The following is a 288,358-nucleotide window of genomic DNA, read 5'->3' on the forward strand; positions in this document are numbered from 1 at the left end:
CAGGATGGTTTTTCTTCAAACATATCCGATTTTCAGTGCCTTAAATAGTACCCCAAGCAGTTTTGCTTGTTAACGTACATATATGTTTATGTGAAAATGCGAAAAAATCACGCAATGCGACCTTTTTATAAAACGTTGGTATCACTTCTGTGTGTTGTTCAACTAATTATGTATAATTATCGCTCCACGACTAAATTTTTCAAAGCAAAAAAAGGCAAAGTAGTGATTGCCTGAAAAAAATTTCAAAAATGTACATTTCCAAATAATTGATGTATCACCCATGAATTCTATTATATACATACATACTTTTGTACTCTATGTACTCGGTTCATAATGCTATTTCGTTTAGTTTTCATAATTCTACAGACATTTTCAACAATTGGCGTTCCTCAGCTACGACGTCCATAGTACCATGACGAAATCGTTAGACCCATCGCATTGCTATTGGATAAGGTACAAGTTAGCTACATAAATGCAATAGCACACATTTTTCACATATTTCACTTAAAGAAAGTATACGTGTTAATTTTCAAAACTTAGTGTGAGTATAAGGAAAATTATTATAAATAAATAAATAACTTGGAAATAAATAAAAATACTAAATATAATATTCAGGCACAGCCAAGCGTACTGAAGTTGATTTCTAATTGAAGCGGAAATAGGGATAAATAAATAAAAGCAATAATTTAATTTACTGCCGGCCTTAAGCTCATAAGCTAAAAATACCAAAACAAAATATTTCGAGGCCACTAAACAGCTTAAATCAAATAAATAAATTTAATGGCATACTTCTATTGCTTGTTGCTGAATTACATGAATACAAACTAACCAAGTCTAACTGCATTAATACGTATTTTCTAAAAACAAATAATTGGCGCGTACACTTCTGTTAGGTGATTGGCCAAGCTCCTTTTCTTATTTTGCATATTTTATACAGATACTTATAAAAAAAAGCTTTTAATGTGTTAACGAAATTTCTGAATAGCATATCCAACCAGAGAATATCCAATTCAACAACCGCAGAAAGCTTTTAATGTTAGCAACAGAATGAAAGAGACTTTACATCAGCTTAACAGAACAGATAATTTCTGGTATCCAAAAAGCTGTACAAAAATCTGTTAAGTTGCTGTGCTCCAATCAGAGAATGTTAATGAACATTATGAATGAACATTAACATTCTCTGTTCTAATCAGACTCTAATCAGAGAAATGGAACAACAACAACAACAACAAATAAGAAGAAGAGGACGGTGTACAACAACAAAAATAGCAACAACGACAACAAAAGGGAAAAAGTATCAAAATTTAATAATAACAACAAGTAATAATAATAATAATGGCAACAACAACAAAATAGGAAGACGTTGAAGAAGAAGACCAACAACAACAGAAGAAACTCAGTGAATTCCAATTATAGTTAATACTAAAATGTTTTGTCAACCTTATGGCCAACCTCTAGTGAGTGATTATCTAAACCGTCTCAAAATTGGCATGTAATAGGCCCGTCACAATGCGTCCATTGCGGCAATGAAATTTTCTGACAGCAAAATAAATTATGTGTATTAGCGTCGAAGGCGCCACGTACGCTATGCCGGAATGCACAAAAACTGGCAACTTTCTACTTTTGCTTTACGGCAAGTGCGGCGAAAATGACAACTGTTTAAAGAGGAACAATTTTGTATTGCGCAAATTTTTATCGGTGTTCTGTTTTTTTATTGTATTATATCGAATTAAATGCAGAAAATAAATGGAATTTAAATTGAGTCCAATCAAATGCACAATATTTTCAGTAAAAGCTGGCAAGAGTAGAGTAAAGGATAAACCTAGCCAAGCTGTACTGAAAAATAAATGTGCGTCCAGATCTCGAAGTTATGACCGCATCCACCGTCTACAACTACCGCAAATTCTATTGAAATCCTTTTTCGTTTCAATAAGCATTAATTTTGTAATCTATTTTACAACCAACGAAAATCTGTTTATACACAACGAAATATAATAATTTCCTTCACGACAAGAACATCTGTTTTTTTTTTGTGATATTTTTGTTTCCCGTATTTAAATAAAATATTTTAATGCCTTTAGTGTGGAAAAAATTTATTTTCAAAATTTTTTTGTTTAATATTATTTATTAATATTAAAAATAAATAATTAAAAAATCTAACCTTTTGGAATTCTTCTTAATTGGCGCGATAACAGCTTACGCGATTTTGGCCGAGCTTAACAAAGCGCGCCAGTCCTTTTGGAATTCACTTTTTAAAAGAAAGAATTTTCTTTTTAATGTCCAAATTTTCTTTTACTTTCATTGTGGCATCTTAGTACGTTTTTCACATCACGTCAGTCAAATGCGTTGCCGCAAATTTTCAAAATAAATTTGATTCAGTTTCAGAAAATCGTCTCTCAGATTAATACAAAAAATTAGGACAATAATTTTTTGAAAAATGCCAGTCAAAAACAGCCAATTTACATTTTTTAAGACGAAAAGGGTGGTTAAGTTTCAAGGGCTGGTGTTGATTTGGTATAAAATACATTTTTTTTAGAAAATTATTATCATTTCTCTTTACTAAGATAATACTGGTATGGCTTAATTACGTATGGAACACAATATCGGCCAATGGCCGCCGCGGCCTCTGTGGCACACATCCATCCGATGGTCCAAGTTGTCGATGACGCTAAGGCATAATTGGGGTTCTATGCCGATAATGTGCCGAATTATCTCATCCTTTAGCTCTTGAATTGTTGCTGGCTTATCGACGTACATTTTTTCTTTCAAATAACCTCAAAGAAAGAAGTCCAACGGTGTCAAATCATATGATCTTGGCGACCAATTGACATCGCCGCGACGTGAAATTATTCGGTCATCAAATTTTTCGCGCAAAAGAGCCATTGTTTCGTTAGCTGTGTGACAAGTGGCACCGTCCTGTTGAAACCACATATCGTCCACATCCATATCTTCCAATTCGGGCCATAAAAAGTTCGTTATCATCTCACGACAGCGAACACTATTCACAGTAACTGCCTAACCGGCCGCATTTTGGAAAAAATACGGCCCAATGATGCCGCCGGCCGATAAACCGCAGCAAACAGTCCCTCTTTGTGGGTGCATTGATTTTTCGGCAATCACTCTTGGATTATCATTCGCCTAAATGCGGCAATTCTGCTTATTGACGAATCCACTGAGGTAAAAATGTGCCTCATCACTGAATCACGAAGTGCGCGATATTCATTTTGATTTGAACGCCCGTTTTCATACTAAGCCTGAATAACTTTAACGCGTTGCTCGATTATTTATCTTTCCATGGTTCAAATTGAGTTAGTCTGAAATTGACAAATGTTAAATGAAATGTAGAAAAAAGTTTAACGTTCAGGTGTGGTTCACATTCAACATCGGCCATTGAAATTTAACCACCCTTTATTTTACAATACATTTAACATAAAAACCGCTTTCTAAAATACGTTACATTTTATTAAAAAAGTTAACACAAAGCAAAAAATTATGAAAATAAAAAAAACTCATATCAAAAAATATTTCTTAATTTAATTTGGTTGCAAAAAATTATCTCTCAAATTAAAGCAAAAAATTATAAAAATAAAAACTAATTTTGAAAAATAAAAAATTTTGTTTCAAATTCAAAAAAGTATATCTCAAATTAAAAAAAAATATTATGAAAATAAAAAATAATTTTAGAAAAATAAAAAATAATTTTTCAAAAATAAAAAAAAATTATGAAAATAAAAAATTATTTTTAAAAACTAAAAAATAAATTTTTAAAAAATTTTGGTCAAAACACAAGCTCGAAAAAATTAAAAAAGTGTTGTGTTTATTTGCGGTATTACTTTCATTGCAGCACCACGTTGCGTTTAACACGTAATATCAGTCAAATGCGTTGCCGCAACGAACTCATTGGGACAGGCCTATAAGGTTCCGCATATCGAATTAATTCTTTATTATCTAAAAAAGAAAAAAGTCATGGTGAAAAGATTTTTAGAGGTGTACCACCTAGTAGATCGTTATTCGAATCTGAGCGAATTTGACAGATATGCTGACGTCATTTGTTTTGTGTTTCACAAAATTAAGCTTTAGCTTAGGGAAACACAAAACGAATGACGACAGCATATCTGTAATAAGTAATCTCATCATCTCATCTTAATCATATCTGTAAAATACTTCGATATTATCGCCATTAACACTTCCATTTCCGTTCGTTTCAGCTTAGTGAAACACAAAACGAATGACGTAGAATCCAAAGTTCCCCTCAATGTTTTTTTTTCACCATACCTAACGAGCGCAAACCTGGTATCTATCATCTTGGCAAAAAAGTGTATTCTGTACACTGAGAATCTGCTCTGACGGAGCCACTCTCCCAACATCCCAGTATTTCAAAGTACTAAAACAAAAAAAAAAACTGACACACACCAAAAAAAATCTTGTTTTCGTGTATTTTGATTTTAGATATTTATTTGTTCAACTAACCGGACTCTCAGTTCATTTACTTGCTATTGTAAATTACAATCTTTCATTAATTAAATGATTACTCAAATTCATCTTCAATAACTAAATAAATATATGCGTATAGAATAAATATTTCGAAATGCGTTTTGAAACGTGATTTTTTTTTCTTTTCTTAAATACTTCGATATTATCGCCATTAACACTTCCTTTTCCCTCCATTTATTGCACCTTTCAACAATTTTTTATTACGAACCTTCCTTACAATAAACGCTCGCTTACAATGCATACATACATACACATGTACATATGTAATATATATATATATACCATATACCGCTACGTAAATTCTCTTCGTTATCTAACAATTCTGCCGTTATTTACAATTACATTTTTGTTTTTATTTTTTCCTTATTTGCATGCGAGTACAACAACTTAATTTTAGAGAATTTTTTGGAAAAATAAGAATTTGGTAAATTTTCAGCATTTTTCACATTATATTCGCACATATTTATGTACATATGTTGATTTTAAATACTTTCCAAGTATTTTCGTTACATTTATTATTTAATTATTATTTGTTATGTAAATAAATTCAGAATTTTGTAAGTAAATCGAAATGTGCTATTATTAATAAATTTAAGTATATTTTCAATATATGGACGCATTTTATTTTATTATTTATTTATTTTTTTTTTTTACCGACAATCAAATGTTGCAGTTAGTGAAATTCATAAAGGCAAATCAACGCTTCTGCTCTCATTTCTCCTCTTTGCTCTTGCGCTCACTCCTTTGTTATTGTACAACTAGTTAAAGGTTGGGGTATTCATGCGAGTATCAGCTTGTGCTAATTTATGTTTTTTATTTGTGTTTTTGTTTTTTTTTTTTGTTTTTCAGTATTCGAACAATTTATTTAGCGATTAGGTAAATTTGTTGTTATTCACTTGGCGAGAGCGTAACCTGATTTTCTAATAAGAATGCATGCAATTGTATGTAGCTGTGTAAATTCATTTATTTATATAAGTATGTGTGTGTGTGTGTATATCGCTTGATACTTTAATCTACAAAGCTCGCTATGATTTGTCTGCATTTTTGTGCAAATACATGGCTTGAGATGCAAAACCTTTTTCTTTGTTCTCCATGAGGGACATCACGCGAAAAACGGTACGATCTCTTAATTGTGGCAGCTCAGAGATGCACATTAGCGACAATATGTGTGTACTCTCTATATTTGAAAGGGCCCACATTTTTAATAATTTTTTTGTTAAAAAACAATCTGTTATGCATTTTTAGAGTTTTAGAAAGTTATATTAACAAACTTTTTTTTTTTTTAATTGAAATATTTTATAAAAAAATTTAAATTAAAAAAAAAATTATAAAAAAAAATTGAAATTTTTTTTAATTCTTGTATTAGTTTTGGTGTAAGTCATATTAAACATGAAAGCTGAGACATGAATTTCTCTACTTTTAAAAAGTAAATTACAAATGTTTTTTTTTATTTTATTTTTATTTTTTGGAAATATAAATAAATCATATGAAACGAAAGAATTTATTTTCAAAATTGTTGGGCTCTAAGTTATTATATTTAAATACTTGATATAAAAATATCCCAAAGAAAATTTTCATAAAGTTACAGCAAACATATTAAAAAAAGTGTATTTATTTTTTGCAGTAAATGTTTTTTTTTTTAAATGTATTTTTAGCCTTCTTAAAAAGAAAATTCTTTTTTATAGGCTTAAGTTAAAAGAATTTCATTTCTTTTAGTCATATAATAAAATTTTATTAATACATACTTTTATTTGTAAAAATTTTCAAAAAAATAATAAACTTAATTAACAGAAAAATAATTTAAAAAAAATTTTCTACATACAATTTTTTTTCTTTATAAATGTAGATATTTGAAACAGAAATACCATAAGTTTATTAAAAACTTACTGAAAAAAAAAACTTTTTTTTGGAAAACGAAAAATGTATTCACTTTAATTAATGAAAAAAAGTATAATTTAATTTTTACAAAGAAAATTTCAAAATAAGTTCAATTTAGCTGCAGAAAATCGCCTTTCGGACCAATAAAAAAAAATTACGAAAAGAATTTTTGAATTACAAAAAAAAAACGTTTAGATAGGTTTTTGGAAATTAGAAAATTTCAGAGCCAAAAAGGTACTTACAAAAAAAAAATTAGATACGTTTTACAAATAATTTGAAACACAAATTTATTTCATTAATAAAAAAATTAAATTCGAAATTATGAAAGTTGAAAATATAGATAAATATAGTAAAAGGTTTTCTTTCAAGTTCATTTTAGAAATTATTGCAAAATTTAAATTATATTTCTAATTATCTCTGGCCATCTTACAATCTGAAACAGACAAAACCCCTTAGAAGTCTTTCGAAACACGAACTAAGGCATATAATATCTCTTATCACCGCCACTGCCTTTTGGGCACTCACGCACGTCGGCTGGGGGTTCCTCAAAACGAGCTGTGTAGATACTGCGAGGACGAAGATGAGAAAGTATCGAGCAGGCATTTGCTGTGCAGTTATCCCGGCCTAGCCAGAAGTCGACTCGCTATTCTAGGCTCTCCAACAATTGACAATCTTTCAGTACTCTCGAACCTGAATATCGAATCTCTCATAAAATTCTCGAAACGAATTAATATATTTGACCAAAATCTATAATAAAAATCTCGGTTAGGTGTGGAAATCATATAATATAATGAACTCTAAGGCAACACAACGGACCCAACTTGCGGTCTATGTGGCACTCCGATGCGGGGTCACCCTTAAACCAACCAACCAACCAATTATATGTTAAATTTAAAAAAAAATTTTAAAATAAATATAATTCAGAGGGGATAAAATACAATTCAAAATGTATTTCAACAAAGCACAGTAGTTGGGCTGCCAGTTACGGTCTCAGAGTCAACTCCGACAAAACGGAAAACCAGAAAATACAAGCCTCCACCTTTTAAGCTTCCAAGGCGAAACAACCAGTGTCTTACGCTCTCATCGGAAGTCAAGTGTCTTGGTGTAATACTTGACACCAAGCTCCACTGGAAGCTGCACTTAGAAAATCGGGTTAAGAAGGCCAATATAAATCTATGTTTGGCAAAAAATGGGGTCTCAAGGCACGCGTCGTACTTTGGATGAACGACTTAGGGGTTCTGCCAATTTTGACATATGCTTGCCTAGTTTGGTGGGAAGCTCTTCAGAAGGCCTACAACACCACTAAACTATGTAGAGAGAGTGCAGAGAACTGCATGTGTGGGCATCACTGGTGCTTGTAGAACATGTCCCACTGCTGCGCTCAACGTTATTTTGAACTTACTTCCTGTGGATCTGCAAGTTAAATCCATTGCTGCTCAGAGCACACAGATTGAAGGAGATTGGCAACTTCCTGTATGACATAGTATCATCTTTGAAGCAGATCTTCCCTTCCTTCTCTGTTCTTCGCACTGATCTCTCCATTCACAAACTGGGTTTTGAGGGTTGTGCTAGGGCTATCTTTCCGTCTGTTTTCACTGACGGATCCAAGGTGGAGTTTGGAGTGGGAGCGGGGGTTTACTCCAAATCAGCCAGCATTTCGGTATCCTTTAAACTGCCGGAAACAAGCAGCGTTTTTCAAGCAGAGGTCTTCGAGATCCTGCAAGCATGCAAAATGCTTCGGGATCGCTGTTTGGAGGAAGACATTAATATTTTTTCCGATAGTCAAGCTGCGATCAAGGCACTGTCGTTGCCGTATTGCAGCTCTCTTCTGGTGAACTTCTGTAAGAAGGAACTCAAACGTCTCGAACGTGCAGCAAACATTTACCTTATCTGGGTTCCTGGGCACAGGAATATAGAGGGAAATGAAATTGCCCATGAGCTTGCCAGGAAGAGGTCGGCAGAACCGGTTGCAACTGACCCCTTCTCATACATCGGTGTCCCCTTGACCGTTGTTACAGGGAAACTACGCGATTTGTTTCCAAAAAAGCGCAAGACAGATGGAGCTCTGTCATATCGTGTGCTATTTCGAAAACACTACGGCCCCAATACGATAGAAACAGACCGCTTAAGGTGATGGGAATTCCAGCCATTCAATTTCCTTACTCATTGCGGTGTTCACTAGTCACTGGGTGATCGGTACTCATGCAGAGAAGCTTGGAATTCCGTACAACCCCTATTGCAGAAGCTGTGGGGATCCTGCAGAGAAAGAGCCTGTTGAACACTCTCTCTGCAAATGTCCGGCTCTGGCGGCTATGCGCTTGAGTTTCCCTGGCGTACCCTTTCGGGATGACTTGAAGAAACTCTCCAGCCTAGATCTCTTTTCTCTCCTCCCCTACATCAACAGCACTGGATGGCTGTAGACGGTTTTCTCTTGCCAATAATTTTTCTTTTCACAGGTAGTGAAGTGTACCTGGGGTGGTACTCTTGCCCTCTTACCTGCCTACCTACCTACAATATTTTAATTAACATAAAAATTTCAAAATTTTTTTTTTAAATTTGATCACAAAAATAATTTTTTCTATTAATAAAATTTTTTTTAATGTAAAATGTTAATAAAAAAATGTGTTTAAAATTAAAAAAAAAATGATCTCAATAATTTTATTCTATTAATGAAAACATTTTTTTTCATTAATATGTTAAAAAAATATTAATAAAAAATTATTTAAAAAAACATTTTTAAAAGTTGCAAGCTAAAATTATAAAAAATTTCGCAAAAAAAAATTATTAATTTTGTAATATATTATTCAAGAAATCTTTCCAATATTTAAAAGCGAAAATTAATGGAAAAATTAGTGCAAAGAATTCGTAAAAAAATATAATTTTGGAAATTTGGTCCATTTAAATTTATTGAAGAAAATTTTTTTTATTTTTTGGTTTTTTTTTTCGCTGCATATTTTCCAACGAATTTTTATATATCGAACATGAGCAGAAACTCGAACCCTTTTGTGTTTTGGAAGAAAGCAAAAAAAAAATTCTTAAAGGCAAATCCGAAATAAATCGAACATAAATTTAAAAAAATTTCAAAATCGATTCAGTAGTCATAAAATATAGTTTTTAATAACTACATAATAAATTTTAAGAAATTCTAAGCCAATTTATATACATTTTGGAAAAATTGTTTTATTTAATTCAATGGCAAAATAGATCCACTTTTAAAAAAATATTCAACAAAAAAAATATTACTTTAAAACTGATTTAATTTTATACTGTGTGAAGGATATTCAATTTTTCATTGTTTTCATTATATACCAACACAATTCAAAAATCGAAATAACGGTAAAAAAAATTAATAAACCCGGTTTTTATCACTAATGTGCCATCTCGAGCCGCAAACGTGGACAACCCACATCCCACATAAGGCATAAAAATAACACTTCGGCCATTTGACGTCGAATGTCCCTCCATTGCTTTGGTTATTCAATTCAATTCTATTTTCGATCCTTTTTCTGGAAATACTTTTTTCATGCGCCTATAGACTGTGTTTTAAATTGCATAGCGAAACTAACTAAATACGATTACGATACAATGGCATCAATTTTTATTTTTTTTTTTTGCCATTTTATTTACTTGCAACATTTTAAAGCTCCTTCTTTCGCCTATTTCTCACATTAGCGCCATTTATGACGCCGCTCCAGTACGCGCACGCACCAGACGCATGCGATCCTGCAGATAGTCACAAATCGAAGAGTACTTCTGTTGCCGCGCCACCTGTAAAGCAGTTAGACCTTCCTGATTTTTCTGCAGTATATCGCTGCCGCCGCCAATCAACTGCTTGCAGACGGTCAAGTGGCCAAACATGGCCGCCGCATGCAGCGCTGTTTCGCCGTTCTTGAAAATAAAGAAAAAAATTGGAAAATTTTTTAATATTTTAATTTTCTTGAGGCACTTGAAGCTCTTAAGTGAACTCTGAACGCCTCCTTACCGGTAATATTCCCAAATTAGGCCTGTGCTTCAACAGCTCAGTCACTACAGCCGCATGTCCCTTGTGCGCTGCCTTGAAGAGTGGCGTCGCACCATCGCAACGGACCGCATCCACGAAGGCGCCATGTTGCAGCAACACTTTGCATATGTGATCGTGTCCCATTTGTGCGGCAATCCAAAGTGGGGTTGCACCATCTATTCGCTTCATATCGGGATGAGCGCCAGCGGTGAGTAGGAGGGAGAGTACTGTGCGGTGGCCATTTTGAGCGGCTATGAAAACGGGCGTGGCGCGATCCTGGTAAAGAAATTAAGAAAAAAATAAAAAAATTATGTTTACTATAATAGGAATATTCTCGTAGAACACTAGCAAGTTTTCCAACTTTGTTCAAGTGGAGAAAAAAAAGCAAAATTTTCTATTTAGGAATGAACAAAAATGCAATAGAGAACTCATCTGTCAGCATCCCAATAAGGGCGTTTTGGAAAACCTTTAAGGTTTTGCCACATGTTTGGGTACTGAAATAAATTGCCTGCATTTATTTATTAAAATAGAATATTTGTACTAATTTAAGAACACTGAAAATGTGAACACTACCCAAGGCTTGTGATAGTGATTGATGCTCCTAGCATCTAACCTACGTATTAAGTTATATCCTGTCAAAAATAACTACTTAGCGAGATACCCGCGTACGCTATTTTTTTCGAGTTTAACAAAACGCGTCAGGCGTTTCTTTCTCGTGCTAACCGGCGGCAATTGGACACACCAAGTGAAGCCAAGTCCTTCTCCACCTGATCTTCCCAACGCAAAGGAGGCCTTCCTCTTCCTCTGCTACCACCAGCTTTTACTGCATCGAATACTTTAGAGCCGGAGCGTTTGTATCCATTCGGAGGGCATGACCCAGCCAACGCAGCCGCTGGATCTTTATTCGCTGCACTATGTACATATAAGTTCTTGTGCATCTCATACAGCTCATTGTTCCATCGCCTATGATAATTGCCGACGCTAGCGTGCAAAGGCACAAAAATCTTCTGCAGAATCTTTCTCTCAAACACTCCAACAGGACGCCTAATCGGATATTGTCCAAGCTCCTGCGCCAGACGTTAGGACGGGCATGATGAGAGCCTTGTAGAGTATTAGTTTTGTTCGTCGAGAGAGGACTTTGCTACTCAATTGCCTACTTAGTCCAAAGTAGCACTTGTTGGCAAGATAGATTCTACGATGGATTTCAAGGCTGACAACATTACCGATGTCTTACAACCAGTCTTACAACCTCCAAATCATGAAGTTAGGTTAAATGGTTGCCCAAAAGGAGGCCCACTTGGGCGTAAAATCAAATTCGTCCAAGCTGACACCATCGCAGAGGAAAACAGAGAGAAGTAAGGGTGGGGAGTTTACGTTAATCACTCCGAGCTACTACCATCGTGGCTAGTATCTGGGCTTGCTATGTATGCAGGCATAAAAGTGAAGTAAAAGCCAAAATTCTCAAAGCTTAGTCCCGTGAGAGCAGGAAAGCTAAGGAGCAGGTGCTGATCATCCAGCCGCAATTCTGTGCAATTTTATGCTATTAAAGGTTCAGCACCATTGAAGGGAGTGTTTGCACCTTTTTTCGCAAATTGTTCGCAAATCCATTCCCTCCGTGCCCCTAATGTCCCGGTACCCACATCAGAGTAACAAAGTTTCTTAAAGCATTCACAGACCAACCTTGATTGAAATGTGAAGCCCTCTGGCGATTTTAGAGCTATTTGGCTGTCAGAGAGAATGTTGGTATTGACAGCACGCATGCCCCTACGACCTCATCATGTTGGTCTCCTTGCCGCGGGGATGAGGCTTAAGTGGTGGTTTGACCCCCATATCATGGGGACCAACCCAACACTAACTAAGAGGCTCGCTATCCACCCGCTTCACGGCAATATTGGTGTCCATCCAATCACCATATGAAGATCACCGTACCGACGTACCTGGTTATCCTTAACCCTCATCATCCCATCATCTCCTCTCCTCGCCTCCTCTACCACCAATACCGGGGCTGATACCTCCGCAGTAGCAGAGCCTACATGGCTACAAGGAGAGACGTGCTGCCTTCAGGCTACTGGAGCGCTTGAAAACGATTCCAGAGGGGGAGTGGTCTATTAAACAGAAGAACTCGTTTAGCTCGGACCTCTAAACCGATCCAAACGTCAGTTGTCGGATGACCCACCCACCAACCCCAGCACGCTGAAAAAGCGTCGACACATCAACACTTCTCCAACTACGTACAGCGAAGCTGTCAGCGGCCAACAGTTATGGGATGTAGTTGACAAAAGCAACCTTGACGGCACTATTTCGTATGGCAACTGGAAGAAAGTGGAAGCCAGGCTCTCAAGAGAAGCATAAGTAATTTTATGGGGGTACCTCTCGCAACTTGTAAGCTTCTTATTAAGGACGCACTCATCAGTTCTGTAACTCAAAGATGGATTAATGCCAGAACCTGTGAAATTGCTAGGCAAATATGGCTAAGGCTAAGTCTACGTCTATCCAAGAGTATTTAAAATTGAGTATACTTCAAATTAGGACCTTAGTAGGCGCCCTCACAGGGCACTGTCTCATAGGAAATCATGCAAGGAGCTTAGGCGTTTACATGCATGATTTCTGTCGTAGTTGCAGGAATGAGGAAGACTTGGAAACAATTCAAAACCTTTTTTGCACATGTTCGGCTTTAGCCAGAAACAGTAGCTGATATTTAAGATCCTACTTCTTAATGAATATAGACAATCTATACACTTTAGGTATCAACAATCTTTTGCGTTTTGTCCAAAGCTCAGGATGGTTCAATCTGGAAGTGGAAATGTAGCCCAGCCCCCGCTGCTCACAACGGACCCATTTCTTGGTTCAAGTGGCATCGTTGTCTCTATGTGCGATGCGGCTGCCAAACCTAACCTATGCCCCTACGAAGACGTTCCCTGGACCTCCGCCTGAAAAATGGAAGTCGTTTTCCCAAGGCAATTGCCTTCTTGTAGAGTGGTCCGACAACTCCAGCCCCGACACTGTCATCTTCCATTTTGCACCCATCAGTAAGTCATACCTGTGCGCCCTGTTTTAAAGATATTTCATTGTTTCTCCATGCTGAGCGAACACTGATGACCACTTTGAAATTCTTTGAAAATTCTAGTTTTCTTTCCATCTTTTCACAGACCGTCAGGCGCGAAGAGTTCACGATTGAACCCAGAATTCTCACATGCCCTGTAAGATTGACTTTTTAAGATGAAATAGATTAGGTAGCCTTAGAACTGCAGTAACTGCCGACCGTTTGGCTACAAGGTGAAGTGGAATGAGTCCAGTGACCAAGGCAAGTTCGTATTTCTGCCGTTACGCTCAGACAGGCTTTTCTGTATACCTTGTTAAGTGTCATCTGAGTCTTAATTTGGTTTACTTTTGGCCACCACGGCAGAGAGGCGTAGGTGATCATTGGCACTATTATTGTCTTATGAGATAGTCTAGTCCATTTGACCAATTTCAGATTTTGATCTCAGTGAATTTTCGCTAATTTAGATTTGCTTCTGGCCCACATTACGGTTATGCAACACATTTTCGTTTCCAGTTTTTTAATAACCGATCGATAGTTGCAAGCTTTTACCAATTTTGTTTTATTGTATTTTTTTTTTTTTTTTTTTTTGTAAATCTACCTACTTTTTATTAACTTAAACTTTAATAGCAGCCATCATAAATCACGAAATCAGAAGTGCGATTTATGCCGAGAAAAATATTTTTAGTCATAATATAGAAATTATACAAAAATAAAAAAAATCAAAAAAGTGTATAATTATAGTAATTACAAATAATCGCAAACCAACTTTGTTCAATTCCAAAGAGTTCAGTTAATTCAGCGGCCTCACATTCGAATCTAAAAGAATTTTATAAATGCGCTTTAATAAATTTTATTCACCTTCATGCAGGCATTCACATTGGCGCCACAATCCAACAGCTCACGCACCAATTTCACATGGCCACCCTGTGCGGCAACAAATAGAGGGGTGCCACCGTCCTAAGGTCATAGTGAAAGAAATAGGAAAAATACTCCAATTTAGCAATTTTTTTTAAGTTTCAAAAATGTATCTCATCTTTAACTCACCACTGATGGCGTATCCACGCTAGCGCCGGCTTTTATTAATATTTTTACTACATCTAAGTAGCCACCTTGAGCGGCAAAAAATAGCGGTGTTGTGCCAGTAGCGCGTCTCGAATTGGGATCTGCGCCTTGCTCAAGTAGCTCCAATACACAGGGTGTGTGGCCGCCTGCTGCCGAAAGTATGAGGGGAGTTGTGCCATCCTAGGAAATTCAATGATAGTTAAAGGGCAGAGATGTATTAATATTGTTGTTGTAATAAAAAAATGTGTTGAATGTAACATAAATGCACTAATTATAAAAATAAGTAAGTTTTTAAAGGCGGAGCGCACCGAACAACGCAGGCTTTTAATCAACTGTCAAAATCATTGGCACAGTTTTTTTTAAGAGTTCAAAATTCTGTGAAATATCCTGAGGATGCCGCGAAATGGCAGTTATAGGTCGCCAGCGCATCGAAGTATAATTGAAAAATTTACAGTTCCAAGATGTAGAACATAAAATTTAAAAACTAAAATAATTCAATACTGATTGATGTTCATTCAAAAAATGGGCACTCAAATCGTAAATTTTGCTCTGCCTGTACACTTTCGTGTTCTATGAAAATACTGTCTGATCTGACTACACGAATCCTAGAGATCAGAACTTCGGTCAAAAAATCTGTTTCTCGGACGGATCCATTTTTGACTCAGCGATTTGGTCAACAATTAAAATTGGCATTATTGGAGCGAATATAACGTACAGCCGCTCGACCAAGTATCAATGGATCGACAAAGTGAGATTTATGGCACTTTATTTCTTTCAAATGGTCCATCGATCATCAATCTATCATCCTTGGGTATATTCAACTAGATGACCCGTCATTCCGTACAAGTGGAACAATACTCGATAGGAGTTATATTCGCATGCAGCGGTGATTTAACATCTGCAATCAGGGATCGCACCAACGCCGCCAACAAAACGTATGTCCACCTTAACTTGTCAAGTCTCGGCACTTGTCTAAATCTACAAAGCTACAAGACCCTTATCCAGCCAATCTATACGTTAAGATGTGAGGTATGGACTCTTTAAGTTGCTGAGTGCACGTTGATTTCTAGCATGGAAAGAAAAATGTTTGGCTCGGTACAACTCCGAACTGAACGATTTCACTCAGTACAAGACAGCTGTGCGGTTTGTTAAAGCACAGCGCATAAGATGGCTAGGTCATGTTACCTGTATGCCAGCTGACTGTGCCGTGACAGGAAAGCTAATTGGCGTAAAGGCCAAAGGCAGACCGAGGAACCGATGGATAGACGCAGTGGAAAACGATCTTAAGGAGTTGGGAATATGTAAATACGAAGTAAAAGCTCAAGACCTACCGTTTTGGAGGAGCTTTGTGAAAGAACCTTTCACAAAGCCCGCGTTGTAATGCTCTGGGGGGGAGAAGTCGAATGAACAATGCTCGAAGTTGTGAAGGTGCCCAGTGACAGGGCAGCTCATCGCCTTCTACAGGATAGCCATTTGAAGACATCCGCTTACTGAACTACAAAAGCGCAACAGTCGATTTTCATGCCTATTACTGACCTGTTGCCTTACATTAAATGCTCTTGAAGTTATAATTACAAATTATTCTAGTAGATCTTCTCGGCACACTTCAAACTACCCGTTATGCAACCCGACGGAATACAACTAAGCCTTTGGGAAAACTTATATATGGACACGCAAAAAAGCTAGCTGCTATTCCGCGAAACTTGTAGCTGATATACCATAATATGCTTCGAAGAAGAATGATGGTTACGCCAATTTTCAATGTAAGATCTTGCGGCCGCATGCCTGGCAACTCAAGCGAATTCAAGAATTCAGTTGGATAGTTGACAACCTCGTCTTGATTCTCCACAGTATCGATGGACTTATATGTTGCCGTTTCACTGGGTATTCCATGCTGAATGGTGAAATTAATGATATTGACATCGATGTTTTTGGCTGCTAATATAGCAGGCGTACTGAGCCACTGATAGTTTTTGTAGTTTTGTGCAATGTTTGGGAAAACTTTTTGCACCAATTCGTCGATGCTTTCTGTGATCTTACACGTATAGTACATATGACACCCCTTATTTGGTATATAGCAAAGCTCCTCCTTCTATTTGTGGTGTGTTTTTCCACAAATCGATGGGATATGGTATATTAAAAATAATAAGAGAGTAAATTCGGAAAGAATTCCTGAAAGAAAACTTCTACTTTTAAAGTTGTCTCTATGCTAAGCGGCGGAGTAGATGAGTGCTGAACTGCAAAGTATTTGACTAACTTAACTGCACTAACTAACTGCAAATAGTGGGTGGGCTATGGAGCCTACCTGTCCAATGGTAAAGAAGATACAACTTCTCTAGCCAGTTTATCGGTGTTATTTCTCATGTCATATAATAACAAGAGGACACGGCAAAGGTGAGGAGGAGATGAGGAGTTTTACACATTACCACGATGTACAGAATGGAGAGTTGCTCTCAGGGGTTTTAAAAAAATTAACTGATTGGCTGAAGTAACAACGGTTTGTTTACGAAAAAACTGAGACTGTGTTGGTGATATACGAAAAAATCAACGCAGCCTTCACTCGTGTACTTCATTGCCATCTGAACAACGACTGATTGGCGAATGTGTGAGAATGAAATACTCATTTTAAATGAAATTCTGAGATATTATATGAATCATCACGGGAGATAAGAAATGGTGCCTATACATCAATGAAGCAAAGCAAAGCAAAGAAAGGAGTGGGCGGCTCAAGGAAATACGCCAAAGCCGAAAATCAAACCGGATCTTCATCTAAAGAAGATCATGATGTGTGTTTGATGGGACTGAGAGGGCATGGATTTGCTCGTAAAGAATGCCACGGTCAGATGAATGAAGAGATCTGTTTGAATAGGCAAACCATACTCTTTCACGACAACGCCAGGCCCCATGTTGCACAAGTCGTCAAAGCCGCACTCCAAGAGCTCGAATGGGAGGTCCTTCAGCATCCGCCGTATTCATCGTATTCTGTCAAACCATTGATAATAAACAGGTCCTTAAAAACTGGCTCAACAACTTCTTTGACACCAGACCAGGCGATTGTTGGCAGAACGGTATCAACAAATTGGTCGAGAGGTGGGAATAGTTGTAAACAGTAGTTTCCGGACCGTGTTATCTTTCGAAGAAGTGATCACAATTGGCCACCGAGATCTTGTGATTTAACACAAGGTGACTTTTTTCTTTGGGGCCACGTGAAAGAGAAGGTCAACGCCAACAGCCCAGTGTCGATTCTAAACCTTAAAGATGGAATTTGTGAGGCTATCGAGGACACTTTGCAATTCCGTTATGGAAATTTTCATGAAAAGGCTATTGTCCTGTAAGCGTGGTCGTGGTGATCATTTGCTTGATGTTATTTTCCACTATTAACGGCATACCTTCCTATTTATAATGAAATAAACATTCGATCATTTATATTAAAAAATGGCTTTTTTTGAATATCAAAATATCACCTCTGTTTGTAAAACCCTATATAATTGATTAACTTCTTCGATAACCTAATATAATATTTATTTTAATTAATTATTTTTACGAAATATTATGAAGTACATTAAAAAGGGGTTTTTAGCTTTTTCTTTAATGTTCGTCGTCAGAAATTTTTGATGTTCCATCTCCATTAAGTCTTGGTAAAACCTTTCCCTATGCTCACCACTAACATGCCCATCCGCAACATTTTTAAAGTGATTTCTTAAATTCCCTAATCGCTCATAAAAATACTATAAGACCCCTGGTATAAAAATTATTTTTATTTTGTTGCATTGTGTCACAAAGGTAGAAAACACAATTGACCAAAGAGCCTAAGCGAGCTTATAACAGTCTGCGTAAGGCGACAGTCTCCTCAGCCTAACCTCTTCGCCGCATATACCGAAAATGCAAATACGGCTAAAATTCCGCTCACCCACAAACGCACATAAAAAAGTTGTTGCATTCACGCACAGGTGTAAAAAGTTCATTATTACCAAATGATTAGAAAATTACTTTCGTAACAGCTTTTTAATAAATATTAATACTTAAAAGTGCAAAAATGCATTTTTATGGCATAATATTTCTCGAAAAATTACTTAATATTTCCCGCTATTATTTTAACTAAGTTATCAACCATAAAAATTTATTTTTTCCGCATCGAATTTCGCCAATTACGCATTACTTGCAATTATGCAACGCTACCGCAAAATAATGAAATTCATATGAAATTGAAATTTAATCAGTTTCGCCAAATGAAATCGAAAGAATACAAATACTCGTTTTAGCGAAAAAGGCAGTAATAGCAAGCCGAGCGCACGGCAGGCATTTTTTTTTTTTTGCTGTATCAAATGCATGAAACCGATTTAATTAAGCCACAGAAAAAATACAGAAATTATGAAAATCATTCGAGTGAAACAATTGCATTTGTGGTGAAAGGGTTACTGGGCAACTGAAATCGCACAAGCGATTAGAATTAAGTTGCGAAAATACAAGCGTACGAGCTTGGCGTGGCAAACATAGTTACTTAAGAAGGGCAAGGGTTGAAAATCTCAGCCGAGCAAAAGGCGTCACAAGTCATGATCGATATGAAGAAAACTGTGTGCTTCCCGTGGGAGTTTTTTGTTTTTCAAAAAGAACTTGAAATTTAGATTGCATGTTTTAAAAAAAACGCCCGTATATTTCAATCGCCACAGCCGAGCATGCTTTTGCGTGACGTATTTAATTCGAGATTCGATCTCAAAAATTCTAAAAAAAAAATAAAATTAAAAATATGACCAATCAGTGGTTTCAAATTTCAACAAATAAAGCGCAGTGATTTGCCTCTTGAATCGGCAGTGTGCAAGCAAAAGAAATTCCATACCTTCCCTATGAATTGAAGAAGTCCATAAGGGTAGCGCATACCCCATCTACTTTCGAGTCTGGCCCTCATAATGTGAAAGAGGTGTTCATTTAGTACCTACCTCTTTCACATTATGAGGGTGAAAAAAATCTAATAATTTTCTTCTCAAAGAGCTTCCTTCAAAATATCGCAAACTGATCTTCTCCGTAGCCGAATGGGTTGATCCAAGTGTATTTCTGCCATGAAAAGGCTACTCATAAAAACCATTTGCCGTTCGCATTCAGCTTAAAACTGTTGGTCTCAAACACCTAACAGAAGTGTAGGCGCCAATCATTTATTTTTATTTCAATCTTCTGGTCTTCGGATCAAATAATTTTTTGCGATAGCCGTTTGAAGCAAACGACTGCTAGCATTTTCAGGTTATACCACGTTTTTGCATGAAGAGACCATCTCGGAAATCGCACAAAAGTTTAAAAGGTATTTTTTACCACATCAGAAACGATTGATAAAACCTTTAATATGATACTGGAGGATTGGCAAGTGAAGGTTCATTAACTTGAGGAGATCATAGACTTGCCAGGCAAAGAAAATAGAATTACGCACCGCTGCACAAATCAGCATTCGCAATGTTAAAATCGCGTGAATTAGATTACCAGTTCCTCTCTCATCCAGCATATTCTCCATATTTAGCTATCGGCTACCAATTGCTGTGATTTGTACGAGCTTTGAGTGAAATGAAGAGGTATTCGACGAAAGAAACGCCTATTTTGCAACCTTCGAGCATTCGTTTTATGGAGAAAATACCCAAGATCGACAGGAAAAAAAATTGTCAAAAATCAACGCGATTTTTGAGGCACCTAAAACTTGCACTTTGTTGCATCAAAATTGAATGGGCTATAAAACCGCGTACTCAATTTTTCTCTAGAAATTCTAAATAAAATTGTGAGTTTTATATAAAAATTTATTGAGTTTTTTTTTTTTAACTTATACAAAGTTCCAAACTGTGATTTATATGGTTTTCGTAGGAAACTAAACGATATTTTCATAAGAAAGTGATTTAAATTAAATAAAAGACAAGTAAATTATCAGAACTTGTCAATAGGTCTTGGCCCATTTTGAAAACTTCGAGCATTCTTTGTAAGATCGACAGCAAAAAAATTGTCAAAAATGTCAATATTAAATGCGCCATAAACCTGCAAAGTGAAAAACCGGCCCCTCGGCAAGCAATGATAAACCTCTGAGTGCACTTCTGCCATGAAAAAGCTCCTCATAAAAAATATCTGCCGGTCGGAGTCGGCTTGGGACTGTAGGTCCCTTCATTTGTGGAACAACATCAAGACGCACACCACAAATAGGAGGAGAAGCGCACCCAATTATTTAATTATTCATCTCAGAAGAAAATCAAATAGAAAAGCACTTCATTTTACTTAGTGTTTCTAACTAACAATAGTCAACCCTTTGAAAATAAAGAATACTCTCGGAGGTTTGCTATTGCCAATCGAGGGGCAAACGCTATAGAAACATTTTTTCTACGAATGGTAGTCACCCACCAACCCATTCGGCTACGGCGGCCGATGTACATATAATTTCCTTATTTTCAAAGCTTTGGCTAGTTTCGCTAAAAGATCGAGTTGGCTCGAAAGTTCTCTTTGCAGAATAGCCTAATAATCGTAAATCAGAAACACCAAGTGAAAGAAAGTCCTTTTCCGTTTGATTTTTTCAACGCAAAATATTACTTTCTTCACCATCGAATACTCCTCCTGTGAAAAGACACTTTTAAACCTTACTTTATTTCGCTAGACTATTTATTATTTATTTCATGTGGCCATTAGTGTTGCAGCAGTACTTAACCCAACTCATCGTCTAGTAGTCGGCTCGGTAGTCTTGAGGCCAAAGAACCATGAACAACCAGAGAGTTTCTGATGTTAGGGCGGCGTATTTTGTAGTGCAGGAATTGCCCACATGACAGCGAAACGGTTGGCACATCAAAGTGCATGCAATCTCATAAAACTGTTTCTCCCAGTGAAGCACAGTAATTTTTTCCCTAAGATCTCGTTGATCAGCGGGCGGCTTCCAAGATACGGCATTGTCACCCACCCCATTGGTCGTCATCCTCCAATCCAAAGCTCCGTCTTCCTTTTTCCCCCCGGTTTGGTTCTTTTGGCTCTGCCTTTCTTCTGTATGGCATCACAGTGAACGAATTTTTTATTATTTGTCTAAGAAGGACCTTAGCGTGGACAGCTATTTATCCTAATTGAACCTAACCTAACCACACCGAACGCTGAAAGGTATCTCTCCTGAGTAAGTTTTTTTTTCGATTTAAAGTTAATATAGGTTTTAATCGATCAAAGTGTATAATATTTTTAATAATAAGTATATAATAATTTTTCATATTTGCACTCCACTTTTTAATGCATTTTCATAACTTTTCTTACCATTTTCTGCCTCTTTCGGAACGTGATTAACACATTTGCTAACAAACTCCTCGCATACCAATTCGCATTGGGCTACGAAATTTCACTCATCGCCTTTGCGCAGTCGCAACGCTCCCCATAGCTTGCACACACATACATACGCACATACAAAGCATATATCGCTTGCTTGCTGCGCGTTGTGGCGGCATTGTGCATGGCATACAAATTAATTTTCGCTTGAGTGCAGTTTTTTGGCATCAACTTCACATCACATCGCACGAAATGAGTGCAGACATGACTCGATTTGCCCACACCCCGTTCGGTTAGAAATTAATGCGCGCCAAAAGCGTAAACAATGAACGCGTCCGCCGGCCACCCGGCCAAATGCAATCTTGTGTGCAAATATACAGACGTGCACATGTAGAAATGCATGTAAGTATGTAATTGGCTAGTAAGTGAATTGAGGTGTTGCCGCCAAAAAAGGTGTTTGGTGCTTAGCATTTACTTTGGCGGTGAAAATTTACTTTAATATTTATTTGTGCGCCAAAGTTGGCTTAGGCTAAGAAAAGCGAAAGTGTTAGCAACTGTGTTGGCCAACAGCCACAATGAAAAATTATATGAACTGAAATGGAAGGAGAAATAATAAAAGGCTCAATTTGTACTAGTGTCTATCTTCTATCTTCTAACAGAGGGAAAATTGGGTTGAACAGAACAAAAGGAAGCTTCAACCTGAAAGATCTTACATTCCGAATGCTAGATATCTGCAAGTGATCTCAGCTTTCCTAATGAATGCCAAAATGTTCTTGGTAGACGAGTTTCTCAGGATCCCAGGTTCAACTGTTATAAGACACACAATTACTGTTGCAAATTCCAAATGGAAACAGTTAAGCACCTGCGCTATCAGTAGAGAAACGTGACCCAAATGGAACATTAATCGCACTAAGGGTCTACTTAAATTAAGTAGAGAGGATCTAAGAATCATAGTAGGAGTCCTATCTGGGCACTGCCTAACTAAGAGAAAGACTAATAGGAAAACATGCCAGTAGATTAGGAGCACCATCCAATGACTATTGCCCAAACTGTCAAGATAGAGAAGATAAAGAGACCATCGGACACCTTTTATGCGGGTGCATGCAGAAGACGGTTGAAATTGGTCAATCTCGTTTTTCTGGACGGCGGATGTTGCGAATCTCAAACTAGCTGTATAACCAGACTTTTAAAGGCCACACAATCGTTTAAAGAGAACCAATAGAATAAGGATAGAACAGTTCCGATGGCATCATAAGGGACCTCTAACTGGCCTAGGTGCGTCGAAGAACCTCCACTTCACCTAACCTACCCTAACCTAAGGTTCAATTAGGAAGAACTTGAAGTGCTTCAATCTTTTTCAAATAATTTGCACCAAATATGAGCGAACGTCTCACCGCCTTTTGAAAGAAAGCCTGAAATCTGTCTGAGCAGACAGGCCTATCTGGTGGATGTCACAACACACTCGCTTGTGACTTGCAGAAAGCAACCTAAAAACAGCACAAAGGCTTTAGTAATTAGCAGGGTGGGGATGAAGAGGACCGCACTAATCGGCGCCACCGAGTCCCTAGCCTCTTTGACATCAAGCCCGCTGTGCGCGATGAGGGATCGCATGCAACAAGGGGTAACCCTGTTTTTCACAGAAAACTGAGAATCTAGACCTGGATGGCGACCTGCCCTCTATTTATCTAGGGCGTTATGCGTTTCTGTGATAGATAATTTCACAGATAACTGAGAAACTAGGCCCGGAGTGTATCGAACTACCCTCCTATAATCCAGGGTGTCATTTCTTTCTGTGCTCACTGAAAGATTTGCAGTCCAGGGCGTCCGACTGTATTCTAAAAAAGCCATCCGAAAGCCGATCTACTTGCGGTATTAACGCTGGAATTGATGCGACATGAGACTCCTCCGCAGTTAACCGTTCCTATTATTTCTACTCACCGAAAGATCTCATTTAAATCGGTGACCATCGAAACAGAATGATTGCGAACAAGCAAACCAGAAAAGCCTAAGACCTCTGCACGGGAAAATGTGCCGCCACTGGACAGTGCGGAAAATCCAAATCTACGTCGTAGAGAATTGCTCTGACTGAACCGAGAAGGCCGAGAAGGATTGTAATTTAATCTAACCTAACCTAACCTAACCTAACTCAGCATTAAGAACGCAATGATTTCGTGTACTTTCTCCCGCACCGCTAACCATTTTAATTCACCTGTTTCCCAGTACTTCCTCCGATTTGAGTTGGCTCACTGAGTAATATTAAATATGTCAGACGACCAGCTTGGACCACAAAGGCTTTCGCTCCTATAAAGATGATTGCCGATACTTTTCGCTCCAGTTCGTCGGTGCACTTATTGCTGCCGTAAGGTGACGAAAGCGGCATAAAACTGTAAATTACATTTGTGGAAAAACAGCAAGACGCACATCACAAAAAGGAGGAGAGGCTCGGCCAAACATAGTTGCTAAATATTGAAATTATGTGCATAATCTACAAAGTTTCCGGATCCTTATGAAGGAACAAATCCCACAGTTTATTTGCCGCCTTCAAACGGCAGTTGATTTTTATGAGAAGCCTCTTGATGACAGACTTACTCTGTCTAAGAAAGCAAAAAACATAGAAAAAAATTTAACGATTGATTCTTTAAAGTATCTTTTCCTAAACGTGAAACATTCAATGGTCCGCCTTTTACCATTTACTTTCATTTGACTGAAATACTTTTCCCCTGGTATGATTCGACAAAAACTAAAAATTTAATATTCTCTTCACACACCTGCTTGAATTGAGGTTAATTTAACTTAAATAAACTAAATGCCGGAATCATCAACTTTGCACACACGTACGAAGTTATAAAAAGTATGAAAAGTACGAAAGTATGAAAGTTACTCAAAGCATGTGGCCTTGACTCACCAATATATTTACATATACATACATATTTATATTATTTTTGTTTTTACCCGGCATGCACCCTAAGCGGAAACAGGTTGTGCAGCTCAGAAAAGGGGGAATTTATTAAATAAATATAAGAGTGCTCTCTTAGGGGTACTCATGAAGATGTGTAAATAAATGTGCATGAAGGATAAAATTACTTTCTTATGAATCCCAACAACGGTATATATTAATATTTTTTATTCAGTCAGCTTTCAAAATAAGTTGGCCCTTCATCCCAAATGGGACAGTAAAGCGAAAGGTTCATCAGATATTTTTGACTTCTGTTGTGACATTGTCAACTAGCCACTCTAAAAAGCGTTAGTAAAGCATATGTCTATATATCTCTCAGAATTTGTTCGCTTGTACGAAATAGACATATAGAACGACGGAGATCGAGCTGTTGCTAGGTAGTTATAAGTCACATTCGACAGGGTTAGTCGTTGAATCATATAATTTGGGATTCGATTTGATTCTTCTTGTATCATACTTCTACTTCTACAGCTACGTATCAGCACCGATATTACGGTATACCATCTATTACTTTTATCAAGGAGTACAAAATTAAATTAAATGTAAACGATGCACTATGATCAGGCCGTTGGAGAAATGAAACACGTGGCAGATGGTCGGCGAAGCTTACAAATTATGTTTTATATGGTAGGGCTGGAGCTTAGACGAAGTAAACTTTTACACAACCGGGATGTTTTCTGAGCATGGACAATTCCAGAAATACATGTTAAAAATAGGGAAGAGCGAACATTCTAAATGCATTCTGTGGTGATGCAGAACGGCAAAGCCTGGAGGACGCTTTCGGCCATATAACCAAAATGTTAAGCTCTGACGAAATGTGGGAAAGCATCATTATTTAAAAAAAAATATTCTTCTTCGGGCCTGAACGCAGATGCACAGAAATACGGAAGGCTAATCTGAAGGAACGCGAAAGCAATTACAAAGTGAGCAACGGTTGCAAAGTGGGCGACGGTTCCAAACGCAAGAGAATTTTTTAGTCCATGATCTGATGACGCGAAAATCATTTTAAGATCAATCCCAATTACATAAGATAAAATGAGTGGAGTAAAAAAAAATTAAATTAAAATTCAAATAAAATAAAATTTAATTTTCAATAAAAAGTAAAATTTAAACAAAAACAATAAAGTACAAAAAAAATGTTAAATAAATTAATGAGAAGAAATTAAATCAAATAAAAAACAAGACAACAAAATAAATCAAACAATCAAAACGTCCCCTTTCTGTGTTAACCTCGTAACTTCATTTTTTTCGAAATTGAGATTCTTAGTGAAAAACACTCCTTAGCACTCCAGTTACGTAAAACAAAACATATAATGTTCATAATGATTATAGAATTTTTTTCAGAGCGTTACGATTTTTCTCGTATCTACATGTTCGAATTCAAAAACCTCGTATCTACTATAAGTATCGTATCAAATAAGTTATAACTTTTCATAGAAGTTAAGTAACTCTAAACATTTTTATCGATTTACTGAAAATTATGATTATGTAGATACAAGGTTAACACAGAAAGGGGACGAAAAGTAAAAAAAAAAAATAATACAAAAATTGAAAACAAAATGCATTAAAGTAAAATAAAAAGTAAATTAAAAAGTAACATAAATTAATAAAATAAAAATAATTATAGCAAAAAAAAAGTTAAAAATATTTAATGAAAATAAAATGTTACAAATAAATAAAAGTAAAATAAAACAAAACTAAAGATTATAAATAAAGTGTATCAGAATAAAGTGCAATAAATAAAATAAAAACAAAAATACTATAAAATGATGTAAATCAAAAAATTAAAATTTTTATAAAATAAAATTAAATAGAGCAAAAAAATTAAATAAATTGAGACAAAATGTAATAAAGTACAACAAAAAAAGTTACAAAAAAAAATAAAATAAAAAACAATAAAATCAAAAGAAAAGTAAAACGAAATATATTAGATGCTTTCCATTTCAATTCAACCAGGCTATTCGGGACACATTCTTCGATTTCGATGTAACTCAAATATGTTGCTCTCTGGTCAAAATAATGAGACACGTATTTTTATGTTCGCCCGAAAAATGTTTTTTTTCAAGATTTATCGGCACTTTTGTGTTTCGGCTCAGAATCGATTTTTTTCATTATATAAGAAAAAATTTTTTTTAAATGCTCATAACTTAGGAAATAACGGGAAAATTCTACCCCAACCGCCATATTCTCTAGATATTGCGCCGACCAATTATCACCTGTTTCGATCGATGGCACATGGTCTAGCTGAACAGCAGTTGCATTCATACGAGGTCATCAAAAAATGACTTGATCCGTGAATAACCTCAAAAGAGGAGCAGTTTTACCGCGATGGTGTACGAGATCTACCAGAAATATGGGAAAAAGTAGTAGCCAGCGATGGGCAATACACACAGAATAAAGTTGTATTTTCATCAAAAAACAGCGAGAACTTAGTTGCACCCCTAATACTAAAACAAAGTAAAGCCAAAAATGAATAAAAAGTAAAAAACAATATTTATTTTTTAAATAAAATAAAATAAAAATTTGTATTAATATAAAATTTAATAAATGATAAAACTAAAATATCGTAAATTAAATGCAAATAAACAAAAAAGAAGTAATAAAAATAAAATGAACTTAAATTAAACGAAATTAAATCAAGTACAAAAAAATAAAATAAAATAAAAAGAAATGAGAAAAAAACACCCAAATGAAAAAATTAAATAAAACAATAATAATTAAGAAATTAAAATAAAATAAAATAAAATAAAATAAAATAAAATGAAATAAAATAAAATAAAATGCCCGCAAGGGCATCTCTCATTAGAGAGTTGACGGGCATGACAACCCCGCGGCCCCTAGTCACGACCCCGCACGGACATCCCTCACCGAGGGGTGCTGGAAGTAACGACTCCACGGCTCCGAAGTTTCAGCGAAGAACAAAACATACCGCTAAAATGCCTAACATGCCGGCTGTGTGAATGCATGTCTGAAGGACACAGTTAACCCAGAAGGAAATCTGTAAACCACCTGGCAGAAGGTTTAAAATGCAATTACCCGTTTCGAAAAACGGAGAGCCGCATTATAGAGGAATCTAATGATTGCAGCCGAACGAGGATATTCGCTCAAGTGTCGGCAGAAGCCACGGCTGCCGGCGAGGGCTCTGCTCATCGGCATCAGATAGCGGAGTCGCCAGTGGTACAACAACAACAACACGAAAACCCCAACACTGCGACAAGTGTTTCTCAAGTTAATCTTGGGACCACAAGAGCAGGCCGTGTTAGACAGCGTATTCAATGGACAACGAAAATGAATGAATATGTCCTGCGCTGCTACTACATTTCCACAAATTGTGAAGAACCGGAGCACATGACGACCTATCGTGAGAGAATGCTAGACCTGTTTCTAAGAAGATATAGACATCTGAATGGGAAGCTAACCGAAAATAGCCTTGCTACAAGAAAAAAGGCAATCTTCCAACACGAATATGTAAGAAAAGAAAAGCAAGAGGAAATTAAAAGTGCAATACGCAACTAGCTACGAGGAGTGAAAGGAAGCGAAGAAGAAATAACACCAGAGATAACCGAGGCACGCAACCCACAGCCTGAAGATTTAGCGGAATTTACCAACGTACAACCTGAACTTAACTTGATCTATGAAAGTATTGAAAGCGATGGTCCAGAAACTAATGAAGAACGGGAGGTGAAAGATATTTTCCTTAATTATCTGGCGAATTATGAAGGTATGGATCCTTTGCTAAGACCAAGGATACCCCGATTAGGCGAATCGGAAAAATTAAACGAAGTGGTTAAAACACTTAACTCGAAAATTCTGCCAGCATATGTCGCCAATAGCACCAACTTGGAATATGTTAACACTCTCTTTTATGTTTCTGCTCTTACTACTGTACGATTACTGGGGAAGCACCCAAAGGTACAGACATTTAAAAATAAAACAACGCAAAAAACGCCAGTAGTCCCCAGGTGGCAAAGAAGACTCGAAACACGAATTGCCGGTCTAAGAGAATCTATAGGGAGGCTTACTTCATTTAAAAATGGGGCGAAATCGCAAAGGTTGTTAAGGCATGTATCTAGTATCATCGCGCCGCTTAAGCCTCAGACTGTGGGTCTTGACCAATTATCAGAGATAATTGATAGGAAAGTACAGCAACTCGCCGCTTACTCAAAACGATTAAGAAGATACCTCAAAAGTAATCAGAGGCGGAAGGAAAACCAGCTTTTCCACAAAAATCAAAAAAGCTTTTATAGAAATCTGCAACAAAACAGCAATGCAGAATCTCAGACATTATATCCACAACAACAAGAGTTAGAGCAGTTTTGGGAGAAAATATGGGCACAAGCAAAACTCTTCAATGCTGATGCGAATTGGTTAGCCAAAGAAAAAGAAAAAGCGGATAACGTTGCACCAATGCACTTCTACGACATAACAGCAGAAGAAATAAAGAATAATATATGTACTTCAGCTAACTGGAAATCCCCTGGCCTAGACCAGCTACACAACATCTGGCTTAAAAAGCTCTCAGTAATGCACGAAGCACTCGCAAGATGCTACAACGAGCTACTGAAAAATATAGCTGCTATCCCAGAATTTCTCACTGCCGGAGTAACTTATCTTCTTCCAAAGGACGCACTATCTGCTGATCCAGCAAAATACCGCCCAATTACTTGCTTGAGCACGACATACAAACTCTTGACGAAAATTATCGCTAACCGAATATATGAACACTGTGAAAGTAACAGCATTTTATGTGAAGAACAGAAAGGTTGCAGGAAGCGCACAATGGGCTGTAAAGATCAGCTTATTATAGACACTGTTATCACAGGAGTAGCTCTGAGAAGAAGGCGGAATTTAAGCGTCGCGTTTATTGACTACAAAAAAGCTTTTGATTCAATGCCGCATGATTACCTATTAGAGATATTAAGAATATACAAAATCGATGCTGCCACTGTTGCCCTCTTGGGCCGCTTAATGAGCAAGTGGAATACAAAACTGGTTCTAAATGGAACTGTTTCGAAACAGATTTCAATCAAACGTGGTATATTCCAAGGGGATGCCTTAAGCCCGTTATGGTTCTGCATTGGTCTCAATCCACTTAGCAGGCTTCTCACACTTAAACAAAATGGCTTTATACTCAAAACTGAAGTAAGAGAGCACACGTTCAACCATATTCTGTTTGTTGACGACTTGAAACTGTACGCAAACAAAAAGCATAAGCTATATGAGCTGATAGATGCCACTAAAGCTTTTAGCGATGACGTGGGAATGGAATTTGGACCAGATAAGTGCAAAATAATACATTTGATTAGAGGTCAGCTTGATGAATCCGAAGAAAACTACGCAGTAGACCAAAATATTATTATAGACAACTTGCATAGCAGCGAATCTTATAAATATTTAGGATTTCTGCAACTTAAAGGAATCAACCACACGCTAGTAAAGCAAAACCTCATTAAAAAATTTGAGGCACGACTGAAAGCTATATTAAAAACTAGTCTGAACAGTGGAAATAAATGCAAGGCAATCAATACCTGGGCCATACCCCTTTTGACATACTCGTTTGGAGTAATAAAATGGTCTCAGACAGACATCCTTCGGATTGAAACGCTGATACGCACCACTTTCACAAAGTTCCAAAGCCATTACCCTCAAAGCGCTGTGGAAAGAATATCGCTTCCTCGAAACGTTGGTGGGAGAGGAATCATTAATATAGCGCGCCTACACTTTTCGCAAACTTTGAAGTTACGTACATATTTTCTAAGCAGCGAGTCCCATCTATTTAAAGCTATCGCTATGGCAGATAATGGCTTTACCCCGCTAAGTCTGATGGAGCAGAATATCCCAGTACCTGAGGGGGTTAAATCCCCAGCAGAAATGATCGCAGCATGGAAGGCAAAAACAATACACGGTGCCCATCCGCATGATCTCGAAATGGAATGGATAGACGCACAGTCATCCAATTTATGGTTGAAAAGAGGAAAACTATTTTCTGAAACAGAAGGTTTCGCAATCGCTATCCAAGACCGAGTTATTCCAACAAGGAATTTCCGAAGGTCGATACATGGCGAGGCAATAGAAGATAGATGCCGAAGGTGCGGCATTTACGGTGAAACAATCGACCATATAATTGCTGGATGTAGCGTACTTGCCCCCCGTGAATATGTCATGAGACATAACAATATAGCAAAGATCCTCCACCAACAACTTGCGATCAAACACGGTCTCTTACAAGCAGAAGTCTTGTATTTTAAATATGAACCAAAGGCAATAATCGAAAATGCAAATTTTAAACTGTACTGGGACAGATTTATTTCCACAGATCAAACCGCAGCTGCCAACAAACCTGACATCATCTTGTTCGACAAGATAAACAAAACAATCGAAGTAATCGATATAGCGGTGCCCCTTAATCGCAACATCCGAAGCACATACTCCACCAAAGTATCGAAGTATGCAGCTTTGGCCATAGAACCGAAACGGATGTACAAAGCGAGGGAAGTGAATATAATTCCAATAATTATATCGTCCACTGGATTAGTGCCTAAGCATTTAATAAAAAACTTGAAGAAGCATGACTGCCAACACCTCTTAGAAGACATGCAGAAGTCGACCATACTGGACACATGTGCAATAGTTCGTAGATTTTTAAATATTTAAGCAATAGCAATCGCATGGGCGTAGAACTTGGACTACGCTCCACCAGAGCACAATCCCTTGAAAATTTTATCCGGGATGTGTAATCTCCGGCAATAGCCGAGATGGATTAAGCTCAAATAAAATAAAATAAAATAAAATAAAATAAAATAAAATAAAATAAACTAAAATAAAATAAAATAAAATAAAATAAAATAAAATAAACTAAAATAAAATAAAATAAAAAGAATTGAAAAAAACCTAAATGAAAAAATTAAATAAGACAATAATAATTAAGAAATTAAAATAAAAGAAAATAAAGCAATTAGCGATCACAACTTTCTCCTACTCACTGCTCGGTACTTTGATTTAAATCCCGTTTTTAATTGAAATAATTTACTATTATTTACTTAATTTGCTAAATTTCGAAATTTTCAAGTTGCAAAGACAGCAACTATTATCTACGTGAATACCATCATTGCAATTTAAATTTTATTTTTAGCAACAAAATGCCAAAGGCTGAATGTACAAAAACAACGCCGCTATTTGAGCACTCAGCGCATAAAGTAAATGCCACTCAGCCAGCTATGAATGAACAGCAAACTCAAACAAACATTTATGCACACACACACATACAAACATACTCTTATATGTATATACAAACATATGTGCCATTCCATACCTCATCTTTGCAGTCCACATGCACTTTACCGCTGTCAAGTACGCGCCGCAGGTTGATTTCATCGCCACGTAGAGCTGCCAAATGCAGCAGCACATCGGATGGAGTTTCCTTCTGCAAAAGAGAAAAATTGTGATTCGTATTAAAAAATGTGAGTAAGAACAGGTGAATTTGAAAGGGAAATATTTTAAATAAATAGAATGCAGATGCAGAACACGAAAAAATTTATAGTAAAAGAACTTTTTTTAATTTAAATTGAGAATTTTTTTTGTTAAGTTTTTTTTTTTTTTTTTTTTTTTGTTATGTTTTTTGAATGCTCTACCAGTACCAGCAAATGCCAGATGGCGCATACAGTCGTAGTACATCATCTCACGCTCATAAAGATTTTATTTCGGTATTTCCATACAAGCTGACCCTTTTCCTTGTTGCTGTTATTTGCTACATATCATAAAAAAAATCAATAAAGCACTCGTGTAGTAAAAGTCGGAAATCCAAATTGAGCACGAAAAAAATTCTCATATTTCAAAAACGAACAACAAAAACCGCTTACAGCCTCATTGACTCCGATACAGGCACAGTAGCCGTGTGAATTGCGAGAAAAAAGGTGCTAATATCAGATTGGCAACATATGTGATGCAACAGCAACAACGTTTCATATTTCACACAAAAACAGCTTGTTTGGTTAAAATCTTTACGGTTGGCAGACAAGCGGACAGTCAGCAAAGTCGCAAAAGCGCACCTGATGCCGTAATATGCGCCTCAAATGAGGCACTAACTACAGACGGGTCGGTCACACCAGCCGAGTCACCAGCAATGCGACGCCACATACGGCTGGCTGTATTTTGCCGCACTGCGTTTGTGGCATCATTGGCTGTCGCTGCGGCTGCTGTAACGTGCCATATATTGTGGTAATGCCATATGTTAGCATGTGCATGTGTGTATGTGTGTGTGTGTGTGTTAAGCTGTATATGTACTTAAAATGTTTTACGCTACCTACATAGTATAAATCTCTCATTCATCTCACTGGTTGCACCTAAAGTAGCCGACTCACAGCTAAGGCTGACACGGCTGTTTGGTGCATTCGAAGGTGTCAATGGGAGCTTGGGAATGATGCAGCCACACAAACCAATCATAGCATTCTCTTCTTCATGCTGAGTACTTTACTTGTTTTTGTTTTTGTGGCTTTTTTTGTCTTTATTCTTTTCATTTGTTTTTTGTCAAATTTTTTCTTGCCAATTTCCTTTTTGTTTTGGTTTTCCTAGCAATTTTGCCAAATTGTAAATATCAGTTTATGTGGCACTTTGCCATTTAAAGCTATTTTTGGCACAGCCACTTCATTAAGTGCAGTTGTCGATAAATTTATCTCACTAGCATAAAAATCCAATTGCATTCGAATGGATACAATCTAAATTTAACTGCAGATTTGAGTAAATGGGAATCGTGTACTTGCATGCCAGTGTAAATCTACTTTTGAAAAATTACTTCTTTTTTTTTTGCTAAGCAGTACTCAGGCGCTGGGCTGCCAGTTGCGACCTCAGCGTCAAATCTGGCAAAACGGAGCTGGAGCTCTTTATCAGAAAATATAAGCCTCCACACTTTATATAGGGTGGGTCATGTAAAATTTGCTGTTTGAATCGGCTATAAAAAAAAAAACTGATCAATATTTTTTCAAACTTTTTTTTTTATTTTGAAGATTGAGCATTGTCATTTATGAATAAAAAATAATATCGTTCAAATGACTGCCACGACTGGCTTTACAGTAGGCCATTCGATCAACCCAATTTTTAAGCACATTTTCGATTGTTTGGGCTCCAATTCCATGAATGGCAACTTCGATTTCGTGTTTTAAAGCATCAATCGTCTCTGGATGGTTCGCATAGCATTTGTCCTTAACGGCTTCCCATAAAAAATAATCCAACGGGCTTAAATCACAGCTCCGAGGCGGCCAATTGATATCGGAATTTCGGCATTTTCGAAAAAAAATGGCCCGATGATGCCGCCAGACCAAAAACCGCAGCAAACAGTGACTCGTTGTAGATGCATTTGCTTCTCTACAGTAACGTGTGGATTTTCTGAGCCGCAAATCCGATAATTTTGCTTATTGACGTAGCCACCGATGTGAAAATCAGAAAAGAAGAAGAGGACTCACCACTTTGGAAATAGGTTTTCAATATTTCCCTATTTTGTTCAAGCGTATAGCGTCCCATTTCGTAAATGTCAAACCTTTAAGTAAATTATGAACACATTTGACATGTCATTTGTGTTACCATTCTCAAAAAAATAGGTGGTTCAAAAAGCAATCGCTATATGGCCCACCCTGTATATAATTGGCGCGTACACTTCTGTTATGTGTTTGGCCGAGCTCCTCCTCCTATTTGTGCTTGAGCCTTTTCATGGCAGAAATACACTCGGAGGTTCGTCATTGCCTGCCGAGGAGCGACCGCTATTAGAAAAAACTTTTTCTTCGCTTTGGTGTTTCACCGAGATTCAAACCTTCGTTCTCTCAGAATTCCGAATGGTAGTCACGCAGCAAACCATTCGGCTACGGCGGCCGCCAAACCTCCACACTTTAGACTTCCCAAATTAAGCAACCACGTTCTTCCACTTTCATCGGAAGTTAGGTATCTTGGAGTAATACTTGACTCCAGACTCCATTGGAAGCTATGCATTGAAAATCGGGTAAAGAAAGTCAGTATAGCCTTCTACTCCTGCAAATCTATCGTCGGCAAAAAATGTGAACGTGCATTGGATGTGCAACGTAGGGGTTCTGCTAATTTCAACGTATGGATGCCTGGGTATGGCACTCAACTGTGGAGGGTATGTACAAAGCACCGCATGTATTGGCTTCAACGCATTGGCATTTAAAACTTGCCCCAGTGCTGCTCTGAATGCACTTTTTCATCGACTTACTTCCCATCGACTTTTACGTTATTTCATCGCTGCTCAAAGTGCAATCAGGTTAAAAAAGGTAATGGAGGCAATCTCTCAAGGGACGTGGTAGCATTTTCGGGCAGTTAACGCCGTATTTCTCCTAACTTCGGACAGATCTCTCTATCCGCAAACTGGAGTTTGAGGGTCGTGCCAAAGCAATCTTTCCAGGGAGGCAGGATTAGAACGAGGAGACCGAGACCGAGGCTGGTACCTCTGCCTTCATTGATGGCTCCAAGGTGGAATCGGGAGTCGGAGCAGAGGTTTTCTCTAAAGCAGACAATTTTTCTATTTCCTTTAAACTGGCGAATACTGCTAGTGTTTTTCAGGCAGAAGTCTTTGTGATCCAGCAGGTATGCAAAATTCTTAGGGAATGTGGGAGCGAATGAAATATTAACATTTGACATTCCTCTAGTCAAGCTACAATCAAGGCTCTGACGATGCCATGGTGCAATCCAAACTAGTAAACTCCTGTAAGGAGGAGATCAAATCTATTGGGTGTGCAGGTAACATTTCTTTGATCTGGGTTCCAGGACATAGGAACATAGAGGGGAATGAAATTGCTGATTAGCTTGCCAGGAAGGGGACTAAGTTGGTCTCAGACCCCTCCTACCCGGTCATCGGCATCCCCCTGACAGTTGTTAAAGGGGAACTGCACAAATTATTTCTCAGAAAAGCGCGGAAAAGATGGAGCTTCCTTTCTTTGAGTTCTATTTCGAAGAGCCTGTGGCCCCAGTACTATAGACGGAGAACGCAGAAATTCTTGGGATTCCATGCCATACAATTTCCGAACTCGTAGCTGCGTTTACCGGTCATTCGACGAAGGGTACACACGCAGAAGAGTTAAGTTTTCCATTTAATCCCCATTGCAGAAGCTGTGGGCACCTTTCAGAGGAGGCGAGTTTCTCCGTAAATATCCGAGTTTGGCAGCTAGACGATTAAGATCACTGGGTGTTTCTTTCTCCGATAGCTTTTAATGCAGGAAAATAATTCCTATTTTTCCCATTGCTAATTCCTATTTTTGAGCTTCGATGCGCTGCTCTTAAAAGGAACTCACTCGGTGGGCACAGAGGTCTATTGCAGTGTGCAAGAGAAAAAGACAGCCCTATACCTACATGCCCTTAAACCATTTTGATCTTTTGACGAATGCAACCTAGTGAAACTTTGCTTGAACTCAAAAGAGCAATTCGCTACTGAAAGTATTGAGAGAACTCTACTGTTTTCTCAGCTCTAGAGTTCCGACAGAAACTGCTTCGAACCGGGCGGTTAAAGGACAAATACATATCTATATACATATATTTTTTCCCCTACCCATTTTTTGTTTCGCTTTTTGTTTATTTCTCATTGATTTCTTGTAGACAACTTTTGGGTTTGTTTTGGTTTTGTAACCGATTTCGATAAATTATCAGTAAAAACCATGAAAGCCAGTAATTTCTACATGCCTTCAGTGAGTTAATTCAGCCCACAAATTGTCAGCCTACTGTTAGTATTGCCTTGAGGAACATCAGTATATTCCATGCTCTACGATCATCTAGCGTTGGCGAAAGCAATCGCAGTACCCTGCAAATGCCCTGACCTGCTCCCCAGCTTGTGAAAACAGGAAAACCTTCGGGGATTGTATGCTTAGACTGAATTATCCAAATCCTATCTCAGACTTTTTCCACATGCACCTGCCTGCTTATTTTTTCTCACGAATTCACTATAACAAAAATAGCTTCTTTTAAAATTTGAGAGCTCGAAATTGACTTTAGAGCTATGATCTACTAGACTTTTTTTCTTAGAATATTTTATAGAATCCGAAACTGCTTGAAACGTTGTCGAAAAAAATCATTCCCTACAAATTGGAGTACCCTCATGGAGTATTTTCAGGGTTGGGCATAGTGCACCAAATAATTAATGCAATAAGGGGATAATTAAAACACTGAAAAACTATAGATTTAGATAGGTTTCGTGAATAGATTTAAAGCCAAATACTCAACCCTGAGTGTTATAAAGAAATTAGTGGTGGAATTTTGGGCGTACGGTTTTCACGCCACAGCCTCACTGAAATTTTCGGAAAAATATTTTTATGGAGCTTTTTAACCCTTCAAATATCCCACAAACTTATTGTAATATCTTTAGAATTAAAAAAAACGTGAGAAAAGAGCCCTCACGGGTCAGAAATAATGTGATATTAGTTATTTTTCACAAAATTATGGTTCAATTAAGACTCAATAAAGACTCTTAAAGATGGCTAAAAACTCTTAAAGACTCTTAAAAACAATATTTATGGTAAAAGTAGATTTGTATGATTTTTTTTCCATATAATTTAGGTCATCTTCAGGCCAAATTACGTAAACTTCAGTACCCTATAAAAAACTTTTCACCTTTAGGGGCAAAATGGCAAGTCCAACACATTCTAGCCGTTTTTTTTAATCCTTGAGATGTATTCCACTTTTGAAATTCAACAGTTTCTTTTCTATACTATTTTCAAATTTTTCAATTTTTTTTTAATTTTTATTTTTTTTTTATGCTCACTGACTGCATTACTGCGTGTCATCACAGATGTGGCCCAATTGGACAGTCAGCTGATTATCTCCGTACGTGGCAGAAGTTTTCACGTCAAAGTTGACCTCTACAACACAATTAGTGACTGTAAAGTGGAAAGTATTTATTTTTCATTGTGTGTGATGTAGATAAATCTTCTAGCACCTGAATGAGTAGAATAATATATCTTTACTCAATACTGACATTTCGGAATTTCGCCGTGGCATCAAATCGAAATGACGCGAAATGACAAATGTCTTCATTATAGGTGCTTCCGAAATGGGGCGTTAATTGTGGCGCTTCTCAGTGGCTTTCTACGATTTATGATCTCTATTGAGGCACTAACGTATGCCGACATTTCATCGTTCTGATTTTATTAATAGTCCCTTTTTTTGACTCAACACGAACGCCGCGCTATTTTGGGACTACTCCTAAAGCAATTCAATAAATTTCATTTTCTCTACTTAAAAACTGCGATACGTGAATATTGAAATAAAATTTCCAGCATATGTGTAAACTTTAGTTACAGTAGGGATGTTCTCATGGTCCGGCACTCGAAGTGTAACCAACTTCAGGCCGCTCGCGCAGCTGATGCGACTGAAGCGAAAACATCTGGCCGTAGCATCTGCCGCATACTGAGAAATGAGCTCAAAGTTAAGTCTTACAAGATCCAAAAGGCGCATGATCTCACACCAAAGCAGCAACAAGTCAGACTTGAGAGAGCGAAGGAGTCGCTTCACTTGGCCGAAAGCGGTCAATTTCCGAACATTGTGTTTCTGATGAGAAAATTTTTCAGATTTCGTAAAATTCGTGAACTTCCAAACCTATAGGGTTTATTTGACGAACTGTTCATACGAGAATTTGAGTCATCGATTGGCCACCAGGAGGCAGTAACCGCCACAGGTAATGGCTTGGGCCGCTGTAACCGCAGATGGGCGCTCTCCAATCATTTTCATCGAGCCTCGCGTCAAGGTAAATGTGAAATATTATCAGGAAAGTATTCTGAATGGGTTGGTGCGTGACTACCATTCGCAATTCAGAGAGAGAACGTCGGTTTGAATCTCGGTGAAAGATCAAAATTCAGAAAAAGATTTTTCTAATAGCGGTCGCTCCTCGGCAGGAAATGGCAAAACCTCCGAGTGCATTTCTGCCATGAAAAAGCTCCTCATAAAAAATATTTGCCGTTCGGAGTCGGATTGAAACTGTAGGTCCCTCCATTTGTGGAACAACAACTAGACGCACACCACAAATAGGAGGAGGAGCTCGGCCAAACACCCAAAAAGGGTGTACGTGCCAATTATATATTGTATATATTATATATATAATATATATTCTGGAGGTTGCTTCGAAGTCGTAGGCAGACAAGCATTTTGGTGGCAGACCATTTCGGATTTTAACAGGATTCGGCCATATCTCACATAGCTCGAGTGAAATAAAAATGGCTAAAAAACAATGTTCTGATCTTCATAATGTCCACACAATGGCCCTCCAATTCACCAGACGCGAATCCGATGGAATATTCTCTTTGGGCCATTTTGGAGAGCAAAAGATTCACCATTCTCGAGTTGCTGAAAAAGCCATTGCCCGCGAGTGGGCCAAAATACCTGCAATGTCCATCTATAGGTACCACATTTAGCATAATCTCTTGCGCTACAGCAGCAATATTCTCAACAGAACGTCCAGTTTTTGGTCCGCCAGCCCTGTTTCTTCAAATCAAATCTTGTTACTTTTTAATAAATTTTTCAGCTAAGGAAATAAATGGAAGTAACCCGGTGCAAAATCGACGGAATAAAAAGAAAAAGTCAAAACCTTTAAGTACACCCCGAACACATACAATTTTTTAAGCCTTCCTGTCCACAATTCAACACTTTACTGCTATACTTTTCACCCGTTGTAGCGTAAATAACCCCTCATTTGCATCAACACCTCAGCTGAATTGCAAAAAATGCACCGGTTTTTGCATTAATTACGCGCGAATTGTCGGTATCTTATTTGCATGAGTTTTTTTTTTCTTTTTTTCATTTTGAATCTCCGCTTTTCAATTTGACTAATTTGTGGTCAAAGCGAATATTTGCCGAGTCTTTCATTTTTACACACAACAAACCGCAATTGTTCGTGCTTTCAACGGAAATAAGCAATAACAAAAAACACGCACGGCGTTACAAAAATTGGCCACAAAAATGATAAATACAGCAGCGCAGTCAGTTTGTCACAGCCCTAAGCTGTCGGTCGCCGGAAGTGCAATTTTCGAATATTTTATGGGTTCAAAGAAAAACAAAGCGTATGTAGGTAACTTTTTTGTGGCCGTGAATACCCAACTACCGCAAGTGTATGTCTGCTGGCACCTCCGAAAGGCGCCGCAAGGCAGCAAAGCGCTTATATACAGCAATGCATACTCACAGCCGTACTTAATTGTGGTGGTGTTAGGAGGATAGCATTTTGAGCGACTTTAAGTACCTGTGTAAGTGTCTGCAACACAACCACTCGACTTAAACTTGTGTTAATGAGGCGAAATTATTCCAAATTAGCCTACCTTAAATGAAAAGAAATTACGAGCCATAAATTAAAGAGAAGAAATGAAAATGAAAACGAATATTAGCATAAAAAAGCAGTGAAAAGCAAAAGTGAACTCATTAATTACAGCCAGAAGACAAGAAAAACAGAAAACCAAAGCAAAGCAAAGCAAAAACAAAAAATATTGTAATAAAAATGACGAGGTGCGCCATTGGTTTGGCGTGAATTGCATGCAGTGCAGTTGATTTCGACATGCAACACATGCCGTACGAGCTGCACATGCACACAAATAAATATGTGTGTGTGTATACACTAATACATATGCACGTTTCTTTATGCTTTTTCACTTTATGCAATTGCAATGAAAAATTATATTTGCTAAAATATTTTCTCATCTCTTTGATCTCCTTTTTTTTCTTAATTTTTCTTTTATGTAGATCTCGTTTTTCTTTTCATTTCGCTTGTTTACGCCACAAACAAGGCAAGTTGTAATGAAAAAAGTATTCATCACTTAATTTTTCTTTGGTTAGAAATGAGTGATTTTGGCTTTGTAAGCACCCATTACCGTTTGATGATTGATGACTAGATGCTTTAATTGATTTGTCTGCTAGAAATTGTGTTGCTTTCAAAATCTCCACATAATTTCGTAAGAAATTACAACTAATTCTTTTTTTTTTAATTTGTGGACTGCCAATATTTAATACCTATGTCCGTGTTATTGTACCCTGGGCGGGTTTGCTGAACGAAATCAAACATTTTCGAATTTTATTTTGTGTTATTTTCGGCTTTCCATAAAATGTATTACAATTTTACTCAAAGAACTCCAACTCTTCAATATACTCGTACTTGAAAATGAAGTGGGAGTATAATATTTTGAAATATTACGAGAATTTGGTGGAACAAAATTAATTTTTTCCCCAATATTGCAATTAAAAATTATTTACAATCTTTATGTTGTTTCACAAATGGAGGATCCTACAGTTTTAAGCCGACTCCTGCCGATGAGCGGCCGCCATTAGAAAAGTGCGTGTAGCGTAGTACAAATAAGAGAAGTGAAACTTTCAAGGCAGACAAAGAAAGAGGGAGAGACCCCAGAAAGAATGAGAGAGAGAGAGAGGGAAAGAATATAGGTATATCTAAATAAATTCACAACATTTGCAGAGAATACAAATAGACAAAATTTACAAGAAACGGAGAAGGGTCGACCGGTGAAGGTAAACGCCGGACACAAACCGTGGCAACAACGCACACTACTCCGAACGTTTGTCACGCGCATAAACGCAGCGATTCTAGGACTGCAGCAACGGCAAAAATTAAAATTACCGCAAGGCAATACCAATAAATCCGACGCCGGAATGGATAGCACTCATAGTAGGCACAAACACTAGCCAGGAAACGGAAATAAGCGCCAAAAAATAGGCACAAAAAAATGCCAAAAAAATTGGAACCAAAAAACGCCCCAAACAGTAGGCACCAAGGAAATATAACGCCGAAAAGTAGACACCAGAAATTTATTTCCTACAAGTTTGCACCAACAAACAAGCGCCAAAAAGTAGGCAGTGTTATTTCTCACTAGAAATTAGCAACCACAAAGAAAACCTCAGGAAAAATAGCCCAAAGTGTATCTAAGATATATATGTATCAGGTATAGCTCTCTCTCTCCTTGTTCTCCACGTTATATCTTTTTCTCTCTCGCGGAACGAATATGTCCAAAACGTTGCCTGGCCTTGAAATTTTCCTCTCAATTCTGGCTCGTCTATCGACGCCTAAGAAGTTTCACCTCAAAAACTTTTTCTATCATTTTACTGTTTCATGTACGGAAATTCGAACCCACTCGCACTCTCGAATGGTAGGCACGCACCAAACCATTCGGCTACGGTGGCAAGAAAGAAAATTGAAGATAGTTGTTTACTGCTCATCATAAGAGGAACTAACTCTTGCGGCACAGTTGAAATTGATATCTTCTGGAAAGAAAAATACAGCTAATATTGTAAACGGAAGTTCTCAAATTCTGCATTACTCTTGGCATTACCTGCTGGCTAGCGTCACGAAATTCTAATGGACTCGAAAAAAAATTATAGAAACATGCATACCACCTCTAGGCCAATTCGCAAAAGTGGCCCAGAAAGTAAATAATAACGAGTATAAACGAAACTGTGAATTGTTTAGTCAAAGAACCAATAGAGAAGCTGTATACAAAGCTTCAGTTACGCCTCTAGGCGAGCGTCTCCTAGAAAAAACTCCATAACCACGCTGAGGAGACTATTGTACTATTAAAATGCCAAACGTACTCAGTTCGTCTAGAGAATCATCTTCCGTTGAAGAAAACTAAAGTTACGAGAGTCGTTTCCTCTTCAATTTAGTCGGAGGGCTCCGAAGAACCAAAGTCTAGAGAATAGAGGGTATGTGAAACGAATTGGAACCCTATTTTCATTAATTTTGCGACCACAACTGCTGAAGCGTATTGTTTAAGTTATCTATACTAATATTATAAAGAGGAAAACTTTGTTTGTTTGTTTGTTTGTTTGTTTGTTTGTAACGAATAGGCTCAAAAACTACTGGACCGATTTTAAAAATTCTTTCACCATTCGAAAACTACATTATCCAAGAGTAACATGGATTACATTTTATTTTGGAAAAAAATAGGGTTCCGTAAGATATTTGGATTTTTCCGACACAAACTGAAAAAAATCTTATATATAAAATAAAGTCAACTTTTTGTGTGTGTTCGCTAACCGGCCGTGTCTGCACCGAATTAAACCAAACTTACACACATTGTTAAGAAGGTATTGAAGATGGTTTCCGTATAGTTTGGATACCTATTGGTGGATAGGGCTCAAGATATAGGTCAAAACGTGGACCCGGGTAACCTTCGGATGTGTATGTACAATATGGGTATCAAATGGAAGCTGTTGGTGAATGCTTTAGTTCAGAGTATTTTTCATGCCGCTCCGTGACTAGGGTCTCGAGATAGAGACCAAAACGTGGACCCTAGAATGTGTTTGTACAATATGCATATCAAATTGAAGCTGTTGATGAATGCTTTAGTACAGAGTATTTTTCATGCCGCTCCGTGACTGGGGTCTCGAGATATAGGTCAAAACGTGGACCCGGGTAACCTTTGGTTGTGTATGTACAAAATTGATATCAAATGAAAGCTGTTGATAAGTGCTTTAATACGGGGTAATTTTCATACCTATTGATGACTAGGGTCTCGAAATATATGCCAAAACGTGGACCCGCCGTGTCTTTGCACCGAATTAAACCAAACTTACACACATTGTTAAGTAAGCATTGAAGATGGTTTCCGTATAGTTTGAATACCTATTGGTAGATAGGGTCTCGAGATATAGGTCAAAACGTGGGACCGGGTAACCTTCGGACGTGTATGTACAATATGGATATCAAATGGAAGCTGTTGGTGAATGCTTTAGTTCAGAGTATTTTTCATGCCGCTCTGTGACTAGGGTCTCGAGATAGAGACCAAAACGTGGAGCCTAGAATGTGTTTGTACAATATGGATATCAAATTGAAGCTGTTGGTGAATGCCTTAGTACAGAGTATTTTTCATGCCGCTACGTGACTGGGGTCTCGAGATATAGGTCAAAACGTGGACCCGGGTAACCTTTGGTTATGTATGTACAATATGGGTATCAAATGAAAGATGTTGATAAGTGCTTTAATACTGGGTAATTTTCATACCTATTGATAACTAGGGTCTCGAAATATATGCCAAAACGTGGACCCGCCGTGTCTTTGCACCGAATTAAACCAAACTTATGCACATTGTTAAGTAAGTATTGAAAATGGGTTTCGTAAAGTTTGGTTGTAATTCGGGGCAGTGGCAACGGGTACAGCGTTCTTTTGAGCCAGCCATAATGTCGCTTACTTTTTTAACTCTTGGGGCGGAACTGAACTGTCAAATTGACAGTGTGAGTTACAATGTGTCAATATTTCTTTCTGATTTGGATGCCATAAGGAAAAAACGTAAGTGCAACATGTAAAAATTGTTTGTGAATTTTTTTGGAGTGGATTTTGGAACAGTGAATAATTTCTTACGAAATTTGAGAATTTAATGTGAAATCCGAATGAAATTATGCGTTCGTGGAAAAAACAATTTTTTTCGTTTTTTTTTTTTTTTTGAAAAATATAAATGGATAATGGTTAAAAAAGCTCCAATGCTTAATAAAACATATAAATTGAAACGAAAAATTCATGGATGATCATAGAAAAACAAAAAATATTGTTTATGCCAAAGTGCTTGAATAAAGAATAAAGAAATAAATAATATGAAAACCATATATTTTCTGTTCTAAACCATATCTATTCTATTTTAGTGTGCCCAGCGAAGGGGGACGGATTTGCTAGTTCATAAATAAAAAGAAAATTCAGTCTAAAATATTTTTGCAAGCAATTCCAAAAAAAAAATTTTTTTCACCAACATTTTTCGTCATAATTTTTGCATTTACGGTTTGACCTATATGATCTATGTTGGATCTAAGTTCATTGGCCTCAAGTGAAACTCACTTTCAAAAATAAAATAAAAACATTTTTTTAAAAACTTCTACTGGAATAATCTCAGGGAAAGTTTACGATTAGGCCACACTAAACTCACAAATATATACCTTATAGACCGGAACGCTATCCTATCAGGCATCATATGCCATACTAACTCAATGCTATTCCCTGAAATTTTTCTCAAAATTTGCCCTTCTCTAGCACAACTACGAACACAAATTTTCAATAAAGTCAAACCTTCTCACCTCCTCCCCAATCCGAACATACAAAATATGCACAAAATCTTTACTTTTCTCAAATTGTATCACTGGATCTTCACCGATGCCATGTCTCCAAAAGGGGAAATAACTCAAGAAATAATAGGAACTTTAAAAAGTCTTCTTAATGACATATTCGTAAATGTCTAAGCTTTGAAAATATGCAACAAAAAAAATTCAATTTTTTCTAAATTCCACACTAGAATACCCCCTTAACTATCTCGGCAATAGTGCAAGTCTTAGAATGTAGATATTTACGCTAAATGGTCTACTTAGACCGGCCTTGCAAAATCTTGTAATGTCGCTACGACTTGGTATCCATACATTCGTAAGTTTAGCAGCCGAGAGCGAACTTAAATATTTTTAAACTGACTACGAAAATTATATTATATTAATTTTGCTAAAAGGCACTACACTGTTGAACAGCCATTCGGATTTTTTTTCTATAGGCGTCTATCTGTAATACACGAATTCTATTTTGAGCAATGCCATAATTTTTATTAAAAAACAGCTGGCGAACATTTATGGAGTCAACGCCAAAATCATAGAGACACTTAAACGAAGCAGAAAAACATTTGAGGCGGCCGAATGGTTTATTTCCATAAGTTCATCCACAAACAGTTTATTTCTTGTAATAGTGTCATAATTTTTAAGGCAATATTAATTTAATTTCACAAATTTTAGTGCTCATATTTTTGGCCTTTATTGCATCTTTTGCTTTGCATGCAGTGTAGTTTGCCTAAGTTACTAATAGTAAAATTTTTCATACATACCCAGCCATATATTATACCATATTGTCACGCTGCATTTGTTTACTTCGTTAATATGCATACTTATATGCATACATACATACATACATACATACATACATACATACATGTACTATATTTGTCAAGCACTTAAGCAGCTCTTATCTCACTTTTATCAGAGATAATAATAGATAAACGAGTCCACGTACTATATACATATAAGCGTTGCCATAAAATTAGCGAATATATGTATGTACATATAAGCAATGAACAGCCTGGAAAGGAATTTTTTTCACACGAAGCGCTAAATTGTTCTGCCATTAGCTGTTTTGCCGCTGTAGCCTTGGATGGTTGATATGTGCAAGGCATCTCGGCAGTGGAATGGTAGAAAAAGTATTTTCTATTTTAATACTCATCACCCCTGCATACATATTTCCCATTGTAATGAGCTCGAACATTATCAATAACACGCAATAAATTAATCTGTAGCAATAGCTGCATTATTACAATACCTTTCCTAGTTTTAGCTGGCGCTAAACTACTACGCTTTTAACTTAATTTAAATTGAATTATATCTTTGCCAACCTAATTTTAAAGATTATCCAATTTCAGCTCACCTTACAAGCATTTAGAGTGCGAAGCTAAGCCGTCTGGTTTCCTGCAGGCAGTCGTTCTCTTACAGTGCAAATAATTTGCCATCAACTTGGAAAAATTTGCAATAATTTGCATTAAATGTTCGAGTTCTGTCTTAAAATGCATAGCAATGAACTCATTACAACTAAATTTTACGGTCAAAAAAATTAAAAGCCAATTTAAATGCAAGCAAAAAATGTAGAATAAAAAACAATACCTCATTTACATATGTATATACGTATGTGTGTGCAGAGACTCTGTTACAGGTTCAGACTCTGTTACACTTCAAACGTCAAAATTGCTGTGCTCTGAATTTGTGATGTTGGGCAAACACAGTAAAATGGAACAAAAAGCGGGAGAGGAAAATAACCAAAACATCAACCGAATGCTTTAACGTAGATTTCAATTTGAGACTTAAATTTAATTTATACTCAATGGCATTAAATTCGGAGCACAGTCTTGAATCATTGAATGATTTTGTAAGTCAGATATGTAAGCTATTTACCGTACAGTCTCTCAGCGAGTATATCATTTTTAAAGAATCAACGGACAAATTGAGTAGCCAATTCACAGATTGGGATAACTTCAAGAAAATTCTTGAAAATTGCAAAAATAATGTAGTACAATTAATTAATGAGGAGCAAATGGATAATGAAGTGCAAAATTTTACTTCCAACGTGTAACTTTTATGCATGGAAAAGTGCTCGAACTATTAAAAAAACCCACAGTCATTACACAATACCTAATTTACAAGAGAGGTCTTATTTCACTAAAGAGAAAACTTCGCAGTAGGTTAGTAGTTAGGTTAGTCAGGTTGCTTGTTTAACACTCGGTGGTCCTAAGGCCCATTGTGATACCTGCATTTGTTTTCCTTCTCCTAACTAAATTGCTTAAGCCACTTAGATGTTTCTCCCTCCAGTGAGACATTTTGGGAATTTTCAGGTCCTCAATGAAATAATGGGCGAGATATTTGTTACCGCTTCTTTGAAGTGCCGGAAATTCACAGAGGAGGTGTTGCACCGAGGTACACCCATTCTACTGGCTAGGGTGCCAATAGTGCAGTGACCCGATATAACACTTGTGAGGACGCTGGTAGTTGATCTGTTGAATCCAAGCAGACATTTTGTCCTTTTAAGATTTAGTTTTGGCCAGAGCGCTTTGGAGACCTTGCAGTTAGTAGTCAGAAACCACCTTCTATTGGTTTCCGCGATTACGCTCAAGTCAGCCGTAGTTTACAGTTCGTCTAGAGGAATGCTTATGTCCTCTACCACTCGCTCAAGGTTCAATTCAGAGCCTATCTTTGCACACTCTTCCACTCTTTCATTTCTCTTAACTCCAGAATGGCCGGGAACCCAAACAATCAAAACAGATGACGCTTATTGAATTATTCGAAAAATAAAGGCAGAAGTAGTACACCAAGGCAGCGTTCTTTGGCCTCTAAATGGTCCGGCACTCAAAGTGTAACCAATTAAAAAGGCAATAAATTTATGTAGTTTGGCAATTCAAAGTAAAAAATGTGTCAAAATAATACAAAATTAAGAATCAATTTACTTTTGCTCGATATGACCACCTTTTGCCTCGACTATGGCCTTGAGATGGTCCAGAAACGAATAGCAAGCTGCCCGAATGAGACTGGCAGGTATTTTGGCCCACTCGCGGGCAATGGGTTTTTTCAGCGTCTCGAGACTGGTGAATATTTTAGTCCGGACCTTGCTCTTCAAAGTGGCCCAAAGAGAGTAATCCATAGGATTCACGTTGTTGTAAGCGATTCTTGGTTCACTTGAGCCTTGTGAGACGGTGCCGAGTCCTGTTGAAAGGTCCATGGTCCGCCACCAAAATGTTTGTCTGCCCACGGCTTCAAAGCAGCCTCCAAAATACTTTCCCGATAATATTTCGCATTTACCTTGACGCCAGGCTCGATGAAAACGATTGGAGAGCGCACATCTGGGGTTACAGCGACCCAGCCAGCCTCCTGGAGGCCAATCGATTACTCAAATTTTCATATGAACGATCAGTCAAATAAACCCTTTCGTTTTGGGATTTTACCAATTGCTCAATTTAAAAAATTTTCTTGTCAGAAAACAAAATGTTCGGAAATTGACTGCTTTCGGTCAAGCGAAGCAACTCCTTCGCTCTCTCTTAAGCCTGACTTGTTTCGGTTTTGGTGTGAGATCATGCGCCTTTTGGATTTTGTAAGGCTTGACTTTCAGATCATTTTTCAGTATGCGGCGGATGCTTTGGTCAGATATTTTCAGTTATTTCCCCATTTGATTGGCACTTCGTCTGGGATTTCGCCCAAGTTGCTTCTTCACTTTTTGAATCATTTCACGTGACGTTGCAGTCTTTTGATGACCACCTCTATGACGTTTCGCGATGCTACCAGTATCATTGTAACGAGTAATGGTGCGATAAACAAAAACTTTATTTACTTTAAGGGGCTCGAGTTCACGAAAAAGCGTTGGTTGTGATTTCACTGGAAAATATAATGCAATTACACTTTTACGTTTGAAATCCATTACTTATTTTCTTTTTACACGTTCACCCTAGGCAAAATGCTTCCGCGCGCTTGTAAACAATACTCTGGACTGTCATTTAGCCAACTAACAAACAGCTGGCGCCAGTGCATCAGCTGAGTGAGCGGTCTGAAGTTGCCGAATGCCGGACCCTGTACTGTACCTAATCTTCACACATGACCCACCGTCTGATCCTAATTATGTCACAGCAACGTTTGCAGATGACACCACGCTGATTGCAGTTGGTGACACTGAAAGCGAATCGACCGCCACATTACAAACCGCCTTAAATAAGGTCTCTCAGTGGACTAATAAATGGAAAATTAAACTAAACTAAACAAAATCTGTACACGTAGTTTTCACAAACACTAAAATACAATATATATATACAATAGATGACCAACAGGTACCATACCAAAACTTTGTAAAGTACCCAGGTATGACACTTGATTGTAAACTTTGATGGAAAGGAAGATGGTAAGAAGGAGAGGGAAGAATTGGACATTAAACTCAAACCATGCAATGGCTCAGGTAGCAGTGGGTAGCAACTCGGCTCTAATGATAGAAAACAAACTAATAATCTATAAGCAGATACTAAGCCCAGTATGGAGTTATGGTGAGCAGCTGTGGGGGTGCGACAGACAAAGTACGAAACACCAAATCCAACAGTTCCGAAATAAGGTCCTTAGGTGTATTGTCAAGGCAACATGGTATTGCATAAGTTCTGTCAGAACGTGAGCGTGACCTTAAAATAAACTTCGTCTACACTGAAATCACAAAGTTTGCAGTAGTCCATAAAAAAAGACTAATAACCCACATCAATGAAGAATCACATAATTTAATTGAAGGCAACGTATTAATACGAAGGCTCAGACGTGCTAAACCCAACGATCTGACATAGTCTTCTTCTTCTTAATTGGCGCTATAACCGCTTACGCGATTTTGGCCGAGTTTAACAAAGCGCGCCAGTCGTTTCTTTCTCGTACTAACCGGCGCCAGTTGGACACACCATGTGAAGCCAAGTCCTTCTCCACCTAATCTTTCCAACGCAAAGGAGGTCTTCCTCTTCCTCTGCTACCACCAGCTGGTACCGCATCGAATACTTTCAGAGCCGGAGCGTTTGTATCCATTCGGACGACATGCAGCCGCTGGATCTTTATTCGCTGCGCTATGTCTAGTCGTTGTAAAGCTCATACAGCTCATCGTCCAATCGTCTGCGATATTCGCCGTTGCCTACGTGCAAAGGTCCAAAAATCTTGCGCAGAATCTCTCTCTCAAACACTCCAAGCGTCGCATCATCGGATGTTGTCATCGTCCACGCTTGTAGATTGTTAGTTTTCTTCGTCGAGAGAGAACTTTACTGCTCAGTTGCCTACTTAGTCCAAAGTAGCACTTGTTGGCAAGAGAGATTCTACGTTGGATTTCCAGGCTGATATTATTATAGGTATTAATGCTGGTTCCTAAATATACGAAGCCTTTTACAACCTCGAAATCATAACTGTCAACAGTGACGTGTGTGCCTATACGCGAGTGCGCCGACTGTTTGTTTGAAGACAGGAGGTACTTCGTTTTGTCCTCGTTCACCACCAGACCCATTCGCTTTACCTCTTCATCCAGTTTGGAGAAGGCAGAACTAACAGCACGGTTGTTAAGGCCAATGATGTCAATATCATCGGCATACGCCAACAATTATACGATCTTATAAAAAATTGTGCCTGAGCGATTAACCCTCTAGTGCCCAAATTTTATTTTTGAATGAAAAAAATTGCTTTGGGTAGGGATTATGGTAAAATTATAGGTTATTTATCAAGAAAGTGAAATTTTGTTCCTTGATCCGATTATAAAGGGATAAAACCTTACCCCGCCTGCAGGCGGCCTGGGGAAAGAACGCCAAAAAAAATCTAATTGAAAAACTTGCAAATTCAGTGTATTACGTAACAGAAAGTGTTTAACAGAAATCAATACAAAACAAACAGTCAGTCTTATTTCAAATAGTTTTAGAAAAATGTATACAAAAGAAAGGCATGCTTTTGGGCATAAATAGGCAGTTGGTGCAAATTATTTATGGTGAAAATTGTGAAAGCAGTCCTTTTGCTGGGAAAAACAAAGATTCAGATTCCATTTTCGGCACACGATTTGAGTTTCGGAGGTGCAGCCAGGATATTCGCACCTATTTTTACCGGTGCGTGATAAAAACTTTGCAAAATGTCCAACTCCGTCGTAGCGAACGTCGTCAGGAGGTAAGTAAGCTTTTCTTCCAGTAAATTTTACTTGAGGAGTTTGTCATGGACGACCTGGAGCTCTTCATATTGAAGAATATTGTTGTTTGCATAGTACGTATGCGATCTCTGCCCGGAAGTTCGGCAGTTGGTACTGCCTAGCATGCGTGTCAATCTTGTTAATTCTTCTGAACAAAACATAAGCGTTTATCATGGCCATATCAAGCAGGTGATTAAAGAGTCGGTTTGTGTACTTATTGCTCTTTACCGGAATCTTATATCGCCCAATTAGTCCATCCATGAGGTCGACGCCCCCCATATATGACTATTATATTCACGGACTGCATTGGGGCAATCGACATCAACAAATTTTTTTTCTGAGCGGACGAACCGCGACACCTTATTTATAACATTTGTTTCATTCTGGAAGGGCTTTTCGCCTGCGTAACTCGATGCGAGTCACACTATTTTATTGTCCTTCCAAACTGATAAAGAAATGTCAACTCCTAAAGCAGATCCACAAAATTCAGCTGGATATCCACGGAGTTGTTTCCTGAGATCAAGATCTGTCGGAAGTTTGCAATTCGGAATTTGATTTGAACGAATAATTCCCAGCGAATGTATTCCGCGTGATTTTAGATAAACCATAAGTGGCAGTGACGTGTAATAGTTGTCGAAATATGTTATATGGTTTTTAAAATCTGGAATATTACGGGACAATCGGACCACCACATTCGCTGATGCCCCAAGATCTGGTGTATCAGTCAGAACAGCATTGTCTCCTGCGCCGCAATATATTTCGAAGTTATAACAAAATCCAAAGGAGTCACACAAAACGAAGAGTTTTATACCCCATTTATGTGGTTTATCTGGCAGATATTGTCGAAGGAAAGTCCTCATCTTCGGTGCGCAATTTGTTCATCGTCACATAAACGTTGAGTCATCGGAATGGACTGAAACCTGTTATTGAAACGAGACATAAATTGACAACATGTACATAAATTGACACACACTTCTGATTCCAGCATAGAATCTGACAAATTTACCGCCCTGTTAATCACCTCGTCAATTCCAGTGTCGATAGGTAATTCTGCATCGTCCACATCTTCGTCTAAAAGATCTTCCAAATCTTCTTCCACGTCTGTATCATCGTCGATTTCCAATAAATCCAAAAATGTTGCAATATCTTCATCATTGAGGGATGATAATTTACACTTTTGTCGTTGATCCATTTATAAAAAACCAAAACTTTAAGCTTAGCCCCCCTCTAAAAATATCAAAATTTCAAACTTACCGCATAATGTTATTTATTCCGAGTTATCCCAGGACCGCCTCTAGACGAGATGTCTTCAAAGGTTTATAAAACACAGGAAACACTTTTTTTTTTGTTATTATTTTTAACTTTCGTATTTTGAACACAACCAGCAACACTATGATAATTTTTATTATAAGCTGAATACACTTCTAATATTTTTATTTAATTTTTAAAATACACCACTTTTGCAGAATAATTAATTTGACCGCTTTTCACTATTTTCAGACTTCAAATGACTATGACGGCTGATTAAAAAACAAGACACTGCTGCAAATGCACCAGCAATAATTTTGGGACTTTCCGGAATTAGAAAGAGTTTAAAAAGTAACGAAATGGTATTTTAAAAGGGAATAAGCGTGAAATAAACTTAGGCCGTCTACAGGCGGTCTTGGGTACTAGAGGGTTAAGTTCTGCGTAGAGTGAAAATTGTGTAGTGTTGTCACATTTAAGTTGCTTGTTAGTCATTTGTAAATATTTGTGAACGAGGAGGCGCAATAAAAAAAAACTTACAAAAAATATTATTTTAAACTATTTATCAAGCAAACAATTGCTGATAAGCAATGTTTACATTTTTCCTAATTTGGTATTAAGTCAATAAAAAATCAATTTTATTTCCCTTTATCAAATGCTATCAAAAGTAAACAAGCGTGCATTCAAGCACACACCTTCATTTCAAACAAAAATAACCTGCATGTGCGAGTACGTACTTGATATGTTCCTTAAGCAACCAATGACCTCACCCAACAATTCGCTCGAGCGCACCTAAAATGTGTAGCACGAAATCAAAGTGTAGTAAATAGTTGTTTTATGAAATCATTATCAAATGCACAAGAACACTGCGATCAAGATATGAGCACCACTTGTGTGGAGTGACGTACCTGTTAGTCGCAGACCAGTTGCCTCTACAGTGGCAGGTTATTCACTTGCACAAATATTTTTCGTATGTATAGGTGTGCATACATAGTGCACGATTCCAATAACAGTATGCAATAAAATTGATCGATCTTGCGAAATGTAAATAAAAATCTAGCAGACATTCAGCAGAGAGAGTGACGTAAAAGTGTTAACTGTACAATTTTAACGTTATAAGGTCTTCGATAAATTATTTTTATTGTGTCATAAATGTACCGACAGTATTGGCTCTTTGAGTTTTTACACAACTCACAGCATAAATAAATGGTGCGATTTTTTTATTGTTACGTTGGAATATTGCAAATTTGTATGAAGTCATAGCTTTAGTTGAAGCATATAAAGATGCACCGCTGGTTGATGCGCACGCTATGAACCCGAACATATCAACTCGGCGAAAAAATTCAGAACATTCAAAGATACTAGTTTTAAGTTAGGTTAGAATGGTTTTCCAGAGAGTGGACACACTTGGGCGAAGAGTTCAAATGCATGATTTGTGACACCATTGCAAGGGAAATAAGGTGAAGGAACCCGATTGAACGAAAGGAGAGAGAGAAAGAGCAGAGGGTGGGGGGAAGAAGAGTGTTGAGTATTTGAGAATTACGAACGATGATGCTTTGATGAAGTTCAGCAGGGCCTGTTATGATATACCAGGCGTAGGAAAGAAGTGAGAACCAAGATGCCTAAGTCTTAGTCCCGCGAGAGCATAGCAGCTAAAGAGGAAGTGCTAAGTAGTTGCTCGACCTCTTTACAGCTGGCACATAAAGCACTCGCAGTAACTCCAAAGCTAACTGTATGCACACCTGTGAGAACACCCACGAAATTCGAGAGCTGAGATTTTGTTATACTCAGAAGATTCCCCATATACCTTTTATCGACTCGTGGCCAGAAAAATTTCACGACCTTGCAAGTTTGTGTACTTGCCCAACGCTCTTCGAGTTCCGGCAAAGCTCATCGTTCCAGGAGTAGAGCGCAAGTGGTCAAGATCTCAATCCTCTCCTTTCGCGGGGAAACTATCTTACAGATCGATTATCTGGCTTGCTCGTCCGCCTCATAGTTTCCCAAAAAGTCGCTATGACAGGTACCCCCGATACGAGTGTAATGCAGGAATAGTTGAATAAAAGGTCAGCTGGTTGAAGTGGAAAAATGAGAGTAACTTTAACAGATTAGAAAGAAGAATTGAAAGAACAACTTTTTTTGAATTAGATCTTAAGATATTTTGTGCCCTCTCTCCTTCAATGTTTCTCACAATTTTTCCAGACATAGTTCTTTCATTGAACTTAGGATGGTGCCGGGTTAGACTAAATATATGTGCCAATCTTCCTGCAGTACGAGGTTGAAATCCTTTTTTTTCACCTCTATATTGCATTGCGTGACTGCCAAAAAATACTCTAACGAATTTCCTTATCTTGTAATCTATTATTCTTGGGTAGGAATAAGAGTGAGCATTATTCAAGGATGATAGATTTACCAGATTTGCTCTTTAACTAAAAGTATGGAGAAAAATAACATTGTGAGGGAACTTCGGCATCCACATATTTGGGAGATTCAGCCGAATTCTGCACGATCATTTTACATGAATTCAGACACTCGTCCAATGAGTCGTTGTTCAGATGGCAACGAAGTAACATGACTGTGTTGATTTTTTTTTTTCGTATATCACTAACACAATCTTCGAAATTTGCACAATCATGTCACAAATATGCACACACTCGTCCGATCACCGAAATTAAGCAGCGTCGAGCGCGGTTAGTACTTGGATGGGGGACCGATTGAGAACACCGCATGTTGTTGGCCTTTCCCTCTCTCGTGAAGTAATGCATAACGGTTGTCTCGCGGGAGGGATACCGCGCCGGGGTGGGGTTTTAATGGATGAGTCGAAAGACGAGTCTCACACATTTCGACTTTCAATGCCTTTTTACACCTCCATAAAACAAACAAAAAAACTCGTCAAATCACTCGTTCTTCAGGCGGCAACGAACTGATCGTATGTGATCGTCAAAAACCATTCAGAGTCGAGTTACCGCGGCCTGCAAACCTTCTGTATTCTTCCCACCAGAGATAGAAAACCGAATCAACGTGCGATATGTACCTGAACACATGGGCTTTGATCGCATTCTAAGCGTGTGAGCGATTGTTGTGGGTTTTCAATAATAGAATTGTAATTGAAAAAAAATTGAATTGTAGTAAATGCCACACAAATCATTTCACCATTGATCGCCAGTGATGGAGTAATTGTGCCATTTAACATCTTTGATTTCTTCTAGATAGTTCCCGTAAGATCGGTGTTACATTTCAGGCACTTAACCCTTTCGTCCCGAGCGGTACACGAGTGCGCGAAGATTCGAGCCTGCGCACTTCCGAATGGTCACGGATCAACCCAGAATACTTAAAAAATTTTGAGTATGCAGTTTAATAGCCCATTCACTTTTTGTATAACAAAGTGCAAGTTTCAACTGCGTCAAAAATCACGTTGATTTTGGCCATTTTTTTTTTATGAACTGTGGTAGGTGTTTTCTGCCAAATAAAATGTTAATATATGCAGCAAATTTGATCAGCAATTTCTGAGCTACATCCAACTTGGATTTTATTATATCAAAATTTAATGGGATATAAAACAACTAGTTGAAATTTTTCTAAAAATTCTACTTAAAACGTATGAAATTTTGTTTTTTTTTTCGTTACAAATTTTGAAAATTGGATTGAATTTTAAAATTTGCTATATCTTCATAAAAAGCTTATTTAAATTGAATAAGAAAATAGAATTTCAAAACTTGCGAGTAAGTTTTTGTGCTATAGTTAACAAAAAAAATGCAGTTCCTACCTTCAGTTAAGTTTCGGAAAATACGCGTTTAAACTTTTCGGTGCGGTATGCATCGAACTGAACCTTTAAACTCACTAAAAATATATTTTTTGAATTTTTCTTCACCTTAATCATTTGGATATGAATAATATGGGTTCCTGGCCATCGCGACACTGAGCGTAACTGTAGAACCGATGAACTAGCGAGACTCGGCACCAAGTTGACCGATGAGTACATAGACAATGACATAGGCATTCCCTTACAAACAGGTAAGCTACTTATGAAGAAATCGTAAGGAAAGCAAACGAAAGATGGCGTAATGAAGCCACCTGCAAAATCGCCCATCAACTGTGGCCGACTCTTAGTGCTAAACGCACAGAATCTTTGCTAAGCCAAAATAAACACAGTCTTAGCACACTGATTTCAGTCATAACGGGACATTGCCTAATAGGTAGGCACGCCCAAAGGATGGGTGTGCAAGCACACGACTTCTGTAGAAGTTGTCTTGATGAGGAAGAGGAAGAGACAATCTTACACCTTCCCATTGATCTGCTCTATCCAGACGGAGATTTGCTATTCTAGGCAGACAATTTTTTAACGAATTGGAAGATCTCAGTTCCGCAGAAATAGGAGATATTCTAAAATTTTTGAAAAGCGCACACTGGTTTTAGGAGAAATAGGGAAAGCTCCCCCACGCGGCATCACAATGGGCTATGAGCCTGAGTGTGTCCCATAAGACAACCGCTTCAACTTAACCTAACCTAACCTAACTTATCATTTGGATATGTAATTTTCAATGTATCGAAACATAGTTTGAGCAAAAACAAAACCAATCGGTTTTTGAAATTTTCGCTGTGATTTAACTTCTCAACCATACATATTTTTTTTTAATTTTTGTGATTATTCATATCATTAGCATTAATATAATTTACACTGTTTTTAAGCCTTAAATCTATAAACTCACCTTTAATGACATTTTCGCAGGCTCTTGCTTCCGTTACAATCTGTAAATTTCTAGTTCACTTCTTGCATTCGCGTTCGTCTCACTAATTATTGCACAAATTACTCGTCACTGGCCAATATAAGATTATCGCCTCGTCCACATATGGGCATAGATGCTTGTGGAAACTAACTAACTAAGTAAATTGTTTTCGGACGTTTTATCACACACAGTATCGGTCACCAGCTCTGTGGTCACCGCTCACTCACTAAGTCACTTTATGATTATTGCACTGGCACTATATTGAATCCTATCCTATCTAATTTTACACCTTTCGCCAAAGCGCAGTGCTGCTCCTGCTATTTTAAGGCAGCTGAGTATCAGTCAATGATGCTGTATCTTCGCAAATGCTGATTACAAAAAAACAGTGGCTTTTTTTTTGTTTTTTTTTCAATTTATTTTTACTCGCACACACAGGGGTATTATTATTTTTTTTTTACTATACTGCACTTTGTGTGTACATTTACTTGTAATGAGAACGGGGACATTCACTTGTCTGGCTGCGCCGGCGCTGCAGCCATTCACTCACCCAATACGCTGGCGTCAAAACTGCAAGAGTCAAAGAAGAAGAAAAATAATAAATAAAAATATATTAGCACATACAAACACACATACATATGTAGATATATTTCAAATATGCTATATAGTATATTGTTAAGTATTGTGTTTCATTGCATGCGTGTGTGTGTGTGTGTGTGTGTTTGTGTTAGCAAAAATTATTATATCACCGCTAACAACGGTAACAGGTTTACAAGCAACTACCGCAGTAGCAACAAAACCGTACAAAACAAGAATCACAAAAACAACAGATGCAGCGAATGCGCTTCGAAAAGCGCACCTAAAGGAAAATGTGTAGAGAATTGGAGCAGCGCAATGAGTTCGCGCATGCGCACACACACAGCATTCCAGTTCTCTTAGCCTCATTTCGTTAAGCGGTTTTTCGCCGTCGTCGCAATCATCTTCAGCTGTTGACTTGGGCACGCTGTGCATTGCCGTTTGTTTGTTCCTGCGCGCTTACGGAAAATTACAACAATAAAACTCAGGCCAGCGCTGGAAAAATGGCAAGTATCAGACAAGTACTCGTACATTGTTGGCAATCTTGGCAGAAAATGTTTTGACTTACACTAAATTGCATCGTGCGCGGGTAATTACCAGCCAGCTAAAGCGATTAAATATGAATACAAGCTGCGCGACAGACTCAGACCACGAGGTATATGAGCACAGACAAACATAAATACATACAACATATATACATACAAACATGCATACATCCACAAAAGTACTCGAAAGGTACTGGAAAATACTAAGCAAGCATTTGATTTTTGGGAAAAATCACATTTTCTGATACTTTCTCCTACTTCTGATGCCCTAAACCTCGCTTCCGCCTCAATCACGCCTTTTGACAGCTGGTTAATACAGCGTAGAGTTCATTCGCCTTAAAAAGCAGTGATTCAGATTTAAGTATTTTATATGCAACTAATTCTACTACCCAGCAGGAAATTGGTTTCTTTAGTCACAAGTGCATTCTACTGTTAGATTAGGTTAGGTTGAAACGGTTGAAAACGGTCCACTATGGTACATACTCAGGCTAATAGCCGCATCTGGTACTTGTCCTTATCTCTACTAAAACCAATGTGTACTTTTCAAAAAAAATTTAGAAGTGCCCTGATTTGTTCAGTACTGAAATCTTCTACTTACTGACTTCGTCCTCGCCATGGTCCCTTAATTGGAGTCGGCTTCCTCGTACTGAGATCTTCCAATTCGATTCGATTCTATTAAAAACTTGACTTCCTGAAATGGTAAATCTACGTCTGAATAAAGCAGGGATGCTACTTCTGAAACAGCAAAGGAGGTGCGAAATCATCTCTTTCTCTTCGTCATTTAGACAGCTTCTGACCTCTGTGCTAGCACCCCCATTCTTTGGGCATGTCTGCCTATTAGACGTCTCGTTATAACGGAAATCAGTGTTCTAAGACTAAGCTTATTTTGGTTTAGCAGAGATTCTGTGCGTTTGGCATTGAGAGTCGGCCGCAATTGTCGGGCGATTCTGCAGGTGGTTTTATTACGCCATCTTTCATTCGATTCTCCTACAATTTCCTCAAAAATAAGTAGTCTGTAAGGATATGTCTATGTCATAGTTAGTCATCTTAGTGCCAAGTCTCGTTAGCTCACCGACTCTGCAGTTACCCTCGATGTCAGGACAGGAACCCATACTACATTTGGACAACATGACTGGTCCATCTCGTTAAGAGATGTGCGGCATTTCATGGCCACCTCGGAGATGGTCGACTGCGTTGTGAGGGATCTTATCACCGCTTGGCTTTCAGTGAAAATATTTGTAGATCTCATTTCCAGGTATCGCATCACACTGCACTTGGGTCACGGCTTTTATAATTGCCATCAATTCAGCCTGAAAGACACTCCAGTGGTCGGGAAGCCGAAAACTGAAGGAGATCCTCAGATGCTCAGAATATACTCCTCTACCCATCCTGCCCTCAAGCTTTGAACCATCTGTGTATATATGGAAGGACTCGCCCTGTCTTACCTCGTCCCGTTCCCACTCTTTCCTTAAAGGTGTATTGCCAAATATAGATGGGAATACGCAGTCTATCAGTCTGGGAACCTCCACAACGCCAGCTAGGATTTTGCCGAGGCCGTATCCCGTGTTTGATCATTTACTTAAGGTATTCAACCTTATTGCCGCACTCTGAGCGATATACTCGAATCTGGACTGCAAATGCACTGAAAGGAGGTTTATTGTCTAATTTAATGCTTTTGATGGTGTGGTGGGCATTGCTCCGGTTATGAGAGCAGATACGACATACTAAGAAAAATTATTTTCAAATACAACTCACTTTAAAAAAACTACAGCTGGTAGTTTGCGTGTCCGTCACTGGAGCCAAATACTTAAATTTTGCTTCAGCTTTCGGAACGCTTCAAAAATTACTCTCCTCTGTATATCAGAAGCAAAAAGAAAGAGCTCCTTTTTATGCAAGCGATTACGCAGAGGAGAAAATAAGACTTGATGAAATCAAATGAGTTTTCTACGTTTCACTCTCAGATTGTTTCATTTTGTTGATCCGATTTCTTCGTAAGAGGCAAGAAGTGCCTTAATAAACTTGAAGTCTTTACAAAAATGGGAGGCGTATTCTTTCACTCTGCTTTATGTTTGATTTCATGAGTGATGTAATTGACTGCCTTCTTCTCTTACAGCACATTTATTTTCACATTCCACAAAAAGCCTGTTGAGTATCCAATGAGTTTTTTTTCGAGCAGGTGGGAACGGTTTCCGCCTCTTACGCTCGAATACAAACAAGTAGAACTTTGAAAGAATTTCATAAAATTTCAAATTCTTTGGCTTTTGGTTTTTCATCCTCTAAGCAAACTTTGATTGTCAATGCATGAATTATATAAGTAAATATGAACTATTGTCGTTAAGTATTTTTGTTGTGATTTGTAAAAAATCATATAATATAAAAGGTGGCGCAAAATTAATCACCCAACGGAATATTTGTAATTTTTGCAATGGAGCGCATGAAGATCAAAATAAATATTTCCATCCCTCAAAATAATTTTATTTTTATTAAGAAAAAAAGTTATTCAAGAGCCAAATTGGATGATTAATTTTGCCCCACCTAAATTTACTAAGAATAAATAAATAAATGGAATATAATAGAGGCCAACATTTTTTTTGTCGGGACAACTAGAATTACAGCACTCAGAAAACATTAAGTCCATTGTATTGCAATCTACCCAACCTCCGAAGAAATCTGAGTAGATCTTGTGGTGTCAAGGAGCCAAGATGGTCGCTTCTTAGCACATCAGTGCAAAAGACCTCAACCTGATTTGAGCGATGGCCGGGCAGATGCACCGAGCAGTGGTCCTTCGTCGTCCTTCGTCTCATCCTCCTCTCCACATGCTGGGCAGAGACACAGTCTGAGATGCCTACCTTTCCAATGTGCTTCGCCCATAGAAAGTGGTCCGTCATCAGTCCAACCAGCTGTCTACAGTTCCTTCTGCTTAATGACAGGAGGATTTACGACAGTCGGTCGGACATGCCAGGTAACATCACTTTTGTACATCTGCAGCCTGCCTCAGCCCGAGAAGCTCGCTTGTGGGTTGAAGTAACCTGCTTTCTAACCGTGGCCGTCATAAACGCACTGCAAGTTTTCACAAATCGATGTCTTCGCAAAATCCTGAAAATCCACTGGCCAAACACAATCTCGAATGCTGATCTGTGGAGGATAACTCAGCAGGTCCCAATAATCCTTGAGATTTTCACAAGAAAATGCGGTTGGATTGGCCACGCCTTTCGTAGACAATGTGTTGACCTAACAAGAGCCGCAATTGAGTGGTATCCCCAAGGCAGCCGTAGACGAAGAAGGTCATCGAAGACTTGGAGATGATTGTTGGATTTTGAAAGACAGGCCATGAATTTAACCTGGAATGAAGCTTAGAGTCAGGCGCAGAACAGATCTGAATGAAAAGAATTTGCTGTGGTCCTTTGTTCCTCACTTGAACATATAAATGAACATGAAATAATATAATATAAATAAATGTCTTCTTATAAAACAAAATTTCCGACAAATAGATAAATGCTATGAGCTATTTGATGCTTTCAAGTCAAAAAAATAGATAGGTAACTCAATTTCCTAGATGAAACGCTAGATGAACCGCCCTGTCAATATAAAAGTATGTGTGCCAAGAAACAAGTCAAAGTTTTTCACATCTGCCACATTTCAGCATTAATTGCTTCGCTAATTCATTTGTTTAGCTTTTGTTTTTTTTTTTTTTTTGCACAGCAACTTTATTTCATTTTTTCTGCACTTCCGTTGTTCCATTTGTTTTCTAGTTTTTTGTTTGCTTTTGTTTTGCGAGTACAGAAGAATGCACTAAAATTATATATTCATCATACAGCAAATGCACTTTCACAAGCCCACCATTAATTCTATTTACATCTGCCTGAGCTGATTCATTGTTGTTCACGAGTGGGTGTTGGCAACTCAAGTGCAACGCACTACGTGTGGCTTGTCTGTTCGCATAAACATTCGTAAATATATGTATATGCACATATGCATACATATGCAGCAAACATACGGCACACGCCTACACACCTCGTTCCAGAGCTCCACACTTGCACTGGAGATTTCGATCCAGATTATTTTTGATAAGTAGATAGCTTTCGTTATTTCTGTTGTTCTTGTTGTTCTTTCAACTCTTCAATTGTTTTTGTTTTTTTGTTTTTGCATTTCATTGTTGTTGTTGTAACAACAGGCAGCGAACTTATTTACATATATCAGTGGGAGTATTTCCGCCCCACAGAGCTACCAAGATCACGGCTGCTCATATCTTAATGGTCGATATGAACTTCAGACATTTTGGTTCACATCCAAGTTTCGTAGCAAATTTGCTGTGTTTAGGAAAAACTAAGCCGCAAGTAAACAAAATCCGAAAATAAAACCAGCAAATGGATTTGACCTACATATCGCTAATTTAGAGAAATCGTTAAATTAACGGGTTTTAGAACAAAATTTTGGAGATTTAGATTAAAGGTGGAGTTAGTTAACTTGAATCTTAATCAACAAACATGAACCAGATATTTATTTAACTTAAAGACGGAGTTAGGCTAGTTTGCCTAATAAGCAATGATCTCACATAAACCAGAACTGGCTTCCAATATTACCAAAAGAGTGCCTAGTGGCGTAGACTGCAGATCTTACACCCTAGGGATCAACGATGTCACTAAAAAAGAGAAGAAACTCAAAACAAAGGCCACGATGTACTGTCAACTATCAGTCTACAATCTACCCCTGAAATTGTTAATCAGCTGTCAGTATTTGATATTTGACAAGTGGAAACTACGCCATTAAAAAAAATGGAACGATACACCTTAAACAACTCATTGAAATTATTAAAATTCACTATAAAAATGGTGAAAATTTGGCAGAGACGGTTCGTAAAACTCGAACATTTTTGGGTCATCGTGAAGCACCTTGTCGGAGCGCAATACAGCAATTGGTGAAAAAACTCGAACTGTTGGGACAAGTTAGTGATGTGAAGAATAAAACCCGTGCAAGTCGCTCAAGAACAGCCGAAAATATTGCTGTTGTAGCCGAAAGTGTTGAAGAAAACCCAGGTTTGTCCATTCCTCCTCGTTCTTTGGGATTAGGCATAGAAAACCAGGCAAGATTTGGGTCTTAAGACTTACAAAGTCCAGTTAACACAAGAACTCAAGCCGGCCGATCATCAAAAATGTCGTGTCTTTGCTGATCGGGTCGTTGAAATGCATGAAAATGATCCGGAATTCCATCGAAAAATCATCTTGAGTGATGAGGCCCATTACCACCTCGGTGGCTTCGTCAACAAGCAAAATTGTCGGATCTGGGGCTCAGAAAATCCAAGAGTTATTGTTGAAAAGCCTCTCTATTCTCAACGTGTGACTGCTTGGTGTAGTTCATGGTCCGGCAGAGTCATTGCACCTTACTTTTTCGAAAATGAAACTGGAGCAACAGTTACGGTGAATGCATGGCGCTATCGAGAGATGATTAACGATTTTTTATGGCCGGAATTCTATGGTATTAACCTGGACAACGTTTATTTTCAACAAAGCCGGCGCTACGTACCACACAAGCAACGAAACCAATCTCTGAATATCAAAATAACACCTCTTATTGGAAAACCCTTTATAACAGTTTCATAGGTCATTATTAGTTTAAAATCCAACAATAACTATTCCAACTAACATATGAAAAGTCCACAATTTTCTAACTTTATTTTTATTTCTAACACCATGAAAAACAATAAAATACTTGGTTTCTATTGCCTAAGCAATGATCTAATCAATGAAGCCGACTGCAATTGGCATTGATGTGTTTTTGTTTTGTTTTTTTTAGCTGCAGTTTGCTGCGGTCAAGCCTTGGGTGACTCGATATAATTGTTTTCAAAATGATATGAAAACAAAACGCAAGAATGAATTCAGCTTTACTGCTGCCATTGCACCATATTCTTGGCGTAGCTGACGTAATAAACTACAATTAATATTTATGAATATTAATGAAAACAGCTTTGGACTTAGATCACCGGAAATCAGCGAATAAATAAAGAGTTAATAGACTTAACTAAGAATTGATACTTGTGAACTTTGGCACAAATTTAAATTTGTGCTTATTTGGTAATTAATAATTTCAAAATGCAGTAAATGAATGGAAAATGAGAGTGGAGCAATTTTATTATTAGTTCGACCAATCAAATACTCCATACAAATTATTGTGAAAATACACAAAACTTATATAACCTAATTGGCATTCAAAAAGAAATAAGAAAACTCATTAAATAGAGGTGGTCAAAAACATGCTTGTTAATTTAATAAAATCCATTCGAGAGCAGTGTGCCTTTCGAATTTTCAAACGCCCAGCAAAAGAAATGTGATAAAGGAGACATCAAACTAAGGGAAAAAAGTTGGCTAAGCCTTGCAGCGCACAGTATAACAAGCCCAAGGCATATCGTGAACAAGTTTAGTAATGCTAGATAATTTGAAAAAAAAATAGAATACGGGCATATCTATCATATAAAATGCTGAAAAGTCAGATGGCCACAATTATATTCAACACTTCAAAAAATTCAACCACAGGCAACTATTTTTTATTTTATTTTTATCGTTTTTTTTTTTTTTGGTTTCTTTAAAATATTGCACACCATTTTATGTATACGAGATTGATTATTGCATAAGGCGACTAACGATTTTGATTTCATATATCTTTCGCTCCAAGTGAATTTTGCATTATTCGAAGTAGTACTGGAAGCCTTCATTTGTCAGCTCCCTCAGAACACTTGCCGCTTTTTCTTTCACAACTTCAACGGATGCAATTCTGCAATTTTTTTTTTTTTTGCAGATTTTCTCTCAGAATTAGAATATTTTTCTTTCATTAAAAAATGTGTTTAATGTTATCCTTTTTGTATTTTGCACGGATACTTCTTAAAATTTCATAACAGCAATAAATTTGTTTTTTCTAATTTTGGGTTTTTGAAGTGAAACTTCTTAGACGTCGATGGGCGAGCGAGAATGGAGAGTAAAATTTCAAGGCCATGCAACGTTTTGGGCATTTTCGTTCCGCGAGAGAGAAAAAAGATGTAACGTAGTGGAAAACGAGAGAGAGAGAGCTATACCTTATATATATCTTAGATACACTTTAGGCTATTTTTCCTAAGTTTTTCCTTGTGGTTGCTAATTTCTAGTGAGGAATAACACATTTGTGGAACAACATCAAGACGCACACCACAAATAGGAGGAGGAGCTCGGCCAAACATCCAAAAAGGGTGTACGCGCCAATTATATATATATATATATATAATAACACTGCCTTCGTTTTAGCGCTTGTTTCCGTTTCCTGGCTGGTGCTTGTGCGTACTATAAAGTGCTATCCATTCGGCGTCGGATTTATTGGTATTGCCTTGCGGTAATTTTTGCCGTTGCTGCGGTCCTGGAATCGCTGCGTTTATGTGGGTGATAAACATTCGGAGTAGTGCGCGTTCTTGCCACGGTTTGTGTCGGGCGTTTACCTACACCGGTCTACACCCTTCTCCGTTTTTTGTAAATTTTGTCTATTTGTATTCTCTGCAAATGTTGTGAATGTAATATATTTAGATATATATTCTTTCTCTCTCTCTCTTTCTCTCGGTCTCTCCCTCTTTCTTTGTCTCCCTTGAAAGTTTCACTTCTGTTATCTGTATTACGCTATACGCACTTTTTTTATGTATGAAAATTATTAAAATTTCATTCAAGTATGTTTTTTTTTGTTTATATTTTTAGTTCTTTTTAATGGATATTTTTAAATTGAGAAGAAATTTCAACAATAATTTTTAATACTTTTTTCCATGTTTAATTTTTTTGGTTTTTCTACGGTTACTTTTCTAAATTTTATAAGAAAATTTTAATTTTTTTACTATTTTTGAGTTTTTTTGGATGCAAATTTTTCACGATTTCATTCGAATTTTGTTATTTAACATTTTTCTTTTAGTACTTTGGTTTCATATTTTCAGTTTTCTAATTGATATTTTTTAACTTCATTAAACAATTTCTTTTTAGTAAAATTTTTCTAAATATTTAAGAATTTATATTATTACATTAATATTTTTGGTTATTTTTGGCCTTTAATTAAAAACATATTTTTAGTACTTTTTTTCATGTTTGATTTTTTTTTTTTTACTTTTTTATTGTTGTTGCATGGGAACTTTTCAAAATTGCATGAGAAAAATTTAATTTGTTTTTTACTATTTATGAGTTTTTTTCATATTAAAATTTATTAAAAGTTCAATAGAAATTTTGTTTTCAGTTTAATTTTTCTTTTTCACTTTTATAATTTCATTTTTTTTAATAATTTAATTCATAATTTTTTAAAAGATTTTAGAATTTTTTAAATTAAATTAAATGTTTGCTTACTTTTGCCTATAATTGAAAAAAATTATTTTAATACACTTTGATGTTTTTTTTTGTTTTTTATGTGGAAAGCTTTCAAAATTATATGAGTCTTTTGCATACAAATTTTTCAAAACGTCATAAGACATTTTTCAATTTAAATTTTTCTTTTAAATTTTTAGCTTCATTTTTTTTTAATGCATATTTTTTAACTTCATTAAAAAGTTTTTAAATTAATAATAAATTTCTTTATATATTTTTGCACTTTTTTTTAATAAATTAAATTTTTGGTTAGTTTTTGCCTATAACTGAAAAAAATATCTTTGATTTTTTTTCGTTTTTTATGTTTTCAAAATTTTATGATATCAATTAAATTTTTTTTACTCTTTTTTGAGTTTTTTAGATGGAAACTTTTTAAAATTTCATTCGAATTTTTTTTTTTTTCAATTTAAATTTTTCTTATAACTTTTCAGTTTTATTTTTTCATTTTTTTGTTTTTCAATGCATATTTCTTAACTTCATAAGAAAGTTTTTAAGTTAATAATAAATTTCTTTATATGTTTTTGGTCTTTTTTCCAATAAATTAAATTTTTTGTTACTTTGGCCTATAATTGAAAAAACAAATTTTAATACGTATTTGATTTTTGGTTTTATTTTTTATGAGGATAGTTTTCAAAATTGTATGAGAGCAATTGTATTTGTTTTTTACTATATTATTATTTTCACGCATTTTTTACTTTGAATTGAATAAAAGTAATTTTCCAAACTAAATTTATGGCCTTTTTAATTGGTTACACTTCGAGTGCCGGGTTTTTTTGAGTTTTTTGGATGAATACTTTTAAAATTTTATTAGATTTTTTTTCAATTTAAATTTTTTTATAACGTTTAAGTTTTACATTTTCGGTTTTTTAATGGCTATTTTCTTAACTTCATTAAACATTTTTTTTTTATATATTTTTTGATTTTTGAAACTAAATTAAATTTTGAATTATTTTTGGCCTTTAATTGAAACAAATATTATTACTACTTTTCGTCATGTTTAATTTTTTTTTTTTTGGATTGATGCTTTTTGAAATTTCACGAGAACAATTAAAAGCTATTTGTGTCTTTTATCAAACCTTTTTAAAATTTCATTAGAATTTCTTTTTTTCAATTTAAACTTTTTTAAAATTTTTTTACAGTTTTATCTTTTTAATGGATGTTTTTTTAAATTTCTTTAGTTCCGGTTTTTTAATATTTTCTAATATTTTTTTTTAATTTTAGCGTTTTACATGTGATTATTTCTTTAATTTCATTAGAATATTTTGTTTTTACTTTTTCTTAAGATTTATTATATGAATATTTATTGTATCTTATCTGGTTTTGAGCCGTCCAATTGTTGCAAGTATTATTGAGCTCAATTGATTTTATTTTAATTTCATTAGAATATTTTTTTTTTTTTGTAGTTAAACTTTTTTTAATATTTAGATTTTGGATTTTTTAGTTACTAAAAAAATTTTCCGTTTTTTTTTTATTTTTAATCTTTTTTATATGGGTTCACTTTAAAATTTTATTACAGAAACTAATTTTTTTTAATATTTTTTTTCTTTAGATTTTTGTTAAGTACAGAAATCTTTTTAAATTATAGAAAACTCATTTATTTTTGTAATATATTTTTATTAACAATTTTTTATATCTGCTTTTAATTTTTTTTTGGTTTTTTTAAAGTAGTAGTCTGCCGGACTTTTGACACATACCTTTTTTTCAAAAGTCCGCCATTTTGTTATTTTTCAAAGAAATTTTCCAATTGTCACACCTACCAGAATGATAATAAGTTTAACTTTTTTGTTTACGAGCCAAAATCCTGTTGACAAGCCACCTATTTTTTTTAAGACGCTTACTTTGGTGCCAGCTACTACAAAAAAATACGTGAAAAAAATTATTTTTGTATACTATTTGATGTCAATAGTAACATTCGATACGATCACATTTAATTTTCTTAAAAAATAATTCCTAGAACATATCTATAAAAAATGAGAATTTGACCAGACTACTTCCTTCAATATTTTTTTTTTTTGTTTAATCCTTTCATTTTAATATAATAGTTTTTTTACAAATTTTTTTAATTAATGTTTTTTTTCTTAAATTCCTTTAAAATAATTTCTTTTTAATATTATATTTTTCCTTTTAGAAAACTTTCTCATTAATATAATATTTTTTTTACAAAATTTTTCAATAAATTTTGTATAAATATTTTTTTACTAGAATTTTTTTTTTTTGTATAATAATTAATTTTTTTTATATACATATATTATCTTTGAATTCTTTTGTATGGGTATCTCTTAAAATTTAATTTTTCTCCATTTTTGGTTTTTTTATGTATGCAAATTTTTAAATATTTTGTTAAAATAATTTTTTTTATTCATTTTAACTGTTTTATATTTATTTTATTTTTTAATTTCACTTGAATAGTTTTTTTTTGAGTTTTTTAAATGGCTAGTTTTCATAATGCCATAAGAATAATTTTTTTTTCATTTAAATTTTTACTTCTTTTTTTATTTGTTTTTTTTGTTTTTTTTTTAATATTTTGATATCCTTAATGGATATTTTTTTAAATTCCATTGGCATATATTTTTTTAATATATGTTTTTTTTTTAATTTTTTTTATTCATTTTTTTTTAATTTGTTTTTATTTATTTTTTATAATTTCATTACAATTTTTAATTTTTTTTATTTATTAAATTTTTAACCACTCCCGTCACATTGTACTGCGTGACCCGAAAAATATCTACCAATGCAACGCCAAAGTGCATTCAGAAGTACATACAGCGCGGGGCAGACGGAAATATCAAAATAATTAGGTCTGACTTTGCTTAAGTTTTTACAACGCAAACACAAAAAACAACAACACCGCCCTTCAACTTATTATTTCGTACTTCATGTAGAAAATTGATTGGTTTTCTTGGCGGCCGCTTGGGAAATGCGTTGCCCGCTGATCGCAGTAAGCTCCATAGCTGGTTTTTATTTATTTATTTTGTATCTTTCATTTTCCATTCTTGCCGCAATCTATGCTCCGCAGTTACTGTTATAAGCTCTGCATTGTGTTTTTTTTCTGTTTTTGGGCTTTCTCAATCTTTGATTACTTTCAAATTTTTTCCGAATTTGTTTGTTTGTTGGTTGTTTGTAGTTACAATTTTCCGAAGCTCGCTCGAAAGCTGATTGCTTTCAGTTCTTTAAATAATGCATGCAGTTTTCTGTTACTTGTGTTGGTTGTATTGTTTTTTTTTTTTCACTTTCTTCACCTGCTAAACGCAAATGGCAGCTGTCTTGTTTTTCAAATGATTCTCTTTTTTTTCTTTTTTGAGTTTTCCCCTTCGTATGGCGTCTCATTTAAATCTCTTTGTTTTGCATTCTTCACACTTGGCTTCTTGCCACAAATCTTGTTAGTCTGACGCGCACAACTCGCAATTTTCCAAAAAACGAAAACGAAGAAACAAATTTAAAACGAAGACTGGGCGCAAGCGAAAAAGTGTTGACGTAGTAATTGGCTGAAGTGACTCGTCAAGAATTTATCAATTAAACCACAAAAATAGTTTCTATTTGAAGCACATTCGTTTCTGTTTAGGTTGCATGCAAGCATTTTTATTTCGATGGCGTTTCTACACATTTTTTTTTTTTTGTTTAGCGGAATTTTTCTTCAATTTATTTAAATTTTTATTTGGTCACTTTTTTAATGAGACATTTTATAAGCCTTTCGAAGCAATGCTGCCTGTTGCTGCCATTCCGAAAATTTGTCTTAAATATTTTTGGGCGTACATACATACATACTAACATCTATGGTGTCCAACATATGTCAGTATGTAAGTCTTTCCATTGAATAACCTTGAATTTTCTCAAAACTCAGCGGAGCATAGTGGAAAAAAAAATGTTTTGTGTTATTTTTGTGTGCTCTACAGCCTGGCATATTTTTTTTATTTTCTGAGAAAGAATGCTTTTGTACATAAATATGTGTAGCAATAAAATAAACGCACAGAAAATGTTACATTTATGCTCTACACCAATTTCTCTTATTTTTTTGCCAACACAGTTTATAAAAAATGAGAATTTTCGTATCAGCATAAAAATTAGATTTGCTCATAATTCAGTATAAATTACGGATTTTTAACAGCCCCAAAGCTTTCAAGTTAAATAACATTTGACCACCAAAATTCTACTTATTCTGGAGCATCTGGAGCATCCATTATTAAAATTAGCCCCTTATTTGTCTAATACGGACTGCTTCTAATGCGTTCCCTCGAAGACCACAAAACTGCCCTTGTACTGCCGCTGATAGAAGAATTCTCCTGAACTACCTGTAAGTAACCTGCCTTAACTTTTACAATTTTGTCATTTTAGAGAATCCAGTCAAGACTTCCAATGAGAGAGTCCCTAGACGCTTCAGATCGTTGAACAAATAGTTCATCAGAAATCTGAGCTGTGATCTTCACTTTGCTAGACCGATCATGAAAAGATAGTTCTCGTTTCTTCTTTCACTACTAGCTAAAGTAAGGCCGAGGTCAAACTCAGCAAACAGCCTGGTTAGACACGTCTACTCCTGGTAGCAGGCTTTCCCTCAACCTTCATGTCAACTTGAGTGTTTCGACTTGGTCCATTACGAGTAATTTCCTTCCCATAGATTAGATTAGGTTAGGTTCTGTTAGATTAGGTTAGGTTGAGTTGCTGTCATCAGACGCACTTAGACGTGAATAGTACCATTGTGATGCCACTGAAGCTCGTCGTTTACACGTTTGAGTCTTCTCTGAACCAAACTGTGAATTTAATGACTTTTGTTAACTTCGGCCTCTACATTTTCAATTTTGTGAAACTTTTTAATTCAGTTCTCTTCAGTGTTCTCAAAAAAGGCGAATCCGGGTATGGAAGGCCATTTTCTGGATAGAGCAATGCATGTACACAAGAAGTTATCCACGGTTTCTTCTTCTTCAATATCTTGACAGCTCCTACAAAAGTCATTATATGGTACCCTTAGTTTATTTCCATGTCTTCCAGTTAGACGATGCCCGGTTAGTACCCCTATCGTGTTTCTCGCATCCTGTCTCCTAAGATTCAGTAACGATTTTGTATGGCCGATCGCATAAGTTTTCACGATTTCTGGCACATCTTTGTGCTACAAGATCTCTTCTAAATAGTATTCTTATACAAATAGTCTCTTCTGTTAAAAAAGTTTTGAAGATCTTCGATATTCTGTTAAGCACTTGAAGTTGGTCGTAATCGCTCCATGGCTTTAAACACAAATTGAGTGTATACTTATATACCTATTTATATAATGAAGGTGGGCTGTTGTGTCACTCAAATAAATAGAAAAATGTTTGTAATCCGATTTTGTGCGTGAAAGTCTGAATGTTCGGTTCCCCAAGCATTTATTGAAACCAAACGTAAGGAGCTCGCAGCTGATTTTCTTGCCGGATATTACTGGAGAATATATCATTCTTCCCTCAACATGCTTTCTTCAGTTGCTGGAATTTCAAAAAGTTGTGGATGTCATCTGGACATATACATTTATTAACTTTAGAATTACTAAGCATAACTATGAGATGTGATCTGTGCTGAAGCTGAGCATGCAGCCACTATTAAAGGTCACTTATAAATGAAGCTGACCATTTCATAAATAGAGATTTTGTAGATATTTTTTAGTCTAGCGGCTTCGCATATTCTCATAGGAAACGAACCATAGATCGGAAGATCATAGAGGGCAATTCATATTTGGTACAAAAACCTTTCATATCTGTTCCGAAGGACGATAGAAGATATAACAAGTTTCTTCCATTCAAGTCTTATACTCAAAGCTGTATCTAGTAAAATGTGTGTTTCTTTTTTAATTAAAATGAAAGCAATTTTAAATTCTTGGCCAAGAAGTTTTCAGCAATGCAATTATTGGGTATGGAAATAAGTTTCCGCCCTCGTAAAAGAGGTGTTACTGCTGATAATATTTTTGTGTTCGCTGGTAATTTGAAGGTGAATATTTGAGGTCTTGATTGCATTAGTTGACATAGTTCGCCCCGAAAAAAAACATTTACAGGAAGTCATGCTTCATTATTACCTTTTAAAGAAAGGGCCAGCTAAAACGTTTGTAAAGAGTGGTTTCGATGCCTTCAAAAAGGAAAACATGCGAAGATACCTAACTATAACAATTATTTAATGAAGACGCATGTCGAACCCTTGATGATATGTCTAAAGAGTTGGATGTTGACTGATCAACCGTCGGTAAATGTTTGCACGCATTGGGAATAGTTCAGAAAGCAGATAACTGGATGCCATATCAATTGAAGAATAGGGATATCGAAAGATTATCGATTGGTTCCGTGTGAGATGCTTCTTGAACGGCAAGTCAGGTAAGGTTAAATGGCTGCCCTAGCTTAGACCACACTTGATCAAATATTGAAAATTCGTCCGTTGTGATGCCATACAGGGGAGGGGAGAAAGAGGAAGGGAAGGAAGAAGGAGCCTCGGGATTAGAGACGATGATGGGCATGCATTTTGGAATGACGCCGACGTAATTAGCCGCAACAAGTTACTGATGAACTTCACCAAATTTATTATATTTAGACCCGCTATATCCGCAGGCGTAGCGAAAAAATAAGAGCCTAGATGTCTAAATATTTGCCAGACGAGAGCAGGGCAGCTGAGGAGAAAGTGTTGAGATGTTGAGACAGCTTCTGCAGAACAGACTTGAGGCCATCCCAAGTCTCCCCGCATGAACATCTAACGGACAATGTCCGGTAAGAATGCCCACCAAATTCGAGAGCTGGGGCTTTGTTAGCCTTAGGAGTTCTCTTGAGCGTCCCCAATCTACCCGTGGCCAGAAGGATCTCGCAACCTTGCACGTTTGTGCACTAGCCCAGCGGCAGAAAAGAAAAGGTTTTCTGCTTCACATCGTCACTGGCGATGAAAAATTGATTTTTTATGATATCCCTAAGCATCGAAAATGTTGCCAGGTGAACCAGGTCGCAGGCATGCTTCAAAGATTATGTTGTACATCTGGTGGGATCAGGAAGGTGTTATCTTTTATTAACTCCTTAAAGCATCTGAAACCATAATTTGCGATCATTACAGACTACAGCTAATGCATTTGAATCGAGCTCTCAAAGAAAAGCGGTCGGAATGGGACGGTAGACATGACAAACTGATTTTGCTGTAAGACAACGCCAGGTCACAGGTTACTAAATCAGTCCAGAACTATTTAGAGGAACTTAATTGAGAAATCTTGTCTCATCCGCCGTATTCCCCAGACATTGCACCTTCGGATTACCATCTGTTCCGATCAATGCACTCAGCCCTTATTGGAGAGCGGTTGGCTCCTTGCGAGAGCATCGAATGAAAGATGGAGTAAAGTTGTAGCTTCCAATGGCACATACCTCACAAAATATAATTTATTATTTAATTGTTTAAATAATTTGTAAATTTGGCTAAGAAAGGACGGAAACTTATTCCCATACCCAATAAAATATTTAAAAAGTTTAAAACCTTTTCCTTTTTTCGACCCGCTCTAATGCACATTAAAGTACAAAGGCTATTCATAAACCTGGGTACATTTTATATATAAATATTGCAGCTCAACACAGGATTATTTATAAACTGAACAAAGCTGCAAATATCTCTTCGAGTTTCATTATGTTGAAAATTTCGGCAAATTTTTCTCAATCTAAAGGACTCACACAAAAAAAATATTATAAAACCGTTATTTTCATTCGTTAAGTACTCATTAGTTGAATTTAATGAAATCTCTAAATATGTTGAGATAGATTTTTCATTTTAAAAAGATCGCGTTTTGAAATTCTGGAATATTTACTATAAATAATTGAACTTCTGTTTTTTTTTACTGTCTATTAACCTTAAAATATGTCCACTTAGCGTATAAGAATCTATTATATTCAATGGCTTAATAAATAAATAAATAAAAATAAACTTAATAGCCAGCCCTCGTTGGTTGGTTGGTTAGAGTGGTGATTCATCCAGAATCCAACTAGCGCTTCCGCACCATTTTGTTGCCACAACCTCGTTACCAACTTGTTTAACAGTTATTTACAGCAGGACTATATCCAGTCTGTGAGGTTTAGGAACCTTATTAGGTTGTTGACGTCTAAGCCAGACAGTTGCTCGAGACTTTCGAACAGCGGTTTGCCCAGGGTTAACATTCTGTCCTTCCATAGGGCAGGGCATTCACAGAGGAAATGGAAAATTGTTTCTTTTTTCTCCGGTTGTTTACAACTATGACAGTATGTGTTGTGAGGGATGCCCTCGTATAAATAATAAAATATCATTTCAAACGAAATTTTGCATATTTTTATTTTTTGTATACTTATTAGCTGGTAAAGAAATTTTTTTTACTATTTTACACATCATTGATTTTAACTGCCTCACTAAAAGTATTTTTATTTTATAATTTTATTGAAGCATAAACCAAGGTAATAAATACACCAAACATAAAATCTCAGCTAACTCCGGCTTCATGTCATAATATTATATTTTATTTTATTTTTATGATAACTGTATTATCACCAGTTCAGCACCTCATTATCAGATGTAATAAATGTAAAAAGTTGGCCATACAAAAATTGCATGCAAATTAGCATTAAACTTTAAACATTGAACGATTTTCTGCTTACATGGGCAAATGTGTGTACATAAATGTGTGTGTGTGTATATATATATATACATATATGTGTGTGTACTTGTTTTAGTCACAGTCAACTCATTAATAGTTTTCTATGGTAATGCATTTTTACTGCAACAAAATGCATTTTTTCCGCTTAGAATTCATTGCATTTCAATAAAACTTTTTGAAAATTCGCTATTTCAACTAATATAACCAACTCACGAATGCCTTAAAATGTAATTTTGCTACAGCAAATGAGAGAAATTGTGACTAATTGTGAGTTTGGTGTGCAATATTGCTTTTTAAATCAAAAATTTCTTACGCGGATCTTAAGACGATCTGCTTCAATTTGTTAACTCTCACAACAAGAATTTTCTATCCCGCTACAAAGTCACAGCTGCTACTTATATCGAAATCTGGCAAAGACTTAGCTGAACTTAGTTCTTCATTGTGTTCGCGAACGCGCTTGCTTTCATAGTACAACCATAGGTTACGAAAGTTTTTCGTCCATACATATGAAATGGTTACGCCACGGCAGTCCTACGCATTTTTCAATATCCCAGTAATTTGGGGCTTACGCAGCTCGTAGTTATATCTTCCTCAGTACCAGCCACGTACAGAGGGCTTAGGATTTGATATTCTATAAATATTGCGTGGCATAGCTCTCTCAAGCGATCTGCCCCACTGAAAAGGGGTAGAGGATAGGGCATTGTAATTTTTGTTCATCGAGAGAGGACTCCAATTTTCAATTGCCCATCGAGCCCCTGGGCAGGCAATAGCAAACCTCCGAGAGTATTTCTGCCACGAAAAAGCTCCTCATATAAAAGTTTTGGCGTTCGGTGTCGGCTTAAAACTGTAGGTTCCCCCATTTGTGTTACATCATTAAGGGAAAGAGGGAAGATAGTCAAGGAGAGAAGGAGAAAAGTATATTATAAGAGAAAGAGATAGGAAAGAATAGAGACAGAGACAGAGGTAATTAGTCTTGTGAGAACTTTCCAGATTGTTTGATAAATCTGTAAATATCCTCCAGTTTTAGAGAACGAATATTACTCATTCTCATGATATCGGAACCCAATACTCGTAGCCGTGCTCAGGGTTGTGCCCTGTAATGATACCGACCATCAACCGAATATCTTTCCTTCTAAGTTTTAGTAGAAAGTTTGACAGTTTTCTGTTCGGACTTGTCACAAAACACTTTGCGGTTCTGCAGCCTTCTAGACCGGACCATCGCTCGCTGATCCAATTCATGATTCCTGCGAAACTGATTCCGATTATTGGTTCTGGCCCTTGTGGGGGAATTGTTGATCCACAGTTGGCCAATTCATTGGCAATTTCATTTCCTTAAACACCGAAGTGTCCTGGAACCCATATAAGTACAAACTTATTCTGTCTTGCGGCAGAATTAAGCTTCTTCTTACATTCTTGAACAATTTTTGAGGTTCTTCGCGTTCTCCAAGGCCTTGACTGTCACTGAAAACTCCAATCTGTCCCCGCTCCATCTCCTCTCGATTATCCATTCGGCTACTTTCAGGGTGGCAGAAACTTCGGTTTGGAAAACAGTTGCCATTTCCCCCATAGCATAATGAGACTTATTACTATCGTTTAAGTACCATTCTCCTGCTTAATCTCAATATTTTTGATATTTTTGACGGTATTTAGAACAGGTTCTAGGACCTCTAACCCTTCATAATTTGAACTGCCGACAGCGAAGGGTACTATTGGTGACTTCCAGGAGCGCCTTCCCTTTGTCCTCCCCTTTCTTTGTCCTCCTTTTCCATTGTGCTCCGCTGGACTAACTTCTTTTTCATGCTTCTCTAATTCGGAGCATTGCATGAATTTACGCAGACATACCTAAATTAGAGATAGATTCGTATAGACAACTGCTTTTCGTGCTTTCACAGCGGCTTTATAGTCGACAAAAAGGTAGGTAAGGGTGTCGCTTTCTTTGTCTTTTAATATTTGACGTACTATGTATAGTAAATCTGGTTCCAGGTGAATTTTTCATGTTTGAATCCACACTGATTAAGCTCCATCAGTTCATTAACGGTTCTGACGGTTCCCTTATGCATCATTGAAAAGGCTTATCCTCCAGTAATTTGACAGAGTACTCTTTCAACTCTACATTTCAACTAGAAGGCGCGTATTCATCAAGCCAAGTAAGTGGTAATGCAGTCGAATGTGACCAGAGTTGGTCAGTATTCACTTTAAGAGTTCAGAGTTCCTGGCCCTGTAGGGATTGATAAAAGGAAAAGTTTGGGGCACGCAAAACGTCTACTGGAAAAGCTGTAGGAACGAAAAAGAATCAGACACCTACTCCGGGATTATTGCGCATTTTGGAAGAGAAGGTAATAATTCTTAGATACAAGATTTCTAGATATTTTAAATGGAATAGCAAATTGGGGGATGTGGCTGGTAGTTCATCCACTATTCGAAGTGGTGTATATACGTTTAGAAGTCTAGACATATAATATATAGGTTAGGTTAAGTGTGGCAGCTGCATCGCACATAGAGACAGCGATGCCACTTGGACCACGAAATGGGTCCGTTGTGAACCGCAGGGGCTGGGCTACATTTCCACTTCTATATTGAACTATCCTGAGCTTTTGACAAAAGGTAAAAGATTGTTGACACCTAAAGTATCTAGATTATCTATTATCATTAAGAAGTAGGATCTTAAATATCCGTTCTTGTTTCTGGCTAAAGCCGAGCATGTGCAAAAAAGGTGTTGAACTGCTTCCAACTCCTCCTCATTCTTTTCATGATTTCCTATGAGACAGTGCCCTGTGAGGGCCCCTACTAAGGTCCTAATTTGAAGTCTACTCAATTCTATAATACTCTTGGACAGACGTAGATTTAGCCTTGGTCATATGTGCTTAGCAATTTCACATGTTTTGGCACTAATCCATCTTTGATTTACAAAACTGTAGAGAGCGTCCTTAATAAGAAGCTTACAAGTTGCGAGAGGTACCCCCATAAAATTACTTATATTTCTCTTGAGAGCCTGACTTCCACTTTCTTCCAGTTGTCAGGCGAAATAGTGCCGTCAAGATTGCTTTTGACAACCACAGCCCATAACTGTTGGCCGCTGGCAGCTTCGCTGTATGTAGCTGAAGAAATGTGTGTGTGTCGAGGCTTCTTCAGTGTGCTGGGATTGGTGGGTGGGTCATCCGACAACTGACGTTTTCGATTCGGTTCAGAGACCCGAGGGGACTCCTCCATTACCCTTGTCGCCCAGCTAAATGAATGCTTCTCTTTAACAGATCCCTCCCCCTCTGGAACCGTTTTTAATCGTTCCAGTAGCCTGAAGGCAGCTTGCCTCTCCTTGTAGTCATGCCAAGCTGAATCTGCAACTGCAGAGGTATCAGTCGCTTTTGACTCGGTTTTACCACCTTTACCACGGCTAGTCCCGGTATTAGAGGTACAAGAATTTGACTTCTTGGCCAAAGGTATATTATTTGTACTTCCACGTCTGCTATTGCCAGGTTTGTCCTCAGCGCCAGCTTTCGTCGTACGAAATGGGCTAGCCGTAAAGGGCTTGGGTATTCTGACACTTCCACTAGGCTAGGTTATCACAGCTTGCGTCTTACTGATAGAAATCTTGCTTCATCCAAATTTGGGGGTGGAAGCTACAGCTTCCTTTGCATTTAAGGACTGCTTGTCCACAGAGGTTGTTTGTTTTTTGAAAAACTCCATCTGTTTCGCACGATCACCGTCCTCCGTGACAGGCATGGTTGTCTTATAAAAAGGAAGGGAAAACATAATGGTCGATCATGTAGCGCCCCATACCACGGCAAGGTCATGGTTGTACCCCGAGGTGACCCGGTATCGAGGTAGCTCCGTAGAAATACAGTCGGAAAACCCCCTGACTGCAAACCACCCAATAGGCACGGGTTCGATAACACCTTGGGTTAGGGCGAATTTTTTTCATAGGGCTTACTCCCTCTGGCGACGAGGATATATACCACCTTAGTCAACAAGTTTCCTGAACAACCGTCAGGTAACGCTCTAAGTCAATTGATTTCAGTTCTCTCTTTTTGCCTGCACTTTTTCTGCCTGCACCTGTAGAGTTTGACTAATGTTTTTATCATTAAGTTAACAGAGATGTTAAACTTGCCTGCTGTTAACAGTCCCAACAGCTGCTTGGTTAATAGTTTTCGTATGTTAGACATATCGGCAGAATAGCAGAAATATCTTAAAGGTCACCCAAATATATTCCTATGAAGAAGTTAATCGGCATCTTTTTATGGGTGCTTACGAATAATTTGAGTAGAAAATCACTTATGTTAGCTACATTTTCTGAATGTTATTCGTTCCTACATTCTTATATTCTTAAAATTCGGCTGGAGAATGGAATTCACCGAGAAAAGAAGATATACACATGCCCCACAAAGTCTGCGTTCATCCGAATAGCCTTCTTAAATTTATTAAAAACAAAATAGAATATTATGATTAAATTGAAATCTTTACAATTTGTTTATTCACTACATTCCCAGCTTTCAAGGGCAAAAAAAAACAAGAATCCCCACTTCGCTTTTTAGATAACGGGAAAATAATTTCAGCAGTATGTAAATATGGCACCAAAAAGACTTCGTTCAGCCTGTTTATTTTAATGATACCGTTAATATTTTTTATTTTTTTATTTTTTCTTGTTTATATTAATTTTTGAATGCGCATTACTTCGACTGAATGCTAGCAAAGCTTAGTTGAACATTTTATTTATAACTGGAGATAATTAAAGAACATGGAAGGAAAGGGAAAAGGAATAAGGGTTTCTGAGAGGAAAATAATTATAAAAATGTGGAAAGACGGAAAAAGAGTCCGAAATATTGGAAAACCTATTGGGAGAACGTGTTCCTCTATTCAGCGAGTTGTAACAAATTTTCGGCAAACTGGAATTTTTAAATCTAAGCCCATGTCAGGGAGTCCGAAAAAATTATCGACCCGGGAAGAGCGTTCTATAATCAACTTGGCAAAGGTGAACCCCCGGATTACATCCTCAAAATTAGTTGAAAACATAAATCAAACATTTAAAAAAAAGTATTTGCGCTGAAACTGCCAGAAAAGTTCTACGTCAAGCTGGATACCATGGTAGAGTCGCCGGAGAGAGCCTTTCATTTCTCTTGTGAACAGATGTAAAAGCATTCAGTTTGCTAATGAGTACATAAATAAGCCTCCCGAGTTCTGAAAAAAAGTAATATTTTCAGACGAAAGTAAATTTTGTATATTCGGAATAAAAGGCCGTCAAATTGTTTGGCGAAAACCTGGAACTGCTCTTGAAAAGCAAAATCCTGTTGGCACAGTTAAGCACGGAGGTTGCGGGGTTATGGTTTGGGGCTGCATGGCGGCAATTGAACATACTAAAACGGAATTTAAAGCAAAGTGCAGAAAATCTCGGCTTATCAAGAACATTTTGGTTTCCACAAGATAACGACCCGAAGCACACAGCCGAGATCGTTAAACTTTGGCTCTTGTACAACGCCCCAAAACAGCTTAAAACACCGCCACAGTCCCCAGATCTTAACCCCATCGAGCATCTGTGGGATCTATTGGAAAAAAGAATTCGTCAGCAAGTGATTACTAGTAAAGAGGTTTGGCGGAGTGTCATGCAGGCAGAATGGAGGAAGATAACAGCAGAGGAAACAGAAAAACTAGTAAGTTCAATGCCAAATAGGCTGAGTGAAGTCCTGAAGCAACGTGGATATCCAAATATTAGATTTAATTTTTGCATATAGCATATCATGTTTTTGTATTAAACTTTAAGACTGAACGCAGACTTTATGATCGCTTTATTTACTTGTTACAGCCATTATTCACCGTTATCTAAAAACTTATGTGAGGAATCTTGAAATTTATTTTTGTTTTTGAAACTTAAACATATTATATAATAAACATATAAATATTGTGGGCAAAAAATAAGGTGAATTTGGTTGTAAAATGAAAAATCTTTATTTATTCTTGTGAATCAATTTCATCCCCTTCAAAATAATCCCCTCTCGATGAAATACACTTATGCCAACGATTTTTCCAATCACCGAAACATGCCAAATAGTCCATTTCCGGTATATCCATCAGCACCTTCTTCGATTCAGCTTTTATCTTTTCAATCGACTCGAAACGGGTTCCCCGGAGTGGTCTCTTGAGTTTTGGGAATAGCCAGAAGTCACACGGAGCCAAATCAGGGGAATACGGTGGTTGGTAAATATATTACTGATAATGACATTCACATGAAAGTTGGCCCAGGTTATTAACAGTGCTGCCAACTCATGAAAAAAATAACTAGAGCGAAATTTTAATCCCGCGAAGTTTGACAAATAAATTCCCCTTACTTTTTGCCCACAGTAGTATACAAATTTATAAAAATTATAAAATCAGGTTGTGTGTTTGATTCACTAAAAGGTTATTGTAGGGTGAACGCAGACCTTGTAGGGCATGTGAATATTTTTAAGTGATTTATAAGTCTGCATTTTACGTGTCCATGTAATTTTCTTGGGCACTGTTTGTTAAACACTGACACACAATTTCAATTAAACTGAATTCTTAATTGCCCCAGATCACAATAGCTTCCGAACATCTTACGTAATGAGTAAACACATTCGAGTACAATCAAATATTTGTAGATATGAACACAAATGCTTATACACCTTGTTGCATACATACAAACATAAATGTCTGCAACACTTTTCAGTACTTTGTCACAAAACAATTCAATAAGATCTTTAAATACTAATCAATCAACAGTTTTGGCCCTTTGTACTGCGGTACTTTTCATTAGTTGTCCCTTGTAAGCACTTTTATGGCATTGTTGTTGTTCTCCGCTTTTCTAATAAGTCATGTGCCATGTGTGCTTTTTGACGAGCTGATAAAACTCAGAGTACAAATATGTGTGTATGTATGTATGGAATAGGCACCAACAACAAGGAAACTATAGCGCTCTTTAAACAATCATTACGGTGGCAACAACCACAACAGCAGCTACAGAAGAAAAAAACGACGTATAACAATCGACAATATCGACGGCGATAAAACCATAAAAAAGCGTAAACTAACAGACTATTTAAAAATGTTTAATTTTCAATTAAAGGCTGGCATACAAACGAGCTCACTTATAAGAACTATAAGTGAAGAAATTTTTGTGACAAAAGTACAATATTTATTTATTTATCTCTTATGAAGCGCAAAGAGTTTAGGGGGCATAATACAAATATAGTAAAAGAGTCAATTGAATGGAGCATAGCAAAAAACCCCAAAAACCCTCCGCCTCATAAAAATGTAACCTACTTCAAAATTGAGTAATACTAATAGTATTGGCAGCTACGGCCAGATGCTATGGAAGCGATGATACAAATAATTAAAGAATACAAATGTAAAAGTTGGAGGCTTGAAGTTAAAGTGGAGTATCATTCTTGTTATAGTGACTATCTAGAATACAAGAATACATGAATGACAATGGGAACTGTAATATTTAATGACAGCCCAGCCTAAGCAATCCTTTAAAATATCAGGCCAGTCCATAAGTTCGTGCGGATTTTACCCATAATTTCACTTTTGTACGACTTTTGCATAGAAAAAATTATTAGCGGAATATACTGTGGGCAAAAAGTAAGGTGAATTTATTTGTCAAACTTCGCGGGATTAAAATTTCGCTCTAGTTATTTTTTTCATGAGTTGGCAGCACTGTTAATAACACCTGGGCCAACTTTCATGTGAATGTCATTATCAGTAATATATTATATTTACGCTTGTGTTTACCAAACGACCAAGAGTGCATTTTTCGATTTTTACAATGTCTGATTTGATTGAGCAGAGAGGTGCCATCAAATTTTGTTTGCGGAATGAAATTTCGGCTGCGGAAACGTTTAGCATGTTGCAGAAGGCATTTGGTGATTCGACCATGTCGCAGAAAAATGTTTATAAGTGGTACAAAGACTTCAAAGAGGGTCGAGAACGTGTTGATGACTTGGAGCGCTCCGGACGTCCATCGACGTCAACAGATGACCAACACGTCAATAAAGTGAAAGAGTTAGTGCTTAAAAATCGTCGGTTGACTGTTAAACACCTTAGTGATATGATCGGAATATCAGAAGGATCTGTGAAAACCATTTTGAAAGACCTTTTGGGCCTACGAAAAGTCAAATCTCGTTTGGTACCGAAAACTCTCAATTTCTTGGAAAAAAGTCGTCGCGTTGATGTGTGTGAAACAATGCTCTCAGACTAGCAGGACAAGCTCAAATGCATCATTACGGGAGATGAGACTTGGATTTATGCTTACCACCCTGAAACAACCGACCAATCAAGCGAATATCGTGCTAAAGGCGAGGCCAGACCGAAAAGAGCACGTCAAAGTCGTTCAAAAATAAAGGTCATGATGACAGTTTTTTCGATTTTCGTGGTGTGGTGCACTATGAATTCCTTCCACCTGGCCAAACTGTTAGTAAGGAATATTATTTGAGCGTTATGCGTCGGTTACGTGAAGCAATTCGTCTAAAAAGACCAGAATTATGGGCCAACAACTCCTGGTTTTTGCATCACGATAATGCACCGTCTCACACTGCACTCGTTTTTCGTGACCATTTCGAGAAAAATTCCACGCATATCGTTCCGCAACCACCGTATTCGCCTGATTTGGCTCCGCGTGATTCTGGCTATTCCCAAAACTCAAGAGACCACTCCGGGGAACGCGTTTCGAGTCGATTGAGGAGATAACAGCTGAATCGAAGAAGGTGCTGATGGCTATACCGGAAATGGACTATTTGGCATGTTTCGGGGATTGGAAAAAACGTTGGCATAAGTGTATTTCATCGAGAGGGGATTATTTTGAAGGGGATGAAATTGATTTACAAGAATAAATAAAGACTTTTCGTTTTACAATCAAATTCACCTTACTTTTTGCCCACAGTTATAACGGAACTATTTATATTTTCTTTGATATATTGTGCATTCAACAAGTGATTTTAATCGTGGATAGAAGACCGTGTTGTTAAAAAATAAAATGGAATCTTCGAACGCGTATGAGAGGAATATTTTGCATTTTTTTTATAAAAGTACAACTGCTGCTGTAGAAATAAACACTGTTCACGGAGAGGATACAGTGAGTGTAAGGACTGCGCAAAAGTGGTTTTCAAAATTCCGAAGGGGTAACTGCGACGTGGAGGATGCCCCGCGCGCTGGTCGTCCTGAAGTCTTTAACTCCGACACCTTGCTCGAACTCGTGGAAGCTGAGCCAAATTTGACAGTCGAGGTTAAATTCATCGCATGGAACAGTTCACAGGCACCTGGTTCAGTTGGGAAAGGATTCAAAGCTGGGAAAATGGGTTCCGCATAGACTTTCCGTCGCCAACCTTCAGCAGCGAGTGAATGTGTGCTCTCATCTGCTCAACGGCTTGACAATGAAATTTTTTTGAACCGTTTCGTTACTGGTGATGAAAAATGGGTCCTTTACAATAATCCTGTTCGTAAACGGTTAGATAAAGATGAAACACCAGAACCGACCTCCAGAGATGGCCTTCACCCCAAGAAGATTCTCCTGTCTATTTTGTGGGATATGGCCGGTATTGTTTATTATGAACTTCTGGAACCAAACCACACGATAACTGCTGGTTATTATTCCCATCAGCTATCAAACCTGAATGAGGCACTTAACAAAAACGGCTGTCTTTAGTGAATAGACGCAAAGTTTTGTTTCATCACGACAACGCAAGCCTTCATACCGCAAAGCAAACATTAGGCAAGCTGAACGAGCTCGGATGGGAGCTAATGCCGCATCCATCATACTCTCCGGATATTGCACCTTGTGATTATCACCTTTTCCGTGGACTTCAATCCCATATGAGTAACAAGAACTACTCCTCAAAAGAAGCTATAAAAAGGGATATCGAAGCGGATTTTGGCTCCATGTCAAACAATTTTTTGAGCAGGGAATTAAAAACTTGCCTAAACGTGGGGAAGACATTGTAAATAATGAAAAAAATTTATTATTGGTTAATAAATACTTTAAACATCTTTTTTATTAATTTTAAAACCACCTTTAAAAAACGCACGAACTTATGGACTGACCGATTGTTATTTCCAGTTGTTATGAGGCCAATTTCTTATTGTCTAGTTAAATTTTATTTCGGGTTCTTCATATTAACCTTGCATACATGTGTAAATATATGTATATTTCGAGCTCAAACTCTACAGAATTCAAGGACATGCCAATCATGGTAAAAAGAGTTCAGAAGTTGTGGCCAAAATCATTCCGTTAACCAGCTCCCAGCACACTTGAAAGAGTCAGCTGATTTTTAACGCCACCAGTGTCATGACAGCGATTTGTTTTAAAAAAAAACTGAGATTGTGTTGGTGATATACGAAAAACATCAGCACAGCCTTCGCTCATTTTACTTCGTTGCCGCCTAAACAGCAGCTGATTGGACGAGTGTGTGAATAGCGCGCAGAATTCGACTGCCGAGAGCCCGGTGACGTGCCAGCCGAAATTGCTCAGACAATCTATCAATCTTGCATATCAATCATCATATCAAGTATGTAATCATTCCCGCTCGCGGTTCAGAAGATGTGCCGCACCAGGTACGTGAAAAGTAATCTGCCTAAGTGCCATCGCACTGCAAAATTCAATTTGGCAACTCAACTTTGCCCACTAACTTACGCAATGGGAAATACCATAGAAAAAAATGCATTCCTCCTTAACTTGCTCCGATTCCAATAACCGCTTGCAGCCACTCTACTGCTCCATAGGTTTTGCCAAACCGAACTCGTTGAAGTTGACTTACTAAACATTCCATCATTTCTGCCATAACCCAAACCTCGACACGGGCTTATTATCGTATCTCGCCCATAGAGTGTTCACGAGCGTGGCCTCAAATATTCACAGTTGTAACTCTTCCGAGGCTACTTGTGCATGCACAAAGCCATAAAAAGGTTAGTTCTATGGTCGTAGTTAGACTAGTTCTGATTGTTCTGATCGAGACACAGACCAACATAATATGACTTTTGCAGATCCCAATCAGAGAAATACCGGTGGTTCAAATTAGCAACAGACTTCTCTTCTATGATTTGATCTTGTATGGATTTAAAGCAAAATACTTATATTCACCACAATCTGGGCTGGCAGGTAGGTAGAAATTGCACTTGGTCTTTAATAGTCATCTGTAATAGTCGAAATGAGGTGCACTTAATCCTTGAGCATATCCACCTAGGAAATAGTGGCATGTGATCAAAGCAACTTTTTTTTACCGGTTAAGTAGCGCTTTTGATTGCCTGACGTCCCATACTGGCCAAATTCTTTTTGTAGTGTTATATGCCGGATCATCAACCCATCTTGCGCTGGCTGAAGTGACAAAGTTACTTGTACCACGCAGTTTGTAGGTTGAGAGGGGCATACCTACAATCTTCCCACCTAGAGGGAGGCGAGTGGTAGTCCCCTCGCTTGCTCATTTATCCGCCATACGATTCCCTTGCATGTTTGTCGAATCGCATTAATCGGAGAAACATTAATGGAATTTCTTTCTGTTAAGTGCGTAACCAAAATGTTTACCCAAACTTCGTTAGAAGGTGAACAGAGAGATTCCCAATTATTGTGGAACCATTCACACCGGAATATATTGACTCAAATTTTCCCCCATATCACACATGAGCTGCCGGGATGATTATTACGACTGCGAGGCGCTATTGAAGTTGTGACCTGCAACTCAAAATTTCGGTAATAATTTTTAAATAAATTCCAAACGTTGCTTCTTCCTGAACTCGAGCTTAAAACTGTGAGCGCTAAGTGACGTTATGACTTTGTGAGATGGGAAAAAAATTTAGGATATGTTTTCTATTCTTATACAAAATGTGTATCTCCATAAAATTCCCAGAAGTAAACCATTATCGCCTCAGAAGTAAATCCGCAAAATTCTAATTTCTAATCACCTATACAGGTGTAGAACGAGTTAATCCGCGATTACCATTCGACAATTCTCGGCGTGTAAAAATGTGTTTACTCAAGACACAGCCGCCATCGTACTCAACACCTCGGGCCCATAGAGATTGAAAAGGTTCTAATAGTGGTCGCTTCTCAGCAGGCAAGAACAAACCTCCGAGTGAGTTTTTACCCTGAAAAAGCTCTTCATAAAAAACCACATTTTGCTTTCGGATGGCACTGTACTATAGATTCCTCCATTTGCGGAACAACAACAATCCTCTAACCACAAATAGGAGGAGATGCTCGGCCAAACACCAAATAAAGGATGCAAACACCAATTATATTGGAGAAAAAGGGAACTCCCTGCATTCCAAATCTGTGGTGCCCAGCTATGGAAACCCTTTGGTTTTTGAATATTTCGTTCTCAAAATATGTAGTTTTCTTACGAGTTGATAACCTCCTGCTTTAGGGTAAATACGCTCAATAAGTTGTGAGGCGGAAAATTAATTTGAAAGGTTTGACAAAAAGGCGTGAAAAAATATTAACAACATAATTTGGAAATGAATGCATGTAAATTATTATGTTTTGAAAGCAAAAGTCTTTTTTTATCTAATACTGAAAAGCACCGCAATTCGGCAATTTATGGTCATCTTAACGGGCGGCTCAAAGGCGAAATTTTGAAGTTCGCCAAAGAAATTTGTTAAGGTTGCAAAATGCGTAAAAGCAGATTTTTGCTAATTACAATTTCCCCGTTTTCTTTTCAACAATCAAATTTAATGAGCAACTCAGCTTATTAACTTATTTTAATAGCCAACGGTTTTTTAAGCTCCTTAAAAAATATGCTTTTTTGCTTGTTTTTTTTTGCGTGCAAATGTCGTAAATGGAAAATGTAAATTTACTGCTGTACACGCATTGTAAAGATCTCCAAAGACTGTTCATCTTTTTAGTCAAAATTAGTCAAAAGAAAAAAATCAATTAATGAGATAATTATGTATAAATGGCAAGAATTTCAAATTGCTTAATTGGCAGCCCTCGCTGATCAACACGAAATAGCGAAAGTAGTTCTACATCTTCAATTTATGCTTTGAATAATGAAACTTGACTTCTCTAACGATTGTTCACATGTTCCAAATTTTAAATTTACGATATTTTATGTGCCAAATATGAATTTAAATTTGGCTTTTTATCGTTATTTATTCTTTCCCCTCCAAATAGCAACAGCAACAGCGCTGATCTCATTTATTTACACATAAAGTTTAATGTTTATTTTATGCAAAAATACACACAGATCACTTGCACACACACACACATTAAAGTTTGTGTGAATGGATATGCACACATGACATCCGCAGCGCTCTATATTTCGTACTTTTTCTCTGTACAAATTTATCCAGCAAATGCGTCAGAAAGCAAAGCATCTTTTTACAATTTTTTTTTTACCTACCATAACTGGATATTAATAAGTAAAGTCACATGAATGAAGATTTCTTATTGCGATTTTTTTTTTTTTTTTTCATTTAACTATTTTTTATTTTCTTATCATCCCACAATTATTAATACAATTTTTATTTTTTTTTTGTTATTTTCCCACATCTTACCCGCAAAGCAAATCACGAATCACCCACCACTCGAATTGGCTTAAATCATTTGATAATTGAATATTTAATTAACACTTAGCCAATTATGTAAGTCGAGTGATAACACCATTCAGTGCGTTAGCACGAGATTTATTGTTGTTTTTTGTCTTTTCAAATGCCTCGCGTCACGTACCGGCTGCCGTGAGAATTTTCAAACAAGTGCTCGATATGCGGCCTATGTACGTGTGCATGTAAAAACTCCCGTTGACTCTAGTCAAATGTTACGAACACCTTCGTTGTCGCAATGCAACTGAAGCAACTCAAACCAAACAAACAAAAGCGTACAATGATCGGTGCGAGTGGCATATGCGAAGTGGACGAGCGCCAAAGTTGGGGCTGTTCGTGAACAGGCCGAACAACGCCAGCAGCCGTGCTGTTAATTGAATGAGCTGTTAACAGAGAGTGGTAACAGTACCTGGTAATGTATAATAGCACTGCAGAGCAGATATGCGCCAATATATTGCCAATACGCGCAAATAATAGCTGGTCGAGAAGTAAGGCAGAAATTAAAAACGATTTGTCAAATTTTCAATTTTAGGTAAGCAAATTTTTTTTATTATATTGTACATAAATAGAAAAAAGTTAAAATATAAGAAAAATGCATATGTATGTCAGCATATCTATCTAAAGCATAAACAAAGCTGTTTCTTAATTTGGTTCAAAAAGATACCTTCTTTAACAAATTCCTTGTATTTTTATTTAAAAAATCAGGTCTGATAGACAATAACTGGCTGATTTCCTAAGTGGCTGGAAACTATAGCTGACTTATTATTTAACAAAAAGCTTCTTTGCTGTCATTGCGCAGTAAGCAACAATTGGCGTTCGTTGTACCAACTTCTGTAGAAGTTGCCACGATGTGGAGGAGGCACAAAGTATGCAATACCTTCTGCGACACTATCCGGTACTATCTAGGCGAAAATCTCAATCGATGGGTAAACACTTCTTAAAAGATCTGTAAAGAGGAGAAACCTGATCATATTTCTAGTGGAAATCGATTTTACGAACCCTAAGCCAAGAGCCTAAGTATGACCCAGCAAGGGCAACCACGTAACTTAAACCAACCTAACCAAATCAACATATACACTAGATATGGGGATATTTCTTTGTAGTCACTTTTACTTAAGTTTTATTTGCCGCTCCTCTACAATCTTCGAATGACTAACCTATATGCTTCATAACTCTTATTATCAATCTGGGTCGTATCGATAAACAATTTTCCGAGTTGTTCATCCGGTGACGATTTAAATGTAACACCCCTCACCCAATAGAGTGTCACACTAATGATTGGGTTAGGTACCCATCCAATAATAACATTGTGTAGACGTACAGCTCTATAATTTGCTCGTGTTTTGAAGCTGGAATTTTTGCCGAGATGGAAAGAATTGAGCTTTCGTAGTCCCTTGTTAATAATCCCACTGACTTTCAGAAAGAAATGTAGCCATATCTATGGCTGGGAGGCTGCAAGGCATGGAAACCTAATATGAGGTATTAATCTGCTTGAGTAGTCAAGCAGCTATCTCGGTCTGCTAGCCTTTGTGGGAAAATTCAAAGATTGTGAGCGAAAACATGCATAGACTGAGCGAGCTTCGCAGAAGCGCCACAATACCGGGCTGTCACGACCTACAGATAGGAAAGTCGAGAAACAAGCTGACGCACTTGCTAGAGTTGCTTCAGTAGAGAAGTTCAATGGTCCGCAAATGATTGTCTGATTCAAGGCAGCTACGCGCAAAACAGTCATCAGCCGACTTTTGTCACAAAAACATTGTGACTACTCAAAAATTATGGAATTCTCTTCATCGTGATGGATACTGGCATCTCAATAAACACTGGCAATCCTAGAAGCTTCTTGGCACACACAGAGGCAAAACTGAACTTCAACTGACTTTCGGCAAACGCCAATTGCGGACCATTGCTGGAAAAAGCACCGAATTTATTCACTTGAACCAGTTTCTAAAACAAAACAGATGAGAGGTTAAGCGACTCGGCTTTAAGTTGAGTAATGAAGATGATAAGACTGTCTTCCATTCTTCTCCTTCTTCTTCTTCTTCTTCTTCTTGATTGACGCGATACCGCTTAAGCGATTTTAGCCGACAGTTCTCATCCGATACTTTATTTTGTTTTTCATTGAGGCTGGATTTTTACGTGGAGGATCTCAAACCCAACGCACAACCAGATATTCTAGGTTGCTTCGTCTTCTCCCATTAGCTCGCTCTCAAATGTTTCGGATGTTCGGGAGCTACCCAGAGGATACTTGGGCAAAGCCCGGAGCTTGTGAGGTGCTTAGACTGTATGCAGAAGAATCCTCCTGGCCACTTTCAAGTGAATGACATTCAGGGACTTTGCTCTCTTGCGTGGACGTTTAAATACGCAACCATCCTCCGTGGACTTTCATTACATACATGAATTTCTAGCCTACGACCGGATTTGAGGGAAGTGTTCCGCCTAGATGATTCGTTATCATGGATGTCGATCTCATAGAGCCCAATTTAATGGGACTTCTTCGTTTTACGACAGCGACTTCTTGCTTCACAAGAAGGAGGGAGACACTTTGCTGAGGTACAATGGTTAAGCTTCTACAAGTCTGAGACAGTGAGTTGCCCCCAATAAGAAAATCAGTAAACAAGTAAAAAAGAAAAAAAATACTACGCACTCACTGCTGATGCCAGCGAAATTATTGCCACTACTTGCATGTTCGTTAGTGTGTCTACCGTTAAATACTAAGCAAATTTACAAAAACACTTCTATTAGAACACCCTTTATTTATGTGAGTGCGTGTAAGCTGATCGTAGTTGTTATTGTCATTGCATTGTTTTGTGCTTTAACTGCAACAATTGCTCTACTTTATTGTTGTTCGTGGCTTGGTACTTCAGTGGCTGAAGTTCTACATATAAGCCTTCGTTCATACATACACACACGCATACATACATACATACTGCTAGTAGTGCTACTTGATTTAACACGAAAGCTGTGCAAACATTGCGCATTTTTCTTGCCTTATCAGCATTTTTCATGCAATTTTTCTACTCCACCACAAAACGAGATACTCGTACTTCGCTAAGTAGAATTATGTAATTTCTTGTGTAATTAGCCAAGTTGCTCTTATTCGGAAAATGACGCGTGAGACACTTCAATTGTATCAGCAATTTGCTAAATTTTCTGGGAAATTATGAACAAGAATTTCAAAAATGCTACAGCTTCGAGAGTACAAAAGAGATAGAAGTTTGAAATGTGCATACGCAGGTAGATGTGAATGTATGTGTGTGCATATGTACATAGACTTCTTACTTGTTTCTTATAAGTTTACATCAGTGATGGGAAATATTTTCCAAGTCATTGGAAAATGTTGCTAAGTGCCGTTTACTCAGAATGCCTTAAACGGTAGGTGGCGAAAAAAGTGATTTCTCAATGTATGGCTAGCGAATTTCTGTCAGTTAACTTCTGATAAAATTAAACCGATATTGGATTGTCTGTTAACTGTTAACCAAATAAAACTCACAGAAAATAAATAAAATTTTCCTTTGTTGATTTTTAGGATGTCCATGGGCACTGTTTTCAAATAATGGAAAATTTCATCTTCTCTCTATGATGAATCAGAACGATTGGGTTCGTGAATACTCGTAAGTTCGTAGCGTTTTTACCGAAGACTTTCATTTAAACAATAATTATATTAATAAGTTAATCAATTATAAAGGGTGGTTAAATTTCAAGGGCCGATGTTGAATGTGAACCACACCTAAACGTCAACGACTCCGTTGGACTTCTTTCTTTGGGGTTATTTGAAAGAAAAGGTGTACGTCGATAAGCCAGCAACAATTCAAGAGCTAAGAAATGAGATAATTCGGCACATTAACGGCATAGAACCTCAATTATGCCTCAGCGTCATTAAAAATTTGGACCATCGGATGGACGTGTGTCGCCGAGGCCGTGGCGGTCATTTGGCCAATATTTTGTTCCATACGTAATTGAGCCATACCAATATTATCATAATAAAGTGAAATGGCAATAATTTCCAAAAAACAAAAGTTTTTTTATTCAACCCCAACACCGGCCCTTGAAACTTAGCCACCCTTTATATTCGCCGTTGTTGTTTACAACCTCTTCACCCCTTTCGGCCAATTTGTTGAAGCCGTTCGGTCAAAAGTGTCAAAGAAGTTGTTGAACCAGTTTTCAAAGACCTCTTTGTCATCGAAGGTAACGCCCTTAATATGGTTTGACAGCGAGCAGAAAAGATATCATAGTAATCGGTCGGTGCAAGGTCCGGAGCATACGGCGGATGCTGAAGGACCTACCATTCGAGCTCTTAGAGTGTGGCTTCGACGACTTGTGCAACATGGGGCCTGGCGTTGCTGTGCAGGGATATGGTGTGTCCATTCCACGCAGTGTAGCTGGACAAAGTAGAGCTCCCTATTGACAGTGGCATTCTTTTCGAGTATTTCCCAGTGCACCATGCCCTCCCAGTCCCAACAAACACACATCAAGGTCTTCTTTGGAAGGTGTTCCATCTTCTTTGGAAGAAGATCCGGCTTGACTCTCGGCTTTGGCGTGCGTATCTCATATTGATGTATAGGCACCATTTCTCATCTCCCGTAACGATTCCGTACAAAAAGCGCTGTCCATGACCGCGTGTTGCTCGGTGGCGGGGGCGACTCTGAGAAGCAATTTGAAGGCGACTTTCTATGTCTTTTTCGTTGAGCTCGTGAGACACCTAGACTTCCAATTTTTCGGTAAATCCCATTGAATGAAGATGGTGGAGAATCGTTTTATGATCGCAGTTCTTTTTTCACGCCAATTCACTACTGTTTTGACGACCTGTCTGCTTCAAAAGTGATTTGAGACGTTCTTTATCGAATTCAGAAGGCCATTCACTGCGGAACATGTCATCGACCACCATTTTTGACCTTTGCAAACCATTTCCGTGCTGTAGACTCGCCTATGACACCTTCTCTAAACACGTCGCAAATGTCCCGGGCTGCTTCGGTAGCTTTTTGACATCGATGAAAAGCAAAGAAGCGCAAGTGTCTAAAATGTTGACTTTCGCCTACTGGGTACTCCATTTCTATGCCTCAAAACTATTTAATAAAAATTTAAATAACTCAAAAATACAATTAACATTGTTTTGTAGAGCAGAAAGAGTTTTATCGAATGAATACTTATTCTTTGCCAAACAGCAAACAATTCATTGTAAAATAAGCAAAAATTAAAAACGCTACGAACTTATTTCCCAACCTAATATATTGAAAAACCACAAACATATCGTGCAAAAGCATTTTTTTTTCTTCTTCCAAAAAAATCCGTTCTTGTATTTTTAATATCTAATGCCAGTATAACGGATAATGCTGATAACACTAGTTTACAATGATTTTGACCTGTGGTATTTAACTGCAATTTCTTATGCAAAATTTGCTCCTCAAATCGAATACGTCCGATATTATTAGAGAAGATCAATTTCCACTGCACTAGCTGAATGGATTTATGCGTGACTACCATTCGATAATGCCCAGCCTGTTGTGAGCACGAAATCCGAAAAATTATACAAAAGATATTTTCTAATAGCGCCTTCCCCCCGTTAGGCTATGGTAAACCTCCGTGAGACAAAGCTTCTCATAAAAAATCATCTGCCATTCGTAGGCGGTATAGCATTTTAGGTCCACCCATTTAGGAAACAACATCAAGAAACACATCACAAATTGGAGAAGGAGCTCGGCCAAGCACCCAACAAATGGCGCCAATTAATTCATCATCCAATTGTGTTTTTGAATATTTGTTTACTAAATAAAAAAAATTATTTTGAATGATAGAAATCTTTATTTTTGAACTTCCCGCGCTTCATTGATTGTCTGTTTGTATACCGCAGCTGTCTAGTTCGCAAGTGTCAAATATGATTGACGTACGATGCCATATATCTTCCGATATGGAGATTAATTTTGCGTCACCTCGTATATACAGAGTGCGTACGGAGTTTGAGGACAGCTTGAGAGTAATACTAATTCGCTTTTACTTTAAACAAAAGTTAATGAAACTTCACAAACTCTTTGGACAACATTAATCTATTATACCTGTATATCTCTAAAATCATTCAATAAAATTTCCATTAGCTGCAATAACCTCCTAGGTCCGGGTCCTAAAACGAGTGCATGCCCGAATCACATGCTCCTTATGCTCATATTGACCATAACGGTATTAATTGCAGCCTTCAGAGAAAAAATTAAGTTAAGAGAAAGCTAATTGGTTTAACGCTCAGCCAGGAGATTAAGGTCTGGCGTGTAAGGCGGCCATAAATTCGGTGTTATGTGGTCATGAACATTTTCAGCCATCCACTCTTTGTGTGAATGAAGAAAATCTTGCTGAAAGAGGTATGGGCTGTCAGTGCGTACACTATCAATATAGGGTTTCACTACTGTCATTAGAACCTCGATATATGCAGCTGAACTCACTCGAAACCCTTGAGTAAAGAAGCGTGTCGCATGGCATATGCTTTGTTGCTCACAAGGATTGAAACCTAGTAATCTGTCATTTCAGCGGTTGTCTTTTGGTCTTCGTTAACTTTTTTTCGCTATACAAAAACCACAGCTTCTCAGGCGCTTCAGGATGTTTAATTTTGTTTAAGTTAGGATTTGCGAGTATACCGGAGATCTTCATGGACAACTCGACGGATAAAATCCTTCAGAAATATTACGATCCCTCGCAAGAGCTCTCATTGGTTTTGAAGGGTCATCGTCAATGATCGCTTGCACTTGTTATTAAATTTTGCAGAGTGGAGAGTGTCAGAACGTTCCTAGTGTTTTTTGCGTTGTGGAACAGATTCTGCATCGCCGAATGATTCACGGCGTACTTTTTTTTTTTTTTGTTTATTAAAGATTCTTATTCATTTTTTAGAAGCGTTGTACAATTGCAACAAGTACCATATGAACGAATGAACGGGTGCACTTAAGAAAATTAGAGATTTCTAAATTGGTGTGACTTGCACATAAAACGAGGATAACCTCAGAACTCTTCATTTCTTGCGTTAAGTTGTAATCGCCCATGTCTTATTTGGAAAAGAGCAAAAAGAAAAATAATATTTTCGGGAACTTATAGTCACATATGTATATGCATGCCTCAAATACCGTAAGCACCCTGTATATTCAACATACAACCTAGTAGAAAATGTGCTTTCTGTCTGAGACATTGTGAAATTCTGAATTCTCATTGGCCTTCTGAGCTACAACACTTGGACGATTATCGTGGTATACAGAGGTTGTTGTTGTAATAGAATAAAATTCCACCTACAATTTTTGACAACTCTGCGAAAGTGTGCGTCTTAGAACTGATCTAAATCCGGTTCGTTTCAGCAGAGTGAACTTGATTGCCATAGTAGCGTCTGAACAAAGGTAGAGACTTCCAGCTTGCGCTCCTCTCTTAGCTGTTATCCAGAACTCTATGAAGCACAGGGTGAAAATTCAATGCTAATTCAATTGGTGAAGAATTTAAATTATGTGAATTTTTTTTTCAACTATATTTGATGTGATTTTTCCACTGAATTACTTACTTGCACACCCTGTACTTAGCAGCGGTTAGCAGATCTACATTTCGCACTGCTTAGCTGAAAATAATTGCACATCCACTGCACGTGACATTTATGACATAAACAAGTGCGCACAACAACAACAGCAACAGCTGCACGCAAAAGCAGTGTAACATCATCATTTTCCTGCAGTGATTCAATTTTACTGCTGCTGCTTTTATGTCTGACTACATTTTTATATATAAAATAATATATGTATGTATGTATATGTATATGTGCATGTATGTAGAACGCGCATTGCCACAATCCTATCAGCCAACTCTGGAGACCTCTCAGCATCAGCACAGCGCAAAGAAGCAAAGATTGAGCCGGCAAACCACAGAAACTCGTCTGAAAATGGAGCAAACAACGGAAGCGTCAACTATGACGGACAGGTCGGCAGTGTAGCAAATGCAGCGGATGCCACAGAGAAAAAAGCAACAAAAGGCATTATGTTGCATGCGATGACTGGAGAATTATGGCAGTCAACTTTTTATATGTATGAATGTGAGTATGTATGTGTGTGTGCATACAATGCTGCTGCAACATAGTTATTATTTAAGCTCCACTCTTCTCATTTCCAATGGTGGCAATTAAATGCAGGTAATTAGATGGCATATGTTGCATGCAACATTTAATCAACAACAATGACGACGCCGACAACAACACGAGAGGCGGCGGTGGAGCCCACTTATGTAATTACAATAGCATGAGCTGAAGGTGTTCACACATACATACATTGATTTTTTTATGCACGACGCACCTAGTTTTGAAAGCCAAAATATCTAAGATTCACCTCTCTCCTCATCGCTTTTTAAGGTCTTCTATGCTCCGGCCCCCCTCAAGAATGATAGATTACCAGGTTTGCTATTTAGCTATGGCGAAAAAGAAAATAGTGAAGGGAACTTAGGCTGCCGTGTCACAGGGGATTCGGCAGCCGAATTCTGCACGATCATTTTACATTTATTCACACACTCGTCCCATCAGTCATTGTTCAGACGGCCACGAGGTGTCATTGGTTGATTTTTTTCGTATATCACCAACACAATCTCAGTCTTTTTGCAAACATCCCTCCGCCAATTAGCTGATTCTATCAAAACTCACCTTTGAAATCTTTTCACCATGGTTCCCCTATAGTCGGTTCAACGTTACCGGAGCGTTACCGGAGCGTTACCGGAGAATTTATATCCATCCAAAAACTGCCGCTTCAGCTTAATTGCACAACGCAACAACGTGGTCAGAGCTTGACAATATGCGAGCTGCGGTTCCAACGCTCGATTAATTTCTCTGGGGCTACATCAAATTCGTGATCGACGCTAACAAAAGCCAAACTTTTTAGAGGAACTCGAGGCCAACATTGAGATGCTATTGCTGGAATTTACCGCAGATATTGGCTTGAGTCATCGAAAGTTGGGCAGACTGCTTGAACAACTACCAGCGAAGCCGAGCTGGCCATTTGAATGATGTGATATTTCTTTTAGATCCAAAATAAAGTCAGAATCAATATGATATTACTGGCACTCCTCAAGTAGCAATGAAGCGCCGTTTTGATACCATTATGAAATCTCCAACAGGCAGATATCTACAGGCAGCCAGAGCTGTTGACATAATGGAGAAGATTGATGGGATTTAGGTTGGCGCACTGCCCCAGGCTTTCGAAGAAAGGATCTCCCAGTGACCATAATCGTCTAGCTGCCAAACCCGGACATTTACAGAGAAAGTGCTTATCAGCAATTTTATTTCCCTCTATGCTCCTATGTCCTGGAACCCAGATCAGACAAATGTTACCTGCGCACCCAAGAGATTTGATCTCCTCCTACTAATTTCGTTCTGCACCATGGCGTCGTCAGAGCCTTGATCCCGGCTTGACTATCGGGAAAATGTTAATATCTACTTCGCGTTCCCTAAGCATTTTGCATGCCTGCAGGGTCGCAAAGACCTCTGCTTGAAAAACACTAGCAGTACTCGGCAGTTTAAAGGAGATTCTTTAAATTGACTGATTTAGAGAAAACCCTTGCTCCGACTCCCGATTCCATTTTGGAACTTTTAGTGAACACATAGGTGCAAGCTTTAGTTCAGATTTTCTCCTCGATCCAATATTGCCTATTAATGAGATCTCAGACATCGAGATAAAGAATTTTCTGCTATACCTGGATCTCACAAAATGGATCTGACTTAGAAAAAAAAAAATGTGAGCCGTCATGGGACGCCTGGCAGATGTGAAACATCGTGTGTGTACAAGTAATATGCATAAAAGATAATATTATTACAGGAATTAAATATAGCCTAATGAAAAAATGAAGTATTACGAATTTCTTACAGAAAATGGTAACTTTATTTAATAAACATTTATTTACATGTGATATCAAAATTCGATATTAATATCAAGCCACAATTTAAATATTTTCATCTGTGACTTCAGTAATAGATATATTCGATGTTTCCTCTGCCGGTATTACTGTGACGATTGGTCGATGATAACTAAAGTACGTTACAAAAGTATTGGATGAAATATTATCAAGATATCTCACAAATACAGCATCTATTGTTGTTCCATATTTGGTAGTAGATTCTCTTGGATTGTTGTTGATTTGCAATTGAAATTCTTTTTGAAGTGTGCTTTGAGTGCTGAAATTTTTTTAATTTTCAGGTGGCGCTAAATTAATCATCCAGTTTTGTATTTGAAAATTATTAAATAAAATTAAAAAAATATTAAATAAAAAAATGATTTTGAGTGATGGAATTTTTGAATTTTCAGGTGGCGCTAAATTAATCATCCAGTTTTGTATTTGAAAATTATTAAATAAAATTAAAAAAATAATAAATAAAGAAATTATATTGAGTGATGACTTTTGACCTTTACGCCCGCCATTGCTTGTCTGTTTTTATACAGCAGCTCTACACTTCACAAATTTCAATTATGATTGACGTTCTGCACTATTTGTAAAAAATATAAATAATCCGATAGCATGATTAATTTTGTGTCACTTTGTATGATAATCAAAATGTGTCTTTAAAATATGCCTTCCTCCATAGGCTGAAACTTTTTATTCAATTTCAACTTTTGCTCATTACGAGCTGGCATATCTCGAATTTGCTATTAAATAAGTTTGCACTTTTCATTTCGAATTAATAAAGCAATAAATTTGGCATTGCAAAATAGTTCCACTTGGTTTAAATAATTGAGTAATGAAATTTCTTTCTGCTGTGGCTCTGCTTTCTGTGACCTTTTGATATTTTTCAACTCAAACACTGACCTTCGTCATTTCTCCGAACAGATAGCGCGCCTCAAAGGTGCCCACTCTAGGCAGCCTTCCAGTTTCCCATGAATTCTCTGTAATCGAACTCCTATTATCTATGTACATAGCAAATTACCGAACACATTCAAAAACACATAACGCACCAACATTTACTGAGCACTCACGAGCATCCAACTTGCCGCTCTTTAGCAGCTCTACATTTGTCTCTCTAACATGGCACACATACTAACAACTTTAACCCACATCATTTGTGAGTTGTTCCTTTGAAATTGGCTTAGCACTTCTCATACAACTGCACATAAAATATATATATGTATACCTTAGTATAGCGTGGCGACCCGTCGCCACGGCAAGCGTCGCCACACCAACGATTCGGTTTACAAGTGAGCCTATAGATGTTTCACATCAAAAGACATCATCACACGAGAACAGTGGTAGTAAAACGATGCTGGTCGCTAATTAGGATTATTGTAGTAGAAATACTCAACCACTTCAACAACAATAACAACAACCACAACAATAGTCGCCGATAGGCACCGCTCTAGTCTCTCCATCATGTGAACAACGACTGAGTGTGTGAGTGCGTGTGAAATGAACGGGCAGAATTCTGCTGTCGATTACCCAGTGATGTTTGAGCTGCAGTTGCTCGCACAATTTGGTTTTTCACCATAGCAAATTGGACAAATCTCGTACTATCATCCTAGCACACCTGACTGTCTCTATTGGTTTTAACTACTAAATTAGGTGAATTAGTTACTGAATATCCGGTTCGTCTCAAGTCACAAAAATAGTTGCTAACATAAATATTGGAATTGAGTGGCTTAAGATTGGTGTAAATTACTAAATGCCAGCACAAATAAATTTATTTGTTAAGTTACAGAAAAAGAGATCAAAATAAGTACACTCAGGATTAAAAATTTTATCGAGTTATCGAATATCGAATTTGTGACTGTTCGTTCTGATCGGAGCTCTCATCCGACCAAAGCAAATGTTTGGCCATGAAATAAGTGAAAAATGAAAAATGTTCTCATTCGAGTCGGGGAAGGGGGAAGAGGGGAAACGGGAGTCACATACAGATACAAGAGGTAATTTGTTGTATTTGTATTTGTGTATTTGCCCAGTTTAATAGGACAGGGTGTACTGAAATTAAACACATTTTTTTTAGAAAACTGGTTTACCAGATATTATCATCGAAATTTAAAAGTAAAAAAAATAACCATTTCATCCATATAAGAGTGTAGGCAAACGCACATACATACATACATATGCACTCATATTTGAAATAACAACAGTACACTAAATTCAATACGAAACGCAACTGAAATGTGTCCAACGAGGCTAAGTGGTTTCTTTAAATCCTTCTGTGCCTCCCCACCCACTGGTTTTAAGTCATTTTTCACCTGGCCCAGCATTTATTTAAAGTTCATTGAATTCGTTCACGACATTTTCAACAACAACAACAAACATCAAATTTTGCAGGTGAATAACGTTTAAGCACGCTAAAGTGTTACAAAAACAAAAACAGTAACATTACTTGAATGCAATCAAAAGCATTTACATGTTGTCGTTGTCGTCATACAAATAAATAACACAAAAATAAAATAACAAAAATAACAACAATGCATCCGTTTAAGCGCACTCATTTACACAAAACTCACTTTTAGCAAATTCATTCTTTAGTGTAGCGAAACAAAAACCACGCTATGCTTGAACGCCTAAACGTAGGCGAGGCGTGAGAGCGGAAACGCAAGTCGGCAGCCTGCTGTTGAATGGCAGCACAAATGAATGAAAGAATGCAGCAGACAGCGAAGAACAAAAACAAAAACTGTGCAAAAGGAAATAGCAAGAAGCAGCATGCAAATGCAAGCATTAAAATATTTTGAGCCTACAAGTAGACTACACCAGTTGCCAGTTGGCACTCATCCCCAGAAATTGACTGGCATTTAGAGCACTGTAGCTACCCTGCAGGAAAATTTTCAACTAATGAAATAAAATTGGACCAGAAGTAGTAGAATAACAGCAATTTCTGGTAGCGACAGCTGTTTTAATAGTGTTAAAAGTTTTAATAATCTTATAAAGTGAAGTTAATGCATTTAAGAAAAAACAAAAACTAAACGACGGTCATTCGAAAGTGCTCGAGTTCAAAACTCCAGGTACTAAACACCAAATGAAACACGGTGGCTATGCAAAGGATTCAACGTTTTGGAACGCAATCCAAGTTCTCACCAAATTTTTCTCAAAACTCGGGAAAAAGTGATTCCAACAGAATTTTATTGCTGTTTCCCGTCAATTTTTTAGTGTACAATTTTCAACTTGAACGCGTCATAGTACGATATTGCTCCATATACCTTAACACCACCTTTTTTGTTTTTGAGGTAGGGTCCAAAATGCCTTTGCACTTACAGCGACCGCCGTCTACTGCGTCGAGTTGTGTCGCCACTAAAACAATCCCTCCTCCTCTTATGGGGAGGCTGCCTTCCTGGGATTACTTTTTGCGATACTTCAGGAAGGCACAGAATGGCATACATGAAATGGATCAGTTCTATTCACTCACCATGCTTGTAGCCGGTCTCATGCTATAGGCTCGCCTTCTTATGTCTCTATATGTGTGGCTTCGCTTTGTTCCTCTACGGCGAGGTCTATCTTTCTTCTCCGTACTACGCCTTTCACGTATCTTTTAACCGCATTCCAGTTACCCTCGCATGCAAGCATCTTGCTAATCACATTGTTTGGCACGATATCGCCAACTTACTCCCTCAGAGCATCTCTTTCTATATACGAGCCAACTGTCGCATTTAAAAAAAGTGTATTCGGCGCCATCGTTCGCTGCTTCGCAGTCTATCTGCGACTCGATTCAGTGTCCCATCGGCTTTGCCACCGCTGCATGGTTTGGCATCTCCGTACCGCGGCGTTAGTGGTTTTTTCTTAGAATCCCACTCATCCACCCAATCCCGGGCCATGAGGTCGATAGGTATCTCCTTGTTAATCACAAAAACTGCAGCGTCTGAGGCAGTGCGGTAGGCTAAGGCAACTCTGCGTGCCGCTGTTCGTTGTACAACCTCCAGTGCTTTGCTCTTGGTTTTACAGTTTACCGCATCTTCTCATATTTCGCTGATGTACAGGAGTATTGCGTTTGTGGTGGCCTTGACCAGCCTTCTTTTAAACTGTGTAGGTTATGTTCATTATTAATCTGCTCAGCATTCCTTCACTGTCTTTGTAGCCGCGTGCCGTAACTGAACCCAGAACGTAAGCCTGCAATCCAGTTGAATACCCAAGTATTTCACCGCTTTTTGAGTTACTTGGGATGTGTTGCCTAGTTGCATGCTGACCTTGAGTGGCATGCGGTCTCGAGTCATCAGGATTACCTCTGTCTTATGTTTGGCGAACTCCAGGTCTTCTAGCCAAATTTGGGTATAACACCACCTTCACGACTGTGAAGTCGAATCAAGTACCTTGTCTCCTTTCTTAAGTTATGGAAATAGTTATTAAATTCAATCAGCCCATCCAGATTGAACTTCTTTTCATGTCTTACTACTTTTTTCCATTCACCGGAATCGTTATTTGCAAGGGAGCTCCAAGCCATGTGGTCCATTGCCAAATCGAAGTGGCATTCCTTGCGAAATTTATTCAAAGGTGATTTTATTTTTTGCAATTTTTTATACTTCAGATGTGGCGCTTTTAGAATAGCCCTCCGAACAGCGGATTTGCTGACTGCAAAATTTGTCATTCTTCAATGTTTGCTGTTGGAAGGTCGGAATTTGATGCAATTCTAAGGATTTTGCGGATTTCCCTCGGTGTCAAAGCCATCAGAGTTCTGCCTTTGTAGTTCATACCATAGGAGGCACCTTGTTTCACGTAAATCTCCACAAAATTTGGACTTCGACCAAACTTTTTGGCAATTTGGCGATTTCAAAGTCCCACTGAGGTTGAGATATCAATTTATCACTTTTCGCGATCTGTTAAACTTTTCTGCCTTCCCATTTTATTAGAATTAAGAAGTTCTCGACCAAACACAATGAATACGTGAAAAAACGATTCCTTATCATTGCTTCAATGCGCTAATATAGACCAACTGAGTGCCTCTGTTTTAAGAGAACCAATAAATCAAGCGGAATATTACAGCTGCTGAAGTGTTACTGTTGCGAATTACCGTTAGATGGAATAATATTTGGATGCACATTTATTTTGGAGCAAAGTACAATCTGCGCTTGAATTATCAAAAAACCTTACCCCATATACATTTTTTTTTTCAAACCTCGTACCTCGTAAAGGGTACCCCAAGGCTTCTGCTATCGATAATTTAATTTGAACACTAATTCTGAACCATTGAGAGAAAATTGCTGGGAAATCGCAAATTTCTGATGCAGAAAAGAGAAACTAGCCAGCTACCACGTCGCTGGTTGCTAATGGATTTTCCTGCTGGGTATGTATTTGTATATATCGCATTTGCATGGCGCATACACGTCATCCTGTGTGTAGATGACATCAAAGCAGGCGAACAAAAAACTAGCCAGCCGGGGAGTCAATCAATCAGTTTGGCACTCAGGCAGGCGAATAGCCTTAAAGTGCGGGCAAATGCAGCCGCTTGATTTAGGCTTGCGCCTGCAATTGGCTTCAGCGTTACAACAACACTAAAATTCCACTTGCCATCCTACGAAAGTGAATGAATGCAAATGCATAAAATTCAAAGGAAAGCAGCGAGGAATAGCAGTTTGGCTGCTGGCGGGTATGTTTGGAGGACGAGAGCGAGAGTCAAAAGTTCAAATGATTTTTATCTTCTTTTTTTTTGATTAAACTTTGCATAACCAAGATGGTTTCTTTTGAAGTTTTTCGCTTCCTTTTATTTCCGTTTTTTGTGATTACTTAATGTGGTTAGAGTGCTAACAGGAAGATAGTTGTTGTTTGGAGTTTTTAATCAATACGGTTATTTGCGTAATGTTTGAAATATTTACAAACCTTTGGAAAACGCACTGCTTATTATGTAAAGCTGTTTAAAAAAAGTGTATTATCAATTCTTTTATTTTTTTTTTGTTGTTGTTATTTTTTCAATTTATAATTACTTTAAATTCTAATTATTTTATGTAATTTACGCATATTTTTTAGTAGCATCGCTTTGCTTGTGAAATAGTCATTTGCGTTGTAGCCTACTTTCCAGGACTTTAAATTTAGGCATATTTTCACACACCACTTTACATTTCTAATTAATGCAATATTTACATATTGAAATTTAATATTTTTACATTGGAAACACGTAAGCAGCAAGATTTGCACGCAGCCAACTTTGACGACTAAACACAACTGTCTGCCGCAGTGCCTAAAAGTAGACATCATCCTCATTGGCATATTGATGTTGCCACACTGAAATTCAGAAAAAAAGTTTTTTTTATTTTATCAGATTTTGGTCTACATTTTTTCCGCATTAAAAATTGCGTAATAGGAAATAAATATTCTTAGTATGATTTCGGTCACCGTAGTCGAATGGTTAGTGCGTGATTACCATTCGGGAATGCCTAGGTTCGATACTCCGTGCATGAAACAGCAAAATGATAGAAACAGATTTTTTCTAATAGCTGTCGCCCCTCGGCAAGCAATCGCAAGCCTCCGGCTGTATTTTTGCTATGAAAAAGCTCCTCATAAAAAATATCTGCCGCTAATTATTTATTTTATTGTATTTCAAATTGCTTGATGAAATTTCACCACTTTATATTCGATATAATTTTAGTTTTATTTGTTTTATTTTATCTCACTTTAATTACTTTTTATTTTTTTATTTTTGAAGTGAAACTTCTTAGGCGTCGATGAGAATGGACCAGCGAGAATGGAGAGTAAAATTTCACGGCCATGCAACGTTTTGGGCATTTTCGTTCCGCGAGAGAGAACAAAGATATAACATAGAGGAAAAGGAGAGAGAGAGCTATACCTTATATATATCTTAAATACGCTTTAGGCTATTTTTCCTGAGTTTCTAGTGAGAAATATATTTTTGGTGCCTACTTTTCGGCGTCATATTTCCTTGGTGCCTACTGTTTGGGGCGTTTTTTGGTCCCAATTTTTTTGGTGCCTACTTTTTGGCGCTTATTTCCGTTTCCTGGCTAGTGCTTGTGGGTACTATAAAGTGTTATCCATTCTGGCGTCGGATTTATTGGTATTGCCTTGCGGTAATTTGTGCCGTAGCTGCGGTCCTGGAATCGCTGTGTTTGTGCGGGTGATAAACGCTCGGAGTTGCTGCCACGGTTTGTGCCCGGCGTTTGCCTACACCGGTCGACCCTTCTCCGTTTCCTCTAAATTTTGTCTATTTGTATTATCTACAAATGTCGTGAATTTATTTAGATATATATTCTTTCCCTCTCTCTATCTCTCTCATTCTCTCTCCGGTCTCTGCCTCTTTCTTTGTCTGCCTTGAAAGTTTCACTTCTGTTATGTGTACTGCGCTACACGCAATTTTTTTATTAATTTAATTTTGTCATTTAATTTTAGTTAATCTATATTTTACTCTATTTTATTTCATTTTATTCATATTTTATTTAGTCTATTTTTTTTTTTTTTTTTTTTTTGTACAGATTTGCTCTATTTTACTTTACATTACAAACCTTTTAAATACGTTTCGATTCAGTAATATTATATATATTTTTTTTAATTTTCTGGGGATTCATTTTAATGTAGTAAATTTAATTTTTTTTTTTAACCTTTTACGACATCTCCTGCGAACTGACAGAATTTAATTTGCTATAGCATTTTGTTTTGGCTGATTTCTGTATCACTTTTTTAATATTTATCCCTTTTATTTTATTTTCATTTCTTTTTATTTTTGACTATTAATTAATTTATTTACCAAATTTATTCAAGTTATGATTTGCTTTATCTAATAAAATGGCATCATCACCGATGCGTAAACAGCAGCCAACTTCACGTTCAGCGCTGCCAATTGGCAAATTTTTCACCTTCTCTTTTTCTTTCATTTTTTGCCTCCATTGACGAGTGTCAGCGAATTTATATTTCCTCACAAAAAGTAAGCAATTAGTGCAAAATAATCATGAAAATATCTCCAAAAACTATGTCGGAACGCATATTTATCGTTTGTGTATTTATTTGCAGCCATCAAAATGGAGAACGACGCTGGCGAGTCTGTTGATTTGTACTGCCCCAGGAAATGGTATGTGAACACGTGTTTGCCAACTCGGATAGAGCAGCGATTGGCTTTGCAAACAGCTATTAAATATATTTATTTTCGCTTTACAGCTCTGCTTCGAACAGAATCATCCACGCCAAGGATCATGCTTCAGTGCAATTGAGCATTGTTGATGTTGACCCCGAGACCGGCCGTATGACTGTTGGTTGCAAGACCTACGCCATCTGTGGTGAGATCCGTCGTATGGGCGAATCTGATGATTGTATTGTGCGTCTGGCCAAGAAAGATGGTTTGATTACCAAGTGAGTGCAAAATTGTGCTAAGAAAGTGACGAGAAAAATAACTAATATTTAAATTACTTGCATTTCAGGGCTTTCTAAACGTATATACTTCAATAAAGTTACAGTTTTTAAGATTTTTAACTGGAATATTGTGCGTTTTTTGTTATTAAATGGTGGGTTTTAGGAATGGAGATTTACAGTGATTTGACAAAATAAAAATTTAGAGCAGCTTAGAAAACAGTTTGAATAAATGGGAAGAACGCCTGTAAGATTAAATTAGCAACGGGTTAATGTAGAGGCACACGCACGTAGGTTACTGTTTTGGATACGGAATATGTACTTACATAAATTTATTTTAATTAAAATTGATATACTAAACGCAAAGGTTTTGAGATAGTTTCCAAGTCCATGTTTGGGAAAAGTTACTTGTACTTGCTTTTTTTCATTTCATTTGATTTATTGTCCAAAATCATTTTAACATAGGAGTTTACAAAGTTATGATAAAATTAGATTGTTTAGCATTATCCTAACATACGTTTGTATTTGTCTAGGAGTGTAAAACTTACTTATGTACTGCAATGAGTTGTGATACATTTTTGAAGATATATTGTGTATGTGAATACACTTTGGTTGATTCAAGTATTTTTTTAAGTGTATTCGAATACTACATAAGTTTTCGAAAAAAATATATATTTTTTTAACGTACATTTCATAAAAGCTCATAATAAAAATTTGCGTTCAAAGGGAAATAAATCGCCTCAACCTAACTGCAACTCTGCGCTATTTATACTTGTTTCTAATTAGCAACCCTGCGTTTTGTCATTTTGATTGGAAACGAATGACAGATGTGCCCAATAGAAAAGAGCAAAAGAAAGCGCAGGAAACATTTCATTGATGGAAAATTGTTCGAAGTTGTTCAAACGTTAATCGCACGGAAAGATTTTGTTGACGGGCGCAACTAAACAAAAGAAAAGAAGAAAAAAAAATGCATAAATAAATACAATACAAATGCTAGAATAAACGCAAAATGTAATAATACGGTAATATAAAATAGTTTGTGCGCGAGTGAAGTAGTCCAGGAAAAATCGTTTGTGTAGCTAAGTGGAGTGTATAAGAAACAAAAAAAAAAAAATCTGGTAGCAAACATTGGCTGAGCGCGATAGAAATTTTCCAAACAAGTAATAAAAATATAAATTTATGTAGCAATACAACTTGCAAATTGTTAATACGAAACCCAGTGAACAACTAATAGAAAGCAGGCGCTTCAAACAATTTGCAAGCACAGTCATAGTCAGTGCAAAGTTTGGGCAGAAAACGCAGTCGAAGGCCATTATTCCCAAAATAGATACGCAAGTGCATTCCCCTCCCCCAGATGATTGTGCGTGCGTTGCATTATTTAAAGTGTTACGTGACACGCAACAAAATTTTTGTATATTGAAAAAATACAATACATCTAGCAAAATTATTTTTGCAACATTGTGAAAGTCTGAATTGGCATTCGACGTCATTCGACAGTGCATCAATTTTCTTCAATTCATGCAAACCGGCTTACTCCGTTAGGATTTTGTATCTACTACATTTATCATTTATATTTGCTTATTCCGTCAGTATTATAAGGTAATTTCATAATGCATACGTTTTTGTTGTAATCATGCACATTTCTATTTGATCATATTTTTTTTTATTTCTAGCAGCTTTAATTTATAAATATAATTTTTTAAACGTTTTTTTTTGTTTTTATTTAAGTTTAAGTTTGTAGCTTCTTTGCCAAATAAAAACTTGATCATACCACTTCACCTACTTCACTGTGTACGTCGTCGAATTGAATTGAATGAAGTGAAATGTATTCGTGTAGAAATTTCGCTAATTTTGTATTATTATTCAATGCATTGATTCTTGCCATCTTTTCCTATATCTGTTTAAAAATTCCGTTACATCGTTTCAACGTTCCAACCATAAAGTAAATATGTATGCAGAACTATTGAATGATCCAGACATTTGAACAGCCAACCATGTTTGTATGTGTGTTTGTATATAGCACGACTGTGATGCTTGTGGAGAATGCCCAATTGACTCAACTATCCCAAGTCGTCTTTTAGCAGACTTCTTGCTGCTTGCTTCTGAAATTACTAAAGCAAAGGAGTGCGAAAATCAAAGTTGCAAAATTTTCTTAAATTTATCTGTGCGTTAATGAGCTTCCAAGGCTAACATAAGCTGGGTCGGTAATTGCATGCCAAACAATGAAAAAGTAATAACCTTGTTTGTCTAAAATTGCCAATGCAATGGGTTAACGCTTTTTTCATAATTATTGTGCGATATATTCGTTAATTTGCTGGCAAAGCATTTTTTATCATTTCTTCTTTGCATTGAAAGAGTATTTTTTTTACTTCATTGTTTTCCTAATACAAACACGTAAAATTATTGAGTCATAAGTAAATGCATTTATAATTGCATTATAAGCTATGGGTGCATATATATGTGTGTATGTATATGATAAGCAACAACACAAGTATCTGTATCTAGTTAAAATATACGAAAAATTAACTGCAATATTAACTGACATATTTAGCTGGCAATAGAGCTTTTGCTATGAAATATTTTAAATTGAAGCACTCGCAATGATTTAATATTATAATTAATCAAAACCTATTGTTTATTAACTATTTGAAGCTCTTACAATGAAAATTTTGGTGATAAAGAAAAAAATTTGGATGTAGGTTTGGCAGCCGCACCGCCTTTAGGCGCGGCGATGTTACTCAGACCACGAAAAGCGGCCGTTGTAGCGTCGCATAATTGCACCATATATTTTTAGGAAATGTTGCTGAAGTCACCGGAAAAAATCCTGGTCATTTCGTTGATGCGGACCTGTCAGTTATGGAAAGCAATCGGAGGATTATTTACGTGTTTCAAACTGACGCGTCTTTTGACGCTAACAACTCGATTTTAACAAAATAAAAAATGTTTTTAACCCTCCGTATTTTGGCGCGAGCAACCCGATTTTAACAAATTAAGAAATATTTTTAACCCTCCGTTGGACCCCTTTTTTAAAACCTCCGGTTGGGCACCCGGGTCGGGCCCGACCTCTATATATTTACAGGCATTTGTATGGGAATATGTGGCAAATGCGCCACATTTATTATTCAAAATAAGTAAAAAATAAGTATCTTAGGTATATATTTTTAATTTCTTACCCTTTTCATTGGTTTTGGCATGCATTGAGCTACCTCTCTCTCTCTCTCTTAGCTTCACAGTCTGTGGTGAGCCATAGCTTCATCAACAATCCTCCTCCAATTAGTCTCTCTCTTGCCTCATTTCTCCAATTACGAACGTTCGTCGCTTTTAAGTCTGCTTCTACGTCATGAAGACATCTATTTCTTGGTTGGCCTCTCTTTCTTCCTCTTTCTTTCGTTGTGCATTCTGATGGTGTGGCCAATCCATCTAATCCGCTGCGCTTTAATAAAACGTATTACATTTTCACCACCAATAAGGTTTTCAATTTCATTGTTGTAACGGATGCGATACGTGCCGTTTTCAAGCCGAATAGGACCGTAGATTTTTCTCATTATGGTTATTTCCAATCGCAATAGCTAGTTTACATCATTAACTTTCAGTGTCCAGATTTCAGCACCATACATAAGCAAAAATAATCGCTGAAAATATTTTGGTTTGTGAAAAAAATAATTTTTTTTTTTTCTCTATTTAAACACATTTCGAGGATGGCTGAAGAAAAAACAAAGTTGATTACAATGAAATTTATCGTAAAATATGAAATTATATTTATTTATGGATTCAGTTGAGTTCAAGCAAAACATGTATAAGAGATTTTTGAGTGCAGTTTTCATTCCGGATTCTAGCATACAATACAATAGAAACGAGTTTTTCGACGAAGCTTTTCGCCTCCTTGTAGACAAACACGACAATCTCGCTTCGATGTGAGTGTCTCGGCTCCGGTTGGTTGGTTGGTTAACTACAATATTCTCAGGGAGAGTAATGGGTTTGCTGAAAAATGATTCCATAGCCCAACGAGTAGAGAGTTGTGAAAATAACGGCTGGATTATTCATACGATTTTCGATGTTTGCAAGAACCATTGAGTTCGATAAAGTCGCCAGAAAATTTCATCTCGCATCACTTTTTCTAAGCCCCTCACCTTCCTTGCATATACAAAGCGTTGCCAATGCCATGCAATTTAACATGCCCCAAAAGTAAGCAAAGGTCCATCGACTTGTTGGCCGTTTCGATGTCAAATGTGTGACCATTTGATCCATGCAATCGGCGCCAGCTTTGGGTGCATTATAATAAATAATGGGCGTTGGTTTTTTTGCTTCACCTTCACAATCTTTGCTACAATGAATGGTGGAAAGTAAATGAACCGCTCTATTCTTTTGTCGGACATAGCTGCTGATTGTAACAAGGTTTTTCATGAAAACCAAATAATGACGAAAGCACTGGGCAAGTATTGTGCTTTTTCATTTCTGGTGGAGTGCAGCGTTTGTACCAACTAATGCAAGTCCTATAGCAGCGAGGCGCTTAGCTCTATTGGATGTGGCGAAAAAGTTAACGGCTATTATTGTACGACCACTGTTCGCGTATTGGTTGGATAATTGCACCCATCATTGTCTGGCGCAATCGACTCTTGCAATAAATCGTCCTTAATCTCTTCATCGCTGCCAAGTATTAAATTTTGCTCGATTATTTCTTCCTGCTGAATATCGGCAGCATCTTCCTCAGTAAATAATCACCATCTCTATCATCGGCAACACCAAATGGATCCACTTTATCATCGTTGTTTTCATCTAAACTTCCACGACGGATATTAGTATCCAAACCCGAAGAAAGTCGGTTGTCCTGTTCGAGAATCATTTTTAAAATGTTATATCCATAAATCGATAGAAAATTAAATTATAGGAAGCTATCTGGAAACTGAAATCGTTAGCTATGATAGAAATATGTTGAATTGACGTCCAATGCATTGATTAGGGGGGGGACAGACCTGGGTACCTAGCGGAGGGCTAAAATAGTGAAATACTTAACTTTTATTTTCGTTAATAGCATGGAAAATAAATATACATAGTATGTTACTGTCGATAATTTTTTTTTTTAACAAATTTTTAATAACTAATAAAAATTATTTTAATACCTACTTTTGAACTCACGACAGTTGGTTTTAAGTAACTGGAGTTACCCGGATTTATGTATATTCGGGTGAGAAAAACCCCTCTAGCAGCCTTTTTCAAATATCAAAAATGAATGCTACTGCAAAAATAACAATAAATACTAACTTTGGTTCTGAATTATAGTTGCAACCAAGCCGGATGTAAGGTTTTACGGAGAACTGCTAAAACAACAACAACGTTACGGAAAATTTCTATGCGAACTCAATAAGTCCCGATTTACACAGAAACATCTGGAAGGGAGACACTGGAAACTCTTTTGATGTTTAATTCGAGGTCAGACGTGCAAAATTGTTTCATTGCTTTTGACAGTTACTTTTTTAAGTTAGTCAATACGAATAAGAAGCACAAAACGTGTCGTCAGTACGGGAAACAAAAACCCCCTCCCCTTCTCTTTTCCATCCTTCTCCCACGAACAAAATGTTAACATGTGTAAATTGGGACTAAGCAAGTTTTGAAACATCCTTTCCTCCCGGTGCAATAAAAGCAGGTCCTGGGATGACATTCAGTATTTTGATACCCTTATAAGGTCCCATTTTCGTTACTAAAAGTAAATGAGGCCTATCATGACTGTTTTGCGGAATGATCTTAATACAAAGAACAACCCCAATGTGCTTAATTTTTACGCTGCCTGCATGCACCAACTACAGTAACCACCTTCTCTCACTCTCGCTTATTCCAGCTTAGGTAGCCTGGCGTAACAGCCAATCGGAATGTTTTGCTTTCGGGCCTATTACTTCATTATTTTGACGGCACAACTCCACCAATCCCAACCCCCACACAGGTTTATCAATGCTCTGGCAAAAAAAAACATTTTTTTCTTAGCTTAATTTTTATATCAAATGCCAGTGAGTTGTTTTGGATTGCAGTTGAAGTGCTACAAATTAAAAGGAGCTGAAACTGATTTTCTCTAAGATACTGAAGCCTAGTACAGGAAGAGTTAAGCGAAATGCGTATGTAGGACTAATGGCTGAAACAATAGACGCTCTTGGCTGGGTTAAACACTTTGCGATTCTGCTATTTGGGGGTTGAGTGTAAAGTCTTACTATTGTATTCTAATTAGTTAATATTTATTAAATTTGAATACTGCCTAATTTTCCAGCATCTAAACCTAATAAAATACTATTATATTTAATTGTTGTGACGATCAACCGAATTTTCGTCGAGTGCTATCCGCAAAGAAACACCAAATACCATGTACATATCCACATAGACTAGGTAGCATGCATACATACATTTTAGTGTGCATTGATTTTTTTTACTACATCCAAACGTCTGGTTTGGCAGCATAAAAAACCAAACGAGTTTTGCGCAATAATCTCTTCTACGACTACTTTTTTGCTGAAGCAGATCTGAAATTATTATTTTTTGTGCAATCTTTTTCAACTTAAACCAAGCTGTACAAATTTTAGACCTCAAAAAATAGCAAGACGAAATATTAACGAAAATTAAAAAAAAAACTGTTTGCATTTGTTTTCGTGCCAAATTACTTTTTATACTTGAAAAATTCATTTGTACGTATTTTAGAGAGTAAAAACAAAAACAATAAATAAATACAAACTTAGTTAAAAACAAATTTTTGCAAGCACATTTGTTGATGTTCTCTTTGTGGTTAGCTTTTTTTGTATGGTGACTCGCCGACGTTAACGCGTAAGCAAATACGTATGAATGTATGTGTGGGTATGTGTGCAAGTGATAAAAAATAAAATCCAGCAAACAAGACAGTGGCAACAGCGTGTCATTCATTCTAAGTGCGCTTGCACCGAAAGTGCACGCGAAAAGTACTTAAAAAGTGAATGGCTACTCACCAAGCAGGTACATATGTACTCACTCCACTCTGTATATGCGTATGTATGGATGTGTGCATATAAAAATAGGAGCGTATGAAATGAGCAAGTACACAAGTACCGCATGCTTACGGAATGAAGTACATACCAATAAGTACATACATATACACACACATATACATATATCGTACATATGTATGTATATGCAATTGTACAAAATGCAGACATACGGAACACAAAGCACAGCTATAAAGTCATTTGTTAACCAATACCGCGCTCAGTTTGATTGTTCGGTTGATTTAATGATTGGCAGTTTGAGTATTGGTAATTTTTGTTTTATTGTTGTAATAGTAGTGGTAGAAGTTATTCATTTTAAATGTGATTGGTTTTTTGGTGAGTTCATAACCGAGGGCAAGAACATTTAACACTCAATCTTCAATCCACGTTGAACTGTTCTCATATATTTGTTGCAAAAAAAATCTGTTATATTTGGGGTGAGAGAGAAATATTATACGTATCCGTTATTTACGAGTAAAGAGATTTTTACCAAATTGTTGTAAAAACAATTGTGTTATATTTGGGGCGAGAGAGAAATACAGATCCGTTATTTTTTACGGTATAATAAAATGTATTATATTTGGGGTGAGAGATGAATGCATATCCGCCATTTACGGGGAGGGAGATTTTTACCAAATTGTTTTAAAAAATTGTGTTATATTTAGACCGAGAGAGAAATACAGACCCGAAAGAGATTTTTTAGCAGATTTTGTTTGTTACCCGGTGAGTGTACTTAAATATTGTCATTAATCCATCAGGTGTGTGTTTAAGACGTCGTCCGTAAGCACACAAGTGATATTTTCACATGTATTTTGGAGCCACTAGGGTTCCACCTCGAGTCTGGCGAGATGATAATTATGTATGCGTTCGCCTCACAGTATTTCGTTCTTGTTGTTTTGATTGTAACAGCTTAAAATATTCCCCAATAACTTTTCAGAAATACTGCTGAAGTTACAGCTTTTGGCCGAGCATAAACTTACGTCTTTCCAGTAACATCCAACCAACCGTCGTGAGAAGGCACAATACTTCGTATAAGCCCACTGCTGTTAAAGTCTAAGGAAATATTTGAAAGAGAAATATTTTGTTCGTGGGAGAAGAACGGAACGGGGAAGAGAGAGGAGGTTTTTGTTTCTCATTCTGGTGACGTGCTTTGTGCTTCTTATTCGTATTGCCAATCTTAAAGAAGTAACTGTCAAAAGCAATTAATGTTGCCGACAACAATTTAGCCCGCGTAACCGCGAATGAAACATCAAAAGACCACATACAGTGTCTCCCGTGCAGATGTGTCTGTGTGTAATTCGGAACTATGATGACATCGGATTTATACACGATGGAGAGAATTCAGAAGGTGGCAATACTCGGTTGTTAGTCAATTAAACAGAAAGAGGTTTTGAGATTACGTAATTGTAAAGCTTTTTTTAATACTTTAATGTTACTATACTTCGGTTATATCACTTCAACTCGTTTGAAGTGCGAGCTGATACCGTCTGTTACTAAAAACAAAAACACTACAAATAATAAAATGTAAATAGTGAACAATTTTCTGAATATTTTGTAAAAATGCAAGACAATCGACACACAGAGTTTTTGTTTTTTAAATTTTTTTTTTATTTAAATTTCTTTTTTATTTTTTATTTATTTTTTTTTTTAATTAATAAATTTTTTTTTATCAACAAGTGTAAACACACTACTTTTGTGAAATGGTTTTTGAGGAAACCTCGAACTGTTACTTTTGAGTTAATCGATCCTCCGAACTACTGCGTATTCCAGGGGTTTCTCGGAGCTTCCTTCAAATATCTCCTACATTCGAAAGAAGCAAAAAACAGACTTTAAACAGACAAAGTTTAAAAATTATGGATGACCCTAATAATATTTATACCTCTTGCATGTATTAGTTATAATATTTTATCTTTCAAATTATTGTTTTTTTTATCATTTATTCCCTCACATATGCCTACATGCTCTTTAACACCGCAAATATGTCTGTATGTATTTGCAGAAAAGTCGTATGCGATTGTTTATTCATGCCACTCGGCTCTGTTTTTGAGTGCAACTGTACTTAGCAATTTGCTTATTCTATCTAAGTACAACACTTAAGTGCATACATACATACTTAGATACATCATACATATTGAATTTTTGCATATGGATACACAATTAGTCGCTTGTGTGTCGCTTGACTTATAAAGTGGCAGTGTCGACAGCTCGTATACAAACAAACACCGTGCAACAAAGGAAATTTTCAAAAAAAGCTTCGTTGGCTTCGGGCGTCTCGTATCTCATAAATGTGACCAGTTATAAGCGTTTACTTACTTCTTCATTTTGCACCACTTCTGGTGGCTTCCTTCTTCCGCTTTTCTTTTTTTTTTAATTTTTACCTCCGGGTTTAGGTTTGATTCCTATAGATTTTACTTAAAAAGAGCATACAAATTTTCAACCGCAAGAAATTTTATTCGTTTGATTTTTGAACCCAAAAAATTTTATTTTACCACTTTCTTTCATTATTTTGTATACGAGTTTTTGTAACTTTGTCGGATTACTTGCAATGGCTACTTGCAACACCCAAGTAGGAGAGGCAATTATCCATGAAATATACGCATTCGGATGTAGAAGAAATCAAATTTCCAATGGGATAGAGTAAACTGGTATTTTAAAAAGTCTACTTACAAGCCCGACTCAACTATTTCGATGGTTACCAGAGCGCGCGTCATTTTTGATATCTGTTTTACCAAAACGGAATCGCTGAAAACACCGCTGGATACTGCATTGGATCCATAAAAAGCACACAGTTTTTGACCCCAGCAGGCGTTCAAGTCTTTTGACTTTGGACAAAGAGGTATTGGAGAATGTATCGAATTTTTTATTTTTACCTTTATTTTGAGCGTTGTGACACAACTAGCTTTCCGTACACAAAACGGCCAAAGAATTTTTTTCTAATATTAATGTCACTTTTCACTAGCTGTATGAGCCAATGCAACGTGCGAGGATCCTTTAAAAGTCAGTGCAAAAATAATAACTATTGAACTCCTTTTTTTTATGACAGAGTCACCTTTTAGGCTTATACACTTCGTCCAACCCACTTCTAGTTTGTTGATTCCCTCCAAATAATAGTTTTTGTCCAAGTATGAAAAATAGCGTTTCAGCAATCACCTCCTCGTTTTAATAAAATCCTTTTCCCGCCAGCCATATCTTCACAAATAGTAGGTACTCCGAGGGATCTGAGGGACCCAAGTCAGTAGAATAGGGTGGATGTGAAACGAGTTAGAACTCTATTTCCATACATTTTGCGACAACTGCTGAGGCGTGTGTTGGTGCGTTGTCGTGATGGAAAAGGAAAATCGCTCGGCTTCCTCGATTTCAATGAATGCCAAACACAAAGAAGTATACCAGTCTGGCTGAAACTTGGTGTGTGTTCTTTCAAGAGATGCTACAATAGTAACTAAACATAACCTCGACACGCGCCAGTAGTTCTATCTCTCTAATTTTGTAAGAATTTTTCGAACGATCCTCGTACATATTGTTAGATATGGACAACTAAAGATATAATATTTAGCGAAACGTAGTCAGAACTTTTCACTTAATATAATATGCAGACCTAAGATAGAGTCGTCTATAGAGTACTACTCAATCTTCCAATATGATAAAGTATCGAAAAATAAAACTCTTTCAAATCAAGGAAAGATCTTTAAAACAACCTATACACTAACTTTCGAAACTCTTACTAGAAAAACTTATTATCCAGTCTAAAGTTTGTGGTAACTTCTTTATGAACCCACAGCAGCTGTATTTATATCATATAAAAAAATGAGAAAATTCGATTCCAATGTAGACCCTGTCCTGCTTCGATTGTAAGATTTTGATCACGGCCCTTGATTGCCAAGGTATCTGCTGGCAACCTCTTCACGAACTCCACCAACTATAGTACTCTGCCTGATCTGGATGATTTACAACCATACAGAGAAATGGTAAGAAAAGGTTCTTCGCCCTAACCCCAAAAGGTGTTTCATGGATGTAAGTAATTGTATTCGCCGAAGTTCAGAGAGCTTGGGCGTGGTATTTTTGCTATTATATTCAAATTATGTAGTCTGTTCGATAGTTACTTTTCCCAAATAGTGGTCAAACCTTAGGGAACGGGTGCAAGTCTTCGAGAAATTTTTCTAACCAGAATGGAATAAAAATAACATTTTCTCCGATAGTCAAGCCGGGATCAAGGCTCTGACGACGCCATGGTGCAGAACGAAATTAGTAAACTCTTATAAGGAGGAGATCAAATCTCTTGGATGTGCAGGTAACATTTCTCTGATCTAGGAACATAGAGGAAAATGAAATTGCTGCCAGGAAGGGGACTGAATTGGCCTCAGAGACTTCCTCCCCGGTCATCGGCATCCCCCTGACAGGAACTGGGCATATTATTTCTCAGAAAAGCGCAGAAAAGATGGAGCTCCATTTCTTTGTGTTCTATTTCAAAGACCCTGTGGCCCTAGTACTATAGACGGACAACGCAGAAACTCCTTCCACGCCATTCAATTTCCGAACTCGTAGCTGCGTTTACCGGTCATTCGACAATGGGTACACACGCGGAAGAGTTAAGTTTTCCATTTAATCCCCATTGAAGAAGCTGTGGGCACCTTTCACAGGAGACTGCCGTAAATGTCCGGGTTTGGCAGCTAGATGATTAAGGCCACTGGGCGCTCCTTTCTTCGACAGTCTGGGACAGTGCGCCAACCTAAATCCCATCAGTCTTCTCCATTATATCAACAGCTTTGGATGGCTGTACATAACAGCCTGTTGGAGGTCTCATAATGGTATCATAAAAGCGCTTTAGTACTATTTGAGGAGTGCTAGACCGGCACTTCAACCATTTCACCTACCTAACCATGGAATAAAAGTGTACGAAAATACAAAGTTTAATGCGCTGCACTATTAATTTTTTTACACAGTGCTCGTACTATACATACATGCATACATACCTACACATATGCATATTATATTAACATATGTATGTATTACGGCATTGACAAGAATGACTGAATGGCTACGTATGATAGTATAAAAACATCAGCATATGAAATTATTCCCACTAGGAAGCGAAGGAAATTAATGCATATTCCTAACTAAGTTCATACAAAGCGTGCAATGTAAAACAGCTTAAATGCTTTAATGCATATAAATATGTAGATATGTATGCAGAAAGATATACCCTGCAGAGAAACCTGTAGTCACTGCTTAGTAACCTGCTTTCAGCTTACTAAATCTTGAAAGCTTATTCGCCAGATTTCTTCGATATTAAAGAGAAGGCGGAATGGGTGTTGCGTAAAAAATCTATTCAAATATTCATATTAAAGGCTGGTGGATCCCACTCGAATTCTTCCATCAATGACTCATGATACTAAAGCGCTTTTTACAACTTAAGTGAGGCCGATACTGGAATATGATTCATTTAGTTTGAAACCCGCATCACCAAATTTACAGGAATAGGACGTGATTTTCTCTTTGCAATAGTCGGCTAGTCTGGTGATGCTAGTCGTAGAATAATGCTACAAGTGATATTTACACAACCCTTTGCTTCTGCCGACAGATAATGCGTTGAGTCTTACTGTAGAAGAACGAATTCAAGCAGCTAATAGACTTATAAAACTTTTCACATCAAAACTCGGAGAATAAAAAACGGTAGTTCGCCCGGTGCTGTGCTATGGATGTTGAATGAAAAAGATAAGAAATAACTGCAGACATTTGAAAGGAAAGTTCTCAGAAAAATTTTTGACGCAATCGAAGCGAATGGCGCATACGATGGAATGATGGACTAGACGAACTTATTAATGGCGTAAATGTAGTACGTTACATTAAAGCGTAACGAATGCGATGTCTAGGCCACGTTATGAGAATGTACAGTTTAAGGCCGGCGGGCCAATTAGATGTCCTAAATTCAGTAGTTTTCGCGAAGCGTTGTAGGATGAGAAGAAAAACAATTAGCCAAATGAAGTTTTGGGGATAGTTTAATATATATTTGAACTAAAAAAAAAAAAATTGTACAATCTCCAACAATATATTGTAAGCCGAGTTATCAATAGATTCCCAGAGCGCCTTGCCACTGAAGTATCCAACTTCTGTACAAGATACAACTTGCAATTTTCATCTGAAAACAAAAAAAAAAAAAGATTATTAATTTTGATGTAATTATCTTCGATGTGAACTAAGAAAATTGGGAGAAACTCGTAAAATTCGAATTTTTGGGGAAGGTAGAAAAAAAGTGGTTTTTCAAGGAAAAAAAACTCTTCAACTGGGTAAAAAAGTCGCTTAAAAAAAGTTTTTGGATGTTTTTTTTAGTTCACATAGAAGAGAAAACAATACTGAAGATAACGCATTTTGAATGAAATGGATAGCTCGTTTAGTTTTTTTGCAATCGTGTACATAAATTAGGTAAAATCGTGAAAATGAAAAGCCGAGAAAACGCGCTTCAAAGTCAACAATAAGCGCACGGTTGCTCGACGCCGCACTACGCTCGGCTCTGTAGCTCTGCAAATACTTGGAATTTAACTCTGAAAATTTGTGTCTCATGTTCTTGAATATCTAAGCTATTGATTTCAGGAAAAAAAAATCGATTTTTTTGACCTTTTAATTGGCCCGCCGGCCTTAAGAGCCCAAAGGAAAATTCTGGAGGCGACCACCAAGAACGAGGTGAATTAATGAAGTGAAAGAAGCCCGGGAACAGCTTAATCTAAAGAACTGGAAGGAAGCAGCAACGGATAGAACAGCATGGAGGTGTACTGCTCAGCAGGCATCATTATGATGATTTCTTCTGCCGAATGTTCACAATTATCTTCTTTCTAGAATATCAAAGCACTTTAGGTCTTCTTTTTATCATCAATCATAGAAAGCGAATTATGACCTTAACAAACCATCTCGATTTTCACTCTCATCTCATCACTTTTGATATATTAGGCTCGTTTTCATCGTCAATAAATGATTAACGATTTTTTATTCCGCCTACAAATTTTTTCCGTATCTGAATAGATTTAGAACTCGACACTCAAAAAATACCTGCATTATCACCGCGAGAATAAAAATGATTCTTACGGCTTGTGGGCTGCGTCACTCGTGTTATTTTTATAATATCTATAAGGAGATCCTTTTTGAAATAGTCACTCAGGTGTTTGCATGTTTTGAAGTATTTTCTACTTCTGCATCGATAGCGATAAAATATCCTCAAGCTTTGTCACTTGAGTCCGCGGTCAGTGCCTACGTTAAAAGGTGTGCCCATGATATTTTTTCCTGTAGCTAAAGGTTAGCTAATAACCCAGCCCTCATAAACTGACTGAATTTTGTACGCTTTAATGACTTTTTGTGATGTCTGCTGCGGAATTTTAATGAAGTTTTGCGTGCGTTTTTTTTTTTCTGTTTTTTTTTTTGTTTTTTTCTGTTTTTTTTTTTTTTTTTTTTTTGAAAACGGACCTTTTTTACCCATTAAAAAATCATAGAAAAATAAGCACTAAAAAACCTACTCACTTTTATTCAGAATACTCCAACTATACCTTAAAAATAGTTCTCTGAAGAAGTCTTTAACTTATTTTTACCAAACCACTAAAAAGTGACTCTCTACTGGGTCACACAATTTTTTCATTGGATCCACTTATTTTTATAGTTGTAACAGTATAAAAATTCCCTATAAATGTTTGGGGAATGCTGTTGAAGTTACAGTCGTTGGCCGGATTTAAATTCAAGTCCTTCCGGTAACTTAAAACCGACTGTAGCGTTCGCTGTAGGCCGTAAATACTATCGGTCGACTTGAGCCTTATGAATTTTGTATTAAAAAGGTATAAGTCGTTTTCCTCTCCTACATAAAAATTAGTTTTCTGTTATAGAAGGAGGATAATGTTTCACTGTGCATATCTTTGTTAAAAATAGATTTTTCATCATTCATAATTCAGTGTCCTGGGACTGTACATTCAATTATATTTTAGCGAATTTCAAATGTGTTAGTCGCACTCGCAAGTCAGCCTGAAGTCACTTTGTGTCATTTTTAGCAAAATCTTTTTGCCTTGTTGAAATTTCTAGTGAAATTTTAATTGCTTTTAATGATGGCAAACAAAGCAACAAGTATAGAGAACAAGTAGAATAATGGCGCAGGAAGTTGTAATCTGCTGTTTTGCGTGAAATCGTCTTAAAAGCATGGAATTTCGTTTCAAGTGTCTGTGAAAGAGCGAGAAAGCAGTTTGCTTTCTTCGTTTTTTTTCTTCTGTTATGGGCTTACGAAGTATTATTTACACCTGTGTTCGCAATAATGGCAGCTCGACATATTGCAAAGTTTTGACTATTTATTTGTTTTTATCTAATTTTTTATTTTTCTTTATAAGAATAGTATGAAAAATATAACAATAACGACAAAAAGCATCATCATCTTCAAGGTTTCAAAGTTTGTACAAATTAAAAAAAAAAGAAATTATTCAACAATTTCTCCTAAAAATGTCGAATTTTATAGTCAGAATTTTAGGAAGGTTCTGGGTATGCAGTTTGTAACCCATTCAATTTTGATGTAATATTATATCAGTTTAAGGGGTTAGGGGTGGTCAGAATTTTCAAAAAATTGGATTTCTTTTTTGCATTTCCTTAAAGTATAATGTCCTAAAAATACTGTGTGAAAATTTGAAGTGAATCCGACAAATACTTCTCGAGTTATTCAACAATTAACAAAGGGTGTTCGGGAGCTCCGAAACTCGATAGCAAAACTTTAAATGTTTTTTTCTCAAACCTATGTTTTTTGAACTGGTGATTATTGTAATTAAAAACCGCTTGTTAGATTTCAATAAAATTTATACTGCTTTTGAAAAACATAAAAAACTCGTGCCTCATCGAAGAATTTTTTTTTCAAAAATTTTCGATTTTTTTAACAATTCACCCTAGGGGTAACAAGGGCTGTTTGTCGGTTTTTTTTTTCTAGAAATTCTGAAAAATATTTCCTGAGGCCGCCATATTGTTCATTTTGAAAAAAAAGCTTCGATCAGGCACAAGATTATCTATTAATAAAACTAAAATCTCTTCTAATTGTCCGATTGATTTTAGATGAATCTCCAAGGACTTGTGATGATCACCGCAAGGGATTTCTGGAGAAACAGGTTCCACACAAACAGCGATAACTTTTACAATTATCAATTTTTTTTTTAATTGACATGATGTATTAATGCTATGTTTTTATTAAAAAAAAAGCAATTGACTAGCAAACAAATCCTATCGGCAGAAGCTGTCAAGTGGAAGGTGTGAAGGAAAGTCTTTTCCACTACTTATATGAATGTACAGAGGTAGCTAGGGCACGACTCCGTTCCTTCGGTAAGCCTTTTGACAGCAAATTAATGAGATCTCAGACATCGAGATAAAGAAGTTGCTGTTATACTTGGACCTCATTAAATGAATCTGAAGTAGAACAAAAAACATCATTTCAGGAGGACAGTGGTACTAAAACGGTGCTGGTCGCTAATTAGGATTATTTCAGTGGAAATACTCAACCATTTCAACAACATCAAAAAAATATTGAAAATCGTCATTTTTTCGGGCCTCTGACTACCCCTAACCCCTTAAAGTGGCTCACAATTCGGGTTGATTTTTGATAATTTTTTTTTGACGGTGTTGTTGCATTCTCCAATGAATGCTCGACTTTTTTTATATATAGAAAATGCACAAGACCGCCAATAAAAAAAAGAAAAATTCTTATAAAATAAATGCCAAAACTCAATTCAACTGTAAAACTGCATATTCGAAATTTCTCGATAAATGCTGATTAGAAATTTTGAATTTTTCTTTTAAAATTTTGCAAGCTCGAAATTGATTTTAGGGCTTTGCTCTAATGCACTTTTTTGCTTATAATTTTATGTATCTACAATCCGAATTGGCTAAGAAAGAGTCGAAAAAAATTGGCACGCCCTAATGTAAAATACGAAAATAGTATTGCTGTCGAATCGATGCGCAATTTGCCTTTTCCAATTTGAAATATTTATTTTTACTGGAGCTTCACTTATCTCATATGGCATTTGTTGTATTTACCAACGAAAATATTTTCCACGTTTCTATTGTATTTATCTATGTATTTGCACATTATCTATTTGCACTACTTGCCATCGTTCATATTTGTGCGAAATCAGCACGTCACATTGAAGTGAATTGAAGAGACAGCTGGTGTACATACTCGAGTGCGAGTAAACAAGCGGAATGCCTTGTAGCCGTTTATTGCTTAGCCATTTATAACGTAGCATACATACAAACAACAAAACATAATATATGTATATATGTATGCATCTGCTTTGTTGTTGTGCGCTGTGCGAAACCTTTTGTGCACCTTATCCTCACTGACCTAATACAACTTTCGAATAGTTTCTTTCTTCCTCCTGATCCCCCTTACGAATAATCAAAAATACAATAAATCAACTCTATGCTACAGTTACAGTTCGTTACTCAGGAGACTTATTTCATAAGCAATGCACTTACATACATTCATACATACATAAATCGATATACTGCTAGAAATTGCTTCTGGCCTCACTCATCCGTGAAAATTAATTTTCACTTCACAATGTGGCTTGATAATTTTGATAGGCAGTCGTTTGTGCACACGACGATTAGATTTTAGCCAATTTTATATACAGGCATATGTATGTATGTGAAATATTTCGTTACTTAAAGTATGTATGTATGAATATTAAACTGCAAATACTAACTGTGTTATCAATACAAGTTCATTCAGTTGTTTATGTTGTTGAAAACTACTTAATTTCCGCAGGCCGGTAATATTGGAACTTATGCATTCGGTGTTTATTTCAAAAATTTATTAGGCGTAGAGTTACATAATTAGATAAAATCAGATAGCTTAAATGAAATTGTTTACAACTATGAAATTAGTACAATAAATAATTACATAAATATGTACATATATACAGTCGACTCTCGTTAATTCGAGGTCAAGCAAAGAAAAGCAGTAAACGAATTAAACAAACTGCATCGCCTGATATGTGTTGGTATTACAGGGTCTATGAAAATATGTCCCACGGATGCATTGGGTGTGCTCCTGAACATACCACCGCTTCCAATCTTGATTGAAAGAGAAGCTCACTCGAGTGCCTTAAGATTAAAAGGTATATCTGAACTTAAAAGTGGGGGTATGAAAGGACATTTAAAGGTGTTAGAAGACTTCCTACATAGTCCCATTCTTCATAGGGATGATATACCTACTATCACCCAAACCAATACTCTTCAGGAACTTCCAAGTTATAATTAATGAACGCACAGACTGGAGAACTAATTCTATCACTTTCAAACCTAGCTCTCAGCTATGGTTTACTGATGGGTCCAAATTGGAAAATGGTAGAACAGGGGCAGGAATCAATGGGCCTAAATTCAAAAAATCGATTCCGATGGGACTCTACCCAACAATATTCCAGGCAGAAATACATGCCATTGAAATATGTGTGAGAGATTGCCTTAGCAGGAAAATGAGAGGTACTCACATCTACATACTTTCAGATAGCCAAGCGGCTCTAAAAGCGCTTCTATCAACAACTATCACCTCTAAATTGGTAAATGATTGCCTAAACCTTCTCAACACGTTAGGAAACCTCAACATAGTAACACTAGGCTGGATTCGGGGACATGAAGGACATGAGAGAAATGAAATGGCTGATGACCTTGCAAAACAAGGAGCAAATATGCAACTTACTGGTCCTGAGCCTTTCTGTGGACTCACAAAAAGCCACATTAATGAATTCCTCAGGAAATGGGAAGAAAGGAAATTTGCTGCACCCTGGCTAAGCTGTGCCGGTTAGCGTCAAGCCAAACTATTTCTAAGTCCCAACAAAGGAATATCTGACAAGCTACTCTCACTAAGCAGAGTAGATCTGTGTCTTTTAACAGGATATCTTATAGGTCACTGCAGCCTGAGGTATCATCCATGTCTGCCGCTTTTGCGAAATGGACGTAGAAAGCTCAGAGCATGTGCTTTGTCAATGTCCTGCGTTGGGCAGGCAGAGACTTCACCACCTTGGTGGTATCGTAGTATCTCCATGCAATCTTTGAAACAACAAACCTAAAATTGTGCTAAAATTTAGGGTTACAACAATAGGCCTTTCACAATAGATCAGCTCTGGTCGCAGTGCGTAATGGCCTTCTAATAATAATATTGATTCAAAATTCGAGGGACTCTTAAAATATTACGATTTATCGAGTGTTTGAAATATTATAAGGTTCGGAATTTTTAATAAAACTTCGAATTATCAAGTGTTTTTATTTAACGGCTAATGTTATACATTTTCATAATCTTTAAAAAGAACTCATTTATACGCGTTTGCTTCGAAGAACATTGCTGCTGCTCAGACTTTTCAATAATTTTTTTAAGGATAATAAGTGCCTGATATGCTGTTTCATCAGTTTCATAGACAAAGGCACAGTTACCTTAAAAAACCTAAGACGGAGTTGGGTTGCGCCGAGCGTATATGCATTTCTTCTGGCCGTACCAAGCCAAGATGTTTACTCCTCAAGAAACAAAAGTACTGGTATTTCTAGCTATAAGTCGCAGAATCGACAAGAGTGGTTGGACCACATCTCGAGCCTGTGCAGTTTGTCTAAGCATTCTCAGTTTGTCTTTAGGGAGATTTATGAGATGTTTAAATCTAATATGTTTAATTGCTCTCAGGGCTTAGCCCCACAGTTTGGTGGCAACTATCGTCTTAGCTTAGTAGTCGTAGTCTTAGCTCTTGCTTGAAGGTATGCTGTCTCATGGCCAGAAAGAGCTCGGGTTTTAGTTGTTTCGAGACTGCTGCTTCTCTAGCGAATGCATTCGCTACCTTCTTCTCCGGCATGCCCTTACCTTCCGAGATCCATATGAGCCGAATGCGATTACGCGGTTCTAATAATTTTAATCTCTCTATGCACTCTAGAGGACTTGGTCTCTTACGATGGCAAGGCCTTGACTGCCACTCATGCCGCAGGTTTCGTTTCCGTTGGGAAGATACTTGGGAAAACTAGCCTTCGGCATAAACAGCTTTCTTTGGAGACCATCTGTGTACCCGTGCTGACTAGAGGTAGAGTGAATTAAATAATAAACAATAAAATTAACAGAAATGAAATGACGCTGATAAGAAATATCGACTGAAATGATTCTTCCTTCGTATTGATATATCCAATAACGAGAAGATCTTACCCATAGTGATGGTTGTTAGTTTGAGTAGATGCCATTTCGATAACTCGACATGGCCTAGTTAGCAGTGTGGCTGGTCTATGTCTGAGGTACTCACGCTTGCCTACATCAGTAATTGCATGTTCTTATAAAGTATAATACCGGGATGATCCTGTTTTGCAGCTCAAGCTCTTTTAGTGAAACATCTTCTAATTTTAATTTTTTTTTCGCGCGCTAGCAAACCCAGTTTTTTCTACTACTTCAAAGTTGTAATCGTCAACTCTGTTACTCAATAACAGCAGTAAAAATAATATGAAAAGGAAACTGGATTCGAATGTAAATTTTCTTCCCCCTAGCGGATAGAAAAAAGCTTATTACTCTATAGAACCAGCATAATTTTATACTAAGGGTGAAAATACGTTATCTCTTTCCGAAGGAGATATCTCAAGCACTACAGTTACTTGAGTACCAAAGGTTCTGAAATATTGTTTTATAAAGCTTGGGCCCCAAAACGCAATATTTTCAAAAGAGCACCACATGAAAATAGTTTCTTATAATAAAAATTACTTTCAAGTGGTTCTAAAAACCCTGTGTGCACTGTGCGCAAAGAGATGTGCCATTTTGTATAAGAGAGCGCTGTAGCGCCTGAAAGCACACTTTTAGTTTGCCCCTATAACATCCTTCTCGCTAATGCACATTTAACTATTTTTAAACTTACTACAAAACGCTGACATTAACAGTGGCTTTTTTGATATATTTTTACATTGTAGTATCTGCCACGTGTGGCATTTTGTTTACCGCAAGCTCCATTGTGCATAAACTAAATCCTATTCGTATACGGGCAAGTAAGCTCTGTACCCACACAACAATAGAAATTTCCTCCAAAGCAATTTAATTAAATTCCCCTTCTACAAACATTTATCGGCAACTATTTTCATTCTCTTACGTATTTATTGGCAATCGATTGCTCACACTCACACACACCCATATACATACACCCACGCCCTCACATATTTACACATTGTATGCAATTTGTTGTAAATTAACGTTGATTGACGAGCCTGAGTGATTAAAAAGTCATTCAAAATGTTAATTAACGATGGGCAAACGCCAACATTTTGCTGATCATTTGGCCTTTTGGCGTGGGAGGGCAGGGACATTTAATCGGTTGAACAAGTTTATGATGAGTGTGGAAAGAGTAGATGCGAAAAGTATGTATGTAAACACATAACCGATGGAAGATTATCTTGATTGCCTGCTTAAATCTCTTTATTTACATATAATAATAAATATGTGTGTGAAAGGGATGCATAATAAGAGCGAGCGGCTTGTGAGGGAAGGCTGTTGAGATTTTCTTTTAGCATCTCCTTATCAAGCTTTTGAATTAATACTTGGCATATAAACCAGTTATATTGCCAGTTAGTTATGGTTCGCTGACTACTAAAAGTAAGAGCTTGTCAGTTTGGCACCAGCCGCTTGTGTTTTCGTAGTGTTTGTGTATGTGTGTGTGTTTTTTCTTCTTTCATTTGAACACAACTTGGTTTCTTCATTCTGCACAAATCAGGCCATAACTTCATAACTTAGATTTTAATTACCAGCATGCCATGAGTTTTCCACTAGCTTAGTGCATATATGCCCCTGACATGCGCCTAAATGTATGCATACACTATAAATGTATTACTTATAATAGGTGATCTAAAAAGTTTGGTAACTAATTGTAGCCAATCAAAACATTTTTTTATCTTTTTTGAAAGAATTTTATTAAGAAAGAAAAAATTAATTCGTATGTGGTTAGGGGAAGCACAGGGTGTCCTGTGGCAGAATTAGGTTTTAAATTTAAAGCTTCTTCCTAATCGCTGAGCGTACGAGCGGAAAGGGGGCCGCGTTAACTTCGGTATTCGTGCGGTTTATTCAGTCTCGATGTCGCAGTGGACGTGTGAACAACTTTTGTGCGCAATCGAAGTATATTTCAAGGCCAATAATTCTTCTCTTTTGTCGCAACCATTTGGGAGAAGATCAAATAATAGAAAAAGGGACTCAGGGACCATCTCAGCACTGAAAGAAAATATGGTTCGCGTGGTTAGTATCATCCCGACATCACTTGTCTAGCGAGTGGCATGGAGTACGGAGGTTAGTTTCCAAGAATGTACCCGACATAACGGTCAACATTTAGAGGATTAGAAAAAAAATCCGTACTTGTCTTCTTGTAATTCTGTTTTAATTTAGCTTTTAATTCGAAATTCTACCACCCTGTATATTTAAAAAGTAATTCTAAAGGAGCTTTACTACAGTAGGGAGTGATAATTTAAAATTGTCTCCTACGAGCAGGCGATTGATCGTACAAGAGGAGCCCAGCTCGAATTCGTTTTTCTTTGCTTTTTTTCTTAATGGCATCTCTTACTTTTTCTCAAAGTTGCCGTAATATTGATACCCTCTCCATTTTATAAACCTTCTGGAAAACTAAACAATTGTAACTCTCCACCTTCCAGCCCATTGAGACACTTGAGACTCCTTCTTCGACTCCATTGGGCTTTCCAATAAGCAATGTTATTTTGATATTCAAAGAAAAATGATATTTTTTAATATAAATGATCGGATGTTTATTTCATTATAAAGAGGAAGGTGACCGTTAATAGTGGCAAATAACATCAGGCAAATGACCACCACGACCACGCTTACAGGACAATATCCTTTTCATGAAATTTTCCATAACCGAATTGCAAAGTGGCTGCCCTATGTCCTCGATAGCCTCACGAATTCCATCTTTGAGGTCTTGAATCGACCCTGGGCTATTGGCGTAGACTTTTTCTTTCACGTGGCCCCAAAGAAAAAAGTCACAAGGTGTTAAATCTCAAGATCTCGGTGGCCAATTGAAATCATCTCTTCGAGAGATAACACGGTCTGGAAACTTTTCTCGTAAAAGATCAATGGGTTCGTTGCTTTTGTGGCACGTAGCGACGTCTTGTTGAAAATAAACGTTATCCAGATCAATACCATCCAATTTCGGCAATAAAAAATCGTTAATCATCTCTCGATAGCGCAACCCATTCACCAATAACACCTGTTATTGGGAAATCCTATATAATCGCCTGAACACTCGACGCGCTGCTGTTTCTGTAGTATTGTGTAAGCATTCTCGTCATCCATCTTGCTCTGACTTTTAACTTACCATGGATCATTATGCAAGTTGTGATGGTGATCAAATGACGAATGAATGATCAACAAAGATGATGTTCCAGTTGTTTCGCGATTTTCGAAACAATTTTTTCGTATTTTCAACAATTTCACTGCGATATGCTGGCCGGAGCGTCGTTGAATGTCTTTGATTGACTCTCTAACTTGCTTCAAGAGTTTATGCCATTTAATCATAATTTCTTTTCCTTAGCAAAGGTCATTGTAAAGAGATGGCATCCGTCTCATAATAATCTGTGGTGTTTTTGCTTGCTTAATGAAACGCTTAACCACTGCACGAAAATAAATTTGCTGAATGGTCGCTGTTTTCTTCCCAATTGATTTCTTTATTCGGTTGTATCTGAAAGGTTAAAAAACTAATTCGTTTCCAGCAAACGAGTCCTGTTTTGTAGAATCAATCTTCCCTCCATTCGATAAACTTTTCCCTTTTGAGCCTAACCCGTCGCAACAGCTCGTTACTTGCCCAATTCCCGGCCAATCGTGAGAGTAATTCTGGCTGTGATGTAATAAGCAAGAAAGCGTCGATTTCGTCCTTTTTAAATCTCTTTTTTATCAAAGTTGGAATCAAAATATTTTTAAGTCTTGTTTTTTAATATTATTTATTTAATGTATTCCATTTTGTACTTCTAGTCTGTAAGGTTTTGTAACCACATAGACTTAATAATTAAAAATGAAAACGAAAAATGAAAAACACCAATAAAAATTAGAAGACAATACAACAATGAAATGAATACAAATATTAAATGATTACGTCAGCAATCAGCTGATTTCGTCAAATTCATTGAGAGCAGCATAGCGGTTCGCGGATGTCGTCACCTCTGTATTCTTTCCACAGTGTCACCGACTCAGACGGGGTTTTGGCTACCTACTACAATAACAACAGCTATAGATATACGAGTTTAAAGCTGAGCAACGCCAATGTTTTACCGATTTTTTACAATACCCAATATTGCAGTATCACACCCACAAGCAAACATTTTTGTTCACGTACTGCATTTCAAAATTGCAAAACACCTACCACGAAGCATGTGGGCTTGTGTACATACAAACATTCATATATACCTATATAATAAACCCTTCTGTAAGCACCATTCAAATTGGCAAATATGTATGTCCCCTGCTGCTGCAGCATATTGCAAAATTATTGACATGTGAAAAAATATTAAAAAACCTACAAATACAATGAAGGCGTGGTTGGCACAACATAGCTGGATGACCTGAAAATTTCATTCATTGCACAAAAAACAAAACACACAAAAAAAAACGTCTGCATCCCACGCTTGCCAACAACTTTTCCGACGCCATGCAAACACGTGAATTCACTGCGCCAAGCCGTCAAGTCACTCTCGTACTATATACGTGACTATAGGTGTGTGTGTGTGTGGATGTGTGGTATACAAATTGCCGGCAGCTTAACACACGCGCTTACACGTTCTTATGCAACAAAGTCATACAATTCATGGCAAGCGAAAAGAAAAACAAAATTCTGCATGCAAATTTTTCGAACAAAAGGGCTTCCGTTACGCCTTGTGCCAATGTTAAGAGTGTGAAATGTTGCATTTCTTTTCATTTTCGCCTAAAAGGCGACTTTACATTTTCACGTTTCTAAGGCTTCTTGTTATAAAACGTAGGTATAAACTTATATAAAGTGTAATAAGAATACAAATACATACAGAGTGCGCACTCAGAAAATTCCCAAGTTCTTTTCAGATAGAAACACTTTTATTTTTTATTGTGCAAAAAAGATATTCAAGTTATCTTTCAAGTTGCTCTAAAAAGGCCTACAAGGTGGCGCATAGTTAGATTTATAATTTTTGCAAATGGTGCCGTACGTCAAGCATATTTGTGAACTACAGCTGCAGTTTACAAACAGATGAACGAACTCGAGGTTGGTTTGAAAAGAACGTGCAAAGTCAGAGAGTTGGCATCACTGGGACGCTTATCGAGGTTATGCTTAGTTAGTAGCATTTCCAACAAACTTTCAGCCACCTCGTTCTATTCCTCTATATTTGTCATTCGTTTGAATCGAAGTCGGAAAGATATCCATGATTAAACATCTTTTTTTTTATTTAGTAAAAAAGTTGTTCAAAAATTTGGATGATTAATTCTGCGCCACCTTGCAAATATATTCTTTATGTTTGATGTGGTATAGAAGAGGCATACTTAAGCAGAAATAATCCTTTTGGTAGAAGCAGTATCCACACAAACTAACTCGGCTACAGCGGCCGCTATAGTAGATGCGTTTCATAGATAAGTAAATAAGGAGCCCAAAACCAATTGCTTGTTCGAGAAAGTGCATCTAGATCAAGTCATCTGTTGCGCATTATTTTATGGTATACTAAGTAGATTCAGTGTCATGGTCCCCATATTACACGCGGGATATATTCAAAGCGCAGCTATTTAAAGCTGAGCTGAAGAAACCCACTACTCTCGAAGAAGTATTACAAACTGAGCCTGACAGTCTGAATAATTATCTTAAACCAGAGTTCAGAACCCCCTCTAAACTTCCTTGAGAAGTGCTTGTTTGTTGAGCCGGTAACCGTAAACTAAGGAACAGTGAAGGTCAAAGAGCAGAGATGAAAATCGTTTAACTCATGCAAGAGTTTTCAGTCGGATTGAAGGCGATTGGTAAAGACTGGGTAGTGACTACCGAAGATAATACATTGGATGTAAACAGTCGTACAATCACTCATTTTATGTCTTCTGGGCCTAGTGGGAAGCGATTAACAACAAATACCAACTCGTCAACTTGAGAAAGGTGCAGTACGCTCATCAGTCCGCCGTACGTTTTGTTAAAGGCCACATCTGTATTTAAGGTTGATGTTGAAAAATACCGCACCATGAAAAGCATTTTTTGATCTTTCTAAAAATCATTTTTTTATCTTTCTAAAAACCGCTGAAATGTTTATTATGTTATAACTTGGCTATTTAAAACCCGACTGGCAAAGCAAAAAATATGGCATCTTTCCTCTCTTGAGGAGCTCTAGATTTCGTTTTCACAAAGTTGGGTCAGTTACCGAGAGTTGTAATCCCTCAAGATATCTAACCTATCCAGTCTGATACTGGAACAATCGAAAGCAGCTAAATTTGAGTAATAGCTATATTATGTTGATATCATATCTTAAAATCGTGCATAATAAAATTCAAATGATGGAAATTAGATTCAGTTTCTTCTTCTTCTTGATTGGCGCGATAACCGCTTACACGGTTTTGACCAAGTTTAACAAAGTGTGCCAGTCGTTTCTTTCTCGTGCTAACTGGCGCCAGTTGGGCACACCAAGTAAAGCCAAGTCCTTCTCCATCTGATCTTTCCAACGCAAAAGAGGCCTTCCTCTTTCTCTGCTAAGCACCAACTGGTACCGCATCGAATACTTCCAGAGCCGGAACGTTTGTATCCATTCGGACGACATGACCCAGCCAACGTACCCACTGGATCTTTATTCACTGCGCTATGTCTTTGTCGTCGTAAAGCTCATACAGCACATCGTTCCATCGCCTGCGATATTCGCCGTAGCCAGAGGGCAAAGGTCCAAAAATCTTACGCAGAATCTTTCTCTCAAATACTCCAAGGGTCGCTTCACCAGACGGGCATGATGAGAGCCTTGTAGAGTGTCTTCAGTGTCTTAATAATACATAAAAATACACGTCGTGAAAAGGGCATATCCGTCGAAGACTACCATAATAGGACTATTTCCTCTCAGAAAATCCTTTATTTGAAATGCTCTTCAGCTACGCAGTGATGATGAAAATGTACAGGAATCCTAGGGTATAATTCCAGAGATTTACCTTGAAACCTCACACACTACACGCAGAAGCTAGTAGAATACCAAATCATTTTTCAATCCGATATCTATGGCCGCCGTAGCCGAATGGGTTGGTGCGTGATTACCATTCGGAATTCACAGAGAGACGTCGGTTCGAATCTCGGTGAAAGCAAAATTAATAAAAAAACATTTTTCTAATAGCGGTCGCCCCTCGGCAGGCAATGGCAAACCTCCGAGTGTATTTCTGCCATGAAAAAGCTCCTCATAAAAATATCTGCCGTTCGGAGTCGGCTTGAAACTGTAGCTCCCTCCATTTGTGGAACAACATCTACACGCACACCACAAATAGGAGGAGGAGCTCGGCCAAACGCCTAACAGAAGTGTACGCGCCAATTATTATTATTATTTACTATCTATGATATGGTGGAACTCGCGCCCTTCAAACTCGCTGTGTTTGTAACCAATCAAGTTGCACTCTCGGCCTTTCAGTTAGATCTTCATACCTTGCGTTCCAGGCACTATAGCTTTCAGACTTTAATCAGTTATAAGATTTGTTGACCGAATAAAGGATCTGAATGCCACAACCTAGTAAACGTTTAGTGAGGCATTCTAGCTTTAGGTCAGTAACTAATTGAGAAAGCAGGCTGAGGAAAATCGGGAAACAATTTCTGCAGTTAGATTCCACTCAGCACTTCCGATACGAATACGCCGCTCTTCGCACAATGTGGTTCATATTTCTGGGGCGCGCTTTCTTTGAGGATCTGGACAGTTTTGTTTAGGCACAGTATAGCCGGAGAAGCTGATTTGCACTGTGTGAGCTATTCTCCGCACTACCTCAAGTTTTTATTATTATAAATGAATATAAAAACTGGTATCGATCGAAAGCAAAGTACGACCATAACTTCGAGTGTCGGTGTATGAGATCTCTGAAAATGAAATACGATCTGAAATGTATTAAATGCAATTATTGTCTATTTAGCATCGGTAGGGCGTTCATTACAATACCTAAGTACGGGCCTATGAAGTCGACTCACTTTGATTACAATAAACAATTAATTAAAAACCTTTGCTTCCGCAATAATATTTAAAACCAGCTCCTAGCTAACTACAGTTGCCAACATAAAAGCCGAAAACGAATTATTATTTTTTTAATGCGTATGCTTTGGTAATTGTTTTTTTTTTTTTTTGCTGATATCTATGTGCATTAGCTTCTTAAAACAGCAAAACATGCTCGACAATATAGCTTTCACTTGTCCGTTTTCTTGCGTTTGAAATGCCACGAGAACAAAATTGAAAAAAAGAATAATTTTTCACCCATTTTTGTCTACATTTCCGATTTTTTTACTCAATATTTTATTTTTTCGCGGGTGAGGAGGTTTAAAATGCCCAATGCATTATGAAAGCTGCCGTCGCAGTAGTGGTATGTCGTGGAACTAAAAAGATTCTCCCGCCGCCTTCCCTGGAACCGCTTTTGCATTGTTTTACTCAATGAAAATTTGATTTTGACGGATTTTTCTAAGTAAAATGACTTTCTGGCAGCACATTGAGCGATATCTTGAAATTGTCGGTGTGCCACTCTTATACAAGGTGGCGCAAAATTAATCATACAATTGTGTTTTTGAATTATTTTTTTACTAAATCAAAAAAATTGTTTTGAGTTATGGAAATCCGTATTTTGATCTCTACATACTCCATTGCGGCAACTGTTTACTTATAACTCACAAGTGTTGAATGTGATTGTCGAATGATGTCATTTACAAAAATTATAAATCTTCCGAATGGGGAATTAATTATGTGTCACCTTATACAAATTTCCATGCTGGCAACTTCTGTGAATGTTCTCCTAATATCTGTCGCCGTTTTGAATCCCTTTAAAAAAGCGCGTCAGTAATTTCTTTTTTGTGCTAACCTCAGTTGGTCACACCAAGTGAAGCCAAGTTATTCTCCCACTGATCTTCCCAACGCAGAAGAGGCCTTCCTCTTCCTCTGCTACCACCAGCTGGTACCGCATCGAATACTTTCATACCCGGAGCATTTGTATCCATTCGGACGACGTGATCCAGCCAACGTAGCCACTGGATCTTTATTCGCTGCGCTATGTCTACGTCGTCGTAAAGCTCATACAGCTCATCGTTCCATCTCCTGCGATACTCGCGGTCGCCCACGAGCAAAGGTTCAAAAACCTTCCGCAGAATCTTTCTCTCAAACACTCCAAGTGACGCTTTGTCGGATGTTGTCATCGTCCAAGCTTCTGCGCCATACGTTAGCACGGGCTTGCTGAGAGCCTTTTTGAGTGTTAGTTTTGCTCGTTGAGAGAGAAACTGTCGAGCTGGTCATTCTTAATTGTCTTAATCTGGATTTGAACTTCACACACCTGACCTTTTCAAAATTCTGGAGCAAATATCAGGCGGCGTAATTGCCAACTACTACTTTTTCACTTCTTTCCGGGATACTTGGTCATATTTTTCTTTCCGTCGAACCAAAATTTTGCTCGTCACTTCCTTAAAAACTTGGCGTACTTAAACTTTCGCTGCAATTGCCCCAAATAGAAACATTTAAGGATTTAGGTAGGCACATAATGCATGTTTTTACATAAAAAAAATTCTATCCCCAGAATTTTAAATCTATGGAAATCTATATCCTTTCAAATTGAAACTTACTACTAGTCCGGATATTTATGTAGCGAACTGTGTATACCTATTTGCTTATTCGTATGCATATACACAGGCATTTTCCTGTTTTTATTTCTCATGGCTGTGATAATCAAACGAGTTTTTAGTAAAGTTATAGTCAAGTTACGAAATAAATTTTCTAATTGCATAAACAATTTATCTTAATGGCAGATAACGAGCTGTATGAATGCACGAATGTATAATAGGCGCATTCAGTAAATTGTCAATGAAGTTATTTATCTACTAAATAAAATAAAGAATACATTTTTTTTCTAACTAATATATATTTTACAATAAAGAAGAGTATTTATTTCATCAACTCAGTTGCCGATTGCCTGCTGTTGCTACTACGATTTATTTGATTTTCAGCACTTTTATACTTATTTATATAATATGTACATATGTGTTAGGTGAAGTAAAGAGTTATCAGCGTTTGCTGCTGGATGTCTTTAGCCACCTATGTTGGGTACATCACATCGGATCATACTATTCCGCCATTTAAAGTTCTTTGCAGCCAGTTTTATGTTGCATCATTCTATTCCACTCATTTTTTCTTCTATTTTTTTGATTCTTTCATAATCTCGTATATGATTTTAGTTGATATTTTTAAGAAGAACTAAAAAGCTATTATAATAAGGTGAAAAAAAAAATAATAATTCGATATTTTCTAAGTAATAACGTGAGAAGTTGGAGCAAGCGGCAAAAAAAGTATACTCTTTATCGACCCAATCATCATCGTCATCATCATTCCTTCATCTCCATTGCGTAGCATAGGGCCAAAGTAAAATTTTTCTATTTTGGGCGATTCCCGGATATATTTCTGCTGCCAGGTCATTGTTTGTCCAGGTTTATATGTCTTTGTATTCCTGTTCGATGCAGCGTCGCCAGAGCCCCTTGTTTTACCGCTTTTGCACTGTCCAGCGCTTGTCTGCTGATTTCAGTACCATCTTTCCGTAGGGTATGGCCAAGCCATCTCCATTTACCTTTTCTTATTTCAGTTGCGATTGGTTTTTGATGGTATCGTTGATGCAATTCGGTGTTAGATATCCAGTTGTCTGGCCACAAGATAAGTAGAATGCGTCTCAAACAGCGGATCTATCAGGCTATCGAATTCAACAGCAAAGTAGTGTTTCATCGATTCTATACTGGTAATAGGACATCGAAGCTGAGGGGTGCTCTGTTAGGTCAATCGCGAAAAAAGGCGAAGAAATCACTTATTCCTTTACCCAAGAGCAGAAGAATAGGCAAAAAAAAATTATCTAAATGGGATAATCTTAATTATGTTAATTTCAACGTCAGAAATTTTTACTTCACGTCATATTTTATGGCACGGTTCTATATACATAAACTCGAAAGTCATATATAAGTGCGAATGTCATTGAGACCGAGTCAGCGTATGAAGACCCAAAATTAGAAGTTTAGAATATTTTGTTCGCAAGGTACCAGTTAGCTATAGGTGTCAGTCATAGCTTGAGACTAAGTAAAATGAAGATATATATTTTTTCTGTGAATCGATTTTGATGAAATGTAGCCTTTATATAGCGCTGGACTACGTTCAAATGACCTATGAAAACCTCTAGAAAATTTTTTCAGCAGGTTTGAAAGTCAGTATCCAATCCTGGCCCCTCTTACGACCTTGCAAGCAAATGAGTTATATTATTTTTTAAATTCCACTTGGTGCACTTTCGTCTGGAACTCTATTCACTAGGAAATTTATTCACTATTCCACCGCATTATATTTCTCTTCATTTGGAGGTGAGGGTGCGAGATTTTTATAATTCAGCTTATTCAAGCGAATCGTCACAGACGTGAGCCCTTCAAGTGTGTTCCGTACTTATTCTCGTGGTACATCTGGTTAAATCTGGCTGCAAGCTTAACTAAATAGAATCGTGGAAGATAATTTTTTGAATATCTTTGATGAAGATTCCTTTAACTACCTCTACTGCTTTTTAATTAGCCATGTTGACCTCGTCCGATATTATTAAGCTACACTTGCTTAAAATCCTGACATTATCATTTTTCTAAAGGGATTCACTTATACTGGGTTTTGAGCCATATACAATTTTATTGGGATACTTGGTTTACCCGGGTCCACGTTTTGGCCTATTTCTCGAGACCCTGGTATCCGATTGTGAAAATTTCAAAACACAAACCTTCTCCACATGTGTCTCTTCAATGTGGCAAAGTTTGGTTAAAATCGGTTGAGCCATTCTCCATAAAGTTCATCACAACGCGAAAAACGGCTGAATTTTTATATATATAGATTAAGCATTGCATTGAGTGTCTATTATTCCCGATGACGAACCCGCATCAAGAGTTATTTATTGTCGTAATTTTACCAACCATTTTTAAGAGGACGGGGTTTTCTGTCCTCAAGGTTAATCCAATTTATGTAAGCAAAATTTCAAAAAAACATTTCGACAGGAGCGCTTCCTAGCGGGTGAATCTATATATATAAAAAGAAGTTACATTTCCTTGGTAATCTTATAACTCAAGAACGGGCTCACCTATCCAAACCAAATTTTTAGGCTTTGTTTGGACTATTCAGTAGATGGTTTGTGTTTTAAAATTTTAAGAATCGGATGCCAGGGTCTCGAGAAATAGGCCAAAACGTGAACCCGGGTAACACTAGGATGTGTTTGTACAATATGGGTAGCAAATGGAAGATGTTGATGATTCTATAGTATAGAGTATTTTTGATGCCGCTCCGTGACTAGGGTCTCGAGATATCGCCCAAAATGTGGACCCCGATAACTTAAGGATGCGTTCGTACAATATGGGTAGCAAATGGGAGCTGTTGATGATTTCTATAGTATAGAGTATTTTTCATACCGTTCCGGGACTAGGGTCTCGAGATATAATCCAAAACGTGGACCCCGATAACTTAAGGATGTGTTTGTACAATATGGGTAGCAAATGAAAGCTGCTGATGATTCTATAGTATAGAGTATTTTTGATGCCGCTCCGTGACTAGGGTCTCGAGATATCGCCCAAAATGTGGACCCCGATAACTTAAGGATGTGTTCGTACAATATGGGTAGCAAATGGAAGCTGTTAATGATTTCTATAGTATAGAGTATTTTTCATACCGTTCCGTGACTAGGGTCTCGAGATATAATCCAAAACGTGGACCCGGGTAACCCTAGGATGTGTTTGTACAATATGGGTAGCAAATGGAAGCTGCTGATGATTCTATAGTATAGAGTATTTTTAATGCCCCTCCGTAACTAGGGTATCGAGATATAGACCAAAACGTGGACCTGGATAACCCTAGGATGTGTTTGAACCACATGAGTATCCATTTCGGCAAAAATGTAAAGCACTTATGAATTTAGTTGTGAAATTATATGTATTTGGGGAGGTGCGTTGCCATATGTACTCCATCGAATGGCAGAAAAGGGGATTGCCGCACGCACATATACTAATTTGGCTGGTACATAAAATAACTCCGGATCAAATCGATAGCCTTATATCAGCTGAAATTCCTAACCACACTGCTGATCCTGGGTTATTTCAAGTTGTCGTTATATATTACATTTTCTTGGTAATCTTATAACTCAAGAACCGCCAAACCGATTGACACAAAAATTTTAGAGTTCTTTTCTATCTATGAGGAGGTGGTTTGTGTGAAGTTTGATTGAAATCGGTGCAGCCGTTCCTGAGTTCCCTGTATGGGAAAAACAATAACAAATACACAGCCGCTTATGAGCGTTTCTGTTGTTCTGTTGTGGTTGTAAGTGTATTATGTTAATATTAATTTTGGGCGAAAATATAATAAAAACTGGAGCATTCAAGGAACTGGAAAAACAGTTTTAACTTTATTAATTTTAGCATAATTTATTTAGCGTAAAAAATTGAAATGGAAATTAAAGAATCAAAGTTTAATTACAAGTTTTTATCGGCTCTTTCACCTTACCTGTATATAGGTGACCACCACAATCAAATTTTAAAAAAGTACAGAAAAGGCTATTTTGACATCTTTAGAAAGTATGTTGAATGAAAAAAATCAACTAATTCAACTGTTTAAACATTTTACGAGTTCTATAAAGAAAACTATGAAAAATTTCTTGCGATATAAAAAAAACATTTTATGTATGGTGGTGCGAAGCCCACTGGGTGATGCTAGTTTTTAATAAATATACAGTGCGATCAAAAACTATAGCACAGGGATTTATTGACATGTTTTGAAATTTTATTGTTGCTTATATAATCTCCAATTTCTTTTTATGAAAATGTAGCTCTTCCATTTAAAAAATGTCAGCCATTCGTTATATGGAAAAAATTCTTAAACCTACAGCAAACAAAAAAAATTTAGCGCAAGTTCAAGTTCGAAAGCACCGAATATCAATGGCCTATAAAGCTTCGAGGAAGAGATGGCACTACTGGCGCGTATCGAGGTTAAGTTTAATTAGTAGCATCTCTTGGAAGAACGCACAAAAAGTTTAAGACAGATCGGTTTATTTCTTTCTATTTTTCATTCGTTTAAATCGAGGAAGACGAGTGATTTTCCTTTTCCCTCACGACAACGCTCTAGCTCACGCCTTAGCAGTTGTGATTACAAAATTAGTGGAAATAGGGTTCAGACTCGTTTCACACCCCTTTTATTCTCGAGACTTGGCTCTCTCGGATGCCTGGAACTACTATTTCTTTCTCAATACGAAGAAATGACTGACGCGAAAGAGGAGGTGATTGCAGAAATTAATGACTATTTTTCAGGCTTGGACAAATCCTATTATTCGGAGGGGATCAACAAACTAGAACAGCGTTGGATGAGCCCGAAAGGAGACTATGTCGAAAACTAAAAAAGGTTTACCCGAAACAATTAAGTAGTTTTTATTCTTGCACGGACTTTTCAAACAACATCCTCGAAATTTTTCTAAAAACTTTGATTGAGGTTTGGTTTTTTTTTTAGCTATATTTTCATAAAGAAACTTTTAAACTAAATTAAATAAAAAAACAAACGACAGAATAATAGAAAAATACCTCATGAGGCTCGCCTGGGCAACACTCATTCTCACGACAACCATTTGCGAAAAGAACACGAAATATACCAAAAATGCTGGCAAAATAACATGAAAAGCCACAGAAGTGGCACCATACCATTTTTGGAGAAAGAAAGTATTATACGATTTTCCTTTTCGGATAATATTTTTCTCACTCACTCGTAATAAACACTGTTCATTGTAATATTCTCGAACCATCATCACTGAACGCTGTGCTTATTTATTTATTTGTTTTCTTGGTTTTCTAATTTATTACCAATTTAAATACTTCGCAGCAAATTTATTGAATTTCCCAATACAATCGCCGGCTACTGCTCTGCTAACTAATAAAAACAAACAAAGTGGTAAATTAATTAAAACAAACATCGAAGAAGTCAATAATGTGCGAAAAAAACGCAAAATCAGCAGGCTTGAAGCCGAAACAGCATTCAGGCTGACCGCATCTCTTCAATGGCTTGACTTAGCGGCCGTGTTATCTTTTGCTTCTGCGTTCTGTTCTCGCGCATAAGTATTTCTTTTGTACTCGTACCAGAATACTGACTAACTTGCATTTATGTGTATGTGTGTGTTCGTACGCTTCTTCGTTTGCGCAACGATGTAAAACAAAAGTGCATTGATTGAAAGTGAAACCAAGAGTAAAAATCAGCTGAGCTTTTTACGCTCGCACAACTTGGCGGACAATGATTTCCATTTCAAATTATGTAAATATTACTATTTCAAAGAAAGAGCACATCACGAGCAAACGGTGAACGGCGTAAAATTTAAAACATTATAAATTTGTATGTGTGTGCGTGCATGTGAAAAAGTGAAAACAAATAAGTAATTTTCAACGGGGCGACTACCGAGGCTAAGAATAGGACGCAGCACCGGACCAATCGCTAACTAAGGAAGTGTGTACGTTTTGCCGACTTCAAGACTCTCTCTTCTTTCCTCGCAACCTCAACACCTTAGAAGGCGGGGAATTTTACTTTGGTGTGAGTACTGTGCCGTTAATTTGGTTTTCTCTGCATGCGGCTGCCTTCACAAGGCCCATCCGATTTGTTTTATTTACTCTTGAGACTTTTTCATAAATTTGTTGTTGCTTGCGTTTAGTAGTTGTAAATGTTTTTATTGCCATGCATGCGAATGTACGAGTATATTCGCTGAAATACGTGTAGGGGCGTTAATTCGGTTTCATATAAAATGTCATTGTGTCGTTCGGCCTGTTATGCATGCATTTATTTTCATTTACTCGTATTTGTTCCCTTTTCCAAAACATTCTCATTAAATCTTTGGTATGCTGCCATGCATTATGTTGGTTATTTGGTTTTGTAGCACAATTGATTTGTTGATTTTTACAATATTCCTTGAACTGAAATTTCCATTTTGTTCTCGTTGGTGTTGTTGTTGTTTATATGTTCTAAATTGTTTACTATTTACTGCATAAATACATATAATATTTTTATTGCATGTACACCTGTGTTCGAAATAAAAGCAGTGTGATGCATTGAGAAGTTTGACAATTCTAATTTTTTTAGTTTTGATAGTTTTTTATAAAAATACAGTTCATTATACAACCAAAAACTAGTTCAAAATTAAAAAAAAAAATTAGACATTTTTATTCAGGATTAAAAAAAAAGTTGATTATGCAGTTTTATAGCTCATCAATTCCTCTATAGTTTTTTTAGTTCATGGAATTCTTTCTAATGCTAAAACCATATAAATCAAAGTTTAAAACTTAGTCAAAATTTAAAAGATTTAGAAAATTTTATCCACAGTTTAAAAAAAAAATTGGTTATACAGTTTTATAATTCTTCCAATTCTTCTATAGTTTTTTTTAGTTTTGACACATTTTATATAAAAATGCAATTCATTTTACACCCAAAACCAAATAAATGAAAGTTAGAGATTTTTATTCAGAGTTAAAAAAATAATTTTTGATTAAGCAGTTTCATAGACCATCCAATTCTTCCATATAAAAGAAACTTATTTTCCCTTATAAATAAACTTATACGAGTATTCCCAAATAAAAAAGATGTCAAGCATTCCTCATAAGGAAGAAAATGCCCTTCTCCGTTTGCAAATAATTATCAAAAATCAATGAAAATTTTTAGCCACCCACTACCCACTTAATTATATGTATCGGATATTTTTTAAAGAGCTTAAGAACTCAAAATGATAATACAAAACAGAAATATTTTTGGAATAATTTTTTTTTATTATACATAATATTTAAAAAAAAAAATTTTTTATTTTTTTTTTTTATTTTCCTTTTTTATTTTTTTTTATTTATTTTTTAATTGTTTTTTTTTTCTTTTTATATTTTATTTCTTATTTTTTATATATTTTTTTTATTTTTTATATGTTTTTTTTTTTTGTTTTTTTTTATTTTTATTTTATATATATATTTTTTATTATAATCTGGTAGTTAATTTTATGGTATTCATTGTTTGAATATTATATCCGGCTTAAGTCCGCCTCGGCTACGAGTTACATGGTCCATTCGATCAGTCCAATCTTTGAGTACTTTTTTCAATAAATATGAATAATACTCGTAATTCTAAACGAGCCTAATCAGCAAAAATGTGACGGAAACGATAGTCATTTGGCTACAAACCTTGTGTGAGCTGTATTTTATAGGCACCCAAGCCAAGGTCTTTGTGTAAAATTTTCCACGTAGTCGAAGTATCATACAAAAACGCTATTTCGGCGTCTTCTTCAACAATTCGCTCTATGAACCTCGCGAACAGATTTATTCTTTTTTTTTAAGTAAATTTCCACAAATTAGAAGCGGTGTTCTGACGTTAGAAGATTCATTCAATTTGACATTCTCAGCTGTCAAACCACAGTTATCTGTCAAAACACGATATCGATAGTTCTTATGCAGCTAAAACAAACACTCGATACTAGAATTGAGTGGGCTAAAAACTGTAAACTCAAATTTTTTTGAAAAATTTTAAATAAAAAGTTTGGAATTTTGAAAAATAATTTTAGCATTTTTTTAAATTTTGCTCTTAGCTGGGAGTTATGATTTATATGATTTGGTTGTAGAATGAATTTTATTTTCATACATTTTTTTTAAATTAAATAAAAAATAATAATTGTTAAACTTCGCACTGCAATTATTTTGAACACAGGTGTATATGTGTATGTTTGTGTAATGTTTTTACATTTTTACAGCTTAGTTCGTTTGTACGAAGCAATTTCTATACCACTTATCAGCTCAAGAATTCTGCTTGCATTCGTAAATATGTTGCAAAACACTTCAGTGATATTTACTTTACATATGTACATACGGGCGGCCGCCGTAGCCGAATGGGTTGGTGCGTGATTACCATTCGGAATTCACAGAGAAGTCGTTGGTTCGAATCTCGGTGAAAGCAAAATTAATAAAAACATTTTTCTAATAGCGGTCGCCCCTCGGCAGGCAATGGCAAACCTCCGAGTATATTTCTGCCATGAAAAAGCTCCTCATAAAAATATCTGCCGTTCGGTGTCGGCTTGAAACTGTAGGTCCCTCCATTTGTGGAACAACATCAAGACGCACACCACAAATAGGAGGAGGAGCTCGGCCAAACACCTAACAGAAGTGTACGCGCCAATTATTATTTATTATTATGTACATATGCGTATAAACTATTATGAAACTATGAATTCGTTTATAGTATGATTGTGTTCTAAATTACATACATACATATGTACGTACCATAGCGTGACCCCAGCAGATGGCTCTCATGAGCCTGGCCGCCGCTGACCGTCTACTGCAAATGACCTTATTAACTTAAGTAATATAAATACTGATTCATTTTGAATTTCTACTGGCGACCCCAAAACTTCGTACGAGATTCGAACCTACGAACTCCCAATTGTAGTCACGCTCCAACTCAGTCGGCTACGGCGGCCGCCTAGTTTTATAATAGACCTGGCGAATCCACCACGAATCATATATTCCCTACACCCCATAGTTATATTGAAATAAGCCCATGAAAAGTTAATCGACTCACACCTACTCTTTATTGATTTAACGCTGATGTCGGCAGACGTTAGCTGATACTTTGGCCCGGAAGAAATTGAGATATAAAGATCTATTTTGACAAACAGAAACCACAGAAGCTTCTCCATTAGCACCACCGCCAGGTGTCCACGCGTATGTATATAAACATTCATTTGTGTATCTAATTCGTGCGCTTGCGGCAATAGGAGAATATTTCCTCAATCAAGTGATCTCAACTATCATTAATGGCTGTCAGAAATTGAATCTATTTTCTACTTGTGTGCTTTTTGTGGAATTTCTATAAAATATCACATTTAACCTTTGCGGTTTTTGCGTATTTATCACAGATATTAAAATGAAGTAGAGTAGAATGGGGTAAGATAGGTATGGGGGCACAATAGGTAGGTGGGGTTTTCGTCGCACTGTTTTTGCAGAGATCACTCGTCTTATGTGAATTGAATACGTGGTGGGGAACAACGTTCGCGACTGTCATTTCGGCCGTCACCATTGATTAGTTATCCTAGTTCTGGCGTCGTTTAGTTTTTTGTGAGCTTTTCTCCGACATAGCATTTTTTTTATTCTACGGTGCAGTGCATTTAATGTATGTAAATATTTTTCAGGTGAGTTTTATTTTACGTAGAAAATAATGCTGAACACGAATAATGTGTCAGTTTTTTGATATTTTTGTTTTTTAAAAAAATATCGACACTAACATAAAACATGTGCTTGGGGGCACTATAGGTCAGCCGTCTGGGGGCATTGTAGGTCACTACTTTTAATGGAATAAAATAAATTTTAATTGTTTTTGCAGCAAAATGGTGCGTAATTATGTGCGAAAAACGCCGAAACGAAGTGAAGAGGACGTAAAAAACGCAGTCGCGGCAGTCCGAGATCGCGCTAGTGTTCGATCAGCCTCTAAACAATTTAAAATTCCGTTCGAAACATTACGTGCTTGCGTGATGAATTAAAGAAAAATTCCTAACTTTTATAACATGTGCAGTCTTCATACTCTATAAATAAAGGTTAAAACGTTAATTTCCAAGCCATGTACATTGTTCTTTTCCCCTCACATATAGTGACCTATCGTGCCCCCCGATTTTGAAAATATCGAAAAAAAGACCCTTTGTCTTATTGAATGCAGCTTCCAAAATATTTAGCCAAATATAAGTCAGTATAACCAAAATGTTAGCAGATAAATAACCTTTCAAAATCTTGCTTATTTTTCAAAATCAATGCAAAAACACCGTAGCAAGAGCTCTCCAAAAAAAATGACCTATCTTACCCCATTCTACTCTAATTTGAAATTTCGTAATTTAATTCATATATACATATTTACATATACAGATCTACATAGATAAAGTGAGTGACATTATAATAAGGTCATCTTATACATACATTCTGTCAAAACAGTACCGGGAATTGTTCAATAAAACGCAAAATAATTGTTTAATCATCAAAATTTATTTTGTCGCCTTCAAAATAGGTTTCATTCGAAGCAATACACATATGCCATAGGACATATACATACATATACGTTGATGGGCGACGAGATCGGGGCAAATCTTCCACGACTTCTCGGCCCTCTGCAAAAGCCGTTTACAACTCGTAGACCCATGTTTTTTATAAAGCACGCTCGCCATAGGCTTTCTGCAACATTTTCAACGATCCAACGCACGAAATCCCGTTCAAAGCACTAAATTTAAGACAAATTCTTTGATTGATATTTTTATCCATAGTGAAAATCGCAGATTATACCTGCGGTTGACTATATAATTAAATGCCAAAAATAAGCTAATTGACAGATCACGCTCAAACTCTGCGATACGATAGAGGACAGTTGTACCAACATTCCAGAAAAAAAAATTAAGACATGTGTGTAACGCGCGCTTTTTAAATGAACAATTCCCGATATTTTTTTGACAGAATGTATTAACAAAGACCAGATTTAGGAATTTATATATTTAAGATTTAGACTACCATTCGGAAGTGGCCGGGTTGGAAATTCGGTGCGGGCGCAAAAGACCAAAATGATGGAGAAGATTTTTTCTAGAAGACAGCAACTCTCCTCTGGAAATGCTCCTGATAAAAGCCCATCGGCCGTTCGAAGGTGGCTTAAAACTCCCCCATGTGGAGAAACATCAAGACACACTCCAGTAATAGAAGAATGAGTTCGGCCAAACAGCTAAACAAAGGGTATATAAGCGACAATATACTAAATGCTGATATACTAAGTAATTCAGAGCCTTGATAAATGAGTTTCTGTAGACTGAAAATAAAAAAAATATGAGCTTAGACGATCTTGCTGAAATCACCTTGAAATCTTGCACACTTCGGTAATTTTATTATCAGCTTTATTGGCGTTTTCAATTGGCCGACTTAGAACTACGATCGGACTTTTTTGGTGAATAGTGTTGCAAATCGATTTCATGGGAATAATCCTGAACAAATTCAGGCTCTTAGGCGCATGTCGTCTTAACTATTTATGCGATAGAGCCATAAACCTTCAAGAAAGTGTTTGAATATTGATTTTTCTGAATATGCTGCTATGAAGCCAGGCGACGAAGGGAGCGATTGTACTTTCTGACGAAATAAAAATAAATTAAGATTCGTTTATTTTCGGTCACCTTGCATGTTAAATTTGTTTTATTAGGTAGTCCTTCTTTTTCAGGTCCTTAATCCCTCGTTGGACATAGTGTATCAAGTATTAGGTAGTCCTAGATATTGTTACTAATCATCTGGCAATGCTTTTTTTTAATAAGTATTTACTAAAACTTGAGTCGCGGTTAAACTTTGTGAGTTATTAAGTACTGATTAGAAGATGAGTGATGCTGGTAAATAATAAGTAATCAAAGTGAGCAAGTAAATATTACCCGATTTACAAAAGCAGTGCCAAGATCAGAATTACAATTTTTTATTTTATTTTTAATTGCTAATAGATTTGCTTTTCTACTTTACTACTTATTTACATGCATACATACATATGTACATATAAATATAGGACATTAGGAAACTTTTTTTTTTTTTTTGTAATTTTAATTGATTAATTAATTCCGAGTGAAACTCACCTTTTGCGATTATTTCATATGTAGGTCAAGCCATTGATATTATTTATCTTCTACTCTTTAGATTATATTTACTTAGTTGTGATGAGTAGAGGGTTACTTATACTTTCCATGTCATTGTTTTGAATGCTTGTTACTAAAACAAAGATTATCAGACACTATTCGAGCAAAATTGCAAGCACTAAATGACTATTTCCAATTTTGAATGTGAAGCTCACGCTGCACGTATGTGGTGACGCCTTTGAATATTCTTCCGTGTTGGCAAAGGGATAATCTACGACTTATCAATACTAAAGAACTGCCAGCGCTGACCTTAACTAAAGTGACCCCACTAATTAGTGTGGCTGAGTCTGTAATATACTAGAAATAGCGTTATAAAGGGATCTTTGAATGATAGATGCCTGGCTCTAATTTAGTACAAAATACCATATTTTTGAGAAATTCACTCACACAAATAACAAACATAAGTACACCCCCTACTCTAAGGGTGCATGCGAACAATTTGGGTTTGGGCTTATTTCAAAGAGCAAAGTTCAACCTTCAATTACTGACAATAACGAAGATCGTAGCATGTCAGGGTTTTGCTCCACAATTTTTGAAAAATGGCCAAATACGCTATTTTTAGGGGTTTCAACCCCCTTTTTTTTGAAAACCTGACGTGATGGAAAATTTTGGACTCGGATTCGTGCTCCCTTCGGGAACACTAGGTCACATCTTATTCGCATCAGAAAAATTGAAATTTGCAGGGCAGTGTAATTAGTCACCTAGAGCAACAAAACTGACTTCGTAGAAGCATCGCATTCAGATTGATTATACGCTTAAGAAAGATGAACAGAGGAAAAACATGGAGTGAAATAAAGGGGTTTCCAATAAGAGGTGTTATTTTGATATTCAAAGAAAAATGATATTTTTTAATATAAATGATCATCATTATGAAATTTTTTTTAGTTTTTTTTTAATTTTTTTAGTTTACTTCTTATTATATTCAATCCTTCTAATAAAATAATTTTCAGAAAAATGTAGTAAAATGTTAAATAGTATATTTTCTCAAAAAAAATTTAAACTTTTTTTAAATTTTTTAAAGTTTACTTCTTATTATATTCGAGCCCTCAAATAAAATAATTTTTAGAAAAATTTAGTAAAATGTTAAAAAGTATATTTTCTAATCAAAAAAATTATACCAAAATTTCATTATTCTGAAATTCTTTTATATTTTTTTTTAATTTTTTTTAAATTGTTTTTTAAATTGTTGTTTTTTTTAAATGCTAAATAAAAGAATGGGAAAGAATAATTGGCGCTTACACCATTTTTGGGTGTTTGTGGTGTGCGTGTTTTGGTTGTTCCACAAATGGATGGGCCCACAGTTTTAAGCCGACTCCGAACGGCTAATAATTTTTTTGAGAAGCTTTTTCTTGGCAGAAATACACTCACCGATTTGACATTTCCTGTCTAGTGGCGACCGCTATCAGAAAAAACTTGGTCTATCATTTTGGTGTCTTATGCACTTACATAGATTGGAAACTACGCACTTCAGAATGGTGGTCACATAATAAAAATGGAATTTATTACTTTCGCAGAGTAAAGTTATTGCATATTGATAAGGATTTTTCATCAGTTCCAGGAAATGCCAATTTTTTAAAATAGATTTTAATTGCAAGTAGCATTATGACACTTTACTTGCCGGCAATTTTGCGCCCATTTATATCAATTAAATATTATTATTACATCTCTACTCATGCCAATTATAACACTTCCAAGATATATTAATCGGTGATTGCGACGACGACGACGACGACGACGACGACGCTGACATATCACTAACACACGCAGCAATTCAAATGTGTTAATGTTAATTGTTATAATTTTAGCAGCAAGGTGTTAGATGGAACGCCTACCTAGCATGCACTCCTCAAAATATATCATTTTCTAAAACTACTTACCACTTTCTTACAACTTAATGACATTTCACGTACCGAAAATTAAGAACGAGCGCGGCAGCAAGCGCCACCCCTACTTCTGGTTGTGATGTCGCGGCGCACCAAATGGCTTTGCATGCACAGTTAATTTTAAATATGAACTTGTTAATAAATATTTGCACTGGATTATTACCCCACACCACTGCTTGTTTGTAATGCTACGAGTATTTGTGGAATCGATTTGGGGCATAACGTCTACAAATGTTATTGATGGCTTAATGAACAATGACAGTTTTGGATAATGTGCCACAATACTGACATTCTCCCAGCTTTTTTTGACAATTGAGTAATTGAACGATGGAATGATTTCTGTGCGTCAGCTACCAATCGATAAATATAATGTGAAAGATATCAAATTGTTTCGATAAACTAATGAACTATTTTCTTTTTATAGAAAGTATTGCCCCAAAAAATTTCGCAAGATTTGAATTTGACGTCATTTGCGCGTAAAATATAAACAAAAAAGAAATACAGTTTGACAGCTCACAGCTGACAGTGTAGGGTTAGTACAAATAGATCACCGCAAGCGAGATATAATAGCACATTTTCATTGCTGAACTATATTTCATAAATGACTTGTATTGACTTGCAGAACAATGAACTAAACCACAATTTTTGAAAGCTCGTGATGTGCTGTATCTAAATCTGACCAGAAGAGATCAAAATGGTCCGTATTCGGGATATTGTGGCTTAAAAGTACAACAAACACGGTTTTTAGCTGCATTTGAGGTTGCATTATCTTACTTTTTTTTTTTTAAGTCGTAACGGTATTTCAATATACAACTCTTTCCCTCTTAAGCCCATTTCCATGCGTAAAGGCATACAAGAAATTCTCTCTCTCTTTACAGTCAGTCCTATCACTGAGTCCATCGTAGTACGGTTTTCACCGGGTTCGTTCGATGGCTACGTCGCAAATTCGAAATTCGTAGAGTGGCATCAGGAGTTCATTCGTGGCGCCATTTCTTAGATATTTTTTGTTAATTTACTACGACGTGTTTGGTTGTTGGAGATAAGTTCCCCAAAAAAGAAGGAATAATGATTTTTATTTTATATAAAAAAATGTGTTTTATAAAAACAAATTTATTTTAAAAAAGTTTTATTTTATAAAAAGGATTTATTTTATAAAAAAATGTGTAGATTTCTTTTTTTAGGACATGTTTTGATAAGTTTTCCAACAAAATTTAGAAGAAATCAAAATTTTTATATTATATAAAATAAATTTTATTTTATAAACAAAGATTTATTTCATAAAAAAATTATTAAAAAAAAAAGTTTTATTTTATAAAAAGGGTATGTTTTATAAAAAAAATGTAAAGATTTATTTATAAAAAAAGATTTATTTTATAAAAAAAAAATTTATAAAAAAATTTATATAAAATAAAACTTTTTTTAAATAATTGTTTTTATGAAATATATCTTTTTTTGTTTATGGTTTCTGGTTTCGCAGAATTTTGATGTTCTTCGGAAACCCTGGATAGCTCAATCCCTATAATAGTCCCTATATTTTTATCAAATTCTACTGCTGTTTTTACTCAACTGAATTTCTCAAGAAACTGAAAACAAAAAAATATGTTTTGTCATTTTTAATTTTTTTAATTTAATTTTTTTTTGGTTTTTTTTTCATAATTTTGTATCTATTTTTATATTATTCTACAATACTATTTTATATTCATAAATTTATTCAAGTTGTACGTAAACGATACATTTTGTTATTCGCATATTTCTTTGACATCCCAACACATTTCGGCATCCAAGTATCCAAACAATGGCTGTTTATGCTTTCAAAGGCATCAATTCTAAATGTTGGGCCCTACCTAAAATTTGAATCATATATGTATATGTACTATATGTAAAGATGTATGTGCTCACATGAGCATACCTACATACATATTTTTTATGTTTACTTATCTATGTACTTTAATTGGTCCGAAGGTCTCGCACTGTGAAATGTGTACCCAACATAAACAGTACATTCAACTGGCATGTAACGGTTCAGGCAGCTGTAAATCGATGGTATGAAAAAACGTTGAGTCGGACATTGGATACGACGCTAGGCGGCCTGTTGTAAATTGTGCCATTTTATTCGCCATGTTTGTCGCTCAAAAGCGCTCTAATAGTGTTGATGGGCTTTCGTGAATAATTATTGGTATGAGTAGCTTTGTATAGGGAGTTCTTTTGTGTGGATACTTTGGTGTATTTTTTGCTTTCGTTATGCTTCGTTGCTTTTATTAGTTGATTTTATACTTTGTTTACGAGTTTATTTAAATAGTAAAGCCTTGAAATTAAATTTAAAAAAAATTAAATAAAATAAATGTTTAACCAATATTTTTTAAAAGGAAATAATTTAGGGAAATAGGTAAATATTATCTTTTAACCACAAAAGAGAGAGAATCACATACGCTCAGCTCAACCCAGTACCATCTTAGGATCGTTGAAAGAACAAGGTTTGTATGAAATATTACAAAGAAGCACAAATGGTTTTAAGGTCAAATCTTAAGTGCAAACCTGTATCCATTTTTATATATTTTACATTTTTTGAGAATGATAAAATTTGTTAATTTTAGTTTAAAAGATTCGAAGAAACTGGTTACGATAAGATTTTCTAGATTAGAAAAATCGCTTGCTTCAATTTTAAATTATCTTATGGTTCTACCATTAGAAAACAAACGAAATGCTTGCAAATCCACAAAAGTAAAGTTATCTTGAGAAAAAATACAGTACAATATATCACTCAACCCATCAAACACTCAATATTTGATGCGCTAAGTTCAGTAAACTCGTTATCAGCCGTCTTCACGGCCATCGCAAAGGTGCCTCTTTGAAAAATCGATGTTTTGTGAACGATTTGGAAATGATTCTAGTGGGATTTATTCGTATGAAATTGCTGCCTCAACTTTATTAAGTATATCTTTAACCTATTTTGTACCAAATCATACAAATATGCACCGGCATGTCCCCAATAAATAAATAAAATCACTATGAGCCAGAATCCCGCCAAAAGTGTCGAAAATATCATGTATTCCGGACGACTTTTGAAAAGAATAATCCGATTTTAATTAACGAAGTTTAATAGTTATAGGAGGGTTGTTGGAGTCGCTGATTACGAATGACAAATTACGAATCTGAAATTAGTTTTTCCACTTTCACATTGTTTACAAATATTTATCGAATTTAGTTAATCTTCGTATAAAGGTGTTTTTAGGGTTGCTGATTGCAAATCTGAAATTAGTTTTTCAAGATTCAAAACTGCGGACCCAATAAGGTGGATATTTATAGAAAATGTGCGTCCAATTTTTGTTAATTTTCGTATATGGGGATTTTTGGGGTTGCTTAAAAAATATGAAAATTTAAAAAAATATATATATAAAAATAAAAAAATGTTTAAAAATTAAGAAAAAATAAGAGTGATTAGAAATACAAAAAATTAAATAAAAGGGGTCCAAAATATTACTGGAACCCGACAGATTTTTTTAAATTTTAAATATGTATACTATGTATATGCATGACTGAGAAATAAAAACAAAAGAAGCAATAAAATTAAAAAAAAAAAATTTTAAAATAAATAAAATAAAAATAACAAAAAAAAAAGGGAAAAGGAACATTAGGAAAAAATTATTATTAGAAATGATAAAAAATAAATAAAAAATAGTCCAACCGGATATATAGTAATGTATGTATGTATGAATGAGATTTGCTCAAAAAAGGTGATTTTCTCAAAAACCATACTATTTTTTGCCAGTATCTATTTTGCATACATCTAATAATTTAATTGGAAAAATCTCGACGCGTTTTTGGTATATTAATTTTGTTATCCTCAAATGATGCGGTCTTTTATCTCTTTCATCGTGCAAAATTTCCACTCACGGTTATTTTTGGTAAACCTTTAGCTAAAAATCGACAAGTATGCCAAATCAATCCAAGTATACCAAATAAATGCTGCTAGCGTCACCTTAATGGAAAATATATCCGCATAACTGAAAAAATTGAAAATCAAATGTACGCAGCGGGTGAAATTTGAAAAGTTTACTTTTCTTTTGAATAAATCTGAAAATAAATAAATGAATAAATCTCGTATTTCCGCCTAAAAAGTGTATGAGATGAATTTTATGATTCAACGCCTAATTATTCTACTAGATACCAACCACCGGAACTCTATAAGATAATAAAAAATTAATTACCCTTTAGATCTTAGAACAGATGAGATTTAGAATTGAAAAATACACCAAATGCATATATTTTCCCCATAGAAAAGAGAAACTTGACATTTAAGAGTTAAGCGGTTCCGGTGGTCTAGAGATCGAAAATTTACAATAAAAAAAGTATATTTTTAAATTATAGGTTTTTTAAATAATTAAATTTTTTAGGTTTTTTATCTTATTTCTTTTACATAAAAATTAAATATATATATATTTTTTTTTTCATTTTAATAATTTTGAAATTGGCGCTGAAGTTGACCCTCCCGAAAAATTGGACTTGGACGATGTTGTCCATTTTGGCTCTTATATTTATCCGAAACACAAAAACCAAAAAAAGTATTAATAATGGCGCGGTTTTGAATGTAACACTCTAAAAATCGGGTTTTTTTCAAGTTAATAATAATATGATTCTAGTACGGGCGATAGCCATTGATGTTGTGAACAACATATTAAAATTTCAAACAATTCGGTTGAATAGTTTTTTTTTTTTTTTGTTTTTGACAACACCAGGCCGCAAAAAGTCGTTTCGAGATAAATAATTTTAAGGACCGCTCTTTACCTAGAAAATGGGCTGTACAAGTTATGATATTGGGAATTTCCGTATGACAATTTCTCAACATATTCTTAAGATACTCTACTTTCGAAATATCAAAAAAAAACATCAATTTTTTGAAATTTCTAGACCACCAAACCCCTTAAGATTTACTGGCATTTCATTCAGATTTATCCTTGAGCTTTAAATTAAACGAACAAGGCGCCAAAAAATGTTTATCAAATGGTGTAAATTTTAATTATTACCAAAAGCTCTCATTTCATTTCTTCTGAAATTCCCTTCTCCCCTCCAACTCATTACTTCTATGTAAGGCTGCATGATACGGAATTCCCATGTAATTAAGCATATCTACTTATACATACATATTAAAATGTGACAGCCGCAATTAATGTGTTCCACTTCGAAATAATGTTTCTTCGTATGCATATTTTGCAATTACATTCCAGACACGCTTACGTTCCGCGCTATATTTTTCATAAACAATAATTGACACATTACCTTATCTCGTAGTAGCTTTTCTCCCACTACAGTTGCCCTCCAATGTCCTTGAATAAAAAAAACAGCGAAAAAAATTCCTCCTCTTTTAACCCTCGTGTCCCTAACACTTGAAATTCCTTTCAATTGCGCTGGAACGTCGCTCGTTCAATCGCGTCTATTTGTTTACAGTATGCGCACTTGCTGTTCTCTACGTGCTCTTATAGATGTGTATGTATGTAAGTATATATGTATGTAGGTATGGATGTGGAATACATAGAATATTTCTAGATTTTATCGCACGTCGGGAGTCTGCAATTCAATTTAGCCCCCAAGCAACCTTTACCTCGTTCTAATTTTTCACGCACATAAAACAAGCGCGGAGCTCACATACACACGTACATATGCACATACATACATGTAATAAATTTGATGAGAGCCACAAATTTAGACGAACAGTGGTGTGCAAGGAAACTCATGCATACTCGTATATATAGGGGACCGAAAAGTAATGTCGTTTCTGCGCATGTCAATGCTGCTTTACCGTTTATGAGTTCATGGCGTAGATGAAGTCGTGCCAGAGACATTTCAAAGTTAAAGTGGCTTGTTTAGTTGTGCAAGCTTAAATCTTAAATTTTCTTTCGCCATTTTGAGTTAAATGGTTAGCCAAATACCAGAAGAAATTCATATCCGACATTGCATGCTTTTGAAGTTTCACAAGGGGCAATGATGTTTACTCAAAAGCCTTAGATGTTCGCAAATTCCAAGGGTGGTTTTTAAGTTAAGATCCGATAATTTCGATCGTTCCGACTTACATAGATCAGGAAGACCAACCACTTTTACGTTCTCACGACAGTCGGTTCCACGTAACCGGAACGACCCGGATTTATATCCAGCCAAGGGCTGATACTTCAGCAGCATTCCCCGTGTACTCGTATGCATGGGGAATGTTTATGCTGCTACAGCAACCACAACCAACAACTGTAGATAATGACGTTTTAAGGGTGAAGTGGAAGCCAATCCGTGTCAGACGAACTGTAAAATATTCTTAGCCAACTTTGGTCGACCATCCAAGAACATTTGCAACAAATTGGTAAAACAAGCAGAGCAGATGTATGGGTTCCACGTAATCTCCCTGAAGAAAACAGAGTTAACCCATTCACGACATGTAATCGTTTTATTTCTTGCTTGATCACTGCAGATGAAAATAGATCCTGTATGAAAATCTAAAACGCAAAAGGCGGTGGCTCTCTCCGAATAAACCGCCTCGAAGGGCTGCTAAGTCAGGTTTACATCCGAAAAAGGCGCTTTTGTGTGTTTGGTGGAATATTCGTGGAATCGTCCACTTTGAAGTGTTGAAACTGTTAATGAAGACCTTTATTATGAACAATTAGATCGAGTAAATCAATCATTAATTGAAAAATATCCAGCGATTATCAATAGAAAAGGCGATATTTTGCAACACGAAAATGCAAGATTGCACTACGTAAGAACAATTCAAATTCATGGATTGGCGTGAAATCTACTGCCTCACCCACAGTACTCGTCCAACATTGCGCCATCGGATTTTCATCTATAAATATATACTTATACACACTATAAACCAATAGTGATGTCCCAGAAAGTGTCAATTGAAATAAACAGTACAAATTCGACAAGTAAGATGTAGTAAACTCTGTCATTTTCAATAGTTCGGACAATCTGGTCTCTAAATGTAAGAAGCAAAAAAGCAGAAAAGCAACGAAATTGTTTTAATTTTTATTATATATTTTTTTTTTGTAATTTTAACGTACAATAATTTGAACTATTCTACAAATACAAATATTTAAGGGGTACACAATATTTATTGAATTCGAAAAAAAACAGCTATTGAGCTCAAAGTAGTTCATAAAAGGTCAAATGTAATTAGTACTGAGCCTGAAATTAGTTTCAGTTTGGTTCAAGTTTTCCTGCCGGGTACATTTACTATACATATACACTTGCCTGTCTATGTTTAAAATGTAATCAAAGGCATTTCCGGAAGTCACTTTCCAGCAAACGTCAGCCTTATCACATTTTTATTGTTAATTCGATCAATCAAGTCGATTGTACACTAAATGAAAGTATTATTCGAAAGTAATCATTTGCGTGACTCTATGTCAAGTGGCCCAAGTTGTTTAGACATTGAAAGCAGATATTTTAGACATAGAAATTAATTAAAGTGAAAAAATTTCGAAAAAAATTTAATAATTTTGAAAATTTTGGTGTTGCCTTTTAAGCCCGGTATCTTCAGTTGCTTTTAACTTCTATATAATAATATTTTTGAAATTTTTTTTCGAAATCTTTTAGGAATAATATTACTTTTTAAAAAACGTTTTTTGGAATACTTTTTGTTGTTTTTGTTTCAAAATTTACTTTTTCGTTGGTAGTTTAATTTTTTCAAAATTTTATATTTTTGTTCAAAATTTTTGTAATGCTTTTTTTGTCAAAGTTTTTTTAGAAATAATTTAAATTTTTTTGTTCAAAGTGTTATTTTTTGGTTAGAAACTTTAAATATTTTTATTTTTTCGAAATTTTACATTTTTCAAAATGTTTGCTAGTGTTTACTGTTCTTGTCATTCCCCTCAAATTTCAGTCCTAATTTTTTCAGTGTATTCATTTTTGAGGAAAAAATATACATTTTAAAAATATAATTTTTAAAAAATTTAATTTCATTGTTAAAAATTTTATTTTTTTATTGGAAATTTTATTTTTTCAAAATCTTATATTTTTGTCCAAAATTTTTGTTAATTTTTTTTTGTCATCCCCCTCAAATTTTTTTTTTATTTTTTTATTCTTCTAATTTTTTGGGATAAAATATACTTTTTAAAATAAGTTTTTTTTTGGAAAATATTTGTTAATTTTTTAGGACAAAATTTACTTTTTAAAAAAAGTTTTCTTTGAAAATTTTTTAATTCTTTGTTCAAAATTTTACATTTTTGTTCAAAAACTTTACATTATTTTTTGGGATAAAATATACTTTGTAAAAAAAGTTTTTTTTTGGAAAATATTTGTTAATTTTTTAGGACAAAATTTACTTTTTAAAAAAAGTTTTCTTTGAAAAATTTTTAATTCTTTGTTCAAAATTTTACATTTTTGTTCAAAAACTTTACATTATTGTTCAACACCTATATATTTTTGTTCAAAAATGTTGTACAGTTTTTTTGTTTTCTCATTCCCCTCAAAATTTATTCTTATTTTTTATCTTTTAAAATAAGATATTCTGTTTATAAAAGGCTTTTTTGAAGACAATTTTAATTTTATTATTGAAAATTTTATTTTTATGTTTTTAAAACTTTATTTTTTTGTTCAAAATTTATTTTAAAATTTTTTTGTCATTTCCCCCAATTTTTTTTCATTCTTTTAATTTTTTTGGGATTAAATATACTCGTAAAAAAAAAATAATTTTTGAAAAAACTTTTTTTTTTTAATTTTATAGTATTTTTTTGTTGGAATCCTTTTTAATTTTTTTTTTTTAGTTTTATATTTTTGTAAATTTTTTTTGTGTCCCCTGAAAGTTATTTTCATTCCTTAGGATAAAATATACTTTTTAAACAAAGTTTTTTTTATTCAAAATGTTTTTTGTTGGAGATATTATTTTTCAAAATTTTATATTTCTATTAAAAATTTTTGTTTTATTTTGTCATTCCCATTAAATTTTTTTCTTATTTTTACATTCTTTCAATTTTGCTCACTTAATTAAGTCAATTTATGGTTTTACAATATTCAAAATATTTTTGAAGCTAAATTTTTTTTAATAACGCCCAATAAAGCCTGATAAATCAAAGTTCCAAATTTTGTACAAAATTCTCAAAAACTTACCATCAACATTTTCAGTTTTTTTATCAGAATTTTTAGAAACTTTTTAGCTATACAGTTTTGTAGTCCACTCAATTTGAGTACAAAAGCGAGAGTTTGAAGACGCTCAAAAAACGCGTTGATTTTTGACATTTTTTTTTTGCATACGATGTTGAGAATTTTGTTCCAAATAAAGCATTAATTCGGAAACTAAAAAACTATTAGCAAGTCTGAAACTTTTAACTAAAACGCTTTTGCTATTTGAACGTGATTTTGGTTGTTTAAAATTACTTAAAATTTTTTTGAAGTAAAATCGAATTAGCTCGTGGAAATTTCCGTGCCTTCAATTAGTGCGATTTGCCACATGGATTATCAAGACAAAAGTTCGTTGATGAGCTTAATTCAGCTTTTGACAATTAATGGCTCATTTGTTGATATTAAACATTCCTGCATAAAACGAGTTTAACCGCAAGCGGCCTTCAGCCAATTTGGAGAAGGCTATCCAAATTACTTTATATATATATATATATATATATATATATATATATATATATATATATATATATATATATATATATATATATATTTATATATAATATAATTGGCGCGTACACCCTTTTTGGGTGTTTGGCCGAGCTCATCCTCCTATTTGTGGTGTGCGTCTTGATGTAATAGCACTAGGAAATATGAATGCCGTACAAAAACTGAAAATACAAGTTCGTCATGCGACTCACGTAATATAGTCCCTCCAGCTTAATAAATATTGCATATAAGCTCAGCATAGAAAGAGTCCTTCTCGTTGAATCTCATATTTGAATGTAATTAGATAAAAGATTCAAGAAAGTAATCATGTTGATTGGTCCATTGTAAAAAAACTTCAATCCGCATGCTTTAAACGAACCATGGATTTAAGCGTATAAGCATGAAACTAAAAAAAAAAAATCCTAAACTATAGTTACTTCAATACGAGCCACACCCAAAAAGGCAAATTGTTGTTTGCACTCAAAGCGCTTCGATACAAATGGTGGCGTGTTTTTATATATATATAATATTTTTTTAATTTTTTTTTTTAAATTTATTTTTTTTATTTCTTTCTTTTTTTTTTTGTTATTGAAAACCCGGTCTTGTGTAAACAAATATGAATTATGAATAGCACACCAAGTTTTGTTTGCCAGAATTTTTCGCAAACATTAGAAACACCAACGCTGACACATTTGCTTCAAGCCACTAAGCACACAAAACTTCGAACTAAAGGTGCTGGCGGCCCAGTGCCTTGCTTTGTTTCGATAACTGTCACAAACGAATAGAAATGTACTGTAATGTATGAAAGTTGGCCAAATGCCAGCTTTGCTCAACGTGACGTGCTTGAGGCGCTTTAATGTTTCGAATAGCGCAAAGTTCTGTTTGGCAGCGCATTGTCGGCCTTTAACATTTTGCTTGCAGTTTTTTTTTATTTTGTTTGCCATTTACTAGAAGTAATCGCAAATTTTAGGTGAAAAAATGTACTTACATATGCACATACATATATACATATATATGTATATATACCTATACATACTATATAATTGGCGCTTACACCCTTTATCGGGTGTTTGGCCGAGTTCCTCCTCCTATTTGTGGTGTGCGTCTTGACGTTGTTCCACAAATGGATATACTTACATATAAATATGTATAGTAATCAACTACTCGTTAGTATTGGCATAATTTTCAACAAATTTTGCGTTTTAAGTGCGAACATTTTTTTGGTAAATAAAAAAAAAATTTTATATTAAAATTAAATTTTTTTAAATTTAAAAACTATGTTTCTTTTTCCAATTTGGAAATAAATAAATTTGTAACGTACAAGTTTGTTGTTTTTGGCAACTGTACGCTCCATAATGGAGGAGTGCGTTAAAAAAAATAAATATTCCATCATCGCTTTATAAAAATAATTTCTATGAAAAAACTCAAAATTTTTGTTAGAACAAATTTGCAACAAATTTTGTTTTTGTTTTTTTTGAAGTTTTTATCGAAAAATTTAATTTGAAAAAAAAATATGTAAATACATTTTTTAGAAAAAACATTCTGATTATTTGTTACCGGAAAGAAATTTAAAATACATTTTTCAGAAAAAAAGTCTTTTTAAAAAATTTATTTTAAATTAGAAAAAAGTCTTTTACAACATTTATTTAAAATTTTTTTTTTCAAAAAATTCTTTCTAAAAAATGTATTTTACATTTTTTTTTGTATTAAATTTTCTGATAAGGAATTCTCCCTCCATACGAAAAAAGTTTCTCCATAAATAGTTTGTATAATTTTAAAGAAAAAACTCGAAGCTTTTTATACTTAAATATTTAAGCACATCGAAATGGTTTAAATATAGCCAAAATATATCGGACTTTTTCCGTATTTTCGATCAAGAAAAGTATTTTTTTGGTAATTTTTTTAATTTTTAACTCCTCGTATCACGGCAACCACTCAACATTTCCTCAAGCCCTTTTTACAGAGCAGAGCATGTTCGCTAAATTTCTTCAAAATCGAGGCGATTAAGTGTTTATGTGGGTACATTTGGCGTGTTTTGTCCCTTTTGAAAATAGTGACGCTCATATCAAGGTTATAGCACAACACCATTATCATTAATCATACTAAAAAATATCAAAAATAAAACTTCAACACTTCCTTCAGTCTTTTGTTATTTAATCCATTGAGCAATTTTGTGAGGAAATCTCACATTGACCGCATGTGGTGCGGAGGTGAAGCAATTTGATTTCATATTAGAATTAAATAAAACGAGCTAGATCTTCCTTTGTAATAATTACACACATGCGTATTTATGCTTGTATGTGTGTGAATCGTATTTTTATTAAGTTTCAACCACGAGTATAATAGGCATATCTATATGTATGTATGTATGCGATCCTAAGGGCTGGTCTAGGTTTGTGTATGCATAGTGAATAGGCTCTCATTTTTTGAATACATCATTACATACAGTTGTGTGCAAAATTAATAAGAACAACAAATACCAAAAATAAGAACTTAAAGCGGGTGTAGTTAAAATTAAAATAAAATCTCCGACTGGCTAGCGCTAACGCTTTGCGACTTGTTCATATAATATACATTTACAGTCATCTATAAAAGTCTACATACATCCCCTATTTTCGTTTTTTAGAAAATCCATAGTTTATTGAAAATTGTGTGGAGGCCGCTTTGCTCCTCCTATTTGCGGTGTTCGTCTTGACGCTGTGAAGTATCCAATATTTGTGTAAAGGAGGAAACTCACAAAGAAACTCAAAGAAAAGTCGGGGAGATGCTTACAATTTCGAATGCAATAGTCAAACATGCAGCAGAAAGGCTTCCTACCAATGGAATGCCCATCAGAAAACTGAAAAGGAGCATCAATTGATATTTAAAAAAAATATCCATTTATCTCATCTTTACATAAAAAATTAACCTTGATTTAGATATATCAAACATTCGGAAAAATTTCTCGAAAATGTCAGAAAAGTGTAAATTTAAAAAAAATAGAACATGCAACAAATCTTACAATTTCCGGCAAAAATGCTGGCGGGTCTAAAATATAGTGGAATATATATTTTTTTTTTTTGGACTGATGAAACAAAAATTAACATTAAAAAATTTAACTCAGATCGAGACTTTTATGACGCTAGAATAGACTATTAAAGTTATAAAAATAAAATAAATAATTGGGGCGTAGACTTCTGTTAAATGTTTGGCCGAGCTCCTCCTCTTGATTGTGGTGTGCGTCTTGATGTTGTTCCACAAATGGAGGGCCCTACAGTTTTAAGCAGACTGCGAACGGCAAATGGTTTTTACAAGCGGATTTTTCATGGTAGAAATACACTTGGAGGTTTGCCATTGCCTGCCGAGGGACGGCTGCTATTCGAAAAAACCTTTCTGATTATTTGATGTTCATGTACGGTGGATGGTATAGAATACGATAGTGGCAACATAAAGGCATGAACAAAATTTTCATATAATGGTGTAGGGACCCTACAATGCATAAGATTTTATGTTGAAACTCTTAAAACTTCTCAGAAGTCTATGCTGTCAACAAGATAATAAAAAATTCTGTTCTGAATTCGATTGAAAATGTTCAAGGTATAGTAAAAGAATCGATAAGAGCAATCTTTCCACCAGACACTGGTAATCTTAGCCAACTTTTAGAGGTTTTGTATTTCACCCAGTGCTAAAACAATTTAAAACGCTCCTGGATACAGTACACAAAAGTATTATGAGTCACATTGTAAACGGCCAGAAAAAAACGAAACGATTTTCCGTTTCCTCTGTGAATGCCCCGTCTCATGGAAGAAGAGAATGTCAACCCTTGGCAAACCGCTGTTCGCGAGTCTCGAACAATTGTCAGGCTTAGACGTCAACAACCTGACGCTCTTAACCTGCACAGACTTGATACTTGATATCATGCTGTAAATAACCATTAAACAAGTCGGTAGCGAGGATGTGGCAATAAAATGGTGCGGAAGCGTTAATTGGTTACTGGATGAATCACCACTTGAACCAACCAACTATGAGGCACACACTCAAACTCATTTGAATTAAACGTAAATGTTGAATTTACCTCGGTTTGAACTTTTTCAATATTTTTGTAATGTATTTTTTTTTTTTTTTGTTTGTTCTCGTTATGAAAATTTCAGTGTTGTTATTTCTTAATGTGCGTAATCTTAGAATATCAACATAATTTTTTTTATTTATTACAGTATTATGTATTACGTGCCACCAAGCGCAACTATTTTTGTGATAATTTATAATTTTGTGATATTTATAGTTAATTGAATTTTTCAAATTTTACTTTCGTTCGCATCGCATTCCTGCATTGCAGACCATTGTTCCAATTATCTGTCACACAACTGTATGCACATAAGCACCGTGAGAGTATTTCACAGTGCCTCAGAAACTGTTATGCTTTTAGACGAGTATTTGGTATTGCTCACTTACAAGCATTCGTCATGGTCTGCAGCCATATAGACAATGTACTCCATTAGTTCGGCTCCCCATTGATGCCTCCTTCGTTCGGATTGCGGGAGAGACAACAAAAAACGATCGATTGAATGCCGTGTGTCTAGCGACAATAATACGCTTAGACCAGTCTTATGTGTGCGATCTAGTTGAAGCGTTCGGTTTTGCAGTTCTGCTCGTACATTAAAAACATTCGCATTTTAAAATAAATATTAAAAAAAAAGAAATAGTAAATAGTGCTGCGATTCAATTCATTAAATTTAAGTTCCGTGTGTGCTTTTATTTGTGATAGTTGATGAAAGCAAATATTCATTTTGGGGTGTACAAAAAAAAAAATTATTAGTTCACACATGTGATAACCACCGTCGCGCAAAACGATAAGAATATAAATAGAAAATAGTGAAATTAAGAATTTTATATTATCAAATTAAAAGTGGAAATACTAGCGAAAAAATTAAAATATCAGTGAAGTGAGATTATTTCAGTCGTTACTGTTGACATCAACAAAGGAGCGGCGGCATCAAGATGTTTCGGTTAGTGTTGCTGATTGAAAAATGAAATGAGATTCCCACGGAATGTTATTTTTTATATTAAATTTTGAATTTTCATGAATTCAAATGGTATTTTATATGTTAAGTGTGAATATCTCTACGTAAGAGTGTTTTGTGCAACTGTTACTGGAATAAGCAATTGGAAGGCGGATCAATACGCAGCAGCCATCTTTGTGGATCTTAAAACCTCTTTTAGGGGTACGAAAAGCAGTGGTCAAACATAACTTTTGGGTTTATGCGCGCGTTGAAGAATTTGGGAAGAACTTCACCGAGTCGTTTGATACAGAATGAGTTTTCATACAGCGATTCCAAATTATATGATTTCTTTAATCTGATGTTGAACAAAATATGTATAAAGCCTTTAGTCTGGAAATGTTGTACAAAAGATTTATTTCCGTTTGCGTGCTAGCGACGGCAATTTGCTGAATTAGAAAAAAAAGATAAGCTGTAAAACTAGAAATCCATATCAAGCGTTCCAGGTTTGCCAGCTGAATAAAGCTTTGAAAGCCATAGCAGCTGGAACGCTTGGTATGGAGTTCTAGCTTAAATCCCGTTTTACGCAGGAAAACATTTTTTTTGTTTTGGGGGGTTTTTGTTTCCCGTACTGGCGACGCGCTTTAGGCTTCTTATTCGTATTGTCAAACTTAAAGAAGTAAACGTCAAAAATAACGAATGTTACCGAAAAGAACTTTGGCCGTGCAATCACGAATAAAACATCAAGAGAGAATTTACTATACAGTGCCTCCATTCCCGATATCTCTATGTGTAAATCTGCATTAAGCCTTTTATGGTGATGTCGAAAAGGGGAGCGTGTCATTATTCTGTATTACAAAATTCTGGGTGACAAAATTCTGTAAATTGCAAAAAAAATCTGCTTTCTAAAAGTCTGCTTTTTCAAAATTCCGCATGTTTAATGCGAAAAATTCTGCTTTATTCAAGTTTTGTGATTTTCGTCATACAAAAAGTAACAAAATAAACATTTATTCCATAAATATACATATGTATAATATATGTTTAAGCGATAACAATATTTTAGTTTAGCCAATTACAATATTTTTTGGAATTCTTTTGAAATATGTAGTGTGACTTAATTCATTTCTTTTCTTAATAATTCTTCGCAGCTGTTCGTTTTTTTTTAGAAGAGTTCTACGCAAAAATACTGTGGATTGCGAGCCAGAGTTGGACTGATGAGGGTTATTTTTTTGAAGCAGAATTTTAGAAAGCAGAATTTTAAAAAAGCAGAATTTTAAAAAGCAGAATTTTGTTTTTAGAATTTTGTACATACAAAATTTTGACAGCAACCCGTCGAAAAGTGTTCAAATTTTACATTTTAGCAAATCCGAGGCCATGACACTTCGTGCAAATCAATGGAAATGCTCTTGCCCAGTGTTACTGGTTGGTGTGAAACGACTGGTCTGTCTTGGACAACGGTTACAGGAATAGGCAGTGTCGTTCGTACGACTTTGACAGCTATTAAGGTTTCCCCTCAAATTAATTTAATTTTTTTCTTCATAGTTGAAGATATTTGACGACTTATAGGCCCACCAGAATGAGTCTGTTGCATTGGTTGCAGCAACGAGCTCGACTGACTGTCGAATTGATTGTCTATATTTATATAGAGAGTGCCACAATTGTGCGCACGGCTTGGCGGAGCAGACAAAAGTGGGCAACTGTCTGATGGATATGTTGTACTGTCTGATAGGTATGTTATACTGTCGTCGGATGTTAATAGTTTTTAACACATTGAGTGTCAGGTTGCTCTTTTTTGACACTCAAGATATCAAAATAGTTGTGAAACGAGAATATGCAAGAAAAAATGTAAGGCATGGCTCAAAAATCAATATATTTTACTTTCAGATCGTTTCCTGGCAAAAAACTCTAGTGACGATTTTTGTAAAATTCGCTTGGCGTCAATGCGTACAAGAATGCTTTCTATCAAAATAGGTGCGTACACTTTTGTTAGATATTGGGCCGAGCTCCTCCTTCTCTATTTGATGTTGTTCCACAAATGGAAGGACCTAAAGTTTCGAGCCGATTCCGAACGGCGGATATTTTTTTAACGAGGAGCACTTTCCTGGCAGAAAGAAACTCTGAGGTTTGTCATTGTCTGTCGACTGGCTATTAAAGAACAAATTATTTAGTATTCATACAAATTTATTGTATCTCCTTCTAGGTAGGCCTCCTCTGAAATAATGCCTAAGCCATTTATAAGCCAATCATCAAACATGTTTTTCAGAATCGAATTCCGTTCTCTTTCATGTCTTCTGTGGACTCAAAACCGGTGCCGTGAAGTGATACCTTAAAGTTTCGAAAAGATCGCTATGTATTGCCCTTACAATTACGCTAGCGACATAACTGTACGACTCTAAAGTTTGATAATCTCAAAACAATTCCAAAAAAAAAGTCAATAAAATAAGTAAAAGTTGGCCGATTTGAATAAATTAACACTAATTGGAACGCCAATTGAATACAAAATTTGATTTTGTTTTCTCTAGCACTGTTCTGCCATCGAATTCCATTTTTGTAAACGTGAACCAACTAATTTTGCTGAAAACTGAAAAATTCAACAATTATATACAAATAAATAAAACACTTAATTAAATGCATAAAAAATCCGATTTTATTTAACAACGGAAGCACTTTACATCAAATTAAAATAGGCACCTTCAAATCGACGAATAAGGGCCTTAGCCTTTTGATAGCATAGAAAGAAGAACGCTCTTTATGTGGCAACCAAATAAACGGCTGCATCTACTTAAGAATTTGCCTTTTAGACCCACAACTCTGTTCTGCTAGTCATAACAATAATCATAAACCATTGCAGTAGCACACCACAAATTCGGTATACGAGCCATAAAAAAGTAATTTTCAAATCCAATAACAGCACTTCGTGAAATATTATATGTCGTAGGTTTTTTTAAAGTACAAACAATCAGCAAACATAACAAAAATGTTTTCGATTAGAACACTGCATTTTTTATTTAATATAGGAAACTTTTAACAAATGCCCGATTTACTTTTCGAAGCAAAAATTTCAATGCTATTTCATAGCGTTATTTAACTGAATGAATTATTTTTAAAAAGAAATTTTTATTAAAAAAAAAAAACTTAAAAATATAAAAATTAAAAAAAAAACTCGTTAAAATTAATTTCTATCGCACGCTAGTTCTGACGAACATTGCCAGATCTTAGGTACTTATCCGTTAACGAGTTACGTGAGGAAAGTTATAATACTTCATATTCATGTGGGGGACGCGTAGGTATGTACACTCATGGGCAATAAATAGGTTCGCGGAATATTTTTTCAGCGCTTTTGTATATTTTTTTTACAAAAGTTCACCTCATTACACAACAAAAACCATAAAAATCATTTTATCAAATTTTGTGCTATCCTCCAAATTTTCACCAAAATTTCTAACTTTTTAATCAGCATTTTTTAAGATAAGTTTTGGTATGCAGTTTTATGACGCATTCAATTTTATTGCAGATTGTAGATTGGTGGGCGGTTGGATAAGTCCAAGCACTCAGTTAGGAAGACCTTTGTACTGCACCCAGATAGATAACAATGGAAGGAATAGAGAGACAGGATAGATACAGTAATACTGAAATTTTTGGTTTGAGGTCACTCTTCCGCGAATCTTTTGGATTCATAGGTGAATGAACTTTATCCATACTCAGTACATCGGACCTTAACAGCCTAATTCTGATTCTAGAAAACTGCGGACAGCTATAGAGAAAATGGTCTGCAGCGGCCTCCTGGGCATATTGGGTCGTCAATGATTCCCATTGTAGTCATATGCCGACCACAGGCGTTGTGCCCTGTGATTACACCCTTCAGTACTCTCAGGTCCTTCCTACTAAGTTTTAGGAGAAAGGTGGCTAGTTTCCTGTTTGATTTTTTCACAAAACACTTGGCGACTCTGCAGGAGCCCAACTCAGACCAACATCTTCTATGAGTAGACCTCATGAAGTCGTCATTCCATAGTTGAATAGATACAGCATTGACACCTAGAAAGGGTTCAGGACCTAGTTGTATGCTTGCAGAGTTTTCATTAACCAGTTTATCAGCCAACTCGTTGCCCGTAATACCACAATGAGCAGGCACCCAAATAAGACAAACTTTGTTGTGTTGTTGCAGCACTGTTCAGTTTTGTCTTACACCCACCGGCTGATTTCGAAGACCAGCAATTCCAATACTATGTCCTACCCCACCACATTTTCTCAATTAGCCAGTATGCAACATTCAAGAGGGTATATACTTCTGTTAAGAATACCGTAGCCATCTGTCCTGTAGCGTAACAATTTTAGTGTAATAAAGTGCTATAAAATAGTTTAAAAAAATACCTTCTTTTTGGTAGCCATTTTCTTCCATATAAAAAAAATTGTCGAATGTTGGCTTAGGTTAGGTTAGCCTGGTTGGCAGTAAGCCACGCATAGACCTTTTGGTCCCTAGCGATACCAGATGGAGACCGACCTCTATGAATAGCTAAAGTAGACATCATGTAGGATGTCAGCGCTTTTGGCGAATCTAAGTAGGGCTGGGAGCTCCGCTTTTGAGACGTCTTCCAGACCCTGAAACAGTGGGGCTCCCAGGCATCTTAGTCGTGTTTTTGATAATGCCAGACAAACGCACAGAAGGTGTTCTAAAGTCTCCTCAACATCCTCTCTGCATTTTCTGCATTTGTCCGTGTTAGCAATCCCTATCTTGTACGCATGTGCAGCCAATAGATTGTGACCTGTTAGCATACCTATGATAGTTCTGCATTCCTTTCGCGAGAGCGTAAGTACGAATTGAGTAAGTTTTTTGTCGTTAGTTCTACACATGAGTTTTGCTGTTTCGCATGTGGTCAGGTTAGTCCACCTAGCTTTAACTTGCCTTTTCATGTGGTCGTCCATTTCATTGTATATTGTGTTTAGCGGTCTCGGTATGTCGTTCTCTTGTTCAAATGGTAGTCTCACAGTACTTTTTGCTATCTCATCTACTATTTCGTTCCCTATAATGCCTTTGTGTCCAGGTACCCAGTAGATATGCAGCCTACTTTTTCCGGCTAGCCTTTCTATGGCCTCCCTACTCCGTCGAACATTTTTGGACTTAATACAATATGAGCTTATTGCTTTTATTGCTGCTTGACTATCCACGTATATATTAATTGTTGAGTTCTTTCTTGTTCTAGTGTAGGCTACCTCCGCGGCCTTCCCCACAGCAAAAACTTCCGCTTGGAAAATACTGCTGTGGTCTGGCAGCTTGATAGACTGCCTTATTCCTAGTTTTGAGCAGTAGATACCCGCTCCCACTCCGTCTGGAGTTTTCGAGCCGTCTGTATAGATGTGAAAGGTTCTATGGCCAGGCTTCATGCCTTTGTGCCATCCCTCCTCTTCAATTGTAGTGCGGAACCTTCTTTCCCAATTAAAGTACGGAGTCATGTAGTCTGTGCCACCTGAGCTCCACTTTCCTATTGTGCTGTGACCGAAGGTTCTGCAGATGAATACCCCCGCAGCCATTAGCCTCCTCGCGGATTTCGCTGCCAGGTTTTCTGCCATGAGGTCAATAGGTGGCATGCTGAGTATCATTTCCAGCGCCGCCGTTGGAGTGGTCTTCATCGCTCCTGTTATGCACAGGGCAGCGAGTCGTTGAATCCTTTCCAGCGGCATTAAGTATGTCAGTTTTTTTGTCGCAGTCCACCATACTAAGGTTCCGTACAGCAATATCGGTCTGACTACTGCTGTGTAGCACCAATGCATCAGGGAGGGTGATAGACCCCAAGTAACGCCCAGCATTCTTTTACATGCGTACAACGCATTACTGGCCTTTTTCACCCTCTCCTCAACGTTGTGCTTCCACAGCAATTTGCTGTCCAATATTACTCCGAGGTGCCTTGCATAATCTTTGAGAATTAGTTCGTTGTTGCCTAACTTCGGGAGGTTCCACGTCGGAACTTTGTACTTCCTGGTAAAAAGTACCATGTCCGTTTTTCCCGCGTTTATCCCTAGCCCTGCGCGAGATGCCCATTGATGTATCGTTTTGAGAGTGCTGTTCATCACATTACTGATGGTGTCCAGGTACTTTCCCGTAACTACTATAGCTATGTCATCGGCATATGCCACTAGTTTAGGTGCCCCTCTGTCAAGTTTCTTAAGAATTTCATTTGCTACTAGTAGCCATAATAGCGGCGATAGTACCCCACCTTGCGGAGTACCTCTGCATGCATATTTGGTGACGCTCGCATCGTTCCACTCCGCTCTTATCTTTCTGCTAGCTAATAGGTGCCTTATCCATAGATAAACCGCGGGTTGCACATTAAGTGACTCTATGCTATTCAGAATAGCATTTTTTGTCACGTTGTTAAAGGCCCCTGATATATCTAGAAATACTCATAGAGCATACTCCTTATATTCTAACGCCTTTTCTATGGTTAGTACAAGTGAGTGAAGTGCAGTTTCAGTGGATCTGCCTTTAGTGTAAGCATGCTGCGCTTTTGATAATTCGTCCGGCGCAATTGTGTCTCTAATGTATGTATCTAGAATCTTCTCTAACGTTTTCAGGAGAAATGAAGTCAAACTAATGGGCCTGTATTCTTTTGAGTATAGAGGGTTGCTTTTTCCCGCTTTTGGAATAAACACAACCCTCGCTTCCCTCCACAATACAAGAACGTAGCTGAACCTCAGGCATCCCCTGAATATCGTTCTTAACCATGGTACCACAAGGTGGCTTACCTTTTGGAGCATGGCTGGGAAGATTCCATCCAGTCCTGGCGATTTATATGGGTCGAAACTTTGTATAGCCCATTCTATTTTGTTGGTTGTAATTACGTTCGTCGGGATTTCGTGCATAATATCTCCTCTTGGTTCGAGATCTGCAATGTCCGCACACCCTGGAAAATGTGTACTGACTAGGTCTTCTAAAGAGTCCTCACAGCTGTCAGCCCACTCCCCGTTAGTTTTTCGTATTGTTCTTGGCATATACGGATTCTTGGATAGCAGTTTCCTGAGTCTAGCCACATCGTTAGTGTCTTCCATACTGCTACAGAAGTCTTTCCAAGATTCTCTCTTGACTTTACATATCTCTTTCTTGTATACTTTTAGTAGATCCTTATACTCTTTCCAACAGAACTCATTGTCAGCAACTTTGGCTAACCTATAGAATTCATGTACTTTACGTCTTTGTGCTCCTAATTCCCTGTTCCACCAGGGAGGCTTCACCTTGCGTTTATTACGTGTTGGAGGGCAGGATCTTTTAAAGGCTTTGACAAGAGTAGTTGCAAACAATTCAACCCCTTTCTCAAGTGCGACGTGTGACTTGTATTTCCGGGGTATCATTGGTGTTTTTGATAGTATATCCCTATACAAGTCCCAGTTCGTATTCTTAGGATTTCTAAAGGATGTAAGCTTGTTTTTTGAGCGGAATATAACCTGAAAGCTTATGTATCTGTGATCAGAGAATGATCAGCACTTCCCATTCCTGAACCATAACATGCCTGCTTGTGTAGAGTGTTAAATCGAGTACATTCTTCGAGGTTGGTCCCACATATGTTGGTTCTTCACCTCTATTAGCTATTTCGAGGCTACTCTGAAAAATATAAGTAAATAGTGACTCGCCTCGGTCGTTTATATCTGCACTTCCCCAGACCGTGTGATGTGCGTTTGCGTCCGTTCCTACCACCAGAGCATGCTTCTTTCTGGCAGCTGTTTCTACCAGCTTCCGAAGTTCCGTCTGTGGTGCTTCTTCATCATGTGGCATATAGCAGGACCCAAAGAGTAGCGTCTCATCCTTGCAGCCCTCCAGCGCCACCACTGTCAGGTCGTCTGAAGAGAGATTATTATCAATATAAGAACATATACTTTTTTTTTGACCATTATCACTGTTCTTACCTTATTTTTTACAATCGGGATGTATGTGTTGTAGTTGTGTGACTTTAGACCGGAGACTATGTTGCCCGATGCTATCCATGGTTCCTGGACTAGAGCCACATCGTAGCCGACTCGCTCTATGTTGAGCAGGAGCTCGGCTGAGGCGTTCTTACTTTTGTGGAGGTTTATCTGAAGGACTTTCAGCATCTCGCCTCAGAACCTTCTCGGGGTTGGATACTACCTCCAAGTCACCCTTCTCCACTTCCTGTATATTGAGGGAGGCTTCCAGGATCTCTTCTATACCGAGATCCTTTTCCACCTCCCCCGCAGCGAGCGTGTTGTGGTTGTCGTCTGTCGGGTTGCGCTTTTTGAGGCGAAGGTGCACGCTACCAACTCCCCAAGCCATCCTCCCGAATCGCGCGTAAAGCAGGTCCTCTGCCGGCTTGTTGATTTGGATGATGTAGTCCTGGCCACCATCAGCAGTTGCTGGTTTTGCCACACTCAACACTTTCCAATCGTCTGTCGGCACGTCCGTGTTTTGTCGTTGTAGTAGTCGCAGCGCATGTTCCGGTTTTACCACTCGCGGAATGAAAACCTTTGCCTTCGGTATTGAGGGAATGCAGCTGCGATCAACAATTTCCAGTGATGCCCCCTCCCACAGGCCGTGAAGCGTTTTTACCGCTTCCTTTAGCCATGTGAGCGTGGGGTCATCCTTGCATTTTATGATTTTGACGCTGCTGAACCACCCTGCTCCGTCAAATGCTGGCATGGGTGCGTCCGGCTCTGCGTCCATTTTTGTAAACAAGGCTTCCAGTAGCTTCATTTCCACTACCTTCCACCGTTCCTGCGACATTCGCCCCAGCTGGTCGCTACGGTCAGTGAGTGCCACTATGAGGTGTCTCTTGGCAATTTCACTGGCCGCTGCCGCTGCTTTCGACGTCGTGGGTCTTCCGTCACCGTTTTTCGGTTTAGCCGTCTCGTGCCTGTGCTTCTGCTTTTTTGATGGGCCTGAGGCTTCACTATCCGCAGAACGCTGCCTCTTGATGGCTAGCTCTTCTTCGATTTTGTTCGCATATTTCGGATTGGAAGCCGCGAACATTGGCTTTGTTGCGTAGAAGGCCCGGCCATTTTTGATCTCCTCTCTGGCCCAAGCCAACCGTTCCTCCTCTTGCTTCGTCAGGTTGGTCTTGCTGCCAAATCGGTCACAAACTTTGACCGCGGCCTTGTATCGGGCTTTGGCCTTCAGCTTCTCTTTATCAGGCTTGATCCTTGGTCTGATCTTGCTATCCGAAGCAGCACCATTGGATCCAGCCGGAGAACGCAGAAGAGCCTCTTCCTCAGCTGTGTTAATGCTCCTGACGCTTTCGTGGTCCGAGTCTTCGTTGACAACGGCACCTCCGCGCTGAAGAGCGTTATGTGGGTGTTTGGCAGTAGAATTACGACCACTGTAGCCTGCTCCCGCTACAATGGAAGTTTTGTTGCTTCAATTTTTACTGGTATTTATCTTTTTCGTACGACCACCTGCTCGACGAGGGGAGCGCAGTGGTATATTTCTATAATGGGGGATTCAACACGGTCCACCACGGCAGCGCCCCATGCCGTGGCAAGGCCTCAGTTACTTCCTAAGGCGGCCCGGTGTTAGGAAGGCGCCGTTGAAATACAGCCGGTCTGGTGAACCCCCTGGCTGCAAACCATCCAATGGGCACGGTGTCGCATAACACCCTGGATTAGGGGGTGGGCTGGGAGAGGAAATAACAGGATGTAGGGGGGTTTAGGGACGACAAAGGGATCTTCGTCGGTACGGTGATATTCGCATGGTGACTGGGTGGCCACCAAGTACGCTGTAATCCCCATGTGGAGCTTCCCTCTTAGTTTGTGTTGGGTTGGCCCCCATGCTATGGGGGTCAGACCACCACTTAAGCCTCATCCCCGCGTCAAGGAGACCAACATGATGAGGAATTGTCGAATGTACTTCGTATGGAAAAAAATTCTCAACATCGTACATATGTAAAAACTTTTTTTTTTTAATTAATGCGATTTTTGAGTGGCTTCAATTTTTCACTTTATGAATTCATGCACTGAAATTGAATAGGCTACAAAATTGCATACTTAGAAAGTTTGTAAAAAATCTGATCAAAAAGTTGAATTTTTTTTTTAATTCTTTTTTAATTTTTTTTCAATTTTTGTTAAATTTTTGTGATTTTTGTACAAAGTTTGACACTTTATATTATAAAATTTTTGGTATACAATGAATTATATTATATTTTTATAAAATTAATATGAATTTTTCATTTATAATTTTTTTGTTATGCAGTGGATATATTTATTCATTAACTTTTTAAATAAATAAAAATTAACTAGAAAAAGTTAGCATGACAAATATTGCGAATGTTGGAAAAAGACAAATTGACTTAATTAAGTGACCACTAGTGTAAATTTATTAATTCAATTAATGGGAAAAAAATATTTACTGATTCAGGTTAAAATTCATTTTCCACACGGAACCTATTTCGGAGTCCAATATTTTGTGAAGGTTATGCCACACAATAGACATATCTTGTATGCTTTTACAAGCAATTCCACTTATTTCAATAAAACTCGTCGCACGAGCAGTTAGCCAGACAAGTTCAAATACATAGAATAACCTCGTCATTGTAATTGTATTGGTATATTTATGTATTGCATACTAAATGCTGATCTATATAGTTTCCCTTTGAAACGCATAAATATTCTAAAAAATTTGAATAGACTTCAATTTAAGTAGGAAAATATCTGTTTCTTCATTATTCTTACTTGAAACTAAGTATTCAGCTCATCGCGCCGCTCACAACAAACTTCCATGTAAGGCAAATCATTTGAGTGTTAAGCTTATTTGCTTACCTTCGCCGACCCTAAATATTTAAATATGTATGTGCGCACCTACGAATATCTAGTGAATATAAGTGTGCATACCTCTATATGTATGTAAACATATGTTTATTCGTTTTTTTTTTTGTTTTGTTCGATTTTTACATAATTTCAAAACTTGCTTTTCTAATTCGTTTGTTGTGTTCATACATTTTTTGTACATATTTATGTACATACGAAAGTGTGTTGGTGTTCAATTGGCTCTGTCATCACCCCAATGGCGTTGTTGTTTAGCTGCTCTCCCCTGCTGGGTTATCACTCATTGTTTCTGTTCTCTTATTTTCCCCTCGCAGCAAACTTCTATTCCATTAAGTTGATATGTAAATTCAAATAAAAAAAAATATCTGTATATCTTTTCTTTTGCTCTCTCCTGCGTAGTTTTTGAAATAACCTGTTCTCCTTTAAATATTTTGTGTAGCAAATCGGGCACGTGTATTTGTACTATGAAAACACAAAAGTGATGGACTGCAGTTCAATGGCCGATACACTGCGTAAATATTATTATAGGTATTATAAAAATAAACTATGCATTACTTGAATTAAGTAAATATTAAATTCTTTTAATTTTAAAGTTATATGAATTTCTTCATGTGTATGGGCATTTCCACCAGAAGGTCCACAGAAGACAAAATATTAAAAGTTAATTTTCCTTCTCTTAGCATACAGATTTTAATAGGGAAGCAATCAAATTTAATCTGTGTATGCATAACCCATTTCGAGATATTTCTGATACTATTGTATATTTATTTAAATTTATTTTTGTTAATTATTATTAATGCTACACAAAACTTTATTCATTCTACAAATGTAGAAATCCAACGTTTATCTTATTTCAGTAAGGTAAAATTATATTTACAAAAACTGTAGCGAATTTCGAGCGGTCCAAAACTTAGTAGTGTAACAAATTATAAGAAAAATGTTGACAAAACTTTTATATGATGGTGATTTCATTTTTATTTTTACCTGGGGGTTTGTTTAGTATTCAAATTAGTATTTTGTTGCATGACCCTTATTCTTTAGAATTGTAGCACAACGGCGTTGCATTGAGTCAACAAGTTTTTGATATCTGTCAAGCGAAATCGACTCCCATGCGCTCTTTACAGCTTCCCTTAGTTGCGTATTAGATGTTGGCTTGCGTTGGGCTACTGCCTCCTTGACATCAACCCACAAATTTGCAATGGGGTTTATGTCTGGTGACTGTGGCGGCCATTCCATTGTAAAAAGATCGTACAACTGACAAATTGATTGGGCAATCTTTATTATTTTTGTGTAGAGCCATTCGTTTTTTGAAGATAATCCCTTTCAAATTTACATCAAACATTTATTTTTTAAAGATAATATCTTTCAAATGTTGGCCGCAACTGCAACGTAATTCGGCCATCTGTAAAACCCAAATTTTGAATGACTCGCTGGAGGACTTCGGTCGGTATCTCGTGAACTACTTTGGTAATGTTGGCTTCCAATGCCTCAATTCAAGCTGGTTAATCCACCAAGCATTTAGACTTTACATAACCCCACATAAAAGTTCAAAGGTGTGATATCACACGATTTTGGTGGTCAATCCACTGGCTCACCGAAATAATGACACAGTAAATCCATTGTTTCACGGGTGTATGGCAAGTAGCATCGTCTGCCATCTTATTGGAACCAAATGTTGTGGAGATCACTCCCTTCAATTTCCGGCATCGAAAAGTCGTTTATCATGGCGCAATAGCGTTCGCCATTCACCGTTACATTGGCGCCAGTCTCGTCTTTGAAGAAATATGGGCCAGCCCATAGGCCGCTCCAAACAGTTTTTTTCAATGAATGTAATGGTTGTTCTTGAATGGCTTCGGGTTGCTCTTCACCTCAAATACGGTAAACATTAAGCCAAAAATGGGCCTCATCGCTGTACACCATAAGTTGGCCTGAGCGCGCGATTGACACTTTTCACAGAGCGTCGATTTTCGTAATACAGTTGTACAAAGTGTAAGTCTTTGAAATTTTTTGTGGAAAACAGATATAGAGACAGATCTATATGTGTCTGCAGCGAAAGCCAAGCTGCGCTCATGACCTTAGACAGCCCCCAACCACTTCAAGGGTAGTCGAGTCCTGTAAATCCAGGCTGAACTATATCGGTAGACATAATATCCTGATGCTAACATGGGCTCCAGGACACGTGGGTACCGCGGGTAACGAGATCTCTGACTCTTTCGCCAGAATGTCCGACCGATTGTCGCAGTTCTTCCTGTCACTAAGCAGAGGGCACTGTAAGAGGCTGGTTGGACTGATGACGGGCCACGTTCTATAATCAAAGCGCATGGAGAAGGTGGGCATCTCAGACATTGCACTCTGCCCAGCATGTGGAGAGGAGGATGAGACGGTGGACCACTTCCTGTCCGTTCTGTACCCCGCCTTCACTCGAATCAGGCTTGAGGTCTTTTGCACTGATGCCCTAAAAAGCAACCACCATGGCTCCTTGGCACCCCAAGAACTACTCAGATTTCTGCGGAGGCCGGGTAGATTTAAAGAAAATTAAAAAGGGAGTCCGAGCGTAGTACAATGGAATTAATGTTTTCTGAGTGCTGTACTTGCTAGTCCGACGACAAAAAAACTAAAGTCTTTCTATGATGAAATGTCAATGAATACTGAAACAAATTATATATTTATTGTAGTGTGACAGTAGTCACGCGTGATCTGTTAAAAAACGCTATTGGAAAAAGTGCCTCCAATCTGATTATCCCTTATAAGCCATGTCATACACTGATGATCAAAATTCAACTTAAACGCTAAAAAAAGTCATAACGGGAAATGGGTTGAGGGGTTACTTTCGTTAGCGTGTATTCAGAAATTTGGCTAAGTAAAATTTCAATGTCAGGGACATTAGTTCTATTTTTCTGTTAGTTATTGATTCACCAAAGTATACGTTTGACGATCTGAACTTTGAATTGTGCAATCAAATTTAACGATTTGTAAACATAACTGACCTGTGCCCACGATGATTATTCCAGTTCTTCTGAAAACAAATGCCAAAATGCAATGTCTGACCGAACAAAAAATTTGTCGCTATTACTTACAAACAAATTGTGACTCTAATCATGACGCATTAAAGCTTCTGGATGTTCGCCTGTATTGTCAATGTCATTTACATGTTTTGATATTTCGCGATAAAGCTCCTTTCTGTCTATTCGATTTGATTTTATATATTATAAAGTACGTAGTTGTTTACATACTGCGTTTATTACTATTGGTACTCTCACTCGATTTGTTTGTAAATATGTCTGTACGTATCTCTTACAATTGATTGCACACAGCCATTGATGTTTTACTTCTGCCTTTATTTAACTAGTTTGCATATTTATGTGTTTATGTCTACAAATCGCAAATAGCTACAAACGTCTGTGTTTGCGTTGATACCCAAAATGGGTTTGATTGCATATTTGATACATATTTGTGAAAATTATTAGCACCATGCAATTGTCAATCCATGCTTAGCCATAATCACGTCGGCTACGGACATAACAAATTACTATTGATAATTTCTAATACAAATTTGCATTTAATTTTTTTGCGTACGTGATTTAAATATTATAATTTCTTTATCACTTTTTTGTGTGGTTGCGTTTTCTTTTTTTTTAATTTATGTGGTGAATTTTCATAGAATTCAAAGCTTGGTTTAAACGAGATCAAATTGCGGACTAGCAGTTTTCGATTTATAAATTTTAGTTTATTTTATTTTTAATTTTTTGTATATATATATTGTATTTTTTTAAATTTCTTTTTATTTTTTAATTTTTTTTATTATTTATTTATTTCATTTAATTTTTTTTTATAATTTATTAATTTTTCAACGCTTGATTTAAACGAGATTTAATTTAATTTATTTTATTTTTAATTTTTTGTAATATATATACATATATATATATATTTTTAATTTTTTTTGTAATTTTTTTGTTTTTTAATTCTTATTTATTTTTTATCTATTTATTTCATTTAATTTTTTTCATAATTTTTCAACGCTTGGTTTAAACGAGGTCAAATTATGGGCTAATAGTTGTCAATTTCTAAATTTAAATTTATTTTTTTTAAATTTTTTTTATATATACAATATATATTTTTTGATATTTCATTTACTTAATTTTTGTATTTTTTTTTTTCATAATTTTTCATGTTTGTCGGTTATTTTTTAGGTAATGCTTCTCCATTTCTTTTTTAAAATTTGTTTTTTTTTGCAAAAATTCAATATGAGTAACGACTGGCCAAGCCGCGGCCTCGGTCATAAAAGTTGTACTCGTTTCCGGTTCATCTTCGACCAAAAATTGGCGATTTTTACATTATTTATAAACCTTTATTTTTGGAATATTTTTGTATAAATTTGGCATCAAAGTCAACATTTTCTATTGAAATATCTACTTTCTTTAAAATATCTATCAGCTCCACCGGTAGGTCCTAAAATATAGTGGCGTTTTGGAAAAAGAGAACATAGACGAGCGTACGACAAAACGATCAAGCTCAAAAGAAAAAGTTCTTTTCCATGCTTTCAAGCAAGGATGATAAAATTGACAGGAAAAATAAAATTGCAAGGGAAACGGGAGAGGTACTAAATTCTGCTTTTCAAAATTCTTTTGCATGAAAATTCTGTAAAAATCAAAAAAAAAATTCTGTCCAGCCTAAATTCTTTTGGTTCAATATTCTGTATTTAAAATTCTGTATGATCAAAACGATGGAGAACTGAAATTCTGTATATTAAAATTCTGGAATCAAAATTATATTATTTTCGATCAAAATGCTGTAACAATATAACCAAATAAGCAGAGAACCTAATAAGCACGCTTACCTGAATAGCACATTTATTTTATGAATAATGGAATTCTGATTTTATAGAAACAAAAATTCAAAAATTCATTCAAAACAAAAGTTATTACATTATAATGGCGAAACAATTATTATATTATTAAATTTTTAGCAATTCACTTTATAAAAGAAACATGCCTTAATATAAGCCTTTTTTGTTATTCTTTTAATTCTGTTGTTTGCTTTTACAGCCTTCTTCGTTTGACTACAATAATTTTGTGACCATTTTGAATTTTAGCTAGTTGTGCTTTCGCACAAACCAGCTCGCCTTTTAGATCATTAATTAGTTTGTACAACCCTGAGTTTCATTTCCCAACAATAACTTTTAGCCGTCGATGCCAAGCCTCAATACTGTTTTGCGTTCTGGGGAAAGCGATATTGGACTCATCGTGCACTGACCAAAATTTTGGTGGGTATTTTGGTATACAATGAAAGAATGGGAATTGATTAAAACAGTTAGGTATTTGAACGAAGTATACAGAAAATATTGCAATTATTCTACAATATATTTTGTCTGAAGCTATAAATACATACAAACATATGTATATTTGCTTTATGTAAATCTGTTTTGATAATATAGGAAACTATATGGGTCAAGACAAGTCTTGTATTGGAAGTATTTTGTTTTGCAAAACTCTATATTGAAAAATCGGAAGAGCATATGGAAAAATAAAAAAGTGCGCACTTTTTTTATTTATCCATATGCTCTTCCGATTTTTCAATACAGAATTTTGCAATGCAGAATTTTGACAATACATAATTTTGATTTACAAAATTTAAAATTACAGTGTTCCGCAATACAGAATTTTAACATTACAGAATTTTGCATTACATATTTTTGAATACAGAATATTGAATACAAAATTTTAAATACAGAATTTTGAACCAAAATCATATTGTACCCAACCCAAGGGAAACTTCGACTGCCACGTCACAGGGGATTCGCCGACCGAATTCGGAACAATCATTTATTATTCACACACTCGTCCAGTCAGTCGTTGTTCAGACGGCAACAAAGTGACATTGTACTGATTCTTTTTCATATATCTCCAACACAATCTCAGTTTTTTTTTGTAAACACTTCCCCTGTTACGTCAGCCCATCAGTTGATTCTGTTAAATTCGCTCCGGGCCCAATAACGATATGTTATTGAACACATCTTTTCAATTGTTTTACTCTGAATTCTGCCCGCTTATTTCACACGTTTTCACACACTCGTCCAATAAGTCGTTCGGACGACAACGAAGTAGCATGAACGGAGACTGTGTTACGTCAGCCAATCAGCTGATTCCTTCAAATACGTTGAGTGCTGCCTAACGGTCTGATGTTAGCCACACCCAAGAATGATAGAGCAGAAAATTGCGCCCTACGAATTCGCCGTGTCGTAAGAGTCCATCAATAAACAAACAAAAGGAAGGGGAATTACTTGTTTGTGAAGAAGAAGAATAGACGAAAGTAATGGAAACAGCCAAACTCAAGAAATTATGCGTACACACACATACTTTCTAGCCACAGCGTCTTTCGCATACAAACCCATCAATTTAACAACCGGCACTTCGTTTGCATTAGTTTGCTTGTATTTGTTTAGTTTTAATCTCACAAATTACAATATTACCAAGCCATTCACAGAATTTTCACAAACATACAATTTCTCCTACTTTCTCTACAATTTCTCCTACATACTTTTGTTTTGCATTGCGAAGAGAGCCGACGTCAGAGTAAATCAACTGTTGTTTAATGGCGCCACCTTCAGTACTCAATTCGCCTTGGGCCACACCTCTGAATTATTTTCACCATGCTAACAAGCACAAGAAGTGAAGATCGAAGAATATGCTAAGGTTTACGAAAGTAAATGTAGGACTACTTGTTGCTACGCTAACAGGACACCGAAGCTTTGGTTCTAAGGCTGCCAAGTTTCCTATGGTGTACAACACCTTCAGGGTAATAGTTCACCACTGCGAAGGTTAATACTTTTTAGACACCTTCGTGATATGCTTATCGCTTAGATTTTTCAAAATGTCGTTTTTTAACGGTTAGTACCAGGTTCGGAAAATTCTTTTGTGTATCCTCACCTCAGATGAACCTTTTTTACAGTCGAACCTATACATAAATACTCGTATTTATACTTGTAATCTCGCCGTACTTGTAATCTTGACGGCGGCCGCCGTAGCCGAATGGGTTGGTGCGTGATTACCATGCACAATTCACAGAGATAACGTTGGTTCGAATCTCGGTGAAACACCAAAATTAAGAAAAACATTTTTTTCTAATAGTGGTCGCCCCTCGGCAGGCAATGGCAAACCTCCGAGTGTATTTCTGCCATGAAAAAGCTCCTCATAAAAAAAAAATATCTGCCGTTCGGAATCGGATTGAAACTGTAGGTTCCTCCATTTATGGAACAAAATCAAGACGCACATCACAAATAGGAGGAGGAGCTCGGCCAAACACCCAAAAGGGGTGTAGGTATATATATATATAATACTTGTAATCTGTTTTCGATCTGACCATTTAAAGATTTAGTGGACTAACAAACTAACGCCTATTTCAGTTTTGGAGCTTTAAACCGAGCACACTCACAAAGCGTGACAAGCGTTCTCCACTACTCGAAAATGTAGTTGAAAATCGGTATTCCAAGATGACGTATGCAGTGGTCATATGCACGAAATCACTTTCCATGCGCTTTGTTATGAGTCAATATACCGATTAATTAAAATAACAACAACATATTCAATATAGCACCTATGTATGTGATTTGAATCGACACCTGAAAAAATACCCCTGATATAAGTAACTCCAACTACATACAAATCGGTTGTTCATATTATATATGCATGTAGGTATGTATGTGCGTGAGTTTATGGATTACGATATTGTTTAAAATGCGAAATGCGATTGTCACCAATATGTTTTTTTTTTTTTTTTTTTTTTTTTAACAGGAAAAATATTTCATAAAGGGTGGTTAAGTTTCAAGGGCAGGTGTTGATTTTGAATAAAATACAATTTTTTTTGGAAATTATTGTCATTTCTCTTTATTATGATAATATTGGTATGGCTCAATTACGATGGTCCAAATTTTCAATGACGCTGCGGCATAATTGAAGTTCTATGCCATTAATGTGCCGAATTATCTCATCCTTTAGCTCTTGAATTGTTGCTGGCTTATCGACGTACACCTTTTCTTTGAAATGACCCCAAAGAAAGAAGTCCAACGGTGTCGTTGACGTTTAGGTGTGGTTCACATTCAACATCGGCACTTCAAATTTAACCACCCTTTATTTGTTTGACAGACCACCGTTCGTTTGCACTCTTTCACTGTACTTTTGCCCGACTGAAATTACTTTTTTTTGCTTGTGTATAAAATTTACGACCTTATGATAATGAACGTCAAATTGTAGTTTAAACAAATATAAATAATTACTTTTTGATTATGGCAAAGCCATTATCATGAGTCTCGACTAACTTCCGTCAAAGTTGCTTATTGATTAAAGAGTTTAATTTCGAAAATTTATAATTCATTTTTATTGATGTTAAATAAACAATTATTTTGCACCTCGCACCGTCGTTAGTATTATAATATTTACTATATAATAATTAACTCGTATTCTCTATTTTTGATTTGCTTGCAGGTAATTGGGCGTAGAATGCTATCCAATTTTCACAAATTAATGCGGTGCTCTTCGAGCGTTTTGCAATCTTCTACACCAATGGGTGGTGGCGGCGGTCATTTTGCCGCCAGTGATGGTGTAATCAAATCACGATCCTCACCCTTTAACATCAACGATGACGATCCCAATATTGCCACTTGTTCGGGGCATGGAGATTGCCTGAATGGCACTTGTCTCTGTGAGATCCGTTACGCCGGCGATGAGTGCAGCGGTTTCAATCTGCCATACTATGCGGGCATTTCGGCAGTTTTCTACTTTGTAGCACTGGTTTCGGTTGTGCAACTATTCATCTGTATATTTGCCGAGTATCAGCGTTTGAAGCAGCCATCATTTCTGCGTGCTTGTCGTCTTACAACACAAAAAGTCTTATACTTCATGGTATTCGTGGCGGCAACACTAAGAGGGGCATATTTTACGACACCGGTTAGTAATGCGATACGAGTATAAGCAATGCGTAATATTTCATTTATTGTTATTAATTGTGTTTTCCTTTATTACAGTTGGATTTGCAGCCACAATGGGCGGTCACACTTATGTCGGCGTATTATCCGATGTTAATGACCTGCGCATCGCTGATTGTTTGTATGTGGGCTGAGGTGGGTAATATATAGCATATGAATACATGTATGTAAAGGGTGTCTTTTTGAGAGCTTGTGAACTTAAAAAGATAACCCATGTTTTAGTGATTATCCATCATGTCATTGATAGGATTGCAAGTCAATCTTCAAGTAGTTAAAGGCTATGCTTCTATTGAATGTAGAGTCATAACTAGTTTGTGTTACTGTTTATTTGTTTGACTCTCTGAGGCTTAGGTAAGGTTAGATACCCCCATAAAATTACTTATGTTTGGCATACAGGAACCTTCTCTTGCAAGTTGGCAAGCCTTCTCTCTGAGGCTTTCCCTGCAGGAAGTTCTATGAAAGCTAACCTCGCGAGTTCTATTTAACGTACACTAAGGACTAATCCACATCCAGCAATATTATATACATAAATATTGGGTATGGGAATAAGTTTCTGCTCTCGTAAAAGAGGTGTCGCTGCTGATACTATTTTTGTGTTCGCTCTAGTAATATACTGGGGATTTGAAGGTGTATATGTGAGGACTCCATCGCAGTGGTAGACATTCATTTGATGCGTAGAGATTCTTTTTGTATCTGACGTCAAAAATGTCTACCTTTAGCCCGAAAAAACAGCATTTGCCGAGGGAGGTCATGCTTCAATATTACCTTTTAAAGAAGAGTGCAACTGATGTTGACAGATCAACCGTTGGTAAACGTTTGGTAGGTAACTGGGCGCCACATCCATTGAAGGAGAGGGATATCGAGAGAGATGTTTGGTGACGAGTGAGATGCTTCTGGCTAAATCGGTACAGAAATATTTAGAGAGACTGAATTGGGGAATCTTGTCCCACCCGGCGTATTGCCTAGACATTGTACCTTCATATTACCATCTGTTCCGATCAATGCAGTTAGGCCTTATTGGAAGATGGAAGATGGAGTAAGGCTTATCAGTTTCAAAGTAATATTCGTCAGAACTGCCCCTATCTAACGTATCATCTCTAAATCGCTTAGCCAACGTGCGTACGAATAAATATATAAAAAAAAGCCTGCTAGTTCTTCTGGCAGTGACAGTGACACTGTAAGGCATAATCGAAGAACTGAAATTCGTTCTGACGCTACCGTCGTCTCACATCGTAAGTCTACATTATAAGGATGATAAGACTACATCGCTAATGGCCCCTAATGTCTTTGAATGAAAACGTGACTCTTTTACTATACCTATGCGTATCTTATCACTCAGAACGACAGATGTCGGGAGTCTTGCAGCTACGAACTAATTTGGGCGGCCATATGTCGACACGCGTCCGGAATGGTAAAACGGCTTGGGCGGCTATATGCCGACACTCGTCCCTAAAGAGTTAAAACTTGCGTTGACAATTCAATTGTTTCAGGTGTAGCAACGTACGCTGGGTATTTATCAGTAATGAATATTTTTTGTAAATTTTTGAAGGCACAAACTATCGAGAAATGCACGAAAAAAATATTCAAAAGTATCTTCCAGTTGCGTCTATTAAGTCCTCTGTAGCAATTTACCCCACCAACATGCTCTGACATTTTTGCATTGTTTTTTTTTTGTGAAATCAGTTTCTTTTCACCCGCATGCCGACTTTTACAATCCATGCCTCAGAGGATCGTTCGAAGGTGTTTTTGTGATTTATTTCACAATGCACGTTTTTTACCTATACGCAAAGTCCAATGTTTATCCGGATTTATAGTTTTTGTCGTCGTCCTGAACGCGAATCTTGATTGATTTGATGCTCCGTTTTGTCGCATTTTGTAAGTTATTGCACACAAGTATTTCTTTCTCCAAGATTTTTCGTGATCCACATTTGAGAAGTATTTTGCTGGTGCACTGCCACAATCTGATTTTAGAGCTCGGTCAATTATCACTTCAACAATAACAAAACCTATCCAAAAATCCTTAACTACCAAACAGTGGCATGCCTATTGATTTACGACCCTTATCTCGCCATATTTTGTATTCTTCAGAATAAAATGGTATTTCTTATATTTAAAAACACAAAAGGGGCATACAAATTTTGGTAATCTAAATGCAATATTTTTGACTTCAGTAGCAATGCTTTTAAAATTTTGCTCAAGGCAGTAAGTATGTAAAGCCAACGTTCAATTTTAGCACCTTGCGCATTACTGGCACTTCGTATTATCAATAGCCAAAATTGAAAACCTCCAATATTCCCTCTTATCAGAGTTTACTGATAACATATTGTACAAAAAAGTGGAAAAAGGGTACCAAGTAATTAAAAAACAAAACCATATATTGGCAAAATATGCTCAAATACAAAAACATAGAAAACCCGCGCAAAATTTTTCACGTTTCCGTTATTTTTGAGAAAATTTGGAAAAAAAATGCCTCTATTTTTTAAGGACACAAGCTTTAAAAAGGTGAAAATTGATAACGTATTTATGCAAAAATATAATACAAGAATTTCAGTTAATTCGAAAAAGTATCAGAATTTTCTTAAATGATTTCGAAGACGTATTCGAAATCATGAGTGGCTTTAAAAAGAAACATTAAAAGGAAGCAATGCTGTCTGTCCGAGTGTACTTAGATCTTAGATAAATTTTCTACTCAATATACTAAATGGCTCAAAATTAATCACCCTATCGCAAGATTTATAATTTTTGCAAATGGCGCCGTACGTCAATCATATTTGACACTTGTGAACTAAACAGCTGCAGTACTGAAACACAGCCAATGGAGCGTGTAAAGCTCAAAATAAAGATGTCCATCAGTTATCAGTGCTAAGGGTGTTCGACGCCTCTACATTGTGCAGGGGACAATTAAATAAGACCAATATAAAGAAGTGCTTCAGAATCGATTGCTGCCGACGCTGAGGGAAATGGTTTCAGGATGGTGAAGACTTCATGCTTATGCACGATTCGGCGCTGTGTCATAAAGCCAGAAGTGTTACCAAGTTCTTGAAATTGTGTACAATGTAGTGCTACCAGAGGCTCAGTTTTGGGAGGACTCAGAAAATGAGCCCGGCAAACACTGTTTTCGCATTTTTACGGATGGCTCCAGGACCGAGCATGGCTCCGGATCTGGGGTCTACGTGGAATCCAGCGGGACAAAACTGCACTTTGCTCTTGGAATGCATGCATCTGTGTTGCAAGCGGAGGTGTATGCAGTTCAAGAAGCCATGAACTTTGTTGTGGAAAAGTGATGGAGAGGCAGATCTATATGTGTCTGCAGCGACAGCCAAGCTGCGCTTTTGGCCTTAGACAGCCCTCCAACCACATCAGGGGTAGTCAAGTCCTGTAAATCCAGGCTGATCTATGTCGGTAGACATAATAGCCTGATGCTAATATGGGTCCCGGGACACGTGGGTATCGCGGGTAACGAGACCTCTGACTCCTTAGCTAAGATGGGCTCTGGGGCCAACTTCTTTGGCCCAGAGCCCGTTTTGCCACTCCCTTCTGCGGCCATCACAGCCACGGTTAGCAAATGGGTAACTACCACCCACAAGCGAGCTTGGCAGGCTGAGAGAGGCTGCAGATGGACTAAACCGATGTTACCTGTCATGTCCGATCGACTGTCGCAAACCCTTCTGTTATTAAGCAGAGGGGAGTGTAGACGGCTGGTTGGACTGATGACGGGCCACTTTCAGTGGGCGAAGCACATGGAAAGGTTGGGCATCTCAGACAGTGTACTCTGCCCAGCTTGTGAAGAGGAGGATGAGACGGCGGACCACTTCCTGTGTGTCTGCCCCGCCTTCGCTCGAATCAGGTTTGCGGTTCTTGGCACTGATGTGTTAAGAAGCGACCATCTTGGCTCCTTGGCACCACAAGATCTACTCAGATTTCTTCGGAGATCGGGTAGATTTACAGAAAATTAAAAGGGAATCCAAGTGTAGTACAATGGACTTAATTAATATCTGAGTGCTACACTTGCTAGTTGTCCCGACAAAAAAAAAAAAAAAGTTCTTGAAAGACCAAAACATTCCAGTCTTACATTGGCCGAGCAATTCTCCGGATATGAACCCCATAGAAAATCTTTGGGAGATCACCAAAGCTAAGATTGCCAAAGAAATGATAACAACCAAAGTAAAACTGATAGAAAAGCTGAAAGAGGCTTGGCATCACAACCCTAAAATAAAAGAAAGTGCCAATGACCAGCTTAGAAGCCCTTATTGAGGCTAAGGGAAATGTTACGAAATACTGACTCGTAAGAAGCAACACAATACATTACAATTTTTTTACGTTAAACATAACGGTGTTTTTTATATATTTTTCTTTAATTTTGTGTATAATTTTCTAAGATGTTGTTCTTATCATATTAAACGTGATTTTATTAAAAGCCAAATACTCCACAAGTACATATTTTTGCGATTGTCCCTAATGATTTGGCAACCCACTGCAATTTTGCGCCACCTTGTATCTATTAATTTGAAGGTAGAGCATTTAGACCATAGTGCGCTCACGCATAGTTGAGTTTTTAAATTGTTTTTCAAGTCCGAGTCTTTTTTTAACTAAAATTATTAATATATTTTGAATAAAGGATTAATTAAAAAAAATAAAATTTGGTGGAGGAGGGTGTACAGATATTTTTCAATTGTACCTGCGTGCTCGCCTACATAAGACGATTCTCTTGGGAAATTTTTCAATAGCATTTAAACATTTATGGCTTTTTCACTGCGAAATGTCATCTTTCAGAGCTTAAATTGTTTCTGGTTTATTTACTTAAACTCTGGTTCAGATAGCCTCACAGAAAATGGTTCAAAGGCGTTAGATAGAGCGAACTCAAGAATGATAAATTTACGAGGTTTGCTCTTTAATTATGGTGAAAAAGCAAATTGTTAGAGGAACTTCGACTTCCACGTCACTTGGGAGATTCGGCAGCCGAATTCCGCACGTGCATTTCACACATGTATTCGCACACTCTTCTAATAAGTCGTCGATCAGATAACAAAGAAGGAACATCAGCGAGACTGTGTTAATATTTTTTTCGTATATTAGTGATAACAGCCAGCGATCCGAAATATGCACAATTCATTTCACATACTCGTCCAACATCAGTCGTTGTTCAGACGGTAACGAAGTGTCATTGGTTAATTTTTTTCGTATATCACAACACAATCTCAGTTTTTTTGTAAACACATCCTATCAGCTCATCAGCTGATTCTGTCAAATTCGCTCAGAGTCCAAAAACGGTGTGTTATTGGGCACACCTCTACAAATCTTTTCACCAACGAACTTGGCGGTCAACTTGAACAGCGTTAAAACAATGTGCAGGACCCACCCTGTACTTCCGGCAAATCCAATAGTTTCGTTGTTCATTTTGCTATTGCCTGATTTGTAAAAAAAATTATACATCAACTTTTTTTTAGATCTTATTATTACTTATTTTGTACCCATAGCATCAACAATGAGCTAAACAACTTTAATAACAAGCAACTCGATATTATAATATTTTTGTTTTTGTATTATAACAACATAAAACTTTCCACATCAACTTTGAAGCAATGCTTCTAAAGTGATAGTTCTTCGACGGATTTATTTTTTCTTTATTTTTCCTTGTTCACTCCTCTCGGGAGCATAAGGCCTCGGCAGGACTCAGTCTTGCGTTGGTTTCGTTAATCTGTTTTTATTTCTGACAGGGTAGGTGATTAGCCTTCTGCTACCAGTCCTAAGTAGTGGAATGCCCACCTGTCATTGCTTAGGCACAACGCCTCCTTACTGCTTGGAGCGCCATCTGTGTCTCACATTTTTCTGACAGAAGAATCGCACAGATTGTTAAGGAATTCGCTAAATTTCGTGTGTCTGCGCTATTACCGCGGATTTATACACCCCCGAAATTATTATGAAGCCATCACATATTGACAGTGTTGACTATATACTTATTTATATTTTAATTTCAATTACTTTTTTTTATAAAAATACTAGCTTTAACCCGCGGCCCCGCTCGCGTAGGAGTAGTTTTGAGTGATTTAGGATATGTATATAGAAGAATTACAAACAATAATTTTATAGAAAATATTTTTTTATTAATAACCATAATATTACAATACCCGGCATCCGTTGCTATGCCTCGTTGAATAAAATCAAAACAACCAATCAGAAAAATATCAAGCAAAATTATTTTTATTAATTTTCTATCTCAAACCGTTTTTGAACTTTGCATTTGGGTCATAGCTGAACAACTTATGCTAATTATGAAGTCTAGAGTGTGCTATAAATAGTGGGAAATTGGAAAAACTAAGATTTTATAGATTACATTTAAGCAAATATTCGATTATTAGTGACGAATGAGAGTGGTGGCGCGGCCTGGGGGCTGTGGGAAGGGAGTTCCATCATAAAAACATGCCTATAACCTTCATTGGGTGAAAATATGAATGTATAAAAATGTTTGCGTCATTTGGTGTTGTCGTTTCGTAGTGATGCGCGGACAACGTACAGACATTCACCTTTATATTATAGTATAGATAGATAACAAAGACTATAATAGTTCAAGTTTCAGATCTTTATCAAAATTTCAGACTTTTTAACAAGATTTTTTTTTATTGTGTACTCTGCTTTACATTACAGCCCACTCAATTTTAGTATAACGAAGTGTGTATGCAGTAGCTCAAAGTCTTTGTTGATTTTTGTTATTGTAATTATTTGCCCTGACGATGTTTCGCATTTTCTCAGTATAACAAAAAACAAAAAACGTCTTGCTTTCGTTATATTGTATGAATGCGCAACACTTTGAGAGGAAAAAAACAATCAAAAGTCAGTTGAAATATTTTTTTTCGTTTAAGGAACTGATAAGTTTTTTTTGCGCCAATCAAAAAAGCAATTAATCTTAATGTTCATAATATTGTGAACTCACCATTCATTCTTCAGGCCGGTAATCGATTAGTTGCTCACTTAAACACAATGGGCTGTAAAGAGGAAGACGATGTTAAAATTGAATTTTCATAAGCTTTAAAAAGCTTTTACTTTGTTGCTCTATTCAATGAGCTAATACTTATCGCAAATACACGTATACTTTTGCTCTTAACTGAATTTATTGTTTCGTTCTCTTACTTATGAGTAGGATGAGGTTTCACGCACTATAAACCCAAAAATATGCACATAAAAATTATACATCTAAAACTTGGAAATATACAGCAATAATGGGGTTTTTTGTGTTTTTACTTATGACTTTGTGGCAATATTATAGTAAAATATAATAAATAAATTAACAGAAGTTCAAGACGGCTGTTCATTCAACTATGTACATTAGGGCAGGTCAATTTGTTCTTCAGAAAATATAACCTACTTTGTTTCGGCCACTGCGACAGTATTCTACTGTCAATTCTAAACAAGAAAGACCACGGAAACATAATTCTAAAATGGATTCCGAGCGACCTTATTTTTAATTTTCGTTATTCATCCGCATTCAATTTTTTTGTTCTGTTATATTTTTTTGGAAGACAATACTTGTTCATGTTTTGTTTTTTGAGTACAAGAAATTAAATTTCTCCGCTGGAGCGCGTAAATTTACGTTAAGCTAAGTTTACTGTTTACTTTAATTAACTTAATTTGACTATGTTTCAAGGAAAATAACCGATTTTCCCGACTTTTGAATAAGGAAAACTATTTACTGCAGTTTTCTAGTACTTGATAGTCAAAATTTCGTAGTAGTAAAATATCCCAAAAAAAAATTCTATATATAAAACAAAAAAAGTTGTTGAATGTACTTTTTCTTCTTTTAACACTCTACTAAAATCTATTGTAAGGACCTTGTCTCTTTCTTGTGTTGTACAGCGTAATTTGACGATTTGAAAAGTTGAATATATGACTATTTTGGTTGTTAAGTTTTCTATATTTCAACGAGCTGACATTTCGTTCAGTGCTTGGACCACTGCTCTGGAAACATCATGTACGATGGTGTTCTGCGCCTCAATATACCTGTTGTAATATATGAATATTCAACATTGTTGCGGAGACAAAGTAGTTCGTAGTAAATATTTCAATCATGTATACTTGCAACCCTGTACTTGTATTACTCTTTCTGTCATTCTTATTCTTCTCAATAAATTCAATCATTTACTAGTGATCAGAGCGCATCGTCATTTTACAACATGATAGCAGTCCAAGGTTAGAGAAAACGCGGAAAATCAGGTAATGGAAAAAATAGTGCCGAAATCGGAAAAAGAAAAAATTAGAACACGAAATTTGAAAAAAAAAAAAAAAAATCCGTGCAAGAAGCTGATGCACTTGGATTAAAAGTGAGCACATGTTCATCGCCCAGAAGGCTGCAAGTCCACGAGGCATTTTGAGGTTAGCACATGTTTGCTAAATTGAAGACGAGACTACAAAGTTTGGTTTCCAACGAAGATAAATTAACTGAAGATTTCGAGCTAAGCAGAGAAAACCGGAATTTTTTGAGAAAAAGATTTTTGAAAATTTTGAAAAGGACTCTGATCTTGAAGACTATAATCGAAAATAATTGGAAAATTCAGGAAGAAGAAGAAATGGCTAGGCAAGCAAAAATTGACGACGTGAGTATTCCAGTGTTTGATGGGGCAAATTTTTCGAACTGGAAGTTTCGACTTTTAAACATTTTGGAGTATAAGGAGTGCCAAGGTCCAGCAAAAAGGGAAAAGACCGCCGCCGACGATGAAGGTACGTGGAAGAAAAGCGACCTAAAAGCCAAGACAATCGTGATAAGCGCTCTGTCGGACAGGCAGTTAGAGTACATAAGTGAGTGCACATCGACTTACAAAATAATGTCGAAATTAGAAAAAATGTATTCAACGCAGTCAACTTCACTACAAATTATCAAGAGGTCAAAATTAGAAGAAGTGAAATTGAGGAATTACGGCAATGTTGAGGAATTTCTCGTTGACTTCGAAAAGGCATGCAACGAGTTGAAATCAGCTGGGGCCTCATTAAACGAAGAAGAAAAAATGCGGTACCTGATAAAAGCCCTACCACCTAACTACAGCTACATTGGAGACTTCATCGACCTGGTGCCTGAAGAGTCAAGGACTGTCGAATATGTGATGTCCAAAATTAAGGAAAAAAACGTGAACAAAAGTGATTGTGAAAAAAATACCAATGTGAGCACTTTTAGTGCAAAGACAAAAGGAGAATGCTTCCAGTGTGGAAAACCTGGGCATTATCAACGAGACTGCTGGCACAAGCCGCAAGGCAGCTACGGACGAGGATCTCAACACAGCCAGGGCAGAGGAGCCCAATCAAACCCCAGAGGACATCCTGGTACACCGAGAGGCAGAGGCGCGTCGCAACGAGGTTACGGTCGCGGCAGAGGCCAAGGACATCAGGCATCAACATCCACCAGCGAGCAGCACCAGGAGCTGTCTTCTGAGTCATGGGCAACGCAAGTGGTGAAAGTGAATGCGGATGATGTTGTGAAAGATGTGTGTGAGAATGAAATTGAATGGTTGTTGGATAGTGGTTGCACAGACCACATCATCAACAATGAAGATTATTTTTGTAAGTATAGTGATTTAAAAAATCCTATTGAAGTAAGATTTCCAGATGGAAAAAATTTAAAAGCAACAAAAATAGGAACAGTTAAGACATTATTCAAAAATTATTATAATCAAGTAGAAGTTGAACTAAAAAATGTATACTTTGTTAATGGCATTCGAAAGAATTTGTTGAGTTCTTCTAAAATAACTAAAAATAGTACAATTGTTTCAAGAGGTCAAAATGCAAAAATCTATAATAATGATAAAAAGTTGATAGCTGTTGCTAATAAAATAGATGGATTATATATAATGAAAAGTTTTATGCACAAAAAAGAAAAGAATGAGATTTATGCAAATGTAGTTAAACTAACAGATAAAGAAAAATGGCATAGAGCGCTAGGCCATGTAAATTTTCAATATTTAAACAAATTAGTAAATGACAAATTAGTAGAAGGATTGCCTGAAAAATTGGAAAATAATATAATGAAATGTGCAAATTGTATACAAAGCAAAATGGCTAATGTACCGTTCGAAAATAAGCGAACTAAGACTTCTGAAATTTTAGAATTAATTCATACCGATTTAAATGGACCACATAATACCTCTGGTAATCGTGGTGAAAAATATTTTCTTACATTTATAGATGATTATAGTAAGTGCGCGAAAATTTACTGTATCAAAAGTAAAGATGAAACTGCAGAATGTTTCAAAGAATTTGTTAATTTAGTCGAAAATAAAATCAATAAAAGAATAAAAAAATTTAGATGTGACAATGGTAGAGAATACTTAAATAAAGAAATTGAACAATTAACGAAAAATAAAGGAATTGAATTGTTACCATGTCCACCATATGTTCATGAATTAAATGGAGTCGCGGAAAGATATAACAGATCTGCAATGGATATTGGTAGATGTCTAGCAAGAGAAGCAAAAATAAATCACAGGTTTTGGCCTGAAATAATGAAAACAGTCGCTTATTTGAAAAATCGTGCAATAGCCAATACTCAAGAAAACAAAACACCATATGAAATATTTTTTGGTAAAAAGCCTAATGTAAAACATTTGAAAATTTATGGAAGCAGAGTTTTTGTCAGATTACCCGAAACTTTGAGAAAAAATAAATGGGATGATAAAGCAAAATTGGGTGTACTCGTAGGTTACAATGATAATAGTTACAGAGTCTTAGTAAATAATAAAATAATTAATGCCAGACACGTTCAAGTGGTTGAAGAGGGCACAGAATTAATTTGTTTAGAAAAAAATAATAATAATGATGACAGAAATTTTGATGATGAAAATGTGGTAAATTTGAATCTAGATAATGATCTGAATGAAATAAATGAAGATAATAAAGATGGTTTTGATAATGCTATTGATAATGATACTGAAGTAAATAACGAATCAAATATTTTACAAAATAACAATGAGAAAATAATTGAAAAAAGAGCGTCAGAGAGAAAAAGAAATCCTGTGAATAGATTTGGTAACCCTGTAATACACCATATTTATGTAAACCATGTAAACGCAAACGTACCTAATACATTTGAGGAGGCGATCAACTCTCAAGAATCCAGAGAATGGAAAAAGGCCATGAATTTAGAGATAGAAAGTTTAAATAAAAATAAAACATGGATAGTAGTTGAAAGACCTAAGGATAAGAAAATTATAGATGTGAAATGGATTTATAAAAAGAAAATTCATAATACTTATAAAGCAAGATTAGTCGTAAGAGGTTTTCAACAAAAGGAGTACCTTGAAAATGTTTATTCGCCAGTCGGCAAAATGCAAACTTTGAAAATTTTACTAAGCTATTGTTCACATAATTTATTCATAGATCAAATGGATGTTGAGACAGCTTTTCTTAATGGTACTGTTAAATCTGAAGTTTATATTAATCAACCTAGAGGCTATGAAACAGATAAAAATGAAGTATACAAATTACAAAAAGCGTTGTATGGTCTGAGAGAAAGTCCAAGAGCTTGGTATGAGTGTTTTCATCAACATGTAGAAAAAATGAATTTTGTCAGAAGTAATTATGACTACTGTTTGTATGTAAATAGCACAGGCAAAGATCCAATATACATTTTAGTTTTTGTAGATGATCTTTTGATTTGCTGTAAAGATAAAACGAAAATTGATAAAATTAAAGCAAGTTTAATGCAAAGATTTTCAATGAAAGATTTAGGAAAAATTAATAATTATATAGGAATCGATATAAATTATAGTGATGACAGAAAAACAATGACATTAAGTCAAACAAGATATATTGAATCTTTGGCTGTAAAGTACAATTTGGAAAATTCAAAATTATAATATATGATACTCCAATGGAAAGTAATCTAAAATTAGAACAAGCGAGTGAAATCGATGAGAGATTAAAGTACAGAAATTTAATTGGTGAATTATTGTACATTAGTACAGGCACAAGGCCAGATATTACTTACAGCGTTAATTACTTTAGTAGATTTCAAAGCTGTTATAATCAAACGCATTTTAAATATGCATTAAGAGTATTAAAATATTTATGCAAGACTAAAGATTTAAAATTAACGTATTCAGACCAAAATACAAAAGATGAACATTTAGACTGTATGGTTGATTCTGATTATGCAGGAGATAATGTAGATCGAAAATCTACAACGGGATTCATAATAAGATTATTTGGTAATTTGATTTATTGGAAAACACGTAAACAAAACACAGTAACTAAATGTTCAACTTTTGCAGAGTATACCGCTATGTCGGAAGCAGTAACAGAAGTTTTATTTTTGAGAAATTTGTTGAATGAATCATTTAATTTGAATATAGACAAACGTATAAAAATATATGAAGATAATTCAGGCGCAGTAGCAATCGCAAAATTTGGAAATTTCACAAAAAACTCGAAGCACATTGAAGTGCAGTATCATTATATTAATGAAAATTATGAAAATGGGGCGATTGATATTGTAAAAATCGATTCTGAACGTAACTTAGCAGATATATTAACAAAGAGTTTAAACAGAATTAAATTTATGAAAAATAGAAAAGAGCTAAAGTTGATTTGAGTTATTGTTGACTAAAACATTAATTGTAAACCTTAGAGTACAAAGCAAAAATGAAATGATTTACGTAAAATTTGAAAATAGAATTATTTGATGTAAAGTAAGAATGAATACTGATGTAAAATGTTGAAAATTCAAGGAGGCGTGTTGTAATATATGAATATTCAACATTGTTGCGGAGACAAAGTAGTTCGTAGTAAATATTTCAATCATGTATACTTGCAACCCTGTACTTGTATTACTCTTTCTGTCATTCTTATTCTTCTCAATAAATTCAATCATTTACAAGTGATCAGAGCGCATCGTCATTTTACAACAATACCCAATGGTGCCAACATTATCGGGCTTGCGGACGATATCGCAGTAGTTATTACGGCTAAGAGACTAAGCGACATCTGCGAAAAAGCTAATCAGACCATAGTGTCCGTTAATTCTTGGCTGGTACAAAACGGCCTTCAACTCGCCGAGCAAAAACCGAAGTCCGTTCTCATATCGAGACAGAAAAAGTAGAAATGACAATTATACAAGTTGGCAATCACAGCATCACGACAGTACCAGCATTAAAATATCTGGGAATATTGATAGACAGGGAGTTATCCTTTAAAACACACCTGGAGTATGCGACCAAAAAAACATCAGCAACTGTAGCAGCATTATCGTAAATAATGCTAAACACCGGGGGCAAAGCAACGGCGGAACGGAAAAACCAAATATTATACGGCGCTCCTGTCTGGCATATGGCTACACAACATTCTTCTTATTTCCGCGGTATAAAGGCAGCGCATCGTTTATGTGCGCTTCGAATCTGCTCCGCCTTTAAAACTGTTTCAGAAGAAGCAGCGTTGGTTATCGCTGGAATGCATCCAGTAGAGATATTGGCAAACGAATCTGCAGTATTGGCTGAAAGTAAAACGCAACACATCATAACACGATATCTAGTACCAAAACTTGGCAGCAAAAATGGAATAGCACAACGAAGGGCCGCTGGACACATCGCTGCATTCCGGACTTGCGAAGCTGGCTCGAAAGAAAACACGGAGAAGTGGATTTTTATTCGACTCAATTTTTAACCGGGCATGGATGCTTCAAAGCATACCTCCATCGGTTCAAACACGAATAGAACCTCACTTGTCCACCACGTGGGGTAAAAGCGATAGAAGACGTCCACCACGTATTCTTCGAATGTAAGCGTTTTTATGGCTCTAGACTGAAGCTGCGCAGCGTATTTGGAGGAAATTACTACCCAGATTAATTCTTGCATTCCATGCTACAAAGCGGGGAAAAATGGACGACAGCATGCGATGTCATAGCAGAGACTATGAAGAAACTAAGGACCCTCGAAAGACTACGACCGGCGACTCATTCGCCTTTCCCCCACGATGTAATGCTTCGCGGTTGTCCCGTTGGGTGAGGGATTCGACGCAACAACAAGCTTGTCCTAGTTTCAAAGGGCCACTTGAGGGTAGCGCACTACCACAAAGCCCATGAAAAAAAGACATTTCGTCATCTATAAGATATCTTAGGGAAAATCGAAATACAAAAGATGTCTATGGACCTCTATTGGCTCGTTGGCACCATAGTTGCATTAAAGAGAAAAAACGCATGTTACAACTAATGATATGATCTCTAATAGAGGGTTTTGAGCAAAATAAACATCAAACATGAATTTCTCGTACCAAAAAACCATGATGAGTAAAATTAAAAATAAAGAGGTTTGAAATCCATTTTAGAAATCTTCTTCCATGGACTTCTTTTGTTCAGAATTAATCGTGAACACTTCAGTCGTCGAAACAAAGTTGAGCAAAAACTTAACCCGCCCTAATGTACATATGCCAAAATATCCGTGCCACTTAAACAAATGTAATGGGAGCATATTCAAAGGAAGCTAGCTCATTGAAGTACCTCCTGTCTTCAAACAAACAGTCGGCGCACTCGCTTATCGGCACACTCGTCACTGTTGACAGTTATAATTCCGAGGTTGTAAAAGACTTCGTTTATTTAGGAACCAGCATTAACACCGATAGCAATGTCAGCCTGGAAATCCAACGTAGAATCTCTCTTGTCAACAAGTGCTACTTTGGACTAAGTAGGCAACTGAGCAGTAAAGTTCTCTCTCGACGAACAAAACTAACATTCTACGAAGCTCTCATCATGCCCGTCCTAACGTATGGCGCAGAAGCGTGGACGATGACAACATCCGATGAAGAGACGCTTGGAGTGTTTGAGAAAAAGATTCTGCTTAAGATTTTTGGACCTTTGCATGTTGGCAACGGCGAATATCGCAGGCGATGGAACGAAGGGCTATGAGCTTTACGACGCCATAGATATAGTGCAGCTACGTTGGCTGAGTCATATCGTTCGAATAGATACAAATGCTCCGGCTTTGAAAGTATTCGATGCGGTACCAGCTGGTGGGAGCAGAGGAAGAGGAAGGCCTCCTCTGCGTTGGAAAGATCAGGTGGAGAAGAACTTGGCTTCACTTGGTGTGTCCAATTGGCGCCGGTTAGCACGAGAAAGAAACGACTGGCGCGCTTTGTTAAACTCGGCCAAAATCGCGTAAGCTGTTATCGCGCCAATTAAAAAGAAGAAGCTCATTTAGAGGCCAAAAGCGCGTAAGCGGTTATTTTAATATTTGGTATATTTATTTATCCAACCGCATAATTTGACAATTCCCCAGAAACGAACTTGTGTCGATTGGTATAAAGAAATGTTGTTGTGGTACATAACAATTCGTTTACCAGAAGTTATCAGAGAATTAAGGAAAACCAACCGCTGAAAACGAATCATCCTTCACCGGGACAATGCGAGCTCTTACGTATCGGCTCACACAAGAGAATTTTTAAGCACTCAAGAGATCGAATTAATGGGTAATCCGCCGTACAACCCTGATTTACCGCCTAATGATATTTTTTTGCTCCTGAGCATCAAACATAAAATGCGAGATCAATTCAAGTATTTCAACGCCTGAAGAAGTTGTTGAAGCTTTTAAAGAGCTCGTTTTGGAGATATCCACTTCTGAGTGGCAAAAGTGCTGTGAAAATTGGTTCAAGCGAATGTAAGAGTATAATTGACTTCCAAGCAGAATATTTAAAAAAAAAAAAAATAATGACACTCTCATTATTACTTTATTGTGTTTTTATTATTGGGTGCAAAGGCAACCCTCGCAAGTATCGCCTACGACGTTTAATTTCGAAGAATTCGTAGATATTTATGTACCTACGGGTGCAAAGGCCTGAACACTGTTACAAACGCTAGAATTTAATAGCTTATTATGAGTACAAGTGCACCTGGTTGTTTATGATGTGCACTTAAACACCTTCCGTAAACGCTGAACCGTCGAGATATTCATATTTATGTACATGTACACCCATACATGCGTGGAGTGGAGCTGATAATTGTTGTTTTTAGTTGAATGAACTTTTTTTTATTAATTTTAAGACTGTTGTGAGTTTCTTATTTATTATTATTATTTTTTTTTTTTTTTTGTCTTGTTTTTTTACAGCAAAGCAATTTTTCGGGCTCTTTTATCTTGGGTATTATAAATTGTGAAAGTGAATTATGAATTAATTTTCAACATTCAATACGAAACTATCGAGTGTCGTGGATGTTCTGTAAACGGCTTTATTTTGAAGTTGTTGAATAAGATAACTAATTAGAGGAATTTCGTGATTTCATACAATAAAATATTTACGAGTACACTTCTACATTCGCTGTTGTGAATAGTTTTTTTGTGAGAAAAGTAAGTAAATTAAAACAAATATTTCCGTAGTCTGTTTTTTGCATTAAGCGAGTCGTAATTATAAAGAAAACTTTAATAAACGATGGTTTTATGAGAAGAAAAATAGAAAATCATCAGGTTATAAAAAACTGAGCCACTTGTAAGTTTAAATACATTTTCTTTGAATGGCATACCGCTTGTTTGCTGGAATAGTGTCATCATTTTTTGAGATAACTGCGCAGCAGCTCTCTCTTAAGTTATGTTAAAAATGCAAAGCGATATTTGAAAAAGCAAAAATGTGATTCAGTGGTAGATTGAAAACTTTAAATTGAGTTCCCTTGATATTGTTTTTTTTTTTTACATTTTTTTTATTTATTTTTTTACTGGCTGTTTCGCAGACCTAAAAAATGCGCGCCAGTAAGAAATTTCGCTCGAATGAAGAGGTTATCGCTGAAACTGAGGCCTATTTTGAAGCAAAAGATAAATCATTCTACAAAAGTGGTATTGAAATGTTAGAGCGACGCTGGAATGATTGCGTTGGTCTTGATGGAATTATGTTGTTGAATAAAGCTAATTTTGAACGAAAAAGGTATTTTCTTTGCTAGGCCCGGGACTTTTCAGCCAATGTCTTAATTAGAAATTTAACTTCAGTTCTCTCCATATTCTCTTTTTTTTATAAGAAAGCTATAGTAATTGGAAATTTAAAGTTCTTGAAAAATGTTTTTGTTTTTTTGTTTCTTAGAATTATCGTTTTTTTTTCAGTGGTATGTACCTATAAACATAATCGCAATAGAACCAAATTTATTTTTTAATAATAATATTTTTAGTAATTGATTATTTTTGATTAAACTTTTTTTTCTCTTATTGTCTGTTTTGAGTTACAACGTTCTTCCCCCAGACGCCCTATTATGATACGTACAGTGAGTTAGAAAAATATGGGCGCAGAGAGTGTTTTCGCTTGAGTTTTCATGACAATTTTTTATTACTCATTTTGTACAAAAATATTGTTCATACTACAACAAAAGCAACATATTTTAAAGTTTCAATCTATACACAACAATAAACAAAAATCACGACAAGTCTACAAATTTTTCTGATACGCAGTTAAAGGGCAAGTTTACACTTTCTTGAAACTCGCGCTGATATTTAATTTCTGCTGATAGTCTTGTACATACATATATATTCTCCTTTGGACAAAGCTTAAAACTTCAGCATTTATTATATTAAAAACTATATTTCCATGCAAACTTAATGAAAAAAAAATTATCGTAAAAGTATCGAAAAGCCTAAATATACCGTCACACATACAAATACACTCGGTATTGATCGTCTTTGGCCAACCGTGGATCAGCGGTGCCCCCACAGGGGCCAGAGCCAATAATCGGAATCAGTTCCACAGAAATCAAGAATTGGATTAGCGATTATGTAGGCAATCTACATAAAGAGCGATGGTCCGGTCTAGAACGCTGCAGAACTGCAAAGTGTTTTGTGACAAGTCCGAACAGAAAACTGTCATACTTTCTACTAAAACTTAGAAGGAAAGACATTCGGTTGATGGTCGGCATCATTACAGGGCACAACCCATGGGGTCAGCATATGACCACCATTGGATTCATCGAGGACCCGGTATGTCTGCCATGCTTGGAGGAGGCGGATAGCACTAAGCACTTTTTCTGTGAGTGTCCTGCCTTTGCTAGAGCACAGCTACGAGTATTGGGTTCCGATGTCATGAGAATGAGTAATATTCATTCTCTAAAACTGGAGGATATTTACAGATTTGCCAAAGAATCGAGAAAATTCTCACAGGACTAATTATCTCTCTGTCCCTATTCTTTCCTATCTCTTTCTCTGATACTTTTGTCCTTCCCTCCTTGACTATCTACCCTCTTTCCAGAGCTCTAAATACAATAGGCTTTTTAGCCTGAGTGTTTTAGGAGCCACCAAATCTCCTGGTTCTCCTTGGTTCGACCTATTTCAAATTTGAATTTCAATCTTCTTTGCAAAGCAGATCTCTTCTTATTGATTGGCGCGATAGCCGCTTTAGCGATTTTGGCCGGGTTTAACAAAGCGCCTCAGTTGTTTTTTTCTCGTGCTAACCAGCACCAGTTGGACACACCAAGTGAAGCCAAGTCGTTCTCCACCTCTTCCCACCGCAAAGAAGGTCTTCCACTTCCTCTGCTACCACCCACTGAATACTTTCAGAACCGGCGCGTTAGTATCCATTCAGACGACATGACTTAGCCAGCGGAGCCGCTGGATCCAAAATAAACAAGACTGGCGTCATAAAAATGTTTTTATGTTTTTGATGGCGCGCCATCTTTTTAATGAGTTTGGAAGTTACATTCCTAGCTGACTTCCAGTAAAAGCTTGGTGACATTCATGCGATGATTGTCTACGTCGTGCCAGAGTTCATGAGTGGTTCACAAGTTTCAGAGATGGTTGTGAGGACGTAAATGACAATGAACATACGGGCCGCCCAAAATCAGTAATCACCGAAAACTCCATCGAAATTGTTCGCAAATTTATCAAAAAGGAACTGAGATCAGTGTTGAAATTCATGGAATCGGAGTTGAATATATCCAAAACTTCGATTTATCGGATTTTAACTGATTATTTGGGCTTACGAATGGTCCGTGCACGTTTCATATCGCACAAGTTAACTGAGGACCAAAAATTGCTCAGAATTCAACAATTGAAAGACCACATTAAAAGGCGCGAAAATACGAAAACTTCCTTTATAACATTGTGACTGGTGATGAAACGTGGTGTTTCCAACATGAACCTGAAACTAAACGTCAAAGTGCCGAATGGAAGGCCCCAGACGAGCCACCACCCAAAACATCGCGTTTGGAGAAGTCAAAATCAAGTCGATGCTCATTTGTTTTTGCGATTCCAAGGGAATTATCCACAAGCAGTTCGTGCCAATGGGCCAAACCGTCAATACAATTTTCTATCTTGACGTCTTAAAACGTTTGTTGCATCGCTTTCGTCGAATTCGCGAAGAAGGAAGCTGGCGCTTATTGCATGATAATGCACCATCTCATCGTTGCACGATTGGTTTTTTCACTAGAAATCGCATTTTAACCATCAATCACTCACCGTAGTCACCTGATATGGCTCCTTGTAACTTCTACCTATTCGGAAAATTGAATTTGGCTATGAAAGCAAAATCGTTTTGCGTCCCTAGAGGCCATTCCAAAGGGTTTGTACCGACATCCTCAAGGACATTCCGGTAAATGGCCAGAAACACTCTTTTGAAAAACTTTTAGATTGCGCAAAACAGTGTATCGAGGCCAGAGGGGACTAGTTTGAATAAATAAACTCGAAGTTATCAGAACAAAGCTCCTGACGTTTCTATTTTAGCTCAGCCTTGTTTATTTTGGACTTCACCTTGTAAATAGTAGAGTTTTTACGTCATGCGACATTGCTTGCATTAGTATTCTTTGAAATTATTATTTCCCGAAACACCTGTTCAATAGTCAAAGTCCAGCGAAGTTTATGAATTTAACTTTAACAAATGACGCAAAGTTGAAATAACTCTATTTTTCCTCGATGGATTTTTCTCGAGATCTTAAACATTTTAGTATTTATTTCATACTTTTATATACCTAACACAATTCCATTACGTTAATTTAAGTAAATATTTTATATAAACCCGCAACTTACCAGGTCATATGATTTCTCTTTTTACAGATTTTCCATTTACGCGATATCCGCTGGGAGAGATCACAATTTCTATCGAAAAGTTTTCTCGGCTTTGTTGCATTTAACTTATTCCTCTACAGCTTGTTCGGTGTCGAGGTATTCTCTTCATTGATCACCGCCGATCGGCAGAATTATGCGCACATTTTCAACGGCTGCTATGCAGTGCTGTTGCTCATCGTAGTCATTTTCTTTTTGATCTATGGCGTCGAAGTGTATTTCAAGTTGCGTGGTGGCTTTGTTTACGACCAAACAGGCAAAATACTTGGTCCCAGTGAAGCGATCGTAAATGCCTCACAGCTGCATCAGTCGCGCTTGGGTCTCTTATCGCAGGCGATTATGTTAATCGTTATTGTGGGCTTCCTAACATCGGAGACATTGGGTGATTTTTGGAAAACCAAGTAAGATTTTGACTAATGTATATTACATTCGATTTATATATTATAAATACTAATGTAACATAAATTTAATTGTTTTTTCTCTTGTTGTAGAGTACCGGTGTATTCACGCAATTGGCATGATATTGTCTTCCGCATCGTGGAGATGGGTGTTGCTTTTTGGTTCCCCTGTTGTTTGTGGAATTCAATGGCACCCGAACAGCTGTGGATATTGAATCCACGCAAATTGCTTTCACGTCAAATCGATCCATCCATACCGACCACATCGGCCGAAACCAAGAGCCTGTCGCCGGAGGAAGGTCAATCGTTTTTGACGAAAAAAGACTGCTGGATTTGTTATGATAATGACAAACCAGAGCCGCTCATACAACCGTGTCGCTGCACTGGTGACGTCAGCTCTGTGCATCATGAGTGCCTCAAACGCTGGCTAGTGGAGAGTTGCAGTTCAACAGATGCGCAATTATCGTGCAAAGTTTGTGGCTTCCCTTACGAAATTGAGAAGACTAAAAAGTAAGTAAACAGTAATTAAAATGAATTAAAAAAAATTAATATAAAAAAGCGAAATTTAAAAAAATTTAATAGTGACGGCATAAGGTGGTTGTTGTAATTGTAACAGCTTACAAATCCCTCTTAGAGCTAAATTTTATCTATCAGTATGAGTTAAACCAACAGCTATCTCGAAAAGGTGTCACCACAAGCAGGGGATGGTAGATGAGTACGGTTAAGTGGGCATGTGAAGAGGTGATTGATGTCGTGAGAAATATCTTCACTTGCCATACATAGGCATGCTGAGATCAATTCTGCGATAAGTAGGAGTTCAACCTGCAACACTATACAGAACATAACTGCGCCAGCGCACAGTGGCTAACCCCCTTAAATATTTGAAAAAATTATACAGAGTAGACGTAGGGCTTCAATTTTTCGTGTGCAACCTTTAACCAAACATAAATCAGGAAAAAAACGAAAAAATGGGTGTGCTCCGTTTATTTTAAAGCATACCTCTCTTACAAACCTAACCTCAAAAATGGCATTCAAAGAGCCCTAATAAGTGTAGGACTCCGAAATGTCGTCCGTTAATATATGTACGATAATATAGAAAGTAAACATACCAAAAATTAGCAAAATCGATTTACTTTAACGCATACCTCACCTAACCTCAAAAACGCTTAAAAATGTCATAAAAAGCGCAAGTAGGAATGCACGACTCTAAAATTTTGTTAATATATTTATTCTAATAGTATAAATAAACAGCGTTAAAAATGGCTGTAATCGGTTCATTTTTACGCACACCCCCCATACAAGCCTAACCTCAAAAAGCAATAAAAGGAATGGAGAAGTACTCGTATTATACATACAAAATGCAAACATGTACAAGCGGAATTACATATACAAAAATTTATAGCAAAAATTCTGTATATGGATATGAGAATGGTGCTTCACGGTGGCTAAAATTGCTTATCATTCAAGATTAGGAAAAGAAAAATTTTAATTTTTAGATAAAGTGCGCCAAATAAAGTGCAAAGTAGACTTTTTCTAATTGTTTTCAACAATTTATAAAATTGGCCAAAAATATAAGGCACCCATTAATTACTGAATTTTCCGTTTTAAAAAGTAAAGTAATGATCTTTTATTATATTTATAAATTCGAGATCCATTTAAGAGGTCCTGGTGGTCTAGAGCTCGAAAATGTAGGGAATTTATTTTGTTAAATGAAAAATAAAAAAAATTATACAATAATTCTAATCATTTTAAAAATGGCGCTGCAGTTGTCCATTTTAACTCTTCTATTTATCTAAAACACAAAAACTAAAAAAATTATTAACCAGATCTAGCACGATCCTCGCACTTTTCCAAATTTCCCTACTTTCCCAGTTTCTATACAAAAAAAACTTCCTCCAATTCCATTCATCAACCCCAAAAACGTATTCTTTTCATCCTGACTCCCGCACCATAGTCTGCGCATTATTTGCATTGTGGCTGCTAAAACAAGCAAAAATCAAAGAAAAAGGCACAGTTACACATAGCATCAGTGGCGCCAGCAAGAGGAAGCGGGCGATCGCGGTAATTTTGCAGACATACCAAATTTAGTGAAGTCCTCAACCATCTGTGCGATCCTTCTGGGAGAAAAATGTGAGACACAGATGGCGCTCCAAGCAGTAAGAAGGCGTCGTTCCTAAGCAACGACAGGTGGGCATTCGCACTATATAGGACTGGTAGCGGCAGACAGATTATCGAAACCAACGCAAGACTAAGTCTTGTCGAGGCCCTATGCTCCCGAGAGGAGTGAACAAGGAACAAAAAAAATGATTGTAGCTATTCCCCGCTACTAGAATAAGAAAAGGAAAATTTAACAAAATGGCGCGGTTTTGAATTTGACACTCAAAAAATCGGGTTTTTTCAGTTGTTTAATAAAACAAATACCAAATATATTAATTGAAATAATAATATGATTCTAATACACGCAATAGCCATAAATGTTGTGAACAACATATTAAAATTTCAGACGATTCGGTTGAAAAGTTTTTTTTTTTTTTGACAACACCAGGCCGAAAAAAGTCGTTTCGAGATAAATAAGCTGTAGAAGCTATTATATTGGGAATTTCCGCATGAAAATTTCACAGTATATTCTTAAGATACTATACTTTCGAAATATCGAAAAAACAAAAAATCGATGTTTTGAAATTTCTAGACCCCCTTAACCATTTACTTTATGTTTGAACTTACCCCTCACCGATACATTAAACCTCTTTCTCATCTTCCAAAATTTACAGACTCGACTGGGAGAAGGGTTTCAACATGCAGCACTGGTCCAAGACAATCATACTGATAACGTTGATGTGTGTTGCCGGTGCCAGCGCTTGGGTTGTCATTCAACTATACGTCGATCCGCTGATACGCGTACTCACTGTTGGCATTGCTGTGCTCATCGGCTATGTATGCATTAAGTGTCTGGGAGAGAACACCGTAGTGGCATATCAGCGTGCCAAAGTAAGCTCAATCAATATAGTGACGAAATCGGAAATGGAGAAATTGCACACCATTTGTGAAGATGTTGGTGAACGGCCAACAACAACAACAGCTGCAGCAGTAGCAGCAGCATCGCAGGCTGCTTCAACATCAGCATCAACATCGACGACGGTCACAACAAGCGCGCAATGATTATGATCGAGCAAAGGAAGCATTGTTGAGTCGGAGCACGTATGCTTGTTGGAGGATGATGAGGAGCAACAACAACAACAACAACAACAGCAGCGAGAGCATTTGGTGGAAGTCGAACAGCTGAGAGAGATGTCAGTAGCAGCAGCAGCCACGCATATAGCACCACCGAAAACGAATATTAGTTTTACTAATATTACAGAGAAAAACTAACGACGAACCAATCATTAAATGAGTAGCCAATAATTGTAACAACCACGACGGTGATCGGCAATTACAGCGCTACAGGCAGGCTAAGGTATAAACAAAAGAGGACAATAGCAGCTGTGCCAAGAACTTAAACAGCAATAACTTTACACACACACACACACACACACATACAACAGCTTAGTAATGGAGCAATTAAGGATTTATTCATTTACTATTAACAATTAAAAAAACAACAACAACTTTACGTGTTTGTAGAGAGCGACCTAACAACAATTTCTCAGGCCGAAACGAACCGAAATTCGACCGAAGTAAAACTGACTGAGTAATAAAAAGCACGGAGTTTTTTGAAATGCAGTATTTTTATTAAAAAAAAGCTGCAACAAATTGCTAAATTTCAGTTACAATAATTTCAGTTCATAGCATATGATGATACATGATTCAATTATTAGGATTATTATTGTCGCTCACTTGTGACGTTCGAATTCTGGCACCCCCTTGCAATGCGTATGTAGGTAGGGTACAATAAGAAGTGCGGCGAAGCAAGTGAAAAAATTAAGTTCCATACCTGTTTTGGTAAAATTGGAAGTAAAAGAGTGTTTTTTACTGAAATTATAAATAAAGGCTGGGATTCGCAATAATGTCTATTGGGCAATTTTTGGCAAACTATAATGCCTTTATTAATGAAATTTGGTGGAGATGTTAGTGAGGTGTTAAGGAACACTCTTTATAACTCCAAATCATTTGGAAAATAATAAAATAAAAAGGCAAATAATTACGCCCTCAAAATGCTCTCGGGAACTTCACTATAATTTAGCACATTACACTATATATTTTTTAACACTTTACTAAAATTCACCGAATATACACTCACACGCGTGATTTTACTTATTTTTATCCTTATATTCGAATTATTTTTATTAAAATTAAATGCAAATGCATTTGTCTATACAATCACTTTCCAATTTTGAACGCGAATAAGAAGAAAATTGGAATGACAACAATATGGTGTTGCCGGATGCCTGCAAATGAAAACAAAAATATGAACAAAAATTAAGTATTTGAGTTTAGTGTTAATGATGGGGATGGGGGTTATTGTGCCTCCTTACTACATACACGCATATGACGTTTTAATTTTGGGTGCAATGGTTTTAACACGGAAAGGAGTTCTACGCAAAAATACTGTGGATTGAGTAGCCGGAGTTGGACTGATGAGGGTTATTTTTTTGAAGCGCGACCGAAGGCCGCCCTCGCGAAAAGGAGTTCCACGCAAAAATACTGTGGATTTGCGTAAATTGCAGGAAAAAATACTGCAGTTTTACAATGAACCTTCCACTAAACATCCCTGCATACGAACTTCGTTTTTATTTCCGGTGTATGGCAACACCAACTTTTCGCTAAATTACAGAACTTTAACATTAAATTACTTAAAAACTATAAGCCTCCGGCGGGTGCGGTTTTCAGTTTTAAGATGGAGGGATACACCCCTCTATCGGCCTCTTTTAACCTTTTTTTCAAAGCAATAGACATTATACTAAATATTTGCCTAAATAAATATATGGTTTAAACGGAAAATGCCAAAATTACCGACTGTGAGAATTTGCCTTGACGATCGATTGACAATTCCGGAAAAGCAAAAAATCTTTCCACTGGCGCAGATGATGAAGGAAGAGGTGTATATGTAAGTGGTGCAAACCAGCATCGATCGTCATTCAAGAGCAAAACTATAATATTTACTTCGATTGATATGTCTCAAAATATCCTTCACGCGCATAGCCCCAAAAAGATGCGCTATGATATGCGGTATGTCAGTCCTTATCGTTTTCTTCCTGGACATACCGTGCAAGTTCTTGTTTATAAGCACACCATTTTGAAAATGAAATGTTTTTCTTACAAATTTTACTTTTCCTCCACTTTTAGGCAAAAATTGTAGTATTAGCCACACAGTGTCTTTGCTAAAGGCACCGATTTGCCAAAAGGGAACGAAAGAGCTGCTTACTGAGCAAACCTTTTACCCTTATATTGAATCATGATATTATTTTATATGTTTATAAAACGCAAAGACTGCTTTGGCTTTTCTGAAGGAATACGAATTAAGAAATGTTCGGTTTTTTTTATCGAAACCTAACAAAATTTAGTCGAAGTTCGGTCGTTCTCTGCTCGTTTGGTTTAAGTTTCATCTACTAACACCACACACATTATGTACACACATACATACACACATATATATATATAAATTTATACATACTTGTGAATACTAAATACGAGAGTGTGTAAAACTCTTCATATTTTCATGTGTTTTTTCATGCTTTCACTCACACACTCATACGTTTTCTGTTTATGTACTTGTAATTCACATTTTCGTACGCGGATTTTCTAAGCTGTAAAAAAATCAAAAACTTTCAAGCCACAAAAAATATATATGTAATTGAAAACAATACATACAGATATATGTATGTACATACATACACCCCATACTCATGTTAACTTATTATTATTTTTTTGTTAATTTTTTTTTTCAACTTAAAAAATGTATTGGAAAACTGACTAAATTAAGCTCATATGCGCGCTTTCACAAATATCGCAAATCAAAAGATGTTCAATTCGAAGCGTAAATAAGAAAAAAAAAAAAACTGTATTATATGCCAAATTTACCTACACACACATACATAAGTACACATTTTCATTGAAATGCTTGTGTGTATTCACAGTAAAACATGGATATATGCTAGTTTTATCAAAACAAATAAAACAAAAAAACAAAAACAAATCAACCATCAGTATCATTGCAATTGAGATTAATTAAAACTGCACTGCAATAATGTTTAAGAAAACCTATGAACTAACATAAAAAGGCTATGCAAAGTATAAAATTATGTAGCAAAAAAAAAAAAACAAAATATTAGCAAAAAACAAAAAAACTAACAAAAAGCAATCTATTAAGTATATAAAATTAAGCCTTAAATGAACCAGATATTGGCAGCAGCGAGAATATTCGATAATTTTCAAAACACTGTAGCGTTGCATTTTCCAGTGGAATGTCAAAAAATGAAAATAAAAAAAAAAACATTATTTATTTGCCTCATGTGCACCGCGAGTAGTACTCCAAATCCAGTGCCGCACTGCTGAATATTGCAATAAAACCGATTTTTTTAAGTTTCTACAAAACAAAAAAAACGAAATATTAGTCGTCGACCGGTAAGAGTTTCAATGAAAGACATCTTACTTCTATTTTCACCGAGAAAAATCTGTTTTAACTTTCAGAAGAGAGAATTCTAAAATACTTCATTATGGCAAACAAAAAAAACAAACTTAAGGCCGGCGGGCCAATTAGATGTCCTAAATTCAGTAGTTTTCGCGAAGCGTTGTAGGATGAGAAAAAAAACAATTAGCCAAATGAAGTTTTGGGGATAGTTTAATATATATTTGAACTAAAAAAAAAATTTGTACAATCTCCAACAATATATTGTAAGCCGAGTTCTCAATAGATTCCCAGAGCGCCTTGCCACTGAAGTATCCAACTTCTGTACAAGATACAACTTGCAATTTTCATCTGAAAACAAAAAAAAAAAAAAGATTATTAATTTTGATGTAATTATCTTCGATGTGAACTAAGAAGATTGGGAGAAACACGTAAAATTCGAATTTTTGGGGAAGGTAGAAAAAAAGTGGTTTTTCAAGGAAAAAAAAAACTCTTCAACTGGGTAAAAAAGTCGCTTAAAAAATGTTTTTGGATGTTTTTTTTAGTTCACATAGAAGAGAAAACAATACTGAAGATAACGCATTTTGAATGAAATGGATAGCTCGTTTAGTTTTTTTGCAATCGTGTACATAAATTAGGTAAAATCGTGAAAATGAAAAGCCGAGAAAACGCGCTTCAAACTACAACAATAAGCGCACGGTTGCTCGACGCCGCACTACGCTCGGCTCTGTAGCTCTGCAAATATTGTACTTGGAATTTAACTCTGAAAATTTGTGTCTCATGTTCTTGAATATCTAAGCTATTGATTTCAGAAAAAAAAAAATCGATTTTTTTGACCTTTTAATTGGCCCGCCGGCCTTAACTGAAAGCTCGATTGCGGCAAGCAAAGCGCATTTATTAAAGGTGAAGGCATTAAAGCAACAACAACGTTTTGTACATTAATGGGTTAGGGGTAGTCAGAGGCCCGAAAAAAGAATGATTTTCAATAATTTTTTTTTTTTTTGCTAGTTCTTTTCTTTATTTTACAAAAATAAAAAGATGGCATTAATACATCATACATATATCGACTTGAGTTGAGCAAAACGTCAATAAAAAAAAATTATTAATTGTAAAAGTTAGCGCTGTTTGTGTGGAGCTCGTTTCTCCAGAAGTCTCTTGCAGTGATCATCACAAGTCTTTGAAGATTCATCTAAAATCAATCGGACAAGAGAAATTAGTTTTATTAATAGATAATCTTGTGCCTGCTCGAAGCATTTTTTTTGTTTTTCAAAATGAACAATATGGCGGCCTCAGAAAATATTTTTCAGATTTTCGAGAAAAAACCGACAATTAATTGTTAAAAAAAAATTGAAATTTTTGAAAAAAAAAGAAATCGAAATTTTCGAAAAAAAATCGAAATTTTCGAAAAGAAATCGAAATGTTTGAAAAGAAAAATAGAAATTTAAAAAAAATCCTTCGATCAGACACGGGTTTTTTATGTTCTTCAAAAGCAGTAAGAATTTTAGTAAAATCTACCAAGCGGTTTTTTAATTTACAGTGATCACCAATTCAAACAACGTAGTTTTGAGAAAAACGCATTTAAAGTTCTACTGGCTCGCGAACGCTTCGGAGCGCTCGAGCGCCCTTTGTTAATTGTTGAATAACTCGTAAAGTATTTGTCGGATTCACTTCAAATTTTCACACAATATTTTTAAGTTATTATACTTTAAGAAAACGAATACAAAAAAATCCAATTTTTTGCAAATTCTGACTACCCCTAACCCCTTAAAATGTTGCGACAAAAGAAAATAGTAAATAAAAAGAAAATTACAAACTGCGTTGAACAGCCGACGGCATGCAGTTCGAGTTAGAAGCATACGACGATGGTGCGAATGTAACGGCATTGCGGCTTTGCGGCAATTCAGAAATCAGCTCATCTACTGCTATCAACTTTAATAGATTCGCCTTGGCTGCCAGCATAATTCTTGTAGCATAAATACATCTCTGGTACATCTGTAGCTAACAGTGTGGCTTATTTGGCGGTACAGTGTCAAGAAGTACAGTGTAAAAAGAATGTAATTAATATATTTGTATTCCTGTATTTTTGTTTCTTGCGTGAAAAAATTCATTTTTTGTTCTGTTTTTGTTATTTCAGTATCAAATAATGACTGTGTCTTTTTTGTTTTTTTTTCAGCTCAGTTCTCGTATTTATCAAGCATTCAGTTTTCAAAGCAACGTTATTGAAAATATTTAATTTATGTCAAAAAATTTTTAATTTCTAATAACTTAAGTGTGTTATAAAACGATTTTAAATAGCATTTTTTTTAATTAAATTTTTTTGTTTTCTACTGTACAAACTAAATTTTTGGTTTTCTGTAATTTGAAATGTTCTAAAATTTATGAAAGACAAAATCTTATAGTTTATACATATGCACATGCATACACATGTGTGTTTGAAAGTTTTTTTTTTTAATTTGAAATGTTATCAAATTCTGAAATGTGAAATAAAATGTGTGATCTAGGATGAGTTTTTTTTTTTTTTAAATTTTGACTGAACGTTTGACAATCGACAACTTCAATATCTTAAATATTTATTTTCTGTTTTAAAACTAAAAATGTAAACGTTTTAAAGCATCCTAAATTGAAATGCTCTTAAATTTTAAAGAATCAAAAGTATTTTTTTTTTTTGTTTGATTTTAGAAAGTTCTAAGTTTTTTCCACGTAAATTGAAATCTTCTGAAATGCCGTTTTTTTCTAAAATTGTAAGTGAACTACATTCAATTTTGTGTGACCATTTGATTTGAACTTTGATATCGTAAAATATTTTTTTTTAAGTAAAAAATGTGCTAAAAAATTAAATGTTTTAAAATATCAAGTGTTCTATTAATCTAAACGTTCTAAAAATGATTATTTTTTATATACAATATTAAAATGAAAAAAGTACTAAAAATGTAAATTCTAAGATTTCAAGTGTTCTAGAAATTTAAAAATTCAAAAATTTCAAATTAAAGTAATTTTTGCTTTTTACTATAGACTGTTCTAAATTTAAGTTTTCTCATAAATTTAAATCGAAAGTGATTTTCTCATAAATTTAAATCTAAAGTGAGCTAACTGAGTATGAACATTTTTAATTTTAAAAATTTAAATGTTTTAAAATATCAACAGTTTTATAAATTCTAACGTGCTAAAATTTGAAATAATTTTAAACCCTTTTCCTTTGAATATTCAAAATTTCCGTTTTCTCGTAAATAGAAATCTTCTGATATGGATGGTGGTTTCATCTAAAATTTTAAATGAACTAAATAAATGTTTGTATGAGCCTTTGAGTTCAACTTTAATATCGCAAAATATTTGGGTTTCTTACTAAAATCTTAAATTTAAAAAAAATATCAAGTGTTCAAATTTAAAATGATATTTATTTTGACTTAAAATGGAAAATGTACTGAACATGCAAATGATTGAAAATATCAAGTGTTCTATAAATTTAAACGTTTCAAAACTTGATATGATTTCAAAGCACATTTTTTAAATTGTATAATGTTCTAAATTTCTGTTTTCTCGTAAATGGAAATCTTCTGAAATGGATGGTGGTTTGTTCTAAATTTGTAAATGAACTGAATGCAATTTTGTGTGAGCATTTGGCTTTAACTTTGATATCGTAAAATATTGGTTTTTTGTGTTAAAATAAAAATTGTACTAAAAATTTTATTGTTTTAAAACATCAAGTGTGCTATAAATTTAAGCGTACTAAAATTTGAAATGGCGGCGGCCGCCGTAGCCGAATGGGTTGGTGCGTGATTACCATTCGGAATTCATAGAGAGGTCGTTGGTTCGAATCTCGGTGAAACACCAAAATGAAGCGAAAATTTTTTCTAATAGCAATCGCCCCTCAGCAGGTAATGGCAAACCTCCGAGTGTATTTCTGCCATGAAAAAGCTCTTCATAAAAATATCTGCCGTTCGGAGTCGGCTTGAAACTGTAGGTCCCAATGAACTGTAGGCCAATTATTTATTTTTTTAAATTTTTTTTTTCTGTTTTAAAATAAAAAAATGTACTAAAAATGTAAATGCCTTAAAGTTTCAAGTGTTCTATAAATTTTAACGTTTCAAAACTAGATATGAATTTAAAGCCCATTTTTCTAATTTTAGAACATTCTAAATTTCTGTTCTCATCAATTTAATTCTTCTAAACTGAGTTTTTTCTGAAATTTTAAATGTGCTAAGATTTTTAATGAACTTTGATATCGTAAAATAGTTTTTTCATTCTGTTTTGAAATTAAAAATGTACTAAAAATGCAAATGTTTAAAAGTACCAAGTGCCGTATAAATGTTCAATTTCATTTTCTACAATTTTAAATGAACTAAAATTTTGTGTGAGTCTTTGAGTTCAGCTTTGGTATCCATTAAATATTGCTTTTTTGTTCTAAATTTAAAAGTGCATTAAAAGTTTGAATGTTCTATCTATTTAAGTTCAATATTCAAAATATTTTGGGGTTTTCTAAAAATGTAAATATTTTTAATTTCCATTAAATATTGCATTTTGTGTTCTAAATTTAAAAATGTTCAAAAAATTTTTGAAATCGAAAATGTTCTATCTATTTAACTTCAATATCTCAATATATTTCTGGTTTTTTTTTTCTAAAAATGCAAATATTTGAAAATTGCAATGCCCAGTTTCGCTCCTCAACTTTTAAATTTATCAGGCTGTTAAAATTTTAAGTACTAAAATTTCAATATGAAAATTTGTTTTTTTTTTAATTTAGGCAGTTTAATAAATTTAAAGTTGATAGGTGAAACCGGGCACAAGTGCTATATAAAATTAAGCGTTCTAAAATTTTAAATGATTTTAAAGTACATTTTTTAAACGCTACATTGTTTTATCATTTTTGTTTTTTTTTCGTATACTGAAATGTTCTAAAACTTGTGTCAAACATTTGAATTTATTCATATGAATCGCCAGCTCAAAATGTTTCATTTTTAAATGCTTTTAAATTTCAAATGTGCTATAAATAGAAATGTTCTAAAATTTTAACGAATTCTATTTCATTTTATTATATTTTAGGCAGTTCTAAATTTTCCTTTTCTCAAAGTCTAATGTCTTCTGCAATGAATTATTCACTTCAATTGCAATATCTTAAATTATTTCGCTTTTGTTTTGAAATTCAAATTGCACTAAATATTTAAAATTGAAAGATTTAAAGTCTACAGTTTTAAAATTTCTATTTTTGTACAATTTTAAGCGTTCCTGATATTTGAAAAATATTTTAAACTCAATTTTTTTTTATATTTTAGAATACTATAAATTTGCTGCATTTGCCGCTGCGTTAATTTGCCTAAGTTAATTTCAGAGTCAGTCGTTAGCGAGAAGAGAGAAAGGACACACTGCGAAATAAACGCCAGGTTAAATTCGCAAGCGCATTTGTTAAAATTTTTTTCCCCCACGATTTCTACAGTCTTTGTAGCGGGTTAACGACACTGCCATTCGGGAGTGCAAAATAAAAGAAAATATATTTTCTAATAGCGGTCGCCCCACGGCAGGCAATGGCAAACCTCCAAGTGTATTTCGACCATGAAAAAGTTAATTAATTATTGTTAATTTATTTTTAATAATTTCAAATTTTTCAAATTCGAAATGCTTTAAAATTTATTTTTGTTTTTCTAACATTTCCATCAACCTTCTCGAAACTCACAATTTGTAAAATTAGTAACTTTCAATTAATGCCTTTTCACTATCTTCGGAAACATCTTCTTCTAGGTTAGATTAAGTTGCAGCGGCTGTCCACTCAGGCTCATAGCCCATTCTGATGCCGCTTGTAAAACGTGTCCTTTAACTCTGCTAAAACCAGTATTTTTCAAAAATGTCAAAAGATTCCTGATTTCCACAGTACTGAGATATTTCACTTCATTGAAAAATTGCGTGCCAAAAATGTTAAATCTGCGTCTGGATGGAGCTTCTTTTAAAACTAATTTACTATTGAGTGTATTAATTCATTAAATTAAAAACAAATGCACATTCTTTCTACATGCAATAAACTGTTTGAACCGCACTTTTTTTACCAAACCATACAACCAAGCCAATATTTGTATTAATAGCGGGAAAACTGGAAAAAATCGATTATTTTCAATTATGTTACACAGTTATTTGATTTATTTGCTTCTTCCAAGGCGCATTCATTAAAGGTGGTGGCACTGGGCCAACAACAATGTTTTGTACTTTCAATTGTCAAAGCAAAGTATTGGCAATGTCGAAAACAAATAATGAATTCGCCTTGTTTCACTCTAGCGTGACAGCCACATGGACACGGCGAATGAAAAAAAAACAAATCAGCTGATTTACCGATACCACCTTTAATAGATTCGCCTTGGCTTCTTCACAATTATTCACCTGGCACACTGAATTATAGCAAACAAAAAACGACAAAAGAAAAAATAAAAAAAAACAAAAACATTCGAACCGCATCGTGGTGGTGTGTATGGATGTTTTTTGATTGAGTAAGACAGAAATTTCGTAAACATCATTTTTCAAATGCTTGCTAAGTATAAGTAGCGTAGTTTGCGAAATGCAACAATCACTTTATCGTAAATGTTGAAAAATCGCGCTCAAATTCAGACTTAAAAAATATAGAATAATACAAACAAAAAAAATCAAATAAAATGCAAAGCAAAACACCAGCAAACTTGTTTGTCAAATTAAAAAATTATAATAAAATTCAAAAAAGAAAAATATTGGGTGTGCAACTAAGTTTTAAAGGTTTTTTTTTTCGATTTCAAAAATTTATTGTTAAAAATTGGTACAACCTATTTTATCCAAAATACTGTCCATCACTAGCTATAACTTTTTCCCACTTCTCTGGTAATGCATGGATTCCGTCCCAATAAAACTGCTCGCTTTTGGAGGCGAAGAACTCATCAAGCCAATTTTGGATACCTTCAACCGAAGGGAAACGCACTCCCGTAAGGGCATTCTGCATCGACCGGAACAAATGGTAATCTGATGGTGCAAGATCTCGGCTATAAGGCGGGTGGGATAGAACTTCCCATCCGCTACCATCGACAGAGGTTTTGACCACTTGTGCGACATGCGGCCGAGCATTGTCATGATGAAAGATCAATGTCTCATGTCTAGTTTCCCATTCCGGACGTTTTTCCGCGATTGCTCGCTTCAAGCGCATAAGTTGTTGTCTGTAGAGTGCTCCGTTTATCGTCTGACCACTTTTCAGTAGTTCGTGGTAAACGATTCCCTTCTGGTCCCACCAAACGCAGAGCATTACCTTGCTGCCATGGATATTTGACTTTGGCGTCGATGGTCCGGGTTCGCCACGCTTAACATACGCTGCCTTGCGCTTCGGATTGTCGTAGTGAATCCATTTCTCATCGCCAGTAATAATGCGATGCAAAAACGACTTCGCTTTGTATCGTTGAAGCAGCATTTCGGAAGCAGTGACACGGCGTTCGATATCCCTTGGTTTGAGTTCGTAAGGCACCCAGTTTCCGACTTTCTGGACCATTCCAATGGCTTTCAGCCGCTTTGAAATGGCTTGATGAGTCACGCCTAACGTTGTCGCAAGTTCTTCTTGGGTTTGACACAGATCTTCGTCCAAAATTGTCTCCAATTCGGCGTCTTCAAAAGTTGGTTGCCTTCCTTCGCGCTCCTTGTCGGCTGTGTCAAAGTCACCACTTTTGAATCGTCGGAACCAGTACTCGCAGGTTGAAATTGATGGAGCATTCTCACCATAAGCCTCACACAGCATCCGATAACTTTCCGCTGCACTTTTCTTCAGATGGAAGCAAAATAGCAATGCTTCCCGCGAATGAAGTTTTGTAGGCACAAAAGCTGACATAGTCTTTGTATAAACAAATTTTTTGTTTACACTTGGACGAAATGACACAAACTAAGAAACGCCACTTAATGATGACGCTTTCACATGAAACTCGTTACACAAATACTCAGTACAATTTGACACTAGTATTACTATATGTTTTAAATCCTTTAAAACTTAGTTGCACACCCAATACTTAAAAAATCAAGCTTAGATTTATTTACAAATAGTATTCGGCTGGATCTACATATTCGTTTTTCGTTTCAAAATTATGTATTTCCTGCTAATATTCATCATTATCAAACCCAATCATCACGCATCAGAGTACGAATATTATTTTTTTATATTTAAAACTAAAAATATTTGAATGAAAACAAACACCCATATGTATGTATGTATGTCTACACTCACATATGTATGTACATATGATTTTATTTTTAATACGAACTAAATTTAAGTGTTAGTTAAGATACCATAAATTACGATAAATAAAAAAGCAACAAAAAATAATTAAATTTAATTAAATTAAATTAAATTAAAACAAAAAGTTATTAATAAACACGTATTTAAATTAAAATTAAGAATAATAATGAAACCTAAATTGTAATCAAATTATTGTGATAGCAGCATAAAAATTCATTCAAAAAAATATGCATGTAAGAAATTTTACAAAAATAGAAAAAAACAAATTAAAAACGAAATTGCTCTTGATACATTAATTTTAATCATTTTCGATTGGAAGTAAACTAAAACTGGGCGAGAAAAAATAATCGTTCAGCAGATTCGTACAGTTTTTCCATCACTAAATAAGAAAATAACATCCGTTCACCTTCACGAGATGAGCTTTTTACGCAAAGCCATTTATGCAATCTAAGTGAAATAAGTTTTTGAATTTCTTAGCTTTAACCTTTGAATTTAGTTAATTTAGTCTTTATTCGGAATTTCTTATATTGTATTAAGTTTTTTATTTATAATAAAATATGTAATAAAACAAATTCTTGAGTGTATAGCAGAAATATTCGATTAAAATGGGATTGGATGGATGTTAAGGAATCATCATTAAAAATGCTGCTTCAATCAGAAAGCTCGCATGAAACGTATGGCTTCAGTGCCATAATATTTTTTAGCTAAACGCCAGAATGCCTAGAACGTGTGTGGTATAGAGGTCTACTACACATTTTCTAAGAGCATTTCAGTAAGCGTCAAATGTATTTCAGAAATCGCCAATGACTTTCATTTAGGGCCCTTGCCTCATTTGAAATGGTGTTTTTTGGGTGTTACTTTAAAAGCGCGTCAAACGGAAACGAAAATAGATTTTTTTTTGACGTGATAACGTCTTATAATTCGATGTAGCCGGCTGCACGCACCAAAAAATGCGGCGTTATCTTGCTCATGCGGCGTTGCCTTGCTTGAACTGCAAGCGAGAGCGCGGAACGAACGACAAAGAGGCACAATCGGCCGCCGCGTTCGGCAACGTTCGACATCTGGCTCTCTCCTACTTGAGTGAGCATATATACAGGGTGAACGATATGAAGTGTTACCTATTCAAAACACCATAAGTTTTTTGTGTGAAATTACCTTTTAATGGTTTCAAAGACAAAATTGTTCAAAAATGATTACAATTTTAACATACATACATTCACTTTAGCTCGATATAACCACCTTTTGCCTTGACTATAGCGTTCAAACGGTCAAAAAATGAGTTGCATGCTGCACGAATGGCTCTAAAGCAGCTTCTAATACATTTTCCCGATAATAAGTCGCATTCACTTTGACACCAGTCTCGATAAAAACGATTGGAGAGCGTCCATCAGCGGTCACTGCGGCCCAAACCATTACTTGCGATGGGAAATTGCTTCGAGTGGCCATACGTAGGCTCAAATTCTCGTATGAGCGTTCGGTCAAGTAAACACGATCGTTTTGAGTGTTTATGAACTGCTCAGTTGGGAATTTTTTTTCATCAGAAAACATAATGTTAGGAAATTCGCCACGTTCGTGCAAGCGCAACAACTCCTTTGCTCTTTCGCACCGAACTTTTTTTTGCTGGGGTGAAAGATCGTCTGCTGTTTGGAACTTGTAAGCCTTGTCCTTGAGCTAATTTTTCAGTATGCGTCGAATGCTGTCTTGCGATATTATCAGTTCTTTGGCCATTTTTCTTCCACTTCGACGTGGATTTCGTTCATGTCGAGCCTTCACTTTCCGAACCATTTCTGGCATTGTTGCGGTTTTTTTGGTCCACCTCCATAACGTTTTGCAATGCTACCAGTATCATTGTAACGTTTTGTAGTGCGATACACAAACATTTTATTCCAATTCCGTCACAGAAAAAAAAATTCAATAAAACTGAGACGCAAATGCTTTTGATGGCTTATAAACAATAGATTGAATTTTCATTAGAACAATTTTGACGTTGATGTCATTAGCTGTTTTAGAGATACAAGCAGTGCGAAGTTGGTAATATTTCACCCTGCATGAATGTACCTATATGCGCATATGTAACTATCGCCAGCAAACCCATTTTACAGACAACCCCTTTTTTTGTTCTCAGTATTTTATTTTTTGATTCATAGTTAAAAAATAATTTTTTTTTGCCATACGAGGTTCGTTCAAAAAGTTGTCAGCCTTCAAAAAATTATGACAAATGCTGGCGGAGGTGAAATTTTAAGTTTAACCATTTGGAGGAAAAGCTCGGCCAAGCCCCTAACGTAAGCCACTGAAAAAAGAAGGGTACGCCGACAAAAAACCATTTAATTTGTCATTATGGTCACCATTTAGCGCGATGCGCCTCATTCAACTTCCCTCCAATTTTTAGATTCATTCCAAAATAATAATACGATTTCTTGAGGCTCTAAAAACAAAGGTTATGGTTTCATTGGTGACTATTTCATTCGACCCAAATCTCTTGGCCTCGAGCGATTTCTTCATATTTGGCGTTAGGGAATAGTCGTTAAGAGTTAAATGTGGGGAATAAGCTGGAGGAGGAACCAAGTCCTAACACATTTAGCATTCCGAGTGCGACTGCCAACGACCGACTTGTACGCCAATGCTTTTTGGACGAAAGAAATCGAATTCATCTTTTCTGATGTGATGTCTCTGCGAAGGAAGTAATGTGGAGAAAGGACTGAAAGGAGGGGGGTGCGGGGAAGGAGGAGGTTGAATATATGTGGATTACGAACGATGACTAAGTTGCGGTTGTGTTCCTTGATGTATGCTGCTGATGAAGTTTATCAGATTTTCGTATGAGCCGGTTATCGTTAAGGTTAATGCAGTGAAAAAGTCGTGTTTTTAAGATTCTATTTTTGTTATTTTTTTTTTTTGCGGGACAGGTAGTGCCAGTTTATTCAATTAATTTATATTTAGTAACCCAACATTTGACTAAATTATCCTAAATTTTCATTCATTGATCCTGAATTTCTAAATATTGAAAATCGATCGAGTGATAGTGAATCTCCGGAGGCGCCATCTAAAACAAAGAAAATGAAAATGCTTCAGCTAAAGGAGCTATTTCTCGAGGTATTCTGAGGGAATTTCTTTTTTCGATTTTTATATTTTTTGTAGCGCTTGGAGGCCAAGAAACCGATTTTCGCTAAAAAATCTGTTAAATTTTTATTGATTAACTATTAAAGAAAAAAACAAAGCTACCAGGAATACCTGACGAAGAGATGTCCAAATTTTCAAATCGATTGGTCCAGTAGATTTTGAAATTTGGACTTCAAAAATGCAAGTTTCAGAAAAACGCTTTGGCGTAAAACAGGTATAGGAACTCGGTCTAGAGCAATGGACGCTCAAATACTCATAACTTCGTCAATCTTGCATCGATCCATCTAAACCCACCCACAACATCTAAAGTCACACTGCCGAAATTAATAAAGCGCGAACGCCCCAGCCGTTCTTTTTTGACGTTCGTTTGATTTACTTGTTTGTTCCGTGTACCTGCAGCGAGATCTTTCAGTTCATAGATTTATATAAAATTTAATTTATTGTGGCATATTTTTTGTTTTTTTTTATATATTTTTTTTTTAATTTTTTTTTCCACTAAAAAAATTAAACCAACTAATTTGTCAAGTTACCGAGAAATAGAGAAAAATAAGTGAGTTCAGACTTCGAAAGTTCATCGAATTACCGAATCGTAATTATGCCGAACTCAATCTACTGGCCCCTTAGGAATGTATAATACACAAATATTTAATATGCATAATTAGCATTAGTGCATTCATGGCATATTTTATTTATTACGAAAATGTGTAATATATTTAGTATGTAAGTGTAAATGTTTTTAAAAAATGTTCATGCTTTATATGTCAGCCTTAAATCATTTACAAAAATGTAAGCAATTAAAAGTAGCATAGCGAGTTGCATAGCATCCTGGACATCATACATACATACAAGCATACATACACACACATTTTTATGTAAACACACTTTCGTTCGCATAAAAACATAACATAAATGAATTTTACTTTAAGAGATCCTTGTCAATAAAGTAAATTAAATATAAAGTGGTCGAGTTAATTTTCAAACGGGTCAGCAAAACATGTAAAAGGTGAGTTATGGAACTGGTTCTTTTTTTAAAGTGCTTTAGAAATACAATTCAATTTTTTGGCATTATTTTTGCTTTATTAGATAGAGTAAGTCTTTCGATTAATTTTGGCATTTTACTTTAATCAAATGGTTGCCTCGGTTGACGGTGCAGCAGCAGTTCATTCTGCAAACCCAATTTGTAGTGAATTTTGAATTGAATATCAACATGAAAGATAGCTCTAGCTGCTGGAAATTTCTTAAGGAGATAAAGGGTGAAGCTTTTGAAATAAGCTCCGCTATATCAACGCATGGATTCACGGTTTATTTTGAAAATCTGCTGAGCCCTACTTCTTATGACAAATACATTTTTTATGCACATAACTTCCACGCTGACGATCTTCTTGAGGCAGTTTTTTCACCAGAGGAAATTAGATCCACAAGGTGAAGTCCAAAATAAACAAGACTGAGCTAAAATAGAAACGACAGGAGCTTTGTTCTGATAACATCGAGTTTATTTATTCAAAATAGTCCCCTCTGGCCTCGATACACTGTTTTGCGCGTTCTAAAAGCTTTTCGAAAGAGTGTTTCGGGCGATTGTCCGGAATGTTATTCAGGATGTCGGTACAAGCCTTTTGGATGGCCTCTCCTGGCGCAAAACGTTTTCCTTTTATGGCGAAATGCAATTTTCCAAATAGGTAGAAGTCACAGGGTGCCACATCAGGCGAATACGGTGAGTGATTGATGGTTAAAATGCGATTTCTGGTAAAAAAAAAAGGCACAAGAGTGGGTCGATGAGATGGTGCATTATCATGCAGTAAGCGCCAGCTTCCTCCTTCGCGGGATTCAGGGCGAATTTGACGAATGCGTTGCAACAAACTCTTCAAAACCCCAAGATAGAAAATTGCATTGACGATTTTTCCCCGTTGGCATGAACTCCTTGTGAACAATTCCCTTGGAATCGCAAAAACAAATGAGCATCGACTTGTTTTTTGACTTCTCCAAACGCAATTTTTTGGGTGGTGGCTCGTCTGGGGACTTCCATTCGGCACTTTGACGCCTAGTTTCAGGTTCATGTTGGAAACACTACGTTTTATCACCAGTTACAATGTTGTAAAGGAAGTTTTCGTCTTTTCTCGCCTCTTTAATGAGGTCTTTCGAATGTAGAATTCTGAGCAATTTTTGGTCCTCAGTTAACTTGTGCGATATGAAACTTGCACAGACCTTTCGTAAGCCCAAATGATCAGTTAAAATGCGATAAATCGATGTTCTGGAGATATTCAACTCCGATCCCATGAATCTCAACACTGATCTCAGTTCCTTTTTGATAAATTTACGAACAATTTCGATAGAGTTTTCTGTGATTACTGATTTTAGGCGGCCCGTATGTTCATTGTCATTTATATCCTCACAACCATCTCTCAATCGTGTAAACCATTCATCAACTCTGGCACGAGATAGACAATCATCGCCATAAAATGTTTTCATCAATTCAAATGTTTCGGTAAACATTTTACCGATTTTAAAAGAAATTTGATATTAGCTCTTTGTTCGAAATTAATTTTTGTACCGATGACACAAACATACTGACACTTTAGATAATAGCAATAGCTTCGCTTCTACCGAACCGAATGTCACCAAGCTTCCACTGGAAGTCAGCTAGGGATGTAGCTTCCAACGCACTATTAATTCATTAAAAATATGATGCCATCAAAAACATTTTTATGATGCCAGTCTTCTTTATTTTGGACTTCACCTTTTATAAAAATTAAGAATCCGTTTGGTTTTTATTTTTAATATTACCAGGCACAACATAATTTTGCTAATTTAAATTTTTTTTGGGTTAGTTTTTAATGTTATAATTAATAATCAATAAACAAATTATAAAAAAAAATGGATAGTAAAATGTTTTTTGTTTCCTTTGTACAGCGCTTCAAAGGGCGAAATTCATGGCTCTACACTAGATTACTTACCCCCTTAAAACCTAGTAACCCACTGCCGATTCCGTTAAATACAGTACTGCCTAAGCGTATAAAAATTAAAACACAACATTTTGCGGTTTGTTTTATCCCGTTTTCTTTTACTTTAATTTGCTTTATTTCAAACTACACTGTTAATTTTTTTATTTGGGTCCTTAACCCGTTTTTCTTCAATATGTATGTATGTATCTATGTACAAACAGCTAAATTTAAAAATAGTATCGGCTGTTAATTGATTTAATTTATTGTATATGCTTGTTATTGCTATTGTAATGTGTGGATCTAAAAATATTTGTATTAAAAAATGTAAGATATACTCCTTTACAAAAAAAAAAACAATAATTGAAGACCAACAAAAGTGAACAAACGGGCACTGCATGTCTGCTTCCTAATATTCATTTAAATTTACAGCCATAATCGCAGACGGATGCCACTGCGAAGAGTGCCGACTATTTTTTTTTTTTAATATTTTTTTAGTTTTTTTTTTTGTTGTTTTGCCCTTTGGTAATATTTTGTTTTTATATTGTATTGTATTGTATTTTTAGACGAAATATAAAATGAGTGTTTCCAAATAAAGGCAGTAAAAATTAAAAGTTAAAAAATATGCTACAATTGAAGCATTGTAACTGACTATTACGATACACTATGTGTGGAATTATAGTCACGAAGGACGAACACATTAAATTGAACAATATACCTTAAAGCTACATTTACTGACTTATTTCTAGTATCTTCTACTCCCATTTATTAAGTTAAAATACACAGAATGCATTGGATAAATTCAAGAATCTCTAATAGTTCTTTATTACTTATTTTATCTTTAGTGCCCAGCCATTGAGGGGCGGAAAAGTAATGCATTTATTATACAAGTAATGAGAAAATTAGGGATTGAAAGGGAAAACAAAATATGTCTAGCGAGGAAAACAACGAGACGGGAAACAAATTAAGAAATATACTTATAGTTACCTATTATTTATAGAAATAAATTAAAAATTCTAGGCTTTTCAACTAGAATTTTTATTGCTCAGAAATTGTGTAATAAAAGCAATGCAAAAAAAACAAAATTAAGACTAGAATTGATTTACTTATAAACTCTCAAGTACGAATTTTTTTTATGAATATGTTTTAGAGTACTCATTAACAAGCATCGATTTAGAAAATTTATTTTCACTCTTGATATAGCAGAAAAGTTAGTTTCGGAGCTAAAAAAAATTAAAAATTAGGATTGCTTCTCTACATTCTTTGCGATGTTTGTAAGAAAGATAAGACAGTAGCAAAAAAAAACATGATAATTAAATAAAATATAAATAAAAAAAAAATAAAAAAAAAATTAAAGTTATAAGAAATAAAAAAAATAAATAAATAAAAAAACATTTTATTAAAAAAAAAATTATAATAAAAACAACGTTTTCACAAAAAGCAATACTCAAGAAACCACGAAACTCCTTAGAAATTTAAAGCAAAAATACAAAAAATATGAATTTTCAACATTCTTTGCTTCTCTACATTCTTTGCGATGTTTGTAAGAAAGATAAGACAGTAGCAAAAAAAAAAACATGATAATTAAATAAAATATAAATAAAAAAATAAATAAAAAATAAAATAAAAGTTATAAGAAATAAAAAAAATAAATAAATAAAAAAACATTTTATTAAAAAAAAATTATAATAAAAACAACGTTTTCACAAAAAGCAATACTCAAGAAACCACGAAACTCCTTAAAAATTTAAAGCAAAAATACAAAAAATATGAATTTTCAACATTCTTTGCTTCTCTACATTCTGTGCGATGTCAGTAAGAAGAATGAGACAGTAACAAAAGAAATAATAATAATTAAATAACAAATAAAATAAAAAAAAATAAATAAAAAATTACAAGAAATAAAAATAAAATACAACAAAATAAATAAAATAAAAAAATACAATTTACAAAAAATAAATTATAAAAATTGGATAAAAAAAATTAAATTAAAAAAATTATGATAATAAAAACAACTTTTTTACAAAAAATCAATAGACTCAAGAAATCACGAAAAAAATAAAAAAAAAAATGTAAAAAAAAAACGATTACAAAAAATAAATTAGAAAAATTGGATAAAAAAAATTAGATTAAAAAATAATAATAATAAAAACAAAGCGTTCACAAAAAGTCAAGAAGACTCAAGAAACCACGAAAAAAATTGGATACAAACAATTAAGTTTAAAAAAAATAATAATAATAAAAACAACTTTTTTACAAAAAATCAATAGACTTAAGAAACCACGAAAAAAGTAAAAAAAATAAAAATTACAAAAAAAAAAATAAAAAATTACAAAAACTAAATTAGAAAAATTGGATAAAAAACATTAGATTAAAAAAAAAAATAATAAAAACAAAATGTTCACCAAAAATCAAGAAAAACTCAAGAAACCACGAACAGAATTAAAAAAAAAAATATTATAAAAAAAAATAAAAAATTACAAAAAATAAAAATAAAAATTACAAAAACTAAATTAAAAAAATTGGATAAAAAAATTAAAAAAAAAATAATATAATAAAAATAAAGTGTTTACAAAAAATCAAGAAACTGCAGAACCCCTTAAGAATTTGAAATAAAAACACAAAAAAGATGCATTCTCACCCCTTGACTCATGCTACGTTTACAGATATGTAAAAAGCGTTGCGGAAAATTATCCACTGAAGCAAAATTATAGTAGAGAATTAAAATCAAGCTCATTACTTTTTTATTGATTTTGCAGAAATAACGGTATACGTTAACGAACAATGAATCACAAAAACAACAAGTCTGGACCTATCATCACTAAAGCTCGAAACAGATTTGCAACGGGACAACGAGTTGACGTGTGGTGATCATCTGACTTCCGTCGGAAAATTCGGTTAGTTAACCCTTTTGCGTCATTCGACGGAATAATCCGCGAACAAAAAGTTTGATTAAAATAATAAATTTTGGTAATCCCCCAGTGACATTCTTTTTCATTAGAACGCACTGTAAAAATCTTGGCGACGCAACGTATTTTTAGTAGAACGCACATTTCGAGCGGTGATGCAAAAAGGGTTAAACACGATTGCAACGGGCCGGTTTTCAGCTGACGTTTTGTGGTTATAATAAAATTAATTTTGTAGTGACATCTTTTCGTATGCTATATTTGTGAAGCAACTCGTTGTAACTCATTGTTGCAAAAAATTCCTACTTATATCTAAATAATAGATAATTTGTGGGTTTTCTTGTGGAAATCGAATAGATATTATTTGCTTGTTATTTGCCTGCTGTTGCTTGCAAACAAACAAATTGTCATCAGTGATGAGTGATCAGAAAAGCAATCCTGAGTCTTCAACCCGTTTAAGGAAATATAAATAAATTTAATTATTTTGCCACCGTTCAAACAACCGACGGCAAAAAATCCAGGCCCGCCAAAATTCTTTGCAATTTCATGCTTTAATGTGCTAAATGTGTGCTAATTTTGACAGCGGGTGCCTGCCAATGCGTTACCTACTGTCCGCTGCAATTCTGTTCAAGGGCAAAGGTTTTCCTTACAGTGTTTTTTTTTTACTTTTGTATGGCGATAACAGAGATGTTCATCGTCTTTTCTATACGTCACAAGAAATCATACGTAAAATTGGAAGTCAGTGTTAAAATAGACCATGAAAAATACTGAACAACGAATTAAAAAAACAACATGTCTCTGGACCTATGATAACTAATGCTTTCCTTGCATTTTTTTTTTTTTACTTTTCCGTGGCGATAGCAGCGATATTTAACATTTTTTCTATACGTCATACGACAAATTGGGAATCAGAGATGCACTGTATTCTATTAACTGGCAAAATAACCGGATTTACATGGATTATCTGATTAATTTGGTTTTGGTAACATTAGTTCTTAAGCCTGCATTAATTTATTTAAGCGTGAGATCGACATATACCATATAAATGAATCCACCAAGATCACATAGCGGTTTAATGGACGCACTATTTTGCAGAATTCAAATGAAGTGAAGAGTGCATTAGGAAACCATTTTCATTGACAAAATAAGGAGTGCCTGAGCGAATGAGGCCCTATGCCACAGGAGCAGTGATTGAATGCCATCTCTGCCAGCCATGTAAGGGCATATTTTTAATAACTACTACAGTTAAATGGAAAAGGGCTTACTACACCATTACGCTCGCTCTAAACAAGTCATACTCTTCGGAGTTATTTACATGATGAGTCATTTATGTGCTTATAAAGTTACCTTAATTAACGTAGCGTGGACAAAAAAATTTGTTAGTAGACAATTTCTAATTCACTTAAAAAAATATTTACGCTTTTCGTTTTTAATATTTTTTCGCTATTAATTTTGGTCTGACCAGACTTTTCCGACTTTGGACGTGAATTTAACATATTTCTATTATAGCTAACGATTTCAACTTTCAGGTAACTTCCTAAAATTTAATGTTCTATCGATTTATGGTTATAAACTTTTAAAAAGGACGAAAAAAGCAAGAAAAAAAGTGTCTAACGCCCTTCAAGTTAAATCTAAAAAAAACATTTCGTAGAGAAGCAAACAAATTTTTTTTAATGTTGTTAAAAAAATAATCGTAAAAAAAGAAGCAAAATTTATTATACTCTACTATTGGTGTAGTTCAAATTTCTGCAAGCTGCAAAGAGGTTCGAGAGAATTTCGTAATTTTACAGAGGCTTGCGAATAGCATCACCTAATAATATTTTAAAATAAAAAACTTAACAAAGTGGAGCGCGTAATGAAAGCGCGTACAAATAATATAACCTCCTCGATTAATTATTTCACTTTTCTGTGCTGTTGCAGTACTTCATACAACATGGCTATGCTAAAACAACAACAGTCTGTTCGTTCTACTGCACAAAAACGCTGCTGACAAATTTAAATCCAGCATCAGTGATACATTGGGTTACCTTACAACTTTATTTACTTACAATTAAATATGGGCTACTCGTATTAATAATAATTTACGTTTATACGCGTCCCGTCTAAGCAAAGCTTATGCCACGCCACAATGGCGCTCACACTTGTGCTTATACTATAGATACATATGCTTCAGTATATTTAGTTTGCTTAACATTTCATTAATCATTTTTATTTTAGCGGTTTATTTAATAATTAATTCAGCAACAAAATATTAAAAAAAATGTATGTAGATATAAAAATTCAAAATATTATCTACTAGTAGAAATAGGTAAAATTAAATGTATATTTATTGATGTACTTGTGGAATTTAACAAAAGTTTAACGTTAAGAGTTCTTGCTGCAATTGTTTGTAGGTATGTTTAAAAACTAAATAAATTTCAACTAGCATTTGTATTACATTTAGATATATATTGTTTGTTGTTTGTGGTATGTTACATTTTCCCCCTCTGCTTTTCATCGTATAGTAAAATTGCTACATAAATTAAAAATAATTGTAAGATTTGCATAAATATCGTGTACAAGAATTCGTTGCAAAAAATCCGAATAAAAGATGAGCGCAAATGAAAAGTACACAAAAATTCAACAAATCATCTTTCGTTCTAAATGGGAAAAAATGTCAAAAGAGTTGCGCACTTGCGTCCCCCAACTGAGAAGTCAGCGTTGTTGGCATGCGAAAGCAAAAAATCCCACATCAGAAGCTGCAACAGTGTAGCAAAAGTTGGCTGCCAATATTGTTGCATTTTAGGACACAGATTTTTCCTTTTCCGCATATATACAACTGGTTAGTTTCTCAGCTCCTACTACGTTTGCTTGCTGCTCCTTGATTCCTCTTCAGCACTCCGCAGTTTTCGCTATGCGAACTCCAAAAATCTTTTTTTATTTCATAATTTAAATTTAACTTTTCTCTATTTTCTCTAGCAACTTAACTACTTTAATAATTGTAACTATAGCGTTTGTCCCGATTTTTGCCACGCGTTATTGTGCGTGCCTTGAATGCGGCTGCGTTTAATAAATGCTGTAATAAAAGAGAGAAATAATTAGTTTTCAGAATATTTAAGCTCAAATCATTTCTGCTACTCACGCGCTCCAATTTGGACTGTTTAGTTTTGTTGTGCCCATCGTCGACGAGTTTAGCACCCAATTGAAAGATATCGCGTATGAAATCGTTTTCCTGCAGCTGTGAGGTCATGCCCGGGCCCATTATGGTGCACAGCGCCGAATATTGATGATGAATGGCCCAAGAGTCCAGAAGAAGGCATTCAGAGCCAAAGCGAATATTGATTTCAGGTGATGTATCCTCCTGCAGAAGAAATATTTGGATCGCAGGGTTTTAGTAAGCGGCTAATATGCGTTTATATGTAAATGATTGTTGTGCATGTAATATTGTTGTATGCGTAATAAGTGTCCTATAATAAAAATTAAATAATTGGCGCGTACACTTCTTTTAGGTGTTCGACCGAGCTCCTTCTCCTATTTGTGATGTGCGTCTTGATTTTGTTCCACAAATGGAGGGACCTACAGTTTCAATCCGACTCCGAACGGCAGATATTTTTATGGGGAATTTTTTCATGGCAGAAATACACTCGGAGGTTTGCTATTGCCTGCCGAGGGGCGACCGCTATTAGAAAAAACTTTTATTTAATTTTGGTGTTTCACCGAGATCCGAACCTACGTTCTCTCTGGATTCCGAATGGTAGTCACGCACCAACCCATTCGGTTACGGCGGCCGGTTTACATATAACAAGATTATGTACCTACTTTTTGGAGCTTTACACCCAATCCGTAATTAAAGATTACCCATACAAAATTTCTCTCCCGAAATCCGAAACTACAAAATAATATTTTTTCCGTACAACCCCAGATTGCGCCTTCCAAATTCGCCGTATCGTAAAAGCCCATGAATAAACAAACAAAAGAAAGGGAAATTACTTGTTTGTGAAGAGGAAGAGTAGGCTAAAGCAAAAGCAACTATCAAGCACAAGAAGTTATACGCACACACACACACTTTCTTGCCGACGTCTTCCATATAAAAACGCAAAAGAACTGCATTAGGAGACATTATATTAATTTAAGCTTTCACAATTTAGCACGCGGCACTTCGTTTTCATTAGTGTGCTTAGTTTGAATTACCAAGCCATTCACTGAATTTTCACAAACATATAATTTTTCCTTTTTTGTTTGTTGTTTTCTTTGTTTTGTATTGGTAAGGGACCTGACGTCAGACTTATCAAAATCGCGAAAAAGAAGTAACTGTTTTGAGAAGGCGCCACCTATGGTACTCAATTCGCCTTGTTTCAAAACAGTCTTGCCAGCTGATTGTCAATTTTTCAGCTTATCTGCCATATGTGAACGGGTAGATTAATTTTTGTGGATTTATTGCTAATCACTGCATATGTGAATGTGTCTTTACTTTCACAAAGAACATGACAGTTTTTTAATGAAGGCTTAACTTTGCTCTTCAGTTAAAATAAATTTAAACGCTTTAATTTGCAGTGTTAAAGTCGGTTAACAAGTTCACCACAGTTAAACTAGCACGGAAAAACTGAATATTAGTCCTACTCATAGTGAAAAGAATTGAGAAGGTGTGGCCAATAACAATCCGTTGTCCAGTTCTCAGAGAATTTGACAGAATCAATTGATGGGCACACGTAACTGGGGACGTGTTTACAAAAAAACTAGGATTGTATTTAGTGATATAGGAAAAAATCAGCACAGCCTTCGCTCATATTGCTTCGTTGTCATCTGATCAACGACTCATTGGACGAGTATGTGAATACATGCGAAATGATCGTGCAGAATTTTGCTGTCGAATTCCCTGTGACGTGGCAGTCGAAGTTCACCTCACAATTATGCTTTTCACCATATTTATTGGCCAAACCGTTTAAATCTATCCTCCTTGAGTCCTACTTTTTTCCCCAGTTAACCTCAAAATGCCCACATACCACGCATACCATGCCCTAATTTATTTATTCACCACACGCAAAAAAATTGCAAAGTGTTGAAAACTTTGCTTCACCACTTGCTCATGCATGAGATTCTGGTGAGTCAATATTATTTAATTTCACTTTTATTAATGTCAAAATAGAAATGCTAAATAAAAACTTTTATTTTCCAACTGGCTTACCTAAAAAATTTCGTGTGCTGTCAAGTAAAATTTAAATTAAAATAAAAAAAAAATTGCAAAATTGTTTGTGCAAAATTCTGTGCTGAAAACAGTAGTCATCATTTCCTCTTAACATACATTGGTAAAATGCTTGTTACCACCTACCAACACGACTATGTGCCGCCCTACACCAGACGCTACGAATTCGTTAAGAAGCAAGCCAAAGCGGAGAGGGAGACGGAAGAATGCCAATGCATAGAAACACCTAAAATCGAGATACCAAAAGCAGCACAGGAAAAATGTGAAAGCGGTGCCGAATGGACAGGTATCGCGCCAATGGGCCGACTCATCGACCCGCGTATTATACCCACAAAATTCGCCCCCGAGCAAGCAGATAACTTAGCCAAGAATCCGGAAGCTGATTGCTTTAAAACACAACCTAATCGCTTTTTGCAGATATTACGCACAGCATATCCAGATCTGTATGACCGCTTGAAGCAGATGCCTAAAGATGAGCTGAATAGACGCTTGGAGCGTCAACGACTTTTTACTACATATCAAATTGACTATGGCAATATGAATGAGTATCCAGAGGGTATTTATGAGAGTCTCAAGGAAAAGGACAATACAGCTCAGATTAACGCTACGAAATTGCTGCAAAAAGAGGACGCTTGTGATGTGTTCCGCGCCAATGTGATGAAGGAATTAGACAATCAAACGCGTAATCCCACCATTACGGACCCGTGCGAGCACGCCTACAAGCCATTCAAGATCTCCTTTACCGATAGTGCGCGTTTCATAAATAGCGGCAACAACTCACACTGGCGCAGCAAAGCCTTTGTTACACGCGCCAACTTCTCGGAGTATATGGAAACAATCAGCCGAAATGGTTGTGTCATAATCAAAAATAATCTGCATGATCATAGCAAATGTGGAAGTAATGGAAAGCATTGTCGTCACCAGTTGCTCAATAACTGCATAAATACTGTAAGATAAGCTGCATCAGTAGGTGGAAACTCCTCGAGCTCGCTTATGTTTATAATACTTGTAAATGTCAGTGTAGTCACTATTGTCGGAGGGCCAATGGAAATTGCTTGGATTGTATCTGGTTAGGTACTTGAGATATAACATAATCGTGTGTCAATTTTCCATGTTCAACGATATGTATGTAAGCTGCTACCTAAACCACTCTAAGCGATTGTTGTGGCACAAAAAAAAATTTAGTAAATTGTAATTGTGATTGTAAAATTAATTGCAGTGATTCATTATTTCATTCCATTTCAAGGTATAGTAACAATTTTAGGTACTGGATTAATAATTATTTTTTTAGAAACTCCGTAAATGCATACCTGGGATCAAAATAATAGGAGCGCGAGAATTACCAAAATTTAACTTTTCTTTTTGTATTTAATTTTGTTATGTTTTGATAAACGTACGCTCCAAACTTCGTACAAAATCAAAATTCAAAAAAAAACCCCTGAAATTTTCCATCTGTTCATTCGAAAAATTTTAGAAAAATTCTTGCTATGTAGTTTTATACCCCATTTAATATTCGTATACCAAAGTCACTCGGGGTAACCAAATGGGTTGGCGCCATACTCCTAGTCGCAAGGTCACAGGGCACGAAACAGTAATTAATAGAACGTTTTTTTTTCGCTCCTCGGCAGGCAATGGCAAACCTTCGAGTGTATTTCTGCCATGAGAAAGCTCTTCATAAAAAACCATCTGCCGTTCGGAGTCACTCCGGTGGACACCTGTTTTGGTTGGCCACCCGGGTCTGGGACTTTTTCGTTCGTCTTTGGACGTGAATTAAACATATTTCGATTACAGCTAACGATTTGAGTTTCCCTCTTTTTTCGCTGAGGTGTGGAGCATTTTCTCCATATAAAAGACTTCCGAACTTGTGATTTTTATGGAAGAACATTGTAGGAAAAAAGTTTGTCAGAAATCCATCCGATTTATTTATTATACTAAAATTGAGTGGGCTATACAACTGCATAAACTGAAGTATTCTAAAGATTCTGATTAAAAAGTTTAAAATTTTTATGACAATTTTTTTTAAATTTTTTTTTTGTGAATTTCGTACAGAAAAAAAGTTAAAACTTGGTAATTCGTCTCACTTCTATTACTTTGAACCCTCTCGATCCCAATTTTTTTCTGCTTTGACTTGAATTCACGTTGACTTGGTTACTCTAGATCAGTTCTGTAGACCTATTTGCCGTTAGAAAAATGTGTTAAATTGTGATCTGTTATGTGTGCATGGTTTTGGGATAATTCAATAGTCAATGAACTAGGAATGGTTAGTGTAGTAGCTCCAGTAGCATTCAGGCATAGTTCTGCGGTTTTAACATATGAACAGGATTTATAAGAAATCCACATGCGACTACATAGTCAACATAACAAACCATCGTAAGGAATATTTTATAAGCTGTTTTTATTATAACGAAGAATCTTGGTTATTGTACTAGGCGAGATTTGTACATCATATCAAAGAAATTCAATATGAAGTTTTGAGCTTTTAAGTAAATGATTTCGGTGGTTGCCACTCTCCATAAGGGCGTAGAGAGACCCATTTCGGTATGTAGCACCATTGCGATACCACCAGTTTAAACTCAGGTTCCCCCCTCTAATTCCGAGTGCGCTGAAACCACTTCGTCTTTCGGATAAACCTTAAAATACTGTGGATGGCTGTATGTTCCAAGTATGTCACACATCTAAAGAGTTTAGACAGCGATATCGCTCGCATGGCTGCAAGAGCGGAGCAGTGGTAGAGAAAGTTTCCACCGCCCTCTCCTGCTTGCCGCTGTAACAGAAGTCATTTAAAGGAAATCCCATACATTTCCTATGTGTTTCCATTAGGCAGTGCCCGGTGATTATTCGAATCACTGTACTATTAGAAGGTCGATGTAGGTCGATGAGGAACTTAGTTCTGTGTTCATTCCTGGCATATCCAGACCTGTCGAATTATCTCACTAGTGGGCTCGATGATGTATCTACTGTTGGCTTGCGCAATGTAGACCGACCTGATCCAGAGCCTACTTGATTTAATATCAGTTCTCCTACTAGCCAGCTCATCCACGATGCAATTCCCAGGAATGTCGCTGTGTCCAGGAACGAACACAGCCTTCGTGGTGTACTGCTTACCCGGTTAATTTAGAATAGGCTATATTCGATTGCCACTTTGGATGAAGTACTCTTGCTCTTTAGAGGTTTTATAGCAGTTTGACTGTCGGAGCAAGCTTCTATGAACTAAATTTTATAAAACGGAACCGGAAAAATCGTATATATTTTATAAAAAAAAACCATTGCTGCCTACTCGTGCATATTGCACTCTACTACTAAACGTGTCACCACCTACGCTACCTGTGCCAAAATTTTAAAGTTCGGTGGATGTACAAAAAATTAATATACATGAAATCCTACAAGTTGTACCTTTCGAAGAAATTAGACATTGGCAAAAACTCTGCGCAGACACTACAATTTTTATGCTATGCATTAACACTTTCTTTTTGAAACAACAAAAACACTAACTCAATCTGACACGCATACACTTATTGCACAGTTAGTCGATTTTCCAAAAAAAATACCTTCACTACATCAACAAATTTTAGTACATAAATTGCCCTCTCCAGCACTTCATGCTTCTACCAGTTAAGAAAGATATTCAAATGCAGACTTACCTCCATATAGTGCAGCACGTCACGGAATGTTGCGCGTTGAGCTTTGCGATCACGCTTAGCGCGATATTTATGTGAATCAGTAGCTAACTGCTTAACAGCATCGATCAGATCACCCAAATAATCTTCCAAAAAGTCTTTATCATGTGCACGCCCACACTCGAGTATCAGTGCTAATGTTTCACCAGCTGCTATGCGCACATCTAAATGAGGTGATTGCAACAAACCCATCAATTTTTTCACCGAACTATAAAAGAAAAAAATTTCGATATCAATAAATGTAGTACCAGAGAAATGGAAATACTCACGGCAGCATCGGCTGTCCATTGGTCATGAGTGAAACGAAATCACCGGATGGTATGAGCGTCAATAATAATCCCCAAGCTGATAATGCTTCGGCATGCAAGGCGCCAGCTTCGGCATTCACCGAGATGGGCGACTTTTCATCTCCACGCAAGTAGCTGGCACTGAAAATGCCTTCGAAAAATTGCATTAAGGTGAGTAGATCACCAATGTCTTCACCACCGAGGAAATTAAGCAGTCCCAGTGCAGTGCAACATTTGGCGCGCGCATCAAATGAAACAGCCTTATCCTGCACGGTGGTCAATAGGCACTGATTCAATTCCTTAGAAATTTCAACATCACCACCCAATTGCAACACCACCAAGGGAGCCAAGCGTGCGGCGCATGACTGTTCTGCGCCTTTGCCACGTCGTATTGACTTTTCAATACAATCGATCAATGTTACCTTGCGATCGTCGACAAAGTCGGGCATATAGCGATGCATCAGAATTTCACAGATGCTTTGCAAAGCTTGAGTGCGTGTCTGTGCCGATTTCTCAGTGGCATTTTCTAGTGCTTGCATGAATTTTTCCTCGAAACGTTCATTAGACGAGAGCTCGTCCATGTCATTTATGGATGAGGGTGCGTTCTCGGAAACAAAAGAATACACGCTAGCATTATCGTTGAATGACTCATCCTCAGAGTTGGAGTCACCGTTGCGGCCTTGAGGGAGGAAGAGAAAAATAGAAAAATTTAAAGAGGTTTTAATTAATTTTGAAAATGTATCAACATTAAAAGGAAATATTAGTAATTAGAAGTAATCATAATATGCAACAATCCTCTTCGCTTACACTGATCTGATGCGAACAGTGATTTTTGGGGTCCATTAGATGCAAAGAAGTTCCTTACCAAACAAGGCAGATTCAGTTCTTATTTCGAGTAAACAAACAAAAACAGAAATATCAGGTATTATTTTATACAAATATGTTCTTCAGAGTAGGATGAGGGCAAGATATTGCGAGACATCTTACGTAAATAGAAAAACTTTTCCAGTGAAACTAATTGGGTTTCTACATACAACGATGTTTGGGAAAACAATTTGGCCAAGCACTACGAGGGTTGGATAGATTTTATAAGAGGTTTGCACTTCGACCTCATGGTTTTTTGTGACCGAGGGTTACTCTTTATGGATTAAATTGAAGAAACCTAGTCTCGCCTCGAATTATTTGCCATCTGTCACTTACAAATTTGATGTTTACCAAGGTTTCAAGGCCTCAAGAAAGAATTTGTCTAAAATTAAGACTACTTATCTCTAAAACATCCTTATATTTTGGCGAATCCGGTCTAGTTACCTTCCTAAAGGATATTATCTGGACTATTCAACTTTTCAAATTAGCTTCTGTCGTCAACCAAACAACCAGCTCACTTGGAAGGAACCAGCATTAACACCGATCAAAAAGGCAGCCTCGAAATCCAACAAATGAACTAAGTAGAGAATTGAATATTAAATACCTCTCTCGAACCAAACTAACACTTTATGAGTCTCTTATCATGTATGGCGCAGAAGCTTGAACGATGACAATATCCGATGAGGCGTGCCTTGGAGTGTTTGAGACAAAGATTCTGCGGAATATTTTTGGATCTTTCTATGTTGGCGACGGCGAGTATAGCAGACGACGGAACAATGAGCTGTACTATATGAGCTTTACGACTACATAGACATAGTGCAGCGAATAAAGATCAAGTGTCCCCGCTACCTAAGTCATGCCGTCCGGATGGATACAAACGATCCAGCTCTGAAGGTATTTGATGTAGTACCAACTGGTGGCAGCAGAGAAAGAGGAATAGCTTGTTTGCGTTGGAAAGATCAGGTGGAAAAAGGTTGTGACCTTGGCTTCACTTGATGTTTTTGTCAGATACAAATGTTAGATGTGTGTTGCTGTTCTGGCCGATTTTGAGCTATCAAGAAATTGTAGCAAAGAATTGGTATTTTTTGGCTAGAAACAACACACCACAATTCGTCTCGTATTCGCCGACTTTAAGCCACTGCTACTTTTTCCTATTTCCAAAAACTAAAAGACCCATTGGAGGACGGAGATTTGCAAGAATGGAGGAGATCAAAACCGCATTGCTGGGAGAGCTCAAGGACATAGCAAGCAGGGTATATGAGTAGAGCTTCGCGGATTGGAAAAAACGTAGGTACAAGTGTATAGCTGGTTAGAGGTATAACCAGACATTCATTTCACGAGCACTTATTTAATTCACATCAGCTGGATTTTTGTTTGCATAATTCTAAGTCGTAGTGTAGTGGGATCCCCGATATGGTCTATTATGCTTCAAGACATTCCTATAATTCAAGGCTTCTAATGCATTTGAGCACTTCCTTGAGCTTTTTGTTTTATATTGCCAATGTATTCAAAGCTACATCACCTGGATGAGTGCAACTTTGTCTTGCGAGTGCTAAACATTCGAAGAGAATGTGATCTGGCGTTTTATCATCCAGCTCGCAGAAACGGCAGACACTTGCTTCGACTAATCCTAGTTTCCTGAACTGATAACGAAGTATCAATGAGATTTCTTAAGGCCTGTAAAACTTCGAAAAAAAAAAATTTTTTTCATAAAATGTTAATATAATCCTTTAAGAATATGTCAAAACTTTTTTAGAACGTAAATTTAAGTATTTCTTATATTATAGATCGTCAACCGTGACGACTCTATTCTTTGCTTTCGAGCGCTGGGAGAGGTATAGTTACGTAGCCGACTTTAGACGCGTTTTTCTCAAAACTATATTTTTCGAATTGGCCTACACGATAACTCGAAAAGTTATTAACCGATCTCCCCTAAAATGTTGTACACATCTTTTTATGATATAATATTACTTTCTATGTGAATTTACAAGTTTTCGAAGCAAAAATAGTAGGAAAATTCGCCCCAAAATTCATTTGTTTTTAAGCATTTTATTCCGCGATTTTTTTTTGTTTTCATTTTTGTTTAATTCATATAGAAATTATGACATTAATAAACAAACAAATTTTTGGTTTTTTGTATTCAGGTCACTGACGCCGATGCTACAATGCCCGCCGATTGAGAAGCCTCGCTGCGACCTTCCTGGAGGAATTGAGTGTACATTCGCCATTTTAAATGATTAAAATAAAAAAAAATTTATATTATCTTAATGTGTAAATAAACTATATGCCAATTTTGAAAAAAATATATTGACTTCGAAAATCAAGGAAAATGTAGCCGTTTACGGGTATCTGTCCCCTTAAGAGCCTACTTCACGCCCCTGTAGAAGGGAAGATAAATTGTTTGGCTAGCCTTTGCCCAGGACCTGCCATTCAGTGTCCGTGTTCACCAGTCGTCGAAAATTTCCTTTATGTGGACTTGGGAAAGCCTAAATCAGCTTTTAATAAAATTTTTAATAGAATTGCTTAATTTGTACTTTACATGGAATTGCAAATTATCTATATCGGTAATTTTTGCTAGTCTATAAGGTACATTATACTGTAAATAAAAAAAAAAAAATTAATTAAATAAAAAAAAAAAAAATTTATATTATTAATTAAAAAAATAAAAGTAAATAAAAAATATAATTACAAAAAAAAGATTAATATTTATCTATAAAAATACAAAGTCACCTTACTTTATGAATATATAAAAGCTAACTAAGAGAATATTCAACAAACCAAAGATGAGTTAATTTTTTTCCGGCAATGACTAACTTTGCTACTTAATGTAATTAAGTAAAATAAGATGAAAGTCAAATATTTAAATTGATCTATTATTGGATTGAAGGAGAATTTTCTCAGTCATTTGTCTTTCAAAACAAAGGTTGTTTTCAAATAACAAAGCATTTTTTTTATGCTGAATTGCTTTAGAACAACATGCTCAACTTCCACTTAGTTGAATTGAATAAATGTCGTCATGTCAGCATTGCGTCATAAATTTAATTTGTACAAAGTGCACACGATTTTTTTTTTTAAATTAAACTCTCCCCAACATCACGCAGCAACAAATATTCCACAGCAAAAAATAGGCTATTTTTACACAATATCAGATGATTGGTATATTCAAAGCTACAACAAAGAAATACATATGTATGTATATACCCATAATACCTAAATATGTATGTACACACAGCCCACACAAATAAAACGTGTCGCTCTCTTGCAAAAAGCATAAGAAAAAAGTATTGTTAGCAAAATAAAATGCGACAAATACGAGTCCCATATGTACAAATAAGTAGAGTACGGGAGAGGTGTGTGTATATGCTGTGGATACATTCTAAGTGCTGCACTTGCTGCTGCTGCTGCCAACGTCAAAGTCGAAAAATCGAGAGCCGAATGAAAGTAGTAGTAGAAGCGAAAAAGAAGATATGGGGATTTTATGAATGAATCACCACTGCCCACATGTACAGAAAATGCGCGCACGTACATTCCATATATTAGATCGATATGTTTGCAAGTTCCATTAAGGAATCAAGAGACTACGATAGGATGCAGCAACGCATCTACAGATGTATGTATGTATATATATACATATATGTATGCATGTATGTATGTACATATATGGCAGCTACTGGTTACTGAAGGTGAAGTGAAAGAGGTATAAAAGTAAAAGGAGCACAGGAATAGCCATTTATGACGTAGTAGAATTGCTATCAAATAAATAGAACGACAAATATATATACATACAAACAAAAATAGCGATAATGTCATATCAACTAAGGAGTTGAAATTTACTGCAGCACGTAAATATTTACTATTGAAACAAATAAATAATTGTGCCATGTCATCAAATACATACATATGTAGTCCAATGCAAAAATATTAATAGTAAATAAATCAGGCAAAAGTGCAAAAATGCATACAATTAAAGGTACGAAAGTCTCGCCGAGTCAAATTTCACCATGTCAATGTGCTCTGAGCGGCAAATAAACGCTGAATTGCAATTATTTTCATTTTTTATTTAGCAAAGCAAAAAATCTTTTGTCAAATACAAATTCATTGCTCAGAAAAAAATGCATATTTTTAAAAGCAAAGTAGCATAAAATTATCGCTTTTATCGACAAAGTTAAAATTAACACCCAGAATTATTTGGACCAAGCCCCATCCAACCGTTTTTTGCCTCCACATCTTTTGGCGAAGATCCATATTGTTCCCAGGAAGTCTCTTGGGCTCATATTGCAAAGCTGTCAGAAGTGGGCAAGTTTCAAAGATAATACTCTATTGTTTATTCCAGAGGATGGATGACCTTCATCTACTCCAGATATGGGGATATATGTTGGACAAATTAAAAAAAACCTTCAGGACATGAAAGTGAATCAATTTATGCAAGAATGATTGATTTAAAAGGTGATAAAGAAAATTGTGAGGGCAACTTCGGCTGCCACATCACAAGGGAGACTCGGCAGCCGAATTCTGTACGATCATTTCACATGTATTCACATACTCTTCCAATCAATCGTTGTTTAAGGGGGGAGCCTGGTTTATGAGGTCTAAAAATTGCATCTCTTTGCGATTTTGTTTTTTGTAAGGAAAAAATTAATTTAGCACTGCAAAAGTTTTTTCTATCTTTTAATGAACATTTAAAAAGTATAAAAAATGTTTGTACTAGTTAAAATAAGTTGAAAAAAATGTTTAACATAGAAATTAGTAGAGCGCTGCAACGCTGGAGTTTCCAACTGGCGTACAGGATACAGCTCGTAATTATTATCTAAAGCAAAAAATTCAAATGGATTTCTAATTATCATGATTTTTTATTCTAGATGAACTAAGAAAACTGAGAGAAATTCCAAAATTTCAACATTTTGGAGGTTTTAAAGAAAAAAATGCCTTTCTATAAAAAAAAATTCACTTCAACTTGGTATAAAAATCTTGAAAATTTTTTTTTAATCTATTTTGTTAGTTCAAATAGAAGAGAACTTAATACTGAAGGGAACAAGCTATGATTCATTTCAAAAGGTTCATTAGTTTTTTTTCATTCATGTACGCCAATTCAAAGAAATCATAAAAATGAAAAGTCGAGAAAAGAAGATAAAGTTTGTACTATAGCTGTCCGGTCACAGCGTAACTACCTAACGCTCGCCTACCTTTGGCTTTGTATATACGGAAATATTGAGAATTAGGCTCTGTAACTTTGTGTGAATATTCTGAAATATATTAAGAATCGCTTAAACCGAAAAAAAAAAATTGATTTTTTTGACCTTATAAACCTTAAATAGCAACGAAGCAACTTGAGTGAAGGCTGTGTTGATTTGTTTTCGTATAGTCGTTGTTCAGAGGTCCACGAGGTATCACTGGTTGATTTTTTTCGTATATCACCAACACATCTCAGTTTTTTTTGTGAACACATCTTATGTTACGTCAGCCCATCAGCTGATTCCGTCAAATTCGTTCAGAGCTAAATAACGGTCTGTTAAAGAGCACGCATCTAAAAATCTTTTCACCATGCAATTTAAGCGTCACAAAGAAATTTTTTGACAAAATACCAGATGAAATCATACGTGTCACCTGCTCTGGACAAATTCTAAAAAGCAAATAAAATAGGTTGCCAATCTAAATTTTTTACAAATTTTTTTTATTTCAAAGGGATCATGTTTAATTTTATGAGCGCGTTGATCAAGCTGCATTTTACTTTTAGGCCTTTTTATTTATTTATTTGATAAAAAATTGCATTGGCATCAAGTCAGCAACCAGTAAGAACTCTGGTGAATAGTTGCGGTGTGGCTTCAACTTGCTTTAAGCGGTTCAGTTCAGCACTTAGACGTTTGCTTTTGATGTGAGGAGCCAAGAAGTAACAAATCATTTGCTTATAACGCTAACCATTGACGGTAACGCTGGTTCCATCTTCGGGTTTGAAATAGTATGAGCCAATCAATGATTCATTCAGTACGCAATCCACATAAAGCAGTACATTTTAGGGGGCATCAGTAGTTATAATGAGGATTAATGTCAAATGTCATAATGTGACATTTTTTATTATGAAGCCAGTGAAGTGAATAATTCTTAGGTTTGGGAAAAATTATTTCTCAAAAAATAAATTTAAATGCATATTTCTATGAATAGTATTAGTAATTGTTGGTATTAGATTAGCAATAATAACACTAGCGCGGTGCATTCAACCCTGGCAGGTTCACGACGATGATCTCATGAGTAGTGGGGCGCATTTTCAAAAATTATTATAAATACACTTGCATGCCTTTTCCATGATAGCTTTTTCATATTACATACAGGCATACATATACCTAAATTCACACAAAGGTTAGGCCTTACCAACAGGAGATCGTTTTAGCTAACAACATTTTTTTTATCATTTTTATAAATATTATAGATTATTTTCATATTATTTTATTTCTCATTTTGGAAAATTGGAATCGAACTAAGGAGCTTCGACCTAACAGCTATTATATCACGCCCAACAACTATCTATATTTTCCACTTATTATAATAAAATATTATTTTAGTACAATCTATTGCTCATAACAACAAAGCCATACATACACACAAACATTCATACATACATATATATGAACCATTTGAGTAATTTCACGCCAAATATTTTTCACTTAAACTTGAGTGTATTACATATAGGTATTAATAGACATATATATGTTTATGTATGTATATTTTCATTTCTGTGTAGGTGAATGAATTATACTGGCCAGTGAAATTTTGAAATGTTCAATAACCTGTCGGCCTTCAATAAAATTATTCCCAAAAAAAGTGGCATTAAAATTATCTATCTCTTAGTGCTTTGAAATTTAGTATAAACGTTCATAATTCTTGAGAGCAGTTATCCGCACATGCTAAAGTTAAGGCAGCATCAGACGTGACGAAAAAAATAATTGCTATAAAGTAGTTTTTTATTTTGAAAAAGTGGCTTAGAGTTTAGATGAGCATTCTGCAACTACATTTCAGCTGTTCAGCACTGGGATAGTCAACATTTTCGCGCAAAACTTTTAGAAACTAAATTACCGTGGGATTTGTTATTTGAGCGATTCCATGTCAAGTGATTGAAGCGTTTTGGTCATTGGCATACAATTTTCTCAAAATTTGTTCATCTGTAGACTTGAGCCTGATAATTTTTTCAACGAAAACAGAGATTTATGAAATTTCATTATTTGTTCATATAGCTAGCAATGTCGCCACATTGTTAATAGTTAAACGTAAATTATCGCACTTCGAGTTGAAATTTTCTCTCCAAAAACTGTATATCGCTGTATACTTGAAACTGAAGCATGCGCTTGACACTGAGTTACTCTTTGTTTTCTTTTTATTACTTCCTAAAATTGAATTTGATTTTGAAATAAAAATAATTAAAGTTATCAGTCTTCATTATGGTAGCTACTTTTCGGCGAATATGTTATAGTTAGTACCAGCAAAAGTCAAATGGAGTATAACAAGTTTACTGAATATTTGTTAATGTCTTTTTTTTTTTAATTTTAATTTTCCAATTTTGAGGTTAATTCAAGGTTGAAAATTTGGGTACAGAATTTTTGAAAACGAAATATCTTCGGGTCTTTTTAACATTTTTATTATTAATTATTTTGGTTTTTTAAGAAAATATGTAAATATTTTTTAAAAAAATTGTGTGTCAGTGTTGGCAAACTTTTTTGCATATTCTACTAAATGTCAACAATGCCGGTATTAAATAAGTTGTTAAAAAATTTTTTTTCGACACGTTTCGCAGCATCCCACTCACGTACCCACCCCTACTGGACCAGCTGACGGTTGGTTTCGTCATCCATTGGATGGCGTCTGCCTTCAGTATTGAAATTAGTCGGCATGAAATGATGAGGTGAGGTCAAAATGACCCCTGGCTACCGGACTATTAGCGCAGGGAATTTCAACAAATTCGTTCGTTTTAGAACAGAAGCCCGCTATTAGCTTTCGGGATATTTCGGATATTTTTGATTTTTTTTTAGAAGGCCAAATATTTTATTTTAATTAAAAAAAATTGATTTTTTGTATTATTTTATAATTTTAAAATTTGATTTAAAATCTTTGATAATTGGTATTTTAATTTTTTTCATTTATTTCAATTATTTTTTGTTTTAATTTTTTAATTTACTCTTATTATTTTTTATTACTAGTTTTGGGATTTTTCTAGAAGGCCAAACATTTTATTTTAATTTCAAATTAAAATTTTAAATTTTTGAATTCTTTTATAATTTTTTTTTATTTTAATTCTTTTTTAATTTATTATTATTATTTTTGTTAAATTTATCATTTTTATTTTCATTTTTTTAATTTATTATTATTATTTTTTTAGTATTGTTTTTTATTAAAAATTTTTAATTTTTCTTTAAATTTTTTTATTTATTTTACTTTTTTATTTTTTCTATTTATTTTACATTTTTTATTTTTTCTTTTATTTAATTTTTAATTAACTTTTTTTATTCTGTTTTAATTTAACTTTTTTATTTTAATATTTTTATAATTATAATTTTTTTTATTTTTATATAATTATAATTTTTTAATTTTTCTTAAAATTTTTTTTTTTACTCTTTTATTTTTTCTATTTATTATACATTTTTTATTTTTATTTAACTTTTTTTATTCTGTTTTAATTTTACTTCTTTATTTTTTTTAGTTTATTTTTTAAATTTTCTTTACTTTCATTTATTTTTATTTTTTTGTATTCTGTTTTTTATATATTTTATATTTTTCTTTTTTAATGGTTTATTTTTAAATTTTGTTTCAATTTTTTGATTTATTATCGTTTTCTTAGTTTTTAATTTATTTATTTTTAGCTTTTTAAGTTATGAATATTATTTTTTGATTTAGTATTATTATTATTTTTGAATTTATTATTATTAATATTTTTAATTTTTTAATTCAATAATTTTTTTTTAATTTCTCTTTATTTTTTTCTTTTTTATATATTTATTTTTTATGTTATCTTGTGTTTTTTTTTTTTGTTTAATGTGTTTTTCAATGTTTTTTAAATTTTAAATATTTTTTTTTAATTTAATACGCATTTTTAACTTTTAAACACTTTTTGAATTGAAATTAAATGTTTGATTTTCGATTTTAGTTATAATACAAGTTATAAAAGCAGTTGCACGTGTTCACACAGCAAAAGAAGCACTTTCCTTGCCATTTCTAACCTTTCCTTTAGTTAACGACTTAACAACTGTTTTGATCAGCTGAGTTCAGCGACATGTGTACGAGTATACATACATATATTTGTATGTACAAATAGATGTATTACAGTTTAGACTATTCATATTACCCAGCTGTAAATATCTGATATGTGTGTATATGCATACATATGCAAAGGTGTTGAGTGGTAGTGTTTAGATGTAAAACAAATTTAATTACAAATTATATGGCGACATGCAAACAACAGATGGGTATCAACACAAAGCGAAATTTTTAAATGCGATTTTCTAGAAATTTTGAAAATTTGCCAATTTCAGTGTTATAATTATTTCTATAATAGTACGTAGAGGTACAGTAATTAATGTTAGAAATTAAATATAAGAAATATGGAGCACATTTCAAGAGGCTGGCCGCTTTTACCCCACTTTTGCTGCATGACCATATCTCGGAGCAAGTCGCAAAACTAAAATGTGCAACTTCAAAAGAAAGTAACTGCGCAAACATAAATTCACTGAATGAATACTTTCATTACTATGTATTACATGCATACATACATACTTGAATACATATACACATACAGTGGTGGTCACGATTTTAGCACACTATACACAACCTTGACACTGTCCCACTTTCCTCTTTGCTTTTCGACAATTCACTACGAATATTTTTCTCTGGGTGTTGTTTACAATTAAAATAACAAGAACCGTTATAATCCGTAGCATTTGTTTTGCAATTTCTTTCTTAAAATTCAGTTAAGTGCAAGAGCTGCTTGTTTGAGCTGGACACGAAGTTAGCACATATCAATAAACAATTCCTCCCACTAAATGTTTTCTAAGTATTTGAACTTTATGGTAAGTTTTTATATTTTAGCTATTATGTTGATTGTATATTAATTAATGTGAAAAAAAATATGTTAGACATGGCGAAAGGTTCTTGGTGCTCCGATGCGCAGCGGGAAGTAATTCAACGTATGAATTCTGTCTGAGATATCCCGACTTCTAAGGTGTTCATGCAAAATGATGTATAATGCTCTTGCTCATATTAAGCGCCATAAGACATTTAAGAAGGTAAAACAACGCCCACGACGCCGAAAGACAACAGCTAGGGAGGATTTACTAATATGCAAAGCCTCGCGAACAGACCCTTTTAAGAGTTCTAATGCCATAAAATCGCAAGTTTTATAGGAATATGGAATAAATGTTTCTTCCAAAACCATTAGAAGGCTTTTAAATGAAAACGGGTTGCGTGAGTGCATAGCTCAACACAAACCTTTGGTGTCAAAAAAAAATTTGGAGGCCAGGCTGAACTTTGCACGGGAACATATCCATAAACCAATAAATTTCTGGAAAAATATTTTATGGAGCGATGAATCGAAGTTCTGTCGTCTCGGATCTGACTGGAAACAATATGTTTGGAGACCGCAAAATAAAGAACATGATCCTCGCTACACATTAAAAACGGTGAAGCATGGTGGTGGAAGCGTCATGGTTTGGGCATCATTTTCCTGGCGAGGTGTTGGACCCATACACAAAATAGATTCGCGTATGGATCAATATGTTTGCACAAACATACTAACTGATGTCATGATTCCTTATGCCGAGGAAAATATGCCCTTAATATGGCGTTTCATGCATGACAATGATCATAAGCACACTTCACGATTGGTGAAGAGTTGCTTGGAGGATCACTAAATTAGTGTTTTGTGTCTCACCGGATCTCAATCCGATTGAGAATTTATGGAATGATGTCGAGAAATATGCTTCTCTTCTTCTGCGAGCCGTGAAACCGAGGAATTTGAACGATTTGTGGTCGGAGATTAAGACTGCTTGGTATGGAATACCCCAGACGAGATGTGCTGCCCTAGTGGAAAGCCTACCACGCCGATGCGATGCTGTTCTCAAGAGTGGTGGATATCCAACTAAATATTAGGTTTTTCTTTCACTAATGTGTTGTTCTTTGAAAATAAATGAGAAATATCCATATGTGTGCTAAATTCGTGTCCTCCATTATTATAGGGTGCTTGTACTTAAACCAGTTTTAATAAGTAAGGAGAAAAAAAACAAGGTTCTGATTATAAGGCCTCTCTTTCTCCTTTCTACAAAGACCCGCCAGGGATAAATATTGCCGCTAGATTATTTGAATATAAGCAATAAATGCAAAATGAATGTTACTGCATTATAGTGTGCTAAAATCGTGACCACCACTGTATGTAGGAATCATAATAACTCAATAACTAGACACACGGAAACACGCTTCCGTGAGAAGGCGAAAGATTCTTTGTAAATGCATATATACATACATACATAAATATGTATGTAGATGGACCAAAGAAATGCCTTAGCAAACCATTCGCATTTCTAAGTAGAGTAAATATTGTACACAATACATACATACATACATACATACATGCATGCATGTAATGCTTGGTATTCCATTTCATATTGCTGCTGTGTATTTGGCACAAGGTGATTTCCGCTTCAGCTAAAACGAGCACATGAACCAGAAAGCGCCTGACAACACAAACGTGTATACATATTTATGTGCACACATATTTGCATGTGTGAATGTGCATATAACGACATGCATGTGCATACAAGCCTGCACCCGAAGCATACATACCTTCATATGTAGGTATGCATGCATATATACATACATATGTATGTACATATGCATGTAAACACACGAAACAAGTAATCGCAAAACGAAGACACACTAACGGTTTGCCCAATACCCAGGTCGTCAGCAGTTCGGGAGGTAAGTGCGGAGTCAGCCAGCTAGCTGTTTAACAATGCCGATCTGGAAACCATGAGCTGCATAATAAACAAGTTTTGCCACCCAAATGTGCAATCGAAAAATAGTAACAACCAAAATTTTTGAAATACCGAAAATACCTTTCACAAAATTGCAAACAGCTGATTGCACGAAGTAGCTATGGCTGGGAGACAACACGCTGCGGCTGAAGAGCCAAGCCAATTCGCTCCATAGCGGACACAAACTGCAGGCACAAGCATGCAATACACCAGCCAGACAGGCTGGCCTTCGCCAGTCGGGCAACAACGCAACACACACGCCGCCACACTTACATATGTACATAAATATGCATTTACCTCTTACGTTTAATGAAAGTTGCTGGCCTGGTTGTGGATTTACCCAAATCTGGTTTGCGCAGATTGAAATGAGTGAATTGGAGTTTGGAGTTTGGCAAGTATACATATACATATGAACATACATACTAACGATTAGAGGCCATTTGATGTAACTTAAGGTGCAGCCACTCATATATTAAAATGCACAAAACAAAAAAGAAAAAAAACAAAAACTTAAAAAATGCTACAGTGGCTCACAGCTTATTTCGTGTGCCCGTTTATCAAAATAAAAAAGTTTAATATTTTTGTATAAACTTTATTTAGAAAAAAAACTTAAACGTACATTCAAAGATAAATTATTTCTTGTTACAAACATACATAAATAAACTTAAATTATTTCTTCTTAAGTAATATATTTACAGCAAAATTAAAATTATAAGTAAATCCACGTCACACCTTATTTCGTGTGCTTAACCAAACTAGAAAAAACATGATTTTTTTTTTTAAATTTATTAAGTTTTTACTAATCTAATATTTTGTAGAGGTAGCCTTTTTGTTTTAATATAGCTTTTAACCGGGATTGCATGGAGCTAACAAGTTTTCCAGTGTATTCAGGAGATATTTTCTCCCACTCCACTTGCAATGCTGTTTTTAGATCTTGTTTGTTGCTTATGTTATGTTTTCTAATTTTTTGATCCAGAATATTCCATAAATTATCAATTACAATGAGAACAGGTGATTGTGCTGGCGTTTTTACCACATGAGGGCAATTCCATATAAGCCACCGTTGCACTAATTCCGACTTATGCTTCGGATCATTGCCCTGATAGAACCTGAACCTGTCCCGAATGCCTAATTTTTCAGCACTTTGTAGTAAATTATTTTTTAATAAATTCAAATAAACTGTTTCATCCATAATTTCGTCGATAAAAACCAAGTTTCCGACACCAGCTGTTGACATGCAGCCCCAAACCATTACATGGCCCCCACCGTGTTTTACTGTACCACGCAGATTCTTCGGGTCCAGCTCCGCGTTGGGCTTACGCCAAACGAAAGACTTTCCATCGGAACCAAAGAGGTTGAATTTGCTTTCGTCGGCGAAAATAACGTTATTCCAAAATGTTGGTCTTTATTAACATGGTTTTCGGCAAACTCCACCCTTAATCTTCTGTTACGCTCATTAACAAACGGTTTGTTTCGAGCTGTACGACCGTGGAAATCAGCTTTGCGCAGAATTCTTCTTATTGTTTCAGGATTACATGACTTACCAAGTACTTTTTCAACCTCTTTTGTCAAAGCTGGCGCACTAATTCGTGGGTCTTTTTTAATTTTTCTTAATATCCACCTTTCATCAGCTTCTGTAAAAATTTTGTTTGGAGCTTGGCGGCCTTTGTCAACCACTCTTTTTTCACGAGAAAAGCGTTGAATAATGTACTGTACTGTGGAAGTACTCAAATTTACAATTTGAGCAATTTTTATCTTCGACTTTCCATTTTTGTAATGCGTAATCACTAGTTCGCGCCTTTCAATCGACGTACGACGACCCATCACGGTATTTTTAAATTAAGCTGGACAACCGACTACTTTCAATGTGTAAACTAAATAAGGATATAATCTAATATACTATGCAAAACAAATTTCTTATAATTGCTAACCGGTTTACTGGCGCCGATAACGGTAAAAGTGAACACACGAAATAAGCTGTGACGTCAATTTACCTAGTATTCTGTTTTTGTTGTAAATATTCTACTAAAGAAGAAAAAATTTGAATGCATTTATACATGTTTGTAATTAGAAATAATTTATCTTTGATTGTGCATTTAAATTTTTTTTAAAATAAATCAAATAAAAATAATTTTACAATTCTTTAGTTTAACATACAGCCACACGAAATAAGCTGTGAGCCACTGTATATTGGCCAATAGAAAGGAAAATATGAAAGGATTATTGCATAAGCAGAGGAGTGTAAAAGCACGAATGTAGGAATATGCATACATACGCACATACATATGTACGAGTAAAATGCCCGTAGTAAATGATTTTTTATTGAGTTGTTGACAATCAATTAAAAATAAATGGAATCGCCTAAGTTCAGGCGCATTCGGTATTTTTATAACAAAAACTTCTTGACTAACTATTTATTTTAAAAGGAGTATTTAAATATATTTGGATGTGCCTATAAAAGGTAAAAAATAACAATATTATTAATCGCTTCTCTTAATGCCTCTTCACAAATGTCCATAAAATTATTCAAAAAATAAACAAGAAACTTTTTTTTTTTTTAATTTTTTAAATTTTTTAAATGTGGGGTGTTTTCAGGGTCACGTATAAAAAATTGGAAAATGTTTTCGTTTTTGTTAATTTTCTCTTTTTTTAATTTGTTTTTAGGGCCACTTATAAAAAAAGTGAATAAGGAACTTGTTAAAAGAAGTGAATTAAAAAGAACTGTTATATAATTGTTATAAAAATTGTTTTTTTTTTTTACTTTACTTTTTTCTTAATTTTCGGGGTCTTCAGGGTCACTTAGAATAAATTGGAAAGTGTTTTTTTGTTTAATTTTTATAATTTCTTGAAAAAAAATATTTCCATTTTTTTTACTTTTAACATTTTTAAAATTTATTTAATTCTTAAATTTGTTTTTAATTTCTTTAATTTTTTTAGTTGTTTTCAGGGTCACTTATAACAAATACCAACATTTTTTCTTAATTTTAAAATTTTTTTCTTCCATTTGGTTGCTTTCAGGGTCGCTTATAGAAAACAAGCAGATTTATTTCTATTAAATTTTTGGGGGTTTTAAGTGTTACTAATAAAAAATATTTAGATTTTTCCATTATTTTTATTATTTTCTTAAATTTTATCTAGAGTTACTTATAAAACTATTTGGTTTTTCGTTTTAATTTTTAAAATTCCCTTTATTTTTTGTTTGAACATTTTTTTTTACTATTGGAAGCCTTCGGGTTGATTTAAAAAAATAGTAAAATTTTTTTTAAGAAAGCATTTATAATATAGCAAGGATGACAAGGTCTTGAGTGCGGCATGACTGTCGCTCAGAGCGGTTCCTTCCCAAATCGATCTCTACACATAGACCGATGCTAGGAAAACTACCCATCGACACAGACAGATTTGTTTTAGGTCGATCTATGCATCTCTACGCCCATGCCTTAAGATGCCTTCGAGCTATCTGTATACCAGTGCAGGGTACACTCTTGAAGTATCCTTTCAAGGACAAGAGTATTCCAGTTAGCCATCTGGCAAGATACATTTACAAATATAAACCACTTAGACCGAACAGAAAACGAGTTCGCCAACATTGGTTAAGCCCAAGGCATAAATCCATACCTATTTTGGAGATATGAGCGGTTTTTGATGGACTTGGAGCCTATCAGCTGTCAACATATCGTAATTCTCGCGCAATCACGAAACGAAGATCTCTTTTAATATTGTGATCGTCCTTGACCTATTCCAAATCCGATGGTTTGGAAACCTCGTCTTTCATTGATAGAGTATTTTTTTGTTAAAAAGTTAATCATAACCTTAAATAAATGTGTGAGTACTTCGAAAACTGTTTGCTTATTTTACTAAAAAGTCATCAGAAATTGTGTTCGATTTTATACAAAATTGGAATCAAGTAGCAAAAATAAAAAAGCAATAAAATGAAAATGTTCACGTTTTCCTAGTGTGCGTATCTATTGAAATATATACAAATGTATGCATGCACAAATATAGGAGTGTACATATATGTATGTGTATGTTTAATGAGTTCGCCACATTCTTATCTTTTGAATTTTGCTGTGTCGTAATAATAATAATCACTAGCTTTTCTGCTTTGTACGTACATACATACGTACGTATGCATGTATGTCGAATTTCTATTCATTTATATTAAAACTTTCAATGCCAGCCAACGAAGCAACAGTCGGTTTTATCTATGCGCCAATAGCACATATAGACGACGCTTGCCAACACGCTCACGCATATTCACACAAAAAACTCATTTATACACATATCCGTATACATAAATAAGTGCGTATGTATGGACAAAGTTCAGCACAGCTGGCAGTATCTAATATGGTGGCGTTTAAATGTATTTTTGCATGGGGAAAACAGCTGTTATATGCCTGCGTATCGCACAAATATACCGACGCATATAAATATATACGAAATGCTTCAAACATACATACATATTGAGACACACGTGAGTATGAGAGTGCGACACACATATTCATACGCATATGCATGTGCTATATATATGCAACTGTACAACTATACAGGCTTGTTTTCAAGCGCTCATATCTCTTCCACTTCGTGATAAAGTAGAATACCTATGAATTTACTGATATCTGAAAAAACACCACTTTTTTCGCGAGAAAAATAAACATTTAGACTGATAACAAGGAAATTTATTATTTATTAAATATTTAATTTATTTATTTATGTATAGAGATTAAAAGTAATATTCTAAAAAAACTGGCATATTAAAAACTTTTTATTATTTTTGACGTTTATTGTGTAATCGATTTTATAGTAGTCCATGTGCAATTAAGAATTTTAAGTCGCTAAAATTCATGTTTCTATATATTTTAAATGAAATTGCAAATGGATCTGTAAAAACTGAGCAAGCAGGGTGTAATATCCCCTTTAAAACCTTCTTTCAGAATATACACCTATGGTAAAAATAATAAACACACGATATTTTGGCTACCTTTCTGTTGATTTGATTAATTTCCATAAATTTCTATGCAAATATAGACAATTCTGCAACAAATATTGTATTAACCAGAGCTGTAGTCTACAATAATTATAAAACTTCGACAAATTATTATCAAAGTTTTAAACTTTTAAATAAGAATTAAAACAATTTTTGGTACGCAGTTCTATAGCCCTTAAATTTTAGTACAGTAAAGTGCAATTCTGTATAGTCTCAAAATTCCCATTGATTTATGATTATTTTTCTCTAAAAACGAGCTTTAGCCGCCTCGTGACACAGCAATCAGCTCTACGTTACCGAAGCGACCCGGATTTATATCCGACCAATGATTGTTACTCCAGCAACATTCTCCTTACACGTAGGGGAAATGTTTGGGTTGTTACAACAATGGTATGTTTTCCTCTCATTCTCATCTTATATATTTACCTAATTCGTTGCTTTAACTTAAGGATTTTTCAATAAGAGGTGTTATTTTGATATTCAAAGAAAAATGCTATTTTTTAATATATTATAAGTGATCCGATGTTTATTTCATTATAAAGAGGAATGTATGCCGTTAATAGTGGAAAATAACATCAAGCAAATGACCACCACGACCACGCTTAAAGAACAATATCCTTTTCATGAAATTTTCCATAACCGAATTGCAAAGTGGCTGCCCTATGTCCTTGATAGCCCCAGGAATTTCATCTTTAAGATCTTGAATCGACTCTGGGCTGTTGGCGTAGACCTTCTCTTTCACGTGGCCCCAAAGAAAAAAGTCACAAGATCCCTTCGAGAGATAACACGGCCCGGAAACTCTTCCCGTAAAAGATCATTCACAAACACCTGTTATTGGAAAACCATCCTTTACTACTATTTTTGCACTGCTTCAGTTAAACTCTATATTCAAGATGTAGCGAGTAATAAATTAATTTTATTCTTGGCGCTTGCGTTGACAACTTCATTTTTCCACCTACCGTAGCTTCCATTTCAGTCAAGTAGTTTCTAGTTTAAAGCACTTTGTATAATATCGGTGTTGTTATTACGCTAAATATCACTGCAACCTCTCTGAACCTCGTCAACCTGAATACATTTTTTTTAATTCAGTTTTATTTCCTCCTCTGGTAAAATATGTTTACACAGGTGTTTGTTTGTCTCTCTTATTTATTAGTGTTTTGGGCGATGCCAGCACATGTTTGATTATTTCTTCTTTCTCTCTACAGAGCCTGCAAGTTCCATTGGATTATATCCCAGTCTAGTAAGTTTAGGTTAGGTTGGAATTCAGCCGAGAAATAAGGCTTGTTATAGTGTTAGTGGGAGCATCCCCCACATACCACTGGGGCGACGGCACCTTTGATGATGTTTCTCACATTTTTATTTTTCATTGGTAATGCTATTAGATTTATTTTGGAAATCAGTACCTTTTGAAAAAGTTTCGAGAGGCAAGGCAATCAATTTATTGGTCTATATAATAATGGCAGCGTTGCATATATTCCTGGTTTGACCATCATAATGATCTCCATTTCCATACTTTAGGAAAATATCCGAATTTTAGTATAGCTGTTATAATGTATGTTTTAGTGGATAGTGAAAGGCTTTGTTATGCTGAAAACCCGTGTCGAAATTTTTTGCAATGCAATTGGCCTCTTTCGAGTCGGAATGCATTATCTCTTCTTAGCAGCTTACAGTGCCCAATGGTGGCTTAAATTTTTTATTCACATTCTTTAGAGAATGCCTTTGGCCATGAGAAGAAGAATCGGGATTAGTGACTGAATTCGGTATTATCTCAAGAACGAAGTTGAACTAATCCGGATCAGCTACTAGACTTAATTGCCATAATGTCAGCGGATACAATGTCGGTTTGAGCGAGGATGCTAAAAATTTTCTGTATTTCAACCATTTTGTCTCTCTTGATATTAAGGAGCGCAATTTAATTGAAAAATTTGCGTTTGTCTCTTTGGTTAATGAGAGAAAAATATGTATTTCAAATTTATAAGGGGAAGCGATTTGGTGATGCCTTTTTCCCGTTGTCTACACGGCAGCTAAAATTTAGCTGATGGCCCTGACGTGTGTCATTTTATATTCTCATTTTAGTTGTGCCTTTGCGCCGCCCCTTTGTGTATTTTAGTGCTCTCCTTTACATATTCCGTTGTTTTGGTTCATCGTACTGACATTGCTGGGATATGGAAAATATTTTAATGCTTTGAAATGTCAACGATCATGGCAGGTAAGTAATCTGAAGACAGATCGGCCCAAGTATCGGTGGTAACGATAATGAGATTCCTATCGGCATTTTTTAAGCCCAGACTGTCTTGGAAACATAAAATGAAAATGGTTTTGTCGGTCGATAGTGGTATTTTAAAGTCGTCTGCCTTTTGAATTTCTAAGACAAGAACACCAATAGTTATGTTTTGCATTAGAATCACCACTCGTAAAACACCAGTATCACAATGCACTAAAAAATTAAATAAATAGTTAAATTTTGCAATATGTCGCGCTGCTATTATGGAGAACATCGGTATATGTACATTTGTCGTGCTTTTCGGGTTTTTCCATGATTATGTACACACTTTGCATTCCAATTTTGTAAGAAATATATGAAGGCTAGAATTAAGCAAATTATCTTCAATGATTAAAGGCTGCGTAACTTGTATGTTACAGGAATCAATTTTTTTTTCTTTTTTTTTTAGAAAATTGGCAAGTCTGATATCATTTGTAAACAACAAATTACCCAGTACATTATATGCAGCATATACATACATATATGAGTAATTAGCAAACTAAAATAATTACTCAAGGTTCTACGCTGTAATACGATGTGATTGGTAATTGCAATGCGAAAGCAAATTTAGTATTTTGTACAGCAATATTGCATTTAAATATACATATTTCTTAGAAATATAGCTTAAAATAAACTTAACTACATTGTCAACGTTTTCAGAGACAATTTTCTTTCGCAACGCAATTACTAAGTGCATCGCATTGCAGACTAGACAGACCCTCAGAACATTTGAAATTAAGCGAAAGCGCAATTGTCGTCAAAATTTAGCGAAGAATCTGCATGTTTTTGTATACAATGGAGAAACTGCGCCACAAGTGTACCTATGTTAACGAACCTTCAACCTGAAATTCATTATTTTCCTGCTGACTGATAAAACTGCATAAAAACTCGCATATGTACATACATATGTAGGGATGTACAAATATACGTGAATTTAATATCACACATACATACACATGTAGATCACGAAATAAACACATTTATAAAGATTTTATATTGCAGCAAATATTTAACTCACCTTTGCCTCCCTTCTTGTTGCGGCGCGACATCTTCTTGTCTTTATTAGACGTCTTACGTTTAGATTTAGGCGAGATAGCAGAAATTTTGAATGAGCACAAAGACGCCGTCGTAGAGAATGTGGAAATTGCACTACCGGTTGATGTACCCGTCGTATTTGCACAAGTACACTGCTCTTTATCCTTAGACGTTAACACGAATACGGATGTAAATTCAAATGCCGGATCTGACGACAGCAATGCAGCCAACTTACTATCGGCTGTTGTACCTGGCTTTTCTATGATGTGTGCTGCTTCTTGTTGTTGCAACTGTATATACTCTTGTATATCTTTTTTAATGGTACTGGTGCGCACGTTTTTCGATGCTTCTTCGCTTGTTTCCACCAAGGAGGAGAAGCACAAAGCGTGAACAATGATGAACTAACGGCTACAAAAGATTCGAGTTGACTCTTTGGGTGACAGAACAGCACGAGGTATTTTGGCGCTCTGCTTTCACAATACTTTTTACGCTTCTCTTAAATTTGTTTAGGTAATTTATGAAATTTCAAAGATAAATTAATAAATTTCGTTGTCAATTTTTGTATTTAGGATATTTTTCACTAACGCTCACTTTTAAACACTTTTTGTTGCTAATTTTTTTTAATTTTTGCGATTTTTTTTCTGATTATTTATTTGTGTTCATAAATTTGTTTAATGTTGTTGTCCAAGAGTGTTTGTTTAATTTTTAATTTATTTTCCAAGGTTGATAGGTTTTGGGGTTTGAAATCCAATTAATTTGGATGGGGTAAAATTTATGAAAGTCGTACTTAATCAAGACGCAGCTATGCAAAAGTTTTGATTCTTCCAATTTTTAAAAATAGTAGAAATTTTTTTATATTCGTTTATTTGTAGTTGTTGATTTTTTACTTTCGCAAATTTCACTGCACCACACAAACTCACGTTGTTCAATGTTCCCAAGTTGACCGCGTGTAAATTATTTATACGTTTCGATTCTTGCTCAGCTTCAGTAAATTTCAATGAGTAATGCTTCGCATGTTGTTGTAGTTGGGCCTTTGTTGTTGCAACAAATTTCATGTTTAATCGCAAATTTCAAGTTGCTGATAAATTTTTCGTCTCTACTTGTCTACCAGATAACCGACCCGACTTTTTTCACTGTAATGTGAAATAGAAATGGCAGCACGATATTCTTCGTATCGACCAACTGAACCACCTCCGCGTCGAAGAAGGGGCGTTAACAAGAAATTTTCAATAGCAGGTAAGTTTGTGTTAATTGTTTTTCGTACACCTTTTTGCTTTTTCAAACGTGTTACTTTGTTGTATAAGATTAGCTCTTTTGAACAAATATTTTACTGAATGCTTTTTCGCCACAGAAAAGTCTAACTTCGTTGTCGAACTTCACAAGGTCGTGAATAGCGTCGCGTCTTCCCGCTTTTTCACTGCTGAAAACGTTGTGAAATCTGAAAATGTGTAACTTTCGACAGATTTCCGTTATTGTTAACAATTTTGCAATTGTTAATTTTATTGGTTGTATTTTCCTCAATAAATTTTCACCGAAATGCGAAATTAATTTCAAAACGTTGTTAACTCACTCAATTCATTAATACGAATGCAGAGAATGGCTCACAAAAGCAGAATAACGAGAATGTGCAGAATTTCACAAATCGGATTGATGACTAACAATGGAAGCAAAACAGTGGATTTCGTGATTTTTGAGAAATAATTGCAGTGTGCACTGCAATATTTTGTATATTAAGAAAACAAGCTCCCTTATATGGTTGTTATCAACCTACGCATTTTTGGGTGGGAATTGCAATTTCTTTTCATTAAAGCAATCAGCTTTATTTTCCTTAAAAGATAAGAAAAAAAACTTTACAAAATTTGCTTGACAATATGCTTGAACAGCGCGTGGTGGCTGCTAAAAATCAACCCTGCACTGAATGAAAGAGTGATAACAGAAATAAACAAAGACAAAACTGGTGTGTCAAATGAATATTTAGTAAAACTACTAGTTTTGGTCTTGTTGAATAATTAGTTAGTTGAACGATTTAATGTGAAGTATTAGCAAAACGTTAAGAGTTATAGAGAAAACATACGCAACGAAATTGCACGTTGAAATAAAGTATGCGCATCAAGAAAGTTTCTATTAGTTAATACAAAATTTCTGTGGGTAATACAGCAATTGGAAAAGGAAGTTAACGAAATATTAATCTGCGAAGTGTACGACAAAAAACCTTGCACGAAATTTAGCAATTGAGTATGTACGCAAAACATTTCCTTTTTTTGTTTTCTTTGGGGTTCTCAAATAAAAAGCTTTATATTTTATAGATCTCGTGGGAAGAGCTGAAGAAGTATTCGAAAGGTACACAGCCTAGGAGTCCAGCAAAGGTGAAACGCGTTAAATATGTAAATATGTTGGGGATATGCATATACAAACACACACAAATTAACGAACTAATAATATATATTTGTGTTCGAAAACGCTTAGAAGGAGCAAAGGCCGTTGCTAGATTTAATACGCGAAGGAAGCGGAAAGCAAAGGTCATTGAGACATTTGCATTTTGCTTACAAATCCAATAAGAGAGAACTAAAAGCATGACTTAATATAATATTACAGTACTGTAATGCATACAGAGAGAGAGATTACAAAGTGGCCAATGTGAAATACAAAGTGTAACAAAAACAAAGACGCCTCAATAGCGTTATAAGCAGAAAATGTGCATTACCACTATCGATATTATAATCAATCGCTCCACTTACTTTGGCCCATTTCGCAATTTATACTCTCTTAATTCATTCACCTCAATCCGGCTGGTTTTCAATTTCTCACTTGTATTAAGTTGGTTTTAGCATTTTTAGTTAGTACGTGGTCGATTGAATATATGGAAAAACTTGTTGAGCGACTAGTTTGCATTACAGTAGATTTCACAAGGTTTTTATCGCTACATTGTATATTTGCTTGCGTAGTTTGCCGGGTAGGATTATATTAGCTTGGAAATGTGCTCATAGAAAATGTGCAATTTCCGTGTTGTGACTGCATTTTAAGTCAGTATAAGTTTACAAAATTTTAGCTGATAATTCTACTAATTCTTTAAAATGCGCTTATATGAAAATAAAACTTAATCCGACTTACATGTGCACATAAACGGCTGTAATTGCAACATATGCAATCTATTAATATCTGCTGAAACAATTATTTGCTTAAATTGATTGCCTATTGTTCGGTGTGCTACCCATTTATTTTCTCTGCTTGATTTGTTAATATATAACAAATACATTAAGGGATTTTACTTGCGCATTTGTGTTTTTCCACTAGATTAAATTGAATTATCTGCGTTTTAACTGCTAATATTGTGGAGTTCCATGATTAGTTTTGACGTGTAATGTGAGTGATGTAAAAATGTATATATTTGCAATATTATTAGTGTGAGTTAAATTCCAAATTCATTAGTTGATTACGTTTTAAATTAATTTATAATAATTTTTTTTTTGCACTTTAATCTTATAAGCCTCAAAAGCATTGTTGCATATCTTTGAACCATACAATTGGACTTTTAATCTTATCACTCGCGCCTATTGTTCGCTACTACGTTAAGTTAATTTTATCTCTGTGTGAAATAATGCATATAACCACTTCTTATATCAGTTCGATTATGGATTAACGTTTAATTGAGCATTTTTGCGAATTTCTAACAGCTCAACGCTAACGTAATACGCCTTAAAACATAACTACTATATAACTACTGCCAAAATAATGGCTGCGATTGAGGAGCGTTTTCAAGCCGCCGTCAATGTGATCAAAGGGCTACCTAAAAATGGCCCATATCAGCCTAGCACCGCCATGATGCTCAAATTTTACGGTTACTTTAAGCAAGCGACAGAAGGCCCCTGCCACCACAAGAGGCCAGGATTCTGGGATGTTGTTGGCAAAGCGAAATGGGACGCTTGGAATGATAATCGCCACTTAACGAAACAACAAGCAATGGAACGTTACGTAGATAGTTTGCGTGAAATCATCGAAACGATGTCGTTTACCGAGAACGTGCAAAATTTTGTAGGTAGCATCAGTGGTTTGGACAATATAAATTTGGATGAATTGGACATGGTCGTACCGGGTATGCGCGAGCTGGCAAAATCGCATCCAAATTCCCCATTCAACTCGCGCACAAACAGTCCACAACATGGAGCGAGCGTGAATAATAGCAGTGGAGAGGAGGATGATGTTAGTTGGAAGTCATTAAGTGGTTAAACATTATTTATGCCTTGCTTTTACTTTCCTTACTTCCAGTTGCACTCTAACGTCCGCATAAATGGCCATGCTAGAAAACCGAATCACCTTGAACACAACAGCGGTTTGATGAATGGCACAAACGAGCAGGAAGAAGTGCTCGCTACACAAACAAAGCCAACAGTTTCTATGATGCCTGAAACGTCAATCACCCAGTCGTCGTATGCTATGTCCAATGGCACAGTGGACCAATCTGATGATGAATATGGCGATCCAGTAGACATGAATAGTGATCTGACTGAAGCAATGGTGCGCAATTCTGAATTGCTTAAACAAATACAAGCAACTGTATTGCGTATGAATGCCGATTTGGTGGCAGTAAATCAACGCATGAATAGCCTAGAGAAAGTTGTAAACGAAGTGCATTCTACTGTTGTACAGAGAGGTAAAACTTCGCCGAGTGGGCGTAAAGGGCGAGCATTCCCCAAATGGTGGCCATTTGAAGATATTTCGCCTGTTTGGTTTACACTACTCGTGCTATGGCCTTTCATAGTTGGACGATTGTCGCGTGCCGTGGCAGCACCAAGCCGGAAGTGAGGCCACGTGAAACGCCGGTTTATGGGGGGACGCAATACATAGAATTTAAGTGGGTATGCGAAAGTGGAAACATATCTGGTTTGGAATCCGCTTTCCACTCCTTAAATACACAAATATACTAAGTTGGCAATACTGGGTATGGATCAACGCTGCTGGACTACAACAGTGAACAATAGTGCCGATCGCTACAGCTTTACTTTATATTTTGCGCAAAATAATCTAAAAAACAAAATATTTTTTTATTCGAATTTAAGTAAAAAAAAAAAAACAAAAAAAAACCAACTATATTCGTACACTTGGGTTCGGTAATGTGAAACATCTTAGTTCAAGTTATTTATTTACATTTTTTCTACCTATAGCTTATTTTTTATGTAAAAATGTACCTTTATTATACATTCCTCTAGCGCAATAGATAATGCAATTGTTTGAAATTATAGATGGAATGGCGATTAATTGTGAGCTTATAAATGTTACGTGTTTTTCATTTGTTAAGCACTATAAAATATACATAAATATATTATTTTTGGTAAAAGTTTTCGTTCAGCCGCACGCTGAGGAATCATCAAATGATTTTTTGTACCTATAAATATGTTTGTATTCTTCGTGGTAGTTTTCTTTATATTAGTGATATGTTATCAGTTCGATTTACAGCTCAGCAAAAAATAAATAAATATGAAAATTACAACTTTAGATGTACTGTAGTTTCATGCTTTAGAACTGATTTCGATTAGATTCGATTTTCTAAGAGATTTGCACTTCGACCTCATGGTCGTTTCTGCCCTCTACTCTTCACAGTACCTCATCCAGACGCAGTTCCCTTATTAAACTCAGGATAGAGCTGGGTTGGATGCTAAAGCAAGGAAGAGCTCGGGTTCTATTAATGGCGAGGCCGCGACCTCTTTCGCCTATGCGTCCGCTATTTCGTTCCCAGTATACCCCTGTCTCTTGGGACCCAAATTAGCCGGATGTGATTGTGCTGGAACTGATTCACACTACATGTACATACGGCAGCTGCCATAGCCGATTGAGTTGATGCGTGACTACCATTCGGAAGTGCGTGGGTTCGTCCCTCCGTGCATGTAACACCAAAAAGCTTCACATAAAAAACATCTGCCGTTCGGAGTCAGCTCAAACATGTAGATTCCTCCAATTGGGGACCAACAATACGACGCACGCCACGAGTAGGAGTAGGAGCTCTACCAAACACTCAATAAAGGAATTTGGGTCAATGCAGTTGTGAATCAATGATTTCTGTGTAAACTAGTGGGGCACCAAAACTACAAGCTTCTGTTTGTACGAGGGCGGTTCAATAAGTCCGTGACTTTTTGTATTTCTGACCTCTTTACTGAAAAAGAAATACTGCTCCTGTCAACAGGCATCTGTCAGTTGACTCCTATCAAAATTTGAACGTGCTGCGTCAGTTAGTTTGTGTTTTACAGCTACCTGTGTCAGAGGTGAAGCCCCTAACGCAAGCCACTGAAAAAAGAAGGGTACGCCGACAAAAAATCATTTAATTTGTCATTATGGTCTCCATTTAGCGCGATGCGCATCCTTCAACTTCCCTCCAATTTTTAGATTCATTCCAAAATAATAATACGATTTCTCGAGGCTCTAAAAACAAAGATTATGGTTTCATTGGTGACTATTGCACTCGACCCAAATCTCTTATCCTCGAGCGATTTCTTCATATTTGGCGTTAGGGAATAGTCGTTAAGAGTTAAATGTGGGGAATAAGCTGGATGAGGAACCAAGTCCTAACACATTTAGCATTCGAAAGAAATCGAATTCATCTTTTCTGATGTGATGTATCCGCGAAGGAAGTAATGTGGAGAAAGGAAGGGGTTGCGGGGAAGGAGGGGTTGATGTATGTGGATTACGAACGATGACTAAGTTGCGGTTGTGTTCTTTGATTTATGCTGCTGATGAAGTTCATCAGATTTTCGTATGAGCCGGTTATCGTTAAGGTTAATGCAGTGAAAAAGTCGTGTTTTTAAGATTCTATTTTTGTTATTATTATTTTTTTGTTTTTTTGCGGGACAGGTAGTGCCAGTTTATTCAATTAATTTATATTTAGTAACCCAACATTTGACTAAATTATCCTAAATTTTCATTCATTAATCCTGAATTTCTAAATATTGAAAATCGATCGAGTGATAGTGAATCTGCGGAGGTGCCACGAATAAAAATTGTTTTGCGGTGTACATCACAGCTAAAGGAGCTATTTCTCGAGGTATTCTGAGGGAATTTCTTTTTTCGATTTTTATATTTTTTGTAGCGCTTGGAGGCCAAGAAACCGATTTTCGCTAAAAAATCTGTTAAATTTTTATTGATTAACTATTAAAGAAAAAAAACAAAGCTACCAGGAATACCTGACGAAGAGGTGTCCAAATTTTCAAATCGATTGGTCCAGTAGATTTTGAATTTTGGACTTCAAAAATGGCAAGTTTCAGAAAAACGCTTTGGCGTAAAACTGGTATAGAAACTCGGTCTAGAGCAATGGACGCTCAAATACTCATAACTTCGTCAATCTTGCATCGATCCATCTAAACCCACCCACCACATCTAAAGTCACACTGCCGAAATTAATTAAGCGCGAACGCCCCAGCCGATCTTTTTTGACGTTCGTTTGATTTACTTGTTTGTTCCGTGTACCTGCAGCGAGATCTTTCAGTTCATAGATTTATATAAAATTTAATTTATTGTGGCATATTTGTTGTTTTTTTTTTAATATTTTTTTTAAATTTTTTTTCCACTAAAAAAATTAAACCAACTAATTTGTCAAGTTACCGAGAAATAGAGAAAAATAAATGAGTTCAGACTTCGAAAGTTCATCGAATTACCGAATCGTAATTATGCCGAACTCGATCTACTGGCCCCTTAGGAATGTATAATACACAAATATTTGATGTGCATAATTAGCATTAGTGCATTCATGGCATATTTTATTTATTAATATATTTAGTACGTAAGTGTACATAGACGTTTTTAAAAAATGTTCATGGTTTATATGTCAGCCTTAAATCATTTACAAAAATTTAAGCAATTAAAAGTAGCATAGCGAGTTGCATAGCATCCTGGACATCATACATACATACAAGCATACACACACACATTTTTATGTAAACACACTTTCATTCGCATAAAAACATAATAACATAAATGAATTTTACTTTAAGAGATCCTTGTCAATAAAGTAAATTAAATATAAAGTGGTCGAGTTTATTTTCAAATGGGTCAGCAAAACATATAAAAGGTGAGTTATGGAACTGTTTTTTTTTAAGTGCTTTAGAAATAAAGCGTTCTTCAGTAAGAGCGCTTAAACTTTTTTTTTTTGAATAAAACTCAAACGGTTTGATTTTTTTAACTAATTTTCTTTTTATTATCGAGTTTGAACATATATTTAAGTATGAAATTCGATTTCTTTTGCATGACCACCGCGTGCACGTTTTACGAAGTCCAATCGTTGAACCCAATTTTCGACCACTCTTTTGCATAAATCGGCCGAAATTCCAGCAATTTCGCGTTCAATATTGGCTCTGAGCTCACAAATCGTCGCCGGCTTGTTACTGTAGACCCATGATTCAATTATAGAAGGTTAGGTAAGTAAACAGCTTTCTCGCTCCCTCTTGACATATCGGCTCCCTTATTTGAAAACGTGTTGCTTCTTTACAAAAAAAAGTACCTATTTCACAAAAAAATTTTTGAATTGTAGTGAAAACTAAACTTTTGGTGCAAATTATTTGGTCGGCAACACCGTTTCCACTTTGACGCTTTGCTTTGTTATTATTCGTTGAAAATCTTTTATCTGTTTGTAAACATTCAAGTAAGTATAATAATAAAAGCTAATTATTTTGTAAATTAATGTCGTTTTTCACTATTTAGGTCGATTATGTCTTACATATGGTGATAGTCGATTATTTGGAGTCGGCTTTCTGCTGCAGAAAACCCCCGGTTTGTGAATTTTCATACACGTAAGTCCAGATCAGACATTTGTAAAAATTCTTATTAAACTTTTTCATTCATAGGTTTTTATAGCAGCGTTTTTGCAAATATAATAGAGACCACCTTACATACAATACATAAACTACAGTTAGTAAGTTCTTTTAGAATATTTGCTAATAAATTGTAATAAATAAAAAGTTTTTATTTGTAGGACTTCACAGACGAGCAATTGCTGCGGAAGGTGTGTGTTGAAGAGCTAGGTGGCCCAACTATTGTGGTTTTTAGAAACGAAAGCACGTATGCACGTATTTCTACCATTGTCTCATGTGGTGCTACGGACAATTTCATAGGAGACATGGAGCGTGTTGTGTATGATGGTGCAAATACCTGTTTAACATGTGACGGTCATTATGTGCCTAGTACTGCTACCTCTGAAATCAATTTGACTTCCGAACTGGCTGTCCACGTCGATACCTTACCCCATCTAGATCAATATGCTGTACGTAGATGTATGCGCAACACCTACACGAGCAAGTCCTCGCGCTTTAAGTCTACAATTACAGATAAGTTGTAATGATATATTTGTGAGTTATTTTTAAGTTTTTGGTTTACAGGTTTTTGATTTCTGCCTGAAGTAAGTGCAGTGTTCCAACACCTATACGAGCAAGTGCACCCACATTCCTCATATTTCCTCTCCGATTCATTACTGAGACACGTGGTATTGATATACGTAAATTTACAAACCATCAGAATTACTAAAAGTGGATTATATTACCAACATCTAAAATTTTTCGATGTATTGGTTTTAGTCTATATTAATACATTTTCCTATTAATATTAGGGACGCAAAGTATATTAAAGTACACAAATTTTAAACTATAAACTAGTAAATTTGTAATTTTTATTGCAAACTATTTTAACTTCTAATTTCAATTTTTTTCTTATATTTAGAAATGATCGACTGAAACTATTTTAACTTCTAATTTCAATTTTTTTCTTATGTTTAGAAATGATCGACTGAACTTCTGCTTTCGCAATGTCTTTACGGTAACATAAATATATACATATATATATATATATATACATATATAATCATGCAATAGATTTGAGTATATTTTGTGCAAGAGAACAAAAAATAGTCATAATAAAGGAATTTAATATGTTTAATTTACTACAATAGTACAAGTCTTTTAATACACCAAAGGTCAAAATATACTTAATCGACAGGAATGAGATGAAACAGAAAGTTTAATTTTTTTTCTTATTTCGTGCATAACAATACATGTAGGTACATGTAGTATGTTACCGTAAAGACATTGCGAAAGCAGAAGTTCAGTCGATCATTTCTAAATATAAGAAAAAATTGAAATTAGAAGAGTTAAAATAGTTTGCAATATATATATATATATATATATTGTATATATATAACATATATATATATATATGTAATTGGCGCGTACACCCTTTTTGGGTGTTTGGCCGAGCTCTTCCTCCTATTTGTGGTGTGCGTCTTGATGTTATTCCACAAATGGAGGGACCTACAGTTTCAAGCCGACTCCGAACGGCAGAAAAAAAAAACACATACATAAGTAACATCCCATAGTTCTGCGTGCTCTTGTGTTAGATAAACATCGAAAATATTCTAAATAAATATTACATTTGTTTAAAGAAAAAACTATAATTTTTCTGTCGTTTTGTTTTAATGTAGATTAAATAACCAATATACTTGTTTTTCTCTTAGTACATGACTAATTAGTTACTTTACGTACTTTTATACTACCTTTAGGCAAGAAGGGGAAGACATTTTTCCCTTTTTCCCATCCTTCGTAAATGCAGCCCTAAAATAAGGGAGTGTCAAAGCGCCCTTGTCACTACTTACCTAACCTTCTATAATTGAATCATGCTGTAGACCAATGACTTCACATAACCACAAAGAAAATAGTCTAGAGGCGTCAAATCACACGAGCGCGGCGGCCATTCGACCGGTCCATTTCTGGAAATAATAAGCTCATCGAACTTACTCTTCAACAAATCAATTGTAGCGTGTGCTGTGTGGCTTGTGGCCCCGTCCTGTTGAAACCACATGTCGTCTAAGTTCATACCATTCAATTGCGGCCAAAAATAATTGTTTATCATGTCGCGGTATCGATTTCCATTCACAGTAACGTGGCGATCGTTCTCGTCAACGAAAAAATATGGGCCAATTACGCCGCCGGCATGTAAACCGCACCAAACAATGATTTTTTCGGGATGCAACGGTGCCTCATGAATCACGTGTGGATTGCTTTCTGCCCAGTAACGCATATTTTGCTTGTTGACAAAGCCATTGAGCCAAAAGTGAGCTTCATCACTGAAGATGATTTTTTGGAATTATTTGGACTTAAAGTAGCAGCAACAGAACGATTATTTTCATAAAAAATTTGCACGATTTGCAATCGTTGCTCAAGTGTGTAGCGTTCCATGATGAAATGTATACTAATGAAGTTTACAAATGATAAGCGAAAAATAAAAAAATATTGCGTCGTTCGCCCTCCCTATCGGAAAAAAGTTGAAGCGCACCTATTGAAAAACGCCTTATAATTCAATATTTTTCAAGGGTTTTTGCTTTATTAGATAGAGTAGGAGAATTGGTTGAAGTGCTAGGTCTGGCACTCCTCAAGTAGCACTGAAGCGCCGTTTTGAAACCATTATGAGATCTCCAACAGGCAGAAGAGGCTATGTTCAGAAACGCATTATAATGCGCAGTACTTGCAGCGCTGGCAGCACTGTCAATGTGACAATTCATGCAACTGATAGATTTGTTGAAAAATTGCAAATAGATTTGTTGCATTTATGAACGCGCTGTGCAGTAAAATGGAATTGTTACTAAGTTTGGTCATGGACGATGTATGTGAGGAAAAAACCGATAGTCTTTTATTAAATTTAAGAAAAAAAAACCGTGTAAAGCTTAAAAGAAGAACATATCTTGTCAAAAGTTTAATATCAAAACGGAAAATACCCAAAAATAAGTTTTTCGAGACTGTGCGGTTGTACGACTTGAAGTTTGTGGAGAATTTGATGGCTCAACATCATTAGGTTCCGTTGATATCGACATCGGCAGCTCAACTGAGCTTTGTAAATTTTGAGTGGGCACATTGATTGAGTGCCTGGTATCATACACCTCATCAAAGTCTTCGTAGTGAAGCCATGATGTTGATTTTCTACCAGATGTATTGTTTCTTTTTTTTATTCGCTTATATGTGATGAGTAAATTAGAAAATTTTCGCTGGGCGATGTTTCTATATATTTTTAAATCTTTATTAACTTTTTTTGTGATGAGTAAATTAGAAAATTTTCGCTGGGCGATGTTTCTATATATTTTTAAATCTTTATTAATTTTTTTACTTCATCTACGACCTTAGCCCAGAGCACGCTCTTTTTCCTCCTTTCCGACGTGAACTCGTTCTCCGTGCTCAGTCGGACTCTGAGCAGTAATTTTATCTCCGATGTACTAAAGTAATCACTAAAACCAAGAAAAGTATAATAAAATAAAGTTTAAATATCGTATTTTTCATCAATTTTTTTATTAAAAGCTAAAATAAATAATTAAATACTCACTTTTCATCAGACATTGTACTAGCGTATTTATTGGCAGTGTGAAAATTTTTGCTGCAAATAATGCACGACTTTTGATACAAAAATGACGTTTAAGAACGCGTTGCATTTGCAGTACTGCTACATTTGCATTTTTGAACGCACTGCTCACTCTGAAATGGTATGTTGCGCATTATAATGCATTGTTGAACATACCCAGATATCTACAGCCGGCCAGAGTTGTTGATATAATGGAGAATATTGATGGGATTTAGGTTGGTGCACTGGCCCAGGCTGGCGAAGGAAGAAACACCCAATGACCTTAATCGTCTAGCTGCCAAACCCGGGCATTTACAAAGAAAGTGCTCAACAATCTCCTTCTCTGAAAGGTCCGCACAGCTTCTGCAATTAGGGTTAAATGGTAACCCTAGCTTTTCCGCGTGTGTACCGATCGTCCAGTGACCGGTGAATACAGCTACGAGTTTGGAAATTGAATGACGAGGGGTCCTTCGTATATCGTATATTGGGGCCAAAGGATTTTTGAAATAGCACATGAAGAAATGGAGCTCGATATTTCTGCGCTTTTCTGAGAAATAATTTGAGCAGTTCCCCTTAAACAACTGTCAGGGGGTCGCCGATGACCGAGTAGGAGGTCTCTGAAGCGAATTCAGTACCATTCCTCCTGGCAAGCTCCTCAGCAATTTCATTTCCCTGTATGGTCCTTTGTCCTGGAACCCAGATCAGTAGTGCGATTCACTAACTCTTATCGATTCGACAATTGTTTGTTTTGTCGACAGTATATGTCGATGGCATTGCCGATTGTGCTATTCACCAACTTATGTTAACTAACACTGAACAGCTGTTTTATTCTATTTATTCAAACTGATAGAGAGTGGCATCTTTGTCAAATTAAATGTCAAAATGAGCGACTAACACAAAGAAAAAGAACAAAGAAACATACTAGCCAAGCTGTTAGATTCAATTTTAAGTGTTTTTTACCAATTATATTTGCATAAAGTAAGTACAATAAAATAACTGTTTATTTGAATTTATTCTTTTATTAATACTTTTTGTATATTGCTTTAGGATGACATCGACAGCTACTAAAAGAAGCCGTGCCACACCCGAGCAGCTAAATCGTATGCTTGACTACCTAATGGAAGTCCCGTGTCTAGCAGGATCTAGGTTCCACAGCCTCCATGGTAAGTTCGAATGCGACAAAAAGTGGAGCGAGCTAGCAACAAAGTTAAATAGTCTGGGTGGAGCAGTGAAGACAGCCAATCAATGGCACACGGTAAGAAAATATTGTGTTATTACTTAAAAGTAGAGAGATGTTAATAATTTCCCTAAAAAGGTATGGCGGGACTTAAAAAGCCGCACCAGCATCAAAGCATGAAATCGGCGAAGGCAACCAGCTTTAACTGGAAACGGGCCTATCAGTGAGGAGCCCCTAACGGAATTCGAGAGGCGGGTGTCTGCTCTTATAGGGGAAGAATATATGAATGGGCACGATTCAACAGCTGAAAATATTCCACTAGAGGAGGTAAATTGCATGAAGTGTATGTTTTAAAGTGTAACTTACTGGTGTGTAAATTTTTAGGTAATCCAAATGGGTATCGAAGTGGAAGATGAAAGCATGATTTCGGAAGCCCCGTCGCCTTTACGGACGCCACTTGCAGAAAATTTCACGCTGAGGTCAGGTAATTCGCACATCTCAGACAGGAGAACACCACGGGCGAACTTGAAAAGAAAGCGCATGGAAGAAGACGGTGATGCTCGGAAGAAATTTTTGGAAATAGCAGAAAAACAGGCAGATACACTAAAGGTAATTTCTTTTGAACTTTATGTAAAATAATTTTTTTATACCTATTTGTCCATTGGTGATTGTTTTTTAATAGATGCTACCCCAGTCGAGTGTAGAAACCGTAGAAGTCGCGAAACAACAAGCAGATGCTTTAAAGGTAATTTATTTTCAACACATAAAAGCGGCATTTTATTAATTGTTCTTGCTATATCTTAATAGATCTTAGCCGAAAGCAGCTCTGCAAGTGCCCAGGCGAATAAAATGATAGCGGAGGCAATAGCCGTATTGGGGAATGGTTTAAGCGCTACCGCGGAAGCATTCAACAATCTAACGCCAATCATAAGCCAAATACTCAAAGGACATACTCGCGCTTTTTAAATAAGTTTTTGATCATATAATTTCACAGTTTTGAACTATTACCTGCACACCCAAGATATTTGATCTTCTCCTTACAGGAGTTTACTAGTTTCGTTCTGCACCATGGCATCGTAAGAGCCTTGATCACGGCTTGACTATCGGAGAAAATGTAATTGGAAGTCGTTGTTAAAATAGACCATGAAAAATACTGAACAACGAATTAAAAAAACAACAAGTCTCTGGACCTATGATAACTAATGCTTTCCTTACATTTTTTTTTTTACTTTTCCGTGGCGATAGCAGCGATATTTAACATTTTTTCTATACGTCATAAGACAAATTGGGAATCAGAGTTGCACTGTATTCTATCAACTGGCGAAATAACCGCCTTTACATGGATTATCTGATTAATTTGGTTTGGGTAACATTAGTTCTTAAGCCTGCATTAATTTATTTAAGCGCGAGATCGACATATACCATATAAATGAATCCACCAAAATCACATAGCGGTTTAATGGACGCACTATTTTGCAGAATTCAAATGAAGTCAAGAGTGCATTAGGAAACCATTTTCATTGACAAAATAAGGAGTGCCTGAGCGAATGAGGCCCTATGCCACAGGAGCAGTGATTGAATGGCATCCCTGCCAGCCATGTAAGGACATATTTTTAATAACTACTACAGTTAAATGGAAAAGGGCTTACTACACCATTACGCTCGCTCTAAACAAGTCATACTCTTCGGAGTCATTTACATGCTGAGTCATTTATGTGCTTATAAAGTTACCTTAATGAACGCTACTTGGACAAAAAAATTTGTTAGTAGACAATTTCTAATTCACTTAAACAAATATTTACGCTTTTCGTTTTTAATATTTTGTCGCTATTGATTTTGGTCTGACCATACTTTTTCGACTTTGGACGTGAATTTAACATATTTCTATTATAGCTAACGATTTCAACTTTCAGGTAACTTCCTAAAATTTAATGTTCTATCGATTTATGGTTATAAACTTTTAAAAAGGACGAAAAAAGCAAGAAAAAAAGTGTCTAACGCCCTTCAAGTTAAATCTAAAAAAAACATTTCGTAGAGAAGCAAACAAATTTTTTTTAATGTTGTTAAAAAAATAATCGTAAAAAAAGAAGCAAAATTTATTATACTCTACTATTGGTGTAATTCAAATGTATGCAAGCTGCAAAGAGGTTCGAGAGAATTTCGTAATTTTACAGAGGCTTGCGAATAGCATCACCTAATAATATTTTAAAATAAAAAACTTAACAAAGTGGAGCGCGTAATGAAAGCGCGTACAAATAATATAACCTCCTCGATTAATTATTTCACTTTTCTGTGCTGTTGCAGTACTTCATACAACATGGCTATGCTAAAACAACAACAGTCTGTTCGTTCTACTGCACAAAAACGCTGCTGACAAATTTAAATCCAGCATCAGTGATACATTGGGTTACCTTACAACTTTATTAACTTACAATTAAATATAGGCTACTCGTATTAATAATTTACGTTTATACGCGTCCCGTCTAAGCAAAGCTTATGCCACGCCACAATGGCGCTCACACTTGTGCTTATACTATACATACATATGTTTCAGTATATTTAGTTTTCTTAACATTTTATTAATCATTTTTATTTTAGCGGTTTATTTAATAATTAATTCAGCAACAAAATATTAAAAAAAATGTATGTAGATATAAAAATTCAAAATATTATCTACTAGTAGAAATAGGTAAAATTAAATGTATATTTATTGATGTACTTGTGGAATTTAACAAAAATTTAACGTTAAGAGTTCTTGCTGCAATTGTTTGTAGGTATGTTTAAAAACTAAATGAATTTCAACTAGCATTTGTATTACATTTAGATATATATTGTTTGTTGTTTGTGGTATGTTACATTTTCCCCTCTGGTTTTCATCATATAGTAAAATTGCTACATAAATTAAAAATAACTGTAAGATTTGCATAAATATCGTGTACAAGAATTCGTTGCAAAAAATCCGAATAAAAGATGAGCGCAAATGAAAAGTACACAAAAATTCAACAAATCATCTTTCGTTCTAAATGGGAAGTTGTCAAAAGAGTTGCGCACTTGTGTCCCCCAACTGAGAAGTCAGCGTTGTTGGCATGCAAAAGCGAAAAATCCCACATCAGAAGCTGCAACAGTGTAGCAAAAGTTGGCCGCCAATATTGTTGCACTTTAGGACACAGCTTTTTCCTTTTCCGCTTATATACAACCGGTTAGTTTCTTAGCTCCTACTACGTTTGCTTGCTGCTCCTTGATTCCTCTTCAGCACTCCGCAGTTTTCGCTATGCGAACTCCAAAAATCTTTTTTTATTTCATAATTTAAATTTAACTTTTCTCTATTTTCTCTAGCAACTTAACTACTTTAATAATTGTAACTATAGCGTTTGTCACGATTTTTGCCACGCGTTATTGTGCGTGCCTTGAATGCGGCTGCGTTTAATAAATGCTGTAATAAAAGAGAGAAATAATTAGTTTTCAGAATATTTAAGCTCAAATCATTTCTGCTACTCACGCGCTCCAATTTGGACTGTTTAGTTTTGTTGTGCCCATCGTCGACGAGTTTAGCACCCAATTGAAAGATATCGCGTATGAAATCGTTTTCCTGCAGCTGTGAGGTCATGCCCGGGCCCATTATGGTGCACAGCGCAGAATATTGGTGAGTCCAGAAGAAGGCATTCGGAGCCAAAGCGAATATTGATTTCAGGTGATGTATCCTCCTGCAGAAGAAATATTTGGATCGCAGGGTTTTAGTAAGCGGCTAATATGCGTTTATATGTAAATGATTGTTGTGCATGTAATGTTGTTGTATGTGTAAAATGTGTCTTATAATAGAAATTAAATAATTGGCTCGTACACTTCTGTTAGGTGTTTGGCCGAGCTCCTCCTCCTATTTGTGATGTGCGTCTTGATTTTGTTCCACAAGTGGAGGGACCTACAGTTTCAATCCGACTCCGAACAGCAGATTTTGTTTTTTATGGGGAACTTTTTCATGGCAGAAATACACTCGGAGGTTTGCCATTGCCTGCCGAGAGCCGACCGCTATTAGAAAAAACTTTTCCTTCATTTTGGTGTTTTCACCGAGATTCGAACTGACGTTCTCTCTGTGAATTCTGAATGGCAGTCACGCACCAACCCATTCGGCCACGGCGTTTGTTTATTTTTACTGATGCAAACATGAGAAAAAATATATGAATAAAATTTGCTTACTGCTTACACATTTTCCAAAGGTGACGGAGAACCAAAAAAAAAAGTCGATTTTCAAACAAATACGAGTGCATATGTGTTTGTAACATACAAAAAAAGTGTAATTGTGTTAGAGTTTCGGTCACGTTCCCAGCAAGAAGAGTTCCGGTCAAATTACCGGTCTCGTGACCGGCACGCATGACCGTTAAACGGTCACTAACCACACCTCTTTACAATCACTTTGTTAAGAGCGTTGGGAAATCGTGCCAAAAACTTTGTGTACGTGTGATTTTCTATCCCTTTCATACATATGGACTCGTTTCAGTGCCAGTTTCATATAAACGTAGCGACGAACAAAATAACTTTTAGGCCAGCGCCGGCAACATAGCGCGATAGCCGAGCGGCTAGCAATGCAACTTTCCAACCCAAATTCCCGGTTCGAGTCACAAACAATTTTTTTTTTTTTATATTTATTTCATTTTGTTTTAGTTTAATGGTTTTCTTTTACAAATTAACGACAAATATAACGTAAATAACATTTATTTAGCTCTATTAATATATTTACACTTATATTTTAGAAACTGTGTTTTCACGAAACTATTTTAATAACAAAAGTACGTTTACATTTAATTTGATTAGTATTTTTGATTAGTAATTTATTTATTTACTAGTTATTAGTATACCTACTTCTTTATATATATTATAATTATATTTAAAAAATTATATTAAGGCAAAATTCGTGTGAAAATAGTATAAACGTTATTATTCGAAAGCAAAAGGTAAATACATGCATTGATTAGTAATTAAATTTTTTTTTTAATTATTATTAATAATTTATTTACATATAACTTTTTTATATATAGTAAGTGTTAAATATTATTTTTTATTTTTATGCCGCTGCCGATAATCTCGCTGCTTAAGACGGTGGTGACTAAGCTCAATGGACTTACGAATGTTCTTCTCGTAAGTTTGAGCGCATAGCTGAAACATATCTGAAACAAGAAAACAGATACGATGTTATAGATGCGGTGTATATATGTTACTAGTTATTTACCATATTATAATTTTAAATAAAGTGAATAACCAAAAACAAAAGAAAGTACAAATTTACCTACCATAAAGTATGTCCGAAACAATAGAATATTGGGACAATGCTTCCTTGTTACCCCTACCATCCCAGTTGCAAAGCCACAACATTTCATCACTATAAATTTGACGAAGCAAATCGTCAACAGTCGTTTCAGGACCCTTAATTTTCAAAAGAAAACTTTTCTAAAAATTAAAACAAAAACATCTATTAGACAAGAACGAAGAAATTATTTTTTTACTAACCATTGCCTCAAGATATTGTTGTTGCAGCAGCTTTGTTTCAAATTCTTTAGCTGCAGCTACCGTTTGCAATGGTAATGTCAACGATATTTCCGTTTGAATTTCATCCACTTCTTCTCCAATCATTTTACAAACAGAGCGATGCTCACTGGCTTCGATTTTCTGTATAGTTATCAAAATAAGAATGTAAATAGTTTGATACGACAGTGGTATGCCGCTAAATACGTACATTTTCATTAAATATGTTTTCTAAATTATTTAGTCGCTTGCCGAAATGAAAGAATTGGTCCATAACTATTTTCTGGTTTTCCAATATTTTTGCTTGGTTTGCTAAAACCGTTTTTAACAATTCCTCAACTGCTGGGAAAAATTAAAAATTTAAGTTTAAATTAACAATATAAATATAATATATATATATGCATTTAAAATACCCTTGTCGCCAACTGGCTGCTGAGCCTCAATGCCAGTACTTTCTTCGCTGAACAAAAACTCCATATCTGTAATAATAGCATAAAAAACAGCTGTATCAAATTTCTTAATATTTTAAATGTTAAATCTAATTTTCAAAAACGTGGAAAAGGTGATGCAGAACTGATATAAGTGAGTGTTTGCCTTCATGGGGTATGCAAAAGTATTTGTATGCAATGTCCTCTTTGGGTATTTTTATTTCTTCATTACCTAATTCATCACCTAGTATTATACCTAGTGCCGGAGAAGATTGTACCGGTTGGTCAAAATAGTTTTCTAATTTGCCAAAACTGTATCCTATTGAATAATCACCTATACCTATTATTTTGACAGGCCCACCTTTTCTGCTAAAACAGTAGGAATCTTTTTCTTTTTTGTGATCAATTTTGAAAGCACCAATTTTTGAAATATTCTCGACTTCATTTCCTTCTTCTAGCCTAAAATATATTTGCTCAAGAATTTTGTTTGGCTTTTTAACGATTTTCTTTAAATATTGCATATAGTTTTCAATTTTATATGCCGAAAAACTATCAAGAGTTCCATACTGCCTAGCACAATGTGTTATGTGCAACAACCCCTGCACATTATAACTAACTAAATAGTCACCAAAGATTTGCCCAAACAAATGAACAAACTCCTGCAAAATATTCTGTGCTACGTCTGCTTCAGTTTTTAATGATTTTTGGCTTGATAATAGCCGTATTCCAGTGTGCAATAGGAGGAAGAGAAAGTAAAAATCACTACCAATACAGTCTTTAACAACTGAGTCAACTTTTTAGTTACACCAAGATCGACTAGGTGCATTGGATCAAGTGGAAATTGCGACACCATTTTAAAACCTGATTTTTCTAAAATGCTTTCGCAAGTTCTAAAAGTAGAACTATGATGTGCCGGTTCTGCTCTATATTTAAAAGAAACATCAAAGCGTAGGTTATGAACTTTTTTCGAAAAGCAAATCCTTTTATTTACATAACTTCCTACTTGATCACACTTTGAGCAACTATTTTTACCATTGTGAGACTGTACACCTGTGACAAAGGCACGGGCAGGTGTATCACAGCAAAATAAACGGATATCAAACTTTTTCTTTATGGGATTTGATCCCACTTGAAGTCCGTTTTCTTTCAAATAAATTACTTCCTCACAAAAATCTTTTAAATAATCATTGACGCTCCACGGTTTTTCCGTCCCAGAAAAGCAAGCAATGGTAAAAGGGTACTCGTTTGGAAAGCCAACGATTGCTCCAAGGATGGGCCACAAAACTTTACTTGAACTGTTATACAACTCAAGCCCATCAATGCCTACGTCATTTTTTACTTCATCCTTATCGTGAAGAAAAGCAAATGCGCCTATTTTAAAATGGTATTGGTTACCGCGATATAAAAATTCCCCACTTGGAATGGATTGAATCACAGCTTTTTTTTATTTGTTTTAAAAAGAGTTTTAGCTGACAGGGGCAAATCTTTGACGCCTATTCTCCTAAGCACTTGAAGTAGATGTGTAACTACATTATGGGACACCCTATTTTCTATAGCCCATTTTTTTATTTCAAGCGCACTATCACATTCCACCGTATCATTTTCGGGAGCACTATCGCTAATTTCACTGATTACTGACATATTGGAATAGTCTGAGCTACTCTGCTCCAAAAAAATTTCACTATTACCACCTGTATCAGCACAAACACTAAGGATTCGCGAATATTTTTTAATCAGCAAAACACCACAATATAGTATTGTATAATAATTATACATAATTATAACTTTTAACTTTAATTATAACGTTTCAGACCGAAATTCGCGCGCACAATATGAATATCAATTAGCTTTTGACAATTTGATTCGCGGCCTACTTTGATCTTTTTGACTTATTGCTTTGACAGCCACTTGTCGTTTTGTCTTGTTCTTTTTCTATTGATGCAAAAATGAGAAAAAATATATGAATAAAGTTTGCTTACTGCTTACACATTTGAAAAAGGTTGACAATTTGATTCTCGGCCTACTTTGATCTTTTTGACTTATTGCTTTGACAGCCACTTGTCGTTTTTTTTGTTCTTTTTCTATTGATGCAAAAATGAGAAAAAATATATGAATAAAGTTTGCTTACTGCTTACACATTTGAAAAAGGTTGACAATTTGATTCTCGGCCTACTTTGATCTTTTTGACTTATTGCTTTGACAGCCACTTGTCGTTTTTTTTGTTCTTTTTCTATTGATGCAAAAATGAGAAAAAATATATGAATAAAGTTTACTTACTGCTTACGCATTTGCCAAAGGTGACGGAGAATAAAAAAAAAGTCGATTTTCAAACAAATACGAGTGCATATGTGTTTGTAACATACAAAAAAGTGTAATTGTGTTAGAGTTTCGGTCACGCAGGTTTTGCTGGGCATTCATTTCTGTAGAGAAAATGCGCCACACCATCATGAAAAAAAATTATCAAAAATCAACGAGAATTTTGAGCAAATTCAAACTTGCACTTTATTATACTAAAATTTGATGGGCTATAAAACTGTGTATCCAAATATTTTGAACTTTAGTGGCTGACGACGAACCTCAGCCGTTCTCTAAAGACGAGCTCTAGCCGCTTTGTGACACAGTAGTCGTTTCTACGTTACCGAAACGACCCGAATTCATAGCCGACCAATGAGTGTTACTCCAGCAACATTCTCCTTACACGTAGGGGAAATATTTAGGTTGTTACAACAATGGTATGTTTTCCTCTCATTCTCAACTTCTTTAACTACTATTTTTGCATTGCTTCAGTTAAACTTTATATTCAAGATGTAGCGAGTAATAATTAATTTTATTCTTGGCGCTTGCGTTGACAACTTCATTTTCCCACCTACCGTAGCTTCCATTTCAGTTATGTAAGTAGTTTCTAGTTCAAAGCACTTTGTATAATATCGGTGTTGTTATTACGCTAAATCCCCCTGCAACCTCTCTGAACCTCATCAACCTGAATACATTTTTTAAATTGATTGGATTATATCCCAGGCTAGTAAGTTTAGGTTAGGTTGGAATTCAGCCGAGAAATAAGGCTTGTTATAGAGTTAGTGGGAGTATGCCTCACATACCACTGGGGCGACGGCACCTTTGATGATGTTTCTCACATTTTTATTTTTCATTGGTAATGCTATTAACCTGTTCAATAATTTCGTGATTCTAACTAAATCCAAATAGATGTGTTGCTATTATGTCATAACTATTAAGGTAAGGATTTATTTTAGAAATATGTACCTTTCGAAAACGTTTCGAGGTAGGCAGTTAACTGATTGAACTATATAATGAAGGCAGCGTTGCATATATTCATGGTTTGGCCATCATAATGATCTCCATTTCCATACTTCAGGAAAATATCCGAATTTTAGTGGTGGCTTACATTTTTTGTTCACATTCTTTACAGAATGCCTTTGGCCATGAGAAGATTATGGAATTATTGACTGAATTCGGTATTATTTCAAGAATGAAATGGAAGTAATCCGGATCAATTACTATGTAGACTTAATTCCCATAATGTCAGCGGATACAATGTCGGTTTGAGCAAGGATGCTAAAAGATTTTCAGTATTTCAACCATTTTGTCTCTCTTGATATTATGGAGAGCAATTTAATTGACAAATTTGCGTTTGTCACTTTGGTTAATGAGAGAAAAATATGTATTTCAAATTTATAAGGGGAAGAGATTTGGCGATGCCTTTTTCCCGTTGTATATGCGGCAGCTAAAATTTAGCTGATGGCTCTGACGAGTGTCATTTTATATTCTCATATTAGTTGTGCCGTTGCGCCGCCCCTTTGTATATTTTAGTGCTCTCTTTTACCTATATTGTGTATTCCATTGCTCTCCATATTTCGGTGTTTTGGTTTAACGTACTGACATTGCTGGGCTGTGGAAAATATTTTAATGTTTTGAAATGGCAACGATCATGGCAGGTAAGTAATCTGAAGACAGATCGGTCCAAGTATCGGTGGTAACGATAATGAGATTCATATGGGCATTTTTTAAGCCCAGCCTGTCTTAGAAACATAAAATTTCTAAGACGTGAACACCAATATTTATGTTTTACATTAAAAACAAATTAACTAAAAAATAAATATAGTTAAATTTGCCGCGCTGCTATTACGGAGAACATCGGTGTATGTATATTACATTCGTGCCTTCCGAGTTTTTCCATGATTATGTACACACTTTGTATTCCAATTTCGTTAATTCCCCCAGTTGATAATACATACATTATGCAACGTAAGAAATATATGAAGGCTAGAATTAAGCAAATTATCTTGAATGATTAAAGGCTGCGTAACTTGTTTGTTACAGGAATCATGCTTTTTTTTTTAGAAAATTGGAAAGTCTTAGTTCTTTTGTAAACAACAGTACATATGCATATATACATACATATCTGAATAATTAGCATACTGAAATAATTACTCAAGGTGCTACGCTGTAATGCGATGTGAATGGTAATTGCAATGCGAAAGCAAATTTAGTATTTTGTACAGCAATATTGCATTTAAATATATTTCTTAGAAATATAGCTTAAAATAAACTTAACTGCATTGTCAACGTTTTCTGAGACAATTGTCTTTCTCAACGCAATTACTAAGCGCATCGCATTGCAGACTAGACAGACTCCCAGAACATTTGAAATTAAGCGAAAGCGCAAATGTCGGCAAAATTTAGCGAAGAATATGCATGTTTTTGTATACAATGGAGAAACTGCGCCACAAGTGTACCTTTGTTAACGAACCTTCAACCTGAAATTCATTATTTTCCTGCTGACTGATAAAACTGCACAAAAACTCGCATACGTACATATGTAATAAATAAAATAAATAATTGGCGCGTACACTTCTGTTAGGTGTTTGGCCGAGCTCCTCCTCCTATTTGTGGTGTGCGTGTTGATGTTGTTCCACAAATGGAGGGACCTACAGTTTCAAGCCGACTCCGAACGGCATATACTTTTATGAGGAGCTTTTTCATGGCAGAAATACACTCGGAGGTTTGCCATTGCCTGCCGATGTATGTGTATGATGTACATATGTAGGGATGTACAAATATACGTGAATTTAATATCACCCCGCCCATTAGAAAGAGCAAGGTCACACCATTATAACTGTGAAAGTCCCAACCTCCTAGTGTCCCTATAGAACCCCCAGGAGAAGTTTAAAAATTAGGTTTTTTCCGACCGCATTTGCAGTTTGTACTGAAATACAGTTGAAGAGAAGAGTATACAGCAGTCGTCAACCCAGAAAGCATTTAACTTAGGTTTTATATTTCATAGCACTTATGAAAACGTTGTTTTATCGTAAAAGTTATGAGTGCCGATGGCGAAAATTTAGGTCAAAAATTGTCCGATTTTGCATTATTTCACTATTTATAAATTTTTTTTTTTTGTAAAAATATTTGTTTTTGTTATAAACATGTATATTTGAAATCAAAAAAGCGCCGCAGGCGAAAATTTGGACTAAAAATCGCGCGATTTTTATTCCAAATTTTCAGTTTTTGTAAAAATATTTGTTTTTGTAATATATATGTATGTTTGAAATCAAAAAAGCACCGCAGGCGAAAATTTGGACTAAAAATCGGGCGATTTTTATTCCAAATTTTCAGTTTGTGTAAAAATATTTGTTTTTGTAATATTATGTATATTTGAAACTAAATTGTTCGCTTGTGGTTGCTGGGTTTTTCTTATTTCGCCTTGTTCTTCTCTCTCTCATCGTTCGTTTGACAGTTCGCTCCTCAAATTTATTCTGCACGGTATTACAAACGGTTAGAAGAACATTTGTAATAATATAATTTGGACTATTATTTAGTAAAAATAGCTTTAAATCGAATCTTAATGTAATAAAGAATGTTTATAAGTGATTTTGTTACTTTTCTGTGTTTGTATTTATGTGAAATAAGCGTCTGTAATAGGGCATTTTTTTTAAGCTTATGCAAAAAAGCTGCATTTTTAACGTTAAATATTGCTATTAATTCTTAATTTTAATTTATAAAAAGTAATATAAATCAAAAGGCTGATATAGTGACTACATTTGTGTGTTATAATTTTTAAATTCGGTCCACGCACTTAGACATTATAAGCAAATATATCGTGGTAGAAAAGGAAAGCACAGCCCACATTTATAAAAATATTATATTGCTGCAAATATTTAACTCACCTTTGCCTCCCTTCTTGTTGCGGCGCGACATCTTCTTGTCTTTATTAGACGTCTTACGTTTAGATTTAGGCGAGGTAGCAGAAATTTTGAATGAGCACAAAGACGCCGTCGTAGAGAATGTGGAAATTGCACTACCGGTTGATTGATGTACCCGTCGTATTTGCACAAGTCACTGCTCTTTATCCTTAGACGTTAACACGAATACGGATGTAAATTCAAATGCCGGATCAGACGACAGCAATGCAGCCAACTTACTATCGGCTATTGCACCTGGCTTTTCTATGCTGTGTGCTGCTTCTTGTTGTTGCAACTGTATATACTCTTGTATATCTTTTTTAATGGTACTGGTGCGCACGTTTTTCGATGCTTCTTCGCTTGTTTCCACCAAGGAGGAGAAGCACAAAGCGTGAACAATGATGAACTAACAGCTACAAAAGATTCGAGTTGACTCTTTGGGTAGATTGACAGAACAGCACGAGGTATTTTGGCGCTCTGCTTTCACAATACTTTTTGCGCTACTCTTATAAATTTGTTTAGGTAATTTATGAAATTTTAAAGATAAATTGATAAATTTCGTAGTCAATTTTTGTATTTAGGATATTTTTCACTAACGCTCACTTTTAAACACTTTTTGTTGTTAATTTTTGCCATTTTTTTTCTGATTATTTTTTTGTGTACGATTGGATTCACTATACCATCGACCAACACTGGTCCTTGATGGAGCTTCATCGCCAAACAATGAATCAAGTTCATCCATGCACTGTTGCTGAGTTAATCCACGTCGAAAGTTGTAATAAGTAATCGCACGAAAATGTTCACGATTTGATTCCATTTTTGGACCGAGATGAATCTTTTAAGTTACTGTAAACAACACAAATAGCGCTGGTATTTCAAAACGTTCTGAGTACGTAAAAGCCAAAAAATGTCAAACTTTGAGATACAGCTGTCAGTTGCCAAATTGCAACACCAGGGTTGCCACCTCCCGAAATATAAAAGGCACCTCTCGTACATAAACTTGTTTAATGTTGTTGTCCAAGAGTGTTTGTTTAATTTTTAATTTATTTTCCAAGATTGATAGGCTTTGGGGTTTGAAATCCAATTAATTTGGATGGGGTAAAATTGGCTGGAATTTAGAACAATGTATATTTTGGAATTTCTGGCAAACTATAACGTTTTTTTTAATGAAACTTGGTGGAGATATTAGTGAGGTGTTAAGGAACACTCTTTATAACTTTAAATTATTCGGGAAATAATGATTTTTTAATTATTTACATTCAAAATGCCCTCGGGAACTTCACTATAATTTGCCACATTACACTCTATATTTTTTAACATTTCACTAAAATTCACCAAATATACACTCACACTCGTGTTTTTACCGATTCTTATGCTAATATTCTAATTATATCTATTAAAATTAAATGCAAATTCATTTGTCCATGCAATCACTTTTCAATTTTAAGCGTTAATAAGAAGAAGATTGGAATGCCAACAGTATGGTGTTGCCGGATGCCTGCAAATGAAAACAAAAAATGCCTCCTTAATACATACACGCATATGACGTTTTAATTTTGGGTTCAATGGTTTTAACACGGAAAGGAGTTTTACGCAAAAATACTGTGCATTGCGTAGCCGGAGTTGGACTGATGAGGGTTATTTTTTTGAAGCGCGGCCGAAGGCCGCCCACGCGTAAAGAAGTTCTACGCAAAAATACTGTGGATTGCGTAGCCGGAGTTGGACTGATGAGTGTTATTTTTTTGAAGCGCGGCCGAAGGCCGCCCACGTGAAAAGGAATTCTACGCAAAAATACTGTGGATTGCGTAGCCGGAGTTGGACTGATGAGGGTTATTTTTTTGAAGCGCGGCCGAAGGCCGCCCACGCGAAAAGGAGTTCTACGCAAAAATACTGTGGATTGCGTAGCCGGAGTTGGACTGATGAGGGTTATTTTTTTGAAGCGCGGCCGAAGGCCGCCCACGTGAAAAGGAATTCTACGCAAAAATACTGTGGATTGCGTAGCCGGAGTTGGACTGATGAGGGTTATTTTTTTGAAGCGCGGCCGAAGGCCCCCCACGCGGTAAGGAGTTCCACGCAAAAATACTGTGTTAATTAATTTAATTTAATTTTACAATAATTACTTTACTATTTTTTGTGATACGCTTAATATCATTGTTTTTAAGTTTAAATGAGTTGTATGTTTTTATTTTCAAAATTGTTTCTGAACTTTAAATTACAGCAAAAAATACTGCAGTTTTACAATGAACCTTCCACTGAACATCCCTGGGTGCGAACTTCGTTTTCATTTCAGGTGTATGGCAACACCAACTTTTCGCTAAATTAGAGAACTTTAACATTAAATTACTTAAAAACTATAAGCCTCCGGCAGGTTCTGTTTTCAGTTTTAAGATGGGGATACACCCCTCTATCACCCCCTTTTTACCGTTTTTTCCAAAGCGATATACATTATACTAAAGTTTTTCCGTAAAATTTATTAAAATCGTACTTAATCAAGACGCAGCTATGCAAAAGTTTTGATTCTTCCAATTTTTAAAAATAGTAGAAATTTTTTTATACTCAAAAATGTAGCAAAAAAAAATTTTTTTTTTGTTTTTTAATGTTTTGATACTATTTTTGTACACTGCAGCAAGCGGCTAAAAAAAAGAGGTACAGTGGCTGGCCGGCGTGATTTCGTCACTTGTGGTCATCTGAAACAGAAAAACAAATTGCTTATTAATCAGTGTGCTTGTCGTTCTGGCGGGTAGTAAGATCAAATGATTTTGACAAAAAATAACAAAATGGCGGACTTCGTGAGAAAATTGCCTTTTTTTTAAAGTGGATATCGGACTAAAAAATGGAAAGTTAGGGACGAAATAAATTAAATCTACTACCCGCCAGAACTATTGATGTGTAGAAAAACATATCTAAATTTCAGCTCAATCCGTTAGATAGAAAATTTGTTTTCACGACGGCCACCCGGAAAAACGTTATTTTGAGAAAAACGTGTTTAAAGTTTTAGCAATTGAGCCGCGCAAGTACGAGTCGCTCTCATGTATGTGCTATAATTTCGTCAATATTTCGAATTTCGGTCTAAAATTTGTACAGTATATTACCAATATATCGCACTTTCAAAATATGTAAAAAACCGAAATTCGAAATTTTCAAAATAAGTTACCAGACACCTACCTTATACGTTTCGATTCTTGCTCAGCTTCAGTAAATTTCAATGAGTAATGCTTCGCATGTTGTTGTAATTTCGCATGTTGTTGAATGCAATGTTGCAACAAATTTTCTGTTTCATCGCAAATTTCAAGTTCATGAAAAATGTTTCGTCTCTACTTTCCTACCAGATAACCGACCCGACTTTTTTCACTACAATGTGAAATAGAAATGGCAGCACGATATTCTTCGTATCGACCAACTGAACCACCTCCGCGTCGAAGAGGGGCGTTAACAAGAAATTTTCAATAGCAGGTAAGTTTTTTTAATTGTTTTTCG

At 35.8% G+C, this 288,358-nt stretch overlaps 8 protein-coding genes and 1 long non-coding RNA gene across 31 annotated transcripts in view; 6 read left to right on the forward strand and 3 right to left on the reverse strand.

Moving 5' to 3' along the window:
• Nucleotides 1-9,947: 9,947 nt before the first annotated feature.
• On the reverse strand, nucleotides 9,948-104,553 carry LOC128863063 (ankyrin repeat domain-containing protein 29). 3 transcript variants are annotated; one of them, XM_054101963.1, is made up of 7 exons: nucleotides 104,229-104,553; nucleotides 56,851-57,435; nucleotides 32,006-32,116; nucleotides 14,460-14,657; nucleotides 14,274-14,372; nucleotides 10,355-10,648; nucleotides 9,948-10,260 (listed from the first exon to the last, which is right to left on the reverse strand). In XM_054101963.1, exons 2-7 carry the CDS (start codon nucleotides 56,860-56,862, stop codon nucleotides 10,051-10,053), a joined length of 924 nt encoding a protein of 307 aa, XP_053957938.1. In that variant the 5' UTR covers nucleotides 56,863-57,435; nucleotides 104,229-104,553; the 3' UTR covers nucleotides 9,948-10,050. The 3 variants fall into 3 exon arrangements, with proteins under 3 accessions (XP_053957938.1, XP_053957937.1, XP_053957939.1); XM_054101962.1 differs by lacking the exon at nucleotides 104,229-104,553 and adding an exon at nucleotides 88,431-88,724; XM_054101964.1 differs by lacking the exon at nucleotides 104,229-104,553 and adding an exon at nucleotides 58,585-58,636.
• Nucleotides 104,554-106,180: 1,627 nt separating this feature from the next.
• On the forward strand, nucleotides 106,181-106,829 carry LOC128865200 (40S ribosomal protein S21). Its single transcript, XM_054105312.1, has 4 exons — nucleotides 106,181-106,281; nucleotides 106,368-106,425; nucleotides 106,512-106,703; nucleotides 106,772-106,829. The coding sequence occupies exons 2-4, from the start codon at nucleotides 106,376-106,378 to the stop codon at nucleotides 106,779-106,781; spliced, it is 252 nt and encodes an 83-aa protein (XP_053961287.1). The 5' UTR covers nucleotides 106,181-106,281; nucleotides 106,368-106,375; the 3' UTR covers nucleotides 106,782-106,829.
• An 81-nt stretch (nucleotides 106,830-106,910) lies between these two features.
• On the forward strand, nucleotides 106,911-214,051 carry LOC128865199 (uncharacterized). Of its 6 annotated transcripts, none has more exons than XR_008454769.1 (7): nucleotides 106,911-108,299; nucleotides 184,275-184,736; nucleotides 184,814-184,909; nucleotides 204,754-205,163; nucleotides 205,254-205,670; nucleotides 207,932-208,614; nucleotides 213,899-214,051. XR_008454769.1 is itself a non-coding variant. In XM_054105307.1 (7 exons), the coding sequence occupies exons 3-7, from the start codon at nucleotides 184,290-184,292 to the stop codon at nucleotides 208,317-208,319; spliced, it is 1,758 nt and encodes a 585-aa protein (XP_053961282.1). In that variant the 5' UTR covers nucleotides 106,911-108,299; nucleotides 141,761-142,459; nucleotides 184,275-184,289; the 3' UTR covers nucleotides 208,320-211,616. The 6 variants fall into 6 exon arrangements, 5 of the variants coding, with proteins under 5 accessions (XP_053961282.1, XP_053961284.1, XP_053961281.1 ...); XM_054105307.1 differs by lacking the exon at nucleotides 213,899-214,051 and adding an exon at nucleotides 141,761-142,459 and having other exon boundaries at nucleotides 207,932-211,616; XM_054105309.1 differs by lacking the exon at nucleotides 213,899-214,051 and adding an exon at nucleotides 141,761-142,459 and having other exon boundaries at nucleotides 106,911-107,860; nucleotides 207,932-211,616.
• A 15,447-nt stretch (nucleotides 214,052-229,498) lies between these two features.
• On the reverse strand, nucleotides 229,499-260,813 carry LOC128863475 (interferon-related developmental regulator 2). Its single transcript, XM_054102643.1, has 5 exons — nucleotides 259,189-260,813; nucleotides 238,034-238,730; nucleotides 237,729-237,972; nucleotides 232,027-232,245; nucleotides 229,499-231,960 (listed from the first exon to the last, which is right to left on the reverse strand). Exons 1-5 carry the CDS (start codon nucleotides 259,217-259,219, stop codon nucleotides 231,877-231,879), a joined length of 1,275 nt encoding a protein of 424 aa, XP_053958618.1. The 5' UTR covers nucleotides 259,220-260,813; the 3' UTR covers nucleotides 229,499-231,876.
• Nucleotides 234,095-235,044, forward strand: LOC128863477 (uncharacterized). Its single transcript, XM_054102651.1, has one exon. It carries the CDS (start codon nucleotides 234,196-234,198, stop codon nucleotides 235,042-235,044), a length of 849 nt encoding a protein of 282 aa, XP_053958626.1. The 5' UTR covers nucleotides 234,095-234,195.
• A 335-nt stretch (nucleotides 260,814-261,148) lies between the features above and the next one.
• LOC128863476 (acyl-CoA-binding domain-containing protein 5) lies at nucleotides 261,149-264,698 on the forward strand. 6 transcript variants are annotated; one of them, XM_054102645.1, is made up of 4 exons: nucleotides 261,149-261,444; nucleotides 261,512-261,571; nucleotides 262,880-263,405; nucleotides 263,472-264,698. In XM_054102645.1, the coding sequence occupies exons 3-4, from the start codon at nucleotides 262,938-262,940 to the stop codon at nucleotides 264,006-264,008; spliced, it is 1,005 nt and encodes a 334-aa protein (XP_053958620.1). In that variant the 5' UTR covers nucleotides 261,149-261,444; nucleotides 261,512-261,571; nucleotides 262,880-262,937; the 3' UTR covers nucleotides 264,009-264,698. The 6 variants fall into 6 exon arrangements, with proteins under 6 accessions (XP_053958620.1, XP_053958621.1, XP_053958619.1 ...); XM_054102646.1 differs by having other exon boundaries at nucleotides 261,149-261,440; nucleotides 261,512-261,589; XM_054102644.1 differs by having other exon boundaries at nucleotides 261,149-261,440.
• A 3,029-nt stretch (nucleotides 264,699-267,727) lies between these two features.
• Nucleotides 267,728-269,602, forward strand: LOC128863478 (uncharacterized). The gene is made up of 4 exons (XR_008454606.1): nucleotides 267,728-267,831; nucleotides 267,891-267,979; nucleotides 268,034-268,101; nucleotides 268,162-269,602. It is a non-coding gene; the product is annotated as an uncharacterized LOC128863478 (long non-coding RNA).
• A 2,850-nt stretch (nucleotides 269,603-272,452) lies between these two features.
• LOC128863480 (uncharacterized) lies at nucleotides 272,453-275,244 on the forward strand. The gene is made up of 6 exons (XM_054102664.1): nucleotides 272,453-272,540; nucleotides 272,610-272,817; nucleotides 272,878-273,066; nucleotides 273,124-273,348; nucleotides 273,422-273,484; nucleotides 273,547-275,244. Exons 3-6 carry the CDS (start codon nucleotides 273,022-273,024, stop codon nucleotides 273,703-273,705), a joined length of 492 nt encoding a protein of 163 aa, XP_053958639.1. The 5' UTR covers nucleotides 272,453-272,540; nucleotides 272,610-272,817; nucleotides 272,878-273,021; the 3' UTR covers nucleotides 273,706-275,244.
• Nucleotides 275,245-277,533: 2,289 nt separating this feature from the next.
• Nucleotides 277,534-288,358, reverse strand: part of LOC128863479 (uncharacterized) — an 11,162-nt gene continuing 337 nt past the window's right edge. The window contains exons 1-7 of one of the 11 annotated variants that reach the window (XM_054102656.1): nucleotides 288,047-288,358; nucleotides 284,867-286,379; nucleotides 278,670-278,735; nucleotides 278,468-278,598; nucleotides 278,242-278,400; nucleotides 278,025-278,181; nucleotides 277,560-277,901 (exon numbers count right to left, since the gene is read on the reverse strand). The exon at nucleotides 288,047-288,358 is cut by the window's right edge and continues 335 nt beyond it. In XM_054102656.1, coding sequence (XP_053958631.1) covers nucleotides 277,786-277,901; nucleotides 278,025-278,181; nucleotides 278,242-278,400; nucleotides 278,468-278,598; nucleotides 278,670-278,735; nucleotides 284,867-284,897 — 660 coding nt within the window. In that variant the 5' untranslated portion in view covers nucleotides 284,898-286,379; nucleotides 288,047-288,358 and the 3' untranslated portion in view covers nucleotides 277,560-277,785. Of the gene's footprint in view, nucleotides 277,902-278,024; nucleotides 278,182-278,241; nucleotides 278,401-278,467; nucleotides 278,599-278,669; nucleotides 278,736-280,372; nucleotides 280,779-280,961; nucleotides 281,238-284,866; nucleotides 286,380-288,046 lie in introns of those variants that run through there. The other 10 variants (XM_054102657.1, XM_054102659.1, XM_054102654.1 and 7 more) reach the window with 10 other exon arrangements.

This window comes from Anastrepha ludens, chromosome 5 (assembly GCF_028408465.1).
Source record: "Anastrepha ludens isolate Willacy chromosome 5, idAnaLude1.1, whole genome shotgun sequence".
In the NCBI taxonomy this organism is placed as follows: domain Eukaryota; kingdom Metazoa; phylum Arthropoda; class Insecta; order Diptera; family Tephritidae; genus Anastrepha; species Anastrepha ludens.

What these genes read in the sequence shown, in the direction of transcription:
- LOC128863063 (XM_054101963.1), bottom strand. An exon ending in GCGTGGATACGCCATCAGTG is followed by an intron (nt 14,373 to 14,459) that starts GTGAGTTAAAGA and finishes CTATGACCTTAG; the next exon opens with GACGGTGGCACCCCTCTATT. An exon ending in ATGTGAATGCCTGCATGAAG is followed by an intron (nt 10,649 to 14,273) that starts GTGAATAAAATT and finishes TTTCTTTACCAG; the next exon opens with GATCGCGCCACGCCCGTTTT.
- LOC128865200 (XM_054105312.1), top strand. Translation starts at nt 106,376, where the DNA reads ATGGAGAACGACGCTGGCGAGTCTGTTGATTTGTACTGCCCCAGGAAA. An exon ending in TTGTACTGCCCCAGGAAATG is followed by an intron (nt 106,426 to 106,511) that starts GTATGTGAACAC and finishes TTCGCTTTACAG; the next exon opens with CTCTGCTTCGAACAGAATCA.
- LOC128865199 (XM_054105307.1), top strand. Translation starts at nt 184,290, where the DNA reads ATGCTATCCAATTTTCACAAATTAATGCGGTGCTCTTCGAGCGTTTTG. An exon ending in TTGTTTGTATGTGGGCTGAG is followed by an intron (nt 184,910 to 204,753) that starts GTGGGTAATATA and finishes CTCTTTTTACAG; the next exon opens with ATTTTCCATTTACGCGATAT. An exon ending in GAAATTGAGAAGACTAAAAA is followed by an intron (nt 205,671 to 207,931) that starts GTAAGTAAACAG and finishes CAAAATTTACAG; the next exon opens with ACTCGACTGGGAGAAGGGTT.
- LOC128863477 (XM_054102651.1), top strand. Translation starts at nt 234,196, where the DNA reads ATGCTTGTTACCACCTACCAACACGACTATGTGCCGCCCTACACCAGA.
- LOC128863475 (XM_054102643.1), bottom strand. Translation starts at nt 259,219, where the DNA reads ATGTCGCGCCGCAACAAGAAGGGAGGCAAAG. An exon ending in ACGTGCTGCACTATATGGAG is followed by an intron (nt 232,246 to 237,728) that starts GTAAGTCTGCAT and finishes TTTCTTCTGCAG; the next exon opens with GAGGATACATCACCTGAAAT. An exon ending in AACAGTCCAAATTGGAGCGC is followed by an intron (nt 231,961 to 232,026) that starts GTGAGTAGCAGA and finishes CTTTTATTACAG; the next exon opens with CATTTATTAAACGCAGCCGC.
- LOC128863476 (XM_054102645.1), top strand. Translation starts at nt 262,938, where the DNA reads ATGGCTGCGATTGAGGAGCGTTTTCAAGCCGCCGTCAATGTGATCAAA. An exon ending in GCAGTGGAGAGGAGGATGAT is followed by an intron (nt 263,406 to 263,471) that starts GTTAGTTGGAAG and finishes CCTTACTTCCAG; the next exon opens with TTGCACTCTAACGTCCGCAT.
- LOC128863480 (XM_054102664.1), top strand. Translation starts at nt 273,022, where the DNA reads ATGAATGGGCACGATTCAACAGCTGAAAATATTCCACTAGAGGAG. An exon ending in AAAATATTCCACTAGAGGAG is followed by an intron (nt 273,067 to 273,123) that starts GTAAATTGCATG and finishes GTAAATTTTTAG; the next exon opens with GTAATCCAAATGGGTATCGA. An exon ending in AACAAGCAGATGCTTTAAAG is followed by an intron (nt 273,485 to 273,546) that starts GTAATTTATTTT and finishes ATATCTTAATAG; the next exon opens with ATCTTAGCCGAAAGCAGCTC.